Source organism: Bactrocera oleae, chromosome X (assembly GCF_042242935.1).
Source record: "Bactrocera oleae isolate idBacOlea1 chromosome X, idBacOlea1, whole genome shotgun sequence".
NCBI classification, from domain to species: Eukaryota; Metazoa; Arthropoda; class Insecta; order Diptera; family Tephritidae; genus Bactrocera; species Bactrocera oleae.
Window position 1 is genome coordinate 29095670 of NC_091541.1, and position 239006 is coordinate 29334675.

General features: G+C 36.5%; 2 protein-coding genes, 1 long non-coding RNA gene and 3 pseudogenes across 4 annotated transcripts; 3 read left to right on the forward strand and 3 right to left on the reverse strand.

Annotated features, from left to right (window-relative positions):
- Nucleotides 1–28460: 28460 nt before the first annotated feature.
- On the reverse strand, nt 28461–119193 carry CtsL4 (Cathepsin L4). 2 transcript variants are annotated; one of them, XM_036374051.2, is made up of 6 exons: nt 119024–119192; nt 118808–118960; nt 107966–108219; nt 58417–58552; nt 49073–49233; nt 28461–28723 (listed from the first exon to the last, which is right to left on the reverse strand). In XM_036374051.2, exons 1-6 carry the CDS (start codon nt 119123–119125, stop codon nt 28528–28530), a joined length of 1002 nt encoding a protein of 333 aa, XP_036229944.2. In that variant the 5' UTR covers nt 119126–119192; the 3' UTR covers nt 28461–28527. The 2 variants fall into 2 exon arrangements, with proteins under 2 accessions (XP_036229944.2, XP_069968494.1); XM_070112393.1 differs by lacking the exon at nt 118808–118960 and having other exon boundaries at nt 119024–119193.
- On the forward strand, nt 32050–36698 carry LOC138858043 (uncharacterized; annotated as a pseudogene).
- On the forward strand, nt 113015–114448 carry LOC138858044 (uncharacterized; annotated as a pseudogene).
- Nucleotides 119194–159240: 40047 nt separating the features above from the next.
- Nucleotides 159241–159831, forward strand: LOC138858059 (uncharacterized). The gene is made up of 2 exons (XR_011397327.1): nt 159241–159349; nt 159430–159831. It is a non-coding gene; the product is annotated as an uncharacterized lncRNA (long non-coding RNA).
- Nucleotides 159832–191405: 31574 nt separating this feature from the next.
- Nucleotides 191406–218316, reverse strand: Cals (calsyntenin 1). The gene is made up of 11 exons (XM_070112725.1): nt 218157–218316; nt 204047–204327; nt 202197–202339; nt 201635–202135; nt 201459–201566; nt 199045–200230; nt 195128–195646; nt 194987–195070; nt 194783–194913; nt 194597–194720; nt 191406–191942 (listed from the first exon to the last, which is right to left on the reverse strand). Exons 2-11 carry the CDS (start codon nt 204204–204206, stop codon nt 191866–191868), a joined length of 3033 nt encoding a protein of 1010 aa, XP_069968826.1. The 5' UTR covers nt 204207–204327; nt 218157–218316; the 3' UTR covers nt 191406–191865.
- A 10246-nt stretch (nt 218317–228562) lies between these two features.
- On the reverse strand, nt 228563–238215 carry LOC118680795 (uncharacterized; annotated as a pseudogene).
- Between the last annotated feature and the right edge of the window lie 791 nt (nt 238216–239006).

Genomic DNA, 239006 nt, shown 5'->3' on the forward strand with positions numbered 1-239006 from the left:
GCCCGTAAAAGCGGCTCTAGTGACGACTGGGCGCTGTACAAGAACGGACTGGCCATCTACAAGTCCGAGTTGAAGAAAGCCAAGAGAGCTTCGTGGAGAGCCTTCTGCGGTAGTGTAGAGGGCTGTCATGAGTCCTCACGATTCAGGGGCATTCTTGCGAAAAATTCTACTCCCGTGGGGTATCTAAAAAATGCAGATAGTAGTTGGACAACGAGTAGCGGGGAGTCGTTGAAACTACTCCTGGATGCTCATTTTCCACTAAATCACTCTGCTGAAGAAGTACCACTGGGGGAGCTGCAGGAGGGCTGTACAGCCTTCTTGGACCTTCTGGACGATCGTCACCTTACCTGGGCGCTGAAATCCTTCAAACCCTTTAAGTCCCCGGGGGTCGATGGCATTGTTCCAGCGCAATTACAGCGTACGATTAAGATGTCATTGAGCTGGCTGGCCCCCATCTACGCGAACTGTGTCAGATAAGGCCATGTCCCAAAGGTCTGGAGACAGGTTAAGGTTACTTTCATTCCGAAGGCCGGCAAAAGCTCTCACGTCGGTGCAAAAGATTTCAGACCCATCAGCCTATCCTCGTTTCTGTTGAAAACATTAGAGAGGCTTATGGATCTGCACATTAGGAGCAGAATACCGAGGGGTAAACTGTTACGGGCGCAGCATGCATATATCAAAGGCAGGTCGGTCGACACTGCTTTGCATGATGTAGTGTCATGGCTGGAGATAGCTCTCAAGCACAAGGAATTTTCTGTGGGCACCTTTCTCGACATCGAGGGGGCCTTCAACAATGTGCGACCAGAGGCAGTGGTTAAAGCCCTCGAAAAGTTTGAGGTGGAATCTAACCTCAAGCACCTTATTTTTGGTCTTCTTTGCGACAGAACTGTCGTAGCGGAGTGGGGTGGTGCCAAGACAACCAGAAAAGTGAATAGGGGAACTCCACAGGGGGGAGTACTCTCCCCACTGCTCTGGATAATGGTGGTAAACTACCTACTTATAGAACTCGAGACGCAAGGCTGTCGGGTGACAGCCTAAACTGATGATGTGGTTCTTATGGTTAAGGGAAAGTTCCTGAATACCGTCTACGAGCTCACCGAGGGGTACCTGAACGTGGTATCTAGCTGGGCGAATAGAAGCGGCCTAGCCGTCAACCCAAGTAAAACCGAAATGGTTTTATTTACCAGGAGGTATAAGATACCAAATGTGCCCCTCCCCTCCTTCGGGGGTTCACTTCTTCAACCTGCTGAGAAAGTGAAATACCTAGGGCTCATCCTCGATAGAAAACTTTCCTGGAGGCCAAACATTGAGGAGAAGAAGTTAAGAAGGCTTCGGTTGCCTTATATTGCTGCAAAGGGGCTATAGGGAAAAGGTGGGGACTCTCACCTAAGGTGGTGTTCTGGCTCTACGAAACCGTAGTTAAGCCAATAATGTTCTATGGTGTATTCGTCTGGTGGAGGGCGCTCGAAAGGTCCACACTGGCTAAAAAGCTTGAAAGGGTCCAAAGAGCGGCGCTCATCGGAATCCCCGGTGCACTGCGGACCACACCTACAATAGCTCTTAATGCTATTTTAAACATAGCACCTGTGGACATTGCTGGTAGGTGCATTGCCGCGAAATGTGCTTTAAGGCTCAGGGAAGCGGGGCTTTTGAAGAGGTCCGAACAAGGACGCTCCGAAATTCTTTCCTCCTTCAGCGGCATTCCGGAAAATATAGATCACTGCATCACTGAGGCCATTCGAGGCGGCTTCTTCTCCGTTCATATTCCAAATAGGGACATGTGGATGGGAAGAAGCCGCTGGAGAAGAGGCGCGGTGAGCTTTTTCACGGATGGATCGAGGCTAGGAGGGAAGGTTGGAGGGGGGGTTTTCTGCAAGGAGCTCTCCGTCAGTCTTAGCTTCCGGCTACCGGATCACACTCTAGCCTTGGATCAATGGACCTTGCGTGCACTCATCAGACGCTGGTCGACGACTAGGTCCGGTGCGACCGCGAGATCCTTCTGGCCGAGAGTGGATCGCAGGAGGTCGGGGGAACTTCTCGCCCTGAGCAAAGTGCATCTCGCCGCTATGGTAGGAGTTCTCACTGGACACTGTCCAATGGGCACTCATGCGGTACGGCTTGGTGTACTACCCGACGCTAGTTGCCACAGTTGCATGGAGGAGGGCGAGGTGGAATCATCCCGGCACTTTCTCCTCCAATGTCCGGCTTTCGGTAGGCTGCGATTGAAATATCTCGGTAATCACACTTTTGGCGGACCTGAATACTTATCCGAAATGGATATTGGCCGTCTTAACAAGTTTGTAGTAAGCACAAAGCGTCTCGTCGACTTGTAAGGGTCTTTTGATCCAGATTATAGGAGTTTTGTAGGTATCACAACGGACTGGCGTCTTAAGCTGTCCAAGTGGGATCCTTTCTGGGATCGACCTCCTAACCCAACCTAACCTAACCTAAGAGAATCAGATGGAATTAAAAATTGTGTTATATGGGAAGTAAGCGTGGTACTCTGTAGCAACATGTTGCAAGATTATCAAAATAATAAGGACAGTGTAGAAATGCCTACACTTTTACATTTACCTATCTAATGTACTAATAAGCGCACTTGTCGCTTTACAATTGGGCAACTAATTTGTACCCTTTTCTCGAAAATATTATTATAAAATGTGGGTGTATGTACCGTATAGTGCAAATAAATATTTTACTACGAAAAGATTTTAGATATACATACATATGTATCTATGGTATATACATAGGTATTTTCGTTTTTCGTCAAATAGTGCCAAAAACTAGTTGATTGTGCGTAATGTGCCGAGTACAGTCATAAGGCGGAAAAATGTGCAGTTGTACGTACTGTTCCATCACTGCTCTGTTTGATCTTCGCGGCAAACGTTCAATTTTTTGCTTCGGCCATATTGTCTATGGAACGCAGATGTACATGAAGCCAAATTTACAAAGTACGAGTATATTGTATGTGGACAAATTTACGTGTAATATGTGTATGGCATATGCGTATGCATATATTCATCTACATACATATCTTAGGCCATCTAGAGTTAGTCCAGGGAGCACCGCGTGGAGGCGACCTAAACTACACCCCACTTCAAAATCAAAGATGCTTTGACGCTTCCACTTATGCTCCATTGGATGAAAAACTTGCAGTATTGCGTTTATCTTCCATGCAAACCATGCAATTTCGAATATCGTAATATCGCAAATTTTCCTTCCCATGTAATATAAGTGCTCATTCGATATCTACAAGTATTTGACAGCCCTTTTGCCTTTTTTAATTTTTAACGGCCAACTATGATGGTTATCTTTTCAAAATATTCCAGGTAAAATTGTATTTGTTTTATTTTGCATAAACAATATACTATATTCGATTTATATATAAAAATATAATATATATGCATATATATATTGTATTGTATGTAGGGTTATATATATATAAATGATCAGGAGGAAGAGACGAGTTGACTGTCTGTCCGTCCGTCCATCTGTGCAAGCTGTAACTTGAGTAAAAATTGAGATATCTTTATGAAACTTGGTACACATATTTCTTGGTACCGTAAGACGGTTGGTATTGCAGATGGGCGTAATCGGACCACTGCCACGCCCACAAAACGCCATTGATCAAAAACAAATAAATTTCCATAACTAAGCTCCACAATAAGATACAAGACAGTTTAAATATTTTTAAAGTGGGCGTGGTCTCGCCCCCTAATAGGTTTCATTTGCATATCTCTTATACAACTGAAGCTATAATAACAAAATTCACTGGGAACAAATGTTTTTAGCATCTCTATCGACGGTGTAAAAATGGGTGACAAACTCCGCATTTCAATCAAATTCGGTACATTATATTATTTTTATATTTCTATGTTATAGTTTGAAAATGGGCGAAATCGGATTACAACCACGCCTATTTCCCATATAACACCATTTTAAATTCCATTTGATTCTTTCACTTTCCAGTATGCAAATCAAGCAACAATGATTGTAACGGGGTAAAACTTTGCGTGAATAATGCATTTAAAGTATGCCACCTTGTGACCAAAAATTGTCTAAATCGAACGAAAACTGTTCAAACCCGTAGGTACTGAATATGTGGACCCCAGTGCCTATAGTTGACCTTCTCCCGAAAATATCGGTCAATCCATAAAGAAATATCAAACGAATATATCGTTTGACTTTGCGAGAGTATAAAATGTTCGGTTACATCCGAACTTAGCCCTTCCTTACATGATATATTTACTATCGGTAGTATTGAATCAGTCACATAAAGCACAGTTATGAAACTTTAGCTATATTTATGATAGTAGCTGGGTAGGAATGACCTGAAGAGCTCAGTTCTTCCCAATAAGCCTTTAATGGTTGAGCTTTTTATATACAGTACTGCTGGAGAAGGCATTGTCTGACCCACAGTAGAACAGATCAACTAGACTAAAAAGTATATTTTATAAATAACATTTTTAAAATTAAACATAATTTTCCCAACTTACTTTCATGTAGCTTTTACAAACGCAAATGACTTGCATTTGTCCATCGTGTTTTTCATTCGCACTCATTCAATAAAGTCAATAAATAAGATAGCAAGTTTTTTTGTTTGGGAAATTTTGAAATTAGTTAAAAAAGGAGTAATTATTGTGTTGACACTTCTGGGAAAGTGGTTAGCCGTGCCTGGCAGGGCCCTAAAAATATGGCCGCCATAACTATTGTTTTATTGTAATTCTTTGCCTGAACGGTTTTCTATATCATAGAAATTGTTGGCGTAGATCTAAATAGGTCATCGATAACTCATACCGAATCGGATTCCCCATAATCACTACAAAAAGCAGGACCACATTATAAGTTAATGAGTTGAGATCCCGCGATGTGGATAGATGCCTAACAACGCATGCTCGCTTGGATGTGGTTCAACGCAGTCGGTCGCTGTCTAGGTATCTCGCAGTCAATGTGCAAGATAATTGTAGTAAACTTCCTAGGTTCATTGCTACAAAGCTACAGCCGGCAAGCCGACTCAGCGTAGACATTTACAGGATATTCAAATATCAGGTTACCGCAGCTGACCATAGTCTGGCCACTGAACTTATGCGCCAGCGGAATATGTTTGGAGCAAAGATAAGTAAAGTGCAAGTTTTTTGTATTTTGTGCGCAATTCTTATGTGTTAACTACTCCTCCCTCAAGTCGATGACCGTCCTCGGTTATTTTATAGTTGTTGATGAGCTTCTGTACCTCCCGCGAAGCTTATCTTCTCTTTGAGATTTGCCATATGATGATAAAGCAACATAAGATGACGCTGAGAGCAACCCCGACGATAATCCATTGAATTGAATGAGCGGATACCAGCTCTTCTTTGACGTCTTGGATGATAAGAAGATTGTCATTCTTCATCCTATGGAGTTGCGGCATACTCAAGACTGGGTCGTGACAAACGATGTTAAGCAGCAGTGACCCCAGTATGCCTAGTTAGTACAATATCTCACGCTGGTTCACATATTTCGTGCCATTGATGATTGCGGAGAAATGGAAGATGAGGAGGTGTGTCCCGCTCGCAATGGTCTCTGGGCCATCGTCTGTACTGACCCTTGCTGTGCTCTCATTGATAATTATGATTCCATCATCTAGTTACGAGATAGGCATCAGGTGGATTGGCTGAGTGCGGCAAGAGACTGCATTGCTAGTGTGCAGTGCTTGTGCACAGAAACAGCAGCGGCTCTTGTGCCGTTAACTTGCAAACGGATGCGAATGTTGTTGTTACGCATTCGTTAACCGCTAGTATGTGAACATTGCATTCGGCTACGGTGTCAACTTGCAGCTGTAGTGTTACATGGTCATGGTGACTCTGGTGCAGATGAATTTAATTCTAGGGTAGTCTATGAGTATGTCAATGTTTAGGACCTCAATCTTCGATGCTTTAATTAGGCTAACTATGGGGATCTCTATGCGGTGTTCCTTTAAGATTTTCTCCAAATCTCAATGATCAAAAATAGTGGGATTTATTATGTTAGGCTTAGCTAATGTAATTGTGAGAATAAAGTTTGAAATCTGGTTTATTAACATTCTGCTTTTCGTTAATAATGGTTCATATGAATTCGGCTATTACCTTGAGTGCTGAGCCTAGGAAATTCAGACTTCTTGCCAAATCTCAAATTTTTAATATGCTCTATATCCACGTCTAACAACTTTCGCATATGCGATTGAGGGAATAACTCAGCTAATTGTGCGGTCTCATCTAACATGCTAGCAAATTCTGTCAGGTTACTCGAATGCCTTAAATAGTCCCTTTGTTTCCATACCGACACTTTCCCGCCTATCACCGGACTATAATTGGAATCCGAGTAGTCGATAATCCGACGATGTACGACCCCCCTAATAATAAAAAGACTGCAATTTTAATCCTGCAAAGATTAAAGAAGAATAAAGATCATTGTGTGCTTAACTAGTAACCTTTGCCAGTGCGATTTTCTCGCGTGTAAGTCGGTGTTATTTATGGTTGTCCTTGTGGACCAGGTATGCTTGAATCGTTTCCTCTGTGCAAAGAGGAGTCTTATTTCCTAACCTTTTATTGCTTTTTTCGAAAACTTTTTCGCCTACTTCAAAAACTCTTTTTTGCCTGTTCGGGTTAAATCTTTCAATGTTATCATGTTGGGCTTTTGCGATTTTATTTTTTATGATCCGCCTGAGTTCACTAAATTTTGCGTGAATCACATCGATCGGGGTTTAGCTTGTGACCGAGTGTATGGGTCGATTGTAGGCTATTGTTGCCCTCAAAATTAATTCGGTTTTGTCATCAGACATTTTTTCTAATTTAAAAGATGTAGCTATGTCCACAAGACTGACATGGAAGCGTTCCATTTGTCCATTTGAAGAACTGTAAAGAGGTGGGGCATTAACAATGTCTATATCATACTTGTTTTTAACAGTGATCTAATTGTTTCCAAATTCAAAGCGGCTTCATTGTCGCAATAAATTATTTTTGTTTGAGGAAACACATTTTTGAAGTTGGATTATGGGCATTTTTACATCCATTATCGTGCGAGACGCGATCGGTTGTACAACGGTTGTAGGAACGATTTTTTTTGTTGAAAAAATATCAATGTAGAACATTTCTCCAGCATATAATGGAATTGGTGTTACCCCAAGCATTTGTTACTTAGGGTGCCTGTCGTGTTTTGCTTTGGTGCATGTTTTGTAATTGATCACCACCTCATTGGCGATTTTTTTCATTTTCGGAAAATAATAATCACGAAGGATTTGTTTAATATTTTCCTTAACGGCCCTATGCGCGTGATTGTGTTCAGTAATGATAATTTCAGTTTATTCACTTTTGTTTGTAATGTCGACAACGATATTCTTGCAGTGCCAGAACTTAGTTGAGGGAAAATTTAACACCAAATCATGTTGTATACTGGCTAACGTCGGCAAATCACAGTAAATCGCGGTAGGTACTAACGAGTGGTTTAATTACTTCGAATAGAGTGTCTTTATTTGTAAAATTTATTAGGTGGCGTATTTTTCTGACAAAGAGTATGATGTCCCGTTTTTAACAAAAATTGGCCTTCTTCGAGAACGAACTGGTTCTTGAAGAAATTTAAAGACTTTTCTGTCGAATCGATCGTAAAGGATAATGATACCTCACTGTGAATCGTCGCAGAATCTAACTGCACTTCATTTTCCAGATTGTTCACATTCTTTAGGGACAAGGCATCAGCCAGAAAATTTTCTTTGCCGGGTTTGTAAAACACTTTTGCATTGTGTTCATCAATGTAAGATTTTCATCTTTAGATATTCGCATTTGTGTTCCTATCAGATACAGCGAAGGTGAAGGATTGGTGGTCTGTAAAATTGTTGAGTTCTTTTGGCCCATATAGGAAATTTTGCAATTTACCCAAAGCCCAGACAATGGCTGACAACTCCCTTTCGTTTGTGGCATAGCTTCGCTTTGTTTTAGCATTCGCGAAATCATGGTAATTGGTCTGCCTCCTTGAGACAGAACCGCACCGATGCCGTCCATGGAGGCGTCAGTGGTTAAGTCAAAAGGCTGTATGAAATCTGGGTACATGAGAATAACATCCTCGGATGACAAGATATTTCTCAAACTTTGAAAGGCGCTTCGTTGAATTTCACTAAACTCAATTTTTATCTTTTTGGACACCGTGCCATTTTGGTTTTGCTCACCGTGTCATTTTCTCCTTTGAGAATGTTGATCAAAGGCCGCGTTATTGACACGAAGTCCTTAATGAATCTGCTGTAATAACTAGCTAGGCCAAGGAATGATCATAAACTGAATAAGTTTTTAGGCTCAACACATTCCCGTATGGCTCTAAATTGTTCGGGGTCGGTTTTTGCCCCGTTTTTGGTTACTACAAAGCCCAAGAATTCGATGCTCTCTTTAAAAACTTCGTTTTTTCTTGTGATACTCTCATATTGACATCGCATAAGCATTTTAAAATTGTGTCGATATGCTTCACGTGGTCGAATTCATTTTCGGAAAAAAATTATGACGTCATCCATGTAAACGTAGCATATCTTTCCTTAGTCTTCCCTCAAAATGTCGTCAATGGTTCTTTGAAAAATGCTCCCTGCAGCTTTCAATCCAAAAGTAGACGGCAAAACTCGTATTTTCCACCGTTTACCGAGAACGACGTTGTTTCGCGGTCCTGTTCTACTAGGTAAATTGGTGGTACCCCAACTTTAAATCTAGGGTGTTGAAACCTTGCCTTTCCTATTTTCGCAAGAATCATTGGAATGCTCGGCATCGAGTATCGATCCGCTATGGTCCGCTCATTTATCTTCCTAAAGTCGATTACCAACCGTTTACTTTTATTGCCATTGTTATCAGACCCTTTGTTGTCAACACCCCAAACAGAGCTATGGGGATTTGGATGGTCTGATGATACTATCTTTGAGCAGTTGTTTGATTTCATTGTTTACAAAATTAGAGACTCCATTGGGTACAGATATAGTTTGGCATAGATTGGTTCATTATCTATAATGCGGATCGTGGCAGAGACCGAAGTGTTAAAGGGTAATGTCTCGTTACAGGTCGAAGACGCCTTTGACCTTCTGAATATCATGCCTGAAAAATCTCAAGCCTTTTTGAGATGAAATAAAATGTTGGGATGCGCAACTTAAATAAAAAGTGCCATTGCCTGTGCCTAAACGAAAGGAAAATCTCCGGTTAAGTTAAAAGACGTGCGTTCGCGAGTGTGGTTTTTTACAATAGCATTCTTTATTTAAGTATATTAAAATTTAGCCTAAACCTTAACCTAACGGCTTAAACTAGTGGTAAGTATGTATTACAAGTAGAAAAGGGGTAAGTATAAGTATACATATTTCAACAGTTTCGTTAATTCATTGTAAAAGATTATTGTAATAGATAATGTGTTCTGTAATAAGTATAGTATAGTAAAGGTAAGTATTTTATAGCATAAAACATTAATAATTAATTTCAACATTATTTAATTAAGTTTATTTTTTACACATAATTTATTTTAGATACGAAAGATGCTTGACGCAACACCGGCCACCTTGACAGGATCATGATCCTTCAATATTGATGGGTAGCAGGGCGAGCTTGTGGATAGGGCGCTTAATTGTGCCTGCGGTGATGTGTTGTCTTCGTGAACGAGGACGAGATCGTCGGGCTGAAGGTTCCTCTTCGGATACAACCATTTGTTGCGCTCCTGAAGGCTCGTAACGTACATTTTGGACCATTGTCGCCAAAACTGTTGCTTGAGACAGCAAACAAGTTGCCATCTCTCGCAGCAACGAATTGGGTCCGTTGCCACTTGTGCTGGTGGTAGTGCTCGGAGGGAGCACCCTATGAGTAGGTGTGCTGGAGTTAGCGCTTCGCTGTCGTTGGGGTCCTGACTCAACGGTGCGAGGGCTCGCGAATTGAGGATGGCCTCCACTTCGGACAGCAGTGTTCCCAGTTCTTCGGCTGTGAGCAGCACGTTGCCCATTGCGCGTACGATGAGATGTTTGGCGGACTTCACTACCGCCTCCCATAATCCGCCGAAGTGCGGCGCCCTCGGTGGTATAAAGACGAATTTGAACCCTTCTTCGGAGGCGAATTAAATTAGTTCCGGTGACTGGGACAGAAACGCCTCCTGGAGTTCGCGCAGCTTGCGGTCGGCACCGACGAAGTTGGTTGCTGTATATTGTTTGGGGCATCCCTCGGCGACCAATGAACCTTTTCAGGGCGAAAATAAAGGAATTAGTCGATAAATCAGAAACACATTCTAAATGTACTGCTTTTGAAGTGAAGCAAACGAAAACTGCGATATACGTTTTCACGGGTGGTTGACCGCGTATTTTTAATGTAGTATATATTGGACCACAAAAATCTACGCCACATATGAGAAAGGGTCGTAGCGCTCGAAGTCTTTCGACTGGCAAATTTCCCATTATTTGGGTTTGCAACTTCGGCTTGTAATGAAAACAATGTGTACAGTTTCTTATGGTTCTACTGCATGCTTCTCTGGCATTAATCAGCGTTCTCGAAGAAGCGCAACCAACGCTTTTGCCCCAGCGTGGTGATTTCGAAAGTGCAGGAACCGTAAATAAGTGTTAACGAAATGCGAATTTTTATTTAGTAATAAGGGGAATTTGGCATCGTATGGGAGAGGTGCATTTAATAGGCGACCTCCTACTCGAATTAATTTGAATGAAAGCGACATGTCCGAGTACTCATGCAAAAACGGATTGAGTTTTTGCAAGTTTGCGGGTAGCGTGGTGCCTTTAGTCAGTTTTTGGATTTCATTCGCAAATTCTGAATGTTGAACCATCTGAACAATTTTCAAAAAACTCAAGTGTAATTCATCTGCTGTCAGATCCCTTCCCACAGTAGGCAATTTTGGTCGTCTCATCCACCGTAATAAATATGCGACCACACGAAGCAATTTTTGATGAGAAGAGATTTTTTCGATAAGGTTCATTATTGCATTGTCTTTCACATTTGCAGCTAGTGTGAAAGTATTTTTCTTCTTCTCTAATGCTTCGTCTTCTGGAGAGAGCTGGAAGTGAGTGTCAATTGGCCACAAAGCGGGGTCTTCTAGGAGGAACTGTGGACCGCCAAACCATATCGAATTATTCAATTCGTCCACGTTGCAACCCCGAGACACTTGATCCGCAGGATTTTGTTTTGTTGGCACATGTCGCCAATGTACTTTGTCAGTCAATTCTTGGATTTCGGACACTCTATTTGCGACAAAGGTTTGTAATGTAGATGGATGTGTTTTAACCCAATACAACACGATTTCAGAGTCTGTCCAAAATGTAATTTTCTCGAATCGTCGACTCAACATAGGCGCTACTCATGACCATAATTGGTCTTAAGCGGAGCCACTCTAGACTTTGCAATACGCAGCATACATTTGACACCTCTAGCAGATTGGTTTCGTATGTATATGCAGCATCCGTAAGCTCTTATTGAAGCAACGGAGAAGCCATGTATTTGGCAGATAGCACTCGACTCTAGGTTTACGTACCCAGGAATGCTAATAGATGAGAGCTGCAGTAAGTTGGCCTTTAAATTAGCTGGCAAGCTAGTGTCAAGGCGCAATGGAATCGACTCATTCCAATATAGTTTTTGGATCCAAGCTCTTGCAATAAGATTTTTGCTTTGGTGACTAGTGTGGCTAATAATCCAAGAGGATCGAAAAGGCGAGCAGAGACTGACAATATGTTTCGTTTAGTGGCTCACAGATCATTAAAATTGGCATCTAAAACAAATCGAAACAAGTCCTCTTTCGGCAACCAATGGATACCTAGTGTTTTTGTTGAGTTTTTGTCATTGAAGCTTAATGACTGCTCAGTGCAGTCACTGTCGATAAATTTAGGGTGGTTCGAAAACCACTTCGTTAAGGTGAATCCGGCCGAGTTTAATATTTTAATTACCTTACTTCTTATAAGATCTAGAGACTCAAAATTTTCAGATCCTGTTAATAAGTCATCAACATAAAAGTCTCTTTTTATGGCCAATGAACCGAGTTGATACTTAGTTGTATTAGCATCGCTGAGCATTTGTAAACACCGTGTTGCGAGAAATGGTGCAGGCGCAGTGCCGTAAGTGACGGTGTTAAGTCGAAAAATCTGAATTTGCTCTGAGGGATTCTCTCTCCACACAATAAGCTGACAGTTTCTATCTTCTTCATGCATAATTATTTGGCGGTACATTTTTGTAATGTCTGCCGTTAAACCGTACTTGTGTAAGCGAAAACGAAGAAGAGTTGAGTATAATTCTTCTTGGATGGTTGGACCTACCATCAAAAGTTCATTTAATGAAATTTGAGAAGAGGTACGACTCGACGCATCAAAGACAACTCGTAATTTTGTTGTTGTGCTCTCTGGCCTCAAAACGCACTGATGCGGAATGAAATAGTGTGGCTCACTCGGGATCTTATTATTTGTTGGGCTCATGTGACCCAGTGCTTTATACTCATTCATGAAGTCCAGGTACATTTTACGGAGTTCTGGATCTTTCAATGTTCTTCTCTCCAGGGCCTGAAACCGCCGAACTGCGGTTTCATAGGAGTGACCGAGTAACTTACGGTCAGCTTTAAAGGGCATTCTGACTTGAAGCCTTCCTGAAGGTAATACTTGACTTTTATTAACGAAAAACTTTTCACACTTCTTTTGTTCTGGTGTGAATTTGCTGCCATTTGTTTCTGAAGGAAGTTCCTCAAAACTTTTGGACTACTGAATTTATTGACGTTATGTCTTCTTCAGCTTGGCATAATGTGCTATTTGCTTCCGGAGGAGGACTTACACTGCTGACGTATTTGCCAGACACAATCCATCCCAAAAGAGTTTTCTGTAGCGTTGGTTGATTAGGACCACTTTTAATTTGGCCAACAGCTAGCAAATCGAAAAAGATTTCTGCTCCCAATAACATATCAATCATTTCGGATTTTTGGAATTCTGGATCCGCCAATTTAATATTGTGCGGAATTTTCCAGCCATTAACATTGATGTTATGGTCTGGATGATTTGCCGAAATACATCGCATAATCCAGAATTCCGCCGAAAATTCGAAACTATTTACCTGGGACTTAACAAATGCGCTTAATTTTGCCCCGACTTTGGTGTTGAAATTTCCAATTATATATAAAAAAAATTTTTCTTTTTTTGAAAGCGAAAAATTTTTTTTTTTTTTAATTGATAATTTTTAATAATAATAAAACTGACCAAATTGTAAAATTTTATTAAATTTCCAAATAAAAATGTCGCACCTTAATGTTTTCGTATAAATAAGGACGCTACCGCAAATCCCACAATCGCTTTTTCACTTCAAAATGCATATGCACATATACGTATTTGAATAGTATATAATATGTGTATAAAATATGTATATAAAAAGTAGTGAATAAAAGGGAGAGCCAAAAACGGAAAGTGTGCACTTGCTTTTGTTTTTTTATAATTTTCTTATTTACCTTTTTCTTTTGTTCGCACCACTTTCAGTAATTCGCACTCGTTACCTGTTGTGAATGCGTAGGCGGTTTTCTGCGTTCACTTCCCTTTGGCAGAGGATGCAGTTGCAGCTCATTCCCACGAAGCGTCAGCAGCAGTTGATGTAGCGTCAACGTTAGCAGCAGCTGGCCGTTGTTGATGTTGACGCAGCAGCGGTGAAAATATCGGCGTTGACGCTGCAGCAGCGGGGACAACGGCGTTGACGCATATCCGTACGGGGAAAATAACTAACGTAGCGATGGCTTTTTTTGTTTTTTGCTTTTACCGAACGGCAATTTTTTTTTTTTTTTTTTTTTGAAACGGTCATACCATTGTTTCGACACTTTCAATAGTTAACGGCACTACGGAACAGTTTTTTTTTTGTAATAGCGGTAATGGTAAAAACAGCAATTTAGCGGGATTTTAAAAGTAATGTTTAATTTAATTTACCGCACTTTGTAAAAAATATATTTTTCTCATCAAAAACACTTCTGTGATTTTATTTGCGCACTCCACTGTACCTGCCGTTTTTAAACGAATTGCCGAATGTATACTTACATATGTTGTTGCAGAAGCACTTTTGCTTTTCACTTTACTTTTTCCCTTTTTTTTGCTTGTTCTCGCACTAAATCTATATGCTGTACGTATGTATATTCTGTATTAAATATTATATTTATTTAGCACACACTGCACATAATTAGCTTTTAGTTTTTATTTTTGTTTTTTATTTAATTTATGATATTTTGAATTTTTTAATGTATTATTTCATCACTTTGCTCGTTTTTTCGCTGCACTAATACTTGTTGTTTGTATTATTTTCAAAAAAAATTTTAATTTTTATTTTAGAACTCGAAAACTGAAAACTTCGTATATGTGTAGATACACTTTATTTATTTTTACTTAGGTTTGTTTTTAACCTTTGTTTTAATAAAAAATTTGGTTTTATTTTTGCTACTTGCAGTCACTTGCACTCACTTAACCGAAACCCGAAAAAGAGATAATGCACAGGCAATTGCAAACGAAAAGTTAAATTAGTTTTGCGAAAAGTTATTATACACTTTAAATCTTAAGCACGCACTAAGTTCCTGCTCGGGCGCCATGAAAAATCTCAAGCCTTTTTTAGATGAAATAAAATGTTGGGATGCGCAACTTAAATAAAAAGTGCCAATTGCCTGTGCCTAAACGAAAGGAAAATCTCCGGTTAAGTTAAAAGACGTGCGTTCGCGAGTGTGGTTTTATTACAATAGGATTCTTTATTTAAGTATATTATAATTTAGCTTAAACCTTAACCTAACGGCTTAAACTAGTGGTAAGTATGTATTAAAAGTAGAAAAGGGGTAAGTATAAGTATACATATTTCAACAGTTTCGTTAATTCATTGTAAAAGATTATTGTAATAGATAATGTGTTCTGTAATAAGTATATTATAGTAAAGGTAAGTATTTTTATAGCATAAAACATTTATAATTAATTTCAACATTATTCAATTAAGTTTATTTTTAACATATATTTTATTTTAGATACGAAAGATGCTTGACGCAACAATGCCTTTGAACTCCTTGTTGACGGACATGGGCACTACTATCATCATTAACATCTGTGAAGTTCGCACTGTCACAGTAATCGAAGTTCAATTGCTCTGATTTGTTTTGGTTTTAGTAGTGCTATTTTGTAAGTGCAATGCCGCTCTTGCTTGTGTTAACAAGTCAAAGCCTATAATGGCATCAAACGTGTCAAACACAAAAAATTGTGAAATTTGATTAAACATTTTTATAAAGCATTTGTTCGATATTCTGCTCGAACCATGTATCGAGGTCACAGTGAAGGGTTTTTCGACATGAATTACTTTTTTTAGCTCCTTTGCGGGCCTAACGTAGCTATTTGCAACTGTCGTTTGATGTACGGCAGTCGGGATTGTTCCCTAAAAAAATGCAGTGAATCATTGTCACACAGCGACCCAGTGTCTTCTTCAAATTGAGTTGCAGCAGCCTCTGCTGCATTTTCGTATCTTGGTTTCTCAGCATTAGGGTCACCCTAAACAACATTGTTACCTTGAGGTTTGGAGGAGTTAGAGCTGTCTCCGGGACCTGTCCCTGCTTATCTCTTTTATTTTCTTCCTGGTAACAATTGCTGTTTTGCTGTTTCCTGACCTAAAAGCTGGACCCATAAGCTACAAAGCTACAGCCGGCAAGCCGACTCAGCAAAAGCGATAACGTAGACACTTGCAGCATAGTCAAATATACGGTTACCGCAGCTGACCATAGTAGCCAGGCCACTGTGTTCATACATCAGCGGAATATGTTTGAAGCAAATAGGTACAGATAAGTGCAGTGCAAGTTTTTTATATTATTTGTGTTCAATTCTTATGTGTTAACTTTTATACTACGAAAAGACCACGCTACGTTGTAATCAACACTAGTGACCGAAGAGTTCCAAACGTTTGAAATAAATATAGTTTTACTATTGTAGCTGTACTCTGAGCGCGTTGCTACGCCAATTTGAAGGAAAGACAATGCACAAATATTCACTTTATTTTGAGTCATATTTGATTTTGTTCATCTGTCGAAAATTGGTCGTACCAACTCAGAAACCTGCTTCGGCTTATTCACAACAACTTTGCTAAAGATCATCACATGTTTAAATACATATGTGTTGGTACACGATTCTATAAAGTACATATGTACTGACAAACATTAAAATTTATACTCTTGCAACATTTTGCTACAGAGAATAATAGTTTTGTTCACCTTTCTTTCTTGTTTCTTGAATCACCTAAAACCAGTGTTGCAAATAATGCATTAAAAAAATAGTTGAATTAACATTAAACAAATTATTTTTTGAATCCCAAAAACCTGATTAAATATTTATTTTTATTGTTTAACTCCTAACCACCGGTTTGAAAAATAAAAAAGAAATCGACAAAAATTCCTCTTAGCTGTAGCCTCCACGCGGGCACTTAGTATGGCTCCTTACAACGTTATGATTTCAAGCCGGCCCTAGTCTAGCAGAGTCATGACATTGACTCTGGAAACAAGATAGGGCCCCGGAAGAAGCCAAGAAAGGAGGGGTTGAAGGCAAAAGCGAGGTACAAGGCGGCGGTCGGATTATGCAGCCGCCTCGAGGGCAAGTCCAACCTGAAGGAAGATGAGGTGAAACGGTTGGCTTGGGCCAGAGAGGAGGTGAAAAACGGCCAGGCATACTTCATTACTCGTAACTGGTGCAATGCCTCGGATCCAGCGTTTGCGAATCGCATTAAGGAGCATATCGCTGAAAAGAGGCAGCGGGCGATGAAGAGCGTACCGAAGGCGCCTTTAAAAAAGAGTAAGTGCAGGGACGTAGAAGCCGAGAAGCTACGACATCTAAGGCGCGGCGGTAACCAATGAGATTGCAAAACGACATTTGATCGTGGCACTCATAGACCGCAGTAACGTGCTGGGACGAATGTAACAAGAGCGGTGGAAAATAGTGGAGATAAAGCTATGGTAATCCTCTTCTAGAGCATGAGTACCAAACCAAGCGCACCCATTTAGTCCAGGAAGCGTGGATTGCATCCGGTAACGGGGTCACTGGGCTAAAGTCGCCAAACTATACAACATACACCCCGAGCCAGAATAATAGGGTAAGAATGGTTATATTGGTTAACCAAAATCTATCCTCCCAGTCTTTCCACAGATGACCTGACGGTTGTGGTAGTAAAGAGCTCCAAAGGCTGGCAGCTACATCCTGCAGAAGGAAGCAGATGTTTTTGGTGGGGCCTGATGCTAACGCCGATCATACGATTTGGGGCAGTTTCGACATTAATCAAAGAGGTGAGTCTCTATTCAATTTTATTTTAAAAAGTAGTCTAGTAGTAGCTAATATAGATGAGGAACCTACCTATATAGGACCCACTTCCAGAAACGTCCTAGAGATAACGCTCCATACAATTCCTTGATCGTATGTAGATCTTCTTCTCCTTTAAATCGGATGCAAAGATCGGACAAGAGGTGAGGAGAAATCTCAATTATACAAATCAGACAAGAGGTGAGCAGAAATCTCAGACACACAAACTGGGATCTTTACAGGCAAATACTATTAGGCAAGAGACTTAGATATTGCGTGTACTACTCATAGAAGAGGCGTGATATACCAGAAGAGATGTAATGGTAGAGAATTGAAGGGTGCTAGGCACACCGTCATTCTCTGACCATAGGTACATCTACTTCTACTTTAAATCGGATGCAAAGATCAGACAAGAGGTGAGGAGAAATCTCAGTTATACAAACTGGGATCTTTACAGGCAAATACATTAGGCAAGAGACTTAGATATTGACAGACAGATCATAATCCAGGGTCTCGCACGTGTGAGTCGTACAGGGAAGAAATAAGGATATGAATATTTTGCAGTGTAATATGCCCTGAAGCAAAACCGCTGACTCCCTGCTACCAATAGCAATCATTAGCGAGCAATACAGGATAGGGCAAGAAAGAACATAGTTGGAGGACATTACCGCAACAGGGGCAATATGGCTAACGGAAACCAGAAGCTTCAAAAAAACAAACAGCGGGAGAGGAAATGGTTTTGTCTGGATAACGGAATTGGCGGACATTCAAAGAAAGCAGTTTATTGGTGGACGGACAAAATACAAAATCTGGGACAAACTTGACTGCGTAAACGACAACGATATACAAGGGCTAGAAGAAAAGGAAGAAACGGAATTAAAGAGCATAAGGAATATTAAACTGCGAAAACTGAGCTGAAAGATGCAATAATAAAGGCAAAGAAAGATAAATGGGAAGAGCTACGTAGCGATATAAACACAAATCCGTGGGGTCTCGGATACAAGATCGTAATGAGAAAACTCGGTGCGAAACAGGCCATCCCAGAGTTAAATGCTGCAGCCTTGAAGCACATCGTAAACACTCTGTTCCCAACCTATGTCCTGGGAAGAGACCCACCAGAGTATAAGCAAGAGACTTCATGCTTACCTTTCACTCTGGAGGAAATGAGCACGGCCGCAAGCACTGTAAAGAACAAAAAAGTGGTAAAGTTATTCGCCGGAAAACGCTCCCACTTATTGTTATTCATGAATAATGCATGTCTGGACGAGGGCATCTTTCCAGTGGTATGAAAGAGACAACATCTGACCCTGATAAGTAAGGGCAAAGGACACCCAGAAACACCCTCAGCATACAGATGTCTGTGAATGCTAGATACAGCAGGAAAGTTACGCGTAATAGGCGCCATAAACAATGCTGTAGGCTTATCAGAGCGATAGCATGCCTTCAGACCAGGCAGGTTCACTATCGGAGCCGTTGAAGACGTCGTGCGCAGCGTGGAGGAAGCCCACCGTAAGAACAACTTCTCGAGTCCTCCTCGCAACAAAGGAATGCATATGATACAAGTGACGACCCTCAAAGAAAATAAATCATTTCCGGAGCAGCGCACTGATCCATACTTGGACCAGACCTAGCGAGTGCAAAAGAAGTTGGACGGCCACATTGATCAAAGATATAGAGATATGGCACAGTAGAAAACACGGCAATGTAAACTACTACCTATCACAGATGCTCTCCGGCCACGGGTATTTTCGAAAATACCTGTACACTATGGAAAAATCCGAGAGGCCTGCATGTATTTACGGAGACGAACTATTCTATGATGCAAGCCATACGTTTTTTAAGTGCCATCGATGGAATGAAGCTAGGAGAAATTTAGAGAACAAAGTTGGAGAGCTAAACAGGAAAACCTAATAGTCAAAATGATAGCTAGCGGCGAAAACTGGCAGCGAATTGCCTCATACGTGGAACACGTACTACGCATCAAAAAAAGGGACATAGACGCAGACCCTCCAACCAATTCCACTCAATAGAAGATAGTCAGCCTGATGCTGGCTACAAAACAGTAGTCATCCCTGGACGCGGGGAGAGTAAAAACTGTTCCGCTATGTGTCCATCCTGGAAACCTTGCTCTGAAGTAATGCGAAAGCGGGGGAAATTCCACGATAGAAGGGGAAAGTATTTTAGTGGGTACCCCACTCACGTAGGATGACGATTCCTATATGGTGCGAAGGCAATTTAAACAGTCCTTCCGACATGCAAAATAAAAACAAAAATAACTCTCAATACAGTGCAAAATTGGGCATCGCATGTGGGTTTGGGTTAAATCCGGAGAAGACGGACCTGATTGTATTCACAAGAACATACAAAATCCTTCAATGGAGGGTCCCTTCGATAAACGGAACCTGGGGTAGTGCTAGACTGCAAATCGCTGTGGAAGCATAATGTGGAAGAAAGAATTAGAATGCCTTATATGAGTGTAGGCAAATGCTCACTACAACTTGGGGGCTTACTCCTTCTCTCATGCACTGGTGCTATACAGCTCTTCTGTTCTGCTCTACTGTGCAGTAATATGGTGGAGAGGCTTACGGAAACCCACCTACCTGAAGGTAGGGAAAAGGGTTCAAAGGCGCACTGCGCTGTGCATAACGGGAAATTTAAGAAGCACTCCGATGGCGACTTTTGAATTAGTGCTGAACCAGCTACCTATAGACCTCTTCGCTGAAAACTGCACAGCAAAATCGGCGGGCCGACTATTGGCTGGAGAAGAATGTACATATAGAACCTTCGGGCATAGCTCGGTGGTTGGCGGTTTGGAAAGCACCGACTACATCATTCCACTTTTCAACTGGGAAAGAAGGTTCTGAGTACGCGACACACTAATTATTTATATGGATGACAAAATGGAGGGTAAAGTTTGTGCAGGAATATTCTGTCCAGAGTTAGGCATAAGGCAGCCTTTTAAGTTGCCGGACCAGTGCAGTATATTTCAAGCAGATGTCATTGCTGTTGCGAAAGCCGCGGAGCTAGCTTCTAATGCACTAACAGGCATCTCCAGAGTCAACATCTACGTAGGCAGCCAAGCAGCATTTAGGTAATAAACTCGTAGCGCATATTGATCAGAAGTGTTTTGGGAAGCAGGACAGCAGTGGAAAGTGTCGCCAGAAGCAAGCGACATAATTTCTACTGGGTGTCAGGTCGAGCGCAATGAGATAGTGGATGAGATTGCTCAAAGTGGTGTACGGCTAGCACTCGAAAACCCATGCTTTGTCTATACGACGATATGGACAGAAGGATAGTAAGGAAAATCATATCACGATGGAACGAGCTACCTGGGTGTAAAACTGCAAAAGTCATGTGTAAATTGGTAGATCGGAAATATACGCAACTCTGCCTAAAACTAATCGAGATGAATATAGGGTTGTGCACATATAGATGATCAGGATGAAGAGACGAGTTAAAATTGATATATATTGATGAAACTTGGTACACATGTTTCGTGGCATCATAAGAAGATCGTATTGCAAATGTGCGTAATCGGACCACTCCCATGCCAATAAAACATCATTAAGCGAAAGACTATAAAGTTTCATGACTAAGCTTAACAATAAGATATAATACTGTTATTTGGTATAACGAATCGCATATAGTTTGAAAATGGGAGAGTTCGGATTATAACCCCATCCACCTCCGTGCACGAATAATGCCTTTGAAGTGTCTACGCTTGTGACCAAAAATGTTCAAAACGGACCAAAACTATTCAAGCCCCTAGGTACCGAATATGTGGACCTCGGTTCGTATTACGAACTTTTAATCGAAAATATCGGTCAATATGTGAGATATATTAAAGAAATTCGGAGAGAGCCCCCTCCTAATAATAGTTTGCCTGTATGCCAAAAATTGATGGAAACGGATCATATATACACAGGGAACGATCTAGCTATTCAACCGCTCCGGGCAAAGATCATTTTCGCCGCCCTTTACATACACAAAGCTATATAAGTCATGAGCATTTGGGAATGCTAAGTATACAAGTACCTACATAAAATACGTGATATTGTTGGAATTATACCTACTCATAATATTCACGTCAGTCTATTGGGTCTTCTGAAAAAGTACCTATACGAAAGTTGATGGATGTTCTTATGTTAGTATGCATACAATGTATGTCTTTATAAGGAATTTGACCGAAATTGATATATTTTTTTATCGACATAGTTATGTACCTTTCAACTTTATCATCATCATCAACCTATTGCGACTCACTGCTGCGTATGGGCCTCTTTTCCCTTGTACTATTTTTCCTTGTTTCGGGCTAATGTTGCTTATGAATTACTAATAGAACTAATGGAACAATAAAAATTTGTCATCAAAATCGTTTCAGAAGTTAAAAAGATTATGATCAAGCTGTTTAATTGTTTATTATGGTCAATCGGTTTATATAAATTAAGTTAAGGTTCATACGGTACGTATAAAAAAGACACAACAAAAGATTTGTTTTAAAATTTAATACTGATAAAAAACAATTATGTTACTACAAAATAATAATGAAACCAAAAATTTAACAGTTTTTCAGAGAATATTTAATCCTATCTAGTAATTATTGAAATTTTCTTCTCACTTTTTGTTCTGCAAAATCTTTAATAACATCTGATAAATTTATACTGTCGCAAACCTTGTATTCTATTGAACTCAAAGCCAATCCAGATAATCTATTCTGTGCCATGGTGGGTCGCAGATAATTTTTTATTATTTTTAATTTCGAAAAGCTTCTTTCACCACTTGCAACTGTTACTGGTAAAGTTAAAAGGATCCTGAGCGCAATACTGATATTTGGACCAAATCTTAAATCTGTTACAAATTTTAAAACATCTTGAGGAGATAAATTACTATTTAAAAACATACAAAGGACTGACAACTCTATGTTATATATAGAACAACAATGGTCTAACAATTCACATTTTGAAGTTCTCTTAAGGTATATGTTATACAAAAAAGGAAAATGTTTACTGTGCTCAGAAATCTGGAAAAATCTTAATTCTAAAGAGTTTATGGCTGTATCCATTTTTTATTTAATTGATAAAAATAAATCTGCTTAATAGGAAAATAGGAACCAATCACGAGAAACTGGCAACACACACTCTAAACATAAGCTATTGTCTATATAGAAGGGTAATCCCCTACGACCCAAATCTAATGATGTTACTTAAATTTTGTTAGAAGTATCAATAACTAAAAAATATCGAACAAAAGGTTGAACGATAGGAATAAGTTAATTTTGCCGCCCCTCATTTTTTGCCGCTCTGGGCAAATGCCCGGCTTGCCCTCCTTAGATCGGGCCCTGTATATACATACATAAATAATCAGCATGATGAGCTGAGTTGATTAAGCCATGTCCGTTTGTCTGTATATATACGAACTAGTCTCTGAGTTTTTAAGCTATCGTTCTGAAATTTTGCACCTGTTCTTTTCTCACTAAGACTATGCTCATTTGTCGGAACGATATTGGACCACTCTTGCATAAAGCTGCCATGAAAACTGAACGACATGATTCTGATCGTATGAAAAACTTTTTCATTGACGAGATATCTTCAAGAAACTGGTTATGGGTTATTATCTAAAGCAACATTGACACCACCAAAGAGATTGTTCAGATCGGATCACTATAGGATAAAGCTGCCACACAAACTGAACGATCGGAATCAATAAATTTGGCACGGGTAAGGCAATGATGCAATTCCCGAAGAAATTGTTTAGATCGGATCACTATAACATATAGCTGCCATACAACCTGAACGATAGGGCGAAATCGGAAGACAACCACGCCTACTTCCCATATAAAAACCGTTTTTGACATACAGACATATTATTATAAGGAAAGGATTCTTTTTGAATTTCAATTATATATACCACACATTGACCGATATTTTCGGTAAAAAGTCAACATTATGTACTGCGGTCCACATATTCTGACCCCAGTTCAACCCGTTTTGACATACAGACGTACTATTATAAGGAGAGAATGCTTTCGGAATTACAAGTATATATCTCACACATTGACCGATATTTTCGGTAAAAAGTCAACTATATAGACCTGGGGGCTTGAACAGTTTTGGTTTGCTTTGGACAGTTTTTGATCATAAGGTGGATTTTTACACTCCCATTCAATTCGACTATAGAGGTTTTTCTGTCCGAAAATTAACTCCGGCAAAGAGTAATTTCCGGACAGCCAAGCTCCTCCAGCCGTTGCAACACTCGATCCCAGCTTAGGTAATCAAATGCCTCCTTGAAGTCAACAGTCATGCCAAGGACATATTTGTTGACATTCTCCCTAACAGCACCCTGCACAAAGAACCTCTACACTGCGTCCTTTCTTGAACCCATACTGCCTATCCGATCACAAACCCCGCGTTGGCTTCTGAAGCCGTTCCACCATAACTATTTCCTACACTTTTCCAAGTACTGGAAGGCGACTGATGACCCGATAAGAACGAGGATCGCTTCTAATTTTATCAGGGGACTTCAGGAAGGGAACAACGCTAGCAATTTTCCACTCGCGTGGAAAATAACCCTCCCACACGCACTTGTCATAAATGGCCTACAAGTATTCCGGAATGAACTTTAACAAGCTTTTAAATATCTCTTTGTTCAAATCCATCAAAACCTAGAGACCGCGTAGACCTGACCAGGCCACAGGCATACCCCAACTCACCATCATCTAATGGAGGGACAGGCACCTCTTGTGCTTGGGGTACCTGAACCTCCGACCTAGGAAAGAGCGCTCTTAACAAAGCACCCGCACACTCTCTCCACGTTGATAACACAGTGTAACCAACGGGAAGAGAAGTGATATCCTCCCTCTTACGACCCCGGCAGATCTTATAGACCTGATCCCACGGGTCGTCCCTATTCACCCTTACAAAATTCCTCCACTCCTGTTCTTTAATTTTGACCAACATATCCTTGTATTCCCTAACCGCACAACTAAATTCATACCTAAGCTGGGACAGCCTGTCAGAATTGAACCGTCGAGCGCGTTGAAACTTTCACCTCAATCGCCTGACAGTCCTCCTCTTCGAGGTTAACTCTCGCGTCCACCACTTTATTTTCATAACCATAAAACTTTCACACTTTCGAAGAACCCTATCATTTACCCCCACACTACCTCATAAAAACGAGCAATCTGCTCATCAACCCCCAAATCCTCAAACACTCTAAGCGGTATACCTCTTCCTTAATAGATCGTCCATATTGGGTCCAGTGGATACCAGAGGTACGCCATCGCCGCAATGGACTCTCATACAGCGAGGGAGGGGATTTGGGAGTAACCACATTTTGGATCAAATTATGATCACTCAATCCCCACCCTCCCTTAACCTCACATCTAGCTACTAACGCGCTATCTGCTGCCTGATTCATAAGCGTCACGTCAATGTTACTCTCGCCCCCAGGCCCATCAAACGTGTACCATTCACTCGGCTAATTCACAATGTGGAGACTTTTAGCCACCACCCATTCACTTAATGCCTCGCCTCGACTGTGGCTTTGATATCCAGACGTATGCCGGGATATCTTACTTAACCACATCGAAGACGAGACATTCGCAATCAACCCTAGGATTGTAGTAGCAGCTTATCCATGTAGCCTAGCTAGGGTTCTAGGGGCTCGCTAAATTGGCAGTACAAACTAGCTACAATCAACCTACCGAACTCCCTCTCTACGGCGACACATACACCCAGTTGTGAAGAATCCACAAATACGCAATCGTAGTTGAGATCACTCACAACAATTGCAGTATTAGGCCCAAGGTCCGTGAAGACCTTGAAACTTGTCTGGCGAGGGCGCGCTCAAGAATGCCGCAGTATACTGGGTAGACAGCTGACATCATCAGATCCCCAGCTTGTCTACCCTTAAATGCGCCTTTATCGAGAAAAAGGATGTGAGATCCGCTAGGATATCAAGGCATTCTTTCTTTGTCTTAGACAAAATCATATAAGACATTAGAGATTTCGAAGGCGCCTGTTCATATAAATATATTTCTTGTTGTGATCACACTCCTTTTAAGTACAAAAAGGCTTTCTTTAATTGCTGTGACTTCCGCTTGGAAGACACTGCAGTGGTCTGGAAGCCGAAAGGCGATTTTGGTATTTAGTTTAGCTGAGGAGACACCGCCACCCACTCGGTTATCTAGTTTGGAACCATCCATGTAAAACTACGTTTAGCGCCTTGCGTGGCGTTGTCCACTGCGAGGTCCACTGATGCAAATACTGGCTGCTTTTTGTATGCTTTCCATACTTCTAATCGCGTATTTCTTTTCCGTTATTAGCCACCATACAAATATAACGTAAGTCATAATCGGCCTTACAATTGCTGTGTAGAGCCAGTGAGCTACCCGAGACGTCAGTCCCCATCTGGGCCCCTAGCTTCCAAGAAAGCTTCTTGTCCAAAATTAGTCCCAGGTAGCTGACATCTGCTGACGTTAGCCTGGTGTCCCTTAAGGGGTTACATCCAGTTGCAAGGCCGAATAAATGCGTATTTTTATGAATTCTTTTTTAAGCGGCATTATATTTACGACTTGGCGGCGTGATTTTTGGAGTACTGTGTTTCTAAGCAAACAATACTAGTTCTGTCTTGCTAGCATTTATATTCAGTCCGCATGATACGGCCCATAGATTAATATCGTTTCATATTGTCGGCATAAGACTAGGGAGGATAATCGGGAACTTGCTTCTAACCGAAGTTGCACATCGTCAGCGTGGGCCCCATTCTTTTCCAGATCCACCAGCATTTTGTTCATTGTCAGGAACCAGAGAAGTGGGGATAGCACGGCTCCTTGAGGTGTACCCCTACGGACAGATCTGCTCATTGTTGAAGCTCCCAGCGTTAAAATAATTGACCTGCCCAAGAGCTTCTGTTCAATAATTTTCGGAGAGGCTCAGAGATGCAAAAATCTTTAAGCGCGCTCAGTATGGCCTTTGGCTGTTCTAAGAAAGCTACGAGGGTGTATTCTTTTATCTCCAGAGGCGTTTCAATCTCTACTGAGCCTAACACCGTTCCTGTGAATACTTCCCTTAGAATACGCATTCTGCGAAACTACCATTTTTCCCATGTTAAGTTTGCACCTTATGTATATTTCTATTAGCCTTTCCAGTGTTTTTAAGAGAAATTATGACTAATTGGTCTGAAATCCTTTGTGTGAGCTTCGCCGCCTTTGGTATATATATCACCTTGACTTTCCTCTATACCGAAGGAATATAGTTTAATTTCAGTGCCCCTTTAAGCATGGCTGTTAACAAGTTTGTTATGTAGCTCTAGTACTGCTGTAACTGAGCCAGAAATACGCCGCCTGGTCCCGAGGATTTATAAAACTCGAAGCTGGTTACCGCCTAATAAATATTACTATCTGACACTATGTCTACAGGAGAGGACTCTGCTACCACTTCACTGCCCAGTGGATGCTCCATTGTGTGGTTCTCGGAACTCTCTGGAAAGTGACTATTCATTAGCAGGCCCAGGGTCTCTTCACTAGATACCGTCCAGCTGTGGTCTGGCTTCTGAAGGTATCCGCTGTTATGTATCGACAGTGCCATTATTTTTCTAAGTCGAGAAGCTTTTGCCGTATTCTCGATGTCATTACAAAAAGATTCCCACGAATTTACTTTTTCTTTCTATGTCCTTATAGTTATCCTGCTCTTCTTCTCTTTGGGATAATTTGGCTAAATTGAGTTTCTTCCCGCAATCTTTCTGCAAGTCCTTAAGCACGGGAGAACACCAGGGGGCCTAATTCTTCCCCTACTGCGTGTTATTGGACAAGCCACATCTGGTGCTTGTCGAGAAGAATCTGTGAACCGTTTAACAAGAAAGTCTGGGTCCTCTTTGTTCTCTGGTTGAAATGGCGGAATCATAGGAATTCGCTTTTTTTACTCCTGCAGGTGCATCTTTCAGATCGTTTTCCTATGATTCCTGAATTTTTCTACCCTATCTTAATTCTCTTCAATTATACACTCAATGTATCGGTGATCTGAGAAGGAGTGTTCCTTTAGTACTCTCCAATATGCCATTTTATCTACCAGTTCTTCCGACACAAGGTTTATGTCGAATACTTCCTTCCGGTTTCTAGTTATAAATGTTGGCATACTTACTCCTTCTGTTGCATAACAAAAGCGTAGTTCCTAGTAAGTAATTAATGAGCAACTCACCCCTTTCGTTGACATTAGTACTGCCCCATGGTGTAGGGTGGGCGTTGGAGTCGCATTCAAGGAATATGTAGCACTGGGATGCTTCGCTGTCTCGTTTCATCTTTTTAATTAGCTGCGATGGTACTTCTTCTTCGTCATAGGGCATGTAGCATGACGCCAGCAGGTACTTATTTTCGCCCGTCTTTTTTCATTATTACTATAGCTTTGTTAAGCTACTAGCCAATATATATGTCATAGCCTTACCTACGCAGCTTTCTATGTATAAATTATACCCCGTTGTTCTCAGACCTCCATTAACCCATGGCTCCTGAATGAGGACGAAGTCAGGCCGTTCTTCTGCCCTGCAGTTAACTAGGTCTAGAGAAGCTAGTTTGCTATGGTGGAGAATAGTTTTAAAAAATACGCATTAATTAGTGTCTTCTCTGCGTCTTCTTGAGAGTCGCTCAAAAGCTCACACTCAGTGTACAGTTTAGAGAGTCTGTCTGCAAGCTCAGACCCCGAAGTACACCCACCTTGTACAGTGTTCTCCACGTCACTCGAGGACGTCATTGGATCTTAATCGACTTCACCTTTCGATTCCTATGCCACGTTTTCTCTTGCATCGGCGTCTGACTTTGTTGGTCATAACCTTCCCCTTTGTGAATCCATAGTTGATCTCCCCGCCACTTTTAGCCAGCGGTTTTACGAATTCCTTTGTTAGCAATAGCAGAATCTGCATTGTGGCTCGTCTCGTCTCCACACCAGATTCCGCTGCGTGGTCTTTGAAGCTTTTGACAAGTCGCCAGATTCGGGTTACAGGGGTAAAACTTTGCGTGAATAATGCGTTTAAAGTATGCCACCTTGTGACCAAAAATTATCAAAATCACACATAGATTTAAATTTCAGACGTTGTTATCTGATTTGTCTTAAGCTATCAATAGTTTTGAAACCTAAACCTTATACGGAAGGTGAACTTCATTTATTGTTGAAAAAAGTAAAGAAACGTTTCTTCGTTTTGTTGTGTATTTAAATTTATTTATCTAAAATAACTTTCCGTTAGAGGATCTAAATTCCAAAGTTCTAAACGATAGAATATGCCGCATAATTAGCAATGCCACATAAATTTGTACCTCTTCTTAAGCGCATGTAACCATCTTCTCCCCACATTTCTCCCCACCAATTTTTGAGAATCCAATAATGTTTGGTATAGCCCACAACTAGCATAGCATGGTTAACGGTGTCTGAGGTGCAAGAATCGTCATCATATACGCCATCACTAAAATAAGAATAGAATATAAATTAAACAAGTATTATTACTATTGGGGCTAGTTTCGAGTGACACGGACTATTAGATGCCCTTGCTTTATACCTTAAAAGTATCTTATGTATATATCATCGAAAATGGATGAAATGCATCCAAAAATTGCCCCAGCCCAATATACTTCATGATTCACGTTATTTTAATGGAATCCATGACGAATACGGCGGCCAAATTTTGAGTTATCGTAATAAAATTCAATGTAAATATATACTGGAGCACTATTTAATTTACCACTCAATATAGTTATCTCTGACTTTCTAGTTGACATTTTATCGTCTAACCTCGTAACCTAATTACAATATAATGATTTTCGCCTCTCCAGTTGTCTTTTCTCTCATATACGCAATATAATGAATTTGGTCTCTCTTTTTTTTTTTTGAAAAAAACCTTCAGTGAAAATCACGAAGTCCCCTAAAACTTCCTCATGTGAGTCGTCCCTCCACCTCTGTTAATGACGAGAACATCGAAAAGTTAAAGAAACAGTGCTTAAAAATCATCGTAGCAGAAGATCTCAACTTTATATTTATACATGGTGCACTAGAATCTAACATAAATTATTCGAAGAAACCGAATGGATTACAATTAAATTTGATATCTTATTCACTTAAATTTTTGATCATAGACTCACTTAGTTTCATTTCTACATTTTGCTTCGTGTCCGAAATATTTAAATTAAAGTCAACTCAATTAACTCAAATGAGTTATAGAAAAAAAACAAAGAAGTTAACCTTAATATATGGGGTATATGAGGAAATGGGCGGAATTGGATCATTCCCACTCACACATAATGTCATTTATCCAAAACTTATAAAATGTCAAAACTAAGCCCCACATTAAGATTAAAAACTGTAATTTCGTTCAACGGATAGCATTGAGAATGGACATCATTGCCTTGAACTTTTGTAGAGAGTGGGCGTGTTCCCACCACCTAGTAGAATTAATATTCATATCTTACAAAACCTTAAGGCTATTATAACCACCAACCATGTGGAAATGGTTGAAATCGACTCTTGATATAACGGTTATGTTGAAAAATTTCGTTCCGGTAAAAAGACAGCAATATGTACTGAGACACATATTCGGTAGCTGAGAGCATTAGACATGAGATATGTTATTCCGGAGGTGCAATATTTGTAAAGGTTGATAATTTTATTGGTGCCTGATTTATATACTGTTAAGTAAAAAATCAGACAGAATTTAATGATGTGGTACATGGGAAGTAGGAGTGGTAGTAGCAACCTTTGTGCCAAACAACATTCGTACCAAGCTTATCCTAAAGGGGGTTTCAAAATTAACGCAAGATTGGAATTAAATAGAAAGCACAGTTTATAGTCTTTCAACTGTAATTTTTTATTGAATCGTAAAGTACATAGGATAGGATTGTTTATAGAAAAACACATCGGGCAAATGGCCTACATGGCTTTCTATACACATACGCCCTCGTTTGTCGAAATTTTCCATGACTATTCTACATAAATGTGGCTGAATTTCATTGATGCAACGTTGAATCTCTTCCTTTAAAGCACACGTGGTGTGTAAAAAGAAATCTAAGGGTGTTAAATCTGGCTGTATGAACTTAGGCCGCCAAGCTTTCATTATTTTTGAAATATTGTTCAATACTGATGACATGTTTTTCTATCGTGTAACGCTCCATTTTTACTATGCCTAAACTGTCAGCTGTTGTTTTTAAGGTTGTCAACACTTTACTACATAAATGGCGGCAATTTTAAATTTTGCGTTAATTTTGGGACACCCTGAAGACACCTTAAATTTTACGAAAGTTATCGCTTGCTCGGATCGACAGATTTACAATAGAACTTCAACTCGTCTCGTCATCCTGATCGATTGGGGATAAAAGATTTGCCTTACTGGCGTCTGACCCCCAACCAAAACGGAAAAAAATAAAAAAAAAAACAAGTAAGGAAGGGCTAAGTTCGGATGTAACCGAACATTTTATACTCTCGCAAAGTCAAATAGTATACTCGTTTGAGATTTCTTTGTGGATTGGCTGATATTTTCGGTAGAAGGTCAACTATAGGCACTGGGGTCCACATATTTAGTACTTAGGGGCTTAAACAGTTTTGGTTCGATTTAGACAATTTTTGGCCACAAGGTGGCATACTTTAATCGCATTATTCACGCAAAGTTTTATCCCGATACAGTCATTGTTGCCTGATTTGCATAGTGGAAAGTGAAATAATCAGATGGAATTTAAAATGGTGTTATATGGAAAGTAGGCGTGGTTGTAGTCCGATTTCGTCCATTTTCGCACTATGACATAGAAACATGAAAAGAACGTTACGCACCGAATTTGGTTGAAATCGGTTAAGCAGATCTCAAGATATGGGTTTTCACCTAAAAGTGGGCTGTGCCACGCCCACTGTCTAATTTTGAACGCGGTTCCTATAAAGTCATCTTATACCATCTCAGAGATAAAATTTAATGTCTCTGGCGTGTTTAGTGCTTGATTTATCGCGCTTTTAGTAGTTTTTAACAGTACCGTTATATGGGGAGTGGGCGGAGTTGCCACCCGATTTCAACTATTTTCACACCGTCAATAGAAGTGCTAAAAATATTTGCTTCCAGTGAATTTTGTTATTATAGCATTAGCGGTTTAGGAGATATGCACATTAAACCTATTAGAGGCGGGACCACGCCCACTTTTTTAAAAAAAATTTTAACTGCAGACGCCCCTCCCTAATGTGATCCTGTGTACCAAATAACAGTCTTGTATCTTATTGCGGAGCTTAGTTATGGCAAGTTATTTGTTTTTGATTAATGGCGTTTTGTGGGCGTGGCAGTGGTCCGATTACGCCCATCTGCAATACCAACCGTCTCACGGTACCATGAAACATGTCTACCAAGTTTCATAAAGATATCTCAATTTTTACTCAAGTTAGAGCTTGCACGGACGGACGGACAGACGGACAGACGGACGGACAGGCGGACGGACGGACAGACAGTCACCCGGATTTCAACTCGTCTCTTCATCCTGATCATTTATATATATATAACCCTATATCTAACTCGATTAGTTTTAGGTGATACAAACAACCGTTAGGTGAACAAAACTATTATACTCTGTAGCAACAGGTTGCGAGAGTATAACAATCTGAGCCTTTTCCTAATATTCCAGAAATAGAAGTGAAAAATCCTAAATACGTTGTAATATCGTCGGTTGATATGAATAAACCATTAAATAAGTATAATTTCTTTGCAATTCATTCCGCATTATCATGAAAATCAAGAACTACGCGACGGAAGTCTTTGCCTATTACTAAATGACAAATCAATCGCCGAAAAGTGAATACAAAGTAACATGAAGAACTCAATTATACTAAAGGCACAATATATGCCCCATACCTAATCGACCTAAGTGAAAAGGAAATCATTCAAAACTTAACTGACCAAGGAGTTGTTTAAGTGTACAAATTTCCCAAAAACATAGATGGAAAACCAAAACATACCGGAGTCTGTCTCCTTACTTTTGATAAGTACCAACTTCCCAACCACATATATGTTATATGGCATTCCGTTAAGGTTAGACCATATTTTCCAAACTCTATGCGTTGAAAAAACTGCGGGAAATTAAATCATACTGCAAAACGCTGCAACAACACAAAAATTTGAGATCGCTGCAATCTACCTACCCATAACCCTGAAATATGCGCACGTACAATGTGTACAAACTGCGCAGAAGAGCACCCATCTTTTGACAGATCTTGTCCCAAATTTTTGCAATCTAAAGAGATATTAAAATTTGCAGTACAAAACAAATGTACAATGAGAGAAGCGATAAACATGATAAAAATCAATGCCCATCTATTGTTGGTGGTCCCTCTTTCTTATCTATTATTAAAGGCCCAATAATAAATAACAACCAAAAACATATTCCAAAGCAAGCAACTAAAAACGTAAGCGGAAAAACCAGTTTGTAGCATACTTCTGATCAACAACAAAATCTAACATCGAACATCACCTCCTTTCCACCAAAACAACATCCAAACAGTGATAACGAACTATACGAATTTTTATCACAATGAATAATCGATTACCAAAATCATCTATGTACCTTAGCAAGAAAACAATGAAATTCCTTCTCAAAACAACAATCCAACCAAAAACAATAATAATTTTTATAGATTTGCCTACAATAACAATCTGCAACATATCAGTATCGAAAAAGCACAAAATTCTAACCCAAACGATTCACACAATTCTTCTTTCACCAGTTCTTTCCACTCTAACAACAAAACTTAATTATCAATAGAAAACCTTGTCCCACAATACTAATCATATAAACACACATCTAACATAATACTCCCACAATTCTTTTAACATTTTATTGATTTCAATTTTGCAATGGAATATCCACGGATATTTCAATAATTATCACGAATTGCAGCTACTAATTAAAGACCTGAAACCTTCAGTGTTATGTTTACAAGAAACACATATACGCCAAAATTTCGACCCTAAATCTCCATATGGCTATAGTGGATATTTCCTTAATAGCCCTCAATACCAATACAGCAAACAAGGTGTTGCAATTTTGGTAAAAGAAAACATACCTTACAAAATTGTTTTTGCCAACTATTGCGATTGAGATATTATTTTATCCAATACTAGCAATAATCAACATACATCCCTCCCAAACTAAGTTTCTCTTGCTCAGATATCTTAAATATTTTAAATAAAATGCAAAATCGTATACTTTGGATGGGCAGTTTCAGCTCATGGAGCCCGATCTGGGGTTCTCCTCTATCAAACGACAGAGGAAGATTGAAGACGTCTTATTAAGCAGCAACCTCATAGTTTTAAACGATGGTACTCCTACACACGATGTCACGACATGTTCCTCGAATATCTTACCATTATGTTCTTGGAAGGTCCTTAGGAACCTCCATGGTAGTGATCATTTCCCATTGATGATAGAAATCGGATTTCACCCAGACACGTCCACAAAAAAGTTTAAACCAATTTTACTAACAAATAAAGCCAATTGGGAGAAATACAAAGATCTCTGCTCATCAATATCTAGTAAATTATTTTTTTCGACTAATATTAACTAAGAGGCTGCACTTGTACGAAAAATAATATTTTCGTCAGCACACCACACCATTCCTCAAATCAAGAATACATATCAACAGCGATATAAACCATGTTGGAATAGTGAATTAGAAAACCTTCGAACGCAAAAACGCAAAAGTTGGTATAATTATAAAAAAACACGGAACCTTCTTGATCTTTTAACATATAAACGCGACAATGCTATCTTTAAACCACAAACCAAAAAGGCTACGAAAGTATGTCTGGAAGAATTTACTGAAAATTTTAACTCCAAAACCTCTCCTCAACATATTTGGCGAGATATAAGACGCCTGTCAAAAACCTAGTACAATTACTTACTTAAACATCCAATCTGGATTAACTAACGACCCAAACATAGCGAACGAGTTGGCCACGTTCTGGAGCTCCTATTCAAGTGACTCTACTTTTACAAAACAGTTCGTTGCTGAAAAACAAAAATCTTTAGGCCATAAAATTTTACCAAGCGGAAATCTTAGCAATTAAGCGCTAAATTTAGAATCTAATATATCCACTGATGAGTTTGATGACACACTATCGAGCTCCAGAGGTAAAACACCTGGTGTCGACAGGATTACCTATGACATATTAACATCCCACATGACGTTAAAAAAAGGATAGTTAATCTTTACAATAAAATACTTTCAGACGGTATATACCCCAAAGTTGGAAAATCGCTGAAATCGTTCCAATACCTAAACCTGGAAAATCTTCATTAGAACTTACAAGCTATAGGCCTATTTCGCTGCTTTCTTGTTTAGGAAAGGTCTTGGAGAAAATAATCAAACCAAACATTTAATGTGGTACGCAGAGAAGAATAGACTAATCAGTCACAACCAAGTAGCATTCAGAAAAAATCAAGGTACAATAGCCTTCCTTTTATACTTCGAGCATCATTCCTCCAAAATTATTTCCAATAAGGGGCACGTTATTTGCTTTAGCTTAGACTTTGAAAAAGCGTATGATCATATCGAACTTCATAAAGTTCTACAACAATTAGTAAAATGGAAATTGGTACCAAAAATATGCAACCTACTTAAATTTTTTTCAACAAACCGAAGATTTCGGTGAAAGTTCACAATAATTTTTCTCACTGTTTGCCCCTAGAAAATGGATTTCCCCAAGGTTCCCCTATATCTGTGGTCATATTTATAATTGTATTTTATGAAATCAGCGAGATACTATCCAATTTCCCAGTCTACTACTGTATGTATGCAGACGACATTCCGATATTTTCAAAACAACTCGATCTGAATAACGTCAAATTAACTTTTACGATAATACTTAATAATATCTCTAACTGGTCTCTCACATCCGGCGCTAAGTTATCCTTAGGTAAATGTAATATCTTACATATGTGTGGTGAGAAAATGTGATAATACTACTTTCTCTTTTAAGAACACAAAAATACTAAATAAAATTAAAGTTTTAGGATTAATTTTTGATTCTAAGTTTAAGTTCAAAAAACATTGTTTATATATAAGAAACAAACTTTTCGATAGGTTATATATAATAAAGGTTTTAACTTCACGACATTCTTTTGTTCATCCTACAATACTTATCAATATCGTGAGATATTTACTACTCTCAATTATCGATTATGGACTACCAATCTACGGACATCACACCGGCAGCGAGCTAAAGAAACTCTATGCGCCTTATCACATGGCAGTAAGACGTAGTCTTAGGGCATTCCCAACTTCCAGCACCAAAAGCATTATCGCTGAATCCGGAATGCCACACATTAACGAAAGACTGGAGATTAACACATTACGGCTGATACCAAAGATATATCTAGGCTCTAACCCGAATTTGCTCAACGGCGTTCGTTCGGCCACCCGAAACAAACGAACACTCAAGTTTCCATCAAGAATACACCTAATTCTAAAGTTCGTTGATGAACTTGATATTCACCTTTCATCCAAACGTTCGAAGATTAGCAAGCATCCTCCATGGGCTCTAGACTCTTCTGTTATAGAAATTCATGAGCTGGAACACAGCCTTCACGAACTACGAGGTGTATAAACAATTGTTTATGCAACGCAAGACAGATCTCTATTAAAGGATGGAAATTCATTTACACTGATAGGTCGAAAAATCTCCACAACACCGCATATGCAGTGGTTTCCGAGAACTCGGAAATCGTTAAAAATGGATTACTTTTATTACCATCTTCTGTTTTTACCGCAGAAGCATACGCAATAAAAGAAGCTATCCAATGGATCACGTGCTCCAAAGGTAAATATGTTATCTGTACCGACAGCCTTGCAACAGTCACAGCCATTCGAAATACATCCAACAGCAACCCTCTAATCAGAGAAATTCGGAACAAATTAATTGATAGCCAAAATAAAATTAAAGTAATGTGGATTCCAGGACACTGCGGCATCCCAGGCAACGAACTCGCTGATAAAGAAGCCAAAAACGCCTCTCTTAGTCCATGTATTTACTTGAGAACTAATGAAAGCAGCGACATTGTGCGATTCGTTAAAAATTTTTAAAACGAAAGCGGCGTGTATAATTATGACAACCGCTACCGACTCGTAAATCCCGAACAAAGAAAAGCACTATACCCCTTCCCATGCAGCATCCTGGAGATCAACATTTTCACACGACTCCATTTAGGACACACCATCTTATCGCCATAATGAATGGCTGCCGGCTATGCAACAGTCCAACAAATTCTGTAGAACACATATTGAACATATGTCCTACCTTTCGAAATATACGATGGCACTATGTCGAGTCTTCTCCTTCGAAACTCCTCAAAGAACCGTCAACTGCCAACAATAAAGAAATCTACAATTTCATCTTCAGAGCCCAACTAAAGCATCTTATCTAAAATCAGCATAATAAAATCTTACCACAGTTTCCTATACCTTCCATACTCAAAAACTCTATATTATTTCAATTTCTGTATATATTTGTAGTATACCTATAACATACTTGTATATTTGTGATATACCTAACATATGCAAGTATTGTTCCCCCTTAATTCTAAGCATAAGAATAAACATTAGTATATAAATATAACCGTAAGTATTTGTACATACATACATATTCATAACTAATATCTCATACAAAAAGTACAAGTACAATTAAGCCCACAGCTGAAGGCCTTGTCATGCTGTTATATTTTATAGGTAGTATTGTATAATTATTTATAATTTGTATTTCCTTTAATAAATAAATAAATTACTATACGTACATTTCATTTCGACGACATATCTTACATATTGACTGTATAAACTCAATGAAGATTATAATTGCCTTACCGCTGGTGGGGGACAGAAAAGACTTTCATTAAGTTGAGAAATATTTCATTCTGATTTTTATACTCTCGCAACTTGTTTGTTCACCTAACGGTTGTTTGTATCACCTAAAACTAATCGAGTTAGATATAGGGTTATATATATATAAATAATCAGGATGAAGAGACGAGTTGAATTCCGGGTGACTGTCTGTCCGTCCGTCCGTCGTATTTACCGTATTTGGTATACAGGATAACATTAGAGAGGGGCATCTGCAGTTTAACATTTTTTTAAGGGGGCGTGGTCCCGCCACCTAATAAGTTTAATGTGCAAATCTCCTATACCACTGAAGCTATACTAACAAAATTCACTGGGAACAAATGCTTTAAGCATTTCATTCGACGGTGTGAAAATGGGTGAAATCGGGTGACAACCCCGCCCACTCCCAACGGTACTGTTAAAAACTACTAAAAGCGCGATAAATCAAGCACTAAACAAGCCAGAGACATTAAATTTTATCTATGAGATGGTATAAGATGACTTTATAGGAACCTCGTTCAAAATTAGTCAGTGGGCGCGGCACCGCCCACTTTTATGTGAAAACATATATCTTGGGATCTGCTTAACCGATTTCAACCAAATTCGGTACATAACAATATTTTCACATTTCTATATTATAGTACGAAAATGGGCGAAATCGGATCACAAGCAGGCCTATTTCCCATATAACACCATTTTAAATTTCATCTGATTTTTTCACTTTCCAGTATGCAAATCAAGCAACAATGATTATATCGGGGTAAGACTTTGCGTCAATATTACGTTTAAGGTATGCCATCTTGTGACCAAAAATTTTCTAAATCGAACCAAAACTGTTATAGTTGTCCTTCTACCGAAAATATCGATCAATCCACAAATAATTTACAAACGAGTATACCATTTGACTTTGCGAGAGTATAAAATGTTCGGTTACATTCGAACTTAGCTCTTCCTTAGTTGTTTTAATTTTGTTTGTTCTTATATACTATTTTAATTCTAACTTAAAGTATGTGTACATGTGGATGTTTGTATGTATCGTTACACGACATGGGGTTGTTTTTAATTGTACAACTCAATCCGTGTGCGTGTGGGTGTACGTGTGTTATCTATTATATGTGATATGACATTATGTGATGTGACATATTTAGTGTTCAGAATCATAATGCATAGATGTATTTTCAGTACTCTATTTTATCAATTCATATATTTATTTATGTATGCATATGTATACGTATAGTTTGATGTTTCTTAATGTCTATATACGTTTTGTACTACCTCAGCATTAATAAAGATAAGCTTGTTCAAAGATATTTAAACATTGGCCGACATACGAGTATATGGTGTAAAGCCAAGCGAAAGTATGAACATCCTTATATTAGATATATGTATGTACAAGGTGCGTTCCAAATGAAAAGCTATCATAGCTGCCATTTGTCAGTTATGACTGTAAATCTATCACGAGTAAAAAATTCTCTCGCGCAGTACATAATAAAACTTTTGTTTCTATAACAAATTTAAACGTTTCTTGTAAAGTAAGATATACAATAAAATATACATAAATAAAAAAAACGAATGCAAAAAAATATTGAATTAAATATTGACTTCCTGTCTCCTCTCAATGTCACCGTGTGCGATTTTCTTCAAATCATGGATATTTCAGAATTTAAAAATACCTATATAAAAATTTAAATTTACTAACAATATAGAAGTAGTTTTATTTGAAGTTTATTTAATATTTTCATAAAAATGTATATTTTTAACACAAAACTGAAAAGAGTTATAGCACAGAAGCATGCAACTTTTGGTTTTTGACAAGGAATAATAGCTAGATATATCACAACATCTCTAAACTCCTATGGAAATATATGCTGTTTGCGTACACAAAATTCTTTGGTTTTAATTATATTATTTTCATAAAATTATTAAACGTTTGTTTTATTCTCACCTTAGTATGTACATTTATGCAGGTACATCCTATCAATGTATATTTCTGATATGAGGTGTTTAGAAAAAGGTTCATTTGCTGATTAAGCTAAAAAGTATATGACGACCCAAAACATGGATTTGAATAAATTTTTTTACGATTATATTGAAAATACTGTTGAAAAAATACTTGATTACATATTTAAAAAGTTTGGAAGAATATGGAATTAAAGCAACAGAACAAAATCCAAAGTTCCCGAAAAAACTCGGATTGGGTTAACTTTTTCATGCGGATTGTTGACTATAGGCACCATTGTATATACTTGTATGCTTCTAACTTTCGTTTTTTTATCTCTTTGACGCACGGTATTTTTCCGTACTTTGGAATTATAAATATCATTTTGCGAAATAAGTGTCGACAAAAAAGTGTTAAAAAATATTAAAATAAACACTTCATTGTAAAACAAAGTGAACAATATACCTAAATACAAAAAGGGGTAAGAGGATGAATTAAAGTTATAATAATAAAGTTTGAGTTGAGAGTTGTTTATAATAATTTTGTAAAGTTACTGTTGCCATTAGCCGACATTGGTCAATTGTGGTAATTTCCTAACAATGTATGTACATATATCTATACTAATATTATAAAGCTGAAGAGTTTGTTTGTTTGTTTGTTTGTTTGAACGCGCTAATCTCCGAAACTATTGGTTCGAATTGAATAATTCTTTTTGTGTTGGATAGTCCAGTTATCGAGAAAGGCTATAGGCTATATAACATCACGCTACGACCAGGACGAATAGAAGCAAAGATATAGTGGTAAATGTGTAAAACACGGGAGAAATTATTTCATCTTTGAAGCCTTCCGTTGCGAGCGCCGTGAAAACGGTTCAAGATACACAAAAAATATGTATTAAAGAATAATAGCTCTTTTAATGATCTAAAAAACAGTCCGCAATAGTATATGTCTATCTTTTAAGATTAACTCACAAAAACCGTTTTTATGGTACCTAATTTGGTCGTCTATACTAATATTATAAAGCTGAAGAGTTTGTTTGTTTGTTTGAACGCGCTAATCTCCGAAACTACTGGTTCGAATTGAATAATTCTTTTTGTGTTGGATAGTCCAGTTATCGAGGAAGGCTATAGGCTATATAACATCACGCTACGACCAGGACGAATAGGAGCAAAGATATAGTGGTAAATATGTAAAACACGGGAGAAATTATTTCATCTTTGAAGCCTTCCGTTGCGTGCGCCGTGAAAACGGTTCAAGATACACAAAAAATATGTATTAAAGAATAATAGCTCTTTTAATGATCTAAAAAACAGTCCGCGATAGTATATGTCTATCTTTTAAGATTAACTCACAAAAACCGTTTTTATGGTACCTAATTTGGTCGAAATAATTTGTTTAAATTGTATCAACATAATAATATTAATCTTTATTCAAATAAATATGTTGTTGGTTAAGAGTACTTCATTGTGAATAAAATTGTCTTTGACATAACTTAATTTCAACAAAAAACTTTAAAGATTACAATGATAAATAACTCCGAAACAAAACCAACTCGCTCTCTGCGCTGGCCGGCGCGGCGGGAGAGAGGCGGTACTTGCGGGCAAGCCGGGAGGGGGGTGTAGCTCAACGAGATACCATGCCGCGCGGCTCAAGGCACAAACAGTCACCGACGCAAAACCGTGTCCCGCATCAGCTGATGCGACCTATCTTATGAGAGCGCAATTTAAATGATCAGTCACCACCGCTTCTACCGTCCGCTACAACAGACCGTACGGTATGATATCCGCGAAAATTGGATTTTTCCTGTAAGCGGCCTTTACACGGTCATTTTTGTATGCAAGCATGTGCGGCGTGATGAGAAGAATGAGCGTGTAAACATAATAAATTCGTGTATGTCATACATGTGTGATGTTTTATGGTGTAAACGCTTGCATCATGCTCTGCTTTCACACGAGCAAAAAGAGTCCAGCGACTCGAGTATAGTTTTTCTGTCTGTTTGTGCCGTTCGAATGCGCAACACTTAGAGTATGTTGCATATTTCATTTGTATGTTGGGATGGTGGTCCCACATTTTGCTTGCAATGAATTAGCATGAATGTGGTAGAACAATATGCATAATACCTACCTGCTTAATATTTCCAAGGCCAAATTTATAACAGGAATTTCCTAATATTTATGTATCAAAAATTCATAATTTCTTTACTCAATATTTTTAGGATTCAAAAGTCTTTGTTTAAAAGGGCTAAATATTTTCAAGGCCAAATTTATAACAGGAATTTCCTAATATTTATGTATCAAAAATTCATAATTTCTTTACTCAATATTTTTAGGATTCAAAAGTCTTTGTTCAAAAGGGCTAAATATTTTCAAGGCCAAATTTATAACAGGAATTTCCTAATATTTATGTATCAAAAATTCATAATTTCTTTACTCCATATTTTTGGGAGTATTTGTTTAAAAGGGCTAATGCACGCAGTATATTTTTCCAGTCGTAAGCAAACATCGAAGCGTAATGGCGTCCAGGATAAACGAAGAAATATAATATCAGAGAAATAAAGTATGATTGTACTGAACGGTTGAATGCAGCGCTAATTTGTTTATGCGATATAATTATCATCGTAATATTACTTTTTAAACACAGTTTCATTTTGTAGTTGTTTTCTATATAGTAGGTACTTTATTTGTTTTAGGATAGTATTTAGTTACACAATAATAACACTTTTTTGTTTTCATGTAGGTTATTAATTTATAAGTATGTGTTTTCTATAAGTATAGTATTGTTTGTTTTAAAAATAGTATTTAGTTTCTAATATTTTTTTTTTGTGGTACATAATACCTGTAGGTATTCTCATTAGATTAGGGTTAAGTTTAAGCATAAAGTTAGTTTACCTTATTTTCATTTTACGGTTGATCTTTTGCAATAATCGTTAAAAATAAAAGTAATTAGGTTCCTAATTATTAATCTTCTTAATCTTACGTTTCTTTTTTTTTATTACGAGATACGCTTTAGTTAAGTTTTCATTTTCTACGTTTTTTCTTCATCACTATAATGCCGAGAAAAAGAACTCAGCTTTCTGGGCAGACTGCTACTGCAAAGCGGCTGCGAGTTTTGCTCAGCAATGAAACTGAGGATGAAAATATGCACAGGTTGGCTACACAACGAGCAATTACTGAACAAAACCGTGCAAGGGAATCAAGCGTTGAACGTTCGCAGCGTTTAGCCTCACAAAATTTCCGAACTTTGGCGAACCGGCAACGGGAATCGAGTGCTGATCGTTCTCAACGTTTGGCTTCACAGAATGCCCGAACATTGGCTAACCGCGATCGGGAATCAAGCGCTGAACGATCCCATCGATTAGCACAGCAAAATGCCCGATCAACTAGGAATAGAACTCGCAGACAACATAATTTATTAAATGCTGCTTTTGCTTATGATTGCATCGTTGACTATTCTGAGCTAAATGATATTGATATTGGTAGAATGGATAAAATATGCAACTTATGCCAAGCAAAAAATGGGCAGCTGAAACTCCTGGACTGTGTTGTAGTGGTGGCAAAGTAAATATACCTATAATACATTATTTCAGATGACTTCATTTGGTGCCAAAGAAATTCGTGAGGGAAACTTTATGCCCACTTTTAAAGTCCAAGGGCAAGTTTATCATTTAATCGGTGACTTACTTCCAGCTGTAGGGGCACAACCCGAATTCCTGCAAATATATTTTGTTTCCCATGCAGATCAGGTATCGTTGCGCTCAAATTTAAACCCAAGCTTGCAAATCGATCTTATCGACGTTCTCCAAACATATCTTTATGATCATAATACGTATATTCAAAGTTTTAAGTACAATCTAGAAAATAGACCACCGAATGATTTAAAACTTATCATTCATGCTGATGTAAAACCTCCTAATGAGCATAGAGGTCGGTATCATGCGCCGGAAGTAGATGAAGTAGCTGTTCTTATGATAGATATTGACTGCGAGAGATGGTCGACTTCAACGAGTTTCTGAAATTCATAGATCTTATGACCCGCTTCAATATCCCTTACTGTTTCCTTTGGAAACGACGGATACTGTATTAATATTCCACAGCAGAATACTACGGCTACATTTAAAACTGTTTCATGTATGCAGTTTTATGCATTTAGATTCATGATGAGAATAAATGACTTTAACAGTATACATTATTTCAAAGGATTAATCAACCAATATTGTGTTGATATGGCGGCAAAAAGGATCTCTGAGAGGCTAGACTTCATCAAAAGAAATCAAAAAAAATTGAGAGCAGAAGAGTACATTCATTTAAGAGATGCCGTCGTAAATGATGGACATATAAACGCTTCTAATATTGACCAGCACGTTATATTGCCGTCGTCATTTACAGGATCCCCCAGATTCATGAATGAAAAAAGTCAAGATGCCATGACATATGTCAGGAAATTTGGAAGACCTGACCTCTTCATTACATTTACATGTAACCCCGAATGGCCAGAAATAAAAAGTGAGTTATTGCCCAATCAACATTCTTATGATAGACATGATTTAATTTCTAGGGTATTTCATTTAAAACTCAAGAAAATGATAGACCTATTAACGAAGAAAAATATTTTTGGCCCATCGAAAGCCTTTGTTTACAGTGTAGAATGGCAAAAAAGAGGTTTACCTCACGCCCACATTTTATTGTGGCTGGCTAACAAAGTTCAACCAGATTCTATAGATGCAATAATATCGGCTGAAATACCTGACATACAACAAGATCCGATTCTTCATAATATTGTCATAAAAAATATGATACATGGTCCTTGCGGATTTCATAATCCTACATCACCATGTATGAAAGAAAACGTTTGTTCTAAAAAGTTCCCTAGGCATTTTATTTCGGAAACACAAACGGGAGATGACGGTTATCCAACCTACAGACGCAGGTCTCCAGATAATGGTGGAAACACAGCTATAATTCGTGTAAAAGGTACAGAAATGAGCGTGGATAATCGTTGGGTGGTTCCCTATAATCCACTGCTATCACGAATTTTCAATGCACACATTAACGTAGAGTTTTGTCAATCGGTCAAAGCTATTAAATACATCTGTAAGTATATTCATAAAGGTTCTGATCAAGCCACATTTTCGTTACAAAGTAATAACGATGAAGTAGAAAAATATCTAAATGGTCGCTATATAAGTTCCTCGACGGCGTTTTGGAGAATTTTCCAATTTTCTATTCATGAACGTTTTCCGGCAGTAGTTCATTTAGCCGTTCATTTGGAAAATGGGCAAAGAGTATATTTTTATAATAATGAAAATCTCCAAGATCGTGTGAACAATTTTTCATCAACGACACTTACAGCGTTCTTTGATCTCTGCAAAAGCGACGATTTTGCAAAAACCCTTTTATATCACGAAGTTCCCCAGTATTACGTTTGGCAAAGAAATTCATTTTCTAGAAGAAGACGCGGGCAAGATGTTGAGGGATATCCCGGTGTAAAAAAAGACACAAATTTAGGCCGTGTTTATAACATTCATCCAACTCAAACTGAATGTTTTTATTTAAGAATGTTATTGCAATATGTTCGCGGTCCAATGTCATTTCAACATCTAAGAACCGTGAATGGTTTTATTTTCCAAACGTACCAAGGCGCTTGCAAGGAATTAGGTTTACTGGAAGGAGATGAACATTGGCAAAATACCATATCCGATGCTATCATATCCGAGCCAGCTACAAAATTAAGAGAATTATTTACCACTATCCTTATATTTTGCCAACCATCTGACCCCTTAGAGTTATGGAATAAATTTCGTGATGCTTTATGTGAAGATATATTAAACAGAATGCGTAATGAGAATCAGGATATGACATTAGCATATTATGATGATATATACAATGATGGACTAATCATAATTAAAGATAAAATTCATGAGATTTCAGATAAATCCCTAACCGACTTTGGGCTTCCTACAGCAAAAAGAAATAATTCGCTTCTGGACCCGTTAGAAGTAGCGTTGCGAAAACCATATAACATAAATGAATTAAATGAGTATATCACACAAAATGAACCAAGATTAGTTAATGACCAGGTGACAACGTATACTTGTGTCATGAAAAGTGTTCGTTTTAATGAAGGAAGAATTTTCTTTTTGGATGCTCCCGGTGAGACCGGCAAGACATTTATCACTAATCTTATATTAGCAAAAGTAAGGTCTCTAGGAAAGCTAGCCTTGGCAGTAGCGTCGTCAGGTATTGCTGCAACCTTATTAGCAGGTGGACGCACAGCTCATTCCACTTTTAAACTGCCCCTAACTGTGTCTTTAGAGAAAGATAGCGTGTGCTCTATACGCAAAAATGGCCCTTTGGGGAAAATTTTACAAGACGTCAGTCTAATGATCTGGGACGAATGTACCATGATACATAGAGCTCACGTAGAAGCTCTAGACAGAACTCTTAGAGATCTTAGAAGCTGTGATAAAATCATGGGTGGGATTACTGTTATGTTTGCTGGGGACTTTCGCCAAACTTTACCGGTAATAGTAAGGGGAACTAGAGCAGACATTGTGAAGGCTTGCCTTAAAAGTTCTCCATTATGGAAATTTGTAAATATTTTAAAATTATCGACAAATATGAGAGCACATTTGGGGGGAGGTAGTATAACTTTCGCTTCAAAATTACTTTCTGTAGGAGACGGGAAAATACCTCATTCTAATAATAAAATTGAAATTGATTGCGATTTAGGAGTAAAAGTGGGTAACATCGAGGAATTAGTAACTAAAGTATACCCTGACATCAGCCAAATAGAAAACAAGGACCATCAATGGATGTGTCAAAGAGCAATATTGGCGGCAAGAAATAGTAGCGTTGACGAAATAAATGATATCATTTTGAGTAAACTCCCAGGAGATATTGTAACCTACACCTCCATTGATACCGTGATGAATCAAGAAGATGTAGTTCATTACCCACAGGAGTTCCTCAATTCCTTGAACCCAAGCGGCCTTCCCCACATTCTCTTAAGTTAAAAATAGGTGCCCCAATAATTTTACTAAGAAATCTCAAACCACCAAATTTATGCAATGGGACCCGACTTCAAGTAAAATTTCTGCGCAATAACGTCATCGTTGCAATAGTTTTGACTGGTCCAGCAGTTGGTCAAACAGTCCTCATACCCCGCATCCCAATGATACCCAACGACTTACCTTTCAATTTTAAAAGAATACAATTTCCGCTTAAATTATCTTTCGCAGTCACAATAAATAAATCACAGGGGCAAACATTCAAACACGTGGGGATCGATTTACGCCAAGACTGTTTTTCGCACGGCCAGTTATATGTCGCGTTATCAAGATCGGGTTGTGGCGAAAATCAATATGTTCTTCTGCCACAAGATAATAAAACAAAAAATGTAGTATATGCAGAAGTTCTTTAAAATAATAAAATTTACTTTAAAAATTGTACAGATATAGTTTGGAACTCGAAAAAAAAACATAGGTTTTATCCTGAAAATTCTGCGGGAACTCGACCATTCCGAAAATCCCGCAAGAACGGGAACTATGTGGGAAGAACCAAAAATCTGCCGGAAGTCACTATTCCACGCGGACGAAGTCGCGGGCAAAAGCTAGTTTATTTATATATTAAAAGTGCATGAGGTCTAACAAAGAATGATATGGAAAAAATTGTTCAGTTTGACTTAGATGATTGTATGGATGAGGAAAATTAAGAAGAAGAGCAGGACAGAACAGTAACTTTAGGGAACGTTTTTGAAGAAACATTGAATAATATAGAAATTAGTATGATTGACGCACTAATAGGAAAAGGAAATGACGGAAAAAGAATTGAAAATGAAGATATTGAACAGGACGAGATGGAGAAAATTGATTCGCAAAGTTCAAGGTAGAGAAATGCAGAAATACTGGGATGTGATATAAATTGGAAAAGCGAAGTGCGCAGCAATGAGTTGAAAGAGCCAATCAATTTTTTTACCCAATCCTTTATTGACAAAATCTGGCAACAAACTTGTTTGCGGCACACACTTATGGAACGGAGATAAAAGTAATGTTACAGAAATTGAAAGATATATGTATATTACTATATCTTGCTAAAGTGAATATTCCAACGTATAGAATGGCATGAGCATAAAAGTTCCAACTGATCGCTGTTACAAATTCTTTGAAATCTATTTTTTAAAAATAAAAAAAGGTATTATAAATTCCCCATGAAGGATTCCAAAGCTTTGATGAGCAAAGGATAGCATATAACGGCAATAAACGGTATGTACATACAAGTATATAATATTTGCAAACGATTTCTATCTTATGGCAAAAAATTTTTTATATGCTAATATAGTTTGAAACAGTATCTGCTAAATGATTGAAAAATGGTGCTCTATGCAGTGAGAAAGAACTTTAAAAACGATTCCGCGGATCAAGCGATTAATTGTGTTCAACTGCTATTTCAACGCCTTCTGAATCAACCTGCTATAAGAGAGCATATTTTGAAGAACCTGCAAAATCTACACAAATTTCTGCAAAAAAATTGTTTTGTTTCTTTTCACATTTCAATATAAAATGCAATAATAAAATCTACATATTTTTTTTTAATTTATCACCACTTCCCAATGTTGCCTATAGTCAACATCCTGTATCTAGGGAACCAGGATACCAAGGACTTTGAAATTTTTGTCTGTTCATACTTGCGTCATGACTAAAAAAAACGGTTCTGATATATTTTTAGCTGCTCCGATTTTATGGTGATTCGAGCATGAGAGGGTTAAGTCGACAATCAACTGCTCAGACCCTCTGATACATGGTCAAAGAAAATTACTTTGCGAAAAAAGTCGATTCTATTAAAATCAGTTCTTGAGTTACTTGAATAATATTAGAACTTTCTTTTTTCTCATTTATCAACGTAAGCTATATAAAATAAAATTTAATTCGTTATCATTACAATTATTTCCCCCAAATTTTGTTACTTTTATTTATTTATTACTTTTATTACTAATTAATAAATATACTAGTCAAAAGCAAAGCAAAATATCTTGTGTTTTTTACCAAATATTTTTCAATGGGCGGAAGGCGGCGTGAGTAGTGGGAGAGGAGTTTGGAGAGTTTGATTAATGGTAATATTATTATTTATTACTTATTATAAATATATAATGTGGAGAGAAAAAGTTTATTTGGATATGGAGAGTGGAATTATTTTTGGCCGCTGACTCCATACAAAACCGACCACTGTGCAATGACTGAAAAAGGGGACCTTAGGTTTACAATTTTGCATAATAATCAATATTCACACCCTTTGTATTAAATTGAGGTGGTATCCATTACTTATTGTAGTTTTCCCCAAACTTAGCGCTCGCCTGATCTATGTATAACAAAGTATTTAGGACTCCTTGCAATAATCGAAAGTCTTACCTATTGAGAAAGTCTTTAGTTCTGCATGTCTAAGGAGTGTACAGGGTTATATTAAGTTGTATGTGATTTTTAATACTCTGAACAGCGTGCCACAAATTCTGTAGCACCCAGAAGGAAGGATCGTAGACCCTGTAAAATATATACATAAATGATCAGCGTGACAAGCTAAACTGATTCAGCCATATCCGTCTGTCTGTCTGTATATGCGCAAACTAATCCCTAAGTTTTTGAGATATCGCTCTAAAGTTTTGAAAAAGTCTTCTCCCAAGAAGCATACAAACTGAACAAGCAAAAAAAAACACTGGTATTAAAAACTTTTTGATTTGACAAGATACGAGTAAGTATCTTCACGAATTTAAACGTTTATTATTTTTAACGCTACAATATCTAAAGAAGTTTTCCAGATCGAATCACTATAGCATTTAGCTGTCATACAAACTGAACGATCAAGTTGTGTAGGGTATTCTAGCTTCAGTGCTACCAAAGTTAACGGTATTTCTTGTCTTTATCGTGAGTTATCGCTTCCATAGACAGATTGCTTTCTTTAAACAGGTTGCTAAAGTATAAACATTTTTTGTACTTACCTGTATAGTTGAAATGTTCGTGGTGATGCGTTTATGGATATGGGTATCGGCCCAATGTGAGCTACTGCTGTTTTTATAGCTTTTTCATCCTTAGTTGGGAGTACTGCCCAAGAGGTTACATTTACAACAGCCAGCTCTGCGGCAAATTGACATTTATCCTTCTATTGAAAAAAATAAAGTTTTTTTTTTATATTAGAAAGAGTAAAAATAAACTAAATTCTGGCAGAACAAATTAATTATGCTCACGCCTTGTTTGTGACCATAGAGAGGCATTATTTCAGATTTATCAGTGACGCAATCAGTAAAATCGGATATTGGTTAAATGAAATTTTGAGAAAAATATCCACTAATTGTAACTGTTGTGTAACCAATGACCCATACTGACACTGATCGGATCAATGAAATATACTCTACTGTTCTAATAGTAACTCAGCAATCAAAGCAAAACAAGAAAAACGTTAACTTCGGTTGTACCGAAAACATTATACCTTTCACAACTACAAAAATTACATACAGGAACTTGGTTTTAACAAGCCAGTTTGTTTGGCAGCTACTCGTATATACTATAGTGATTCGATCTAAGCAATTTCTTCGGAGAGCGTACCGTTGCTTTGAACAAAAACTCACGCTGAATTTCGTGAAAATATTTTGACAAATAAAAAAAGTTTTCCATACAAGGACTGACAGTTTGCATGGCAGCTATATGCTATCGTTGTCTGATTTCGGCGGCTATGACAAATGAGCAGCTTCTTGGGCGGAGAGCGCGTGCAAAATTTTAGATCGATATCTCAAAAACTGAGGGACTAGTAAGCGTATATACAGGTGGACAGACAGACAGATCATTTATATCCATATACTTTATAGGGTCTCCGAAGTTTTCTGTTGAGTGTTACAAACAGCGTTGCAAATTTTATGTATCCTGTTATGTATTAGGCAGACCGGAGCTTTAGGAAAAAGGGTTAGTGCAGGTTGAATATTTTGGTGTGGTCTTAGTTTATCTAGATTTTCTAGGAAACTATTTTCTAGAGGTTAAAAGACTTGAGAATCTTGGTAACAGTAAACAAAAGAAAGTGCTCTTTGTGCCTCCCAAAAATTCTAAAGGAAAAGTGTTGGCTAAAAAAAGTGGGCGTGGCCTCCTATTAGGTTTAAAGTACATATATGTATTTCTCCAATAAATATAAATCGACCAAACTTACTGAGAACAAGTCCTTCCACACATTGTCCTTACATTGTTTTCCATATATCACACTGCGAAAATGATCGAAATCCGTTTACAACCACGCCTATTCCCCATATATAACAATGTTAATTTTCATTAAGTTCTTTAACTTTACAGTATATAAACCAAGGACCAATGAAGTTACATGGAACATAACTTTGCGCAAATGGTGCTTAAAAACTTTAGAAACTAGACCATAACTTCTCAACCCACCCATATGCCAAATACATATGTGGACAACAGCGCCTATGGCTGTCTCGAAAATATCTGTGAAATATATTGCGGCGAACACGATTGCTGGAACAAAATAGAATCGACGACAAATTGCTAGAATCAATCAGACACCGAACTTCGTAGTTGCCAGAATGTTCGAGTGGTGATATTTTGGTAAGAATCTACTATATAAGGGCTGCCGGTTTATACAGCAGACACAGTTCTAGTTAGAGTGCTGCTTTGTAAAGAACTATAAGCAATAAGTTGTAACCTCAAATAACGAGTAATAAGCGTCAAGTTTTTTCAAATTAGAAATAAAGATAAGTGTACGAGTATAGCCATTAAATTGGGACTTTTATTTAACAACCTAGTGATCGAACTGAAGAAAGAGTTTCAACGTTGACCATTTATTGAGAAATTCGTTACAATTGGTGTCAGAAGTAGGGTTGTCAAATAAATTCCCAAGGAATGAAAAATGGCTACGTTTAACGATCTGATCATTACACAATTTAAAAAGGACCTGGAACAACATTGTTTGGCAACATATGGAATAAAGTCCAAGTAACAATCACGGTTACGGGAGGCCATGGAAGCAGGAAACATTAATAATAACGAATATGTCTCAGTTGGAATTAGAGGAAGAGACTACGAAGATAAAATAGGTCACAGGTTATGAACATAAACATTATTGTTGCTGCGATGTCGCAGATGTCAGCGCAAATGTCGACGCTGGCGACCTCACAAATGGCAAAGGTGTCAACACAAATGTTGGCACAATTGGATGCGAAGTTAGAGGCGCTGTTCGCAACGCAAGATTCACGTAAATAAACACTGGATTCGAAAAGACGGCATCTGCAAATAAGGTAAAGTAGCTTCATTGTTTGTTGCAATAAAAGGAGCTGCATATTACTAATCATTCCAAACTGCGAATCGAGTAATTAAGAAACGTTGTGGGTGCAATAGAAAGACGCTTATGTAGTGAGCACAGCAGATCTTCGAAATCGAGTTGGAAAATTGTCGCCAGAAAGCCCATGAGTATCTGCAGGAGTAATTTCTACAGAGATTGACTGGTTAGCTTAATTGACGTTTGCGGAAAATGTTTTATATACTCTGACCCAGGGAACTGCATCTCTACTCAGCAATCGAACAATTAAATCTCATCAAGAGAAATAGGAAAACCTGGGTGAACCAATTACTTGCAAAAGTTGAAGAAAATATGCAGAAAGTACTGGAAAAATCTACAAAAACACGTAGGAAAAATGATGGTTGAATGCTTCAACTGCCAAAAAACTGGTCATATTGTACGCAATTGTAATATCGAATTTAACGCGTCCAATAATTCAGTTCGACGCATACGCAAGGTTGAGGAGGATACGGGCGCGTCATATGCCATAATTCGATCTGATCTGGTTCCTAAAGGAGTAAGACCATTAGCTGGGGCAGAAGTAAGATACGCAAGTTCTCGGAGAAGTAACGTGCGAGATCGTAATTGGAAAGGCTGCCATGGTACACAATTTTATAGTGGCAGATGGCGCTGACGAAGTCATAATTGGAGTAGACTTCCTAGCAAATCAAGGAATCAAAATCGACATGAAAAACAGGATTATGACTTATACAAATATGGAAGTGAAACTTATGTTCGGTTATGATAACAAGTACAACGTTAGGCGAGTGATAATAGCAGAGAGTCATAAGCAATCATTTGGGCAGAAATAAATGGAGACTATGGGGAAACAAGTTCTGGGTTGTGAAACCATTGAAGAATTACATCAAACTTACTTATAGGCAATACTTTGTTTATGACAGTACAAGAAAAAAGTCTTTGAGTAAGAGTACTTAATGAGTTCGAGTCACCAATCACACTTTCCAGCGGAGCTATATTAGTGTAGTGTCAAGAGGTTGATACCGTGATGAAGTGCGAAATCCGTCTTGAAGAAGATTCCATGGCCGAAAATGACCTATTGAGCGAAATTAACGCACGGACCGAGAAACTAGAGGCAGATCTTCAAAATGAGGTTAAACAACTCCTTCTCAGATACTCATCCATACTTGATAACGACGATTTCAAATCAGGAACAACCAATGTTGGGAAACATTTTATTCACACAGATGACGCAAGACTAATTCGTCACGTTCTCAAAGCGTTCCATTAGCAAAACGTGAAGTTGTAAGCCAAACCATACGTGAAATGAGCGAAAGCAACGTAATCGAACCAGCAGCGAGTGCATGGAGTCCACCTGTAGTACCTGTGAAGAAGAATGATAATAACTTGAGGATTTTCGTGAAACGTTCAATGATGTAACGAAGAAAGACACAACCTAGAATAGATGACACTCTGGACTCGTTGTTAGGCACGAGATGCTTCCAAACACTTGATTTAAAAAGACAATATCACCGTATTGGGTGAAGGCTTAGATGAACACCTTAAGAACTTAGAAGAGGTTTTCAAACTGATAGCTAGCGCTGGTCTAAAGCTGAGCCCAAAGAAGTTATCCCTTTTCAAAAAGGTAGTAAGGTACTTAGGACACAAAGTGACAACGGAGGGCATTTGCACAGCTAATGAAAAAATAGAGGCAGTAAAAGATTGACCCACTCCTTAAAATGTACATGAATTGAGGAGTTTCCTTGGATTGTGTACTTATTATCGACGATTATCCAAATTTTGCCTGCGTCACTAGTAACCTTCATGAAATGACGAAAAAGAGTAGAGACTTTGAGTGGAATAAAGAACAGGAAGTGGCTTTTTAAACTCTGAAGAAACGGTTAAGTACTGCACCAATGTTAGCATACCCGATCCCAGGACCACCGTTTATTTTGGATACTGATGCTGATGGGTATGCAGTAGGAGTCGTTTTATCGAAAGTCATTTACGGCCATGAGAAAGTGGTTTCGTATTACAGCCAGACAATAAGTGATTATTGTGTAACTTGGAGGGTGAAATACATTACTGGAGTTGGAGAAATGAATCAAACATTGTCACAAGAACTTCTATGGCCACGTTTTCTCGTAAGGACAGATCATGCAGCATTTAAATGGCTTCTCCAATTCAGGAACCCAGAAGGCCAGTTGGCATGATGGATCGAGAGACTCCAAGGTTACGACTTCTCTATAGAACATTGCAAGGGCGGTTGTCATAGAAATTCGGATGCTATTTCCCGCCGCCCCTGTAGTTTGGAATGCAGACATTGCTTAATGGCTGAGACTAAAGAAGACATTATCGATGTCCGATTAATGACAGTAACATCAGATTGGGATCCGGAAGAACAACGGATATGTCAGCAAGAAGATCCAGATTTGAAATGTATGATACATGGATTGGAGATGAATAAACTGCCCACAAGAGAAGAAATAGTTAAAGAAAGCCCAGGCGTAAATGCTTATTGGGCTCAATGGAATAGTTTAAAATTAGGGTCTGGCTGCTTGCATCGCGTATGGGAAGCAAAAATCCAGAGCTCTGATGATTATCCCGAAGGTAAGAATACACGAATTTCTCAACCAGCTGCACAACGGATCAGTGTAGGACAGAGTGGGTATCACCTTGGAAAAATTTAAACAAAGATTTTACAGGGTTGGTTGTCGTTAATCAGTTACGAAGTGGATCGCCAATTGTGTCGAGTGCATTACTGCCAAAGTGCCGAGGTCCAGGAGTCATGATCAGATGAAACAGTTCAACTCGGGTGTGTCATTTGATCGAATTGCCATGGATATAGCCCATTTCCTATCAGCAAATTAGAAAAAAAATATGTTTTGGCAAATTCCTAAGCAAAAGGCAGAGACAGAAGTGAATGTATTCACCAAAAATTGGGTATTAAGATATGGTGTTCCAATAGAATTACATTCTGACCAAGAGAGAAATTTTGAATGAGCTCTAGCTCACGAGATGTGCCAGAAACCGAGTAACCGGAAAACCCGTACAACTACACTACATCCGCAGTCCGATGCCATGGTAGAACGATTCAATCACACTTTGTAAGAAAATTTGATCAAAGTATCATAAATATTGGGATACCCATTTTCCTTGCTTCTGATGGCTTATCGGTTCGCTGTACATACATAAAACGGGGCAGACTCCAGCAAGGGTAATATTTGGTAATGATCTTCGGCTACCGATTGATTTGAAGTTTGGAATTAACGGCAACGGAGGAGACAAGGCATCGAACTCTCAGTGAAGGCGATTGGGTACTGTTATTAAACCCACAACGAAAGAAAGGGCTGTCTCCCGAAATACAGCGTAATTGGGAAGGACCATACCAGGTTATTAAACGACTAAACGATGTAGTGTATCGCATACAGACTATTGGAAAACCTATGAATAAAATTAAGGTAGTTCATCTGGAACTGCTTGCAGCTTTTGGTACCGCAAATATATCTAATCCGGATGATCAGACTTAGGTGGATGGCAGTGTGGCTAACACGATTGCCCAAACAAAATAGAATCGACGATGAATTGCTAGAACAAACTAGATAGGGAAATTCGTAGTTACTAGAATGTTCGGCGAAGTTTTGTTAACAATCTACTATATAAGGGCTGTCGGATTGTGCGGCAAACACAGTTCTAATTAGAGTGCTGCTTAGGAAAGAGTTATAAACAATAAGTTGAAAACTCGAATAACGAGTAATAAGCGTTAAGTTGTTTGAATTAAAAATAAAGATAAGTGTATAGCGATAAAATGGGGACTTTTATTTAACAATTTAGTGATCGAAGTTAAAAAAAAGATTTTACGTAAACGATTTATAGAGAAATCCGTTACAATATTACTTAAATTTAGAAAGAATCTATACTAGATAATATCGTACTCTTTTTGCCCTTTTCGAAATGGGTAGTATCTGGTCAATACTTTCCTTAGCCAAACTTCCTGCCCATCTTAAATTTTCCTAGATATCTTACATATTAACCGATTTCTGCAACCGAATGGCAAAAGGCTAATGCAATGTAGAGCAGTGCTGCTAGATCTGCGGATATATCCGGATTCACCGGATTTATCGAGTCTGCTAAAGGTCTTGCGGATTTAAATTCGGATTTTATGATATACCTGGATTGTTCCGGATTTTAAACGTTCCATGTCAAAATGTCTATTTTCCTTTTTTATATAATACAATATATATAATATGAATTTGGAAAAAAAAGCATATGGGTTTTTCTTTTCAAAAAGCGAAGATAGAAAAAAACACACTTTTTGCTAGGAAGATTAAGAAAACGAAACGCAGTCGGACTCCGACCTCTCTTATTTTCACTTGCTCCTTTTTCTACTATCTTTCTCTCACTCTCTCAATGGTTCTAAATATACGGTATTGCTGAATTCGATGTTTGATTAACAGAAATTTCCAACGTAAAAAGCTGAGAAGCATTAGCTCGAATTTTTTTTTAAATTAATCAATACTTAAAAGGCTGGAAGTATCCTTATGTTTTATGCTAAGTATATTTTATAGTTGAATGGAAGACTTGTTCAAAAAAGTAACTTCCTGCTATTTAAAAGAAGATTATGTCCAAAAAATTCAATGGGGAGTTTACAGAATTTGACAAATTGTCAAAATAATCAATTGAATTGCGATTCTTGTTAGATGTGGATATTGGGCTAAAAGTAAGCAAATCAAGATATCGATTTCTTTCGTGAAAAATGTAGGCAATTTTATATAACTTTGGCTACAGAAATCAACAAATGTTTTATATTTGCTGAAAAAGATGTTCAGTCTTGTTTTTTTAGATCCAAATCATTTGCCGCGCACACGAAATATTGCTAAAGTTGTTGTTTTTTCTGATTCATTCTACAGAAAACTCACAACGAGTTCAGTAGAGTAAAAGGATTGTTTCAGAACGGCAAAAACCCTCTGAATTTCTGGAAGAACGTCGCTGCTACAACACTTGGCAATGGTTCCCAGAGTTTATACTAGCTATCAAATTAGTTGACAAAATTCAAGTGCTTCCACATTCTTCCGCTAATTGCGAGAGTTTTATCCCAAACCAATTTGAATAAAACTAAAAAGCGCAACATTAGACAACTGTGTAAAGAGTATTATTCGATTTTTGATGTGGACTATACAAAGTTACTTAAAGACATGAACAAAGACATCTAAGAATAATTGTAGTACTCATTATTTTTAAAGAATGTAATAGAGCGAAATTTGACTAAATGTAGTTTCAAAATTTTTTTTTAAAATTCCAATGTTAAAATAATATAGTATACATACGCGCCGCTTTTTTAAATTTAGAGCACAGAAGAGAGAGAAGCACTACATGTAAATAAAAAGACATCATATTTTCGAATATAATAGGTTATATACATACAATATACATTTTCTTGTAGAACTTCTATTACATCGTACATGTAAATATGAATCTTGCTTTGCTTTTATGTAATTTTATACCCTATATTGTACATAAATAGTACCTTCAAGACGTTTTATATAGAAAATATGTGAAGTCGGCTTTTTCCGTATTTTTCAAATCTCCCCTCAACACTTTCTTCGAGATGTGCAGATTTAACGCGCGGCAGATGTGGCAGCACTGATGCAAAGAACACCGAATGCGACTAAAAGGTAAACCACGGTGTTTTGGCAAGATTCTAATAATTAAATTTATTAGTAAACAATTAAGAGAGGGCTAATTTCGGGTGTAACCCAACATTTTGTTCTTTAGCAATTTCTGCCGCTCAAAAGACGGTACAATATTTTCAAGTGTTGACAAAACTTTATATTAAACAAGTAAGGAAGGGCTAAGTTCGGATGTAACCGAACATTTTATACTCTCGCAAAGTCAAATAGTATACTCGTTTGAGATTTCTTTGTGAATTGACTGATATTTGCGGTAGAAGGTCAACTATAGGCACTGGGGCCCACATATTTAGTACTCAGGGGCTTAAACAGTTTTGGTTCGATTTAGACAATTTTTGGCCACAAGGTGGCATACTTTAATCGCATAATTCACGCAAAGTTTTATTCCGATACAGTCATTGTTGCCTGATTTGCATAGTGGAAAGTGAAAGAATCAGGTGGAATTTAAAATGGTGTTATATGGGAAGTAGGCGTGGTTGTAGTCCGATTTCGTCCATTTTCGCACTATGACATAGAAACATGAAAAGAACGTTACGCACCGAATTTGGTTGAAATCGGTTAAGCAGATCTCAAGATATGGGTTTTCACCTAAAAGTGGGCTGTGCCACGCCCACTGTCTAATTTTGAACTTGGTTCCTATAAAGTCATCTCATACCATCCCAGAGATAAAATTTAATGTCTCTGGCGTGTTTAGTGCTTGATTTATCAGGCTTTTAGTAGTTTTTAACAGTACCGTTATATGGGGAGTGGGCGGAGTTGCCACCCGATTTCAACTATTTTCTCACCGTCAATAGAAGTGCCAAAAACATTTGCTTCCAGTGAATTTTGTTATTATAGCATTAGCGGTTTGGGAGATATGCACATTAAACCTATTAAAGGCGGGACCACGCCCACTTAAAAAAAAAAATTTAACTGCAGATGCCCCTCCCTAATGTGATCCTGTGTACCAAATAACAGTCTTGTATCTTATTTCAATGGCAATTTATTTGTTTTTGATTAATAGCGTTTTGTGGGCGTGGCAGTGGTCCGATTATGCCCATCTGCAATACCAATCGTCTCACGGTACCAAGAAACATGTCTACCAAGTTTTATAAAGATATCCAAATTTTTACTCAAGTTAGAGCTTGCACGGACGGACGGACAGACAGTGACCCGGATTTCAACTCGTCTCTTCATCCTGATCATTTATATATACATATCCCTATATCTAACTCGATTAGTTTTAGGTGATACAAACAACCGTTAGGTGAACAAAACTATTATACTCTGTAGCAACAGGTTGCGAGAGTATAAAAATGTTGCGAAAGAATTCAACATTCATTGTTCAATGAAATCGAGAACGGATTACAATAGTAATTACCTTTGATACATATTTATAATCCTGTTCGCGCATCAATCCACCCGTCGCCTCCAAATATTTAAGGGTATTCCTTAAAGATCCACCAGTACAACCCTGATTCCCAAATGTTACGCTGCAATCTACAATTTGCTGTGGACTAAAAAAATATTTTCTATATTTTAGAAAGTGTTAATTTTAGTTAATCTAAAAAAAGAAAAAACGTTAACTTCGATTGCACCGAAACTAACTATAATACCATTCACAAATACAATAAATATAGTTTAAAAAACTTAAGACACACGCTTTTAAAGAATATCGAACTAAAAAGTAATTTTAAAAATTAACTTAAACAAATAATATATAAAAAATACTAGTATAATTGAGAAAAAGGCTTAAGGCGCTTTGTGTCATAATTTTCGTATATCGAGCGCTCCACGCTTTTTCCTCAATTATACTAGTATTTTTTATATATTATTTGTTTAAGTTAATTTTTAAAATTATTTTCAACTTTTTAGTTCGATATTCTTTAAAAGCGTGTGTCTTTAGTTTTTTTAAACTATATTTATTTTCAATTTTTTAGTTCGATATTCTTTAAAAGCGTGTTTTTTTAATTTTTTTATTTTAAACTATATTTATTGTATATTAATTGATAGTTGTTCGATAAGATTGAATTTGAAAATGAATAATGATAATGATGTGATAATGAATAACTTCTCATTTATTTAATTCTTGTTTATTTTTTATTAAATTCCGTATTTTGATCTGCCATTAAAAAATTTTATCCTAAATATTATAATTTTTGTTTTGTCTGTTCAGTTGATTTGTTCCGTTTGAGATGTCAAAATATGCCTAAAAGTATGCAAACATTTTGCGCATACTTTGTAATCGAGTTTAGTTTAGTTACAAACAGACATACAAGTGAAACTAATATAATAATATAAGCAGAGAACGTAAATGAATAGAGAAGGAGCAAATGTTAAATGAAATCTTTTTGAGTACTAATTTGTAGTTCCAGATGAGGGAACTTAGAAAAATAGAACTTCGAAAAATAAAAATACACCACGCAATGTGCGAAATGCTATAAATAGACACAACGAATATTCCTAAATGAAAAATCGTTGCGCATACCTATTTAGATTTATGTTTTCAATTTATATGAAATGACAAATTTATAATTATGAAAAGCCTTCTTAAAAATCTGTATTATCGGTAAAAACCCCAGAATTCATAATAAAATAAACATTTAATAGGCTATTTTTCCAACTTATGTATGTGCGTTATGTGAGCAATTGCTTATTAAACAAAGGATAACAATAAAACGGTGGCTAAGCGGCCGCGTTTCCACTTTTGTGGTGGCTGAGCGGGAAGGGGTTAAGCACAATCCGAATACGAACCTATACGTTCGAATCCTAAAACTCATGAAACTGAAATTTTATTTAATTTTTTATTTTATTAATTGGAATCTAAGCATATCATAATTCAATTACTTTAATAGCATACTTAACTTCCTGAGATAATTAAAATATTTCAGGAAAATATGTTCATATGTTTGGGTTTATTGCATATTCCCTTATTTATGCGTATTTACACAAATGTGATAATCACACATACATTCTTAAATACACGTACGCTGATGCTTGCTTCTTCTTGCCCCGCACAAGCAATGACTTTTGTACACACTTTTTGCTTTTTGCGTGTTGAACGATCGCAGGTAAGGAGGGATTGGGGCGCACTGCCACATAATTATTTCAGATATATATTTTATTTATCGAATTTAGTTTAAAAACGATTATAGGTATGAATAAATGTGTTTTTATATATATATATAATATATATTATATTACGAAAATAATTCATAAATGCATCAGTATTTTTCAATACAAATTAAGCAACATAATAATATACTAAGAGTCCTCAGTTAGAAAGCCTCTGTATATGGTGGCAAGCCAACGAAATAACGGCGAGTTCGCGTAGACATTGTGTTGTTGAAAAAAACGAAAAGACGACTTTGTCGACAAACCTTCATACATAAAACCGAGCCCGCATACATATTGACGCCAAATTTTGCGGAGTTGACAAAATTTGTTTGAATCGACAATTTTGCGACAATGTCGGTCGGCTATGTTGTCTCGTTTGTCCTTTTTGCAGTGGTTTGCTATTGAAAGTTGACTTATGCTCTTTTGAAATATTGCGATTACCGATTGGGCTGCATTTTCATAGCGTCGTATTTAGATAAAATCGGCTAAATCGAAAAACTATGAAATAATGATAATAAGTAAACATATAAAAGTACTATATGCCGTGTGCATAGAATATATAGAAGTAGTTAAAGATTTCTTATGAATGGCAATTTTATATAAATTTTTTAATTTAATGCCATATTTAGTGCATAATATGCAAAGATATAAATATTATTTTAACTCGCTAAGAGGTCATGTTGCCAATTCTCCTTTCTGAAGGGAACATCAGACAAATTCTTCAATTTCTGATTTTTAGCATCGTTGCGAGTAGGCAGCTTGTGGGCAAAATACAAATGCGAGGGGAATGGTAGGATCAGTTGTAAAATTGAAACTTCTTCAATTTTACTGAAGACATTCAAATTCAATTTCATTCATTTTTATTCTCGCGCATTTGCGGTAGGAATTCTATATGAAAACCAAATGTGGTTTACCAGGCGCACAGGAAAAATAGCGCGGCGCAGAGTTATGAACGAGCGCACTTTGCTTTGAAGCAGACGCACGTTCCTTATGAATGAATTTGTTGTCGTTGTAATATGAAATACTTAGAAAATATGCCACGAGCTCGCTTGAATATTATTGGCCGATGATGGTGCGTCTACGTTTTTTTGTCACTTGCGCGAATGTTTGATTTTTTGCGAAAGACATATTGAGGTACATACATATGTACATATGTGTACATATATGCAAATATATTTGGACATGCGAATGAAGGAAGGCAATTTCAAGAATATTCACATATAGACATACATATGTATATTGAAGCAAGTAAACAACAATAGCTGTTTGAGTTCACAGATTAGACAAAGTTGCATTAATATCGTCTGTGGTGCTGCTTGTATAGCAGATTTCTTTATTGCAACGTGAAATATTTTGCCTAAGTTCAAATCCTATCATATTTTTATATTGTCTTTTTTTATTTTTATAACCTCTTTTTATTAAATGAAATTTGAATTATATTTTAATATTATTTCCCTCATTATTTATATTTTCTTGTCGGAAGTCAATTACTTTCGTTTTTATTATTGCAATTTTTGTTTATGCGCATATCAAAGAATCTGTGCATATGTATTGTATATAAGTACATACATTTTGCTTATAGAGTGGTGTAGTTCGTTGCGTAAATTGATAATTGTGGTGACATTTTATTTTCGAACTTGCGCGTTTTCGATGTTCCTTCATCGCAATTAACATTTTAGAACAGCTAACATTTGCTCCTTCTCTATTCATTTACATTCTCTGATATAAGCGTGTTAAAAAGGATTCTATAACAGAACTTGATTTTAATCGATCAGTTTGTATGACAGCTATATGCTATAGTGGTCCTATATTCGCGGTTTCGACAAATGAGTAGCTTCTTGGGGATAAAAGGACGTGTGCAAAATTACAGATATAACTCAAAATCTAAGCGACTAGTTTGCGAATATACAGACAGACGGACAGACATGGCTAAATTGACTCAGCTCATCATGATAATCATTTATATATAGGTCATTATATCCAAAATTCACATAAAAAATTTTTCGTACAAATTTAAATTTTTGTATTCTATGAGGCACGTATTTTTTAATTGTGACTAAATATGAAAAAATTTGGGAGTTATGAATTTTAAAAATTTCAACGCTTGAAAAAAGTACTTTTAAACATTTGCGTATACGAAGAAAGGTATTTCATTATAAAAACAACTAGCTGGTCTATCTTTTACAATGTTTTCTTTCTAATAAAATATACGTTGAATTTTTTTTACTTCCTTTATAAACAAAATGTACATTTTTACAAACAAATAACTTTTTCTTTCTATTTGGAACTATGCCTTTTTCTTAGTTTTTTTTTTTAATGAAAAATTTACATTAGGGTCTTTCGTGAGAATGGACCGTTACAAGCTTCGACCGCAATAAACTTGTAATATTATTCATTTTGCAATAACAAGTTAACCAGTTTTTACGCAAAAAATTGTGTGTTTAAATGTAATAAATACATACATATATGTTGACAGCGCTCAGAGCACCACCTGCTAATTAAGTGGCATCACTCACTTCTTGTTGTAAATTTTAGCACGCTGCAATCCTGTCACACATTACTTGTCACAATTGATTAAATAAAATGCATTCCGTTTTACAAGTATAATGTGAAGAAAATAACACGCATTCGGCCTTTTGTTCTATATTGCTTTTTATCGCTATTCGTTCGAGCGCAAAAATTCTTGCGCGACGACATACCATACGAGTATATTTTGTTGGTGACCCCCTCAAGATACCGCGCGAGTTACATTCCCCCACCCAGTAGCCATACACACTTACAATAAATTCAACTGACTCGTCACATTCCACACAAAAACGCAAACATATTTCCACATAAAAAGATACATACACACAAATTTAACTAAAGCATATACACTTACTTACAAACACAAAACATTTATCAGAACACACAATATATGCACAATTGCATATTTTGCAATCAACATTACATTTAGGAATAAGCATACAAAAATAGCTCATAAGAAGTCAATCTTAAGATTCAATTAATGGAATAAACACGGTTAAGCTTTTCTTAAAATTCCGTTTCTGGCGCAGCCGCAGAGGATTTTTTTTGTTTGGTAGCGAGTCTACAATCATTTTGATAAAAATAAATATAAACTTTAAAAGAACAATAAAAAGTGAACAACAGTAAACAAATTATTAATACTAAATTAGAGAATTTGTGAAAAAAAGCCACAAGCATTTTCAGAAAAATAAATATAAACTTTAAAAGAACACCAAAAAGTAAACAACAGTAAACAAATTGTTAATAGTGAATAAGTAGATTTATGAAAAGAAGACACGAGCATTTTCATAAAAATCGAAACATGTCAAATGCACAGGAACTTGCTAATAAGAAGACAGGAAGAGGTTATAAACGCAATGCAGCAACATCAATCACAGATGCAGCAGCAAATGCAACTACAACAACAGCAGCTAAACAACCAACAACCAGGACAACAACTCGCTCTTAGAGATGACAAAATAATAAGTCCCTTTCGCCACTTAAAATCGTACGGTAGGACAAAAGGCAAAAATTTACTCGCATTCATCAACGCTGTGGACAGAGGATTCATCTTATGCAACAATAGACCCCATGTAATGATGATTAAAGCAGACATTCCAACCACAGGAAACGTATGGGCAAATATTAAACCAGTGCAAAGAGATAAAGGTTAATAATTTAAGAGAACTTTTTGATTTCTTCTTAAGCTCAGTTATAAAATTAATGAACTGTATGAATTTGATGAAGCAAATCCTTCAATATATACACCTGTGAATGTAGACAGAGATCTTAGAGAAATATTGTTAGAAAAGATCGACGGAAGTTACCGAACTCATTTAGATGAAAATGTCACTTTATTAGAGATGTATAACAGTTACTCAAAATTTAGGTTATTAGATGAAAAACGAGCTATTTCATATAGTCACAGAAAACAAATTTTTTTTTCAAAGGACGCGACAAATAGGCAAAATCGTCTTTCCAAACAAAAACTTCAAACACCCCTTTGGTACAGAATTATAAATGGCATACATCAAGGGACGGACAAAACAATTACCCCTATACCTGAAGATTTAAAAGTCTCAGGCACTTTCTCAGAGAAGGTGATTGATTTTTACAGCAAAAACTACCAAGCTATAATAGGCCAAAATTTTCTAATTCTTCTTAAAGCTAAGATTGATGTAGAGAATAATAACATTTTGATACAGTTAGCCCTTATAAAAATTAGAAAATTTGTGCACTTGAATTCAGTGATATGCAAAATTTAGACTTAAAGCATTTAAATCCCGAAGAAAGCCAATTGATAAAAAGTCAAGTCAAGTATTACAAGAATATAACGAGTTATTTTTAAAGGCAGGATATAATTTTTCCTTTACACATGAAATTAATCATAAGATAATTACAACGGGGCTCACGAATCGGAAATTCAGAGGCAAATAAATGAAATGTTAGATCATAATATAATAAAAGAAAGCAATTCTGCTTATAACAGTCCTTTGTGGGTGGTCCATAAGAAGATAGATAGATCGGAAACTCAACAATGGCGTATTGTCATCGATTATCGAAAATTAAATGAAATTACAGTAAGTGATAAATTCCCTATACCTAATATTGATGGTATCATGGACAAATTAGGCAGAGCACAATAATTTTCCTCTATTGACCTGGCAAAGTGACAAAAAGAAAGCTGTATTTTTTACCCCACTGGGTCATTGTGAATTTTTGACGATGCCATGCCTTAAAAATGCTCCGTCAACGTTCCAGCGTCTTATGAATTCAGTACTCCGAGACTATATAAACATATATATATTCATAGTACTAGTGTTACGTGTCGCATCATGTCATACTATACGGCGCTGAAAACGTGTTTATTCGCGCTAAGAGTTTGTCTTTGACAGTTTTTCGATTGATTGACTCATCACGTTGTGAGCGCTCGTCAAAGATGGACACCAGCAAAGAGAAAATTCGCTATATTTAACAATTTTTCTTCGATCAAGGCGAAAAAGCAGCCAAATCGGCTGAAAAAACTAATTTAGTTTAGGGGCCCGATACTGTAAACGAACGTGTAGCACAAAAGTGGTTTGCTAGGATGTTCGATGTCAAAGATGTACCACGCGTCGGGAGGCCTGTCGTCGAAAATTGCGATAAAATCATGGAAATAGTGAAAACAGACCGTCACGTGAGCACTTATTTAATTGCTAAGAAACTAAATATAAGCCAGAAAACCGTTTGGAACCAACAACTGGACCGCTTGAAGGCAGCACTCATCCAGGAGAGGCCATCTTTGATCAACAGAGGCAGAATTGTGTTCCATCAGGACAACGCCAGGCCACACACGTCCTTGGTGACGCGCCGGAAGCTCGGATGGGAGGTCCTAATGCACCCACCTTATAGTCCGGACCCGGCACCAACTGATTAACATCTTTTCCTGGCGAACGCGCTTAATGGTGAGAAGTTGGGCCGCGTTTTTTGCCAATAGGGACACAGCTTTCTACGAGAGGGATATAATAAAGTTGGCATTTCGTTAAAAACAAGTTTACGAACATAACTTGGCATATTTGACATAAATCAGACAAATGTACACAAAGTTCCATCTTTTGAAAAATCGTCTACGTTGATGATATCCAGATTTTCGGTACTTCTTTGACAGAGCATTTAGAAAATATGAGCAAAATTTTCGAAAGGATAAAAGAAGCTAATCTGAAGATCCAATTAGGAAAATGTAGTTTCTTACAAAAGGAAACTGACTTTTTGGGCCACATATTAACGAGTAATGGAATAAAACCAAACCCAACAAGTAAGGAAGGGCTAAGTTCGGATGTAACCGAACTTTTTATACTCTGGCAAAGTCAAATGGTATACTCGTTTTAGATTTCATTGTGGATCTTGCCGCCTTGTTCTATGTTGACCGATATTTTCGGTAATAAGTCAACTATAGGCACTGGGGTTCACATATTCAGTACCTAGGGGCTTGAACAGTTTTGGTTCAATTTAAAGAATTTTCGGTCACAAGGTGACATACTTTAAACGCATTATTCACGCAAAGTTTCACCCCGGTACAATCATTGATTGATTTGCATACTGGAAAGTGAAAGAATCAAATGGAATTTAAAATGGTGTTATATGGGAAATAAATATAACATAGAAATATGAAAAGAATGTTATAAAGCGATTTTGGTTGAAATCGGTTAAGCAGATCCCAAGATATGGGTTTTCACCTAAAAGTGGGCGATGCCACGCCCACTGACTAATGTTGAATGCGGTTCCTATAAAGTCATCTCATACTATCCTAGAGATAAAATTTAATGTCTCTGACTTGTTTAGTGCTTGATTTATCGCGCTTTTAGTATTTTTATACTCTCGCAACCTGTTGCTACAGAGTATAATAGTTTTGTTCACCTAACGGTTGTTTGTATCACCTAAAACTAATCGAGTTAGATATAGGGTTATGTATATATAAATGATCAAGATAAAAAAATGATCAAAATTCACTGGAAGCAAATGGTTTTAGCACTTGTATTGATGGTGTGAAAATAGTTGAAATCGGGTGGCAACTCCGCCCACTGCCCATATAACGGTACTGTTAAAAACTACTAAAAGCGCGATAAATCAAGCACTAAACACGCCAGAGACATTTAATTTTATCTCTGGGATGGTATGAGATAACTTTATAGGAACCGCGTTCAAAATTAGACAGTGGGCGTGGCATCGCCCACGTTTAGGTGAAAACCCATATCTTGAGATCTGCTTAACCGATTTCAACCAAACCCGCTTTATAACATTCTTTTCATATTTCTATGTTATATTTATTTCCCATATAACACCATTTTAAATTCCATTTGATTCTTCCACTTTCCAGTATGCAAATCAATCAATGATTGTACCGGGGTAAAACTTTGCGTGAATAATGCGTTTAAAGTATGTTCAAGCCCCTAAGTACTAAATATGTGGACCCCAGTGCCTATAGTTGACCTTCTACTGAAAATATCAGCCAATCCACGAAGAAATCTCAAACGAGTATACGAGATCCTGATCATTTATATATATATAATTCTATATCTAACTCGATTAGTTCTAGGTGATACAAACAACCGTTAGGTGAACAAAACTATTATACTCTGTAGCAACAAGTTGCCTGAGTAAAAAAAACAGCTTTATTTAAAGAATTAGAAAAAGTAAAAACTGTATCTTTTCTAACTCATGCCGGTATAAAATAGATATTAAAACTGAAACTGTAGCAATGGTGGATGATACCATATTAATAAAAAATTCAGTAAATGAATATGTATATAACAAGTAAGGAAGGGCTAAGTTCGGATGTAACCGAACATTTTATACTCTCGCAAAATTAAATGGTATATTCGTTTGAGACTTCTTTATATATTTTAATAATTAGAAGTAGGAACTGTTGCCTTAGTTATTTACTTTTCACTCACAGTGAAAATAATTTGAGCAATTTGTAAACTAAATTTACTCAAATTATGAGAAATCGTTCTTGTGCTTTTTGTATACGCTTTTTTATATAGAATGCATTACAACTGTATTGAGAAGTATGAAAAGAAATCGTTTTTGGACAATGAATAACATTTTTTATTTATTATATCGATGTTCCAGTTTATAGTTTATATATACATGTTTAGCTTAAAAATAATAAATATTAACAACTCTAAAATTGATATAATATTATTATATTAATTTGTATATAATATTTACAATATTAAACATAAATTTTTGTAGAGATTCTTATACATATATCCAAATTATATTTCTTTTTTCCTTATACTATTTAATTTCTATCATATATTTATACAATAATGTCATATATAATTACAAATTATATATATAATTTAAAATTTCTTAATTAGATTATTTACATATTTTTCTCAAAATTCTCTTAAAAACTACTGTCAAAATTCCTATACCATTCCAGTTCGATTATGTTTGGAAAAAAAAATGAAGAACTATTGCACTAAGTCTGAAAGCTTTAGTTCGAAATAGAGACACAAATACTGTCATGATAGCTGTATACTGTCTCAAAAGTAATTGTATTTACACGGGAAGGATCCATGTTTGAAAATGCCCAGTCAATTTGTGTACCGGCAGGTGTAGTTGAATATTCTGCACCAAGCAGGGAACTAAAGTTTTTTTCTTGGAACAGATTTCTTATTGCAGTCCCTGTAGACATTAAACAAATGTTAAAATCTCCAACAATTAGCACATTTTGATTGCCTAACTCAGAAGTAAGGACTTCTTGAAGTTCTACAATTAATTGTCTGACAGAGAAAGCTGAATTTCTATATAGAACCAGAATATTAATATTGAAACATTTAAACAAAACCGCTTCTAAAACTTTGCGGCCTAAATAAATTTTCTTCACAGACTTTGATTTCATAGAGCAAGCATTACTATGCTTTGCATATATTATAATGCCCCGTTTATTTCTGTTGCTTGTTTCCGTGCTATCTATCCTCAGCTCGTTAATTGGAGTAAATCCTGGTATATCAAAACTTTCGCAAGGATAACTCCAAGTTTCTACAAAACATAAAATATCTGAAGATAGCATCAAACAGTCGCTTTTTATATCATTAATGTGAGCGTGAAGACTCTGAACATTATGGAATAAAATTTGATGTCCTGATGTTCGGGAAATCATAAAATTGAAACTTGTTGTCAAAGCTTTATTTGTGTTCAATTCCCTCAGTTCCCTAAATACGGGATCCGATTCAGAAAATTTGTTAGGAGGAATAAAATTTCCTATGATGAATAGACCTTCTGCAGAAGTAGCTCGACTACAAGCGACATATATTGAAGCTCTAGGCATTCTGGGTCGAGTATGAACTACAACTTTATTATATGTGGCACCCTGACTTTTATGAATAGTTATTCCCTCAGCCGGAACAACTGGAAACTGATTTCTTTCAATTGACATTTGTTCATTTCTTTTATATTGAAAAGATTTTAGAACTTTTTCAATTGGTGTCTAAGAACTTTCTAGAGGATGAGGCTTTTTTGATCGTGCTATCAAACCAACAGAAGGTTCCAAAAATTTAATCCACAGAATTGTTGGAAAAGAACAATGGAAATCAATTTGCATAAGTTGTCCAGCTGCCCCATTAACCAAGCCATCACACGTGTTTATGTTCACTGTAATCATATATTTGGCGGAGGTTTTTAGTGTCAATTCATAGGGCAGTCCCTGCGTTTCAGAAGTTTTGAAAAGTTTAACTCTTTCCAAAATATTATCATTTTCATTTATACCAATTCCTTTAACTGAGTCTTTTGCAGTTGAAAGGAAAGCTTCTGTTGGGATTCGACTGAGCTTAAGTTATTTGTCTCTTCATTGGACCAAAATAAATGTATGGCATCATCGGGAACTTCTTCGAAATTAACTACTCGAGTTTCAATGAGTGATATGTCCTCATTTGTCATAGTACCAGATGCCATATGATTTAATGCAATTGCAAAGGCCTGATCCTCCCGTTGTCTCATTATCTTTGTTAATTCAAAGTATTTAAATAACTCCCACAAAGGGGAACCAACTAAAGTGCTGTATGCATCATTGGGATTAGGAGAGAATATCCACCTATCTCCAACAGGTGAGAGTTGCTTCAAATCACCAAACACTATGATCGGTATACCACCGAAGGGGCTGTCTGTTTTGAAAATTTGTTTTAATCTCGCATCAAGATACAATGAATTAGCTGTGTCATTGCTAAGTGGCCTCAACTATCTATTCAACTGATTAACAGGTAAAGAGAATATTGAATGAAGGGTCATTCCACCTATTCCGAATGCTGCTTTACCCGTAGGTGCGCAAAGAAGAACTTTTAAGGAACTTGGATTGGATCCAGGTGTAGAAGACCAAGAACCATTGTAACGATGGTTAAGAGCTTGATATATTGCAGATATCAAACGACTCTTTCCTACACCAGCACCGCCGCCAATGAACTCATAAAATGGAAGATTTGTTTTTAGGTGGTGCGTCAAATGTGTCAAATAGGTTCTTTGCTTAGTATTTAGACTTTGAACTAAAGAAAATAATTCCTCAACTGGAATTAAAGGGGGTAGTTTAATAAGTCTTATATTGCAATCAGATTCAGTGCCATTATCTGTTGAATCTTCGCCATGCAAGTCCAACAAATTTATATTTGGGTTTATTTCTGGAAGTGCCAACACTCTGAACTCATTTTACACTATAAGTAGTTCATTTTGAGCACCTTCGTCCAAGTCTATTTCATTATAAAGACTTTCTAGAACATTTTCAAGTTCTCTTTGCTGTTTGCTCATAAACATCATATTTTCTTTGATTTTCCTCAATTAGAATACGATGTGTTATGCAAGTCTGCTCATTATCGTTTACAATGAGATCTTGCTGTTCATTCCGCCATGGATAGTAAAGCGTGGAAATACTCAACTGCTGCCAAATCTGGGTTAAACCCGAATAATACAAGGTTTGGTACGTTTCTTAACAAAACCGCTACCGTCTTTAAGAAGCATAACAACCCCGCTTTCTGGTAAATTATCATTTTCCCTCTCTTCTTCTTCATGATATTTGACTTGTGCTCTTCTACTAGATTTAACATATTTATACATAGATGCAAAATCAGCTAAGCAAAGAGTTTCTAACTGATCGGATCTTTATACATAACGGTCTAAAATACCGGCTACGAATATTTCAGTCGAACCTGAAGGAGGGTTCTGAAGTTCCGCTCTAGGTTTTACCATTCGAACACGTTCCTCAGGTCGAGAGGTATTTATAAATATTTCTGCATTACTTGCTTCCAAAAGATGGAGCCCAATGCAGCAATATACTGCTTCTTGTGCAGATATTTCTGTGCCTGATATAAATTTGTGACCTATATGTTTAAGTTTTTGCTTAATAGTATAATTTCCAGCATTTACCTCTGATATAGCTTCATTTAAGAGCCTAGAAATTCCACTGTTAGACTTGTTAATATAATTAATTATATACATATGAACAGCAAGCATATGCATCCAGTATATATTGGATATCCATATTTGCTCTATGGAGTTCCAAAATCAGAGGATTATAAGCGTTTATACAACGATCCTGTAATTTTCTTTTTAGAAAAATTTTGGGTTTTGTTAAACTTGACCTAAGGGCTAACAAATAGTCATCAAAAGACATATTTATTCTACTATCAGACAGGAAGTGTTCAAAATCGTTTAAATTAGAAATGTCTTCTGTAGTCATATTTGAATTTAAAACGTTTTGAATTTTGAAAAAGTTTTCCTTGTGTCTATCTGAGTTTTGACTTGTTCCTCTAAGAGGTAACAGTATTTGCGTTGAGGGCATTGGTGGATATGGTATACCAAAACCACAAAACTGTTGTCCTCTTATTTCCCTAGTACAAGACCGACTGTGGTTATGCTTTTGATAACCCAAATAATTTTCTAAGTGGCTGATCGAACCATCGGTAGAAATATAATTGTCAATAAAACTAATGACATCAGAGAATGTCTGAGGATCTTGAAGGTTGATCCTTCGAGCATTATTAAGCCAATACATGCCATGTACATGCGGAGAACCTCTCTGTTGGAACTCCACTCTCCAGTAGAAATTTGTAACAAAATGCTCTCCAAAAATGCCGGCGTTATCTTTAAAAAGCTTAAGAATTTGTCGATAGCGGTAGTCAAAATATCTAGCACAAGTAACCGCGTCTGACCGAATTAAACGATATCTATCTCGGGTTGTTAAACTGTTGGCTTCCTCTTCCGAAATATCTTTAGAATCAACAGTTTTAGAGAGGATGACCAAAAGCTCAACCTACTGAGATTCTGCAGCCGATAAAGTGATAAAGAAGGTTGGAAGCACAAATTGGCGAATCATAGCGATTGCCTTTTTCTTCTCAGCTTCCCAGTGCGCAGCTGGGGATCTAACGCCTTTCAAAACCTTGTAACCATCATCGTGTTGAATCAAGTTTTGAACAAAGTTTTCGTTTAATAGATTTTGGGTCGTAACTCGGTTGCAACCTGAAAACTTTCTAAGGCAAATGGTGTACTATTCTTAATTTGTAGCAGATCTAATTTTTTGTAATCATAGAACAACTTTGGAATGGTACACGCTCTTCTGTCAAAACGGCGAATTTTAGAACGTATTATCTTGCTATACGTTTCAGAGCATGTACGCTTCTGCCCAACATATATTGTTCCAAATGACAACTCTTCTGAATTATTATCTTGAATAATGTCAATTGGTCTTTGTCCTTCACCTGGCGCTATAACTAAACGGTTATAGTCTAAGTTTTCTACAGGAATATTGTCCAAAAGAGTTTCTTGACCGCCTGGATTTGGCTCTGAAGGTAAAAGACCCGTGGGAATATTATTACCAGAGGGATTATCATGAGAAGTTTGTGCCGCATGAAAAGATTGAACCAATCGGGAATCCTCTGCAGATGCAACAAACGGAACTTCTTCTTGGTTATTAAATTCTAAAATCCAGTTTTCATTAATATGTATATTGTGCTCACGATGCAGAGGGGTATTCACTAAGAACTGCAAAGCTTCCATAATCTTTGCGGGGCGTATGGTATCGATCATGTAATCATGATTGTATTCCAAACGCCTTCTTAAGTGAATTTGTATAACATGAGCCTCATCAAAGGACCTTGGTAGAGATGTCACAATATTGTTAACAGAAATTGGTATATTAACAACAGCACCTTTGAGCAAACTCTGACCTTGATATCCTAACGGACGGATTGTCATAAAAGGCAATCTAGGCATTATGAGACGTTCTTCAATTGGGGTTAAACCTTTCAAACAATCCGGTATTTCAGGAAAGTCTGGACCGTTAGCTAAACATATTTTTGGAACGTTCTTTTTGACAATCGCATTTTTGCAAGTAGCACAAAAATTGTAATTTCCATCTTCTGAAGGAAATTTTTGCATTAAAAAGAAGGCGGATGCAGCATTCGGGTGACCTTGCGCAATAGTTTCGAAATTTAATTTGCGAACTTGGTGTGAAAACCATAAGCCGCCGCAGCAAATACATATTTCCGTAGGGCCCGTATTTATATTTTGGAAATAAATGTTTTTGAAATCTGTTAAATTGCCACTATTATCAGTTTCTATAACATTATTTTCTCTCGTTAATCGGATTCGTTGGAACTGCCTTTGGTTTTCAATTTGTCTATTGAGTGGGTTAGATCTACGAAGTCGAACTTGACCTTGTCTAAGACGTCTCTAATTCAAAATTTCTTCCCTCATACCCCTCCTACTAAGCTGTCTACGTTGTGTTTCTCTATCAAGCTCCTCTCTCCTTATTTCAGGATTTCTTCTTGCATGTTCCCTTCGCATTTGATCACGAATGCGCTCAAAATTTGTATACTCAGTGTTAATACTTTGTTCATCATAACGTACCTCAGGATTTTCTCGACGAGATCTATGACCTCGAGTATTTCTTATTTGCTCTTCAGAGCGAATTTGTGGATCTTGCCGCCGTGTTATATGTTGAACAGTATTTGCAACTTGCTCAACAGATCGAACCTCGGGGTCTTCACGCCGAGACCTATGACCTCGAGTATCTCTTATTTGCTCTTCAGAGCGAATTTGCGGATCTTGCAGCCTCGTTCTATGTTGAACAGTATTTACATTTTGTTCAAAAGATCGTACCTCGAGATTTTCCCGCCTGGTTCTATGTTGATTTGTATTGATAATTTGTTCGGACAGACGTACATCGGAATCTAATCTACGATTAGCGTGACTGACAGTATTTTGTGACTGCTCACTATCTCTATATAAAGAGTTTGCACGAAGAACTCTCATACGTCTTCTATTCTGAAGACGACTTAGTAATATAGATTTTCTACTTAATCGAGTCATAATTAATAAATAATAAATGGCTTAATATATAAAATACTTATATATAATAGCTATATAATTCCGTCCGTCCGGGTGTTAAAATTTGGATCCTAGGTGCTGCTCTCTTTCACTGTTAGTCCTTGTCCTTGTCCTTGTAAGTCCTTGCTATGACTCCTTTCCTGTTCCGTGTATAGGTACTATGATATACTGGTGCACATATGTATATGTGTTTGCTCGCTACTGTATATAATACGGTTTTGCTCGTCACTGAATATAATAATACTTTAAACACTATATAACTAATACACTAAAATTAGTTTGAATAAAGCACTTTGCTGGTAAAGACATCTAGTGAAACTGAAACTACAAACACAGTGTACTGATATTTATTATACTCTTGCAACATGTTGGTACAGCTTACGTACTTTTGTATACCTATATATTACTTAGCTATTCACTAACATAACAATACATAATATTTAGTTATATTTATATTTTAGAAATTAGTAGTTTATTTCATTGTATTGAAATTAAGTTCTCGGAAAACCCCTCTGTAAATTACTTTTGTTAAACGCTTTCTAAAACAGGTGGATCTATGGTACCTATTTTGAAGGGTCTACCCATGAAGGCTAAATTAACAATAACTTACATATAATTAAGTATGGTATACACATATGTAGAGCAGGTATGTAGATTTTCTTCTTTCTGTCTTAATATCTAAACCTTTCATAAGCTGCCAACGGCGCTAGGTAAAAATGTAATTTTCTTGAGTTTACAGTTCACCTCATGACCTTCATATTAAAATGTGTCGCAAAACTGAAATAATAGACAGTAGCATGTAAACCTATGGGGTCGCAGTTTATCTATAACCACATAAAAAGGGTCTTTAGCCCTTTTGATACCACATTACTAATATTTATTTCATGCAATTTTTTCTAAAAAGATTTTTTTGCTCTATACAAAGTCCAGCACTCTAAGAAACTTTTTTAGCATTGTTGTCTGGTATATTTTATAATAAGTTCAACATGATGGCTGAGAAAATATGCCTAACCACTGATTATCACCAAATATTAGAAGAAATATATGTATATAGAAATCTATATCTATCACTTTAGGTGATGCAAACAACTCTTTGGTGAACAAAACTATACTCTGTTGCAACATGTTGCGAAAGTATAAAAATGTTGCGAAAGAATTCAACATTCATTACTCGATTATTATTTGGTATCTTATTAACTTATGTTATTGATCATAGATTTATTTTGTGTCAATACTATTTTTTTCTCCGAAATGATAACTTTTATAAAAAGAAGCTACTTAACTCAAACATGGTATATGTGATATAAACTGAACCAAAGGGGTTAGATTTAATATGTGGTGTATATGAGGTTGCTGTTGTACCAGAGGAGCGGAAATCAGTATATTAGGGTTATAAGGTTTAAGCAAAGTATAGATCAATTTCATTCATATGCAGCGATACACATTATTTTTAAGAAAAACTATCCATTTAATTTCATAAAATTATCAAATTGACGAAAAAAATTATACCATAAGTAGTACATGTGAGCTGGGAAAATCAAAGACCAGAAAATTCCTCCAAACCGTATATTAAAAAATGTTGAATTAAACATCCATTATTAAATGATATCGTGATTAAATTACAATCAAATTTGGTATCTTCTTGACTTATATTAAAGGCCATAAACTTAGTCTCAGTTTTATTGCTTGAAGTGAGATATACATAAGTATGAATGTGATATTAACTCCACCAAAGTGACTAAATTTTATATTATAAGCTTAGGTGGCAAACGTCAACCAGAGAATCGGAATTCATTATATGAAGGTGTGAGGTTTAGACTTAGTACATACTAATTTCAACCGGAACGGTGTAAAGTCAGTTGGAAAGACGGAAATCATATATATATTGGGGATAGAGAAATATATTAATTTTGACATTGCTCAGCTATACTCGATAACATATTTTGAAGCAATTTTATATATAACAAGTAAGGAAGGCCTAAGTTCGGATGTAACCGAACATTTTATACTCTCGCAAAGTCAAATGGTATACTCGTTTGAGATTTCTTTGTGGATTGACTGATATTTTCGGTAGAAGGTCAACTATAGGCACTGGGGTCCACATATTTAGTACTTAGGGGCTTGAACATTTTTGGCTCGATTGAGACAATTTTTGGCCACATGGTGGCATACTTAATCGCATTATTCACGCAAAGTTTTATCCCGATACAGTGATTGTTGCCTGATTTGCATAGTGGAAAGTGAAAGAATCAAATGGAATTTAAAATGGAATTATATGGGAAGTAGGCGTGGTTGTAGTCCGATTTCGCCCATTTTCGCACTATGACAGAGAAATATGGAAAGAACGTTATGCACCGAATTTGGTTGAAATTGTTTAAAAAGATCCCAAGATATGGGTTTTCACCTAAAAGTGGGCGGTGTCACGCCCACAGTCTAATTTTGAACGCGGTTCCTATAAAGTCATCTTATACCATCCCTGAGATAAAATTTAATGTCTCTGGCGTGTTTTGGTAGTTTTTAACAGTACCGTTACATGGGGAGTTTGCGAGGTTGTTACCCGTTTACCCCTTTATTTCACACCGTAGGTAGAGGTGCTAAAAAAATTTGCTTCCAGTGAATTTTGTTATCATAGCTTTAGTAGTTTTAAAGATATGCACATTTAACCTATTAGGGGCGGGACCACGCCCACTTAAAAAAAAAAATTTAACTGCAGGTGCCCCTCCCTAATGTGATCTCTTGTACCTTATTGCGGAGCTTAGTTATGACAATTTATTTGTTTTTGATTAATGGAGTTTTGTGGGCGTGGCAGTGATCCGATTACGCCCATCTGCAATACTAACCGTCTCACGGTACCAAGAAACATGTCTACCATGTTTCATAAAGATATCTCAATTTTTACTCAAGTTACAGCTTGCACGGGCGGACAGACAGTCACCTGGATTTCAACTCGTCTCTTCATCCTGATCATTTATATATATATAACCCTATATCTAACTCGATTAGTTTTATGTGATACAAACAACCGTTAGGTGAACAAAACTATTATACTCTGTAGCAACAGGTTGCGAGAGTATAAGAAAAAATATTAATACTCACTGACCGACATTTTCGGCATAAAACTGGTTAGAATAACGAAAAGCAGTATAAGTAGTATATGGAATTTGAGGGTAGTATTAACCCGATTTTAATAACTTTTTCCAATACCACATACTACTAACATGCCACAGACTAATAAAATGCTCCTGCATTCCCCCACAGTCTAATTTTGAACGCGGTTCCTATAAAGTCATCTCATACCATCCCTGAGATAAAATATAATGTCTCTGGCGTGTTTTGGTAGTTTTTAACAGTACCGTTACATGGGGAGTGGGCGGTGTTGTCAATCGATTACACCCATTTTCACACCGTAGGTAGAGGTGCTAAAAACATTTACTTCCAGTGAATTTTGTTATTATAGCTTTAGTAGTTTAGGAGATATGCACATTAAACCTATTAGGGACGGGCCCACTTTAAATAAAAAAATTTAACTGAAAAAAAAAGTTAATAATAAATAATGTAAAAGAAGAAGACAGTTATTTAGCTTAGAAGATGAATTTGAGCAACATGAGAGTAAAGGAAATTTAAAAGATAAAAACATTAAAGGAAATATAACTACTTTGGGAGCAGAGACTCCTAAAGCGCCAGCTGAAGATTTATACCAGCGCAATGAATATATAATATTAAGAATAAAAAATAGCATGTGGAACAAAAAAGTTCTGCAACGCAGCCCATGATAATACCGGCAACATAAGAAAAAAATTTACTGTGGAACAAAAAAGTTCTACAGCACCAGTCGATGTATTATACTTACCGACAATAAAGAAAATTATCTTAACAATATTTCTTTGGAGGAAGAATTCTCTGAAGCACCAGCCGAAGAAAATACCCGCATAAATAGAAAAAATTAAATATTTGAGGAAAAAAATAAGAAATAAAATAAATTAAAAACATTATTCAATAAACATGAGTTAACGTTTCGAACGGATATTCGTGCGGAAATAAGAACCTCGGTAAATACTCCAATTTGGAGTAAACAGTATCAGTATCGTTTAGCGTCAAATGCTTAAAGAAATCGATTATCTTTTAAAATACGAAGTTCTATGACCAAGTAAAAGTCTTCTTCAATATGGGTGATACCAAAAAAGGGTATCAATGATGATGGCACAGCAAAATTAAGAATGGTAGTGCATTTCACGAAACTAAATGAAATTACTATTTCGTATACATATCCGATACCAGATACAAATGTTATACTTTCAAATCTAGGAAGATCACAGTATTTCTCCACAATCGATTTAGAATCAGGATTTCACCAAATTTTAATGAAGCTGAGGACATCGAGAAAACTCCATTCTCAGTAAATAATGGAAAATACGAATTCTTAAGAACGCCATTTGGTTTAAAGAATGCACCAAGTATTTTTTAACGAGGTATGGATGATGTATTACGAGAAATTATTGGAAAATTTTGTCACGTATATATTGGTGATATAAATTTTTTTTTCACGTAACTTAATCGATCATATAAAACATTTGAATCAAGTAAACAACATACTTAAAGAATCGAATATGAACATATCAATAGAAAAGTCAAAATTTTTTGAAAATGAAGTTGAATTTTTGGGATATGTAGTTGCAAAAGATGTCATAAAAACGGATCCGCATAAAGTTGAAGCGATTTGTAATTTTCCATTACCAAAAACAGTACGACAACTTCGAAGTTTTATTGCTTTGAATTTCACGGAAAAGACCATTCGAAGTCCTTTATAATAAGGTCTCTCATGATAATTTACCAGACAAACATTTATTAGCACAAACTAGGATGCTAGAAAGACAAAATAAAAATAGATTTAACAAAACATATTTATGTTGAGAAATTATATATGCAAAAATAATAGGGGAGAGAAATAAGCTAAAGCCTAGATACAAGAAACAAGTAATAAAAAAAGATTTACAAGTAGGAAATAAGGTTCCATTAACTACAGAAATATAGTACATAAAGATAATATTAAATCTTGAATATATATAATTCAAAACGAACACGGACGATTGACTATAACTGATTTAATGCACATTTCTAACTTAAAGATATTACAAATTAGAGATGTAATTATTATATATATCAAGTATCTAAAAATTATAAATGATTGCAAATACTATAAAGGGAGAGCAATTACACAAGAAGACGGTAAATTAAAATGCAAAAAAGAATATATTAATAAAAAAAAATTGTAAAAAAAGAAATGATAAACACCTATTGTAAAATTAATAATACAAATACTTGCCTATCAGATAGTTTGTCCAGAAAAAAAGGTAAATGTAAAAAAATCAAAGAAACAATCAATAAATATATGTAATTAAAGAAGGAGCAATATTAGCCTCTGGAAATAACACAGTTGTTGGCTATGCCATAAATGGAGTTTACCTGGTTACTTTTGAGAATTATACAAATATTAACAATTTTTTCTATGAAAATGTCGATTGTAAAATTTGGAAATGTTTAAAGAACAATCATATTAATAATTTCGAAATTATAGAATATATTGAAATAGAAAAAAAAGAAAGGAAACTTGGAAACATAAATATTTTAGCTAAATGAATGAAAGTTTTTAAACATCATTCATTTTTAAGGTACATACTTGTACTTTTGTTAATAATGTACATAATTTATAGGAATGTAAAATTTAAAATAGAAATTTAGAATCTCAAAGATATCATACAAGTATAACACTATTTTGGATAAATAAATAACCTATCGAAAAATGATATTGAATCGGGGACGATTCATCTTAGAGAGGGAGGAGTTAACGGCAGCCACACAGTAGCTTTACGCTAATTATAAATAAAACTGTATCTTTGGATTTACCAATGATACAGCTTCTTAATAAGCATCTTGGCTTATTTAAGTAATCAATATTCTTTTTCATTAAGCTAAGACCACCCATAACATGTAAACAATAAAACCAATTACTGAATAAGCGAATATTGTAACTGACACTTATGGTAAGAATTAAGCAAATAAGAAAATTGTATAAATAAGACTAAATTGAAATAAAGAGATCAGTTATCCATCAGGATCACTCAAACTATCATATTTTATTTCTTCCGCGCGTTTGCGGAAAACTATTATATATTTTTTTAAGACTTCCTAAACGAAGGAAGTTAATTTGCATTCAACACTTAAGAATACAAAACATTTTTACCTAGATTAAGAACTTGCAGATAAATCAAGATATTATCTATACAAAACATGACAAAACAATATCACATACTTACGCACATGTAGGTAGATACCCAACAAGAACAGTGACAGTCCTCTGACCAATAATATGTAAGTCACAGTTGAAAAAATTTTGTCAGCGAGAGAATAAGGCGATTTTTTTAATTAATAGCGAACTATCGCTGGAGAATGTGGAAATCAGACTAATTTTATTGAATAATATTTCTTACAGCGAAAGTTCATAGTTTACTCAACTTTAAATAAATTAACAGATAATGCTTGTTAAGTGATTTGGTTATTGAATTTCAAAATTTTGATTAATTCAAAGAATTGGTACAGAATATAATTTTGTTTTGTTCTATTTATTTATAATAATTTCAAGTGGCAGGATATGGTCTCAAAATACATATACTTTGTATTAATTGATTTATGCTACATTGCATTGTATTAACCCTTTTTAATACGCTTTTATTACCTTGGATTGTATGTATATAATGGAATCTTAGAGCTCAATTTTCTCCGGTTTCCAGAAGGCTGATCAACTTGAAACTTTGCAGACATGTCAAGGACCGATGACAATGTAATAATTTGATAACAGTTTTCCATTATTTTAAAGGTGGGCGTAACCCCGCCCCCTAAATGGTTTAACAGTTATGTTAAAATATATTATACTAAAAGTGCGATAACTGACGAAATAAATGCGCCATAAGGATTAAATGGTAGGGAAGAGCTTTATAGGAGGAGGTGTAAAAATTCCTTTAAAGCATGTTTTTTTAGTTTTTTTTTTAAACTATTAATAAGTAAAATCATTAAGCATCAGCATTTTATTACATTGTATGGAAATGCTTTTTTACATTGTTTTATTTATTGTAGCAATGAATTCATCTATATCGTAAGCATTATTGTATTGTATATTGCTTTGGGAGTGGCTATATAATTTAAATTATCGGCAAGTTTGTATATTGTATTTGGGTTGGAAGTGTTTGCATATATATCTCGCGCAGAAAAACGTTTTTATCTCTTTAACACATGGATTTTCGGAATTGATTCACTATATATTTATACTGCTCTCTCTCATACCTTTTCCTGAGTCATTACTGATCATAAATTCATTAAAGCTGACAATTGTCAGTTATGACTGAGAAGCTATCATAGCTGCAATTTGTCAGTTATGACTGTAAATCTACCACAAGTGAAGAATTGTTTTGCGCAGTATATAATACAATTTTTATTTCTTTAATAAATTCAAAACTTTTAATTAAAACTAGTTCTAATAATATACATAAATATAAAAAAGGAGTGCATCAAAAATATAATTAAATAATAAAATATGAAAAGAAAATTTCACTTAATTCCATGCTTACTCCTCTCAAAAGCTCTGCGGTACGTGTTTCTCCAGTTCATGAATATTTCGGAATTTAAAAATGCCTAACTAAAAATGAAAATTAACTGATTAGATAATTTTCTTTGAAACTTAATAGGGTCAATCCATGTCAAATCGACAAATAGTTGGACGCGACCCCCACCGAATCGAATGAATTTTGTTGGAAAGTTTTATAATAAGAATAAAACGAAGTTCTGCCAAAGGTAAAACTTTTGAAAAAATGTTCTTAAGAGCTATACGAAATTGAAAATTTCACTGTTTTCCCGATTTTATGAGTTTATTTATTTAATATTTCAGAAACTACTTAAATTAAACAAAGAACGCTGGTGAGTTTTCAGAAGACATTTAGTGGTATGGAAAAAAAATTGTTTTGAAAAAAAATTTTGAAATTTACCATAATTAAAAAATTTTGAATTTTGGAAAATCGCAAAAAGTAACCATTGCGGGAAAATTTTGGCCTCAAAATTTTTTTATATTATTCCTCTAACGTATCTAAATAAATTCTGAAATTTTCAGATAGGTGTTCTTTTTCGTTTCAAAAATATGAATTTCTAAATTTTGGCAAAATATTGTAGCTTTTTTCTATATTTTCAACACAACGCGCTTATTTTTGGCATAGTAATTAAGGACAGTGCTACCAACTTAATCAAAACAAAATGCAGAAAAATATTCAGCGCGGGCTTTAAATGACAATTTCCGGAAACATATTATCTATATAATGTAATACACATGTACATGTATGACAAAACAATATACACATTCCTACGCACATTTAGGTAGATAGGATAGATTCTAAAAATAGTATATAAACGATGCATTTAGTAAAATAAAATTAGAATGAACTAGTTCTCATTCGATGACGGTGTCTATCAATTTTAATCCCCCACCAGAGGTAAGACAATATTGTTTAGCTCATCATCATTTGGTCTTACAAACCAAATAAACAGTCAACCTCGCAAAATATTTGCATTGATAAGGTTAAGTATTAGCCAAATATCTGCAGAAGAACCACAGGGTTGCAAGTTATTCCCTTGCTCGAACATCCCCTGGCCCTAAAATACGTAGTCACCTCTACGATCGAAACATAAATAGGACAAAACAATGGACGATGGAGAAAAAACGGAAGCCGACTTCTTTGCAACCCTACACCGTGATGTTTGCTGGTTAATAAGGGACAACGGGAGACACACATGGCGGGAATAACTGCTTAGTTGATAGAACTATAAATGTAAAATATAGTATACTACAATCAATATATTCAATTGCCATCTGTTGATCCGTGGATGGAACAGAAAAATATAAAAATCATGATTAACATGTAAGGAAGGGCTAAGGTCGGATGTAACCGAACATTTTATACTCTCGCAAAGTCAAATGGTATACTCGTTTGAGATTTCTTTGTGGATTGACTGATATTTTCGGTAGAAGGTCAACTATAGGCACTGGGGTCCACATATTTAGTACTTAGGGGCTTGAACAGTTTTGGTTCGATTTAAACAATTTTTGGCCGCAAGGTGGCATACTTTAATTGCATTATTCACGCAAAGTTTTACCCCGATATAATCATTGTTACCTGATTTGCATAGTGGAAAGTGAAAGAATCAGATGGAATTGAAAATGGTGTTACATGGGAAGTAAGCGTGGTTGTAGTCCGATTTCGCCCATTTTCGCACTATGACATAGAAACATGGAAAGAACGTTACGCACCGAATTTGGTTGAAATCGGTTAGGCAGATCTCAAGATATGGGTTTTCACCTAAAAGTGGGCTGTGCCACGCCCACTGACTAATTTTGAACGCGGTTCCTATAAAGTCATCTTATACCATCCCAGAGATAAAATTTAATGTCTCTGGCGTGTTTAGTGCTTGATTTATCGCGCTTTTAGTAGTTTTTAACAGTACTGTTATATGGGGAGTGGGCGGAGTTGCCACCCGATTTCAACTATTTTCACACCGTCAATAGAAGTGCTAAAACCATTTGCTTTCAGTGAATTTTGTTATTATAGCATTAGCGGTTTAGGAGATATGCACATTAAACCTATTAGAGGCGGGACCACGATCACTTTTTAAAAAAAAGTTTTAACTGCAGATGCCCCTCCCTAATGTGATCCTGCGTACCAAATAACAGTCTTGTATCTTATTGCGGAGCTGTGTTATGGCAAGTTATTTGTTTTTGATTAATGGCGTTTTGTGGGCGTGGCAGTGGTCCGATTACGTTCATCTGCAATACCAACCGTCTCACGGTACCAAGAAACATGTCTACCAAGTTTCATAAATATATCTCAATTTTTACTCAAGTTAGAGCTTGAACGGACGAACGGACGGACAGACGGACGGACGGACAGACAGTCACCCGGATTTCAACTCGTCTCTTCATCCTGATCATTTATATAACCCTATATCTAACTCGATTAGTTTTAGGTGATACAAACAACCGTTAGGTGAACAAAACTATTATACTCTGTAGCAACAGGTTGCGAGAGTATAAAAATTAGCGGTTGACCCTATAAGTGTGAAAATTTAGAGTTGTATGTATTTTCCAATGCTAAATCATGGAAAAATAGAAACAAAAAATTGTGTCAAAAAATTAAATTAATATTTGGGGTGGATTATTTATTGGTATGAAAAATAGATGTTGGCCGATATTCAGACCTACCGGATAAGCACGCCAAATTTCATCAAAATCGGTCCAGCCGTTTTGGAGAAGCAACAAGCACCGTGACACGAGAATTTTATATATTAGATAATCTGTCTTTGATTCGCCATTTCTCTGCTCGCTTCTGCTGAAATTTGAAATTTCTTTTTATACTCTTAAAATATGTTGCTACAGAGTAAAATAGTTTTGTTCACCTTGCGGTTGTTTGTATCACCTCAAACTAATCGAGTTAGATGTGGAGTTATATATATATAAATGATCAGGATGAAGAGACGAGTTGAAATCCGGACGTCGGGATGTCCGTATGTCCGTGCAAGCTGTAGTTTGAGTAAAAATTAAGATACCCAAATGAAACTTGGTACACGTATTCCCTGGTAAAAAGGTGAGGACGAGTTCGAATATGGCTGTAATCAGACTGCTTCCACATACACAAAACGTCATTAAATGAAAACCATATAAACAGTCGTAACTTAGTACTAAATTAAGATATACAACTTTAATTTGGCACAGGCGATCGCAGTAGCAAGGAAAAATGGGCATGGCGCCGCCCTTTAAGAGGTTTGATGTATATATCTCCCAACGCATTCTAGCTATTATAACAAAAGCGACATTGTAAAAATTGATGAAATCACTCCCCATATAACAGCTCTGTTAAAAACTACTAAAGCGCACTAAATCAATAAATAATTGTGTCAGATACATACAATTTTGAACCTGAAATAGGGCTTTAGAGGATCCACTGGCAAAATTTGGTGGTGGGCGTGGTACGGTCCACATTTATGTGAAAGCCCATATCACAGGACCTACTCGGCCGGTATCGACTAGATATGGTGTGTAATATTATCTTGAAATTCCTATATCACAGTACAAAAATTGGTGAAATCGGACTAGAACTGCGCCTACTTTTCATATAACACAATTTCAAACTCCATCTGAATCTATCACTTTCAACTATACAAATTAAACCCAAATGAATGTATCGGGATTAAACTTTGCATAAATACTACCATTGAAGTGTGACAGCAAATGCTTAAAAATTATCTAAATCAGACCAAAACAGTTCAAGCACTTAAGTACTGAATATATGGACCCCAGTCCCAATTGCGAACTTTCTCGAACATATCGGTCAATCTTTGAGATATTTATATTATAGAAACTCAGGACGAATCCTTATCTGATAAAAATAAACTTAAGTAAGTTATCTCAATGAAATTAAAAGGGCATGGTTTTCTAATAATAACGTATCTTTGTGCATAAAATGGATTAAATCGGATTGAAAAGTTGCCCTAGCCGCCATGTAACTAATATCTCAGGATTTTAAAACATTCGGTTGACTTGATATATTGGTGGTGGTAAGTGTGCCTTAATGAAACTCAGCTAACATATTATTAGTATGTGGCATGCCAAAAATTGATAAAATCGGGTCAATACATCCTTTAGACCCCATATACTTAATATACAATTTTCAAACTTCCGGTTTGCCTTATACCATATATACATATAGAATTACCCCCACTCCCGTATAATACTATTGATATTCATTATAGTCTTCTGTTGAATTTGTTCGTGAATACACTTGAGCAATGTCAAAGGTTTGTGAAATCTGAAGAGACCTTTACTGCCCTCAATATATCGTATATTTCCGATTCCCCACCAGTCTTCAAACCGTTTGGGTTGGTCAAAATGTGCGATATTTAAATAAATTTAAGTGAGCAAACTTTCTTAAAAATTATGTGGTTTAGCGCTGAATATTAACGTAATTTGTGTAGACCTTGGTCCAAGCCTCTTTAATATTTTTAATATAATAAATTCGGATCTTCAGTATGACGTTTTGCATATCAACTCAATACATCAAATTTAGCCTTTTCAGTTGAGTTTATGTCAGATATATATTATTTGAAGATAAGTTTAATATAATTTTCGCTGACAGGTAAAATATATTGTAAAATTTGTTGAATCTATGACCAATTTTTATATTCTGGCAACATGTTGCAACAGACGGTATAAAGTTTTTGTTCACCTAATGGTTGTTTGTATCACCTAACACTAATCGAGTTAGATGTGGAGTTATATACATATATATTATATATATATATAATCAGGATGACGAGACGAGTTGAATTCCAAGTTATTGCCGTGCAAGCGATAACTTGAATTAAAATTGAGCTATCGCGACGAGATTTGCCGATGAGAACCCTTCCTGAATCGCATCATATTATATATTCAATATTATGAATTTCATGATTTTTATTAACTCCATATACATCTTATTAAAGATAATTGAAGAAGTTACGTGTAATATACCGTGATCGGTTGAAGTTATCTCAATATAACGGACTAAACATTTTACGTTTTTCATAAAATTATTTCTTACAACAATAATTGAATTGAATTTATTCATTCGCTGTTTTTCAACAGGGTTTAAGCTGAAAGTAGTGACTGCAACTTCGATACCAAAAACAAATACAAGTACAATACATACATGTAAATAGATAGACGTATAGGTATATAAAGTTTTTTTTCGATTTCCATGATGATAAAACCGTTATCTATTAATAGAAACTAGTCATTTGTTTAATTGCCTTTAAAGTAATCGTTCGAAAAACCTGCTTTATAAATTTTGGTAATACGATTATATACAATTTAATGACACCATATTTTCAACCTACCATATACACACATAGACGAAAGTATTCGCCATTTTGCTTATTATACTCTCGCAACCTGTTGCTACAGAGTATAATAGTTTTGTTCACCTAACGGTTGTTTGTATCACCTAAAACTAATCGAGTTAGATATAGGGTTATATATATATAAATGATCAGGATGAAGAGACGAGTTGAAATCCGGGTGACTGTCTGTCCGTCTGTCCGTCCGTCTGTCCGTGCAAGCTCTAACTTGAGTAAAAATTGAGATATCTTTATGAAACTTGGTAGACATGTTTCTTGGTACCGTGGGACGGTTGGTATTGCAGATGGGCGTAATCGGACCACTGCCACGCCCACAATACGCCATTAATCAAAAACAAATAACTTGCCATAACTAAGCTCCGAAATAAGATACAAGACTGTTATTTGGTACACAGGATCACATTAGGGAGGAGCATCTGCAGTTAAAACTTTTTTTTAAAAAGTGATCGTGGTCCCGCCTCTAATATTTTTAATGTGCATATCTCCTAAACCGCTAATGCTATAATAATAAAATTCACTAGAAGCAAATGTTTTTAGCACTTCTATTGACGGTGTGAAAATAGTTGAAATCGGGTGGCAACTCCGCCCACTCCCCATATAACGGTACTGTTAAAAACTACTAAAAGCGCGATAAAGCAAGCACTAAACACGCCAGAGACATTAAATTTTATCTCTGAGATGGTATAAATTGGCTTTATAGGAACCGCGTTCAAAATTAGACAGTGGGCGTCGGCCAATCCACAAAGAAATCTCAAACGAGTATACCATTTGCTTTGCGAGAGTATAAAATGTTCGGTTACATCCGAACTTAGCCCTTCTTTACTTGTTTATATTTCTCTTTTGTTAATAACTACATTATATACGAAGGAGCAATAGAGTTAAGTATGTACTTGGATTATTCTCTATTTATGAACTTTTTTTATATAACTTACATACTTATGTATATATGCACTAATAGAAAACGAAACTATGTACTTAGCCGAAATTATGTATTGAACGGTATTGCAATATTGCTTAGAATATTATTTAAGGAGAAGAATTTTGCAAATAAAGTTAGTCTAATAACTGACCACACATAGCATCATTACTCGTCCCTTTGTATTTTATCGCTGTTAAAACTTTGCTTAAATATTTCGCTTTTTCGATATTTGCGCGGCTACAAAAAAGGCTTTGTAGCCCTACAGGCTTGAATTATCACATTATACGAATTATACGAAAGTGAAACATAGTAAACTTTTTTTTACGTCTTTATGTTATACATAATATTAAACTTAATATTATATCCAGCTAATTAACACCAAACTTGAAAAAAAGTATACAAAACTATACAACAAATACGATATTCCTATTATCATACCAGTATTATACAATATTTCCTGAAATATTGTGAACTTTTTTCCTTTTATGTTAAACTTCAGATTATATCCAACACATTAAAAACGATTAACGCAAGATTTAAATAACATTTTACAAAAAGGTAAACTGCTAATATACTGAATCATCATATTGGTGCGGTGGAAAGTCCGGCATTTGAAGGCGCAGGACCGCAAAACCAATGACTCACGTCAACCGGTGCAGGACTTCAAGAGGAGCCTGATAGTAGAACCATCTAAGGTTAGTACCCCACAGGTGCAAGTTATAACTTTACCGCAATGGAGACTTTTGTTGAGCGTTCAATTCTGAGGAATACCTAATGACGGGTGAGATAATCCCATCAACTCCCGCTGAGTTATAAAATTAAAAGGAAAAAAAATCAAGTTTTACGTGTATTTTATATGGGAAATCTTTACAGGCCTAGGTCTAGTACTTAATATTAAAATTAAAGTCCCAAATTTTTAGGGAATTTTTGTTTTGGTATTTCCAACAAAATTTCACCATGGGATCGAAAAAAAAATAGTTCAAAAAAAAAAAGCAGTCTAATGAGCATGCATATACAATATTATATATCGACGCAGATTTTGCGAGCCATGGAAAATGTTTTTGAACTGTAAAATATTTTAAATTGACAAGAACTATGTTGCCATATTTATCAATTCTTTCTGTGTTTGCGGGTTTGCGGGGTTGAAACTTTTCCCTTCCAGAAGGAACGTCAGAAAGTTTTTCAATTTATGATTTTTAGCTTTTGCCATCGTCGCGAAAAGAGGTTTGTTGGCAAACGTATGTTCGGGGAGTACGCGCAAAATTTGTGTATAAAGTGTTTTGAATATGAATAAACAGAGTGCATTTATTAATGAAAAAAGTGATGGAAAAATAGTGGAAGAAAATGAGTGAGTACTCTATATACATAAATACATTTTATTATTATCACAAATGTAGGCGAAATCGATGATCAAACTCTTAATATCGTTCTTTTTGTTGAAATTTTTTAATTGAATAACTATAAAGTGGGGCTATTTGGCACAATTTTATACAAGAATATTATCTAGATAGCAAATCCCTATTATTTTTTTTAATAAGTTAACCGGTTTAATATCTACCTTCTTAGTTTTCTTTTGTCTAAGAGTTAACGAAGAATTTAAATAGTTTTTTATTTAGATGTCTCAATAGCCATACGATTCATGTTTATTTATGGTTTTAGGCATGTTTTTGAAAGAAATATTGAATATTGCGGCCCAGGGTTTATTTGAGACACTTCCAAACATAATGCAAAAATGCCTTCGAAAGCACAAGTAACATTCAATGTTTTTATTCTTAAATAATACTATTAAACAGTTATAATTGTTTTTAACTTACTTTTTAGCAATCAAACCGCACTTGGCCAATTCAGATTTTCTTTATATTATATAATACTATTAGTGTGACCGAAAATAGGTGACGTTGAGTGTTATAATTTTTGGCGTCCCGAAAAGCCCCGAGAAATTCAAATAGCCCCACCTTACGAAATTGTCTTGGTGTGTAATTACACTATTTATACCTATTATTTGTACTTAGCTATTTTCGTTTTATAGAGAAGAAAAACTTAAAGAGCTAAAAAGAAAAATAAGTTGTGAACGTCAAAGGGCATATTATCAGCGCCAGAAAGATTTGAAGAAAAATGAAATAAATAAAGTTAATTATAAAACGAAACAGTACCAAAATCAAATGCTGAACGTCAAAGGAAATTTCGTCAACGTATTGCAGAAAAATCTTACGTGGATATGTAATTTGATTTAATAATATTATTTAATATTTAAAAATTAATTGTAATATATTCCTCAATATTATTTCACAGGAAAAGAGAAATTGAACACTAATGAAGAGAATGTCGTACAATGTAGGGCTGTTGAAAATATAGAAAATGTAACGCTACAAGAAAATAAATTTCACAGCCAACAACTTCAAATTTATGACCAGTGTAATGAATGCATTACTCCCGAAGTTACTCTACACAGGAACATAGGAATTCCTGGCGATGGTAGTTGTCTATTGCACACGCTAATAAGTGTTTTGAAACTTCAAATTGAGACTTATGACTTGAGAAGTCAGTTACGCGATTCACCCTATTTAAACTCCTGCCACAATCCGCAAGAAGCATATAACAATTTTTCAAGCACTAATGATTACGGAGATTTGGGTTGTTTGGACTTATTTTAAATAAGTGCAATCAAAATATTTGTGTACATTATTGTTTTTACAACAAAACTACAAAGAATCAAGACACTATCTTATGTCATTTTAAAGCGAATGATACAGAAAACTGGATTCATCTTCAACTTTGTGATCAACATTTCACACCTTTTTATAAGTTTATTATTAATGATGCAATGATCGTACTTCGCGATTGAATATGGATGAAATAAATGAACATGTGCCAATTGAAGACAATTTAGTTGCGCAGCAAGAAACTCTTTTGTGGAATGATGATTATTTTTTGAGTCTAGCACCCGGTGAATACAACAGGCCAGTCAGTATTTTAATGGATGAAAATGCGGAAGAACTATCTTTTCCGACAATCTACGGCGGTCAGTTTCGAACATATAGAGATGGTCTTATTGTTACATCATTCAACACTGATAGGTGTGCTACTGACACTCAACACCTTTTATACATCGATGTAAAATCATGAGGTTGCGAGTTGGTAGATGTGTCAACGTTGCGTTTAAGCATGTTTGACAAGGTACTTTAATTACGAAAGAGACCATTCAATCTGAAGAATATATAAATAATTGTTTAGAAACCAATCTCACATTTCTTCGCGGCATACCCAATTCTGCTCGGTTTTTCTTTCGGAAAAATTTAATTTTAAAACAAGTAAGGAAGAGCTAAGTTCGGATGTAACCGAACATTTTATACTCTCGCAAAGTCAAATGGTATACTCGTTTGAGATTTTTTTGTGGATTGACTGATATTTTCGGTAGAAGGTCAACTATAGGTACTGGGGTCCACATATTTAGTACTTAGGGGCTTGAACAGTTTTGGTTCGATTTAAACAATTTTTTGTCACAAGGTGACATACTTTAAATGCATTGTTCACGCAAAGTTTTACCCCGATACAATAATTGTTGCTTGATTTGCATACTGGAAAGTGAAAGAATCAAATAGAATTTAAAATGGTATTATATGGGAAATATGCGTGGTTGTAATCATAGAGGTATGAGAAGAATGTTATGTACCGAATTTAGTTGAAATTGGTTAAGCAGATCTCAAGATATGGGTTTTCACCTAAAATTGGCTATGCTACGTCCACTGTCTAATTTTAAACGCGGTTTAAACCTATTAGGGGCGGGACGACGCCCACTTAAAAAAATTTTAACTGCAGATGCCCCTCCCTAATGTGATCCTGTGTACCAAATAACAGTCTTGATCTTTTTTTGGAGCTTAGTTATGGCAATTTATTTGTTTTTGATTAATGGTGTTTTGTGGGCGTGGCAGTGGTCCGATTAAGTCCATCTACAATACCAACCGTCTCACGGTACCAATAAAACATGTCTACAAAGTTTCATAAAGATATCTCAATTTTTACTCAAGTTACAGCTTGCACGGACGGACGGACGGACAGACAGTCACCCGGATTTCAACTCGTCTCTTCATCCTGATCATTTATATATTATATATATAACCCTATATCTAACTCGATTAGTTTTAGGTGATACAAACAACCGTTAGTTGAACAAAACTATTATACTCTGTAGCAACAGGTTGCGAGAGTATAAAAATGAATTATGATCCACAAGAATCCACAAAAAAATATGGGACCACTGAAACTTATGTTTCATATTTCAATCACCATAAAGATATAGTTTCAATGATAAGATAATAAAAATATTTTAAACAATATTAACTTCTCATGTATTCAATAAAAGAAAAAAGTATATTTGTTTTCTTATCAGTCACCACGCTCCAAAAGTGTAACTTGAACTAATATCAAAGACCAAAAATAGTGCATAAAAATAAATAAATAATTATAATATAATTACATATGTTGATAAAAAAAATGCTATGCAATGGCTTTACCGCGGCAGTCCCCGAGTGCCACATGTACTTTTTTTCTACTAACAAATTGTTTCCATTTAATTGTCGCTTTTAACGAGTTGTGTACTTTTATTAATAATATTTACAAGTGAATTATGACAGCTAAAATAATATATGAATTGTTTAATTAAAATTTTTTTAAATTTTCTGCCGAAAACTCCACCGATATAATTTTGTCGTTGCGATTTTACTGCCATTATTCAGTTCTAAAGATAATTTAAATTTGAGGAATTGTACTTGTAGTAATGGTGCAGCGTCTGGCAATGAATCATTGACATTAAAATCACCCGCAAGAGTTTCCGGCTGTTCACAATATTCTACTCGTTCTGCAATAACATCGTCAAATTCGATAATGGCAACAAAGCATTTCCGATGAATAATTTGATATCTCTAATTAAGCATTTGGTGATAGCTATTAAAATTAATTTCTTACTATTGTTATAGTTGGGGTTGATTTTGCACTATACTGCACATAACTCCCCAATTCTTGCTGATTTTGATACCATGACATCAGCCACACTTGAGTAAGGGCTTGTATTCGCAAATGAAGAGTACAACGTAAAAGCTGTCCTTATCATTACAATCGATGGCAACATCTGAATTTCGAATTTTATTACGTTGACATCTAAGAACAAATTCAAAATTTGGTACTTGTACAGGATGTTCTTCATCGCTCATAAACATTTCTAATAACATCAAAATATTCGTATTTTGGAATAATCGATCGGAAAATCATTGGCGTGTGCACGAAGACTTTGACAATTAAATACTACAGGGTGATCCATTTCGAGGTTCCTTACTTGTTCAACGAAAAGAGCACAGAAAATTCAAATTTAATAGGAAATATTTTTATCATTCGAAAGAACATTCTTTGGCATTTAATTTTTGAAGATTGTCTCTTTCAAATGTTCGCCGCCGCTATGTCTCAGATGGTCCAATTTTCGATGACTTGTTCGAACACTTCGACTGGCAACTGGCGAATGACGCGCGTGATGTTTTGCTCCAAAACCTGAATAGAAGCGGGATCGTCTGCATAGACCTTAGATTTTATAAATCCCGTCCCAAAACGGTTAATTATCTTCTCTCTCAATAAATCCATTGATTGATGCGATGTATGGGAAGTCGGGCGGAAGTTGAAACCAAATGTCGACGAAATCACGACCTTCAATTTCAGGCATCAAATAGTTGGTTATCATGGCGCGATAACGGTCTCCATTGACTGTTACGTTCTCACTGGAACCATTCTTGAAGAAATATGGACCGAGGATCCCTCAGGCCCACACACCGCACCAAACCGTTGTTTTCTCTGGATAAAATGGTCCTGAATCTCTTCAGGTTGCTCTTCGTCCTAAACGCGACAACTTTGTTTATTTATGTACCCATTGAGCCAGAAATGGGCTTCATCGCTGAACAAAATTTGGCTTGAAAACAAAGATCTTCTTTGAACATTTATAGAGACCGTAAAGCGCTTAGAAAGATCAATCGGCTGCAGTTCTTGCACAAGTATGCTTTGTACGTTTTCAATTTAAGATCTCGACAAATAATGCGCAAGTCATTCCATACGTCAGTCAGAGTTGCTGCGAACGCCGCCGAATCGACGCTCCACGGTTTTAGTGTACACTCTCAGCTACGGCCGGTCAAATATTAGCCAATAATGAACGCTGGGTCTCAAGATGGGTGATGGTGTTGCAAATAGTACGCTCAGTAAGCCGATTATGTTGACCATAAGTTAGCGATACTAAACAAAAATAACATGATATCTTGACACAACTCACGCGTGATCTATCAAAACGAGGCGAAAAAGGACCACCCGTTATTATCAATATGTTTTTTTTCGAGTTAATAAAGTCGAATACTGGAGTTCCCGCAATTTGATCATCTCATTTCGCAAAGGGATTTGCTTTTGGAACGTTACTTCTACAAGAATCAACATTTGTATATGGCTCAGAACTTGTAGACAGGCTACTAGTTACCGTATTTGAAAACTCTTTTTCCATTTCTGCTTGCTTTCGTGCTCTGTTACCACGATAATATTGACCTGTTTTCCCTCTTAAAAAATTATTGTGGAGCATGAGAATATGTTTTCTACGAAATTGTTAATTTAAACACGAAAGAAACAATCCAATAATCAACAGTATCATCTCCTTTTCAATCATTTTAAATATATTCAAATCACAAAATCACCACACACTATCATTACATTTTCCATTAAATATTAAATTTTTCCATTAAATATTAAATTAAGATTTAAAATTAACAAATTGATTCTTAAACTGAATTTATTACAAAAATCGACACAATGAAAACACTCTCATTGAAAACCATGTGTTGCTTTACTCACTAAGGCATCAACATTTGATGCGTAGCTGTTAAATAGAGATACGTACACGCAGTTTCAATGCAAGATGACGATTGAATGTATTGAATATTATATACCTAAAAACAGTGTAAAAAGAAAATTAAATTTGGTGATGCCAGATTTATATTATTTCATAACACTTCCCATCTGACAACACTCAAAGTATGTTAGTTAAAATTCAAAATATGTTAAATGTTACATGATTTTAAGCCTAATTTAACATAAATAAATTAATTTTTAGCAAGAGGTATCGCCTTTTTAAACCATCTGCTAACATTTCGCTTGTAGAAATATATTCCAGCTGTAATGAATTATCTTGCAGCTTCTCTCGTATAAATTTCGCCTTTATGTCCACATGTTTTATAACGAACAAGCGCACCTTCAGCATTGCGTTTAGTTTTAAAACCCAATTTCGAATTTGAGAGAAGTTGAGAATCAATTTCCTCTTCCATTGCGAGTTTCCAGTCAGCTGCTTCTGCACTATTCAATGCCTCTTCAAGACTCACAGGATCATCAGCATCGGACACTACGCTTAACAACAAACTACCTTTTGCCTTGTTGGCAATAAGCTCCGATCGACGAACTGCACACTTGTTGTTACGCTGATCATCTGCTTCGCTTTCATCAGGAGTATCGTAGTCACTTTTCGAAGATTTGCTGACATCAGACAATTCGCTCTCATTCACCTCTCCTGAATTGTTAATGTCGTTATCTTCTTCTTCCTTAGTAAAGTCAATATTGAGATTTGGCTCTGCGCGTTTGGATTTACAGTTGATATTTAATAAAAATGTAACATCACGACGCACAATAAATTTGTTGTCAGAGTTTTGGTAAAGGCGATATACTTTTGATAAAACGCAATTTCTAACAAAAAACACACTTATCTGATTTTGCATCTAGCTTCCAACATTTCTGTTTCGGTATATGTACCATCGCTGTACGACCAAATATGCGTGAGTATTTCAAATTCGGTTTCACACCAGATCATACCTATTTCTTCCGGACTTCGACTATTGCCTCTACAGGGAATGCGATTTACTAAGTACGCTGACAGGGCCAACATTACAATCTGATCTCATGGCACTCATACTAAATTGGCGCATGTTGAAATACGTTTTAAACGAGGATGTAGAAAAAATGTATAGACAAATATTAGTACACAAAGATGATCAATATTTCCAGCGCATAGTCTTTCGTAACTTGGTTAATAGTTGAGTTCAAACTTAGAACAATCAGCTTTGGAGTCAATCGCGCATCCTAATTATTTGCAGTTAGCAACTTCTGTGCTACAAACACAAACATACGTGGACGATATTTTCTCAAGTAGTCACAATCTCTATCTCAAGTGATCATACCACTATATTCAGCCGGGTTCCCCCTTAAGGAGATAACTTAAAATCAGCCCGAGATAATAAAAAGCATAATAAAAAATAAATTTCGCCCCTTAAAATTATGTAGAATTACACGGTTTCTGTGATGCTTCTGAAAATGCACATTGCGCAACCATATAAGTACGCACACAGTACGATAACAAAATAACGTCACATCTTTTGATAGTCAAAGCCAATGTTGCACCCTTGAAAACACTAAGCCTGCCACGGCATGAACTGAATGGTGCCTTTCTGTTAGCAAAAACATTTTAATTTAACGGATAATAAATACTATCTTTGGTCAGACTAAAAACAGTTTTGGCTTGGTTAGAAAACCACCCTATACTTGGAAGACTTATGTACCCACAGATAAAAATGGTATCACAGATAATCCTGCGAATCTTAGGAGAAGATGCGCTCTTCACCTCATCAACACTACACCCTGTTGGAACGGTTCATGGTGGCTAACAGAATCCAACGATCATAGCCGAAGTCTCTAGTTTGCAATATATTACTTCCGGAAAGTCCGAAAATCGAAAGTTTTCATATCACGCATCATGATGATGATAAATTGAATAGCTTCTCTTCATTTCCTAGGGCACTAAGAGTAATTACTTACATATATTTTATGCTAAAATTCATCCAAAGACTCAAAGAAAAAATTAAAAGATTACCAAATTATTCTGCCCCACAACTCACGCACTCAGATCTGCAAATTGCTAGGTCTGTCCATATACACAAGCCGCAATTTCAGTAGTAAGAAATCGAAGTTGGTCGAAGCGATGCCACCCATTCTTGGACTCAAAATTATTGATCCGTGCTAATGGAAGACTAGTAAACTCCAGCTCCAGTTACAATGAACAGTATCCCATAATTATTGCCGAGAAATCCCTTTTTACTATTTAACATGCATGGAGAACATCACTTTATGCAACAAATGGTCCGACTAGAATTTTATATTCCGCGTCTTAAGTTACTAATAAGAAAGTCGATTTTCATGTGTAAACTTTGAATTTTGTACAAACAGTAAATGCGCACGCAGATCCTGACAGCTCATCCACTTTAACGCAGCAATTTCGCTCTACCCTTTGATATTAGCGGGGAACTCAAATAGGCCATACCAGATGTGAAGCGAGACTAACTCACATTAATAAGCCGATGGCAAAGAGTCAAGATTCTCCACCATGGCCATAGATGGAGGAAAGACTACCTCAAGGATCTCCATAAGCGAAGTTTTCTTCCTATCACTGAAGGATTGATATCATCGCAACCGTGAAATCAAGTATATAACCAAAACCAAAATCGTTAATATAGTCATTTAACAACACAAGTGCAAACAAGAGCATATTCAAAATTAAGAACAAAACCACATTTTTAACATGTATTCTTATTGTATTATATAATAATGGACGTAGAGAATATCGTCAGTACGATCAAGACGGCGAAATCTGCTGTGACCATACCAAGATATTCATCTCTTCCAGTCTCTCGTAGAGAACCAACGCCAACATCTTCGCAACCACTTCCGGTACCTTATGCGCATAATCGTCATCGTCAACATAGACGATCAGCGTGATTGAGCATCGTCGGAAGCACATTACAACAGCTGCAGCGCCTTCTAAGCAATTAATTCGCCTAGGGGGTCGAGATGCTCACATGACTTATAATTGTAATCCCGCGACATTCTTGCAACACCTACCACACATTGCACCTAACATCTCCTCTCTCTTGTGGATTGTGGTATCGTGTGTAGTATACCACAATCCACCACACATGATCGAACGCATTATACACACCCACGCACATTCACCACCCAGCACACCGTTGGTTTTGATTCTATGAGGGATCAGGCTTTTCCAGCTGAGCTCTAAGCTACCGGGGGGGTCGGCAGGTTGCGAATAGCCGGACGGCCTGTAGTAGCAGGTTAATTGCGAAATAAGTAACAACGAATAAGCAATCCCCGACGAAGAGCGGCAGGAGTGGAGGATGCGGTATAAAAGCCAGCTAAACCGATGAAACTCCTGCGACAGAGGCGAGCCGATACCGCCTCTCTAAAATAGGTGTCCCCCTCACCATGCATGGGCATGGTGAGCAATACAAAAATCCAGGCGCGACGGACTCACAATGAGCGGCTTCCTGGTCAGCGTCTGTTCACCATGTTAGGTGCGGCTGTAACTACGACCGGTCCATACCAGGGCGCACGGGGAGTCCCACAAAATATCATCAGCTGTATACCGCTGGTGTTGTGGAGAGGGTGATGTGAGCTTGCTCTGCCGAAGTGTTAGCCACGATGTGAATCAGTAACCAGCCCCTTCGGGCCTTAGTCAGGAAGTGTCCATTGGGCGTAGAACTAGTAGACTGCGTTGCTCCGGGCGAGCGCCGGTTCGTCCGTGTATTCCGGAACTGGTAAAGCGAAGGACAGGCCTCAGGGAACTGGGGTAGGGGCATCGTCTCCGAGGGTATACCCGTTCCTGTCTATTTCGGCCCGCCCCCCTGCACACGATGCGCTGGTAAAACTGATTAATGGAGACAATAAATGAAAAAACAAACAACAAAAACAACAATAGCAGCAAAAAAAACAGCGGTACCCTTGGCAGCTTTCTTCGGAAGACGTCGATACCGAATGATCCCCATGTGGAGCAGCTGGTAAATGGCGCAGATAGAACTGCTAGTACGAGCGACGTCTCAGAAGTAGATCCCTTTAAGAAGGCTTCACGTCTGGCCAGATCTCCCGTAAAGGAGCTTTCTACGGATAGACCCACGCGCGCAAAATCATCACCACCGACGCTACAGGAGGGATCCACGATCGCGGTAAAGAAGGCGCAAGCCAAACGGGAACATATACACGAATTGGGAGAAATGATCCAAAAATTAGCGGATATGATGCGGCCCCCACAGCGTTCCATCAACAATGCCATGAGAGAATTGCTGAGCACAATCTCAAAGCTCCAAGCATGTGCGCAAGAGGATCACATAAGACAAAGGGAATCTAACCGAATTGTAGCAAGCCAGCACACGGTTGTTGAAGTAACGCCAAAAAGGCCACGAGAGAACAACCAAGTAAACAGAAAGACGCCACCAAAAAGGACCAAAACCTTCCACGAAGAGCGGACGGGGAAAACGGTGGTTAACAAGAGTTGCGAGGAAGAAAAGAGCAATAGTAAATACTCAAGAACGGAGTCGTCAACAGAAGAGGACTGGACCACGGTCCAACGGAAAGAGCAAAAGAAGAAAAATAAAAAGAATGCAAACCCCGCACCGCGCATACGGCCTAATGCAATTGTCATTGCAAAAAATGGTGATATGACGTACGCTGACATACTCCGAGCAGTAAAAAATAGCGGAACACTGCAAGAACTTGGCAAAAACGTCGCCCGAGTAAAGAAGACAGCCAAAGGAGAGATTTTGCTTGAACTAAAGAAGACACAAACAGGAAGCACTGAAGGATACAAGGAGGACATAGGAAAAATACTAGGCGACCAGGCGCAAATTAGAACATTGCAACAGGAGACAACAGTGGAGGTGAGTGATATGGACGATATCACTACGAAAGAGGATATTGCAGAAGCGATTCGTCTTCAAATTAAAGAGCTTAGTCTTTTCAACGACACTTCAATAAAAAGCATCAGAGCGGCCTACGCAGGCACCCAAAAAGCGGTGATAAATCTTCCGGTGCAAGAAGCAAAATATCTATTGCAGGCGCAAAAGATAAAGATCGGCTGGACAGTATGCAGAATAAGAGAAAAGCCACAACTGAGGAAATGTTTTAGATGCTTGGAATATGGACACATGGCGAAAGCATGCAAAAATACGGAAGACAGGAGTCAGTGCTGTATTAAATGCGGAGAAGCGGGCCACCGGGCCAAAACTTGTACTAACAAACCTTTTTGTACGGCGTGCAAAAACAGTGGGAGAACGAACACTGACCACCAAATAGGAAGCCGAAGATGCCCCATCTACACAGCAGCATGTAGTAAAACTAAGAAGTGAAGATCCTGCAAATAAACTTGAACCACTGCGAGGCAGCTCAGGATCTCTTAACGCAAACGGCCTATGAAAACAATATTGACGTAGCAATAATTTGTGAACAATATAAAAATAAAGGCACTAACACGTGGATCTCAGATACCACCAATAAGGTTGCAATATGGGCATGTGGAGATAAAGTGATACAAGACAAACCACTCACGCAAAACGCGTACTTTACAGGTAAAATATGTGGGATTTATTTTTACAGTTGCTACATACCGCCAAGTATATCGCATACTGACTACGAAAAAATACTGGACGAAGTTGTGAAAGAAGCAATGACAACCACACCTAACATAATTGCAGGGGACTTTAATGCCTGGGCTCAAGAATGGGGAAGCAGAGCCACTAACCGCAGAGGCAGTACATTGCTCAAAGCCTTCGGTCTGCTAGACGTTGTACTGTTGAACACAGGGACACAAAACACTTTTGAGAAGAATGGACGTGGCTCCATTATTGATATATCTTTTGCCAGCAGATCGCTATTGCGATCAACAGACTGGCGGGTGTCTGACACATATACCCAGAGTGATCATCTGGCAATAATAATAAATATCAACAAGGACATGGAACGGCCAAGAAGGAACCTCTGTCAACAAAAAGTACAGGCCAAAGGATGGAGGATCGAAACACTGGACGAGGATGTTTTCCAACTTATTCTTGACGAAAACCTCAATGAGACTAATGACGTAGACCAGCAGGCCAAACTTCTGGTTCATCATATTACTAAAGCTTGCGATGCCGCCATGATCAAAAAGAAACATACTGCTCGGAGAAAGCCGGCATATTGGTGGAACAGTGAAATCGAAATACTGAGAAGCGATTGTCACAAAGCACGGCGGCTATGTCAGCGGAACCAAGGAAGAGGCGAATATACGGTACTCCGTGACATTTTTAAGAAAAAACGAAGCAAGCTCAAAAAGGCGATAAAACAGAGCAAAAAGGCCTCCTTTAAAGCTCTATGTGACAAAGTAGACGAGAACCCCTGGGGCGAAGCGTATAAAATCGTAATGTCAAGGTTTGGAGGGGGCAAAGGACAAGCACCTACCTGTCCCTCATTACTCCAAAAGGTAGTTGAAACACTGTTTCCTACACAAAACCAAGAAAGCAGAGCTCTAAGCCTTGAAGAGCCAGAAGCCACAGATGCGCCAGAGGTCAATGATATGGAAGTACTACAAGCGGTGGAGCGGTTCGGAAATTCTAAAGCGCCAGGACTGGATGGTATTCCGAACAGGGCTCTGAAACTCGCAGTAAAACTTAACACAAATCCATTCACGGCGTTATATACACGATGCTTGCGAGAAGGTGTCTTCCCAAAGATATGGAAAATGCAACGGCTCGTACTTCTGCAGAAGGCGAACAAACCGCCAGGAGAACCGAGCTCTTATCGACCACTCTGCATGATCGATACAATGGGAAAAATCCTGGAGCGACTAATCTGCGCCCGCTTAGAAGATCACCTGGAAAAGGAAACTTGCAGCCTATCCGACAACCAATATGGTTTTCGCAGAAAACGCTCAACCGTTGATGCAATCAAGAAGCTGACAGACATAGCAGAAAAAGCTATTGAAGGAGATAGGTGGATGTACGGCAAAAAGCAATACTGCGCTGTCATTACTTTCGATGTAAAAAACGCGTTTAATTCGGCCAGCTGGCCCCATATACTGCAAGCACTAGAAAACAAGAGAACACCATCTTATCTGCTGAAAATCATAAAAAGCTATTTATCTGACAGGCTGCTGCTCTATGAAACAGAAGAAGGACCAAAAAAATATAAAGTCACGGGTGGAGTACCACAAGGCTCCGTATTGGGTCCGATCCTGTGGAACGTACTGTATGATGGTATACTTCGCCTCCAGTTGCCTAAAGAAGTAAAGATAATCGGATATGCCGACGACATTGCAGTGACAATAGCAGCTAAAGAACTACACCAAATCCAAAATATATTTAGTGATACAGTACAACAGATAAAGCAGTGGCTAGCAAGCGCAAAACTTCAACTTGCGGAACAAAAAACTGAGGCAGTGCTTATTACAAGCAGAAAAAAACTGGAGACGATTTCTCTTAGTATAGATGGGCATAACATCTCGACACAAACATCTTTGAAGTATCTGGGGGTAATGATAGACGCACGACTAAGTTATAAAGTCCATATCGAGAAAGTCTGCGAAAAAGTCGCCCGTGTGAATGCGGCCCTAAACAGAATAATGGCCAACATTGGAGGACCAAAACAGAGCAGCAGAGCGCTCCTGGCTAAGGTTAGCCAGTCAATCATAATGTATGCCGTACCTGTATGGGGACCAGCGTTAATACAAAAAACATAAGCCAGAATGACAGAAACGGTATGTCGGTTGAGTGCCATCAGAACCGTCAGTGCATTTCGTACGGTGTCACATGAAGCTGTTAGCATTATATCAGGAATAATGCCACCAGATATAATGGCTTGTGAACTGAAACGAATTTACGATAAAAGTAAGAGTTTGGGCAGGAAGTTAACATTGGCAGAACGCAAAGAGGAAAGACAAGCCAGCACACAAGAATGGCAGAATCGCTGGGACGCATCAGTCAAGGGGAGATGGACGCACCGATTAATTGGTAATGTACAAGCATGGGTGGAAAGAAAACATGGAGAAACTGACTTCTATATGACGCAGTTCCTAACAGGGCATGCGTGTTTCCGAGAGTACTTGCATAAGTACGGACATGACAATGGAGTCGCTTGCTCCTTTTGTGGTATAAGTAATGAAAATGCAAGGCATATCTTTTTTCACTGCCCAAAATTTTCAAAGGAAAGACAGAGTCTGGAAAAAGAAGTGGCAGACCAATTAACTCCAGATAATATAGTGCCTTATATGTTGGAATCGAGATATGTATGGAGCATTATGGAAAAGACGACAGCTCTGATAATCCAAGAGCTGAGAAGAGCCGAAAGACAGAGAAGCAGTGAAGCTTGAACCGCGAATAGCGAACAAATGACGTGAGCCAAAAGGCTAAGCTGACCCTGCTAACGGCGGTACCGCAGGGTCTTACACCAAAGCTGCAGGTGACGGAGTTCAGGGTTTAGTACGTAGGCGTACTGTACTGCGCCGCAAGTCCAACTTGGGACGATACTCCTGACTGGGCGTGGTCCCGAAAGAGGTGTACCCCTTAGCGGCCAGTACGAATCGTCAGTATCTATGTAAGATTCCCCCTCCGACAACAAAAAAAAAAAAAAAAAAAAAAAAAAAAAAAAAAACCCAGCACACCTTAACCCTTATGTTAGTAACCAAATCTACCGACGTCTTGTAGCAACCAGTCTGGGTATTAAAAATTTTGTTTACTTTAATAATTATCTTCAAATATTAACAGTCAGTGACAATTTAAAGAAAAAATAATAATAATAACAACGTAGAATCGTGAATGACATCTGAAACCTATTTGGGACACCCCAGGCAGTCGGCCGGCTTTTATTGTTTGGAGCCGAGCAGATGCCGTTCGAGAGAGAAAGAAAAACTCAAGGTTATTTCTTTGTTTTCTTTCGCGCACTAGATTCGAGCATTTTTCAGTATGTAACAGATTTTTGGTGGGATCAGACGTGTTTCATTTGGTGTTCTCTTGACAGTGAAAAATAAAGCTATGGAACAATTATCGAGAGCTGACTATGCTCGGTAAGTAAACGTTACATATATTTAGCATTTGTAGATATTTTAATTACAATTTTTGTAACATAATTATAATTATTTACGACGTATATCACATAATATTTAATTTATTAGGTTAAGGGCAACCGAAAGGAATGAGTACTTGAGGAAACTACTTAGAGAACACGACAGTGATTCGAGTAGGGTTTCTGATAGCGATGACGAAGACTGGATTCCAGCAAATAGAGCTAGACATCAAAATCAACAAGGTAATTCAGTGCGTGATGACCAGAAGATTCTGAAGATACAGAAGAAATCGCTGAAGAGAATTCAGCAGTAGAAGAAGAAGTTGAGAGTAGCGAGAGTGAGGATGATGACAATAAAGTAGGAACAGCTAAGCCTGAAGGTAGTAAAATATTTGTTCTTAGCAATGATTGAAATAATAATTATTTTTCTTAAATAATCAATTAATGTTGTTATTATTATTTTAGGAAAAGCTCAAGAACCATCTGGGAGTTTAATTGCCAAAGATAAAGCATTGTGGAACAAAACTCCACCAACTCAGCATCAGACCGCAGCTCATAATGTTGTACGCCAGCGGAGTGGGCCTCATCGCAGTACGGAAACGTTGTCAATTAGCGAGACTTTCAAAAAATTTTTTACCTACGAAATGGTTGATATAATCGTCCGTCACACTAATAAAAAAGCTGAAACAATTTTCCAAGAGTACAATGCTAACCAACCAAACTCACAGCATCAATGGAAGCCCGTTACGATACCCGAAATTTATTCGTTTTTCGGTATCTTGATTTGTAATGGAGCAAATAAATCGAATACAGATCATACATTTGACATGTGGCACTCCAATTCTTATCCGCTGTATCGCGCGACGATGGGATTGACGAGATTCCATAATAACGTAAAAAGAAGACAAGGCAGCTCCGATTCTCCAAGGGATTATGCACACTGGTAAAACTGATAATACTCGAGAAAAAAATCAGGGTGAAAGAGTAGTGAAATAATTGGCGGCTCCGTACCGTAACATCCGTAACATCTGCATTGATAACTTCTTTACTACTGTACCAGTCTCTAAACATTTGTTGTCGTGAAATATTACCATTGTTGGCACGCTAAAATAGAAAAAACCTTACATCTCTAGTGTTATGGGAGCGCATAAGACACGACAGCAGTATTCGACAGTTTTTGGATTTCACGAAAAGGTTACCATGTGTTCCTACGTTCCTAAAAAAAATAAAGCTGTCATTCTGATATCTACAATGCATTCAGATATATCAGTTGGTGATGACGCTAAACGAAAACCAGAAATAATAAATTTTTATAATAAATATAAAGCTGAAGTTGACACAATGAACCAAATGGTGCGGAGATACACCAGTCAACGACGATCTTCGAGATGGCCAATGGCAATGATTTTCAACATGCTAGATATTTCTTCACTTGCGGCATATATAATTTATTATGAAAATAATAAAATGATTGTCAAAAAAACGACAGAACGTCGTCAATTTATGCGTAAACTAAGTGAATAACTAGCAATGCCGATGATTGAACATCGCACGGCGTATCCACAAGTAATGCGCCACTTCTCAACAAAGATTGCCATTGAAAGTGTATTAGGCCATATACTGACAGAAACAGTCGTGATAAATCCTGGTCCAGAGACTCCAAAAGAAAAAACCGGAAGGAAAAAAGTAACAGGATCTTGTCATGTCTGCAATGCTTTGCCAATAAGAAGACGGCTAAAGACACGTAAGGCCTGTGCCAATTGTCACCAACCTGTGTGTGACTAGCACTCAGTTAATCGTGTACAATGTGTTCAATGTCATTAATTATAAAAAAAAAAGTTTAATATTTCTTTATTTTTTTAATAAAATTTAGTTGCGTGCATTAATAGAAATTATATAGAAGTCACATGAAGTAAATAAAAAATGAAAGTTAGAATAAAACGTGTGAATTAAAAGATTGTAAAATAAAAGTGCAAAATAAAATTTGTGAAATAAAAAATTGTTTAAATAAAAATTTGTGAAATAAAAGTTGTAAAATACCAATTTGAGTCTGCGGATAAAAGTTTGTAAAATAAAATTAATTTTCTAAGAAAAGGAGGGTACGTGCATTTTATAATCCTTCAAGTTATACTAAATGAAAGTGAGTTTTAATTCATTTTATATACAATCAATTATACGCGTAGATATACAACCAAACTCAAATAAAAATGATGATGATTTGAGTAAACGTAGTCTTATTAATCTCCCTGTGATTGTAAATAACGGTTGCAACTCTTTCTACTTTGAATTAAAATGTATACGGAAATCTCATACGAGTATACCACTTTACTCTGCGAGAGTATAAAATGTTCGGTTACACCCGAACTTAGGTCTTCCTTACTTGTTTTTCTTGAATTTTCAAAACAGAAGACTTGAAATCATTAATATTTATAAAAAACTAAACTGAAGGGTTACAGCAACGTTTTTTAACGCGAAAAAAGAAATTTCTTCACTAAAGAAAGAATCCGAACACCATCGCGCATGCGTCAGAAGCCATGTTAGCGCAGAGTTTCACAACAAGTGCTGCCCGTTTGTTTGAACATTAAATATAGTTTATTCGATTCGCTGGAGAGTAACACTTGGGGAATCGAAGACAGCAATAGTAATTTGTAATATTAGCTACACCGAATTAGCACCGCCTTCACAGAAAAAAGTATTCAGATACGACCTTGGTTCTGATCGGTCAGAATGTATGGCAGCTTTTTGCTTTAATGGTCCGAGATGGGCGGTTCCGACAAATGAGCAGCTTCTTGAAGAGAAAAGAGTGTGTGCAAATTTTTAATTCGATTTTTCAAAAACTGAGGGACTAGTTTGCATATATACAGACGGACGCACATGGCGAAACCGAATCAGCTCGTCACGCTGATCATTTATTCATTTTAATCAATTTTAGGCGCAAGAAACAGTGTTATCAGAAATACAAGCTCTCAGAATTTTATTAGGATAAATCACATATTGCTCGATAAATGCGGTAAAAAGCCAATCGAAAGTTAGAAAATCTTTATATTAGATATCTGGCCAATAGGGGAAGTATTAAACCGATGTAATTAATTTTTGACATCACGACATATTATATAACTGCAAAAAAATATGCCCTTTGACTTTCATTAAGGTACTTCACAGATGGACCGATATTTTCGGTTTCTGGGCACTTTAAAAGTTTTACTGCGATTTATTACTATTATTGGACGTGCGATCGCATACCTTAAAAACTCTTAGTGTGTAAAGGTTTATTTCCATAACGTCATTGGCCCTGAATATATATACTGTAAAGTGAAAAAATCACACTTAATTAAAAATTTTGGTTCGTGGGAAGAGACTGGTTCGTAGCTCGACTTCGGTCATTTTCACAAAATCACATTTTTTAATTCAAAGTCTCAAAATTTTAAATAATCTCATACACAAAATTTGGTTGAAGATCGTCAAGCAGTTCCTACGATATAGGATTTCACCCAAATGGGGGCGGTGCCGCGCCTATTGTCCAATTTTTACACTGGTTGCTATGAAGTCCTTCTCTTCCATTTTGGGTGTTAAATTAAATGTCTCTGACGCATTTTCACAACGTCACATAAAAATTTAAAATAAACTCATACACAAAATTTGGTTGAAGAAGGTCAAGCAGTTCCTAAGATAAAGGATTTCATCCAAATGGAGGCGGTGCCACGCCTATTGTCCAATTTTTATACTGGTTGCTATGAAGTCTTTCTCTACCATCATGGGTGTAAAATTAAATGTCTAATGTCTATGTTTTAATCATAAGCGTTATATAGGGAGTAGACGAGGTTATCATCGGGTTTCACCTATTTTTACAATGTTTAAAAAAGTCTAAAAGGACTTTCTCCAAGTATGTTTGGTTGAAATAGCTTTAGTGGTTTATGAGATATACACATGAAACCTATTGCATATCGGGGCCACACCCCCTCATTTCATACATATGTATATCCCAATTTATATGCAATACATTAATGAAAATTATTTTATCACAATCCAGCACTATACAAGGAATACAATTTTTTTCTCTAAAAGCCAACTTTGAGGTACATATATGTTCAAAATGTTTACTCACCTGAGGTTCAGTACACGTCCCGTTCGTTTAAATACCTGTCCTTCGATGCTTTCCGCTATACTGAAGGCATAACATGAGCCACACGTTTTCTGATTAGCAGATTGTGTTTTGAAGCCTTTTTCACGCCAATCTATCGCTTCTGGAGGTTGAGGCATTAAAGATGAACCCACAATATCCGATTCAAAGTCAATTTCATTTCCAAATCGTTTACTTTGTAATAGGCGTAGAAAATTTCTTAGATAAGACTCACCATTCTGCAAGTTTAACGAAAAATACTTTTACTTACTACAAATATTAATTGTTACACTAAACTCTATTGTTACCCAGAGTATAACAAAACTGTTTAGCCAACGCGCGTAAATATATTTTAAGAACTGGACATTAGTGAAATAGTTTTGGTGATAGAAATCCCATGCGGATTTAAACTCGTACCCAATTCCAAATTTGTAAAATAATAAAGCTTAGCTATTCATCCTTTTAATTATACATTTACGCTGTTATTCTTTAAAGGTTTATCACACTGTAGGTAGTTATGAAAAACTCTTACATTGAGGAGGGATATTTCCATTAGTTGGTTCTTTTATTTGTGTTCCAGATGACACATGCTAAATTTTTTAAAGAAATCTCTTTCTTTACTTAAGTTAGTGCATATACAGACACAATATATTTATCTTGTCATTCTAACCATAGCGACTTACTTATGTCCTCGGAAAGACAACGACTAATATTATAATGTAAACAATATATTCGACCGAACTATACTATGGCCAAAGTTATAGGTTTTATTGTTAGAATTTGGTAAGATTATTATTGTTCAATTTTTAGACCTATCCAAATACAGAAAAAAAGAAGTCCGACTTCAAAATCTAGTGCTCCGGTTGAGAGCTTATTACTTATTGCAACCGAACCGTCCCCACAAATGATAGTGCAAAAGTCTTTATCAGAAAATAGGTCTAGAACTGAGTATCCAAATTGGTAAGCCCTGGTACGTACATATAAAGATTCCCTCAGCTCAAGGAGGGCCATAAGGTTTGGTTTGGAGCGTATGGTGGTAAGGATCAGAGCTGATGACTCGCATACACCGTGACTCCGGAGAAGCGGGGAGGTGAGGCTTAAACAGGCACAGTCGTCGACTCGGTCTTATCAGACGCAGAAAATATTGGAGGCGAGAATCATCTAAAAAAATACGAAGTCAGCATCGTCCTCATCCAAAAGCACTAGTTTCAGGCTTATAAGTTGGAGTTCCCTTTATTATTCCTGTGGACTTGAGGAAAGAGGCCGTCGGGTAATAACCTATACTGATAACATTGTTCCAGTGATGGAAAAGTACGCATAACATACAACTCTAGTCGGCACTCTACAGACAATTGACTACTTTTTGGCACTATTTGACAAAAGACAAAAATATGTACATATATTTAAAATCTCTTCGTAGTAAAAAAAGCTAAAGCAATTAATAACGAATATAGCCAATTTACAGAGGTAAAAGAAATTTAACAAGAATGAATTGAACGAATATTTATTTGCAAATGTTTTTTGTATCGCGTAGGGATACTAAATTCTCCCTAATTCTTCGGCATGCGTTGAGCGGAGACTTTCAATACAAAATTCAAAACAAATGAAGAACCAAATTAGCTATCAAGACATATGTCGCTTTGAATCAGACTAAAAACTTTATTCGATGGTTGTGTTAATAGCTTGAAATAAAATATTGTATAATTTTTTTAGAAAATTCATTTTAATTTGATTTATTGCGGCACTCTAAACTACATTGGGGCACATTTTAAGCACAATTTAAAATGATCAAATACCATCCCTACATAATTTTTATGGTAAAAAAGTAATTCCTATACACCTATCGTACGAGTTTACCCAAGCGTACCTCAATGCAAAAGCCATCTGCGGGGACTGTCTTAACCGTCAACCCAAGAAGAACTTACCTGGTTTTAAATATCCGGAGGTATACAAGAGGATGTCTCCCTGCTCATTACAGCTCTCGCTTACAGCTGTTGACAGAGGTATAAAAGAATGTGAAATGCTGTTGGCTGGATTGCCAATCAGAAGTGTTGTGCTGGGCATCTGACGCTTAGCTCGCGTTAGTTCAGTATCAGCGGGTTCTGAGCTGGATTGCAAAAAAGGTGAAGTTGCTAAAAGGAGTGTTGTTCTGGGGGCGGCGCAGTAAGCCATGTTGTGACCGTAAAAAGCATGATGCGGGAACTAAGTACCTTAGATTTTGGGAATACAAATTTTCAAGTAGGAACCTCGAAGGGGTTGATGGAGCTTGCCTCAAAACTGAAGCAACTCCTGATGACGGTTATTTACGAAAATGCCCATCTTTGCGGCCAAGTTTACACCCTTAGAGGAAGCTGTGGAAGGCACTCCTCAACACCGGGTGGGCCAATGCCGGCTCCCCCAGCACCTGTTCAGGAGGCGATTGCACCGGTGTATGGGGTTTGATCACAAAATGACTGAGTGTAGAGCAAAATCAAATGTCTATTGGAGGTGCGGTCGCAACTTCGTATTTAAAGGTAGACCAGCTAGGTGTTTTGTGATGTCGGCTATCTGCCCAATATACTGTGGCAGTGCTGATCGTGGTCTGGAGTAGTCCTGGGAGTTTCAAAGTCTTAACGGACCTTAGGGCTAATGCCGCAATAGTTGTAAGTGAACGCAACTACGATTGCGTAGCTGTGGATTCTTCACAGCTAGGTGTATGTATTGCTATAGAGGGGGAGTTCGGTAGAATGCTTGTCGCTAGTTTGTATTGCCAATTTAGCGAACTACTAGATCCCTATCTGGGCTAAATGGATAAACTACTACTACTTGCGAGTATTAGCCCATTTATCCTAGTTTTGGATGCGAATGCATCGTCTTCGATGTAGTTTAGTAATTTATCCCGACATACGTCTGGATATTAAAGCCACAGTCAAGGCGAGACATTAAGTCAATGGGTGGAGGCTGATAGCCTCCACATTGTGGCGGCTTAAGGTGTTTTAGGAACCTGGGGGTGGAGGAGAAAATTACTCTGTTGTATGAGGTAGTTTGGGGGTAAATGATAGGTTGCTTAGAAAGTGTGAACATATTATGGTTAAGAAAATTAAGTGATGGAGCTCAAGTGGTAGTAGTTTCGACTAAGAGTTCTGACCGGAGACTCAATTCTGGTACCACAGAGAGCATTGCATTGATCAACGCATTGATTTGATCCGCTGTTCTTTTGAGTGCCGAAGGGTAAGGCTGTCGTTAAGAGGTACCCACGTTAAGCACACCGAACTTTGTCTCATGAGATTTTCTCACTGGTTTTTCCATACTTTGGCACGCATCACATTTCTTCTGCCGGACTCTGGTGTAATGCTAGGTACCTGACTTTGTATAACGCGACTATTTTCCTATCAGTAGTCTAGTGACAGGGACGATGGCTGGTATGACAATTTCGTCTGTATAGCCCTTATGTTAGATTCCATTGTACTATTCGAGTAGGTCGCCTACAATCAGACTATACAGCAGAGGTCAAAATACTGTCCAAAGTCGAATATAAGGATTTCGAAATCACTGAAATTTCATGTTTAACCGGCCGCTATACTTTTATATCCATAAGCTGTAAGTAAATAAAATTCGGGCTTTGAATATTTTTTCCTGCCTACATACACATAAAATAGAAAAACTATTTGAGCAAACCTTGGTCCGGAAAAAACGTGAGCGCTAAGCTGATCTCATCAGCTCCGCTTGATTTAAATGCAGTATTTGGGCAATGTTTTGTTCCGATATCTCAATTCTTGCTTGATTTACATACTCTAAAGTAGAATGAGAATGGTAAGATAATATCATACATATCATACAACAAAACTGGAATGGGATTTCATCTAAAAATAGGAGGTGCCACCGCGCTAATCCAATATTTACATCGGTTAATAAGTAACAATTTCATGAGACCTCACCCGTAATACCGCTTTCACTGCGGTCCCTGTACCAAATTACAGTTTTGTATCATAATTTGCGCTTAGTCGTCGAATTAATGTTATATATTTTCAGAAAAAGCTGTTCTCTAACTTTCATAAGGGTGCCTTATCGATATTTTCGATAAAAACTCAGCCATAGCCATTGAGGTCCCATATTCGGTATCTGGGGGCTTGAAAAGTCATGACGCTATTTCGATCATCTTTGGACTATGTGTAGACACTGTGGCAAAGTTGTATTTCGATAAAGTTATTGGCTCTCGATTTATTTACAATAAAGCGATATAATCATATGAAATTTAAGATTTTGATTTCGGTAGGCGGTGCCACGCCCATTGTAAAATTTGGATACTCTTATGAAGCCTTTCCGTACCATCTTGAGTATAAAATTACAAGTAAATGTCTTTAAACCATACCTTAATTGGGTCGTCACACTTTTAATAGTTAACCGTTATATGTTGAGTGGACGTTGTTATCATTTGATTTCACCCATTTTTACAGTGTACGAAAAAGTGTTAGAAAGACTTCCTCCCAGTATGTTTGGTTGAAATAGCTTTAGTGACTAGTAAGATATGCACATGAAACCTATTAGGAGGCGGGGTAATGTCCATTTTTAAAAAGCCTTAAACCAAAGACCAATATCAAATTACAATAACGTATATTAATTTATGGCTTAGTTATGGCACTAGTTATGGTCGGCAGAAATCCCCCACTGAACCCTCCCCGAGGGTGCCGACTGGTAATAGATACCACAGTTTCCCGAAGTAAGCGGGGACGAGCTGGTAACAGATCGCCCCTGTCGTAGACGTGAGGAATCTAGCTAAGGTCAGACTTCTTACCTGTGTGTTCGATGTTCCTCAATAGCACAGCATACAGGTAAGGAGCCTTACCATGGTCGGGGGTACTATGAAGGGCTGGATCAAGGTGTCATGCGACCCGTGCCGAGGATCAACCTGGCTGGGGGCCCTTAAATAGCCCAGTCTCAAACGGAGCTTACGGATACCTGGCGCCCTCCGTAATATGATAGCCTTACTTGCGTAGCGGGGGCTATGCGCAAGCGGACACACATTCCCCCACACTCGTGAGACCACTTATGAACATGAACAACAAAACGTATAAAAACAAACACACAAGGGAGTCCGGATCTCCACCAAAAAATCCGGAGGGAGCGAGTTGCTCCCATAAAAGAGCAGCGTTTGCAACGAGCTCGTCAACAATCGGCAAGAGGACAGGAGCGAAGCTTGGTCCCGCAGATAAGGCAGGCTCAAGGAGGGGGGCAGAAGCTAAAGCTGGCCCCAAGAAAGTAGCAGCGCCGGAGGCAGCCAGGCCCAAACCCTGTAGTCAAAACACGACTGAGAAGCGGGGGGAGGGGGGAGATGCCAAAGGGGCTGCTGCTGGAAGTGCATCTGCCAGAGAGTGGCCCGCTTTCAATATTCAGGACCCGACAAAGGCAAGGTATGCGGAGAGACGACGCGCCGCATACCTATTGAGGTTAGTGGAGTTGCAGCCGCCAACCAAGGAGGACCTGACCAAGGAGCTCTTAGCATCAATTGAATGCGCGAGGGCGGTCATACATAATTTTAAACTGGAACCTCCAGTAAAGGCAGCAAAGCGACAGAGGTCAGCTGAAGAGGCTAAGCCGTCAGCCAAACGACCGAAAACAAAGGGCATGACGCCCGCAAAATCATTTGCAGAAGTGGCCCGGGACCGAATTGTCATTGGCGTTCTGGATGAGGGGCACCCCGAAGGAAGAATCCCCAGAGCCCAATGGAAATGGGTGCAGGCTGCGCTGACAAATGTGGCGCTGGAAGTGCTACTTAGCAATCCAGGTCCGCCACCGTCATGCACAGATGCCGGCTGGTACCAGGGCCAGATTAAAATGATTGCATGCGATGACGACAGATCGGTCGCACTATACAAAGCTGCTATAGCCAAGGTAGGGGAGGTGTACCCGGGCGCAAAACTAATAGCAGTGGACAAAAAAGATATACCGTCCAGACCAAGGGCAAGGGTATGGATCCCGGCTACACCATCACAGCCGGATCAGATAATGCAGCTCATTAGAGCCTGCAACCCGAGTCTGCCCACGGAGGGGTGGAAGTTCGTCAAGGCGTTTGACGAAAGCGTAGCAGAATCTGGCGTGAGGACCAAAAGGGCCACGATGCAGATTCTGCTATTACTAACAAAAGAATCCATCGAACCGCTGGCGAAAAGTGGCGGGGAGATAAACTACGGATTCACGAAAGTGAGGATTACACCGTACAAGTCGGACGCCGATGCTGCAGACCATCTAGCATCGGAAAGCGAGACATGCGAAGTAGAGGAAGATCCGGTGAAGTCCTCAAGCGATGTAGAGAGCATAGAGCAAGGTGAGTGTTCTTCCGAGTCTGAACTTGCTGCCAGACTCATAAACTTGTATACTGAGAGAGAGCTGTTAAGCGACTCTCAGGAAGACGCAGAAACAACACTAGTTAATGCGTCTCCTACAAATTAATCTTCATCACAGCAAACTAGCTTCAGCAGCCCTAATTAACCGCATGGCAGAAGAACAGCCTGAATTTGTCCTCATTCAGGAGCCATGGGTTAATGGAGGGCGTATTTGCGGACTGAGGACACCGAGCTATAATTAATTTATGGCTAATAGTCAAGGTAAAATCAGAGCCTGCATAATGGCAAAGAAAAACTTAACGTTTTTATCATTCAGCAACAACGACACAGTAGCAGTAAGCTGGGAAACGAGCATATGCAGTTATCGGCTGGTGTCGTGCTATATGCCGTACGAGGAGGAGCTGGTGCCCCCTCTGATGGTAAAAGAGGTAATAAGGGATAGCGAGGCATCCAAGTGCATGATAATACTTGGATGCGACTCAAACGCACATCACACAGTCTGGGGCAGCTCAGATGTCAACGACAGAGGTGAGTGTCTCTTCAAATACCTACTAGGCACTAAGCTATTGCTGGGTAATAAGGGAAGTACGCCAACATTCATTACAAGAAACCGACAAGAAGTACTGGATATCACACTTGTGTCGGAAGTACTATTTGACAGGGTAACCCAATGGAGAGTCCTCGAAGAACATTCATTTTCGGATCATCGATATATTGAATGTACATAAGAAGAAAGAGCCGATAGAGGCATGAACTTCAGGAATCATATGAAAACGAACTGGCAGGTTCACATGCAAGAGCTGGAAAAACGTATCCCTATGATTCCGCCGTTTCAGCCCAAAAGTAAGGAGGATCTCGACATCCTCGTTGATCAATTCACTGAATCTTGCCGGCAAGTACTAGAAGTGGCTTGTCCAATAACACGAAGTAGAGGTAGAATTAGGCCACCCTGGTGGTCTCTCGAACTTAAAAAGTTACAGAAAGAATGCAGAAAGCAGTTCAACTTAGCAAAGCAATCCCAAGGCGAGTCATCCTGAGATCATTACTACAACCTCCTTAGGTCATACAAGAAGGAAGTTAGGAGAGCAAAAAGAAATTCTTGGAAATCTTTTTGTAATGATATCGAGAACACGGCGGAAGCATCTCGACTTAGAAAAATAATGGCACAATCGGTGCATAGTATCGGGTATCTTCAGAGGCCAGACTGTAGCTGGACGGTATCCAGTGAAGAGTCACTGGAACTACTAATGGATACCCACTTCCCAGGTAGCTCTGAAAGCCATACTGTTGAATATACTCAAGACAGTGGAGCAGAAATAGACTCAACTCTTATAAACACAGTGACAGAAAGCAACATACGCTGGGCAATAAATGGCTTCAAGCCCTTCAAGTCGCCGGGACCAGATGGTCTATTCCCGGCTCAATTACAGCAGTCGCAGAATTACATAAAGGATTGGCTTGTTACCATTCTTAAGGGGGCACTGCAATTAAACTATATACCTTCGCTTTGGAGGGAAGTCAAGGTAATATACATACCTAAGGCAGGCAAAAGCTCGCATACAAATCCAAAGGACTTCAGACCTATTAGTCTCTCCTCGTTCCTTCTAAAAACATTGGAGAGGCTAATAGAATTACATATAAGAAACAGACTAACACCAGACAAGTTGGCTGGTTCACAACATGCGTTTTCTAAAGGTAAATCCACAGAAACAGCGCTGAGCTCTGTGGTGACGGAGATTGAAAAATCTCTAGAAGTTAAAGAATACACTCTAATCGCCTTCTTAGATATAGAAGGAGCCTTCAATAACATCCAGCCTAGGGCCATACTGAGTGCGCTTAAGGATCTGGGCATCTCTGAACCTCTCAGGAAATTAATTGAACAGATGCTCGCCAGCAGGTCAATAATTTCAAAGCTGGGAGCGTCAACGATGCGCAGATCCGTCTAAAGGGGTACACCCCAAGGAGGCGTGCTATCTCCACTTGTCTGGATCCTGACAATGAACAAGTTGCTGTGGGATCTAGAGAAGAAGGGGGTACATGTTGTGGCCTACGCTGACGAGGTGGCAGTATCAGTTAGAGGTAAATTCCCTAATACTCTCGCAAACCTTATGCAAACGATCCTGGATGATATAAACCGTTGGGCTGTATCGTGCGGATTAAACTTAAATGCTGGTAAGACAGAGCTAGTATTGTTTACCAGGAAACATAACACTCCAGTAGTTACGGCACCAGTACTAAATGGTGCGAACTAACAATTGGAGATAAAGCAAGCTACCTAGGACTAATCTTAGACAGAAAGCTTTCATTGAAACAAAACTTGGATGCTAGGGTTAAGAAAGCAGCCACAGCACTCTACACTTGTAAAAGGATGGTGGGCCCCAAATGGGGGCTAACGCCTCGGATAGCTTATTGGCTCTATACAGCAGTTGTCAGACCAATCATGACATACGGTATATTGGTATGGTGGCCAATAATGGAGAAGAAATACGCGGTGAGGCGTATGGAAAGTATACAAAGAGCAGCCAGTATATGCATTAGCGGAGCTCTTAGAACAACGCCTAGCCAGGCACTAAACGTCATTCTACATTTATTGCCAACAGACCTGTTCTGTAAGCAAGTGGCAGCAAAGTCTGCTCTCAGACTAAGGGAATCCTCCCAATTAGTCGCCTGCAACAAGGGGCATTCTAGAATACTTAGATCGTTCCCGTTTCTACCCAAAACCACGGATTTCTGTAATCCAATAGAATTGAAGCTAAATTCCGTCCACAATGTTGCCTTCCCCACCACAGAGGAGTGGGAAAGGGACGAGGTGGACAGGAACCCAGGAATTAGCATCTACACGGATGGATCCAAACTAGATAATCGAGTGGGAGGTGGTGTCTTTTGCGCAACTTTAGACACCAAAATAGCCTTCCGCTTACCAGACCACTGCAGTGTCTTCCAGGCGGAGATCACAGCAATCAAAGAAAGCCTTGTCGTATTGACAAAAAGTGTGCTCACAACAAGGAACATATATATTTATACGGATAGCCAAGCGGCCTTGAAATCACTCAAGTCTCCTATGGTCTCATCAAAGATAGTGAAAGAATGTCTTGATCTATTAGAAGATCTAACATCCTACTTCACGATAAACCTGCAATGGGTTCCAGGGCATAGTGATATCCCTGGAAACTGCGAAGCAGATGAACTAGCCAGAACAGGCACCGGGTTACAATTAACCCCTGAAAAAGGGGAAATTTTTATGCCCCTGGCAACTTGTAAGCACTTAATCAACGAACATGCTATAAATATAGCAGAGTCTCGGTGGAGACAATCCATAACCTGCTCCACTAGCAGACTAACGTGGCAGGAATGGAGCAAGAGTCGTACAAACCGACTATTAAAATTCAAAAGGAATGATATAAGAGCTCTGATTGGGGTACTAACAGGTCACTGTCTAATTGGTAGACATGCCAGCAGGCTAGGTGTACCTTACAACGATTATTGTAGAAGCTGCCAAGAAGTAGAAGAAGAGGAGACAGTAAAACATCTTCTATGCGAATGTAAAGCTCTATGCAGGAAAAGAATCGCAACTATCGGTCGTGGATTCCTTGACGACGTATCAAAAGTTGCTAATATAAAATTACTTATACTGATGAGCTTCATCAGAAGCACAGGTTGGTTCAGAGAGGAGACGATAGAGTGAGGGAACAGTAGTCCCGGTGGTATCACAATGGGCCTCCCATAGGCCTAGGTGCGTCGTTAGACAGCCACTCAACCTACCTACCTACCTATGGCACTTAATATGTTATCAATTAAAGGCATTTTGTGGGCGAGCAATAGTCCGATACCGCCCATATGCAATACAACCTCCCCTAAGGAACACGTGTACCAAGTTTTATCAATATATCTAAATTTTTACTCAACTTGTACAGACGGACGGACCGACAGACAGTAACCGGAACTCAACTCGTCTTGTCATCATTTATATATATATAACACTATATGTATACAAGTAAATCGATCAGTTTTAGGTGTTACAGACAACCATTAGGTGAACAAAACGATTATATTCTCTGTTGCAACATGTTGTGGCAGTATAAAAATCTTCCAAATGAAATGATATTCTTTAAATCATGAAATCTTAAATTGACTGCAATCATATTTGGTATTGTATTAACTCCTACTTTTGGCCATATTTTCCTTTTGCTTCTTGTCCAAAGGTAACTTATCTAACAAAATCGTTATTTTCATCACTTTTGCGGAAAGGAAAGTTACATACCAAGGTCTATACAGATTTTCTTAACTATTTACACTAAGCACGAAAGGCTATTTGGTTGAACTAACAAGTAATATTGACCCGATAGACACGGTCACAAGTCAACCGGAAAATCACTATAATAGATATAATGACAATAGGTGAAGGTCTGGACTGACTTCGTTTGACTTTGATTTGTCTAGCTGACGCCTTTTTGTATTTAGCTAATTTTATAAATTTTAATTGTAAAAATTAATTTTTATTTACCATATCTGCCATAATATTAGTTCGTAAGCGATAACTACGTTCACCTTTTTCAAATAATTTATTATGTTGCCGCACTATATTAACATTTTCCTCGAATGCTCTTTTGCTGCGAAACTCATCAAATGTGTGCATATAACTTTTGTTTACTGCACTCTAAAATATGTAAATATAATGTTAAGAATTAACATGTGAAATATATGTAAAAGTCCCGGATACCTTATATTCGCTAAATGAGGTATACTCAGTAACGTATATATTTTGCGATGTATATGCTGTCGTTACACTAAAGGTAATTAAATACAAAATTGTTTTCTTCATGGTTACGAACTAACCTGAAGAATACTGTTGTCCAATGGCTTAACTCAGTAAACAGACAACATATTTACCTATAAGAAACCTTATATTATACATATTACCAATTAATTACATTGCTCAGCAAAATTAAAATTAAGGAATATATAGCATATTCAGCACAATTAAATTTCAAATAAAGGGTTTTTTTTTAGAAATGGAGTTTTCAAAAAGAAATAAAAGGCATTTAGTTTACTGCTATAAGAATTAAGCTTTATTATAAAGATAAGGGTTCGTAATTATGTTTTAAAAATTCTTTCGGGCAAGTGACCGTCGCCGCTGGTGCGAACAAATTCCAGAGGTCTAATTTTCGACTACTTTTTGCTGCAATTGCGGCTGTATGTCAACAATCACATGCGGAATATTCTCTCTAACATAAAATAGGCCAGCGGAGTTAGATCGCACGATCGTGGATGCTAGATCTAATTATAGCATCATTATTCATGGCTCTATAGCGGCCGTTTTCACTTTTGAAGAAATGCTAATAGAGCATACCAAACATTGGCTTCTGGACAATTTTGTTATTTTGTGTGACAATTTTATTTATTACAGTAACCGTTCAACCAAAAATGCGCTTCAAGTATTACCTCATAACCACATAAGCTGTCTTCGATTCACTGTTACTGTGTTACTCTCCAGCGAAGCGAACAAATTATACCAGATGCTGAAACAAGCGAGTAGCACTTTTGGTGAAACCCTGTGCTAACATGTCTTCTGACGCATCCACAATAGGGTTATGATTTTTTCTTAGTGGGAAAATTCTTTTTTTCGCGTTAAAAAACGTTGCTGTAACCCTTTATGTTTGTTTTCATAAATTAGAATAATATATATATAAAAAAATTAAATTTGTATTTATTTTTATCACTTGAACCATTCACAATAATAAAACTGATCGAAACAAGTAAGGGAGGGCTAAGTTCGATGTAACCGAACATTTTATACTCTCGCAAAGTCAAATGGTATACTCGTTTGAGATTTCTTTGTGGATTGACTGATATTTTCGGTAGAAGGTCAACTATAGGCAATGGGGTCCATATATTTAGTACTTAGGGGTTTGAACAGTTTTGGTTCGATTTAGACAATTTTTGGCCGCAAGGTGGCATACTTTAATTGCATTATTCACGCAAAGTTTTACCCCGATATAATCATTGTTACCTGATTTGCATAGTGGAAAGTGAAAGAATCAGATGGAATTGAAAATGGTGTTACATGGGAAGTAAGCGTGGTTGTAATCCGATTTCGCCCATTTTCGCACTATGACATAGAAACATGAAAAGAACGTTATGCACCGAATTTGGTTGAAATCGGTTGAGCAGATCTCAAGATATGGGTTTTCACCTAAAAGTGGGCTGTGCCAGGCCCACTGTCTAATTTTGAACGCGGTTCCTATAAAGTCATCTTATACCATCTCAAAAATAAAATTTAATGTCTCTGGCGTGTTTAGTGCTGGATTTATCGCGCTTTTAGTAGTTTTTAACAGTACCGTTATATGGGGAGTGGGCGGAGTTGCCACCCGATTTCAACTATTTTCATACCGTCAATAGAAGAGCTAAACAAATTTGCTTCTAGAGAATTTTCTTATTATAGCGTTAGCGGTTTAGGAGATATGCACATTAAAAATATTAGAGGCGGGACCACGCCCACTTTTTAAAAAAAAGTTTTAACTGCAGATGCCCCTCCTTAATGTGATCCTGTGTACCAAATAACAGTATTGTATCTTATTGGGGAGCTTAGTTATACCAATTTATTTGTTTTTGATTAATCGCGATTTGTGGGCGTGGCAGTGGTCCGATTACGCCCATCTGCAATACCAACTGTCTCACGGTACCAAGAAACATGTCTACCAAGTTTCATAAATATATCTCAATTTTTACTCAAGTTAGAGCTTGCACGGACGGACGGACAGACAGTCACCCGGATTTCAACTCGTCTCTTCATCCTGATCATTTATATATATATAACCCTAATATCTAACTCGATTAGTTTTAGGTGATACAAACAACCGTTAGGTGAACAAAACTATTATACTCTGTAGCAACAGGTTGCGAAAGTATAAAAGTAAGGAAGCGATAAGTTCGGATGTAACCGAACATTTTATACTCTCGCAAAGTTAGATGGTATATTCGTTTGAGACTTCTTTATATATTTTAATAATTAGAAGTAGGAACTGTTGCCTTAGTTATTTACTTTTCACTCACAGTGAAAATAATTAGAGCAATTTGTAAACTAAATTTACTCAAATTATGAGAAATCGTTCTTGTGCTTTTTGTATACGCTTATAATTGATTTTATATAGAATGCATTACAACTGTATTGGGAAATATGAAAAGAAATCGGTTTTGAACAATGAATAACATTTTATAATTATTATATCGATATTATTATACATGTTTAGCTTAAAAATAATAAATATTAACAACTTTAAAAATGATATAATATTATTATATTAATTTGTATATAATATTTACAATATTAAACATAAATTTTTGTAGAGATTCTTACACATATATCCAAATTATATTTCTTTTTTCCTTATACTATTTAATTTCTATCATATATTTATACAATAATGTCATATATAATAACAAATTATATATATAATTTAAATTTTCTTAATTAGATTATTTACATATTTTTCTTAAAATTGTTTTAGAAACTACTGTCAAAATGCCTATACCATTCCAATTCGATTATATTTGGAAAAAAAAAATGAAGAACTATTGCACTAAGTCTGAAAACTTTAGTTCGAAATAGAGACACAAATACTGTCATGATAGCTGTGTACTGTCTCAAAAGTAATTGCATTTACACGGGAAGGATCCATGTTTGAAAATGCCCAATCAATTTGTGTACCGGCAGGTGTAGTTGAATATTCTGCACCAAGCAGGGAACTAAAGTTTTTTTCTTGGAGCAGATTTCTTATTGCAGTCCCTGTAGACATTAAACAAATGTTAAAATCTCCAACAATTAGCACATTTTGATTGCCTAACTCAGAAGTAAGGACTTCCTGAAGTTCTACAATTAATTGTCTGACAGAGAAAGCTGAATTTCTATATAGAACCAGAATATTAATATTGAAACATTTAAACAAAACCGCTTCTAAAACTTTGCGGCCTGAATAAATTTTCTTTACAGCCTTTGATTCTATAGAGCAAGCAATACTATGATTTGCATATATTATAATGCCCCGTTTATTTCTGTTGGTTGTTTCCGTGCTATCTATCCTCAGCTCGTTAATTGGAGTAAATCCTGGTATATCAAAATTTTCGCAAGGATAACTCCAAGTTTCTACAAAGCATAAAATATCTGAAGATAGCATCAAACAGTCGCTTTTTATATCATTAATGTGAGCGTGAAGACTCTGAACATTATGGAATAAAATTTGATGTCCTGATGTTCGGGAAATCATAAAATTGAAACTTGTTATCAAAGCTTTATTTGTGTTCAATTCCCTCAGTTCCCTAAATACGGGATCCGATTCAGAAAATTTGTTAGGAGGAATAAAATTTCCTATGATGAATAGACCTTCTGCAGAAGTAGCTCGACTACAAGCGACATATATTGAAGCTCTAGGCATTCTGGGTCGAGTATGAACTACAACTTTATTATATGTGGCACCCTGACTTTTATGAATAGTTATTCCCTCAGCCGGAACAACTGGAAACTGATTTCTTTCAATTGAAATTTGTTCATTTCTTTTATATTGAAAAGATTTTAGAACTTTTTCAATTGGTGTCCAAGAACTTTCTAGAGGATGAGGCTTTTTGATCGTGCTATCAAACCAACAGAAGGTTCCAAAAATTTAATCCACAGAATTGTTGGAAAAGAACAATGGAAATCAATTTGCATAAGTTGTCCAGCTGCCCCATTAACCAAGCCATCACACGTGTTTATGTTCACTGTAATCATATATTTGGCGGAGGTTTTTAGTGTCAATTCATAGGGCAGTCCCTGCGTTTCAGAAGTTTTGAAAAGTTTAACTCTTTCCAAAATATTATCACTTTCATTTGGAAGGAAAGCTTCTGTTGGGATTCGACTGAGCTTAAGGGCATTGAAATTATTTGTCTCTTCATTGGACCAAATTAAATGTATGGCATCATCGGGAACTTCTTCGAAATTAACTACTCGAGTTTCAATGAGTGATATGTCCTCATTTGTCATAGTACCAGATGCCATATGATTTAATGCAATTGCAAAGGCCTGATCCTCCCGTTGTGTCATTATCTCTGTTAATTCAAAGTGTTTAAATAACTCCCACAAAGGGGAACCAACTAAAGTGCTGTATGCATCATTGGGATTAGGAGAGAATATCCACCTATCTCCAACAGGTGAGAGTTGCTTCAAATCACCAAACACTATGATCGGTTCCATCAATTATGATTAATTTTAAATCGATAAGTCTGGAATACAATGAATTCACTGTGTCATTGCTAAGTGGCCTGAACTCTCTATTCAACTGATTAACAGGTAAAGAGAATATTGAATGAAGGGTCATTCCACCTATTTCGAATGCTGCTTTACCCGTAAGTGCGCAAAGAAGAACTTTTAAGGAACTTGGATTGGATCCAGGTGTAGAATTGTAACGATGGTTAAGAGCTTGATATATTGCAGATATCAAACGACTCTTTCCTACACCTGCACCGCCGCCAATGAACTCATAAAATGGGAGATTTGTTTTTAGATGGTGCATCAAATGTGTCAAATAGGTTCTTTGCTTAGTATTTAGACTTTGAACTAAAGAAAATAATTCCTCAACTGGAATTAAGGGGGGTAGTTTAATAAGTCTAATATTGCAATCAGATTCAGTGCCATTATCTGTTGAATCTTCGCCATGCAAGTCCAGCAAATTTATATTTGGATTTATTTCTGGAAGTGCCAACACTCTGAACTCATTTTCCACTATAGGTAGTTCATTTTGAGCACCTTCGTCCAAGTCTATTTCATTATAAAGACTTTCTAGAACATTTTCAAGTTCTCTTTGCTCAAAAACATCATATTTTCTTTGATTTTCCTCAATTATAATACGATGTGTTATGCAAGTCTGCTCATTATCGTTTTCAATGAGATCTTGCTGTTCATTCCGCCAAGGATAGTAAAGCATTAAAATTTCGCGGAAATACTCAACTCTGGCCAAATCTGGGTTAAACCTTCTTTACCGAATAATACAAGGTTTGGTACGTTTTTTCACAAAACCGCTACCGTCTTTAAGAGGTATGACAACCCCGCTTTCTGGTAAATTATCGTCTTCCCTCTCTTCTTCTTCATGATCACTATCTTGTGCTCTTCTACTAGATTTAAAATATTTATACCTAAATGCAAAATCAGCTAAACAAAGAGTTTCTAACTGATCGGATCTTTGAACATAACGGTCTAAAATACCGGCTACGAACATTTCAGTCGAACCTGAAGGAAGGCTCTGAAGTTCCGCTCTAGGTTTTACAATTCGAACACGTTCCTCAGGTCGAGAGGTATTTATAAATATTTCTGCATTACTTGCTTCCGAAAGATGGAGCCCAATGCAGCAATATACTGCTTTTTGTGCAGATATTTCTGTGCCTGATATAAATTTGTGACCTATATGTTTAAGTTTTTGCTTAATAGTATAATTTCCAGCATTTACCTCTGATATAGCTTCATTTAAGAGCCTAGAAATTCCCCTGTTAGACTTGTTAATATAATTAATTATATATGAACAGCAAGCATATGCATCCAGTATATATTGGATATCCATATTTGCTCTATGGAGTTCCAAAATCTGAGGATTATAAGCGTTTATAAAACGATCCTGTAATTTTCTTTTTAGAAAAATTTTGGGTTTTGTTAAACTTGACCTAAGGGCTAACAAATAGTCATCAAAAGACATATTTATTCTACTATCAGACAGGAAGTGTTCAAAATCGTTTAAATTAGAAATGTCTTCTGTAGTCATATTTGAATTTAAAACGTTTTGAATTTTGAAAAAGTTTTCCTTGTGTCTTTCTGAATTGTGATATGTTTCTGTAAGAGGAAACAGTATTTGCGTTGAAGGCATTGGTGGATATGGAATACCAAAACGACAAAACTGTTGTCCTCTTATTTCCCTAGTACAAGACCGACTGTGGTTATGCTTTTGATAACCCAAATAATTTTCTAAGTGGCTGATCGAACCATCAGTAGAAATATAATTGTCAATAAAACTAATGACATCAGGGAATGTCTGAGGATCTTGAAGGTTGATCCTGAATTTGTCGATAGCGGTAGTCAAAATATCTAGCACAAGTAACCGCGTCTGACCGAATTAAGCGATTTCTATCTTGGGTTGTTAAACTGTTGGCTTCCTCTTCCGAAATATCTTTAGAATCAACAGTTTTAGAGAGGATGACCAAAAGCTCAACCCACTGAGATTCTGCAGCCGATAAAGTGATAAAGAAGGTTGGAAGCCTAAATTGGCGAATCATAGCGATTGCCTTTTTCTTCTCAGCTTCCCAGTGCGCAGGTGAGGATCTGACGCCTTTCAAAACCTTGTAACCATCATCGTGTTGAATCAAGTTTTGAACAAAGTTTTCGTTTAATAGATTTTGGGCCGTAACTCGGTTGCGACCTGAAAACTTTCTAATGCAAATGGATGTACTATTCTTAATTTGTAGCAGTTCTAATTTTTTGTAATCATAGAACAACTTTGGAATGGTACACGCTCTTCTGTCAAAACGGCGAATTTTAGAACGTATTATCTTGCTATACGTTTAAGAGCATGTACGCTTCTGCCCAACGTATATTGTTCCAAATGACAACTCTTCTGAATTATTATCTTGAATTATGTCAATTGGTCTTTGTCCTTCACCTGCCGCCATAACTAAATGGTTATAGTCTAAGTTTTCTACAGGAATATTGTCCAAAAGAGTTTCTTGACCACCTGGATTTAGCTCTGAAGGTAAAAGACCCGTCAGAATATTATTACCAGAGGGATTATCATGAGAAGTTTGTGCCGCATGATAAGATTGAACCAATCGTTAATCCTCTGCAGATGCAACAAACGGAACTTCTTCTTGGTTATTAAGTTCTGAAATCCAGTTTTCATTAATATGTATATTGTGCTCACGATACAGAGGGGTATTCACTAAGAACTGCAAAGCTTCCATAATCTTTGCGGGGCGTATGGTATCGATCATGTAATCATGATTGTATTCCAAACGCCTTCTTAAGTGAATTTGTATAACATGAGCCTCATCAAAGGACCTTGGTAGAGATGTCACAATATTGTTAACAGAAATTGGTATATTAACAACAGCACCTTTGAGCAAACTCTGACCTTGATATCCTAACGGACGGATTGTCATAAAAGGCAATCTAGGCATTATGAGACGTTCTTCAATTGGAGTTAAACCTTTCAAACAATCCGGTATTTCAGGAAAGTCTAGACCGTTAGCTAAACATATATTTTGGAACGTTCATTTTAACAATCGCATTTTTGCAAGTAGCACAAAAATTGTAATTTCCATCTTCTGAAGGAAATTTTTGCATTAAAAAGAAGGCGGATGCAGCATTCGGGTGACCTTGCGCACTAGTTTCGAAATTTAATTTGCGAACTTGGTGTGAAAACCATAAGCCGCCGCAGCAAATACATATTTCAGTAGGGCCCTTACTTATATTTTGGAAATAAATGTTTTTGAAATCTGTTGAATTGCCACTATTATCGGTTTCTATAACATTATTTTCTCTCGTTAATCGGATTCGTTGGAACTGCCTTTGGTTTTCAATTTGTCTATTGAGTGGGTTATCTTTACGAAGGCGAACTTGACCTTGTCTAAGACATCTCTGATTCAAAATTTCTTCCCTCATACCCCTCCTACTAAGCTGTCGACGTTGTGTTTCTCTATCACGCTCCTCTCTCCTTATTTCAGGATTTCTTCTTCCATGTTCCTTTGCATTTGATCACGAATGCGCTCTAAATTCCTATACTCAGGATTTCTTGTGCGAAGTTCTCTATGATCCCTAGTGTTCCTACTTTGTTCATCATAACGTACCTCAGAATTTTCCCGACGAGATCTATGACCTCGAGTATTTCTTATTTGCTCTTCAGAGCGAATTTGCGGATCTTGCCGCCTTGTTCTATGTTGAACAGTATTTGCAATTTGCTCAACAGATCGAACCTCGGGGTCTTCACGCCGAGACCTATGACCTCGAGTATTTCTTATTTGCTCTTCAGAGCGAATTTGCGGATTTTCCCGCCTGGTTCTATGTTGATTTGTATTGATTATTTGTTCGTACAGACGTACATCGGAATCTAATCTACGATTAGCGTGACTTACAGTATTTTGTGACTGCTCACTATCTCTATATAAAGAGTTCGGACGAAGAACTCTCATACGTCTTCTATTCTGAAGACGACTTAGTAATATAGATTTTCTACTTAATCTAGGCATAATTAATTAATATTAAATGGATTAATATATAAAATACTTTTGGATAATACTTATATAATTCAGTCCGTCCGGGTGTTAAAAGTTGGATCCTAGGTGCTGCTCTCTTTCACTGTTTCCTTCTAAGTCCTTGCTATGCTATTGCTCGTCACTGTACACTGTACTGTATAATACACTAAAATTAGTTTGAATTAAGCACTTTGCTTGTAAAGACATCTAGTGAAACTGAAACTACAAACACAGTGTACTGATATTTATTATACTCTTGCAACATGTTGGTACAGGTTACGTACTTTTGTATACCTATATATTATTTAGCTATTCACTAACATAAGAATACATAATATTTAGTTATATTTATATTTTAGAAATTAGTAGTTTATTTCATTGTATTGAAATTAAGTTCTCGGAAAATCCCTCCGTAAATTACTTTTGTTAAACGCTTTCTAAAACAGGGGGATCTATGGTACCTATTTTGAAGGGTCTACCCATGAAGGCTATTTTATTAATTTTTTCCAATACCACATACTACTAACATGCCACAGACTAATAAAATGCTCCCACTGTTTCATTAAGGTACCTCACATACCATCACCAATCAAATGGAGTAAAGGCAGACGAATGTTCGAAAATCCTGATATTAGTTACATGGGGGCTAAGGAAAATTTTCACCCGATTTGATCTTGTTATGAGTAAAACACGCTCTCTCATTTTCATTGAGATAACTCACATATGCGGTATAAAGTCACGCGGAAGTTCACAAATATTTATATTAGATATATGAGGGCTACAAGAACTATTGATCCGATTCAACCCATTTTTGAAACAAAGACAAACTATTATCGATAATTTCATTTATTTATTCTATTATATGAATTTCAATTATATATCTTACACAATGGCCGATATTTACGGTAAAAAGTCAACTATAGGTACTGGGGTCCACATATTCAGTACCTAGGGGCTTGAACAGTTTTGGTTCGATTTAGAGAATTTTTGGTCACAAGGTGGCATACTTTAAACGTATTATTCACGCAAAGTTTTACGCCGATATAATCATTGTTGCTTGATTTGCATAGTGGAAAGTGAAAGAATCAAGTGGTATTTAAGATGGTGTCATATGGAAAATAGGTGTGGTTGTAATCCGATTTCGCCCATTTTCGCACTATGACACAGAAACATGAAAAGAACGTTACGCACCGAATTTGGTTGAAATCGGTTAAGTGGGATGTGCCACGCCCACTGTCTAATTTTGAACGCGCTTCCTATAAAGTCATCTTATACCATCTCAGAGATAAAATTTAATGTCTCTATCGTGTTTCGTGCTTGATTTATCGCGCTTTTAGTAGTTTTTAACAGTACCGTTATATGGGGAGTGGGCGGAGTTGCCACCCGATTTCAACTATTTTCACACCGTCAATAGAAGTGCTAAAAACATTTGCTTCTAGTGAATTTTGTTATTATAGCATAAGCGGCTTAGGAGATATGCACATTAAACCTATTAGAGGCGGGACCACGCCCACTTTTTTAAAAAAGGTTGTAATCCGATTTCGCCCATTTTCGCACTATGACATAGAAACCTGAAAAGAACGTTACGCACCGAATTTGGTTGAAATCGGTTAAGTGGGATGTGCCACGAACACTGTCTAATTTTGAACGCGCTTCCTATAAAGTCATCTTATACCATCTCAGAGATAAAATTTAATGTCTCTGTCGTGTTTCGTGCTTGATTTATCGCGCTTTTAGTAGTTTTTAACAGTACCGTTATATGGGGAGTGGGCGGAGTTGCCACCCGATTTCAACTATTTTCACACCGTCAATAGAAGTGCTAAAAACATTTGCTTCTAGTGAATTTTGTTATTATAGCATAAGCGGCTTAGGAGATATGCACATTAAACCTATTAGAGGCGGGACCACGCCCACTTTTTTAAAAAAGGTTGTAATCCGATTTCGCCCATTTTCGCACTATGACATAGAAACATGAAAAGAACGTTACGCACCGAATTTGGTTGAAATCGGTTAAGTGGGATGTGCCACGCCCACTGTCTAATGTTGAACGCGCTTCCTATAAAGTCATCTTATACCATCTCAGAGATAAAATTTAATGTCTCTGTCGTGTTTCGTGCTTGATTTATCGCGCTTTTAGTAGTTTTTAACAGTACCGTTATATGGGGAGTGGGCGGAGTTGCCACCCGATTTCAACTATTTTCACACCGTCAATAGAAGTGCTAAAACTATTTGCTTCTAGTGAATTTTGTTATTATAGCATTAGCGGTTTAGGAGATATGCACATTAAACCTATTAGAGGCGTGACCACGCCCACTTTTTAAAAAAAGTTTTAACTGCAGATGCCCCTCCCTAATGTGATCCTGTGTACCAAATAACAGTCTTGTATCTTATTGCGGAGCTTAGTTATGGCAAGTTATTTGTTTTTGATTAATGGCGTTTTGTGGGCGTGGCAGTGGTCCGATTACGCCCATCTGCAATACCAACCGTCTCACGGCACCAAGAAACGTGTCTACCAAGTTTCATAAAGATATATAAATTTTTACTCAAGTTAGAGTTTGCACGGACAGACGGACGGACGGACGGACAGACAGTCACCCGGATTTCAACTCTTCTCTTCATCCTGATCCTTTATATATATATAACCCTATATCTAACTCGATTAGTTTTAGGTGATACAAACAACCGTTAGGTGAACAAAACTATTATACTCTGTAGCAACATGTTGCGAGAGTATAAAAATTAACTTAAACAAATAATATATAAAAAATACTAGTATAATTGAGAAAAAAGCGTGGAGCGCTCGAGATACGAAAATTGTGACACAAAGCGCCTTAAGCCTTTTCCTCAATTATACTAGTATTTTTATACTCTCGCAACCTGTTGCAACAGAGTATAATAGTTTTGTTCACCTAACGGTTGTTTGTATCACCTAAAACTAATCGAGTTAGATATAGAGTTATATATATATAAATGATAAGGATGAAGAGAGGAGTTGAAATCCGGGTGACTGTCTGTCCGTCCGTCCGTCCGTCTGTCCGTCCGTCCGTCCGTGCAAGCTCTAACTTGAGTAAAAATTGAGATATCTTTATGAAACTTGGTAGACATATTTCTTGCTACCGTGAGACGGTTGGTATTGCAGATGGGCGTAATCGGACCACTGCCACGCCCACAAAACGCCATTAATCAAAAACAAATAACTTGCCATAACTTGGCTCCGCAATAAGATACAAGACTGTTATTTGGTACACAGGATCACATTAGGGAGGGGCATCTGCAGTTGAAACTTTTTTTTAAAAAGTGGGCGTGGTCCCGCCTCTAATAGGTTTAATGTGCATATCTCCTAAACCGCTAATGCTATAATAACAAAATTCACTAGAAGCAAATGTTTTTAGCACTTCTATTGACGGTGTGAAAATAGTTGAAATTGGGTGGCAACTCCGCCCACTAACCATATAACGGTACTGTTAAAAACTACTAAAAGCGCGATAAATCAAGCACTAAACATGCCAGAGACATTAAATTTTATCTCTGAGATGGTATAAATTGGCTTTATAGGAACCGCTTTCAAAATTAGTCAGTGGGCGTTGCACAGCCCACTTTTAGGTGAAAACCCATATCTTGAGAGCTGCTTAACCGATTTCAACCAAATTCGGTGCGTAACGTTCTTTTCATGTTTTTATGTCATAGTGCGAAAATGGGCGAAATCGGACTACAACCACGCTTGCTTCCCATGTAACACCATTTTCAATTCCATCTGATTCTTTCACTTTCCACTATGCAAATCAGGTAACAATGATTATATCGGGGTAAAACTTTGCGTGAATAATGCAATTTAAGTATGCCACCTTGCGGCCAAATTGTCTAAATCGAACCAAAACTGTTCAAACCCCTAAGTACTAAATATGTGGACCCCAGTGCCTATAGTTGACCTTCTACCGAAAATATCAGTCAATCCACAAAGAAATCTCAAACGAGTATACCATTTGACTTTGCGAGAGTATAAATGTTCGGTTACATCCGAACTTAGCCCTTCCTTACTTGTATTAAACTATATTTATTTGTAATAAGAAGAAAAAACACGTGCGCTAGAATCCACACAACAAATCTTAATGAAGTTACGAAGGGAAAGATGGCAGACCAAACCAAGGGTTGTCACAAAAAATTTAATTCTACAATTTCTTTTAGCCTATGTTTTCAGATACTGGAAATTATAAAGAATACTTTTTACTAATAAATGTTACGAACAAGAACAACAAATCTAAAAAAATGGTAACCATTCAGGAAGAGAGGGAAAGTTTTTAGTTCAAACGAGTTTTGCATACAGTTTAGAATAAACATTGGTAAAATTAAAGGAACGTTTTCCTTAGGACTCTTGCAGTCCATTACATACAGGTTGCAGTGTTGAAGGTTTAGATAATTTGTTTGTGTATCTAGATGGAGCCCAGGTCAAGTTCTCAGCTTTATATGCCACAGTAGATTTGTGTATTACAATTTTTCAGGTTTTTCAATGTAGAATATCCTTTATACTGTAAAAGAGTTTATCTTTCACTTAGTGAATTAGTTAATGCTGATTTTTATTAGATTTCTTCTTTCTAATAATGAAAGAAAAACTCCTTTCGGTATATAATAAAAATTAAAATATAAATAAAGCAATAATTAAGTTTGTAAGGTTTTAGGTTAATTACTGTAATAACAATGATGAATATAAATTGAAAAATGTTGGTGTATACAAATATACAAAACTTCATAATAGTCTCGTTTAAATCCGCTTTTAATTAAATAATATTCGAAATGCAATCTATATTCCGAAATACATCGCAGATTAAAACCAAATAATTTATCTTTAGAGGTTCTTCTTTGTTATTCTGACTTCGATATTCCGATTCTTAATGCCTAATGGAATACCTCAATTGACATCGATGCTGTTATTTTGCTTTGGACAGAGCTTTAAAATTAATTTAGCAGATCGTTGAATCCAGGCCATCACTCGCTTTAGCTTACAAACTCAAGTTATGGCAAACAAGTATGTATATTTTGGAATCTCAATGACAAAAATTGTACTAATATAATATAAATATATATATGTATATGTGGTATCACGTCTAGTATTAGTGTAACTCTTAAGATAGCAATAGCTGTATTCGATTCGCAAAGCGTTGGAGAGTGGCGAACAAATTATACCAGATGTTCAAGGAAACGAGCAGCACTTGTGGTGCAACCCTGTGTTAATATGGGTTTTGAGGCATGCGCGATGGTGTCCTGATTCTTTCTTTAGTGAAGAAATTTATTTTTTCGCGTTAAAAAACGTTGCTGTAACCCATTAGTTTAGTTTTTTTATAAATATTAATGATTTCAAGTCTTCTGTTTTGAAAATTAAAGAAAAACAAGTAAGGAAGGACTAAGTTCGGGTGTAACCGAACATTTTATACTCTCGTAGAGTAAAGTGGTATACTCGTATGAGATTTCTGTATACATTTTAATTCAAAGTAGAAAGAGTTGCAACCGTTATTTACAATCACAGATTAGAAAATTAATTTTATTTTACAAATTTTTATCCGCTGGCTCAAATTGGTGTTTTACAACTTTTATTTTTTGTTTCACAACTTTTATTTTACAATCTTTTAATTCACCCGTTTTATTCTAACAATTTTAGGTTTGATTATTTATTCCCTCCATGTGACTTCTGACTGCAAACGAAATCCTCACGCACGGTTCTTGAACTTTCGGACTGCGCGGAAATCGAAAAAAATGGCCGTTTTCTACTCGGGGTCATCCTTTCAAGGTGTGCTGGGTGGTGAATGTACGTGGGTGTGTTTGATGATGTATTGTGGATTGTGGCATCATGTATAGTAGGGAATGTTGGGTGCGATGCGTGGTAGGTATTACAAGAATGTCGCGGGATTATAATTATAAGTCATGTGAACATTCTGGCCCCCCTAGACGAATTAATAGCCCAGAAGGCGCTGCAGCTGTTGTAATGTGCTTACGACGGTGCTCAATCCCGCTGAACGTCTATGTTGACGATGACGATTATGCGCACAATGCACCGGAAGTGGTTGCAAAGATGTTGGCGTTGGTTCTCTATGCGAGACTGGAATTCTTCTGCGCTGGTCAGGATTGCTGTTTGGCCCGCGTCGGTTGCTAGTGGGAGCTGAAGACGGGTTAAAGGGTTAACGACGGAACAGCGTATGCGACCGTTGGCAGTACTGGCATGATTCATCAACTAAACACTCAAGAGCAGCATGATTGTCGGCCAGGCAATTCATACAATGCCCGTGTGCTCTCGCGATCTGCCCCCGTTGCGTGGTCTTCATACTCTTAAAGATGGAGCATCTCTTCAGTGCATGTGTCTTATGGCACAAACTGCACAAATTGTTGTTCTTCGTTGGTCTCCACGGCTGCTGCAGCTGACGACGTCGTGGATGTGCTGGTGTAAGGAAGTTTGCTAGATGTACCTCTTTGCGCTCTCGGAGCGGCGACGGGTGAAGATGAGGCTCTTGGCATGTTCACAGCGGATCTCACCGTCTTTGGCGTTTTTGGGAGGTTTTTGTCGCTTTGTTTTTAGTTATGCGCTTGATTTCGCGGTTGCGATGTTATCGGTTCTTCGGTGTTAAGAAGAAAACAGAGCAACACTTGGTTCATTCTGGTTTTTTTTCACAGATATCGCTTATGGAGATGCTTGAGGTAGTCTTCCTTCCATCTATGGTCATGTCTACTGCCTACTATAAAAGGTCACAACTAAGCGGCAAATTGACATAAAAAATGTTATTTGGCACAGGGAATCGCATAGATGAGAAGTTTTTGTATGTGGGCTGCCAACTTTTTAAATGTGGTCGTGGCTGGTGAGTGTGGGCCTAATAGGGATATATATCTCCCAAACCACTCAAGCTGTATCACGCAAATTAGCACAGCACAAATCCCATTAACAGTTCTTATAACAACCTGAAAATAAGTGAAATCGGATGATAACCCCGTCTACTCTCCATATAACGCTTTTATTGATAATTACTTGTACTTAAGTAGCGATAAATCAATAACTAAATGCGTCATAGTAATTCAATTTTACATCTGGGATGGTAGAAGAAGACTCTATAGGAGTGGTGTTAAAGTTGGACAATGGGCGAGGCACCGCACACCTTTACGTGAAATCACAAATTTCCATGTAACACAACTTTAAATTCCATCTGATTTTTTCACTTCCCAGCATACAAATCAAGCAGTATATCGAGATAAAACTTTGCAAAACTAATGTCAATATTTTTCTTAGCCTCCACATACCTAATTGAAAGGGTATCTAACTGCCGGACCGCACATATCGGCAAATATATGAATTATCTTAATAAAATTGAGAGAGCGTATTTTTCTAATAACATCATGTGCATCTGCCTAAAATGGTTGAAACGGATGAAAACTAGCCCTATACCCCATATATCTAATATCAAGATTTTCAAATGGTATGTGAGGTACCTAAATGAAACTCAAAAATAGATAAAATCGAGTCAAAATCGAGTAAAAAATATTTTAAAACTTTGGTTGGCATTATACCGTATATATCGGTCAACATGTAAGATATCTTAGCAAAATTAACTGAATGTATAAAACTGGATATACTCTTGTTTAATGCCAAAAATATTTGAAATTATAATATATTACATTTAATAATTTTCGTTATTCTAACAAACTTCATTATATTGTATTAATGGCTTAGCGCTGAACATGAATGGAGCCGGTCTTAATCACACATACATATACTTGTAATGACATCCTATCTTCTGGTGGACGTTTGCCACATAAACTCAATATATTAAATTTAGCCTCTTCGGTTAAGTTTATGTCAGATTTTAGTATAATTTTCGCTGACGGGAAGTAAAATATAGCCATAAAACTAATTGAGTCTATGATCTATAATATAACTTAATAAGGTATTACATTTAATTTAATTAATTTACGATTTCGTCGAATAATGAATGCCGAATTCTTTCGCAACATTTTTATACTCTCGCAACCTGTTGCTACAGAGTATAATAGTTTTGTTTACCTAACGGTTGTTTCTATCACCTAAAACTAATCGAGTTAGATACAGGGTTATGTATATATAAATGATCAAGATGAAGAGACGAGTTGAAATCCGGGTGACTGTCTGTCCGTCCATCCGTCCGTCCGTGCAAGCTCTAACTTAAAAAGTAAAAATTGAGATATCTTTATGAAACTTGGTAGACATGTTTCTTGGTACCGTGAGACGGTTGATATTGCAGATGGGCGTAATCGGACCACTGCCACTCCCACAAAACGCCATTAATCAAAAACAAATAAATTGCCATAACTAAGCTCCAAAACAAGATCAAGACTGTTATTTGGTACACAGGATCACATTAGGGAGGGGCATCTGCAGTTAAAATTTTTTTAAGTGGTCGTGGTCTCGCCCCTAATAGGTTTAAACCGCGTTCAAAATTAGACAGTAGGCGTGGCACCGCCCACTTTTAGGTGAAAACCCATATCTTAGGATCTGCCTAACCGATTTTAACAAAATTCGGTACATAACGTTTTTTTGATATTTATATATTAAAGTGCGAAAATGGGCGAAATCGGACTACAACGACGCCTATTTCCCATATAACACCATTTTCAATTGCATCTGATTCTTTCACTTTCCACTATGCATATCAAGCAACAATGATTATATCGGGGTAAAACTTTGCGTGAATAATACGTTTAGAGTATGCCACCTTGTGACCAAAAATTGTCTAAATCGAAGCAAAACTGTTCAAGCTCCTAAGTACTGAATATTTGAACCCCAGTGCCTATAGTTGACCTTCTACCGAAAATATCAGTCAGTCTACAAAGAAATCTCAAACGAGTATACCATTTGACTTTGCGAGAGTATAAAATGTTCGGGTCCATCCGAACTTAGCCCTTCCTTACATGTTTAATATGAGGTTTTACCACACCTGAAGGTACAGGGTGGACCACGAATCATGCTACAAAAACAAAACGAAATATTTGGTTTTTATTCAATGCATTACATTTCTTTGTATTGTATAGCAAGTTTTATTTTATTTTTTTAAATTAATTATCTTTACAAATTGTGGACCGTAAATGACCTCTTTACGCAGCCACGCACCTAATTAAAAAATTATTCTTTGCTGGCTGAAGGGTTGAGTCCTCAATTATCGATTTAATGGACTGCTTCAATTCAGTCAGATTTTTGGGGTTTGTTTGCTCTTGCTTTGCATAAGAACATAAAAAAATCTGGTGGGGTTTTTTTTTTATTTTTTTGTTTTTAATTTTTCACGACTCAGCATTGAAAAATTCATGCAATTCCAAAGTTTCACACCTATACGATCAATGTCTGTTTTTAAAACGCGATTTTTATCTTATTCTATTTCATACAGAGGCAACGTCCGGTGTGTTTAACTTGGGTACCTGCTGACGACGGTCTTACCCCATGGCGCTTAAAAGCACCAATTACTGACTGGAGACTGATGCCCCGATAAAAACGAGGATCGCTCCTGATCTTATCAGGGGATTTCAGGAGAGGAACAAACCTAGCAATTTTCCACTTGCGTGGAAAATAACTCTCTCATACGCACTCATCATAAATGGACTCCAAGTATTCCGGGATGAACTTCCACAAGCTTTTGCATATCTCTCCGCTCAAACAATCAAAACCTGAAGACCATTTTAACCTGGCCTGACGGACAGGTACCTCTTTTGCTTGGGGTACCTGAATCTCTACCCTAGGAAAGAATGCCCCCGCACACTCTCACCACGTTGATAACATATTGTCATCAACGCGGAGAGAGGTGATATCCTCCTTCTATGACCCCGCCATGACCCCACGGGTCGCTCCTATTTTCTTCTAAAATACTCCTCCACTAATCTTCTTTAATTTTAACCAGCATATTCTTATACTCCTCTTCGAGGTTAACTCACGCGTCCACCACTTAATTTTCCATAAAACTTTAACTCTTTCTAAGTACACTATCGTTTACCCCCCACACTATTGCTCGTCTACCACTAAGCCCTCAAACACTCTAAGCGGTGTACCTAATACCGCTTCCCTAACAGATCGTCCATAATGGTTGCAGTCGATGCCGGAGGTACGCCATCGCCGCAATGGAATCTTATACTTCAAGAGAGGGGATCTGGGAGTAATCACATTTTGGATCAAATTATGATCACTTAGTCCCCACCCTACCTTAGCCTCCCATCAGCCGCCTGATTCATAAGCGTCACGTCGATGTCATTCACGTCCCTAGCCCCATCAAACGTATACCATTCACTCGGCTCATTCACATTATGGAGGTTTTTAGCCACCACCCATTCATATTCCGGGATACCAGACTAAACCACATCGAAGACGAGGCATTAGCATCCACTCCTAGGATAAATGGCCTACTACTCGTAAGTAGCAGTAGCTTGTCCATGTAGCCCAGGTAGTGTCTGGCTAAATTTGCATTACAAACTAGCTACAATCAGTCTACCGAATTGTCCTCTACCGCGACATACACACCCAGTTGTAAAGAATCCACAACTACGCAATCGTAGTTGGGTTCACTCACAACAATCGCAGCACTAGCCCCAAGGTCCGTGAAGACCTTGAAATTGCCAGAAAGACCCCAAACCTCAGCATTGGTGGCGTAGGGCTCCTGTAGTAATCGCACCTCCCCACAGTCAGGAACCCCCTCAACTCACACACGACGGCATACGGAATTTTAACTGAATTATCCCCCGCATCAGTGTCCGGCGAGGACGCGATCAACAATGCGACAGTATATTGGCAGCTGATATCACCAGATGCCTATCTGGTCTACCCTTAAATGAGCAGTAGCGACAATGTGGTGCATTGACGCAACCGGCAGCTCAGTGACCTTCCTGATCGCACTTCGCCAGACATCTGACTTGGCCTTACACTCAACCACTCTATGGTCCAAACCCGAAAGCAGCCAGCAACGGAGCTACCCGGTCCCACCTGAAAGGAGAACCACTTGATGTAGCACCTACCTGCCTCCAAGAGAGCGGACATCATTTTATCCGGACCTTCTAGAACAACATTGACGCTACCAGTAGGGTCCACCTTCCAGCGACGACTGACCATCCTCACATCTAACTTCTGGGACGCTGAGCTAAAATCCTGAAGGTTCAGCCGGAGTAACTCTTCCATGAGCTTATCATGGTAGATCTGGTAATTACCGCCATTTGGAGTGCTTCAGGAGGTGCTCGAGAACGTACCGGTGGTTCCGCTGCTTCATCGTCCGACGTGGTGTCCATCGTTACCGTCGATGACCCGGACTCCTCACTTCCAGCGAGGGGCTTAACCCTTCTCCTCCGTGGTGGAAGAATTTTTGCCTTCGGACGCCCTTTGGTAGACTGATCCGCCGAGCTTACCCTCAAGCAGCTGGTACGTGCGACTGAACGTACTAAAGAGTGTGACTCATGCGCGGACCCGCTCTGTAGCAGCGTCCACCCAAGCGGACGATTAAAGCGTTCTCGCTAGGGTACAGCCCACAACTCCAGCCAAAATAGTCTTTACAGAGGTCACTCAAATGATCGCCGGACAGATCAATGTCCCCGTAACGGCTGCGAGTCGACCGATGTGGCGCTGAACCGAATCGATCCGTGGGTTAAACGCACACTGCTACGACCGTTAGTCTACACACTATTCTCTACCTTTAGGAAAGGTATCGGTATCTTTTGAACAATCCTGCTCAGAACTTGCTGAACCTGGCCAACTGAACGCCATATGCCCAACACAACACTCCAAATAGACAGTCCAGCCAGCAAAATAATATATTGGGACCGTGCGAGGAGTCCACCAACAACAACAACGTGAATAACCACTTTGCGTAAGTACCTAAAGGTACAGTTCACTAAAAATACACTATGTACATATACTTACCGCTACCCACGTGCCAAACACGTCTAAAAATATACACAAAAATGCACAAATAGCCCAAGAATGTCCACTGCCAAATAAATACACGTGGTCACTATCCCCAGCAACAATAGTACCACACGCCGATTGCGCAAACAATATGTACTACTACTATAACCACGCGCCAGGCAATAGCGGTGCCAACTCACTCGCGTTAACAAACACCGCACAAAAGGGAATACCGAAAAAATCACTATGAAATCTCAATGTTGCGCACAAAAACAAACAACGAATGGCCATACAGAGGCAATTGAATATAATTGTGGTATTATAAAGTTTTCATGAAGTATAGTTCTATCAACCAATCAGTTATCCCCGCCAAGTGTCTTTCGCTGTCACTTCCGAATCAGCAAACATCACGATGTAGGAATAAAAATAAGTCCGCTTATTTTTTTGTCATCAAAGTTAAGTTAATCATATCGAAAACGGCCAACGCTCATTTTTCACGAACGAAACAGCGCTTGATCGTGCTATAATTCCACTAAAACCTACGCTTACCAAATTTTTTGAATTATGTAATCGTGCAGATGCTTTTGGTGCCTTTGCACAAACACTGATCTATTCGGAAGTACCACGCTATTTTACATGAACTCAATCGAAAATATGGATGCCACGCAAGCCAGGCACACCAGTTGATGCATGCCCCGGTTTATTTAAATCAAATAATTTGGGACGTGTATATACATCTGAGACTGTATTTGGTTAATGTCGCCGGAGCATTGTCATTTCAAGATATACGTTAAGTAAATGGACAACAGTATCCAACCTATTAAGATGCATGCCTTGCACTAGGCTTGCTAGAAGATGACAATCAGTGAGACAATATGCTTGATGAAGTAGTATTATACTGAACAGGAACACAAATTCGTATACTATTTGCTATATTACTGAAGACATGTTTCGCGGTCCGATCACAAATGGTGTGTCATAATCACAAAGATTCGAAGACTAATGATATATTGTATCGACATCGTACAAGGTGCAACGATCTAATGATATCATTCAGTGACGCAATGTACAAGGAAGCATTGATTGCTATTGCAGATCGTTGCATTGTCATTGCAAATTTACCAATAAGTCATTTCGGTATAAGTTCACCAAGTTCGAGGTGCATCTGATTTAAGCAACACAGATATAAATCGTGAGCTACATGATACTGTCGAATTGGCTGCGACTGCACCTGCAATGTTCCACTACTAAATGATGAGCAATTTACGACCGCATTGCTTTCAGTTTCGGCAGGGCAAGGGGGAATGGCATCGCATTGGCCGTTGCATCATCTGGCACTGCTGCAACTTTATTAGGTGGAGGCAGAACAGCTCATTCAGCATTTAAACACCCATTAAACATTCAAAAAAACCCAGATGCAATGTGCAATATAAAAAAATAATCGTCCATGGCTACAATGCTGAAATAGTGCAAAAATAACATTTAGGATGAATGCACTATGACCCATAAACATTCGCTTGAGATGTTGGATAGGATATTAAAAGATACGACCAACGACAAACTATTTGCCTTCACTCTGTAACTCCTTTCAGGTGATTTCAGACAGACACTTCCCGTTATTCCATCTTCAACATACGCCGATGAAATCTACGCTTGCTTAAAATCATCGCGGCTGTGGCGTAATGTTGAAAAAGTAAAACTGACAGTGAACATGCGCGTTCATATGCTCCAAGATCTATCTGCCGAAACTTTCTCAAAATAACTGTCAGATATTGGATATAGTTCTTGCCAGGGGACTTGGTATTTGTTTGCAATGCAACAAAGTTGTGAGTTATCCAATTGAGTTTTTGAATTCATTGGATATGCCACCGCACCATTTACAACTGAAGGTTGAATATCCGGTTATTTAGCTTAAAAATTTGAACTCACCACGGCTTTGTAATGGAACACGATTAGACATTAAAAAATGAATGAAAAATATTATCGAAGCCACCATTTTGAATGGCAAGTTCCGAGGTGAACATATATTGCTGCCACAAATCCCTATGATTCTTACAGATGTGCCAATTGAATTGAAACCAGAAAATGTTAATGAATAGAGAAGGCGCAAATGTTAAATGAAATCTTTTTGAGCACTAATTTGTAGTTCCAGATAAGGGACATCGAAAAATATAACTTGGAAAAAGAGAAATGCACCACACAATGTGCGAAACGGAGAAAAGTCTATAAATAGACACAACGAATTAAAAATTGGTGCGCATACCTAAATGACAAAATGTATAATTTAGTAAAGGCTTTTGAATTAAAAAGGAGGATTACTACCAAAATTCCAGAATTCATAATAAACATTTAAATACATAAATTAACATTTAATATGCAATTTTTCCAACTTTTGTATGTGCGTTGCGTACGCAATATGCCAACAAAGGTTAATAATAAAACTATGGCTAAAGCAGCCACGCTCCCAATTTTTTTGGTGGCTCATGTCGTAAGCGTGAAAGAGTTAAGCTCAATCCGAATACGAGCAAATACGTTCGAATCCTAAAACTCATGAAACTTAAATTTTATTTAATTTTTTATTTTATTAATTGGAATCTTAGCATATCTCAATTCAATTACTTTAATAGAAAATTTTACTTCCTGAGATATTTAAAATATTTCAAGGAAATATGTTCATATGTTTAGGTTTATTGAATGTTTCCTTATTTATATGTATTTACACAAATGTGACGCCTCTGTGTATGGGTGCAAGTTAACGACAGCCTCCACACATTAGCTTTACGCTAATTATCAACAAAACTGTATCTTTGCACTTAGCAATAATACAGTTTCTTAATAAGCATCTTCGCTTATTTGAGTAATCAATATTATTTTTCATTAAGCTAAGACCACAGCTTCTTAATAAGCATCTTTGCTTATTTAAGTAACCAATATTCTTTTTCATTAAGCTAAGACTACCCACAAAATGTAAGCAATAAAACCAATTACTGAATAAGCGAATATTGTAACTGACACTATTATTGTAAGAATTAAGCAAATAAGAAAATTGTATAAATAAGAGTAAGTTGAAATAAAGAGATCAGTTATCCATCAGGATCACTCAAACTATCATATTTGATTTCTTCCGCGCGTTTGCGGAAAACTATATTTTTTTAACACTTCCTAAACGAAGGAAGTTAATTAGCGCCCAACAACGTGGGGCAGGCGTTACATCTGTTAAGTGATATCCTAGGCAAAAAAACGAGGGGGAAAATAATAAGTATCCCTAGCCGAAAGTACAATCACAGTGACGGGTGTCGGAACCGCAAATCTAACAATCAAGTATTCTCTCGGAAGGAGAAAAGTAAAAAAAAAGTAACCAGGACGAATTCTTTAAAAACATTAAAATTACTAAATTCGACAAGTGAATAAATGTTTTACAACAACATTAAAACTACTAAATTCCACAAGTGAATAAATGATTTAACCTAACTAGAACAAACAGAACACAAAAACTAAGAATTAAGGCATTGCACGCTAAGCCGAAGCGTTGTCAACGAGTGACACAATTAGTTAAGAACAAGTAAGGAAGGGCTAAGTTCGGATGTAGCCGAACATTTTATACTCTCGCAAAGTTAAATGGTATATTCGTTTGAGACTTCTTTATATATTTTAATAATTAGAAGTAGGAACTGTTGCCTTAGTTATTTACTTTTCACTCACAGTGAAACTAATTAGAGCCATTTGTAAACTAAATTTACTCAAATTGTGAGAAATCGTTCTTGTGCTTTTTGTATACGCTTATAATTGATTTTATATAGAATGCATTACAACTGTATTGAGAAGTATGAAAAGAAATCCTTTTTGGACAATGAATAACATTTTTTATTTATTATATCGATATTATTATAAATGTTTAGCTTAAAAATAATAAATATTAACAACTTTAAAAATGATATAATATTATTATATTAATTTGTATATAATATTTATATAATATTTATAATATTAAACATAAATTTTTGTGGAGATTCCTATATATATATCCAAATTATATTTATTTTTTCCTTATACTATTTAATTTCTATCATATATTTATACAATAATGTCATATATAATAACAAATTATATATATATAATTTAAATTTTCTTAATTAGATTATTTACATATTTTTCTTAAAATTGTCTTAAAAACTACTGTCAAAATTCCTATACCATTCCAATTCGATTATATTTGGAAAAAAAATTGAAGAACTATTGCACTAAGTCTGAAAACTTTAGTTCGAAATACAGACACAAATACTGTCATGATAGCTGTGTACTGTCTCAAAAGTAATTGCATTTACACGGGAAGGATCCATGTTTGAAAATGCCCAATCAATTTGTGTACCGGCAGGTGTAGTTGAATATTCTGCACCAAGCAGGGAACTAAAGTTTTTTTCTTGGAGCAGATTTCTTATTGCAGTCCCTGTAGACATTAAACAAATGTGAAAATTTCCAACAATTAGCACATTTTGATTGCCTAACTCAGAAGTAAGGACTTCCTGAAGTTTTACAATTAATTGTCTGACAGAGAAAGCTGAATTTCTATATAGAACCAGAATATTAATATTGAAACATTTAAACAAAACCGCTTCTAAAACTTTGCGGCCTGAATAAATTTTCTTTACAGCCTTTGATTCTATAGAGCAAGCAATACTATGCTTTGCATATATTATAATGCCCCGTTTATTTCTGTTGGTTGTTTCCGTGCTATCTATCCTCAGCTCGTTAATTGGAGTAAATCCTGGTATATCAAAATTTTCGCAAGGATAACTCCAAGTTTCTACAAAACATAAAATATCTGAAGATAGCATCAAACAGGGGCTTTTTATATCATTAATGTGAGCGTGAAGACTCTGAACATTATGGAATAAAATTTCATGTCCTGATGTTCGGGAAATCATAAAATTGAAACTTGTTGTCAAAGCTTTATTTGTGTTCAATTCCCTCAGTTACCTAAATACCGGATCCGATTCAGAAAATTTGTTAGGAGGAATAAAATTTCCTATGATGAATAGACCTTCTGCAGAAGTAGCTCGACTACAAGCGACATATATTGAAGCTCTAGGCATTCTGGGTCGAGTATGAACTACAACTTTATTATATGTGGCACCCTGACTTTTATGAATAGTTATTCCCTCAGTCGGAACAACTGTAAACTGATTTCTTTCAAATTTGTTCATTTCTTTTATATTAAAAAGATTTTAGAACTTTTTCAATTGGTGTCCAAGAACTTTCTAGAGGATGAGGCTTTTTTGATCGTGCTATCAAACCAACAGAAGGTTCCAAAAATTTAATCCACAGAATTGTTGGAAAAGAACAATGGTGGCTAGATGAGTTATGCCTCCCCCCTCCATACACGCCACTGCGCGCCAACACACCACATCAACACGATCCACAACAGACATCACACCACTCAGACCACCCACACATACACATCACATCACACCACAACTCTACACAACTCAACACTCAAAAGGGACTAACAGAGGACCAAATGGCCCTTTTTTCGTTAGCAATTCGAGCGAACCAGACGTACGCAAGTTTCCGTCCGTGTTTCTTCAACAAGCCGTTTTTCAATTTTTTTAATTAAATTGGTGCAAATAAGTGCAAAAGGTGAGTGCGCAAACGCAGCAATTATTTATTGGTGCTTCGAGCCATAGTGAGCGGCACTATGGAGTGAAAAAAAAAGAAAAAAAAGTGCTGTGAGAAACAAAAAAAGTGGGTAAACGTTGAAATACACACGAAAAAAAAAGAGACATAAGTGCTGTGCAGTGCAGTGAAAAAACACATATACACATACAAAAAAAAAAAAAGAGGAAACAAAAAAAAAAAAGTTCTACTTAGATAGAAGTGCAGTGCAGTAGAGTGACATACATATACACATAGAAAACAAAAGAAAAAAAAAAGAACAGAAGAAGGTGATTGAAGTGAAGTGGCACAAACATATATACATAACAAAAAAAGTAAGAAAAACCAACAACGTGCGCGAAATAATCAGAAATTACGTACGGGCGCGAATTTCAACAAAAAACAACAAAAATACATACATAAAACAAGAGAACGGGCGCGAATTAAACCAAAAACCTAAACAGCGAACAACAACAACCACACCAGCTCACCAAAGTCACCCACCGCAGCTAAGCAGCAAAGGAGTGGGAAAGCATTACGAAAGGCACTCGCACAGGCACATATATAACATTGTCCCCAAAACCCCTTGGCGAAAACCCCTTGGCGGAAACCCCAAAGTGAGTCGTATCGATTCCATTTAGTATATGTATATATCCTCTTATTATATGAATATTGAAATTTATGCCTTTGCGGTTTATTTCTTACAAAAATCCGTCTTAATAAAGGCAATAACAAAAAAGAGCGGTTACCAAACTGTTTCTATATTTCGGTTTATTTTCCGGTAAAAACCGAAATACCGCTAACAGATAAAACAGTTTGGTAAAAAATATATATCCAACGAACTCTTGATTGCCTAACTGCGCAAAAATATTTAAACATAATATATTACAAAAAAATACATATGTACATATGTACAAAGTGCATTGATCTCTAGGACGAGCTCTCAATTGCGCATAACGACAAGTACATATGTATCAGCTGATCCGCTTATAGGTATACCCCATAGCAATTACGGACACATAATACTTACAAATAAAAGTAAAAATAAAAAACATTTGCGTTTAATATTAATCAATTAAATAATATTAAAGGAAAAAAAAGCGATAAAACACGAAATACGCGTAATATATTCATTTCATTAAATAAAAACTCTTATTTTCTTAAAAGAGGTTTCAAATATACAAATATTTCTTACATTGAAAATATTTTATTTTATTTCGGCACATCTCTTAAATGAGCTCAGACTCGAAAGATTCTACAACAACTCAGTTGCTAAAAGTTCCAAAAATGATTTCTGACGAAAGAAGTCCATGTACACCTGCAGATGCTACACGCTCAAAGCAAGGTGCTACAAAGCAAAAAAGGGGGAAAGACATTACATACAGTAAATTCATTGCTGAGAGTGACAGTTTAATAAGATACTGCACTCGAAAATGAGAGAATATTGGTCGATAAGCAAGTAACGATACTAATGAACTTGCCTAAGATTCAAAAGGAAACAAGTGAAGAGTTTATAAAGCTGCAATCCACTGTTTCTAATTGCTTGTCGGTTCTATCGACACAAAATATTCCCACAGACAGCTGGGACCCAATACTGGTAAATATATGCCCCGCCGCTTTACTAGAAAAATCGTTACTTTTGTGGGAGCAATCGCTCTCGTTTCGAAAAAATTCCCAACGTGGCAACAGATAAAAGATTTTTTAACAACCCAATACGAAATAGCAGAAAGGGTAGATAAAAAAACGGTCAGAACGAAAACCGTTCAACACGACCTAAAAAGAAGCTTCCACAGACCCCAAGCCAGTAGCAACAACAATTTAAATAGAAGATTCTTCAGAAATCAAACGTTCACATACAAACAGTACAAACAAACGTCATGCGAACTGTGTACAGGGGGGCATAAGCTCAAATCTTGCGAGAAATTCAAAAAAATGAATATTACCGATCGAAACAATTATGTACGAACGAAAACGCTCTGTACAAATTGCCTATCAAATGCACATACACTTAAAGAGTGCGAAAGCAAATTTAATTGCGTTTATTGTCATAAACGACATCATTCAATGCTGCATTACAGCACATTTACCAGCTCATCCCCAAACAGCGCAAATATGAAAAGAGCCACGGGTTTAGTTGCAACAGCAAATCCCGAAGTGCGAAATCCCGATAATTGCAAAGAAGCACCATGCTGCTCAAAGGCATTAAAAACCCAAACGCTACACAGCGAAAATCAAAGTAGAGTACTACTACCCACAGCAGTCGTCTCCATCGAACACCGAGGAGAACTGTTTATACTTAGGGCCTTAATAGACCAAGGATCACAACGATCTTTCATAGCGTCTAAGGCTCAAAATAGGCTACAACTGCCAACAAAACTAGCCAATTTTGAAATCACGGGAATGGGCGGAAGAGTAGTCCAAAACTCAAACAAAATATGCCCCATTACCCTAACTTCCCCCAAAGCGGATAAGCGCATTAAAGCAGAAGCTATTGTCTTACCGCAACTTACAAATATGCTTCCAAGCTATCACATAAATAGCAAGCATTGACAAAAGGTTTCACACCTAAAGCTAGCAGATCCCTACTGCAACACTCCCGCTCAAATAGACCTTCTATTAGGCAGCGCTCTTATACCACATATAATACTCGAAGGTATTGAGAAAATTTCAAATACACTTCTGGCACAAAACACTATTTTTGGGTGGATCCTAAGTGGACTAGTTTCGGAACCAGTTACCACCATGACCACTCAGGTTGAGGAAATCTCAAACGAATACCTCAATTCACAATTAAAGAAATTTATTTAAAATACCACTAAAACAACAATTTCCTAACACACTCGCCTTCGGTCACTCTCGCACCTCTGCAATACAGCAGTTTTTAAGTATGGAAAAGAACTAACTTAAAAAAGGTGAGCTTAAGCCAGAATACGATGCCGTGTTAGAATAATACCTCCATTTAAACCACATGGAGGAAGTAAGCCCATGCGAAAAAATCATAAATGGTAAATATTACTCATTTTACTTACCACATCACGCAGTAGTAAAGCCAGACAAAAAAACAACTTAAGTAAGAGTTGTATTTAATGCATCAAGATCCACCAGCTCGGGGAATTCCCTAAATGATATCCTATTTACGGGACCCACGCTCCAACCAGATTTAATGCTACTAATTTTAAATTGGCGTATATTCAAATACGTATATAACGGAGACGTCGAAAAAATCTATAGACAAATAGTCGTACATAAAGACGATCAAGATTTTCAGCGAATTATTTTCCGAAAATCTCCCAATAGTCCACTGCGCGACTATAAATTGAAAACAGTTACCTTTGGTGTCAACTGTGCTCCATATTTAGCCATTCGAACACTGCACGAATTGGCAGAAAACACCAAGTCAGAATTTCCTCTGGCAACCCAGGTGTTAAAAACACAAACGTATGTAGACGATATCCTGTCGGGAAGTCACAGTCTTCCACAAGCATACGAGTCACTAGCACAAGTGACACAAGCCCTCAAAACCGCAGGGTTTCCGTTAAAAAAGATAACGGCGAACCACCCTAATATCTTAAAGGATATACCTAAAGAAAATCTGTTGGACACTAATTTCCTTAAATTCGAAAAGGAAAGTACAACAAAAACTCTGGGGATCCAATGGAACGCGATATCTGACCAGTTTTCATACACTACAGAGTCCATATCAGCATTATCCGCCATAACAAAACGCCAAATTTTATCCTCTGTGGCAAAACTTTTCGACCCCGCAGGATGGCTTTCGCCAATAATACAAGCGAAAATCTTAATACAAGAATTATGGCTAGACAGAACCGACTGGGACGAACAAGTGAAACCTCTTCGCTTAGAAAAATGGTCCCAGTTCGCAAACAATCTGGAAGACATTTCCCAGATACAAATCCCACGATGGGTAAACTATTTCCCCGAACACAAAGTCGAAATACACGGCTTCTGTGATGCCTCGGAGAAGGCATACTGTGCCACTATCTATGTGCGCACACAAAGCGATACTGCGACCACAAGCCACTTATTAGTAGCAAAAGCAAAGGTGGCTCCTTTAAAAACGCTAAGACTACCTCGACTTGAGCTCTGTGGCGCGCTACTACTCGCAAAATTAGCTTCCATGGTGCAGACCCATTTAAACATGACGAAACATAGATTGTATCTCTGGTCCGATTCTGAAATTGTTCTAGCCTGGTTGGAAAAACCACCACATGCATGGAAGACGTACATTGCTAATCGAACGTCTCAAATACTTGACCTAGTGGGATCAGCCACTTGGCGACATGTAGCCAGTGCTGACAATCCTGCTGATCTAGGTACAAGAGGATGCAAACCCCTGCATCTTGCCACCACCACCGTCTGGTGGAATGGCCCCCGATGGTTAACAGAATCTACCGATTCTTGGCCACAATCGCCCATGCGCAATATAGTAGCCCCAGAAAGTCGAAAAATCGACTCCTTTCACACAGCAGTTGAGGATACTGACATCCTTGAGCGATTTTCATCGCTCCCCCGAGCCCTCAGAGTAATCGCCTATATGTTAAAGTTCATAGAGCGACTTAAAATTAAAATTAAGGGAGTTCCCTCAGAGTACCCCCAATGCGATACATTGACGCACCTAGAATTGCAAAAGGCAAAGGTCGCTCTAATCGCATCAACTCAAACGCGATATAACACTATTAAGAGAATCAAAAGTCATTGACAAAAGGAGTTCACTCTTAGTTCTTAACCCATTCCTCGACACGAAAGGTCTGCTTCGTGCGAATGCTCGGCTTGCCAATTCAAGCCTCACGTATAATGAACGCCATCCTCTAATCATACCAGAGAAATCTTGACTTTCCACTTTACTCCTCAATTATATCCACTTACTTATGCTCCACGCAGAACATCGCCTAATGCAACATATAGTCCGTCAAGAGTTCTATATTCCCCGACTTAAGCCCCAAATAAAAAAATGCATTTTCATGTGCAAGATCTGCACTCTGCATAAGCAGAAGTTGCGAACGCAGATTATGGCAGCACTTCCACCGGAACGCTGTAACTTCGCTCTGCCTTTCACAGTCACAGGCGTCGATTTTGCTGGGCCTTTTCAAATAAAGGGGCCATGCTAAGGTCGCCGACCATAATGAAAGGCTCTGTGGCTGTATTTGTCTGTTTTACGACAAAAGCAGTGCACCTCGAGCTATGTACAAATCTGACTAAGGAGGCTTTTCTGGCGGCATTTGCTCGCTTCGTCGGACGACGCGGCTTCCCCTCAAAACTAATGAGCGATAACGGCAAAACTTTCATTGGAGCCCAAAGAGCCACTGAAAAGGAGTTTGTGGATTTTATTAAACAAGTATCACCTGAAATTGTTCAGCAGTATGCTCCCCAAGGCGTTAATTGGCAGTTTATTCCCCCAAGCGCTCCTCATATGGGTGGTTTATGGGAATCAGCTGTAAAAAGCTTTAAATCCCACTTCAAAAAAGTAGCTGGAAATTATAAATTCAATTATGAAGAATTCACTACCTTATTAATCCGAATTGAAGCCGTTCTCAATTCACGGCCACTCACAACACTCTCGCAAGATCCCTCCGACTTCACAGCCCTAACTCCAGGGCATTTTCTCAAAGGAGCACCCATTCTGGCCATACCTGAACCAGGCGTGGGGTCGCTATCCCTATTAAATCGATGGAAAAGAATCAAAATTCTCCATCATGATTTCAGCCGCCGATGGAAGGAAGAGTACATCAAGGACCTTCATAAAAGGTACCGATGGAAAACTCCAGAAAAGACACCAAGGCTTGGAGACTGTGTCATCATACACGATGATTGTCTACCCCCTACAGAATGGCGGCTTGGCCGCATAGAAAAACTATATTACGGTTCCGACGGTCATATACGAGTAGTTGATCTCCGTACTCAAAGCGGAACGCTGACAAGACCGCTAGTGAAATTATGTTTTCTGCCAACCGCATCTAATGACAAAAACGAAAATAACAATCAACCCGCCAGTTGTCCAGCTGCCCCATTAACCAAGCCATCACACGTGTTTATGTTCACTGTAATCATATATTTGGCGGAGGTTTTTAGTGTCAATTCATAGGGCAGTCCCTGCGTTTCAGAAGTTTTGAAAAGTTTAACTCTTTCCAAAATATTATCATTTTCATTTATACCAATTCCTTTAACTGAGTCTTTTGCAGTTGAAAGGAAAGCTTCTGTTGGGATTCGACTGAGCTTAAGGGCATTGAAATTATTTGTCTCTTCATTGGACCAAATTAAATGTATGGCATCATCGGGAACTTCTTCGAAATTAACTACTCGAGTTTCAATGAGTGATATGTCCTCATTTGTCATAGTACCAGATGCCATATGATTTAATGCAATTGCAAAGGCCTGATCCTCCCGTTGTGTCATTATCTCTGTTAATTCAAAGTGTTTAAATAACTCCCACAAAGGGGAACCAACTAAAGTGCTGTATGCATCATTGGGATTAGGAGAGAATATCCACCTATCTCCAACAGGTGAGAGTTGCTTCAAATCACCGTACACGATGATCGGTTTACCACCGAAGGGGCTGTCTGTTTTGAAAATTTGTTTTAATCTCGCATCAACAGAGCTAAACATACGAGCACCTACCATCGATATTTCATCAATTATGATTAATTTTAAATCGATAAGTCTGGAATACAATGAATTAACTGTGTCATTGCTAAGTGGCCTCAACTCTCTATTCAACTGATTAACAGGTAAAGAGAATATTGAATGAAGGGTCATTCCACCTATTCCGAATGCTGCTTTATCCGTAGGTGCGCAAAGAAGAACTTTTAAGGAACTTGGATTGGATCCATATGTAGAATTGTAACGACGGTTAAGAGCTTGATATATTGCAGATATCAAACGACTCTTTCCTACACCTGCACCGCCGCCAATGAACTCATAAAATGGGAGATTTGTTTTTAGGTGGTGCATCAAATGTGTCAAATAGGTTCTTTGCTTAGTATTTAGACTTTGAACTAAAGAAAATAATTCCTCAACTGGAATTAAAGGGGGTAGTTTAATAAGTCTAATATTGCAATCAGATTCAGTGCCATTATCTGTTGAATCTTCGCCATGCAAGTCCAGCAAATTTTTATTTGGGTTTATTTCTGGAAGTGCCAACACTCTGAACTCATTTTCCACTATAGGTAGTTCATTTTGAGCACCTTCGTCCAAGTCTATTTCATTATAAAGACTTTCTAGAACATTTTCAAGTTCTCTTTGCTGTTTGCTCATAAACATCATATTTTCTTTGATTTTCCTCAATTATAATACGATGTGTTATGCAAGTCTGCTCATTATCGTTTTCAATGAGATCTTGCTGTTCATTCCGCCAAGAATAGTAAAGCATTAACATATCGCGGAAATACTCAACTCTGGCCAAATCTGGATTAAACCTTCTATACCGAATAATACAAGGTTTGGTACGTTTTTTCACAAAACCGCTACCGTCTTTAAGAGGCATGACAACCCCGCTTTCTGGTAAATTATCGTCTTCCCTCTCTTCTTCTTCATGATCACTATCTTGTGCTCTTCTACTAGATTTAAAATATTTATACCTAGATGCAAAATCAGCTAAACAAAGAGTTTCTAACTGATCGGATCTTTAAACATAACGGTCTAAAATACCGGCTACGAATATTTCAGTCGAACCTGAAGGAAGGTTCTGAAGTTCCGCTCTAGGTTTTACCAATCGAACACGTTCCTCAGGTCGAGAGGTATTTATAAATATTTCTGCATTACTTGCTTCCAAAAGATGGAGCCCAATGCAGCAATATACTGCTTCTTGTGCAGATATTTCTGTGCCTGATATAAATTTGTGACCTATATGTTTAAGTTTTTGCTTAATAGTATAATTTCCAGCATTTACCTCTGATATAGCTTCATTTAAGAGCCTAGAAATTCCCCTGTTAGACTTGTTAATATAATTAATTATATACATATGAACAGCAAGAATATGCATCCAGTATATATTGGATATCCATATTTGCTCTATGGAGTTCCAAAATCAGAGGATTATAAGAGTTGATACAACGATCCTGTAATTTTCTTTTTAGAAAAATTTTGTTAAACTTGACCTAAGGGCTAACAAATAGTCATCAAAAGACATATTTATTCTACTATCAGACAGGAAGTGTTCAAAATCGTTTAAATTAGAAATGTCTTCTGTAGTCATATTTGAATTCAAAACGTTTTGAATTTTGAAAAAGTTTTCCTTGTGTCTATTTGAGTTTTGACTTGTTTCTGTAAGAGGTAACAGTATTTGCGTTGAAGGCATTGGTGGATATGGTATACCAAAACCACAAAACTGTTGTCCTCTTATTTCACTAGTACAAGACCGACTGTGGTTATGCTTTTGATAACCCAAATAATTTTCTAAGCGGCTGATCGAACCATCGGTAGAAATATAATTGTCAATAAAACTAATGACATCAGAGAATGTCTGAGGATCTTGAAGGTTGATCCTTCGAGCATTATTAAGCCAATACATGCCATGTACATGCGGGGAACCTCTCTGTTGGAACTCCACTCTCCAGTAGAAATTTGTAACAAAATGCTCTCCAAAAATGCCGGCGTTATCTTTAAAAAGCTTAAGAATTTGTCGATAGCGGTAGTCAAAATATCTAGCACAAGTAACCGCGTCTGACGGAGTTAAGCGATATCTATCTTGGGTTGTTAAACTGTTAGCTTCCTCTTCCGAAATATCTTTAGAATCAACAGTTTTAGAGAGGATGACCAAAAGCTCAACCCACTGAGATTCTGCAGCCGATAAAGTGATAAAGAAGGTTGGAAGCCCAAATTGGCGAATCATAGCGATTGCCTTTTTCTTCTCAGCTTCCCAGTACGCAGGTGAGGATCTAACGCCTTTCAAAACCTTGTAACCATCATCGTGTTGAATCAAGTTTTGAACAAAGTTTTCGTTTAATAGATTTTGGGTCGTAACTCGGTTGCAACCTGAAAACTTTCTAAGGCAAATGGTGTACTATTCTTAATTTGTAGCAGTTCTAATTTTTTGTAATCATAGAACAACTTTGGAATGGTACACGCTCTTCTGTCAAAACGGCGAATTTTAGAACGTATTATCTTGCTATACGTTTAAGAGCATGTACGCTTCTGCCCAACGTATATTGTTCCAAATGACAACTCTTCTAAATTATTATCTTGAATTATGTCAATTGGTCTTTGTCCTTCACCTGCCGCTATAACTAAATGGTTATAGTCTAAGTTTTCTACAGGAATATTGTCCAAAAGAGTTTCTTGACCACCTGGATTTAGCTCTGAAGGTAAAAGACCCGTGGGAATATTATTACCAGAGGGATTATCATGAGAAGTTTGTGCCGCATGATAAGATTGAACCAATCGTTAATCCTCTGCAGATGCAACAAACGGAACTTCTTCTTGGTTATTAAATTCTAAAATCCAGTTTTCATTAATATGTATATTGTGCTCACGATACAGAGGGGTATTCACTAAGAACTGCAAAGCTTCAATAATCTTTGCGGGGCGTATGGTATCGATCATGTAATCATGATTGTATTCCAAACGCCTTCTTAAGTGAATTTGTATAACATGAGCCTCATCAAAGGACCTTGGTAGAGATGTCACAATATTGTGAAAAAATATTGTGTGAAATTGGTATATTAACAACAGCACCTTTGAGCAAACTCTGACCTTGATATCCTAACGGACGGATTGTCATAAAAGGCAATCTAGGCATTATGAGACGTTCTTCAATTGGGGTTAAACCTTTCAAACAATCCGGTATTTCAGGAAAGTCTAGACCGTTAGCTAAACATATTTTTGGAACGTTCTTTTTAACAATGGCATTTTTGCAAGTAGCACAAAAATTGTAATTTCCATCTTCTGAAGAAAATTTTTGCATAAAAAAAAGAAGGCGGATGCAGCATTCGGGTGACCTTAATTAATTTATTTTACAAACTTGGTGTCGAAACCATAAGCCGCCGCAGCAAATACATATTTCAGTAGGGCCCGTATTTATATTTTGGAAATAAATGTTTTTGAAATCAGTTTAATTGCCAGTATTATCAGTTTCTATAACATTATTTTCTCTCGTTAATCGGATTCGTTGGGACTGCCTTTGGTTTTTAATTTGTCTATTGAGTAGGTTATCTCTACGAAGGCGAACTTGACCTTGTCTAAGACGTCTCTGATTCAAAATTTCTTTCCTCATACCCCTCCTACTAAGCTGTCGATGTTGTGTTTCTCTATCACGCTCCTCTCTCCTTATTTCAGGATTTCTTCTTGCATGTTCCCTTTGGATTCAGGATTTTCTCGACGAGATCTATGACCTCGAGTATTTCTTATTTGCTCTTCAGAGCGAATTTGTGGATCTTGCCGCCTTGTTCTATGTTGAACAGTATTTGCAACTTGCTCAACAGATCGAACCTCGTGGTCTTCACGCCGAGACCTATGACCTCGAGTATCTCTTATTTGCTCTTCAGAGCGAATTTGCGGATCGTGCCGCCTTGTTCTATATTGAACAGTATTTAAATTTTGTTCAAAAGACCGTTCCTCGAGATTTGTATTGATAATTTGTTCGGACAGACGTACATCGGAATCTAATCTACGATTAGCGTGACTTACAGTATTTTGTGACTGCTCACTATCTCTATATAAAGAGTTTGCACGAAGAACTCTCATTCGTCTTCTATTCTCAAGACGACTTAGTAATATAGATTTTCTACTTAATCTAGGTATAATTAGTTAATAATAAATGGATTAATATATAAAATACTTATAGATAATACTTATACAATTCAGTCCGTCCGGGTTAAATAATACATAATATTTAGTTATATTTATATTTTAGAAATTAGTAGTTTATTTCATTGTATTGAAATTAAGTTCTCGGAAAATCCCTCCGTAAATTACTTTTGTTAAACGCTTTCTAAAACAGGGGGATCTATGGTACCTATTTTGAAGGGTCTACCCATGAAGGCTAAATTAACAATAACTTACATATAATTAAGTATGGTATACACATATGTAGAGCAGGTATGTAGATTTTCTTCTTTCTGTCTTAATATCTAAACCTTTCATAAGCTGCCAACGGCGCTAGGTAAAAATGTAATTTTCTTGAGTTTACAGTTCACCTCATGACGTTCATATTAAAATGTGTCGCAAAACTGAAATAATAGACAGTAGCATGTAAACCGATGGGGTCGCAATTTATCTATAACCACATAAAAAGGGTCTTTAGCCCTTTTGATACTACATTACTAATATTTATTTCATGCAATTTTTTCTAAAAAGATTTTTTTGCTCTATACAAAGTCCAGCACTCTAAGAAACTTTTTAGCATTGTTGTCTGGTATATTTTATAATAACTTTAACATGATGGCTGAAAAAATATACCTAACCACTGATTATCACCAAATATTAGAAGAAATATATGTATATAGAAATCTATATCTATCACTTTAGGTGATGCAAACAACTCTTTGGTGAACAAAACTATACTCTGTTGCAACATGTTGCGAAAGTATAAAAATGTTGCGAAAGAATTCAACATTCATTACTCGATTATTATTTGGTATCTTATTCACTTATGTTATTGATCATAGATTCATTTTGTGTCAATACAATTTTTTTTTCCGAAATGTTAATTTTTATAAAATGAAGCTATTTAACTCAAACATGGTATATGTGATATAAACTGAACCAAAGGGGTTAGATTTAATATGTGGGGTATATGAGGTTGCTGTTGTACCAGAGGAGCGGAAATCAGTATATTAGGGTTATAATGTTTAAACAAAGTCTAGACCAATTTCATTCATATGCAGCGATATACATTATTCTTAAGAAAAACTGTCCATTTAATTTCATAAAATTATCAAATTGACAAAAAAATTGTGAGCTGGGAAAATCAAAGACCAGAAAATTCCTCCAAACCGTATATTAAAAAATGTTGAATTAAACATCCATTATTAAATGATATCGTGATTAAATTACAATCAAATTTGGTATCTTCTTGACTTATATTAAGGGCCATAACCTTAGTCTCATTTTAATTGTTTGAAGTGAGATATACATAAGTATGAATGTGATATTAACTCCACCAAAGTGGCTAAATTTTATATTATAAGCTTAGGTGGCAAACGTCAACCAGAGAATCGGAATTCATTATATGAAGGTGTGAGATTTAGACTTAGTACATACTAATTTCATTCTAATTCAGCGTCAAACCACATAATTTTTAAGAAATCTTTTCCACTTAATTTCGTTAAAATATCACGTTGATCAACCGGAACGGTGTAAAGTCAGTTGGAAAGACGGAAATCATATATATATTGGGATAGAGAAATATAATAATTTTGACATTGCTCAGCTATACTCGAGAACATATTTTGAAGCATTTTTAGATATAAAAAAAATATTAATACTCACTGACCGACATATTCGGCATAAAACTGGTTAGAATAACGAAAAGCATTATAAGTAGTATATGGAATTTGAGGGTAGTATTAACCCGATTTTATTAATTTTTTCCAATAACATACTACTAACATGCCACAGACTAATAAAATGCTCCCACTGTTTCATTAAGGTACCTCACATACCATCACCAATTAAATGGAGTAAAGTCAGACGAATGTTCGAAAATCCTGATATTAGTTACATGGGGGCTAAGGAAAATTTTCAGCCGTTTTGATCTTGTTATGAGTAAAACACGCTCTCTCATTTCCATTGAGATAACTCACATATGCGGTATAAAGTCCCGCGGAAGTTCAAAAATATTTATATTAGATATATGCGGGCTACAAGAACTATTGATCCGATTCAACCCATTTTTGAAACAAAGACATACTATTATCGATAGTTTCATTTATTTATTCTATTATATGAACTTCAATTATATATCTTACACAATGGCCGATATTTACGGTAAAAAGTAAACTATAGGTACTGGGGTCCACATATTCAGTACCTACGGGCTTGAACAGTTTTTGTTCGATTTAGAGCATTTTTGGTCACAAGGTGGCATACTTTAAACGTATTATTTACGCAAAGTTTTACGCCGATATAATCATTGTTGCTTGATTTGCATAGTGGAAAGTGAAAGAATCAAGTGGAATTTAAAATGGTGTCATATGGAAAATAGGCGTGGTCATAATCCGATTTCGCCCTATTTCGTACCATAGCATAGAAATAAAAAAAAAATGTTATGTACCAAATTTGGTTGAAATCGGTTAAAAAGATCCCAAGATATGGGTTTTCACCTAAAAGTGGGCAGTGTCACGCCCACTGTCTAATTTTGAATGTGGTTCCTATAAAGTCATCTTAAAATATGGAGAGTGGGCGGAGTTGCCACCCGATTTCAATTATTTTCACACTGTAGGTAGATGTTCTAAAAACATATGCTTCCAGTGAATTTTGTTATTATAGCATACTATAAAAAAAAATTTTAACTGCAGATGCCCCTCCCTAATGTGATCTCGTGTACCAAATAACAGTCGTGTATCTTATTGCGGAGCTTAGTTATGACAATTTATTTGTTTTTGATTAATGGCGTTTTGTGGGCGTGGCTGTGGTCCGATTACGCCCACTTGCAATACCAACCGTCTTACTGTACCAAGAAACATGTGTACCAAGTTTCATAAAGATATCTCAATTTTTACTCAAGTTACAGCTTGCACGGGCGGACGGACAGACGGACGGACAGACAGTCACCTGGATTTCAACTCGTCTCTTCATCCTGGTCATTTATATATACATAACCCTATATCTAACTCGATTAGTTTTAGGTAATACAAACAACCGTTAGGTGAACAAAACTATTATACTCTGTAGCAACATGTTACGAGAGTATAACAAAACTGACATTATAAATATGTATATCTGTTATTTTGTTTCATGTTTTCTGATTTTTTTTAATGTAAAATAAAAATAAAGACTTAAAAATTAGCGAGAGCAAATCTTACAAAATCATTGATACTATTAATGATTTTGAGTTGTGGGCACAAATATATTCAAAATTGATCTTGTAAATATATAGGGCAACAAAACTCCAGTGGTGGACCAGTGTAATAGGAGAGTTACATTCAAATGAAATATTTACACAATAATATGTGGTAACACAGTTCACAGAATCACATTATTTACATAAATCTATTAAGTATTACAATCATTTGATACGATAGGACTTTAAAGACAGAGACACTCAATAAAAGTAGCATATAGTATGTATACGTATGTATATTACTATTCTACCGTACTATTTCATTGTGCACTCAGTTAAACAATTTTATTATGACTTTTACATTTCCCAGTTTTTATATCGGGACTTTTTACTGCGGACACATTTTAATTGCTGCACTTAATTTTTAAGGTATGCTTTTACAGGTTATTATTATACCCTGAGCAGGCAGAGAACATAGAAATATGGAGAAAGTTTAATTACGGACCAATGTGTGAATAGTCAAAATCTCAGAAGATACTATGTGCAGATTTCACCACAGCTACATAGCCCGGAAGTAGAAATTTTAATAGTGGTGCGTGAACAGAGCTGAGCATTGAATGTGAATTATGCTTAGAGACTGCCTTGATATTAGGGCTCCATGCAAAACTGACAACACTCTAATTACATTATGAAATTTTCAAAATAATATTTATAGTCAACTTGTACGTTTAATAAATTTATTTGGTTTTTATGTAATATTCTTCCTAATAAATATTTTGTATTTTAATTGTTACTAATAGAGATTAAATTTATTAGAACATATACATAATTATGTACATCTTGTATCATATTAATCTTATATACTCACGTATCTGTACATGCACATATGAACGTATGTATATATGTAAGTACTTGCATGTACGCATTCAGAAATTCAAACCATGATCTCATCACTTACCAATACATTAAATGTGAGCGCATTGATATACATATATGTAAATACATATGAGTTCATATTATTAATAACGGGAGATCTTAGTAGCAGTACTTTTTCCATTGCTTTTTTGACAGATCACTTGTGAGTTGTGTCAAGCTGTCATGTTATTTTTGTTCAGAGTATATCGCAGAGTATATCAGTATAACCGATATTTTCGGTAGAAGGTCAACTATAGTCACTGGGGTCCACATATTCAGTACTTAGGGGCTTGAACAGTTTTGTTTCGATTTAGACAATTTTTGGTTACAAGGTGGCATACTCTAAACGTATTATTCACGCAAAGTTTTACCCCGATATAATCATTGTTGCTTGATATGCATAGTGGAAAGTGAAAGAATCAGATGGAATTGAAAATAGTGTTATATGGAAAGTAGGCGTGGCTGTAGTCCGATTTCGCCCATTTTCGCACTATAACATAGAAATATGAAAAAAACGTTATGCACCGAATTTTGTTAAAATCGGTTAAGCAGATCCCGAGATATGGGTTTTCACCTAAAAGTGGACGGTGCCACTCCCACTGGCTAATTTTGAACGCGGTTCCTATAAAGTCAACTCATACCATCCCAGAGATAAAATTTAATGTCTCTGGCGTGTTTAGTGCTTGGTTTATCGCGCTTTTAGTATTTTTTAACAGTACCGTTATATGGGAAGTGGGCGCGCTTGTCACCCGATTTCACCCATTTTTACACCGTCAATAGAGGTGCTAAAACATTTGCTCCCAGTGAATGTGGTTATTATAGCTTTAGCGGTTTAGGAGTTATGCACATTAAACTTATTAGGGGCGGGACCACGCCCACTTTAAAAAAAAAAAGTTAACTGCAGATGCCCCTCCCTAGTGTGATCCTGTGTACCAAATCACAGTCTTGTATCTTATTGCGAAGCTTAGTTATGGCAATTTATTTGTTTTTGATCAATGGCGTTTTGTGGGCGTGGCAGTGGTCCGATTACGCCCATCTGCATTATCAACCGTCTCAGGGTAACAAGAAACATGTCTACCAAGTTTCATAAAGATATCTCAATTTTTACTCAAGTTACAGCTTGCACGGACGGACGGACGGACGGACGAACGAACAGACAGTCACCCGGATTTCAACTCGTCTCTTCATCCTGATCATTTATATATTATATATATAACCCTATATCTTACACGATTAATTTTATGTGATACAAAAAACCGTTAGGTGAACAAAACTATTATACTCTGTAGCAACAGGTTGCGAGATTATAATAAATTTAATAAAAAAGGTTTATAAAAATTAAAAAAAGGAATAAAACTACATCTGTGCTAGGATGTGAACTCAGGCAAATATTTGATGTGAATTTGCAAAAACGAGCTGTGCTATACAAGCAGCACCATAGACATGATAAAAATATTGTCAAATCTGTGAACTCAAACAGCTATTGTCGTTTACTAGTTTCAAATGATCAATTTATATGTGAATATTCTTGAAATTGTCTTTCCTCTATTAACATGTCTAAATATATTTGCATACTAGAGGACCCCGTTGCTGTGGCTATGGTATACATTAATTATAAACTATCCAATATAGCCACAGCAACGCGTGGTTAGGGTCCTCTAGTTTACAATAAAAAAAAAGATATTTACAGACACACACGGTCAAAAGATATTTACTTTTTAATAAATTTAAAGCTTTCTCATAAACTATATTTATACTTTCGCAACATGTTGCTACAGAGTATAATAGTTTTGTTCACCTAACGGTTGTTTTTATCACCTAAAACTAATCGAGTTAGATACAGGGTTATGTATTATATATATAAATGATCAGGATGAAGAGACGAGTTGAAATCCGTGTAACTTGAGTTAAAATTGAGATATCTTTATGAAACTTGGTACACATGTTTCTTGGTACAGTAAGACGGTTGGTATTGCAGATAGGCGTAATCGGACCACTGCCACGCCCACAAAACGCCATTAATCAAAAACAAATAAATTGTCATAACTAAGCTCCGCAATAAGATACAAGACTGTTATTTGGTACACGAGATCACATTAGGGAGGGGCATCTGCAGTTAAAATTTTTTTTATAGTATGCTATAATAACAAAATTCACTGGAAGCATATGTTTTTAGAACATCTACCTACAGTGTGAAAATAATTGAAATCGGGTGGTAACTCCGCCCACTCTCCATATTTTAAGATGACTTTATAGGAACCACATTCAAAATTAGATAGTGGGCGTGACACTGCCCACTTTTAGGTGAAAACCCATATCTTGGGATCTTTTTAACCGATTTCAACCAAATTTGGTACATAACATTTTTTTTATTTCTATGCTATGGTGCGAAAATGGGCGAAATCGGATTACGACCACGCCTATTTTCCATATGACACCATTTTAAATTCCACTTGATTCTTTCACTTTCCACTATGCAAATCAAGCAACAATGATTATATCGGCGTAAAACTTTGCGTAAATAATACGTTTAAAGTATGCCACCTTGTGACCAAAAATGCTCTAAATCGAACAAAAACTGTTCAAGCCCGTAGGTACTGAATATGGACCCCAGTACCTATAGTTTACTTTTTACCGTAAATATCGGCCATTGTGTAAGATATATAATTGAAGTTCATATAATAGAATAAATAAATGAAACTATCGATAATAGTATGTCTTTGTTTCAAAAATGGGTTGAATCGGATCAATAGTTCTTGTAGCCCGCATATATCTAATATAAATATTTTTGAACTTCCGCGGGACTTTATACCGCATATGTGAGTTATCTCAATGGAAATGAGAGAGCGTGTTTTACTCATAACAAGATCAAAACGGCTGAAAATTTTCCTTAGCCCCCATGTAACTAATATCAGGATTTTCGAACATTCGTCTGACTTTACTCCATTTAATTGGTGATGGTATGTGAGGTACCTTAATGAAACAGTGGGAGCATTTTATTAGTCTGTGGCATGTTAGTAGTATGTTATTGGAAAAAATTAATAAAATCGGGTTAATACTACCCTCAAATTCCATATACTACTTATAATGCTTTTCGTTATTCTAACCAGTTTTATGCCGAATATGTCGGTCAGTGAGTATTAATATTTTTTTTATATCTAAAAATGCTTCAAAATATGTTCTCGAGTATAGCTGAGCAATGTCAAAATTATTATATTTCTCTATCCCCAATATATATATGATTTCCGTCTTTCCAACTGACTTTACACCGTTCCGGTTGATCAACGTGATATTTTAACGAAATTAAGTGGAAAAGATTTCTTAAAAATTATGTGGTTTGACGCTGAATTAGAATGAAATTAGTATGTACTAAGTCTAAATCTCACACCTTCATATAATGAATTCCGATTCTCTGGTTGACGTTTGCCACCTAAGCTTATAATATAAAATTTAGCCACTTTGGTGGAGTTAATATCACATTCATACTTATGTATATCTCACTTCAAGCAATAAAACTGAGACTAAGGTTATGGCCCTTAATATAAGTCAAGAAGATACCAAATTTGATTGTAATTTAATCACGATATCATTTAATAATGGATGTTTAATTCAAAATTTTTTAATATACGGTTTGGAGGAATTTTCTGGTCTTTGATTTTCCCAGCTCATATGTACTACTTATGGTATAATTTTTTTCGTCCAGTTGATAATTTAATGAAATTAAATGGACAGTTTTTCTTAAAAATAATGTATATCGCTGCATATGAATGAAATTGGTCTAGACTTTGTTTAAACCTTATAACCCTAATATACTGATTTCCGCTCCTCTGGTACAACAGCAACCTCATATACCCCACATATTAAATCTAACCCCTTTGGTTCAGTTTATATCACATATACCATGTTTGAGTTAAATAGCTTCTTTTTATAAAAGTTATCATTTCGGAGAAAAAAACAGTATTGACACAAAATAAATCTATGATCAATAACATAGGTGAATAAGATACCAAATAATAATCGAGTAATGAATGTTGAATTCTTTCGCAACATTTTTATACTTTCGCAACATGTTGCAACAGAGTATAGTTTTGTTCACCAAAGAGTTGTTTGCATCACCTAAAGTGATAGATATAGATTTCTATATACAAATATTTCTTCTAATATTTGGTAATAATCAGTGGTTAGGCATATTTTCTCAGCCATCATGTTGAACTTATTATAAAATATACCAGACAACAATGCTAAAAAAGTTTCTTAGAGTGCTGGACTTTGTATAGAGCAAAAAAATCTTTCTAGAAAAAATTGTATGAAATAAATATTAGTAATGTGGTATCAAAAGGGCTTAAGACCCTTTTTATGTGGTTATAGATAAACTGCGACCCCATTGGTTTACATGCCACTGTCTATTATTTCAGTTTTGCGACACATTTTAATATGAAGGTCATGAGGTGAACTGTAAACTCAAGAAAATTACATTTTTACCTAGCGCCGTTGGCAGCTTATGAAAGGTTTAGATATTAAGACAGAAATAAGAAAATCTACATACCTGCTCTACATATGTGTATACCATACTTAATTATATGTAAGTTATTGTTAATTTAGCCTTCATGGGTAGACCCTTCAAAATAGGTACCATAGATCCCCCTGTTTTAGAAAGCGTTTAACAAAATTAATTTACGGAGGGGTTTTCCGAGAACTTAATTTCAATACAATGAAATAAACTACTAATTTCTAAAATATAAATATAACTAAATATTATGTATTGTTATGTTAGTGAATAGCTAAATAATATATGGGTATACAAAAGTACGTAAGCTGTACCAACATGTTGCAAGATTATAATAAATATCAGTACACTGTGTTTGTAGTTTCAGTTTCACTAGATGTCTTTACCAGCAAAGTGCTTTATTCAAACTTATTTTAGTGTATTAGTTATTTAGTGTTTAAAGTATTATTATATACAGTGATGAGCAAAACCGTATTATATACAGTAGCGAGCAAACACATATACATATGTGCACCAGTATACCATAGTACCTGTACACGGAACAGGAAAGGAGTCATAGCAAGGACAAGGACTTACAGTGAAAGAGAGCAGCACCTAGGATCCAAATTTTAACACCCGGACGGACTGAATTATATAAGTATTATCTATAAGTTTTTTATATATTAATCCATTTATTATTAATTAATTATGCCTAGATTAAGTAGAAAATCTATATTACTAAGTCGTCTTCAGAATAGAAGACGTATGAGAGTTCTTCGTGCAAACTCTTTAGATAGAGATAGTGAGCAGTCACAAAATATTGTAAGTCACGCTAATCGTAGATTAGATTCCGATGTGCGTCTGTCCGAACAAATTATCAATACAAATCTCGAGGAACGGTCTTTTGAACAAAATTTAAATACTGTTCAACATAGAACAAGGCGGCACGATCCGCAAATTCGCTCTGAAGAGCAAATAAGAGGTACTCGAGGTCATAGGTCTCGGCGTGAAGACCCCGAGGTTCGATCTGTTGAGCAAGTTGCAAATACTGTTCAACTTAGAACAGGCGGCAAGATCCTCAAATTCGCTCTGAAGAGCAAATAAGAGATACTCCAGGTCATAGGTCTCGGCGTGAAGACCCCGAGGTTCGATCTGTTGAGCAAGTTGCAAATATTGTTCAACATAGAACAAGGCGGCAAGATCCGCAAATTCGCTCTGAAGAGCAAATAGGAGATACTCGAGGTCAAAGGTCTCGGCGTGAAGACCCCGAGGTTCCATCTTTTGAGCATGTTTTAAATATTGTTCAACATAGAACAAGGCGGCAAGATCCCCAAATTCGCTCTGAAGAGCAAATAAGAAAAACTCGAGGTCATAGGTCTCGGCGTGAAGACCTCGAGGTTCGATCTGTTGAGCAAGTTGCAAATACTCTTCAACATAGAACAAGGCGGCAAGATCCACAAATTCGCTCTGAAGAGCAAATAAGAAATACTCGAGGTCATAGATCTCGTCGAGAAAGTCCTGAATCCAAAGGGAACATGCAAGAAGAAATCCTGAAATAAGGAGAGAGGAGCGTGATAGAGAAACACAACATCGACAACTTAGTAGGAGGGGTATGAGGGAAGAAATTTCGAATCAGAGACGTCTTAGACAAGGTCAAGTGCGCCTTCGTAGAGATAACCCACTCAATAGACAAATTGAAAACCAAAGGCAGTCCCAACGAATCCGATTAACGAGAGAAAATAATGTTATAGAAACTGATAATACTGGCAATTTAACTGATTTCAAAAACATTTATTTCCAAAATATAAATAAGAGCCCTACTGAAATATGTATTTGCTGCGGCGGCTTATGGTTTCGACGACAAGTTTGCAAAATAAATTAATTAAGGTCACCCGAATGCTGCATCCGCCTTCTTTTTTTTATGCAAAAATTTTCTTCAGAAGATGGAAATTACAATTTTTGTGCTACTTGCAAAAATGCGATTGTTAAAAAGAACGTTCCAAAAATATGTTTAGCTAACGGTTTAGACTTTCCTGAAATACCGGATTGTTTGAAAGGTTTAACCCCAATTGAAGAACGTCTCATAATGCCTAGATTGCCTTTTATGACAATCCGTCCGTTAGGATATCATGGTCAGAGTTTGCTCAAAGGTGCTGTTGTTAATATACCAATTTCACACAATATTGTGACATCTCTACCAAGGTCCTTTGATGAGGCTCATGTTATACAAACTTCCTTAAGAAGGCGTTTGGAATACAATCATGATTACATGATCGATACCATACGTCCCGCAAAGATTATTGAAGCTTTGCAGTTCTTAGTGAATACCCCTCTGTATCGTGAGCACAATATACATATTAATGAAAACTGGATTTTAGAATTTAATAACCAAGAAGAAGTTCCGTTTGTTGCATCTGCAGAGGATTCCCGATTGGTTCAATCTTTTCATGCGGCACAAACTTCTCATGATAATCCCTCTGGTAATAATATTCCCACGGGTCTTTTACCTTCAGAGCTAAATCCAGGCTTGTCCTCTTTTGGACACTATTCCTGTAGAAAACTTAGACTATAACCATTTAGTTATAGCGCCAGGTGAAGGACAAAGACCAATTGACATAATTCAAGATAATAATTCAGAAGAGTTGTCATTTGGAACAATATACGTTGGGCAGAAGCGTACATGCTCTTAAACGTATAGCAAGATAATACGTTCTAAAATTCGCCGTTTTGACAGAAGAGCGTGTACCATTCCAAAGTTGTTCTATGATTACAAAAAATTAGAACTGCTACAAATTAAGAATAGTACACCATTTGCCTTAGAAAGTTTTCAGGTTGCAACCGAGTTACGACCCAAAATCTATTAAACGAAAACTTTGTTCAAAACTTGATTCAACACGATGATGGTTACAAGGTTTTGAAAGGCGTTAGATCCTCACCTGCGTACTGGGAAGCTGAGAAGAAAAAGGCAATCGCTATGATTCGCCAATTTGGGCTTCCAACCTTCTTTATCACTTTATCGGCTGCAGAATCTCAGTGGGTTGAGCTTTTGGTCATCCTCTCTAAAACTGTTGATTCTAAAGATATTTCGGAAGAGGAAGCTAACAGTTTAACAACCCAAGATAGATATCGCTTAACTCCGTCAGACGCGGTTACTTGTGCTAGATATTTTGACTACCGCTATCGACAAATTCTTAAGCTTTTTAAAGATAACGCCGGCATTTTTGGAGAGCATTTTGTTACAAATTTCTACTGGAGAGTGGAGTTCCAACAGAGAGGTTCCCCGCATGTACATGGCATGTATTGGCTTAATAATGCTCGAAGGATCAACCTTCAAGATCCTCAGACATTCTCTGATGTCATTTGTTTTATTGACAATTATATTTCTACCGATGGTTCGATCAGCCACTTAGAAAATTATTTGGGTTATCAAAAGCATAACCACAGTCGGTCTTGTACTAGTGAAATAAGAGGACAACAGTTTTGTGGTTTTGGTATACCATATCCACCAATGCCTTCAACGCAAATACTGTTACCTCTTACAGAAACAAGTCAAAACTCAGATAGACACAAGGAAAACTTTTTCAAAATTCAAAACGTTTTGAATTCAAATATGACTACAGAAGACATTTCTAATTTAAACGATTTTGAACACTTCCTGTCTGATAGTAGAATAAATATGTCTTTTGATGACTATTTGTTAGCCCTTAGGTCAAGTTTAACAAAACCCAAAATTTTTCTAAAAAGAAAATTACAGGATCGTTGTTTCAACTCTTATAATCCTCTGATTTTGGAACTCCATAGAGCAAATATGGATATCCAATATATACTGGATGCATATTCTTGCTGTTCATATGTATATAATTAATTATATTAACAAGTCTAACAGGGGAATTTCTAGGCTCTTAAATGAAGCTATATCAGAGGTAAATGCTGGAAATTATACTATTAAGCAAAAACTTAAACATATAGGTCACAAATTTATATCAGGCACAGAAATATCTGCACAAGAAGCAGTATATTGCTGCATTGGGCTCCATCTTTTGGAAGCAAGTAATGCAGAAATATTTATAAATACCTCTCGACCTGAGGAACGTGTTCGATTGGTAAAACCTAGAGCGGAACTTCAGAACCTTCCTTCAGGTTCGACTGAAATATTCGTAGCCGGTATTTTAGACCGTTATGTTTAAAGATCCGATCAGTTAGAAACTCTTTGTTTAGCTGATTTTGCATCTAGGTATAAATATTTTAAATCTAGTAGAAGAGCACAAGATAGTGATCATGAAGAAGAAGAGAGGGAAGACGATAATTTACCAGAAAGCGGGGTTGTCATGCCTCTTAAAGACGGTAGCGGTTTTGTGAAAAAACGTACCAAACCTTGTATTATTCGGTATAGAAGGTTTAATCCAGATTTGGCCAGAGTTGAGTATTTCCGCGATATGTTAATGCTTTACTATTCTTGGCGGAATGAACAGCAAGATCTCATTGAAAACGATAATGAGCAGACTTGCATAACACATCGTATTATAATTGAGGAAAATCAAAGAAAATATGATGTTTATGAGCAAACAGCAAAGAGAACTTGAAAATGTTCTAGAAAGTCTTTATAATGAAATAGACTTGGACGAAGGTGCTCAAAATGAACTACCTATAGTGGAAAATGAGTTCAGAGTGTTGGCACTTCCAGAAATAAACCCAAATATAAATTTGTTGGACTTGCATGGCGAAGATTCAACAGATAATGGCACTGAATCTGATTGCAATATAAGACTTATTAAACTACCCCCTTTAATTCCAGTTGAGGAATTATTTTCTTTAGTTCAAAGTCTAAATACTAAGCAAAGAACCTATTTGACACATTTGATGCACCACCTAAAAACAAATCTCCCATTTTATGAGTTCATTGGCGGCGGTGCAGGTGTAGGAAAGAGTCGTTTGATATCTGCAATATATCAAGCTCTTAACCATCGTTACAATTCTACTCAGTTGAATAGAGAGTTGAGGCCACTTAGCAATGACACAGTTAATTCATTGTATTCCAGACTTATCGATTTAAAATTAATCATAATTGATGAAATATCGATGGTAGGTGCTCGTATGTTTAGCTCTGTTGATGCGAGATTAAAACAAATTTTCAAAACAGACAGCCCCTTCGGTGGTATACCCTATCATAGTGTTTGGTGATTTGAAGCAACTCTCACCTGTTGGAGATAGGTGGATATTCTCTCCTAATCCCAATGATGCATACAGCACTTTAGTTGGTTCCCCTTTGTGGTAGTTATTTAAATACTTTGAATTAACAAAGATAATGAGACAACGGGAGGATCAGGCCTTTGCAATTGCATTAAATCATATGGCATCTGGTACTATGACAAATGAGGACATATCACTCATTGAAACTCGAGTAGTTAATTTCGAAGAAGTTCCCGATGATGCCATACATTTATTTTGGTCCAATGAAGAGACAAATAATTTCAATGCCCTTAAGCTCAGTCGAATCCCAACAGAAGCTTTCCTTTCAACTGCAAAAGACTCAGTTAAAGGAATTGGTATAAATGAAAATGATAATATTTTGGAAAGAGTTAAACTTTTCAAACCTTCTGAAACGCAGGGACTGCCCTATGAATTGACACTAAAAACCTCCGCCAAATATATGATTACAGTGAACATAAACACGTGTGATGGCTTGGTTAATGGGGCTGCTGGACAACTAGAAAGTTCTAAAATCTTTTCAATATAAAAGAAATAAACAAATTTAAATTGAAAGAAATCAGTTTCCAGTTGTTCCGGCTGAGGGAATAACTATTCATAAAAGTCAGGGTGCCACATATAATAAAGTTGTAGTTCATACTCGACCCAGAATGCCTAGAGCTTCAATATATGTCGTTTGTAGTCGAGCTACTTCTGCAGAAGGTCTATTCATCATAGGACATTTTATTCCTCCTAACAAATTTTCTGAATCGGATCCCGTATTTAGGGAACTGAGGGAATTGAACACAAATAAAGCTTTGACAACAAGTTTCAATTTTATGATTTCCCGAACATCAGGACATCAAATTTTATTCCATAATGTTCAGAGTCTTCACGCTCACATTAATGATATAAAAAGCCCCTGTTTGATGATATCTTCAGATATTTTATGTTTTGTAGAAACTTGGAGTTATCCTTGCGAAAGTTTTGATATACCAGGATTTACTCCAATTAACGAGCTGAGGATAGATAGCACGGAAACAAGCAACAGAAATAAACGGGGCATTATAATATATGCAAAGCATAGTATTGCTTGCTCTATGAAATCAAAGTCTGTAAAGAAAATTTATTCAGGCCGCAAAGTTTTAGAAGCGGTTTTGTTTAAATGTTTCAATATTAATATTCTGATTCTATATAGAAATTCAGCTTTCTCTGTCAGACAATTAATTGTAGAACTTCAAGAAGTCCTTACTTCTGAGTTAGGCAATCAAAATGTGCTAATTGTTGGAGATTTTAACATTTGTTTAATGTCTACAGGGACTGCAATAAGAAATCTGTTCCAAGAAAAAAACTTTAGTTCCCTGCTTGGTGCAGAATATTCAACTACACCTGCCGGTACACAAATTGACTGGGCATTTTCAAACATGGATCTTTCCCGTGTAAATGCAATTACTTTTGAGACAGTATACAGCTATCATGACAGTATTTGAGTCTGTATTTCGAACTAAAGTTTTCACACTTATTGCAATAGTTCTTCATTTTTTTTCCAAATATAATCGAATTGGAATGGTATAGGAATTTTGACAGTAGTTTTTAAGACAATTTTAAGAAAAATATGTAAATAATCTAATTAAGAAAATTTAAATTATATATATATAATTTGTTATTATATATGAAATTGTTATATAAATATATGATAGAAATTAAATAGTATAAGGAAAAAAGAAATATAATTTGGATATATGTATAAGAATCTCCACAAAAATTTATGTTTAATATTGTAAATATTATATACAAATTAATATAATAATATTATATCATTTTTAAAGTTGTTAATATTTATTATTTTTAAGCTAAACATATATAATAATATCGATATAATAAATAAAAAATGTTATTCATTGTCCAAAAACGATTTCTTTTCATACTTCTCATTACAGTTGTAATGCATTCTATATAAAAAAGCGTATACAAAAAGCACAAGAACGATTTCTCATAATTTAAGTAAATTTAGTTTACAAATTGCTCTAATTATTTTCACTGTAAGTGAAAAGTAAATAACTAAGGCAACAGTTCCTACTTCTAATTATTAAAATATATAAAAAAGTCTCAAGCGAATATACCATTTGACTTTGCGAGAGTATAAAATGTTTGGTTACATCCGAACTTAGCCCTTCCTTACTTGTTTTTTTTTCTTTTGTTACATCGAAGTAAAAAGAGAGACAAATGTCGAAAATTTTTGTTTTGAATAAAACGTGTTTTCTGAGCTTTATTTTTATAATTTTCCTGTCGACAGTATTTTTGATCAGTAATCTACCATCATGTGTCGATCCCATCATTCTTCATACCTTTTTCCATCACTTTTAGACTCAGGTGAGTAAAGGTGAACTAAGCGGAGTCTACTTTTACCTCACTATAATTTCCCAAATTGTCTAAAAATGTATAGATGATTTCGGAAATAGTCCAACTTTATACTAATGATTGCTCTTAGAGTCTGAAAATTTGTTAGCATATTTTTCACAGTTGTTTGGTACTTTATGGTTATCTAGAAAATTATTGACTATCCACGGATCACTTTCTAGAACAGTCATAACTTTGATAAATTTGTATCTGTTATTAATTGCTCTGTCAAATATTCCAACTTTCAACTTTTCCATACAAAACTTAGGAAACTTTCTACAAATGTAATTAAAACAATATCGTTCCACGTGCAACGCTTTGAAAACGAGCATTATCATTTCTAACTACATATCCACTGATGCGAAAGCGAGATTTTTGTTTGATTTTTAGTAAAACCTTAAAACCTTCCACACATTTACGGTAAGAAGCCTGAGCGTGGGAATCACGTAATGTTTCTATGCGCGAAAGAGGTGCGCGGAACCGATACATAATTTTGCTAACAAGCCGATATTTAATTAAAACATAAGATATGCATTCAATATAAATACAATACTTTCTTGAAGAAATTCGTTATCTAGGTATCAAAATTTGCTAACATGTCCAGGGCAACAAATTTTTTTGTAGAGTTGTGTTATTCAAGTATATTTCATTAATTTTTATAGACTTGTGCATCTTTTATTTTTAAATTTATTCAATACTTTATGTGTTTATAATTTTTTTGTTTAATTTATAATTACATATATTTTGTTTCTCCATATTTTATGTATATCCAAAAATTATAAATAATGTTTTACTTAATATTAATTTATATAAGTTCTATTTAATAAAGGTTCTTGCTTGTTTCTCGATCAACATAATTGTTTAAGCATCTAAATAAATATTATGTTTCTCTAAATTGCTATAATTTTTTACTTGTTTGTTCTTAGATAAAGCTTATGCTTATCTTAAAAATGTTTTGTATATAATTTCATTGCAGTTTATTCTGTTTTTAAAGTCTTTTAATATTTATAGAATTTATATAGTTGTTGACAAGTTTCGGCATTACCTAAGTTTAAGTTCATAATTTTAAGCTTAAGTATTAGTTATTTAACGAAAGCAGTAATATTAAAATTCAATTATAAGTTTATGGTCCTGGCATATGAGTACCTAACAAAATAGTGCTAAATAGGGGTAAGTTTAGGGTTTTTTTTTGCTATTTAATACTTTCCGCTGATAGTATTTTAAAACTCTCTCCTAAAATAATTTAAGCCACGGCGACATATGGATGTATATTAATATGAATATTTTATTACCTAGCTTATACCCCACAATGTTTACACATATTAAAAACGCTAAATTTGCCAATTAGTAAAGCACTATAGCAGACAATTGCTACTGGGTTAACTTTCAAGGCCATAGTATAAGTATGCGTTCAACTGCAGTTTCAAAATTTTATTGATTTGTACATGTATGTATGTATATTTCTAAATGAATTCAAACTAGTATTGCATTTTTTCTCTTAGCCGGGCATCAATGGTAGCTACCCCTCAATGGTTTTAAAACTTGGTGCTACTTATCCACACTTATGTGCTAAATTGTGTAATACGTTCATAATTTCAATAGTTCAGCCCACTAGATATCAATACTTTACAGGTTACTGTCTACCATATCAATTCGCACTAACTAAATATTAGTCGGGACTGCCAAAATTTATATCATATAGCCAATTTTTCAAAATTATTCTAATTGGCTACACTTAACTGAAAACAGTTATGAATGATATAATATACGATACTAGAAGACCCCGGCCACGCCTTGTTGTGACTAAGGTATAATTAAATTATATTGAGTAAGCAGTTTAATTTAGTAAAATGTTATTATTAACACTAATTTCAGCATTTTTTTCTGTCTCGATTACCGAGCCAGTTATGATTTAAATAATTTTTTTTGCGACTGGTAAAATACGGGCAATTAATTAATTTTGTCCGTGTACAATAGTGATGAAATTGGCTGGAAGTTTAAGGCATTTCGTATTTGGATGCAGTTAGTATATGAAATCTATCTTCTATTCTGAAATCTAACTCATAGTATACATATTTTATTATTATTAAATACTTACATTTAAATGAAATCATCACTGGTATTATTAATATTACCGTCAAAGTCGGTACATTTAATTGTGACGAGTAATTTTCAAAAATTAGTAAATTAGTGCGATAGAATTTGATTAGAGAACCACATTTCCGAACAAACGATGCTCTTTCAATATAGTCTATGGCTGTGAATGACGATGACATTCGTTACCCGCAGTTTTTAAAATATGCAAAATTAAATGTATTTTTTCAATCTTTTTGAGACATTTTCTTAATATTTCTTTCCGTAAGAACCTTCTACAGAGTATTAGAAACCTACAAAAAAAAACAGCCAAATCGGTCTAGCCGTTCTCAAGTTATGGCGTGACAACGAGAAACGGATTTCATTTTTATATATATAGAAGATTATAGCCGTACCGATTATGAAATTTATGCATGTAGTACCAATGCTAGCTTTAAAGAACAGATGCAATATAGGTACTTTTTTACACGGTCCAAAATCATGTCGAACGATTGTTTTAGCTCGTTGCCCGGTATGGCCGCCAGTTTGCCGGTGCAAGCCTTTTAAATGGCTTCCACGTCTGCATAACGCTTTCCTTTCATCGGCAAATGCATTTTTCCGAAAAGGTAGAAGTCGCACGGTGCCATATCAGGTGTATTCGGGGAGTGGCGTCGATCGATGAGACGGCGCATTATCGTGCAACAAACGCCAACTTCCATCAACGCTTCAAAACTCCAAGGTAGAATACCGCAATAACGTTTATACCCTTGGAATCATAACAACAAATCAGCATTGTCTTCACTTTTGACTTCTCCAGGCGCGATTTTTTGTTGGCTCTTTGTTCGAAGCTCATTTTCGCACCGATGACAAAATCAAACTGACAGTTAAAACGCAATAACTTCACTTCCAATGGATGAAATGTCATGAAATTTTTACTGGAAGTCGATAAAGGATAGCAGATTCTAATGCACTAGTCGACATATAGATGGCGCCACTAGAGTTTACTTTGTTACTTTTTTACTGTTTACTTAGGAACGCACCTTGTAATAAAGGTGTAGGATTACACACATTAAAGAAATAATATATATTTTGTTTGTTCGAAACTTTTACTCTCATCGTCGGCGGCAAAAATTAACAGAAGCATCGAGATTTGATTAGGCATGCTTCGCATAGCATTGTAGCTTATATCAAAAAATTACATGAATTTTAATTTTCAATGTTTTATAATTTTTATTAGGGACTTGAACCGCGGCAACAAATGTCTCTGTTCACATACAAGATAGAATACAAGATTACGCTAACTACCTTCTTGGGACGTAATTTTTTTTGGAATGGGAAGAGACAACATATAAAAGTTGTCAAATAGCCAGTAATTTGTAAACAAAAACGTAAACACTTTTTTAATTCTTATTAATTGTTTTATTGGTTTATAGTAAAAAAGTTTTAGTGAAATGAATAGAATAATATTACTCGAAAATATTTGGGTAATCGTCAAAAATGAAAAAAGGAAAACACGCTAGGCAGAGAAACTGTCAAATTTCGCATGTAAATTGTAAACAAAAGCGCAAATCTTGTTGCATACTTATTACATACATATTTATTAGTTTATAATGAAAAAGTTTTAGTGAAACGAATAAAAGACTGTATCGGGAAAATAATCTATTCATATTTAATAAATACGGTTAAGCTATCATTAGCATACTAATTGCATGATAAAACAAGAAAAAACTTTATATTCGCCTATTTGGTTAGTCTTCACGAATAAAAAAAATTCCATACAAGGCCTTCATTTGGTTCAATGTGTTTGTATGACAGCTATATTCTATACTATATATACTATAGTAGTACAGAGATTGTGATTGTGAAGATACCTTGTCAAAAAAAAAAGTTTTACTACAATAATATTCTTGAGTGTTGATGTGACACAAGCAAACCATATTATCCAACTCTTTAGGCAGTGTTACTTACTCCTTATCGGCTACTTTTTTTTTGATATGTCAAATGCATTTTCCACAGTGTAACCCGCATCCAGAAATTTTCAAACATTCCATTAATTTATTATTCCTCGAACTCTTCAAAAATGTCTTGCATTAGCTAAATTTAAATAAAAAAGCCTTTGGAATGTTCCTTGTTGTGGTTTTATGAAATACTAAGGGCCTTAGTCATAATTAGAAAAAGACTATATAGTAAAAACACGTCAAGTGGACCCCCCATTTTCCACTTGATCATCGAATTTGAATGTGAGTATTTTTTCATAAAGTAGTCATCATGAGCAAGTAATCCCCCGCTCAGTTTTTTAAAATTTTAATTTTAACAACAATTTTTTTTTAATTGAAAATTTTTACTACTTTTAGTTAAAAAATTAATAACTAGAAAACTATTGGTGATTTTTTAATGAAATTTTCAGGAGTTATAGTTCAAAACTTTTACTTTGAAAAAATATGTATGAATTTAAATAATTTTTTTTTTTTTAAATTGTTAATTAACTTTTAAGTTAAGAAATGAAAATTTTAATGACTTCTCCCTCAAAAAATTAAAAATTTCTTTTTTAGTATTTTGCAATAAACATTAAAGTAACGAAATCCGCAAAAAAATTTGACTGATCGCGATTAGATTAAGCAAAAAAAAATTTTTATAACGGGCGGTCAGCGCTGCCGGTATAGCGCTGCAGGTATAGCGGTTCGGCAATGCAACACTTAGAGTGTGTTGCATATTTCATTTGTACATATGTTGGGATGATGGTCTCACATTTTGCTTGCAGTGAATTAGCATGAATGTGGTAGAACAATATGCATAATACCTACCCGCTTAATAGTTTCAAAGAAATACTTAAGACGGGAATTCCCTAATCCACCAGAATGTATTGAATACCCGTTATTAATATTTCAAGGCCAAATTTTTAACTGGAATGTCCTATTCTTTAAGTATTAAAAATCCATTATATTTTCATTTTTTAACTTAAAAGTTAATTAACAATTTGAAAAAAAAAAAAAATTATTTAAATTCATACATATTTTTTCAAAGTAAAAGTTTAAACTATAACTCCTGAAAATTTCATGAAAAAATCACCAATAGTTTTCTATTTATTAATTTTTTAACTAAAAGTAGTAAAAATTTTCAATTAAAAAAAAAATTGTTGTTAAAATTAAAATTTTAAAAAACTGAGCGGGGGATTACTTGCTCATGATGACTACTTTATGAAAAATTCGATGATCAAGTGGAAAATGGGGGGTCCACTTGACGTGTTTTTACTCTATTGCAATATAGAAATAGTCTGCACGGATATTCATGACCGCGTCAAGGCATGTTGCATATGAATTTGCATGTGGACTTTGCGATGTTGGTATATTAATAACCATGGGTTTATACTAATATTCAGCACTAAAATTTTATTGAAATCCATATATATACGGACATGAACCAAATTTAAACTAAATTAATTTCGCCTTTTATACACAACTCATTGAAATTAGCACGATAATGCACGTACGTGCGAATTAACGACAATCGTGCCACAAAATCGTTATCTTAGTTCAGCAACATTTGCAAACACCTTTATGCAAATATTCTATCCTGTTACAAATTCCTGCTAAAATCTTTTCAGGAAAAGAGATCTGGATGAGACTATATCCTTCCAATTCTAAATTAAAACAAGGGCTAAGTTCGGATGTAACCGAACATTTTATACTCTCGCAAAGTCAAATGGTATACTCGTTTTAGATTTCTTTGTGGATCTTGCCGCCTAGTTCTATGTTGACCGATATTTTCGGTAAAAAGTCAGCTATAGGCACTGGGGTCCACATATTCATTACCTAGGGGCTTGAACAGTTTTGACTCGATTTAGACAATTTTTGGTCACAAGGTGGCATACTTCAAACGCATTATTCACGCAAAGTTTTACCCCGATACAATCATTGTTGCTTGATATGCATAGTGGAAAGTGACAGAATCAGATGGAATTGAAAATGGTGTTATATGGGAAATAGGCGTGGTTGTAGTCCGATTTCGCCCATTTTAGCACTATGACATAGAAATATGAAAAGAACGTTATGCACCGAATTTGGTTGAAATCGAGTTACAGCTTGCACGGACGGACGGACAGACAGTCACCCGGATTTCAACTCGTCTCTTCATCCTGATCATTTATATATATATAACCCTAAATCTAACTCGATTAGTTTTAAGTGATACAAACAACCGTTAGGTGAACAAAACTATTATACTCTGTAGCAACAGGTTGCGAGAGTATAAAAACTAAAGAAATCAAAAGCATCTCCGCTTAGATATAATATTATACATTAATGGTTAATTCTCTTCAGCTGAATAATAACAACTACAGAAATAAATATTTTCAGTCTTCTTTTTTCACATTAATATAGGTGGTGTAGGTGCATACATCACCAACTTAAAAAACTAAAAAATGCACGAGCATCTTAACTACAAGTAAAATATAAAACTTTGTGGCAAACTTAATATACCCTGTTCTGGGTATAACAAATATATAGCTATGTATGTGCCGAAAAGCTAATTTTAACTTAAGTTTAGTATACGAGTATCAGTCATACCAGGTCTTGCAAAGCAAAGGCTTTGAGGCTTAATTAGGCGCGGTTTTGCTTAATTAATGTTTAAAATATCTTATAGAGTTCCTTCGTCATCGCATCGTTCAAAATATGCAGCAAAATAGACACAACCCTAAACAGAAGAGAAAGCCTGCTAAACTTTACTATGTATATTCTTTGTGTATACCCTTACATTTTCAGTTTTGTCAGAAAATATGATTAGGCAATTCACAAGCTTTGGCTTATGTCGTATTTCAATAGTCTTAAAAAATACGACACTTGTGAGCACCGCTTAATCGTTGTATGTCATATTGTGTAATATTTCTACACTTCACAAGCTGGTAGTGAAAAATTAAGAATACAAAAATGCCACGAGAAAGTGGCAAAATAATAATAAAGATTCTTTATGTAAAAACTTGCTTTATGTTGAAACGGCAGCTTTTTGGTTTACACTGCGTGAAATCATTTCCAACCACAGAAACACAATAAAATATTTTTATATTCACTTTTCTTCAACCTAATTTACCTCAATATAGTGGCTTCCTTCCACATTTTTAAAGAAGTTGATGAAATTTTTTTAATTTTAAGAAAAGTGCATACGCCTAAATAAAAATTAGTTTCGTTGAGAACTACAAGTATGTTTCCATATTCTTATTCCGAGACTTATACCAGTTGCTATCAAACTTGTTTTGAGATTATACTTAACCTTTACAAATATTTTTGACACGTCTGCCTGCTGAGTGCTTTAATTCTCAAAAATTTCCTTTTAATATGGTTAATAAAATTTTAAATTAAGTTTTAATTACAACATTTCTGATGATTTTCTTGGAACTATTCTTTTATGGTAGTTAAATTATTTCAAATGAATGATTTTTCCCGATTCGGTTCCCAAATATTTTATAAAAAGTAAATTACACTGGTTAACAAAATTAAACTTTTTTTGTTTTATGAAGTTTCTGAACTGCTCTTTATTAATTTGACGTTGCTGATTTCAAATCAGTTTCTTTCTAGCACCTCTAGTTTTAGTGATACAGGTCCTTTTTAGGGTAAAAAATTACTAAATTTAATAAATAAACCGCTATGTCCACATTATGAAGAGCTTGTTCAAATGATCCGAATAGTTTTTGGTGTTTTAGCTGTTGGTGGTAACTATATGTTTAAAAAATGCCGTTTAAAAGCGTCTGATTCCATAAAAAATTACGAATTGAATTACTTTGGGAAGCCATTACAAGGCTTACTAAACACTTATATTACCTGCTCTTTATATAAAGTTAGGTCTGATAAAACAGTTTGTAAAAGCTCTAAACAAAGATGGGGAATGTTTTAAATATATCAATATATATATTTAAATACTTCCGAAATTGAACACAGATATTTTTGACGGTCCTCTAATCAGGGAACTAATAAAGAACCAACATTTTACTGATTGTATTACATATATAAGGATAAATCTGCATGGATTGAATTTATTTTGATTGTGCAAAATTTCTTAGGAAATAAAAGCTCATGGTGCAGTTATTTAGACCGCTTCCCAAAAAATTTAGGCGACTTAAGCGAAGAACAAGAAGAACGATTTCATCAGGATATTTGTACTATTGAAAAGCGATACCAGAGTCGTTGGAATGCAAATATGATTTCTGATTACTGCTGGAGCAGTAATGAAGTTTCTACTAATGCAAGAAAAGCACATAGAAGAAAGTTTTTTCATGTTAAGTAAGAGAAATACATTTTTTAATTATATTATTTCGAAAACTAGAGCTGCTAGAGAAAAACGGACTACAGATTTGGAATCAACGTTGCAAAATCATACAAAATCGGGTGAAAAACGTCGTAAAACAAAACTTCTGTTTCCCAGTATTATTTATGATGTGTACTATACAAAATTAGAACAATTTGTCCATTCATAAGAAAATCGTTCAAAGTTCTTTGTGTTATCGAAAAAATTTTCTTTATAATGTTCCGTTCAGTTGTCTCGTCTCATTTCCAATTACTGTAGCATGTTGCAAAGAGTTAAGGGGTTATATCCACTTGCGAATTTAAAAAATCTTTGTTTTTGGTCATATTCCAGTTTGCCACAAAGTTTGTAACACTTAGAAGAAAACGTCGGAGATCCTATAAAATATATAGGATAGATTGGTTGGCAACTAAGTAAGCGGATTTCACTCATAGATGGCTTCAGTTGAATTTTTAGGTTTGCTGGCGTAGTCCAAATGTAAAACACATTTTGTTATTTGATAGTTGTAAAAAAAGGTTTTAGATCGGTTGCGTAGTTTTCGTTTGGCGTTCGTTGAAAAATGAAAGATCAAAAGGAACATTTTCGTCATATTTTGCTTTTTTATTTTCGCAAAGGGAAAAACGCATCGCAAGCTCACAAAAAGTTATGTGCTGTTTATGGCGACGAAGCCATAAAAGAACGGCAGTGTCAAAATTAGTTTGCCAAATTTCGTTCTGGTGATTTTTCACTTAAAGATGAAAAACGCTCTGGTCGTCCAGTTGAAGTTGATGACGACCTAATCAAAGCAATAATCGATTCGAATCATCACAGTACAACACGTGAGATTGCAGAGAAGCTGAAGGTATCACATACATGCATTGAAAATCTCTTGAATCAACTTGGCTATGTTCAAAAACTCGATACATGGGTTCTTCACGAACTGAAAGAAACGCATTTTACGCAACGCATTAACAGCTGCGATTTCCTAAAGAAACGTAATGAAAATTATCAATTTTTAAAACAAATGATAACTGGCGATGAAAAATGGGTTGTTTACAACAATATCGAGCGGAAAAGATCGTGGAGTAGGCCAGGTGAACCAGCTCAAACAACATCAAAAACTGGTATTCATCAAAAGAAGGTTTTGTTATCAGTTTGGTGGGATTATAAAGGAATTGTCTACTTTGAGCTCTTACCACTCAACCGAACGATCAATTCTGTTGTCTACATTGAACAACTAACCAAATTAAACAATGCAGTTGAAGAAAAGCGGCCCGTATTGATAAATCGAAAAGGTGTTATATTCCATCATGACAATGTAAGGCCACACACATCTTTGGTCAATCGGCAAAAATTTCAATAATGATGATGATGTCAAATCGTACCTGATTCAGTTTTTTGCTAATAAATACCAGAAGTTTTATGAACGTGGGATTATGATGCTGCCTGAAAGATGACAAAAGGTCATTGATCAAAATGGGCAATACATTACAGAATAAAGTTATTTAGTTCCATGAAAAAATTGTCTTTGATTTAAAAAACAAAATCCGCAATTACTTAAAAGTCAACCCAATACATATGAAGGATTTGCATGACGAGCCGAGTCGATTTAGCCATGTCCGCCGGTCTGTTTATACGCGAACTAGTCTCTGAGTTTTTTAAATTTGAATTCTTGCAAATATCCTTTTATCACCTAGAATCTACTCATTTGTTGGAACCGTCGATATCGGACCACTATAGCATATAGCTGCCATATAAACTGAATGACCAGAATAAAGTACAGGTATGAAAAACGTTTTTCTTTGACGAGATTTATTCAAGACTATTGCCCAATAGAACGGTGCAATCTCCGAAAATATTATTCAGATCGAGTCACTATAGCATATAACTGCCGTACAAACTGAACGACTAAAAATTAAGTTCGCATAAGGAATCTTTTGTATTTGTGAAGTGTAGGTATTGTACATAGCTTCGGTGCAACCGAAGTTAACGCTTTTTCTTGTTTATTTCATATATTTGAAAACATTATGCGATAATTTGAAGTCGAACTGGCAAATAATGTCAGTGACATGAGCGTTTTTTTAGAATATTTTTACTTTGTGAAATAGACGCCCAAAACTTTAGACGCGTTTTTGTCGAGACGCTGTTTTCTCAGTCGGTGAAGAAAATTTTCCCGAAACAGCAGGACCGATCGACTTGAAATTTTCACACAATCTTCTTAGATATATTTGTAAGGTAATTATCGAAGAAATAAGATTTTGATAATTATTTCGATTTTATAAGTCATCCTGATGTAACTTTTTTCAAAAAAATCTACTTCCTTTTTTGGGAAGATGCCATTTCGTCAAAAATCAAAATTTAGGCTAGTGCTCCGATCGTTACGTGTGCTTAGCTATGGTAATAAAAAACTTTGTAGTTTTTGGATTTGAGATAATTTTAAGCAGAAAAATCTTCCTCACCGCAATACACTTTATCTCGGAGGTCTTCCTGGAGATCGGCTACGAATCACTGATTATAAAAGTACATTAAATTCCGTATTATTTATTTATTAAATAAAACCACTCCCTTAAATCGGAGATTTTAATTCGAATTCAGAAGAATGTATGAAGTAACATCAGCATTAAAAATATGATGGAAGAATAACCCCTCAGAAAGAAATTCTGGATCCGCCCTTGCCTAGTATAAAGCATATAAAAATACCATACATTTAATGTTTACTTAAAATATCGAAAATTCGATCAACATATACACGTACGTATACACATACGTTGAACTAATATTATATAATGCAAACACATAAAAACAGTGTAAGCTAAGTTGTGTTCATATATGAAAGTATATAGAAATTTCGAGACGAGCATGTCTGCGCATTGTGTTATGCCATTTCAGCTTAAGCCAAAAGAACGTGAAAAAGATTATGATAGAAAGTGGTGAAAAATCAGAATTTTTATATTAACCTCAAATTTTAATCCAGACTTTAGTATATGTATATGTCAGTCAAAGTTATTGTAAGAAACAACTTTTTCGGAAACTTTTTTAAAAATAGATTTACAAAATATCTAGGGCAAATTTGTTTTTTTTTTTACAATATTTTAGAACAATTATTAAATTAGTAGTTCGCCTCTAATATACCCTTTTGAGCGTTCTAGCGTATATGCTGATAATAATAACATTGTACGTACGTAATAGCAATATAATGTTATTTACAAACTTTTATATAATTCAGCAAATATTTAGCTTTGACTACAAAATCTTTAATAGTATTACCATACTTATGATAATAATTTCACTTTTTTTTCCTGGGTATACATAACAGTAGAAACATGTTTATAAAATGTGACCTCCTTCATGTACATACAGTGACGAGCAAATCTGTGACACGTTAAAGACACTTTTATTTCCACTCGTGTAATAGAGTTAGAGTTGAAGGCGGGTCAAACATGGTTTGGGGGTGTATCATCGGTATACATAGGTCATCTGGTACGCATTGACGGAATCATGCGTAAGGAGCAGTATCTGACCATTTCAACCGGTTGAACATTTTAAAAAAAGCTAAGGGTTTTTGGACCAATCATTAATTTTATAATTTTTTAGAGTATAATGTCTTAATATTACTTCGAGTGGAAAACTGTAACATTCAGCTTTTGTTACGTTATTACATATTGAATTGTTATTAAATTACCATGTTTAGATTTTAATAATATTAAGACTACAATTAATAGAAAAACAAAAATGGAATCCGTAAAATCGTTGTTAATTTTTGTTTCCGGCGTCATTTTAGGATGAATCACTGTGGGGTGTTAAAGCATTGCTCAGCACTGTACATATGTCTACATGGAGGAGTGTAATTTATATTTCTAACATATGTATACATATTAGTAGATTTTATGCAAAAAAAAAATGTAGAAAGCAAATATCCAACAACACGCTGAGCTCTTTGTGTAAGTACCTAATGGTACTTAAATGCAGTTAAAAGGGCATTGGAAGTATGCGTAGCTTATGAGCAAAATCTCCCAAGTGTACTCGCATTTTTTCGATGGTCGAGCTTTTCTCGTACAATAAAAGTTTTCTGGTTGTAAACAATAAATAACAAGTAAGGAAGGGCTAAGTTCGGATGTAACCGAACATTTTATACTCTCGCAAAGTCAAATAGTATACTCGTTTGAGATTTCTTTGTGGATTGGCTGATATTTTCGGTAGAAGGTCAACTATAGGCACTGGGGTCCACATATTTAGTACTTAGGGGCTTAAACAGTTTTGGTTCGATTTAGACAATTTTTAGCCACAAGGTGGCATACTTTAATCGCATTATTCACGCAAAGTTTTATCCCGACACAGTCATTGTTGCCTGATTTGCATAGTGGAAAGTGAAATAATCAGATGGAATTTAAAATGGTGTTATATGGACAGTAGGCGTGGTTGTAGTCCGATTTCGCCCATTTTTGCACTGTGACATAGAAACATAAAAAGAACGTTATGCACCGAACTCGGTTGAAATCGGGTAAGCAGATCTCAAGATATGGGTTTTCACCTAAAAGTGGGCTGTGCCACGCCCACTGTCTAATTTTGAACGCGGTTCCTATAAAGTCATCTCATACCATCCCAGAGATAAAATTTAATGACTCTGGCGTGTTTAGTGCTTGATTTATCGCGCTTTTAGTAGTTTTTAACAGTACCGTTATATGGGGAGTGGGCGGAGTTGCCACCCGATTTCAACTATTTTCACACCGTCAATAGAAGTGCTAAAAACATTTGCTTCTAGTGAATTTTGTTATTATAGCATAAGCGGCTTAGGAGATATGCACATTAAACCTATTAGAGGCGGGACCACGCCCACTTTTTTAAAAAAGGTTGTAATCCGATTTCGCCCATTTTCGCACTATGACATAGAAGCATGAAAAGAACGTTACGCACCGAATTTGGTTGAAATCGGTTAAGCGGATCTCAAGATATGGGTTTTCACCTAAAAGTGGGCTGTGCCACGCCCACTGTCTAATTTTGAACGCGGTTCCTATAAAGTCATCTCATACCATCCCAGAGATAAAATTTAATGACTCTGGCGTGTTTAGTGCTTGATTTATCACGCTTTTAGTAGTTTTTAACAGTACCGTTATATGGGGAGTGGGCGGAGTTGCCACCCGATTTCAACTATTTTCACACCGTCAATAGAAGTGCTAAAAATATTTGCTTCCAGTGAATTTTGTTATTATAGCATTAGCGGTTTAGGAGATATGCACATTAAACCTATTAGAGGCGGGACCACGCCCACTTTTGTAAAAAAAATTTTAACTGCAGATGCCCCTCCCTAATGTGATCCTGTGTACCAAATAACAGTCTTGTATCTTATTGCGGAGCTTAGTTATGGCAAGTTATTTGTTTTTGATTAATGGCGTTTTGTGGGCGTGGCAGTGGTCCGATTACGCCCATCTGCAATACCAACCGTCTCACGGTACCATGAAACATGTCTACCAAGTTTCATAAAGATATCTCAATTTTTACTCAAGTTAGAGCTTGCACGGACGGACGGACAGACGGACAGACGGACGGACAGTCACCCGGATTTCAACTCGTCTCTTCATCCTGATCATTTATATATATATAACCCTATATCTAACTCGATTAGTTTTAGGTGATACAAACAACCGTTAGGTGAACAAAACTATTATACTCTGTAGCAACAGGTTGCGAGAGTATAAAAAGAACAACTTTGATGATTTTACGCAATCTGAAAAATTTCAAGAGTTTTTGTCATTAATATTTTTCTCTTAACAGACCGATTCGATTTCGCTTTTATGATTATGAGTGAAAACTCTCTTTCATTTGATATTACTAATTTTACAGAAAACAATGTTTGTAACAAGTAAAAACAATTTTCTTAAACAAAAAACAAAAGAAAACCATGAAAACTTCAACATATTATATTAAAAAGTTATTCGTGTTGTTCTCTTGTGGATAAGAAAAATCACAATATATACTACTTTAGTTAGTGTGAATGGGAATGTGAAATTTGAAAATTTCATGGAGACAATTTATGCGCAGGTCATGTCAAGTACAAATGAATCGAGCCCCCAGTGTCAGCATCGTAGCGACCTAAAAATATAAAAAACGATATTTCCGCAAAAATAATTGAAGAATCCACCGAAAGTGACAGCGACCACGTGAGTGTTAGTTTATTTCTTAGCTGCTAGCTATCAAAAAGAACAACACTGAGCGAATTACGAAGTTACTCTCACAAAGGGCGAAATAACGAAAAAGTAAAGACACGGAGAACTACATAGCAGAATATCAAATCAATATCAAAATGTTATTTTTAATAATAACATCAAATTAACACTTAAATTAATCAATGGGGTTTTTATTTTTACAATTCGAAACTATTAAATTAAACAAAGTTAAAGCATATTCGTCAAATCTTGCTTGTTTACACAAGTGTTTTAACAGCTGTTTCTTTATATGGCAGTAGCTTTTTTCTGCTAGTTGATATTTCACTAGCAGAAACTATAAGCTCTCTCAGTTTTCCGGCAGAAACTTCGCTAGCTAGTGATGGGATAATCGGGTACGTGCAATATATGCGTGTGTAAGTCACACGAAAACATGAAACTGAAATTCGTTGCGATTAAACTAGAATTAAAAAAGAAAAGTTTCACTTTCAATACTAAATATCGTCATGTTTTCCAAGATATGCTTTGCGAAACTGTTAACTCTGACTGTTTTCTTTCAACTTGTGACAACTGCCCTACACTAAATACTATTTATAATAAATTGAAACTCTTTCTTGCGAACATTGGAGTAACACAAATACAGTTTCAAGAATAGTAAAGAACAGACAGATCTGTTCAAAATTTAACGGAATTACAGTATTCTTCATATTTGCAATCAAAATATATTTATTTACTTACATATGTATTTATTTACTTATTATTTATAAAATGTTTATGATTCAATAAATTTATAAATAATTCAATGAAAAATAAGTAATTAAAAAAAAATTGATGGTCAAGTAATTTTAAATAAATAAATATACATATCTATATAGACATATTATGAAATATTAATATAAATTTATAAAATATGTTAGAATATTTTATTTTTTCAGGTGCGTTTGTTTAATAAAATAGATTATCTACCAATTGAACAATTTCTAGACCTTCTTGTTGGTGACATGCCGGCAGTTGTTAAACATAATTTTAACATATAGCCACCTGCCAAATTGCTCATTTTGTTCAGATGAAATATGTAGTAGGCGACGAAGAGTTTATTATTACTTTGGGTTTTTCAGAAGGTTATACCTGCCAAGTTCATGTCCAGTCTCAACATTGGACTAATGTGTAAGCGACGTTTTTTTTTTGTTTACAGACCAAAATGTAATAAAAACAAGTAAGGAAGGGCAAAGTTCGGATGTAACCGAACATTTTATACTCTCGCAAAGTCAAATGGTATACTCGTTTGAGATTTCTTTGTGGATTGACTGATATTTTCGGTAGAAGGTCAACTCTAGGCACTGGGGTCCACATATTTAGTACTTAGGGGTTTGAACAGTTTTGGTTCGATTTAGACAATTTTTGGCCGCAAGGTGGCACACTTTAATTGCATTATTCACGCAAAGTTTTACCCCGATATATCATTGTTACCTGATTTGCATAGTGGAAAGTGAAAGAATCAGATGGAATTGAAAATGGTGTTACATGGGAAGTAAGCGTGGTTGTAGTCCGATTTCGCCCATTTTCGCACTATAATATAGAAATTTAAAAATAACTGCAACATAGAAACATGAAAAGAACATTATGCACCGAATTTGGATGAAATCGGTTGAGCAGATCTCAAGATATGGGTTTTCACCTAAAAGTGGGCTGTGCTACGCCCACTGACTAATTTTGAAAGCGGTTCCTATAAAGCCAATTTATACCATCTCAGGGTTAAAATTTAATGTCTCTGGCGTGTTTAGTGCTTGATTTATCGCGCTTTAAGTAGTTTTTAACAGTACCGTTATATGGGGAGTGGGCGGAGTTGCCACCCGATTTCAACTATTTTCACACCGTCAATAGAAGTGCTAAAAACATTTGCTTCTAGTGAATTTTGTTATTATAGCATTAGCGGTTTAGGAGATATGCACATTAAACCTATTAGAGGCGGAACCACGCCCACTTTTTAAAAAAAAGTTTTAACTGCAGATGCCCCTCCCTAATGTGATCCTGTGTACCAAATAACAGTCTTGTATCTTATTGCGGAGCTTAGTTATGGCAAGTTATTTGTTTTTGATTAATGGCCTTTTGTGGGCGTGGCAGTGGTCCGATTACGCCCATCTGCAATACCAACCGTCTCACGGTACCAAGAAACATGTCTACCAAGTTTCATAAAGATATCTCAATTTTTACTCAAGTTAGAGCTTGCACGGACGGACGGACGGACAGACAGTCACCCGGATTTCAACTCGTCTCTTCATCCTGATCATTTATATATATATAACCCTATATCTAACTCGATTAGTTTTAGGTGATACAAACAACCGTTAGGTGAACAAAACTATTATACTCTGTAGCAACAGGTTGCGAGAGTATAACAAGTAAGGAAGAGCTACGTACGGATGTAACCGAACATTTTATACTCTCGCAAAGTCAAATGGTACACCCGTTTGAGATTTCTTTGTGGATTGACTGATATTTTCGGTAGAAGGTCAACTATATGCACTGGGGTCCACATATTTAGTACTTAGGGGCTTGAACAGTGTCGGTTCGGTTTAGACAATTTTTGGTCACAAGGTGGCATACTTTAAACGTATTATTCAAGCAAAGTTTTACCCCGATATAATCATTGTTGCTTGATATGCATAATGGGAAGTGAAAGAATCAGATGGAATTGAAAATGGTGTTATATTGGAAATAGGCGTGGTTGTAGTCCGATTTCGCATATTTTCGCACTATAATATAGAAATTTAAAAACCGAATTTTGTTGAAATTGGTTAAGCAAATCTCAAGATATGGGTTTTCACCTAAAAGTAGGCTGTGCCACGCCCACTGTCTAATTTTGAACGTGGTTCCTATAAAGTCATCTCATACCATCCCAGAGATAAAATTTAATGTCTCTGGCGTGTTTAGTGCTTGATTTATCGCGCTTTAAGTAGTTTTTAACAGTACCGTTATATGGGGAGTGGGCGGAGTTGCCACCCGATTTCAACTATTTTCACACCGTCAATAGAAGTGCTAAAAACATTTGCTTCTTGTGAATTTTGTTATTATAGCATTAGCGGTTTAGGAGATATGCACATTAAACCTATTAGAGGCGGGACCACGCCCACTTTTTAAAAAAAGTTTTAACTGCAGATGCCCTACCCTAATGTGATCCTGTGTACCAAATAACAGTCTTGTATCTTATTGCGGAGCTTAGTTATGGCAATTTATTTGTTTTTGAATAATGGCGGTTTGTGGGCGTGGCAGTGGTCCGATTACGTCCATCTGCAATACCAACCGTCTCACGGTACCAAGAAACATGTCTACCAAGTTTCATAAAGATATCTCAATTTTTACTCAAGTTACAGCTTGCACGGACGGACAGACAGTCACCCGGATTTCAACTCGTCTCTTCATCCTGATCATTTATATATATTATATATAACCCTATATCTAACTCGATTAGTTTTATGTGATACAAACAACCGTTAGGTGAACAAAACTATTATACCCTGTAGCAACAGGTTGCGAGAGTATAAACATTACAATAATTCCGTAATCGTTTCAGAACATATGCATTGGTAGTTTGAAAGTGAAGTTACGTTCGGAAAATACTAAAAAAGTAGCGTATTTTTCGGACGGCGCTGCTTCCCAATATAAAAACAAATACAAAATTAATAAATTCAATTATCTTTTTAATGGATTTTGGTGTCGAGGCTAAATGGCAAGGAATCGACGGTACCGTAAAAACATGCCTACCGGTCCAGTTAACAACAAAAACGAAATACTTCACCAAAACTGTGATATCAATGGGCAACGAAAGTTTGCAAGAAAACTGAGCTTAGTGCAATATCATGCAACGTGAATCAAACCGGCAAAAGGAAAACACGGATAACTTTTGATCAAGTGAAAGCTTTAATGTTTTTCTTTTTGCGTATGGTTATTAAATAAGGAATAATACGTCATGAAACAAATTTTCTAAAGCGATAGAGAAGTTGAATTTAATTGATTTGTTTAAGAAAATGGTTTATATTTTTTACAAACTTTGTTTTCTGCGAAAATTAGTAATATCAAACGAAAGAGGACATTTTCACTCATAATCGTTCTGTATATAAACGAAATCGGTTCGGTCTGTTAAAAGAAAATAAATATTTTCCAAGATTGTGCAGAAAAATATGAATAACTCAATAACTCTCGAAATTTTTCAAATTTTTAATTTACCGTTTAGAGCCAAAAAACTTTTATTGTATGAGAAAAGCTCGACCATCGAAAAAATGTGGGTATACTTGGGAGATTTTGTCTCGTATGTCAGTTGCAGTTTCATCAATGTGGTCTATTCGACATAAACAGTCGTATGAAATATGTGCACGTATGTTCAAGCCCGAATACATATATTGCACATAATTTTTATACATACATACATACATAGATTAAATTTGAATTTATTTATTCATATGCACTCATTAGGCTCAGTAGTACATCGAATATTATATTAGCATATACATAAATATGTATGAGCTTATATGTTTGGAAATACATACGAAATATACATACAACTCTGCCTTATATTATATAGCTTTGCTATAATATTAATTTATATGTATATTGGGATAACTACAGTGGCCTTTTTGGCTATATGATGACGGCATCGATTTATCGTTTTCTTGTTTGTGTATTAGCATTTAAGTGTTTATGATATTCACGTATATGTTTTTTTTTTATCTCATTTGTATTTCTAGTTGGCATGCCCATAGCATATAGAATAAAAATGTTATTGCCGAAACCACTGTTTATTTGAAAAGTCAAGATGTTTAACTAGACCTTTATTTTAAATGAAACAAAAAATTTTCTTACATAATCATCATGAAGCAATACTTGTGTTTCTTTCTTTGTTTATTAATTTGTATTACACTACTTTTACACTCGTACATACATAATCTCATTTATATATATATTGTATGTTTAAATTAATACACTTCAAATACGAGTAAATTTTTAACCTTTATTCTCTCTCTAACTCTGTTATTTTATTTCCTGTGCAGCTTTTACATGATAAGTAATTAATATATGTATATATCAAATACAATTATTTTAATGTGTAGGTGTTTGCAATGTTTACAACGTACGCTGTGACAATGACTTCGTTGAACAGCATTCTTTTTTACCGGATGTAGTCTACAAAATTATCATTGTGGTTTTCTTTGCCATTTTTTATCTTTACATTTGCTTTTGTTTAATACCTAAAGTTATTTATATGCATAAGCTTTTATGGCATTCGAACGTTACACAAAAAGTAATTTAAGTTTTAGTTATAAGCCGAGGTAAACATGTTTGAATTATCCCATTCCAACTGGCTGACATTTGAAACCCGACCTTTTACCACTGAAAAAAGTTAAGAAAAGCTTGTTATAAATATATTTTATTTATAAATTCTAAAATAAATACAAGTAAAACACTAACTTCGGTTGAACCGAAGCTACTATACCCTTCACAAAGTAAGAAGTTTTCATACAAATATTGGATGCTGATGGTTCAGTTTGTATGACAGCTCAAATGAAAAAGTTTTCGATACAAGCACTATGTTCTTTATTATATACACTCACTTCGTTTCACTACTCCATTTTTCTTTGTGACGGAGATATTTAAATTAAAATTAATGTACCAACAACTGCTGTGAGTGAGTACCAAGCCCATAATTTTTACTACCGCACGACGAAATATTTTCGGTTAATTTTGTTAAGTCTTCTTCCATAGAGATATGAACTCAACCAAAGGAAGAAAATATAATAAATTAGGCATGTGAGGGAAAAGTCATTAAGAGGTGCGTAAATCGTTACATATATTGTATTAGAGGTAAGCGGTTGAGATCAAGGTCTAGACTGATTTCGTTCATACTCAACGCTAATGCTAAAAATTATTACATGTATGGGTGTATGCATTAATTCGTGCGGTTTTTTACGAAAATTAAGACTTTCTTGTGAAAAATTGTTATACATTTAATGTTCAAAGTATTGCTCATAGGAAGCTACGATGTTTGCCCATCTTTCTGGCAGTTTGTGGATCCCATCCCAAAAGAACTTCTCCGGCTTGGAGGTCAAGAAAGAATCAATCCAATTTCTGATACCCTGTTCTGAAGAGAAGCGTACTCCGGTGAGGGCATTCTGCATTGATCTGAACAAGTGGTAATCGGAAGGTGCTATGTCTGGGCTATAAGGCGGGTGAGGTAGAACTTCCCACCCACAGTTTTCCAAATAGTTTTTAACTGGCCTTGCAACATGTGGCCGAGCGTTGTCATGATGAAAAATTATTGATTCGTGTCTGGTCGCATATTCTGGTCGTTTTTCCGCGATGGCCTTTTTCAAACGAATCAATTGTTTTCGGTAGAGGTCCCCATTGATCGTCTGACCCGATTTCAATAGCTCATAATAGAGTACACCCTTGTGGTCCCACCAAATACATAGCATAACCTTAGCAGCATGGATATTCGGCTTTGCCGTGGATGTTGATGGTTGGCCGGGCTTCACATACGATTTCTTGCGCTTTGGGTTATCATAATGAATCCATTTTTCATCGCCAGTGACAATGCGATGCAAAAACGACTTCTTTTGGTGGTCGACGTTCGACGTCTCTTGGCTTTAATTCATAAGGCACCCAATTTCCAAGTTTCCTAATACTTTTGCAAGTGTTTCTTGCGTCTGGCATGCATCTGCGTCGAGCAATGTCTCCAATTCTTCGTCTTGAAGTTTGTTTGGCTGTCCGGGTCGTTCTCCGTCGTCTAAGTCGAAATTGCCACTTTTAAACCGTGCAAACCACTTTTGGCACGTTCGTTCGGCTAAAGCATGGTCACCATAAACGTCCAGTAAAATACGATGGCTTTCGGCAGCACTTTTCTTCATGTTAAAATAATGAAGAAGAACTCCCCGCAAAAACACTTTATCTGGTACAAATTTCGACATTTTCAAATGAATGAAACAAATTGTTGTTCACGCTCAAACAATTTATATCTATTGAAAACGACCCGAAATGGCAGTACCTTTGAATGAATATAGCCACAGATGAATACGACGCGAAATAATACTAGTAGAGCCCTCTCTTATAAAACCGCACGAATTAATGCATACACCCATAGTATCTATATAGGAACCGGGGTAATTTGTCGATTTCACCCATTTTAAAATCTTGATTTAATAGCATAGGGGATGTTCGAGTTTCACTGCGGCAGTATAGCAAGGCATCATATTCGACACAAAAATGTTGCTGTATAAGAATGTTATCAGCTGAGTATCTGAAGAACAACAACGGTGTCGCAATATTGGTCCAGCTAATTGTTTGCTCGAACAAATTCATATATTCACTTAATTTTGCTAAATATCTTATATATTTTTTTATATTGTATATATAATTCATTATATCCTCCAAGTTGATTTTTTTATTTTGCAAATGGCTCGAGAAGTTTAAATTTTTGCCCTAAAAACAAGGAACCAACGTAAACAAGCTCGTTATTTTTAATTTAAACCGTGCCTGGTTTTTAGTACCAGCTTCTCATGAACTCTTCGAAGCCGTCTTAAAACTTGTAAGCTCTTTGTCGGATAATATACCGACGCAAGCCGTAAGCCATGCAACAGCGCGCATCATATACTTCCCGAGTGAGGCTTAATTATAAAAAATTGTGAACAGATTACGTTCCTCTGGCATCAAATCAATTTATTTACGCCACGTTTATAGTACCGTTTATAGTACGATATTAGTAATGGAATTTAATTATATAATATATTACTTAGTTTGTGAAAAACTTACACCGTTTATTATTGCAGAAATAAAATCTATGAGATTTCTATCGACAAACTCAGTGAGTAAGTTTTCATTAAATTCGTCGATTTCGTACAAGGACTGCTGAAGTACGTATTCGATGATGAAAGACTGTTCACTGTTAAGTGCATGGGTGCGTTATTTATTTATTTTGTTTTTAAGATTTATATTAGGCAAAGAGAAAGATGTAATATTTATAGATGCTATTTATCAAATAAAGTGCATACCTTCTTCATCTTCTGATTCTGAATTATCAGAGTCGGAACTATCTTCCGATACAGCATCAGTTTGCATTGGATTTATTGTAATCGTCAACGCGGAATCGTCCCAGACCAAGCTTTCATCGGCAATCTTTAGGAAAAAAAAAAACATTTTGTAAACATACAGAATTTTGAAAAATTAGCAGTATCAACCTTTGGACACGGCTGCCTGTCCGTGTACTTAAGACCGTTGTTTTTTAAACGAGCTATCGACAATCCGCATAATACGACCACCAAAAATGCGCAAATCAAAATTATGAGCATTGTCGGATGTGAACTCTCAGCTATTTATAAAGTAAAATATCAGTTATGCTCTAAAATTCGGTGTAAATATTAACACGTGAAATTTTGATATACCTTTATGTATAATTGAATGGACATGTACTTTGGGCTCTTGTACATCGTGTGAATGCATCATAGCATGTGCGAAGAGTCTCTTATCTATAAAAAGAAAAACCATTTTTTTGTATGTTTGGATCTACCCATAGTTCAACTTACCAGGCGATGTTGATCCTACAGCACCACCACTAATTTCATAGGGTGAGTGTTCAGTTACACCAAAAATTGACGCTGTTGTAGTTGTAGTCTTAGGTGCAAGTTTGGGATGCAACACCGTTAAAGTCAATGTAAATTCTTGATTTTTAAACTCAGAATTCAGCTGTGTACAAGCTAATTTGAAAACACGATTTAAATAGTAAGCCGGCTTTTTGTTACTATACAACAGTGCCTTCAAAACGTCCAAATAATTTTCAATAGCATCATTGCCTACCATTTCCACGCCATCTTTATTTATATTGGTCTTTATATCCAGTGTTGAAGACAGCGATTCATCACCGTCCACTTGAATTTCCTCATGGTCCGGATTTAACGATGGAAACACAATAACACTACACGAATCCAAGTTTTGCATATTTGGCATGATTTTATTGTTTGCGTTGACCACAGTTATGTTGATATCGCCCAGAATATGTACACCGCGTTTAATTTCCGGATAAGATACCAAGTTATTTGTGTTACCTGAAATTAAACCCTTCCTTAGATAATAGCAGATATGAGTGATATAATAAACCAAAATTTTGCATTTTTTAATTAAAAATGTCACTAATGGCAAAATCGCTAGTATTAACTCGTATTCCTCCCGCTGTAGTAATACAGTTATTTTCAAAAAACATTTAAATTTCAGAATCAACAAGACCTGACCGAATATTATATAAACAGTTAATAATATGCATTTAAAACATTAGAAGAGGAATCTCCGCCAAACCAAGTTTGACTGCAGCGTATTTAACATAAGTAAGTTAGTCGTGCTATAAATTCTATGACAATGTTTACAATGCATACAGCGAGGAACAATGCTACAAGCATAATAGTTTTGTGCACCTAACGGTTGTTTGTATCACCTAGAACTAATCGAGACAGATATGGAGTTATGTATGTATATGGTATATATAAAAGATCAGGATGACGAGACGAGTTGAATTCCGAGTGACTGTTTGTCTATCCGTCCGTCCGTGCAAGCAATAACTTGAGTAAAAATTAAGATGTAGATGGGCGTAACCGAACCATTGCCACGCCCACAATACGCCATTAATCGAAAAACAATACTGACTGTTATTAGACTGTTATTCGAGTGAGCGTGGCCCCGTCCCATAATATGTTTAATGTACATATCTCCTAAGCCGCTAAAGCTATAATAACCAAATTCACAGAAGACAAATCTTTTTAGGATGATAACCACTCCCCATATAACGGTTTTAAGTAAATAAATACGCCAGAGACATTAAATTTTGCACCCGAGATGATATAAAATGGATTTTTAGGAGCCGATGTCAAAATTGGACAATGAGCGTGGCATCGCCGGTAGGTAACATAACTCTAATATTCCTATGTCGCAGTGCGAAAATGGGCAAAATCGAACAAAACCCACGCCTACTTCTTATATAACACAATTTAAAATTCCATCTGATTCTTTCATTTTCCAATGTAAAAATCAAACACCAATGAATATAACGGGATAAAACTTAGGACGAATAGTGCCACCTTATGACTACGAGTTATCTCAATAAAATTGAAAAAACATGACTTTACACCTTATATATGGAGATATCTTAATGAAATTCAGAGTCCATTTTGTATGTAGTAATGCCACAAATATATAAAATCGGGAAATTTTCAAACTTCCGGTAGGCTTTATACCGTATATAGTGGTCAACTGCCAACCGAAAGGTTAAAAGTCTTATATTTGGTATATAGGAAATGTAAGATGTCTGTACGGAAATATCTGAAATTATATTATACTACATGTAATGATTTTCGTTATTCTAACAAACCTAATGCCGAATATGTCTGTCAATGTATGAGTTATATTAAATATTTATAAATTTACTTCTTCACGAGTATACCTGAGCAATGTCAAAGGTTAATGCAATAGGCTTAGACCTTATATACCCTGTTTAGTGATCTTCACTTTCCAACTTAAAAAGTATACAATGACATTAATAGTTCAGCACTGAATATGAATGGAGTTGGTCTAGACCTTGGTCGAAAGCTCATATCCCTAATTAATTGAATTCCGTTCCTCTGGTTGACGGTTTTCAAATCAACTCAATATATTAAATTTAGCCTCTTCGGTTGAGTCTATGTCAGACATATCTTATTTGCAGATAATTTTCATATAATTTTCGCTGACAAGAAGTAAAATATACATAGTTATAAAATTAATTGAGTCTTTGACCTTCGATCTAAGTTAATAAGATACCAAATTTGATTGTAATCCATTCAGGATATCATCGAATAGTGAATGTTGAAATCTTTCGCAATATTTTAATATAACGTTTTGCCAACACCTGACGGTATTTCCCCTGCTTTGATCTAGATCCTGCAAGAGTATGTAATGTTCGGTTACACCGGAATTTATTCCTTCCTTACTTTAAATTATAATTTGTGTGCAATGTCTACGCATATACGAGTATAATTATCAGTTCAGTGTTTGTTTTCGCTTATTAAAAACGGAGTGGAGCGGCAAAGCAAATATTATTGCAGTGACTGCTTTATATAAGTGTGGAGTTTATGAGCTTCTCAAAAAGTTAACACTTCCACAAAAGGTTTGTTCCCCACGCTATTGATTATTTTTCCAAACGTCTACAGTTGACGACGCAAAGAATTAAACCAATAAACAGTATTCGCAAACGCAGTCGCAGAAATCCCTTAAGAAATAGAAAACTATGTTATGGGAAATGGATATATCGACCAGATCAATTTGAATAAATGATCTCCCCTTGAAAGCTTACCGTCGGTCAACTGATCATCTTCAGACAACGCTCTTAAAGCAAATTAGGCTCAACATGCAAGAGGCTTTTTCAGTGGCACGCGGTCAACGGCCATGACAGTATCCTTTTTACAGATGTAAAAAGTTTACTATTAAAGAAGTTTTTAATAAGCAAAACCACAAAATCTTAAAACGTAAAAAGCTGTTATACCTATACTGTTATATAACCCCTGGTTCAATGTGGTCACCATCTAGCTGCTGTAATGGTTTGTTGAGGAGTCTCCTGAAAAAGCGTTACACTTCTTCACTTCTGTGAAAAATGGGTTGAACTGGACCAAAAGTGTATCAGAAGGATGTTTTAGAAGCCGTGGTAAATACACTCTTCAATGGAGAGTGTTGGTTCTTTCAGCAAGATTCTGCTCCAACACATACGGCGAAAATCAAACAGCAGTAGTTTAACAGCAATATTCCGGGTTTCATAGCTGCAGAGGATTGGCCGTCTGGAAGTCCAGATTTGAATTCATTGCACTACAATTTGTGATCAGAGTTGGAGAACATCGCCTGGTGAATACCCCACAGAAATTTGGAGTCTCAAAAAAAAACTTTGGTTAGAGCAGCGTCGTCAATACCAATAAAAACTGTGCGTGCTGCTACTGATTATTGGCCAAATCGTTTGAGGGCTTGTGTGAAAGCAAAATGTGACCATTTCGAATACAATTCTGTTCATCACTCATTTAATATATGCATTCTTAAATAAAATTAACTTTATTAAAAATGTATTATAGTTTATTTTTTATAACTGCCAGAACTTGTAACAGAACTTATGGTTTGAATATGTATAAAAAAAATTTTACCATTAATGAAGTAGGAAATTCAAATAACATTAAACACCACCATTGTGTGCATTCTAAAAAGTTTATGTAAATGTAGTACCAACAAAGTAAATGAGGTCAACTGAATATAATCTACAAATTATAAGTAACACATCTCTGGCATAAAATACCGAATAACCCAGAGTGTCCTTACTATACATCTATAAACATACTCTCAATGTTAGAAACGACAATTTAACTAATAAATTATTAAACACTGTATTAAAACGAGATACTAGTACTTACACATGTGTAATTGATATTTGATAGCTTACCACTTATTATAATTTTAGCTTTTTCCTCGTTAATAATTTCCTCTTGCATGTGCTGCCCCTGATCGTTTACAGTGCTTGGTCTACTAGTTATGAAAGAATACTTTTGTGTATATGTGGATGTCTTCAATTTGTCTTTGAATTCTCCGACGTTCATTCCACTATTGTCTGCTATTCCTCCTGACATTACCAATTGGCTGGGCTCGTTAACCATGATGTACGTCTCGATGATAGGTAAACGAGTGGCGCTCTGATTAATGCACATCATGGTTGTGCGGACCTCAATATTGCGGCGGCCAATTGTTGGATAATCTTTAACGTTAACATACTGAATTTTTTGCAGTAGCAGTTCAACATTGCTTTTGCTTTGACCTTGAATGTAAATTTCATTCATTTGAGCATTGGCTTGTACCTGTGAACCAGCCTCTAACAAATTCTCTGGAGGAGGTAACAAGTGCTCTGCACAATTGGTACCGCAGCGCACATCTTCCGCCGAGAGTATCGTATTGATTGATACTTTTATCTCAGATATATCTCCATTGAAACCATGTTTTAAACGATTCTCAGAACTCTGATAGCAGGCACCCACTGATAGAGTAGTGTTGACCCCATGAGCGGCATGCAACGGCCAATCGTCTATGACTTCCGGGTTGTTGTTACGATCTTCGACCGAGTTTTCAAAACACACACCATCAATATATAAATCAACTTTGGACAATTGATTGACACTCAGAACATAGTGATGCCATTCGTTATCGCAGACGTGCGGTATTTTCCAACGCCACTCAGCAGGACTGAATATATTTAAGTCCCCTTCGTTATAATTCTTGCGCAACAATAATATCAGTCGACAGTTGCGTACAAATAATGCCATATGATGTCGATTCATTTTGTGATCATCGGCGCTGCAAATGATGTGTTCTTTAATGTGCTTATTGTCTGACGCCATGCTGGAGTGTCTAAAAATTGTTACTATACTGAAAGAGCGTGTCGAAAAGTCATGGTGAGTAAGAAGTGCGTCTGGTACGATTACACCAGTAGATCCATCGAAATGAAACACAGGTTCAAAACCCTCATCGTAACTAAGGTCCTTTGTCCATTCAGCATTTCGAGGCAATAGGTCGATTAAGGACAGGCTTGTCGAGCAGTTGCTAATGTCACGATCGCAACCAAAAGAAATATGCTTTGTCTGAAAGAATATTGAATGGAAAACAATCAAATTTTAACAGCTATTGAACCAAAATATTTTATGTGAAAAGCATCTCATAGAATTACATTGGACGTTTGATTGAGAGCTGCTCTTTTAATATAATAAATGCGTGGAACATTTTTTTAACAGCAAAGTCCCAATCTTTATACTGCTATTAAGGGTTGTAGACTGAGAAAATTAAACCCATACGGGACGGTGAACTCAACGTTTCTCTTCCCCAGTAAAATAGAATTGCCCAATGGTTCTGTGGTCGACAGTGAAATCTATGTATTTACCGATCGATCAAAAGGATACACAGAGCCTTAAACTAAATTCCTACAATTAAATTTTTAAGCTATTGTTGGCATAACAGAAGGTAAGTGGGCTTCTGCTCTCACCAGAATGTCAATTAACTTTCTAAAGGATAGCCAAGCGGCAATTAAGGCTATCCACAGCGCCTACACTAAGTCTCACTGCGTTAGGTCTTACAAGTATTCTATAACTGAACTTTCAGAAGACAACTGGATAAAAATTACACAGTCATAAAGGAATAGAAAGAAATGAAAGGACAGACAAGCTGCTCGAAGCTGCCCCAGAGCATTCAGCCCTGTTAATATTTGCTTGAAGCAAGGGACTCTAGAGGAACACCTCAGGGCAGCGCTATCAAAACAGGGTGCACAAAAGTACTTTGAAGAAGCTTTGATGGTGGTACTTTTAAGTAAGAGGAAAATCAGTAACATTTTAGGGGTAATCACTGGGCACCTACCTCCAAGATCTTCTCTTTAAAAACGTGATAAAGTGGATTCAATAGAATGAACTGGAACAGTTAAATTCTACTTAAATACTACTATACTATCAAAGATGTTTTCCTAATATTCGTTGTCCCTCGCCAGGTACTTGTAAGCCCTACTGAAAAAATATTATTATAGTTGATATTTGCCAGATATGGCTCCGTTTTACTTTTTCCTATTTCCAAAAATGAAGAAAGTTTTACAAGCATAGGTGACATTAAAAGCGCATCGCTGAAAGAGCTAGAGGCTGTCCCAAAAATTGTGTTTGAAAAGTGCTTCAACGATTGGAAGAATAAGTGCATAATATCGAATAGTGGCGATTTAGAGGCGACAACATTACTGCATACAAATGAATAAATATTTAAAAAAGAATCCCATTATGTTTTAACAAACCGCTTATTTACTTACTAGCTTTGATTAAATTTTTTGTTACTTACCTTCAAAGCCACAGATGTGTGAATATTCAAGTTCTGATTGCTACAATACAAGTCACAAAGTTCCAGGCGTGCGTTTGGGAAGAGCGAAAGGCTTTCTGTTGTCGATGCCTAGATATATACTAAATTTAGTTCTATATATTTGCTAATTTTACAAATTTAAATATTATTCGCCTCACCGTATAGTCTATGCGTTCGGGTATTCCGAGAAATCTCGCTTCACAAACGCGACGCACCTTAATGCTCACCATAATTGGAGCCGACTCTTTCATCGCGCAATCGTATGCCACCACCGACAAAATGTGATTATGCGAAGCTTTGTGTGATAATGGTTCAGTATTCTTGATTGAGCCCTCATTATCAATGATAAAAGGCTGGTCATTGTTGAGTATCTCATATTTACAAACGTCGCCAAATAAAGGTGTACAATCCTTATCGGTCGCCTCAACTCGTATAATTTCCTTATATAAGCGTCCCTCATCAACTTCAGTTACATACGAGGGCTGAAGGAATGTTGGTGCGTATTCATTAATATCAATAACAGTTATATGAACATTGGCCGTGGCCGAGTGTGTGCCATCGCAAAAAATGGCCATAATCTCAAAATGATAACTTTTACGTTTCTCACAATTAAGTGTGCGACGAGCCTTCAAAATCCCTAAATTGTTTACTAATTCAATCTGAAATTATAATATACGCATTTATAAAAGGTTTTAATTTTTTCATGTTTATTATACGCACTTGGAATGGTATTTCATGATATGGTTTCTTTAATATTCGAAAGTTGCATATTTTCTCCTCATCTACTTTAATTAGCGGTGTTATTTCAACCAAAGTCTCATTTTCACGTATTAATCCATGATAGGATTTTTCCAAAACGTTTTCTGAAATGGTAATATGATATGTAATATACATATTTATGAGAATTAATTACTTTTATACTCTCGTAGTAGGTGGCGCAACTATACTCGTTTGGTTTACCTAATGGTAGTTAACGTATACTCCCGGATATCCTATAATTTGGTTACGAGCAAGGGTAAAATCTATCCACGAACTATCCCAGCTTTCATATAGGTATTATATTGAACTTGAAACGGTGTGTTTAAAGGAAAAGGTGAGTATTGGTTTTTCGTGGGCTATGTACATTCAATTAACGATATTTTGTTTTTGTTATAATCGGGCACATATGTTTATCATGAGCTCGCATTAGGAGCCAATTTCATTTAGCACTTTAAATGTTGACTGAGGCATTCAGTGAGTCCACTTTGTTTCAAAAAAGTGTTTATAAGTGGTACAAGCGCTTTACAGAAGGCGAGAAGCTGTTGGTGACGATGAGCATCCTGAAGGTGCGACCACGGCAACAAGCGAAGAAAACATCGAAACAATGAAATTTTTCTTGAAAATCGTCGAATCACTATTAGGAAAGTTGCAGAGGATGTTGGCATATTATCCGCTAATGCCATTCAATTTTCTGGAATGCTGTGAGCATGAAACGTATGGCAGCGAAGTTTGTTCCGAAATTGCTACATTTTGAGCAAAAGCAATATCGCATAAGTATCGCTCAGGAGTTGTTGAATGACGTCCAAAACGATCCGGGTTTGCTCAAACGATTCATAACTGGTGACGAAACGTGGGTGTATGGCTATGACGTCGAAACCATGGCTCAGTCATCCCGATGGAAGCTGCCAGATGAGCAAAGAACCGAAAAAGGCACGCCAAGTACGATCAAATGGAAGGTTTTGCTCACTGTTTTCTTTGATTACAATGGTGTGGATCATCATGAGTTCCTTCCAAAAGGTCGTTCAGCTAATAAGGAATACTACAAGGAAGTTATGCAACTTTTGCATGAAGCAATACGACTCAAACGATCGGAATTGTGGAAAAACAAATCGGGGATTCTGCATCAGATAATGCCCCAGCTCATATATCAATGCTTATTCGTGAGTTTTTGGTTCAAAACAAAACCGTAATCATGCCTCAACCACCTTATTCACCAGATTTGGCTCCCTGCGACTTTTTCCTATTCCCAAAAGGAAAGCGTTTTGTCACAATTGAGAGATAAAATCAGAATCGAAGAAAGAGCCATACCGAAAGCGCATTTCAGAAGTGATTCGAGGGTTGAAAAAAGTGTTGGCAGAATTGTATTATATCCGAGGGGGATTACTTTAAAGGAGACAAAATAGATATTGATGAATAAATAAGTACTTTTCAAAAAAATTCAAAATTCACATTATCCTTTGATCACACCTCATATTTGTCATATCAAATTTTGACTTCTCTTAACAAAACTGCATGGAAAGGTGTTTTCGAGTACAATTTAGCTTAATGCCAAAAGTAATTGCAAATACTACCAGGTCAGATCTTTCCAGGCCCAAGCCCAAATGCACCCGATATAAGAATAACAGTTGCGTTTAAACTATATATATAGGCCAATATATACGATATTTTAATAAAGAATTAAGATATAGGCAATCTTTAATTCGAAATAATTTAATTTTATTGATGATTCGAACAAAAAGAGTGAGACCCTTTCAATATAATGTGCCGTTCCAAAGTTAGTTGGCGCTTTTTTTCTCAACTGGTCCACTTACCTTTTTGTGACAAGTAATCATCATCGTTTTCATTGGACGAACTCATCTGGTATTTGAGGGAAGTCATGGACGAACCTGTTGCTCTCGCTAACCCGCAACTCAGCAACAGTAAACTTACCGCCAGAGATGCTACTGTGGTATTACACATTCTGCTCAACATTTTAAAATTATCTCAGTAGTGATTTCCTTTTAGTTGTAAGATTAACAATTTTCGAGACTCCTTTTGAGTTTTACTTATTTATTTTTGCGGGACTAGAGCCGCGTACTTATCCGAAGTTTCCCTAAAAATAAAAATAAAAAAGCATACACTCTTCCAATATGTTGTTGCAGAGTACAATATAATAGTTCTCTTCACCTAACGGTTGTTTGTATCACCTACAACTTATTGAGTTTGATATAAGATTATGTATATAAAAGTTCAAGATGATAAGACGAGTTGAAGTCCAAGTGACTGTATGTCTGTGCGGCCGTCCGTCCGTCCGTCTGTGCAAGCGATAATTTGAGTAAAAATTAAGATATCTTATTGAAATTTGGTACACATGTTTCTTGGTACCATAAGAAGGTTGGTATTGTTGATGGGCAAAATCGAACTACTGCCACGTCCACAACACGCCATGAAAAGAAAACCTATAAAGTGCCATATCACTGAATTAAGATAGATAACGGTAATTTAGTACAGGAGATCCAAGTAGCCAGGGACAACTGTGGGCTAAGAAATTTTTTAAAATGGGCATGGCCCCATCCCCTAAATGGTTTAATGTACATATTTTCCAAGCCGCTTAAACTATATCAACCAATCTTGGTGAAAAGAAGTCATTTTACCAACTCTTGAAATTCTTTAAAAATGGGCAAAATCAGATAATAACGACGCCCACTCCTTATTTAACAGCTATGTTGAAAACCACTAAAAGTGAGATAACTGAATGAATAAATCCACTAAAAACATCAAATTTCATAAACATGCTGGTAAGCAAAGGTTTTATAAGAGCAGTTGTAAAAGAGGCACCGCCTACTCTTAGGCGAAATCCTTTATCTCAGAAACTATTTGACCAATTTGGTGTGTGAGGTTACTAAAACATTCCTAGCAGACACTGTGAAAATGAGCGAAATCGGATGACAATCACGCCTACTTCCCATATAACAGACTTTTAAATTCCATCTGATTCTCTCACTTTGCAGTATGCAAATCAAACATCAATGAAGTTATCAGAATAAAATTTTGCCCAAATAGTGCCTTTATGGTATTTCATCTTACGTCCAAAAATTGATCGAAATCAAACCACAACTTGTGTTCAAAATGGATAAAATCGGGTCAAAACTTCTCTTAGCCCCCATATACCTAACATAAATATTTTCGAACCTCCGGTTCGCTCTATACCGCATCTATCGATCAATATGTAAGAAGTCTTAATGTATCCTCCTGCCTGAAGTGGATGAAATCACGGCAATACTTTCAATAGATTAATACAGTGTTAGCCATAAACACTATCGTAACTAATTTTCTGCAAAAAAATAACAACTGTATATTAAAGTTAGGATGAAAACTGTTTTATTTATTAGTTAAACAATAGACTTGCATTATGTCTGTTTTAATTCAAATCGTTCCCTTTCATTGCTTTTAAAAGCTTCACACAGTTTTGGAAACTAGTACAGGCAGCACAACTTCTTCAAGAATTTCGTCTCAAACTCTGTGCAAACGGCGGTTAATATGGTCCAGCTTTTAGTTTTTTACATTTATTAATTTCCTCACCATGTATCCACACAAAAATCAAAAGGATTCTAATCCGAAGAAGAAGGGGGCGATTCATCCGCTAAAATGAAACAGGGCATATGGTCTTTGCACCACAGCTAAACAATTCTTGCTTTTTGAACCGGGGCAGAATCTTGTTGAAAGCAGTATGGATTATTGCAGACTGGATACATGAGCAGAGAAGTGTCCAACAAGCACTTTCTCCAAATAATGTTTTGCGTTAATTTTTATGCCTTTGTCAATAAAAAGGAGAGGGAGTTTTCCTTTTGCAGATATGGCTCCGCAAACCATAATAGAGGTTGTGTTTTGATACCTTTCAATGTTCAGAGGTCATTAGGCAGTTTCCTTCCAGAAATTGCACAATTTTTTCTTATTCGCTCAAGTACAATCTTCACCAGACTTGGAGTTCTGACCGTGTAACTGCGACCAGGTTTTTTGGATATTTTAACACTACCACCTGTCTTAAATCGAGCCACAGTACGTTGAACGAATCTGCGATTAATTTCAAGGCTCTGGAGGATCTTAACAATTTCACTTGTTGTTTTCCCTTGAAAATGTAACTTTTTCACCAGATCTCTGTTTGATTACATTGTTCACAAAAACTGAATACCAATTGATAATACTTATGCGTATATTAAAAATATATGTGACAATAGAAATGTGTAACGGGAAAACATTAAAACTTAGTTGGCTCAGCATAACGAAGCTTCAAACAAGTACGACAGTTATAAGGGCCCACGCTGTAGAGTGTTGCAAATATCGGAAAGTGATTCCAAGGCTTTGATCCAAGTTACAAATTGCGAGAGTATAAAATGTCTGGTTACACCCGGACTTAGCTCTTCCTTACTTGGTTGAATAAATTTCATTTACGAATTATTTGTGGTGTATTGGTTTATTACCCCTACTAATATCCGCGTATTGGTCTGTCAGGCCGACTAATAACATTTGCGTATTTTTTTTATAAGCCGAAAAAGGCAGTATATTATGAATACCAAATCTTTGAGACTGATGGCTCCTCCAGGGATCTTTCGTTTGACTTTAAGCTGGAATCGGTTTATTTTTCTTTTACTTTGTCTAGAGACAAGCTAACCCTTGTTCGAGATTTCTTCGAAAATTTTACGACTTCTGTCCATACCAGTCCCAATTTATCACAATCGACGAGAAGTTATACGATGTTCCGAACTAAAATTTGAAGTGATTAGATTATATATATAATCTAGACTCTTCTCACTGCCGTTGAAGATTTATGCTGTTTTATAACATTTAAAAATTTACTTTGTTTTATATTTAATTAAAAAAAAAAATCATTATAATGTCATATCTTTATATATATATATATTTCTTGTGTGCGTGTGTATGTTACTGAACTCCTCCTAGACGGCTGGACCGATTTTGATGAAATTTTTTGTGGGAGCTCAAGGGGATTCGAGGATGGTTTAGATTCACAATTTGGTCTACTGGAAAATGTTTATTTAACTAATTTTTCATTTATAAGTAGTTGTATTGTTAAAGGATATAAAGTCTACCACACTATACATCCAGAAAATGCAGCAAGGGGAGGAGTGCGGTAATAATCAATGAAAATTTCAACCATAATGAGGAAATGAAATTGGAAGCGGAAGATATACAAGCAACGACAATAAATATTAAAACAAAGAATGGTAACATTACGGTAGTTAGCTTGTACAGCCCCCCGAAACACAATATTAAGTGTGATAGATATGAAGGATTTTTCAAAAACATAGGAAAACGATTCATCATTGGTGGTGATTTTAATGCTAAACCCACATACTGGCCTACCGACCCAAACAAGGTTCCTGATCTTATTGATTTATTTATCATGCAGTTAGATCTGGATGTAGAAAAACTGACCAATGATATCCAGTACTCAGCGTGGCAAAATACATCTGAAGTTTGTTTGGAACTAATTTTTGAAAAAAGAAAAGCGGGGAAAAAAGCCAACAAACCAGAGCCCCACAAGATAAAACTAGACTGAATAACTTAACGTCTCAATTGAAAAACGAAATTAAACAATTTAAGAACGATACCATGAGTGCGTTTCTACGTGAACATACAAATTACTCAAGTACTGAATATTCACTTTGGAAGTCCACCAAAAGACTGAAGAGGCCAATTATGCAAACCCCTCCAATTAAAAACATTGAAGGTAGCTGGGCTAGAAATAACTATCAGAATTTTTCAACCTAACACGATGGATGACACTACACTGTTACCAAACACTATTGCACAAGAAAATATGGAAATACCACGGGTCACTCTAGCTGAAATCAAAAACGAAATTAAAAATACCATGAACCCTAAAAAAGCTCCTGGTTTCGACCTGATCACCGGCCCGATACTTAGAGAACTACCAAGGAAAGCATTAGTTAAAATAACCAATCTGATTAATGCATCATTCAGACTACAATATGTACCGTCTTTATGAAAAGTGGCTGAAGTTATTAAGATACCCATATCTGGAAAGCCACCCCATGAAACCACATCATACCGACCAATTTCTCTGCTACCGGTTATGTCCAAATTGTTTGACAAACTTTTATTGAAAAGATTAAAACCAATAATTGATGAGAAAAATCATATTCCAAATCATCAATTTGGTTTTTGGTATCAACACTCTACGATTGATCAGGTTCATCGAATAACTGTTACAACTGAAACAAGTAAGGAAGGGCTAAGTTCGGATGTAACCGAACATTTTATAGTCTCGCAGAGTCAAATGGTATATATATATACTCGTTTGAGATTTCTTTGTGGATTGACCGATATTTTCGGTAGAAGGTCAACTATGGGCACTGGGGTCCACGTATTTAGTACTTAGGGGCTTGAACAGTTTTGGTTCGATTTAGACAATTTTTGGTCACAAGGTGGCATACCTTAAACGTATTATTCACGCAAAGTTTTACCCCGATATAATCATTGTTGCTTGATATGCATAGTGGAAAGTGAAAGAATCAGATGGAATTGAAAATGGTGTTATATGGACAATTTCGCACTATAACATAAAAATATGAAAAGAACGTTATGCACCGGTTGAAATCGGTTAAGCAGATCCCAAGATATGGGTTTTCACCTAAAAGTGGGCGGTGCCACGTCCACTGTCTAATTTTGAACGCGGTTCCTATAAAGTCATCTCATACCATCCCAGAGATAAAATTTAATGTCTCTGTCGTATTTAGTGCTTGATTTATCGCGCTTTAAGTAGTTTTTAACAGTACCGTTATATGGAGAGTGGGCGGAGTTGCCACCCGATTTCAATTATTTTCACACTGTAGGTAGATGTTCTAAAAACATTTGCTTCCAGTGAATTATAGCATACTTTAAAAAAAATTTTTAACTGCAGATGCCCCTCCCTAATGTGATCCTGTGTACCAAATAACAGTCTTGTATCTTATTGCGGCAATTTATTTGTTTTTGATTAATGGCGTATTGTGGGCGTGGCAGTGGTCCGATTACGCCTATCTGCAATACCAACCGTCTCATGGTACCACGAAACATGTCTACCAGGTTTCATAATGGTATCTCAATTTTTATTCAAGAGACAGCTTGCACAGACGGACGGACAAACGGACAGACAGTCACCCGGATTTCAACTCGTCTCTTCATTCTGATAATTTATATTTATGTAACCCTATATCTAACTCGATTAGTTTTAGGTGATACAAACAACCGTTAGGTGAACAAAACTATTATACTCTGTAGCAACAAGTTGCGAAAGTATAAAAAGCGAATTACTCGTGTATTTTCTTGATTTGTTTATTCCGAGTATTTAAGTTATTAAAATGTACAAGTTTCATTTAAAATTTTATTATGTAAAATTGCAAATCGTAAAGAAATCCATAGGGGGAAATTGCTTAAACTGTAAGATTAAGCCATTCTACGGTACAAAATATTATTAAAAACTACAATAATACTAATAGTATCGAAAATATGCCACGGTCTGGCCGACCCAGAAAGCTTTCTCGGTGAGACATAAGCTCCATTATAAAATAAATCAACAAGGATCCGAAAATAAGTTCCTCAAAGTTGTCGGATTGCACAGAAAAATGTTCGAATATAAATGTATATTCAAGAACTGTACGTAATGCGTTACGTGATTGTGGATATAAAAGTAGAGTAGCACGCAAAAAACCTCTAATATCTGCGAAAAATCGTAAACTTCATCTTGACTATGGAGTTGGATGTTTGGTTTTTATAGGTGGTACTATTGACCGCTTTGTTTATTAAAACATATTGGAACACAATTTGAAGGCAACTATGACAACGATCCAAAGCACACGGCGCACGTTGTTCGAAATTGACTTCTAGATAATACCCCCAGACAACTCAATTCACCACCACAGTGACCAGATATAAATCCGTTCGAGCATATTTGAGACGTTCTAGGAAAGAAAATACGAAAATATGACATCAGCAGCCGTGAAACCTTAAAAACGGTCCTTAACCGAATGAATTACTTTTTTGTCTCGCAAATAAAGTGTATGTAGAACTTTTTCCTTGACTGTGTATATATACCTATATATGACAATATTTTGTAAGCCGTATTTGTTAATAGAACACAAATGGTGAGAATTTTAGCTCAAATTGCTATAAAATTGTAAATTTACTGTAGAGCTTTTATCATAGTACTTTTGCGATGAAATAATTCAATTAAAAGAACAATGTGCTTCGTTGAAGAGTGAAACATTGCAATAAGACAACATTTTCCAACATAACAGGTTTACTATATAATTTCTCACCGATTAAGCTAAAAAATATAGCCGTCTTCTAAATAATTTGCATCACAAATCCTTTAGTGTTTTTGTTAGTCAATAAGTCTTCAATTAAATTAATTTATTTATAGAAGGTGAACTAAATTTCAAGTATTTTGGTACATTATATTGGTGCGGGAATATACCGGCCAGAATTAGACTTAAGGCAGCTTTTCAAGTTACCGGACCACTGCAATATATTTCAATTAAAGGTTCTTGCTATTGGGAAAGCCGCGGAGCTGACCTCTAATGCATCAGCTGGCAACTCCAGGGTAAACATCTACGCCAAGCAGCAATCAAGGCAATATCCTCAGTAGATAATTCATTGATGCTAAGTTACTGAACAAAACGATTCGGTATTTATATTTAGGTTAATGTTCCCCATTTCTTTATGTACTGTTACATGGAATGTTACATGGCTATTTTATTTGTATTGCTATTGAATTAAAAAAAAAATCTGAAGTTATATGCTGCATGCAGAACCTTTCTTAAAAGCTCGTGTCCTCCGAAAACTCAGAACGGCAAAGGGAAACTCTTTTGCTGGACATCGGAACTATCAAAGATCAGATCTTCAAGTAGAAAACTCTACAATAAAGCCCGCAAAAGTGGTTCTAGCTACGGCTGGGTACTGTGTCGGACAGGAAGTCGAAAACAATGAAAGCCAAGAGAGTTCCATGGACATCCTTCTGCGAAAGCATTGAAGTGTTATCTTAGAAATGAGGATGGTGACTGAACTTCGAGCAGCTAAGAGTCGTTAAACTACTCCTAGACGCTCACTTTCACTGGACTTACGGAAGGCAGTACAGCCTTCTTAGATCTTTTGGACGAGCGCCAGCTCACATAGGCGGGCGTTAAGTTCGTTCAAATCGTTTATGTCCCCGGAAACTGACTGCAGCATATCTGCGGAACTTCAGCTAACAGTCAAAGTGTAATGCAGCAGATTGGTTCCTATCTATGCGAATTGAGTTAGTTTAAACCACATTTTTGAAGCTTAGAGGCAGGTAAGGGTGGCGTTTATTCCGAAGTCCGGCAAGAGCTCTCTGTCGATTCCAAGGGTTGCAGGCCTATTAGTCTCTCCTAGTTTTACTTTATTTTTGGCTTTGAACTGCAGTATACCGAGAAGCATGATATTAGGGGCTCAGTATGCCAACAGCAAAGGCAGATCGGAACGCACTAATCTGCATGCCGTTATGTCATGACTGGACTAACTATCGACTTCATTGCTTGATAACTTGAACCACTGCCTCACCAGCAATATCATCAATCTACTTCCATATTTAACTTGTCTGGCTGCCTGGCCACAGCTAAATCGTCGGAAACTGTAAAACTGTAAAAGGTAACAAGGTTCACATCGCCGCAGTTGTAGGTGTCCTAACTGAAATTTTCTCATTGGCACTCACGACTAAGGATTTTGGAGAACGCAACTTGTCAAAGTTGCATGAAGGAAGATGAGGTGGAAATATCTAGACATTTTCTTCTCCTCTTTACAGCTTTCGGCAGACTAAAGTTGAAGCATCATCATCACCATTAATTTAATTTTCATGAGTTTCAGGAATCAAACGTAAATGTTCGTATTCGGATTGCGCTTAACTCCTTCATGCTTACGACCGATAAGTTGAAAAAATTTCCCTATTAAATGTTTATTTTATTATGAATTCTGTGGTTTTTGACAGTAATCCTCCTTTTTAATTCAAAAGGCTATTTATAATTAAAAATTTTGTCATGTTATTGAAATTGAAAACACAAGTCTAAATACATAGGTATCATCGAAAAATGGACGAAGATAATATTTCTCCCGTTATATGTATGTATATATTAATGATCATGAGCTAAATTCCAGATGTCTGTTCGTGCGTGCATGCGATAACTTGGGTAAAAATTATAACATCATAAATTTCAGTACCTATGACTAATTTTACATCGAAAATATCGGTCAGTCTCTGAGATATATAGTTTAAAAAAAGTATAATTAAGAAAATACTTTCCTTAACCACTTCATACCTAGTTTAAAGGTGTTCGAACTTCCGGTTAACAATGTGCGAGTTATTTCAATGAAATTCAGATCACCTCTTTTTCTGACAATAATCTGTGCTTGCGCTGAAAATAGTAAAAATCGGATTGGTTTCTCTCCTAGTCTTTATATACGTACCTAATAAAAGGGTTTTAAAACTTCCGGTAAACTTTATAACATATAATATATATTTCATATATTTTGCTGAATCTGTGAGGTATCTTAATGAAACTCAGGAACAATATTTTTCTGGTAAGTCTATAACGTGATGTCAAAAGATAAAAAAAGGGATAAAATCAGCTCCTTACTACTCCTCGCCCCACATGCCTAAACCTATTTTCCGAACGAATGCTAGATATTGGGGACGGTAGGGTAGAACTGCAACCAAGTACACAATCCATTAAACCGCCAGATAATTTCTGCATTGTACATACAAAAAATTAAATAATTGACAAAATTTTCCGGGCATACAAAATAACTAAATGAATCTTAACCAGCTCAGTACTAGAGCTATATTAGCTGTAAACAATGCACAAGGTGGCTCACGAATCGTGCTACAAAAACAAATCGTAATAACTTTTTTCTGTGCTAGTAATTGACTAACATTTTTTTTTTTTGGCAGGTTATTATTAAGATTTTTCAAAAATGAATGCTTGGGATACCGAAAGAGGGTTTGGATAGTGCAGCGGTAACATTGCTTTGCAGTCAGTCATATCCGTGGGAAAGAAACTCACACGGGATTTTGGCGGCACTCCCCAAAGAAGATGGATCATTACGCGGTTGGTAAACATGTTTAATAATAAAACAAAATAACATGGGTAATTCATGATGACTTAAACCTGTTTCCGTACAAAGTTCAATTAACAATCCGTTAAATCCTCTAGCATTGCCTATTCGCCGGGAATTTTGCAAAAAAATAATTGAAATGGTCGAAGAAGACAATAACTTGATAAACTGCCTATTTATTTCTGATGAGGCCCATTTTGACCAAAACGGAAATATAAACAAGCAAAATTGCCGAAACTAAATCCAGAAATAGTCCACGAGACCGAACTTCACCTAGAACGAGTCACTATGTGGTGCGCTGTTTCACCAAGGTGTATTGTCGAATAGTGCCAAATTAAATAAACGTAAAAAATAAGAAAAACGTTACCTCAGTAGCACTGAAGCTATGATACCCTTGACAAATACAAAAGATTTTTTACAAGAAATTAACTCATGCCAAATTTCTCAAAGATATCTTTAGATGCCTAGCGGTTATAGCGATTCGATCTGAACAATTTCTTCGAAGATTACAAAATTACAAAAAGTTTGTATGGCAGCTTTATGTTATAGTGGTTGGATATCGACGATTCTGATAAATGATTTCAGATCGATATTTCAAAAACTGAGGGAGTAATTCGAGTATATATAGACGGACACGTCTAAATCTACTGATTATTTCTAAACATACATATGTATATATTTTATAGGGTTTCCGACGTTTCCTTCTGGGTATTACAAACTTCGTTGCAACCTTAATATACCCAGTATAGGGTATAATTATCAGTTTGATTATCAAGAATTAAGGAGATGTACCCTACCTCATAATATTTAATCTTATTAACTAACCACTTTGTAAATTTTAATTTTGTTTATAATAAAATCACTAAAATAAAATAATTCAACATATCATGTTAATTTGTGATTAATATCATCCCAAAGAAAATTTTTATCAATCCATTCAAATTTTGAAACAATGATCAAACTTTTTTTACCGTCTATTCGTCATCATTCATAAAGAACATTTTTATTCTAGTGAAAATTTCACTATAATATTATATAATTTATTTACACCTTAACCACAGCAATATGATTGTAAGCCATTCACTATTTCGTCGAATAATGAATGTTGAATTCTTGCCTAACACCTTTTAATATAAGGTTTTGCAAACGCCTGGAGGTGTTTCATCGGCTTTGATGCTTGCAAATTGTGCAAGTATAAAATGTTCAGTTGCACCGGCACTTAGCGCTCCTTACTTGACTTTTGTATGCTGATTTGTGACTATAAAACAGAAGTCGGCATGAGAGGAACTGTGACTGTGTGGGTAAGCACGAATATAAAGACAACTAGTAAGAACTATCTACCCTTACATTTTGAGGTTTTATTCATTCCTTGGATTTATCTCCGCGCTTCTTTTTTCGTTTTATTACTTATCCCACAATTAAAAGGAATATATTGGATCCTAAAAACCTTAATTTTATTGTCGCCTCAAACACCAAACGGCATTCACCTCATATATAATTTCGCGCGAGGCACATTCGCCTTAGTAGCACGACCATATCCGAAGTCATCTCGTCGCTCTCTCTACAACGACTGAACGATAGAGTGTAATGGCCAATTTACATAGAACTTTTGCTTCGCTTTGTGTAAGACATTTGTTTTGACAGAAAAGTTCGATGTACGCTTTTGAATGATGCGTTAACATAAAAAGTTTTCGGCGCAAAGCCAAGCAAAATGTTGGGCAATTCTCATTTTTACGCTTTGTCAAGCAACAGTCGCCTCTTTAATTAGAGATAAACACTGAAAGCAAATCGCTCATTGTGACATACCCTTTGTTTTCTGCGCTTCGTTGTTTTTGTTTAAACTGTCACGGAAAGCGACGAAAGTTGTATGTCAATGGGCCTTAAGTGTGCGTGTGAAGTCAGTCAGCTTGCACAATTGTGCTATGAAATGACGACCACTGCTGCAAAAGCAAAAATAAACAAACTAGCTGTAATATTTACACACACAATTACATTATACATGTACATTTACTTATATACATGAAAAACAATTTCACATTCATAAGGCCATCAGGTACAGTTATAGTAGGTGAAAAGTATATAATATATATGTACATATAAATATAATATTTTCGATTTCGTATCACAAAGTCGAACAATATGTATGTGAATCACAACAAATTGCAACTGAAGCAAACTTTTAAGGAGTTGCACTCTTTTTACATCTGCTCACCAATACACATGTAAAATATTTTTTTGCCAAATATGTGCGCGAAATCCTTCTTTGATATTTCATTAATTATAACACTATATTCCCATTTTTTATTTTGCCAATTATTACAAGCAAATATTGCATATTTTTCATAGCAACAAGGTCGATTTCCCCATAATACTAATGTATGTATTCTTAGTTTTCCCATTCGCCTGCGTGTTTGTGTGTGCAGATATGTGTATGTACTTAATGGAAATTTACGTTTTAGTGTTTGACATTTTCCACATTGTACTTTGAGTGTGATCCCGATTATGGGAGTTTTAATTATCTTTATAAATACAGACATTTTACTAGATATAAGCTGACAGAGTTTTGAGTGCTTAAATTTCTTTCGGTAGGTTGTAAGTTACGAAAAAACTTATAATACACTCACAACATTTTGCGTAACGTATTATAACTAATTTTACGGTAGTATGTTAGAACACCAAATAATATAGACAGGGGGTTATATATACATATGTATGTATATAGTGAAATAATTTGACTAGAAGAAATGGTATCAAAATGGATGCCTGGTACTATGATCGCATTAAAAAAATAAATAAATTATATCATTGCCATATAATGGTATATTCACGCTAGCAATGTATTTATTACCACCATTTTTTAATCTATCATAGTCTTTGCTAAACAGTGCCAGCAGTCCTTGCGTGGAAATTGGTCTAAAATAACATGAAATCACTTATTCCACAAATAAACACAAAAGACGGTGCTGTGATGAAAGACTGATTCATCTGGTATGATGCCATTCACAAAAATTGCGATTGTAATAACACAATGCCTAGATATAAATACAAACAAGAAAAAACGTTAACTTGGGTTACTCGGAAGCTATTGTATAATAGCCTTTACAAATACAAAAGATTCCTCACAAAACCAATATAAAAAAAAATCACATACAGACGATATACACATCGGCCAACATGTCACATGTCTCAATGAAATGTTTGTTCTATCGTATCGTATCTGTCAAACATTTATGAAATTCATATTGCCCTCATATTTATAATAAAATTATATATCCCTCTGAATTTATATTTTGTATCGATATTTTTGACCGCTTAGTTAGCACTGACTCCCTAGACCATATTCTTAACAATACATTCTTGTATGCACGAATTGGTTCCAACAGAACTAAGCTTACCTCATTTGCTGTTGAAAACATTATATGTTAACATGCTTTTTACGTAACGTGCTTTTTTTTAAATTTTTTAACTCCAATGTTGGAATTAAAAATTCAGGATTTGGGAGTAATTTTTTCCTACGTATTTGGGATTGAATTTTGTCTTTTATTTTTCGTTCCGGTATTTGGGACTAAACTTTTTTTAGTTTTATTTTTATTTTATAGTGATACCGGATTGATGGAATTAAGAACACTTTTTTTGTAATCTCGTGTTTGGGATTTAAAAAAGAATTAGTTCTAATGTTAATTCAATTATTTTTCTAATGTATTATATGCAACCCTGGTTACAATTATATTTAGTTATTATAACATGCATTTATTTTAAGTTCCCTCGTAGCATTAGACATATACATATGTATGTTAAAGTTTTTGACGTTTATGACGAAGATATATGAGAATACCAGGAGTGTCTTCTGTCGCTACTACAACAACAATATATGTCAGATATTATATGGGCATATATTCAAATTCGTGTGTGTGATAAACTATCCTATATATTCAAATATTAGAAATAAGAAAACGTTTTTGGAGTAGTGTAACTGGCACTTCAATAATTCAAAATTTTACATAATGTTTCCCATTTCCATTAGATAGGTGTTTTAGAGTATATTTGACAATTAATATTATTATAACCAAACCCGCACACCTTCGCAATAGTTTCCTTTCATTGTGCAGCGTTGCAGTGGCGTCAACACAACAATACACTATTACAAGCAATAACAATGCATATGTCACTAAACAACACAATTATTTTATCCTTTCATTCCAACACTTAAGCGATCACCAAAAACAGAAAAATCATTTTATATATGTACGTATGTAAACTAAATGGAAAATTTTTACTCAATCACTAAAATCCATAGTATATTGCACATAGTATTGCACGTTTGCCAATTTTATATGATTCTTGCTGTTGTTGCTATTTATCGAAATTTTCTTCACCTTTTTTTTTATTATTACTGTATTTGATAGGTAACTTTGGTTATTTTGTGGCAGCTGCCAAACTTACAATATTACCATCAGCGTGTTACAAACATCTCTTCGATTTTTAGACGCCCAATGAAACAAGTCTATACATACAAAAGTACGTATCTATGAATCTTGGGATTGCCTACATAATGCATATGTGTTATGTACTTTTCTATCACTTCATTTATTTGTTTGAATGTTGGTTCTTTACCTTTTCTCACTTAATATGCATACACATTTACACAGGGATAGAAAAGAAAAGAAAATACGGGCGATGACGACTTATTTAATGATGCACACGGCATGGTTTTAAATATCGAAAGAAAATTTTGTTAGCACATTTAAACAATGACACAGAATCAAACCGCTCATGTTGCCTATAAATACATACATGAATTTTCATATTTCAATATAACATGCACAGCACAAAAAACGTTAAAGGTAGCTTTTAGCGCATATACTGTCGCTAAAAAAGATGCGAAATATGAAAATACGTAACAACAAACAAATTCTTATTTTATAAGAAAAAATAAAATATGCAGAAGTAGCGAGCCCACTAACTGTGCATTGAACTAACTTTGGTTGCAACCCGTTTTTCTTCTGACGTTAGCAAATAAAATCGTTGTCCACAGTAACGTCCAAGAGGAGATTCCCCGCGTACACTGAGTTCACACACGAAGACTTTTGACGCCCGAACTTTTTGTTGGCGAAGGGACGACGAGGAAAGACGGAGGTACCGCAGCGCTCGAGCTGGATGGCACACTTTGTGTTCGTGTTCGTAACAGTTCGGTGCTACGCGATTCAGCATTCCTTTTCATTTTGAAACTATTTCCATGATTGCAATTGCGCTCGGTTTCAAACAATCTATTAATATTCCTATCACTCAAAAAACAACTTCAATGGCAGAAATATTTCAATTCAAAATTCTCTTGCTCATGCAAAAACTTTAACGATGAATGGACGATGGTACAACAACACAACACATGCAAAGAATGCAATGACTGCAAAGGCTGTTACACTGATATCAATGTTAATTTCCGTGCAATGAGGCGTATCAAAATATTTGCAATATTGTGCTTGTTGTCATATATGTGCATATCCACACATATGTACATTTCGCTCAGGAATTATGGAGCTAGAAGAGTCTTCGATTCGCCTGTCGTTTGAGAGTCGCGAATCAAACCAACTATACTAGATTTTCAGGCAAACTTGTGGAACAACTTCGCGCTAACATGTTTTCTGACGCATGCGGAATTGTGCTACGTTTCTATCTTGGTGGAGAAATTAATTTTTCCGCGTCAGAAAATGTTTTAGTAACCCCTGAGTTTTGTTTTCTATAAATTATTATAATTGATTTTAAGTTTAAAGTTTTCATAGAAAAGAAGCAATATGTGTTTTCATTTGTCGTTTTAGCCACTCACAATAGAAAAACTGATCCAAGATAGCGGCATCCATATACTCTTAACTCGATAACTTTGTTGTTGCTATTGGATATAATTTTTATGACAAGAAAACAGGACAGCAAGAGATTATGCCAACTTAATTTTTTCGGCTTAGGCTGTGACAGATGTGATCAAGAATGTAGCAGCATAATACATGAGTTGGCATAATGAATTTAAGAATGAAAATAGGTAACATAAAAATCGTGCCATCTTGCCATCTTGCGAGAGCAATACAATCGCTCTAATATGTTCAGAACTTTAATTTTAACATCTATTTTTTGTATGCCAGTTATAAAAATTTATACAAATATATATAACAAATAATGAAAAATATTTGTGTGGACCATGTAGACGAAGCGTACAAGAATTTGTGAATGTGGTAGTATGAAGGCATAAGATTCTCCGACTCTGACTATGAGGGGCAAAAGCGTTCATGTGTAAACCCAGTCAGACCCAGATACATTTTCAGGTAGATACGTATGCATGGTTGTGTATATTTATGCACCCCGGTACCCACATACTGCAGTTCCTACAACGGCGTTGCCAGTTATAAAATACAACACACTACATCTTTTCGTTAATTCTTGTTATTACTAATTGACAGTACTAAACACTTCTACCGATGATGAGTGAGCTATACCAGAAAACTTTGAGCTTTAAAATTTGAAATTGAGCTGTTAATAATATGTACAACCAGAGTTGCAAATAACGCAATAAAAAATAGTTAAATCAAGTCTATTTTATTTTGTAGGACCGAAAAGCTAAATTAAAAATAGCTATACCAGATAACTTTGAGCTTTAAAATTTGAAATTGAGCCGTTAATAATATCTACAACCAGAGTTGCAAATAACGCAATAAAAAATAGTTAAATCAAGTCTATTTTATTTTGTAGGACCGAAAAGCTAAATTAAAAATAATTTTTAATTTTTAATCCCAAATACCAGATTGAAAAAAATGTAATACTAGGCATATAATTAGGAATTTAAAAATGAAATTGTTTTAGAATTAACATTATGCGTACTTCATGTTCTACCATTTTGAGCACTGGTCGGCAAACTTATACGTTCAAAAGATTTATATTTTATCAATTTTTATATTCTCGCAACCTGTTGTTACAGAGTATAATAGTTTTGTTCACCTAACGGTTGTTTGTATCACCTAAAACTAATCGAGTTAGATATACGGTTATATATATATAAATGATCAGGATGAAGAGACGAGTTGAAATCCGGGTGACTGCCTGTCCGTCCGTCCGTCTGTCCGTGCAAGCTCTAACTTGAGTAAATATTGAGATATCTTTATGAAACTTGGTACACATGTTTCCTGGTACCGTAAGACGGTTGGTATTGCAGATGGGCGTAATCGGACCACTGCCACGCCCACAAAACGCCATTAATCAAAAACAAATAAATTGCCATAACTAAGCTCCGCAATAAGATACAACACTGTTATTTGGTATACAGGATCACAATCGGGAGGGACATCTGCAGTGAAAATTTTTTTTTAAAGTGGGCCGCCCCTTATAGGTTTAATGTGCATATCTCCTAAACCGCTAATGCAATAATTACAAAATTCACTGGAAACAAATGATTTTAGAACCTCTACCTACGGTGTGAAAATGGGTGAAATCGGGTGACAACCCCGCCCACTCCCCATGTAACGGTACTGTTAAAAACTACTAAAAGCGCGATAAATCAAGCACTAAACACGCCAGAGACATTAAATTTTATCTCAAGGATGGTATGAGATGACTTTAAAGGAACCGCGTTCAAAATTAGTCAGTGGGCGTGGCACCGCCCACTTTTAGGTGAAAACCCATATCTCGGGATCTGCTTTCCCGATTTCAACCAAATTTGGGTTTATTGTTGTTAATAATTATTCAAACATTAAATATACCCCACTCTGCATAACAGCAGGGTAGTCCATGGGGAAACTGTGAGAAATTACTTTGTTTAGTATCTCGTGTGAATTTATTTCATAGGAAGTTTTTTGCGGTACTCTAATATTCCAAAATTTAACCACTAGCAAACCTCTTGATTCCTGAAAACGCTTTTAAACAAATTTAGTACATACTTCTAATGTAGTCTTAGTCCATTTTTAAAACCAGTAAATTAGGCCATACGAATCTTTTTTTTCCATATAACCCCATTTTGATACCGTCAGCCTATTTAATTACATTATATGACTTATGGATCAGCAAAGATATCAAACGTCTGATATATGACAACTCTTTTTCGAAATCGCTCCGTCTTCTTAATGAAGACTTATATCTCCAACTTGCTGAAAATTGTTCGCTAAAATAGCTCCAAAACTGAGGACATACCCTCAAATACGCAATAATAATAATAAAGATAATTTCGAAAATCATATTCGCTAAGCGCAGCTCTAAATACAACCAGAAAAGGTGCAAACAGGTAATAATCCTTCTCAGAGACAGAGCTTTTAGTGTTGTATACTGGCCACCGCAGTTTAAATTGTCACATGTTTGTCGGTTCTGCGGAAGCAATAGCGCATTTTCTCCTTAGTTGTTGTGCATTTGAAAGAAGAAAGATTCAAGTTATCAGAAAGATACATCCGGCGACAGGTTACCATGTTTAGTCCGGCATTTTGTTATGCTCCTTTATTGTATTTGGGTTGTATGAGGTGAAGTGAGAGAGGAAAGAGCACCTCATATTTAATCTGTCTATCTAATTGCTACTAGACATTTAAAATAGTTTGTGTTGTTATTGCGACTGACTTCAGTATTCAGTAAAGAGCACATAGGTTAAGTAAAAGGCTAATTATTTTCGTGAGGCCTCGAATAATCCCACTTGGACAGATAGAGACGCCAGTTCGTTCTGATGGCCAGAGCTCCTAAGTATGGATTAAATGTCGCATATCAACAAATCGCCTAGAGGATACCACAAATTAATTGAGGTGGCTAATACAATATCAATATCAGCCAATTCACCGGGTTTGTAGAAATAATGGTGATGATGATGCTTCAACTTTAGTCTGCCGAAAGCTGTACAGAGGAGAAGAAAATGTCTAGATATTTCCACCTCATCTTCCTCCATGCAACTTTGACAAGTTGCGTTCTCCAAAATCCTTAGTCGTGAGTGCCAATGAGAAAATTTCAGTTAGGACACCTACAACTGCGGCGATGTGAACCTTGTTACCTTTTACAGTTTTACAGTTTCCGACGATTTAGCTGTGGCCAGGCAGCCAGACAAGTTTAATATGGAAGTAGATTGATGATATTGCTGGTGAGGCAGTGGTTCAAGTTATCAGGCAATGAAGTCGATAGTTAGTCCAGTCATGACATAACGGCATACAGATTAGTGCGTTCCGATCTGCCTTTGCTGTTGGCATACTGAGCCCCTAATATCATGCTTCTCGGTATACTGCAGTTCAAAGCCAAAAATAAAAATTAAACTAGGAGAGGCTAATAGACCTGCAACCCTTGGAATCAACAGAGAGTTCTTGCCGGACTTCGGAATAAACGCCACCCTTACCTGCCTCTAAGCCTCAAAAATGTGATTTAAACGAACACAATTCGCATAGATAGGAACCAATCTGCTGCATTACACTTTTACTGTTAGCTGAAGTTTCACAGATATGCTGCAGTCAGTTTCCGGGGACTTAAACGATTTGAACGAACTTAACGCCCGCCCATGTGAGCTGGCGCTCGTCCAAAAGATCTAAGAAGGCTGTACTGCCTTCCTTAAGTCCAGTGAAAGTGAGCGTCTAGGAGTAGTTTAACGACTCTTAGCTGCTCGAAGTTCAGTCACCATCCTCATTTCTAAGATAACACTTCAATGCTTTCGCAGAAGGATGTCCATGGAACTCTCTTGGCTTTCATTGTTTTCGACTTCCTGTCCGACACAGTACCCAGCCGTAGCTAGAACCACTTTTGCGGGCTTTATTGTAGAGTTTTCTACTTGAAGATCTGATCTTTGATAGTTCCGATGTCCAGCAAAGGAGTTTCCCTTTGCCGTTCTGAGTTTTCGGAGGACACGAGCTTTTAAGAAAGGTTCTGCATGCAGCATATAACTTCAGATTTTTTTTTAATTCAATAGCAATACAAATTAGAATAGCCATGTAACATTCCATGTAATAGTACATAAAGATATGGGGAATATTAACCTAAATATAAATACCGAATCGTTTTGTTCAGTTACTTAGCATCAAGGAATTATCTACTGAGGATATTGCCTTGATTGCTGCTTGGCGTAGATGTTTACCCTGGAGTTGCCAGCTGATGCATTAGAGGTCAGCTCCGCGGCTTTCCCAATAGCAAGAACCTTTAATTGAAATATATTGCAGTGGTCCGGTAACTTGAAAAGCTGCCTTAAGTCTAATTCTGGCCGGTATATTCCCGCACCAATATAATGTACCAAAATACTTGAAATTTAGTTCACCTTCTATAAATAAATTAATTTAATTAAAGACTTATTGACTAACAAAAACACTAAAAGGTTTGTGATGCAAATTATTTAGAAGACGGCAATATTTTTTAGCTTATTCGGTGAGAAATTATGTAGTAAACCTGTTATGTTGGAAAATGTTGTCTTATTGCAATGTTTCACTCTTCAACGAAGCACATTGTTCTTTTAATTGAATTATTTCATCGCAAAAGTGCTATGATAAAAGCTCAACAGTAAATTTACAATTTTATAGCAATTTGAGCTAAAATTCTCACCATTTGTGTTCTATTAACAAATACGGCTTACAAAATATTGTCATCTATAGGTATATATACACAGTCAAGGAAAAAATTCTACATACACTTTATTTGCGAGACAAAAAAGTACTTCATTCGGTTAAGGACCGTTTTTAAGGTTTTACGGCTGCTGATGTCATATTTTCGTATTTTCTTTCCTAGAACGTCTCAAATATGCTCGAACGGATTTATATCTGGTCACTGTGGTGGTGAATTGAGTTGTCTGGGGGTATTATCTAGAAGTCAATTTCGAACAACGTGCGCCGTGTGCTTTGGATCGTTGTCATAGTTGCCTTCAAATTGTGTTCCAATATGTTTTAATAAACAAAGCGGTCAATAGTACCACCTATAAAAACCAAACATCCAACTCCATAGTCAAGATGAAGTTTACGATTTTTCGCAGATATTAGAGGTTTTTTGCGTGCTACTCTACTTTTATATCCACAATCACGTAACGCATTACGTACAGTTCTTGAATATACATTTATATTCGAACATTTTTCTGTGCAATCCGACAACTTTGAGGAACTTATTTTCGGATCCTTGTTGATTTATTTTATAATGGAGCTTATGTCTCACCGAGAAAGCTTTCTGGGTCGACCAGACCGTGGCATATTTTCGATACTATTAGTATTATTGTAGTTTTTAATAATATTTTGTACCGTAGAATGGCTTAATCTTACAGTTTAAGAAATTTCCCCATATGACTTATTTTCATTTCGGAGATTAACTACAATATTTCGAACTGTAATGTGGATTTCTTTACGATTTGCAATTTTACATAATAAAATTTTAAATGAAACTTGTACATTTTAATAACTTAAATACTCGGAATAAACAAATCAAGAAAATACATGAGTAATTCGCTTTTTATACTCTCGCAACTTGTTGCTACAGAGTATAATAGTTTTGTTCACCTAACGGTTGTTTCTATCACCTAAAACTAATCGAGTTAGATATAGGGTTATATATGTATATAAATGATCAGGATGAAGAGACGAGTTGATATCCGGGTGAATGTCTGTCCGTCCGTCCGTCCGTCTGTACAAGCTGTAACTTGAGTAAAAATTGAAATATCTTTATGAAACTTGGTGCACATGTTTCTTGGTACCGTGAGACTGTTGGGGTTGCTGATGGGCGTAATCGGACCACTGCCACTTCCACAAAACGCCAATAATCAAAAACATATATATTGCAATAACTAATCAATAAAATACAAGACTGTGATTTTGTATACAGGATCACAATAGGGAGAAGCATCTGCATTTTAAAATTTTCAAAAAGTGGGCGTGGTCCCGCCCCCCTAATAGGTTTAATGTGCATATCTCCTAAACTACTAAAGCTATAATAACCAAATTCACTAGGAACAAATGTTTTTAGCATCTCTATCGACGATGTGAAAATCGGGTGAGAACTACTATAAGCGCGATAAATCAAGCACTAAACACTCTAGAGATGGCTTGGTTGGGATAGTATAAGATGACTTTATAGGAACCACGTTCAAAATGAGACAGTGGGAGTGGCGCCAAACCCATTTCTTGGGATCTACTTAACCGATTCGGTAACAAAATTCCAGTACGAAAGATTATAGTACGAAAATGGGCGAAATCGGATTGCAACCACGCCTATTTCCCATATAACAGCATTTTAAGTTCCATCTGATTTTTCACTTTCCAGTATGCAAATTAAGCAACAATAATTATATCGGCGTAGAAATTTACGTGAATAATACGTTTAAAGTAAGTAAAGTATCACAAGGTGGGACCAAAAATTGTCTAAGTCGGACGAAAAGTGTTGAAGCCTCTAGGTACTCAATATGTGGACCCCAGTGCCTATAGTTGACTTTTTGCCGAATATATTGGTCAACATAGAACAAGGCGGCAAGATCCACAAAGATATCTAAAACGAGTATACCATTTGACTGAGAGTATAAAATGGTCGGTTACATCCGAACTTAGCCCTTCTTTACTTGTTTTATTTTCACTTGTAAATTTAATGTTTGGAGTTGCCACGCTATATGTAGACTTTTTCCCACTAATTATTATGTTTTCCCACAGTAATTGTGAGAATTGTTTAAAAAAGAAAAAAAGGTCCCACTTATATTCTTATTATATAATAGCCTAAATATTGACATAAGGACTTTCTTGATTTTCAGAATAGATTTGCCAAATTGGCAAAATCGAAGGTTGTATGTAGACTTTTTTCCTTTAATGTATATGTGCAATAAATTACATGGTACATTTTTATATATATGTGGCAACATAATACACTACCGACAGGCTACAACTATGTTGTACTATGTTACCGACCGTCAAAACGCACAACACTACCGACCGGCAACTTTTTACTACATTTTTGTATTTAAAGTCATAAGCAATCCCATTCTCCTTCATCCTGCAATTCTTCCCTTTTCTCACGGACACCGAGCTGATCAGACGTGCTAGCAGCAGCAACCATTAAAACTGGTAACCCCGACGATTCAAAGAAAAATTTTCAGATGGCACAAAGAGTCGTATTTTTTGTCATTGGAGTTCTGGTTCGCAGCTACCGGTGTGACACACGACACAAGGAGATACAACCTGGTCATGGCATAAGTTCCTCCAAGCAAGCTAATGGAGTTAACGGCAGTCATCGATTCAGCACCTTCGCTTAACCGCTACGAGTACATTAAATGCAACCTAATAGCACATTTTGCTGACAGCCAACAACGCCGCGTGCAACGTGTTCTTTCGGATATGCCCTTGGGTGATTAGTCGACAACTTAACATCAGTAGCGTCGATAGGAAAACTTGTCAGTAGCCTTATCAGTAAAAACATTTGACACGGCCTGCGAATATACGAGCTTACGTAAAAAGTTTGGTAACAGAACACGGTTAGCGCAACTCGGAAGCCCAGCTATGTCCGAAGTGATCAATCACATCGAAACTCGCGGTCCGCCCTTACCAGCACGACCAACACGTCTTTCTACAGATAAACTGGCAGCGGCTAAGGCAGAATTCGACAGTCTAATAGAACTGGGCGTTTACCGTCTATCGAGCAGCAGGTGGGCTAGCCATCTTCACATGGTAAAGAAAGCAGACGGTACATGGCGGCCATGTGGAGATTTCAGAGCACTCAAAACCGTTACAATCCCAGACAGGTATCCAATACCATATCTTCAGGATTTCACTAGCATTTTAAGAGGTAAGACGATCTTTTCTAAGATCGATCTACAAAAAGCCTTCCATCAAGTTCCTGTAAATCCAGAAGACGTACTGAAAACGGCTATCATCACACCTTTCGGCCTATTCGAATTTTTGTATATGCCCTTTGGTCTTCGTAATGCAGCGCAGACATTACAAAGGCTTATACACGAAGTCCTACGAGGACTAGATTTTATATTTCCGTACACGGAAGAAGTCTGTGTAGCATCATCATCTCGAGACGAACATCTATTACACCTTCACCGACTTTTTGAACGTCTACAGAAGCACAATTTAAGGATCAACGCTACCAAGTCTGTCTTCTGAAAAACGGAAATCATCTTTTTAGGTTATACTGTCTCAGCAGAGAGAATTAGACCACTACGGCAACGCGTACAAGCTTTTATAGATCTCGAAAAACCAACTACCGTCAATGGGCTCAAGCGATTCTTAGCCACAATTAACTTCTACAGACGATTTATGCCACACGCCATCGAAACGCAAATACCATTGCTAGCCATGTACCCTGGAAACAAAAAGAACGATCGCTCTCAGCTCTAATGGACTGATATTACCACAGCAGCGTTTGAAAAATGAAAAACCCAGCTTGCGAATGCCTCTCTTTTGGCATATCCCTCAAAAAACGCCGAGATTACACTATGGCTCGACGTCTCGGATACAGCCGCAGGGGCTGTTTTGCAACAGGTAACAGGAAGCAACTTTGAAGCGTTAGCATACTTCCCCAAAAAATTCGACAAAACTCAGGTACGTTACAGCACTTATGACAGAGAACTCAAAGCGATGTTTATAGCCGTCCGCCATTTTAAATACATGCTGGAAGGACGAACCTGTCACATATATAGCGATCATAAACCACTAATCTATGCATTCCAGAAGAATCCTGAAAAATGCTCGAGTCGTCAAGCTCGCCAACTTGACTACATTTCTCAAATAACCACAGATATTCGCCACGTAGAGGGGAATGTAACAGCTGACATGCTTTCAAGAATAGCAAAAATTCACGCTACTAGCATAGACTACTACAAACTTGCCGAAGACCAGCAAGTTGATCAAGAGCTCAAATTCCTTCGCCAGAACAACAGTAATTCATCTCTTCAGCTAAAATTATTCACAATACCCGGATGCGACAAACAAATATTATGCGACTTGTCAACTGGCAACACCATTCATTAGAAATAATTTTCATTTTGAGGTGTTACGAACAACTCATAAGCTATGCCATCCAGGTACACGTGCTACAGCCAAACTCCTAACCAGCAGAGTCGTCTGGCCTGGAATCCAAAAAGACAGTGTAGCTTTCACAAGAGCATGCGAGCAATGTTAAAGAGCTAAAATATCATCAATTTTATGCATCAACTTAGAACGTTGGACCGACTTCCTGCCTATTATACTCCTAGGCTTACGAACCGTCTACAAGTAAGACTTAGGAGCATCGCCGGCCGAACTAATTTACGGTACGACATTGCGAATTCTTTCAGAATTTTTCATACACGACAGCCGACTTAAAACGCAAACAGAGTTCGTTACGCAACTCAGAGACGTAATGAACACAATCAGACCATCGAAGACAACATGGCATGGACAGAGGAAAGTATTTGTGCATCCCGACTTTGCGACTTGCGCAACCATTAATCCAGATTCCGATATTTGAAGCGCGTTAAATGACGTTAACTGTTTCAGTGGCAAAGATCCGCCAGCCCAAGCTGATGCTGCTGTTTTGACAGGTATAACCAATGTATTTTGGAACTCCCCTGATATTGAACTGTACTGTGAGCAACGCGTTGGCCAATATGCGTGATGAGATATTCGTATAGAAATAGACACGGTCGAGATTATCTGTTAATGCTTTTGAGCTTAAGTTTTCCACATAACAAGTTGAAATCTAATAAAAAATTAATGTTTATTATACATCTAAAATATGGTTATTTTAAACGTTTTATTAGAAATAATAAAATGTTGATAAATATCTACAATTACATACTACAAAAGTATGTATTGAGGGGTAATAGCATATTCTGTTGTAATAGTTTAGTTAAAAAGAAATCATCACCGTTAATCTTTATTTTTCGAAATAATTTTAGTGGTATATCCATTATTTCATACATTTGACAACTACTGACAGAACACAATTAATTTAAAAATATCTAATATGTAAAATTCACGTGCCACGGCGTTTGTTGCCAAACTCCTCCGAACCGGCTAGATCGATTTTGATGAAATTTTGTGTGCTTATCGGGTAGGTTTGAGAATCTGCCACCATCAATTTTTGTACCCCCAAAGGTTAAGGGTGGTCGTCCTCAAATATTACTTATTTTTACTTTTTTTTTTTATTTTTTCACGATTCATTATTGAAAAATACATACAATTGCCAATTTTCACACCTATACGATCAACCTGACGAAGTTGGAATGAAAATAAGTTAAGCTTATTTTATTCTCATTAAGTCAAGTTATTTTCATCACATAGTATCCAACGTATAAAGATGCATGCCTTGCACTAAGCTTGCTAGAAGATGACAATCAGTGAGACAATATGCTTGCTGAAGTAGAATTATACTGCACAGGAACACAAATTCGTCTACTATTTGCTACATTACCGACGACATGTTTCCCTGCCCGATCACCAATGGTGTGGGTAATCACAAAGATTCGATGTCTGAGATATATTTTATCGACATTGTACAAGGTGCAATGATCTAACGATATCATTGAGTGACGCAATGTACAATGCAGTATTGATTGCTATTGAGGATCATGGCATTGTCATCGCGAATTTACCAATCAGTCATTTCGGTATGAGTTCACCAAATCGAAGTGCATCTGATTCAATCAACACAGATATAAATCGTACAATGAAGTATGATACTGTCGAATTCTTCCATTACTCCTGACAGTGAACATGGGCATTTATTTGCATCAAGATACATTTGCCGAAACTTGCTCAAAACTATTGTTAGATATTGACAATGGAAAACTAGCTGTATATAAAAATACAGGATGCAGAAAATTACCGACGGATTTCATAAACTTACAAAATACTTACAATATAAGGTTGTTCCCCATGTATACAATAAATATAAGATTGGCTGATAGAAAGATTGATTTCGGGTGCAAAAAATGAGCGTCAATAATTAAATTGAAAGATAAAACAGTTGTTGCCAGAGACCACGGCTTTGCAATGCCATAAGATTAGTTATTAAAAAATTAGGGTAAAAAAAAACATTAACAAAGAAGATTTTGAGTGGCAAGTTTCGAGGCGAAAATTTATTGATGTGTACAGATGTGTCAATTGAAATTAAACGCATTCAATTTCCAATTAGATTGACAATCGCAATGGCGACGAATAACTCACACGGCCAAACGTTTGTTGTTTGTAGCTCAGATTTGGGTACACCATGCTTTTCACGGAAAACTTAATGTGGCATATTCTCGCATGGGCAAAACATCAGTTTGTTTGTATTCTCCAAAGAGAGGCTAACTAAAAATATTGTACACTCCATTATTTTTAATTGAAATAATTAGTAGTAGAAATGTGAACTATTTTTGATGTGCATATAAGTAGATATTAATAATTGGAATTTAATATATATTTCTACTTTATCCCTCTTTCAATTATAGTTACATCCCCCACACACTTATGTGTTAGTTATTTTTAAAAGTATTTCCTAAACAAAATATTTCTTAAAAATAACGTGTATGGCAAAACAACGTTTGCCGGGTCAGCTAGTACATTATACAAGTATAACCTACTGTCATTAAAAACATTATTATATTTGACATATACTTGGTGTTAAAATTAAATCGGTAAGTAATTTACCGTAACTCTCATATAAATAAGGTTTCCATGTATTTGGGTTTGTAATTCAAATATTAAAATATTTCTAGAGGAAGATGTTACAATTGCCATTATGTGTTTATTATACTTAGATGAAACTCGTTCCCTACTCTTTCCTCATATACATGTATAACGTTAGCATCGAAGCTAAAATACCCTTCACAAATAAAAAGGAATATTGCACTGTTGCCTTGAACAATAATCTACGCCAAATTTCGTGAAGATATCTCGTTTTCCATAAAAGGACCGGATTTTAATCAATCGGTTTGTATGGCAGGTATATGTTATAGTCGTCCTACTTACAAGTATTTGATTTTCATCGTCTAGCACATGCTGCAGTTGGCCGATATCGGCGGTTCCGACTACTGAGCAGCTTCTTACAGCGAAAAAAAGTGTTCCAAATTTCAGATCGATATCACAAAAACTGAGGGAACAGCTCGCGTATATACAAACAGACGGTCATGGCTAAATTGACTCAGCTCGTCATGCTTATTTACATATACATGTAAATGTAAACCAGTGATGGTACAGCTTATTCAACTGTTGAGTTTGAAAAATCAAAGTCTCAATGGAGAATTTTGGTAAAGTTGTAACAGATTTTTACGGCGAGACAGTGCCGGTGCAAAATTGGCTTGAAAATTTCGAGTTAAATGTTGATGCGTATGGGCTAACCGAGAGGCAAAAATATGCTCAAGCGCGGTCAAAGATAACAAAAGCAGCGCAGTTGTTCTTGGAATCGGAGCTGGTAGGCTCGTACGAAGAATTAAAAGCAACGCTGTTGACAGAGTTTCAACGAAAATTAGGAAGTGCGGAGGTACATGAGAAACTGGCAAATAGGAAGAAACTGTAAACAGAGAATTTCCACGAATATGTTTTACAAATGAAGAAAATAGCCGCACTGGGCAATGTTGAAATCAGGTCTGTAATACGTTATGTAGTTAATGTATTGGGTATCAAAGACAAATATAAATTCATAATGCATGCTTGTAAAACTTAGGATGAACTCAAAGAGCGGTATGAAAATTTTGAACTGATAGATAAGAGTACGACAAAAAAGCAGCATTGCAGTGGCGGTCAGCAAAATCATAACAGCAGCAACAAAAGGAGGGCTCGTTGCTTCAATTGTGGATTGCCTGAACACATGACGAAAGATTGTAATGTTGGAACGAAGTGCTTCAAGTGTGACGTATGGTCTACAATATATCAACGAGTTGCCCGCAGTCAGTAAAATTGGTGCGAGTGGTTAAAGATTACAAACGGCTTAAGAACATTATACTAAATGGTGTTGAAGTTGCGTGCCTGGTCGACATGGGTACTGATGTTACGATTGTGAAGCATTCTGTGTACATGATGCTAGTAGATGTTGTGTTAAGTGCATGTCGTTCTTTGTTGCGTGGACTGGGCAAAACGGGCACTGTGCCGCTGCGAGTGTTTACGGGAGCTATTTAAATAGACAATGTGGAGACTGTGCAAAATTTCATCGTGGTGGCAGATGAAAAAATAGAAGATGGTGCTCTGCTGGGATATGACTATCTCGCAAAGTTTCAATTTACCCTGGATGCAAATGGTTTTATGTTTTCGTGGTTATCAGCTTGCCCGAAAATAGCTGACATTAATCAGATAAGTATTCATGCTTACGATTGCACTATAAGTAATATGAATGCTTCTCCCCAGCTTGCACCCATGATACGGAATACAAGTATGATTGAGGAATATCGGCCAACCTCGCTGCTTGCTTAGTCACCTGTGCAGCTAAGAGTTGTGCCGGATAACAAAATTAAACCGTTTCGCCATCAACCAAGTCGACAACCTTCAGTTGAAGCTGAAGCCGTTAAAAGGCAATTCGATTATTGGTTGAAAGAAGGAATCGTTCGACCATCTCCTTCCAGCTTTGCCAGCAGAACCGTCGTATAGAAGAAAAGACGCCACTTACAGAATTTTTATTGACTATCGCCAATGGTGCTCAAGGATTGCTTTCCTGTGCCGATAATAGAAGATGTACTTGAGAAGCTGCAATCCGCCAAGGTGTTTGTATCATTGGACTTAGAGAACAGTTATTTTCACGTCCTAGTAGAAGAATCAAGTCGAAAATATACTGCGTTCATCGCCAAAGAAGGTTTATATGAGTTCACTAGAACGCCATTGGGATTCTGCAATTCTCCTGCGGCGATTATAAGACTCATAAACCACATATTTAGGGAGTTTGTTTCACGAGACATTCTACAGCTTTACATGGATGATATTATAATATATGGCCAGACTAACAACGAATGTATTGAGAAACTCAAGTTGGTGTTATCTGAATCAGCTAAGTTCTGTTTACGTATAAAGTGGAAGAAATGTCATTTCCTTGTTAACAAAATCCACTTCCTAGGACATGCAATACAAGATGGAAAGATTTAGCCTGGCAAAGAAAAAACAGTTGCCGTGAACAGTTTGCAGTACCTAAGAATGTGAAAGCTGTTCAAACTTTTTTGGGTCTAACGGGACTCTTCAGGAAGTTTGTAAAGGACTATGCCATTATTGCACCACCTTTGACCAATCTGTTAAAAAAGGATGCCATTTTTAAATTGGAGTCTAAAGAATATGCAGCTATTGAGAATCTGAAGAGTGCATTGTTTGAAGACCCCGTTTCATGAATTTATCGTAGAGGTGCATCGAAGGAGTTGCATACAGATTACAAAATTTTGAAGATCAATTGAACCCTATATTTTTCTAAAGCAAAAAGACGAGCTCAAGTGAATCAGGACGAAACAGTTATATATTGAAAGTAAAGGCTGCTTATCTAGCTATGAAAAAATTTCACCATTATTTGCTTGGTGTACCGTTTAAGTTGGTTACTGACAACATAGCGCGCACGGAAACCATTTAAAAGAGAGACGTTCCACGAGAGGTAGCATAACGGATTTTGTACATGGCAGACTTTGACTTCAAGACGGAGCATCGGGCCGGTGAAGCCGTTATGCCAACGAAATTTTCGTCGTATCGTCAGAGATATCTTGTCGGTTGAAGGTTGAAGGAATCGAGCATGTCAACAACAACAACTGGTGTTGCCAGAGGAAATGGACAGGTGGAGAGAATAAATAGGTCTATCTTATCCATTATTTCTTAATTTCCGGCCGAAGATTTTTCAAAGTGGTATAAGTTCACTTCACAGGTGCAAAGAGCTATTAATTCCCATATAAGTTGCTCTACAAAGAAATCTCCTTTTGAGATAATGTTTGGAGCAAAAATGCAAAATAAATCCAGCGACAGACTATTGGAACTTTTAGAGAATGAAATGTTTGAAGAATTTGACAAAGAGAGGCAAATAGTGCGACAGACGGCTAAGGAGGAAATACAAAAGGCTCAAGATATGTATAAAAAACAGTATGATAAAAAACGTAAAGGAGAAGTCATATACAAAGAAGGTGATCTGGTTGCAGTAAAGCGTACTCAGTTTGTAGCGAGGAAGAAGTTGACAAGCGCTTTTCTAGGACCATATAAAGTAACAGAAGCAAAACGCAATGGCAGATACCAAGTTCGAAAAGCTGTCCAAGGAGAAGGCTCCAATAAAAAACGCATACGAGTGCTGATAATATGAAGCTATGGAAGTATGCTCTAAACAATGAAGCTGACTTATCGTCTGGGACAAACGCTGTTGAGCAAGATGCCACAGTGATGGTACAGTTGGCAACGCTGCAGGCAACTATTGATAGGACAATTGGCAAGAGCGGAGCAGTCGTAGAGTTGAATTTTCCTACTGATAAACTTACTAAAGTAATATAATTTCTGCATTTCGAATAAAATATAAACTTTTCAATAAATATTACATACATATGTATATATTTTATCGGGTTTCCGACATGGAATAATCTATGGTATCTGAGTGCTACGCGTTTATCGAAAATTATATTTTTCACAAATAACATTTTCAAATTTGCTTGAGTGGTTACTCGGCGATAAATGATACGATCAGTATCAAATTTTTCCACACATTCAGTGTATACATACATTTTTCTATACAATGACTTTCTAATCTGATCAAAAATCGAATTTCGGCAGCTTAAAATTACCAAAATTTAGGGTAACTTTTTTCTAAATGATGCCATTTTGTAAATTTAAGTTTCTACCACAAAGAAAGCTCGAATTACTGCAGAAGCGGATATTCTTTTATTTAGCACCATCGGAGATCACGAGTAACTCAAAAAATTTTAATTTTTAATTTAGAAAGTTGTACTAATTTTTAAATATGAGTTAGAAAAACTACACAGAAGTTTTGTTTTTTATTTTTGAAAAAATCACATTTTTTGAGGCTGCTGCACTAGGTGTGCCCCTTAAAACATTATCATGCAGCTGCTATGAAGAAACTTACCAGATTTTGGGTGTCAATACGCCTTACGCAGCGTACAAACTCACAATATCCTCTAAAGCAAGGTCCAGCAGAAAAATCTGCAGGTAATGGATCTACCAATGTTGCATCTACGGAAGCCTGTAAATTAACAGCACAATTTGCATAACTAGAATTTGTTATGTATAAATGGGCACAGTCGTTCAATGATGATAGTTGCGCAGGCCCATTAAAAGTATTTCCAGCACGGAAAAAAACAACCATAACAAGCATCACGGTCTTGAGTCGATGTAGTTTGAGTTGTGTTACAAAGCAAGTTCATCAGCGAAAGTAATTTTATACTGTAGAGAGAAAAGTATTAAAATATTGATATCTAAGGCTGGAACACATATTCAGAGCAGAGAGTCCCGAATAAGGATTGTTAAAATATGGTTTACAAGGAAATTTATAATTAGATATCAAAACTTGCCGATTTAGTTGTCCAATTTCTGTGAAAACATGAAATTGGTCCTTTCAACGCCACATTGATTAGTGTCAAGACATTATCAAATTTGAACAAAATGTTTCAAGTTTAAAATAAAACAAGATCATTATATCATATGTTCCTTGCAATTCAAAGGGATTGAAGAAGGAGAATTTACAGGTGCTGGTAAAACTTTTTATTATATAAGTAACTATGCACTAAGTTCAGGTGTAACTGAACATTTTATGTTTTCGAAAATTGCGTGGAAAAGTCGGGGAAATAATTCCAGGTGTTGGCAAAACTAAATAATGTTGCGTAATAGTTCAACATGCATTATTCGAAAAAACCGAAAGGATCCACCATCTACCATTAGCATACAGTTTATATACCCCAGAGGAGTAGGACTTTTTGATTGAATGCGCCGCCTTTGACTCCTGACAGCCCTCTACACTTTCCCAGAAGGTTCTCCTCGAGGCTCTCTTATCCTTCTTTAACTCTACTTCATACAACGCCCAATAGCCGTTAGAGCCATTTCTAAGTGCTTAGTTGAAAAGTTTTCTGCTCGAAGTTCTAAACTACACTAGTTCCGGCTTCCACCAAAGGGGTTACCCTTTGCCTTTCTGAGTTTTCAGAGGACAGGAGCTTTCAAGAGCAGTGTCGCATAAAAAGCCCAAAGCTCGAAGTACTCGACAATCGCACCCCCGGCAAGGGTCGCAACCTTGCTACACAGTATAATGGTTTTGTTCCCCTGACTAGAACTAATCGATATAGATATGGAGTTATGTATATATAAATGATCAGGATGACAAGAGGAGCTCAAATTCGGGTGATTCTCTGTTTGTCCGTCTGTCTACTTGTGCAAGCGTGTTCATGTTCTTGTGTTCATGGTAAAATGGGGAGGACGGTGTTACAAATGGACGTAAGCAGACTACTGGCGGATTATCAGAAAGGCAATACGGCTTTACAAAAAAGAGGTCCACTATTGACGCACTAAGAGAAGTCGTTGATACTGCGAAATGTGCAGTAAGTGGTAAAAGATGGAAAGGTGGCATAAAAAAGTATTGCGCGCTAATACTCTGGACGTGAAGAATGCGTTAAACTCCGCAAAGTGGGCAAATATAATCAAAGCTCTATACGACATACGCGCTCCCCAATATCTCGTAAACATTATAACGAGCTATTTTAAAAATCGCATTTTGCTATTCGACACCGACGAGGGCACTCAGAGCTACACTATCTCAGGTGGAGTACCGCAACGTTCGGTCTTAAGCCCCCTACTATGGAACTTGATGTACGACGGGGTACTAAGAATATATCAACCAAAAAACGTGAAAACAATAGCGTATGCGGATGATCTCATAGTGGTAGCAGTGGCTAAACATTTAGATGATCTCAGGTTCAAATGCAACGATTGCATAAATGGTTTGCGCCAATGGTTTGCTACCATGAGCTTAGAGCTGGCCGAGCAGAAAACGGAAGTTTTGCTCATAAGCACAAGGAAGGTGGAAGAAAGGCTGTCACTCACCATAGGGGAGTACGAGATTACTTCACAGCCGCAGATGAAGTATCTGGGAGTAATACTTGACTCCAAATTAAAATTTAAAGAAAACCTGGCGCATACTTCCGGTAAAGCGAATAAAATCTATAATGCTCTATCGAGAATGATGGCCAATAGAGGCCGCGTGCGCTCCAGCCGGCGGTTTTTAATAGCAAAAGCAATGAGTTCGGTGATATTATATGCAGCACCAATATGGATACAAGCGCTAGACATAAAATTATATGCTGGACAAATAAACGCAGTGCATAGGCTTTCTGCAATCCGAATAATAAGTGCTTTCCGAACGATATCAAGTGATGCTGCTGAAGTATTAGCCAGCATGCCGCCTATTGACATCCAGGGGAACGAATTCGCGCGATTGTACCAGCTCTCAGTGCCGTCTTCAGGAGTAAAAAATGAGGAGAGAACCAAGAGCCTAACAATGTGGCAGCAACGGTGGCAAACCTCATCTAAAGGACGATGGACCCACAGATTAATTCCGGACATTCATTCGTGGATACACAGACGACACAGGGACCTAAATTTCCACCTAACCCAAATACCGGATTATAACAACGTCCACTCCCCATATAACGGTTATGTTGAAAAGAAGAAGAAATCTTAACATATATTTCAGGAAGCTCTCGACCAATTTCAACCAAATTTTTTATATAACATTATATTGACATGGCAATCTTACAGTAAGAATGAAATGGGCGAAATCAGAATAAAACGACACATATTTTTCACATAATAAAGTTTTTAATTCCTTATATTTCTTTGTTTTAAAGTATACAAATCTAACACCAATGAAATTATCAGAAGAAAACTTTGTACAAACAATGCTCCTAAAATATGACATTTACACCTCAAAATGGTCGAAATCGGACCATAACGTATCAAGCCCTTAGATACCGAATATGTGGAACTTACTGCATATGACCAACTTTTTATCGCAAAATGTGGTCAATCTCCAAAATGTAACAATGAAACTCAAAGTACCTTATTCTCCCAACAATATTTCTTCGTGCCAAAAAGGGGTATAAGCGGGTCAATACTTCCACTAGCCCCCATATACTTAATATAAATATTTTCGAACTTCAGGATGACTTTATACCGCATACTTGTATATCGGTCAACACGTAAGGTATTATAATGAAATTCAGAGAGAATCCTTTTCTAATAACAGTGTATCATTGTGCCTAAAATGGATTTAATCGGGTGAAGATGCCCTCTACCATATACCAAGTATAAGGATTTTTAAATATCCGGTCTATCTTTGAACTATCTTTCTATAATAAAAACATGTTTCCAATATACTTTAATTATGTCAAAAGTTAATGCAATCATTCCAGGTCATCCTCTAGCCCCAATTTATGCGATATAGTGATTTCCAGCCATTTTGACTTTCCATCTGAATTTAAACCGTTTATGTCGGTTAATATCTGAGATATTTTAATATAATTAGGTGGACAATTTTTCCAAAAAATAGTGCAATTTAGCAATGAAATTAATCTAGACCTTCATATCCTTAATGCACTGATTTCCGATCCTCTAGTAAATGCTTTCTTCATATACCCCATATATTAAATTTAGCCTGTTTGGTTGAGTTTATATTATATTTCATAAGCGTATATCTCATTTGAGTTTATTAGCTTGATTTTAATATAAATACAATATTTCCGGACAAGCAAAATATAGTAATGAAACTAAGTGAGTCTACGACCTA

Excerpts from the sequence above, each read along its gene's own strand:
- CtsL4 (XM_036374051.2), bottom strand. The coding sequence starts at position 119,125 with ATGAAGAAAACAATTTTGTATTTAATTACCTTTAGTGTAACGACAGCA. Across the intron at positions 118,961-119,023 it reads CCTCATTTAGCGAATATAAG|AGTGCAGTAAACAAAAGTTA; the intron begins GTATCCGGGACT and ends TACATATTTTAG. Across the intron at positions 28,724-49,072 it reads CGAACATTTCAACTATACAG|TGATGGCGTATATGATGACG; the intron begins GTAAGTACAAAA and ends TTCTTATTTTAG.
- Cals (XM_070112725.1), bottom strand. The coding sequence starts at position 204,206 with ATGTTGAGCAGAATGTGTAATACCACAGTAGCATCTCTGGCGGTAAGT. Across the intron at positions 195,071-195,127 it reads TGTAGGATCAACATCGCCTG|ATAAGAGACTCTTCGCACAT; the intron begins GTAAGTTGAACT and ends TTCTTTTTATAG. Across the intron at positions 191,943-194,596 it reads AGAATCAGAAGATGAAGAAG|TGGTAAAAGGTCGGGTTTCA; the intron begins GTATGCACTTTA and ends AACTTTTTTCAG.